General features: G+C 52.0%; 8 protein-coding genes and 1 non-coding gene across 22 annotated transcripts; 4 read left to right on the top strand and 5 right to left on the bottom strand.

Annotated features, from left to right (window-relative positions):
• Positions 1-19,587: 19,587 nt before the first annotated feature.
• Positions 19,588-46,291, top strand: ZNF77 (zinc finger protein 77). 4 transcript variants are annotated; one of them, XM_063701960.1, is made up of 4 exons: positions 19,588-20,014; positions 25,603-25,729; positions 28,101-28,281; positions 29,997-31,603. In XM_063701960.1, the coding sequence occupies exons 2-4, from the start codon at positions 25,696-25,698 to the stop codon at positions 31,321-31,323; spliced, it is 1,542 nt and encodes a 513-aa protein (XP_063558030.1). In that variant the 5' UTR covers positions 19,588-20,014; positions 25,603-25,695; the 3' UTR covers positions 31,324-31,603. The 4 variants fall into 4 exon arrangements, with proteins under 4 accessions (XP_063558030.1, XP_004059763.2, XP_055227182.1 ...); XM_004059715.3 differs by having other exon boundaries at positions 19,991-20,150; XM_055371207.2 differs by lacking the exons at positions 19,588-20,014; positions 29,997-31,603 and adding exons at positions 20,020-20,150; positions 46,207-46,291.
• ZNF57 (zinc finger protein 57) lies at positions 43,025-63,127 on the bottom strand. Its single transcript, XM_031007493.3, has 4 exons — positions 62,978-63,127; positions 45,845-45,971; positions 45,244-45,415; positions 43,025-44,573 (listed from the first exon to the last, which is right to left on the bottom strand). The coding sequence occupies exons 1-4, from the start codon at positions 62,978-62,980 to the stop codon at positions 43,208-43,210; spliced, it is 1,668 nt and encodes a 555-aa protein (XP_030863353.2). The 5' UTR covers positions 62,981-63,127; the 3' UTR covers positions 43,025-43,207.
• Positions 63,128-85,770: 22,643 nt separating this feature from the next.
• LOC101148550 (uncharacterized) lies at positions 85,771-98,189 on the bottom strand. The gene is made up of 4 exons (XR_010132191.1): positions 97,725-98,189; positions 91,516-91,642; positions 88,869-89,052; positions 85,771-87,999 (listed from the first exon to the last, which is right to left on the bottom strand). It is a non-coding gene; the product is annotated as an uncharacterized protein (transcript).
• A 1,169-nt stretch (positions 98,190-99,358) lies between these two features.
• Positions 99,359-123,790, bottom strand: ZNF555 (zinc finger protein 555). Of its 7 annotated transcripts, none has more exons than XM_063701959.1 (4): positions 123,565-123,790; positions 114,403-114,529; positions 113,464-113,647; positions 99,359-99,654 (listed from the first exon to the last, which is right to left on the bottom strand). In XM_063701959.1, the coding sequence occupies exons 1-4, from the start codon at positions 123,565-123,567 to the stop codon at positions 99,606-99,608; spliced, it is 363 nt and encodes a 120-aa protein (XP_063558029.1). In that variant the 5' UTR covers positions 123,568-123,790; the 3' UTR covers positions 99,359-99,605. The 7 variants fall into 7 exon arrangements, with proteins under 7 accessions (XP_063558029.1, XP_055227178.1, XP_030863350.2 ...); XM_055371203.2 differs by lacking the exon at positions 123,565-123,790 and adding an exon at positions 119,952-120,862; XM_031007490.3 differs by lacking the exon at positions 99,359-99,654 and adding an exon at positions 111,008-112,734 and having other exon boundaries at positions 123,565-123,784.
• A 5,657-nt stretch (positions 123,791-129,447) lies between these two features.
• On the bottom strand, positions 129,448-148,382 carry ZNF554 (zinc finger protein 554). Of its 2 annotated transcripts, none has more exons than XM_004059712.4 (5): positions 148,126-148,382; positions 145,123-145,195; positions 139,595-139,721; positions 134,847-135,038; positions 129,448-131,733 (listed from the first exon to the last, which is right to left on the bottom strand). In XM_004059712.4, exons 1-5 carry the CDS (start codon positions 148,176-148,178, stop codon positions 130,562-130,564), a joined length of 1,617 nt encoding a protein of 538 aa, XP_004059760.1. In that variant the 5' UTR covers positions 148,179-148,382; the 3' UTR covers positions 129,448-130,561. The 2 variants fall into 2 exon arrangements, with proteins under 2 accessions (XP_004059760.1, XP_018871596.1); XM_019016051.3 differs by having other exon boundaries at positions 134,847-135,035; positions 148,126-148,373.
• Positions 148,383-153,772: 5,390 nt separating this feature from the next.
• Positions 153,773-182,385, bottom strand: THOP1 (thimet oligopeptidase 1). The gene is made up of 13 exons (XM_055371198.2): positions 182,181-182,385; positions 177,150-177,362; positions 172,856-173,004; positions 171,581-171,688; positions 167,956-168,058; positions 162,464-162,624; positions 160,595-160,730; positions 159,843-160,209; positions 159,207-159,408; positions 157,147-157,333; positions 156,867-156,995; positions 155,901-156,037; positions 153,773-154,257 (listed from the first exon to the last, which is right to left on the bottom strand). Exons 1-13 carry the CDS (start codon positions 182,194-182,196, stop codon positions 154,096-154,098), a joined length of 2,070 nt encoding a protein of 689 aa, XP_055227173.1. The 5' UTR covers positions 182,197-182,385; the 3' UTR covers positions 153,773-154,095.
• A 2,069-nt stretch (positions 182,386-184,454) lies between these two features.
• Positions 184,455-212,549, top strand: SGTA (small glutamine rich tetratricopeptide repeat co-chaperone alpha). Of its 4 annotated transcripts, none has more exons than XM_055371194.1 (13): positions 184,455-184,615; positions 188,694-188,864; positions 198,215-198,337; positions 199,619-199,725; positions 200,084-200,168; positions 202,002-202,101; positions 203,532-203,636; positions 204,626-204,764; positions 205,639-205,701; positions 207,868-207,905; positions 209,328-209,417; positions 209,653-209,773; positions 211,330-212,549. In XM_055371194.1, exons 3-12 carry the CDS (start codon positions 198,238-198,240, stop codon positions 209,765-209,767), a joined length of 942 nt encoding a protein of 313 aa, XP_055227169.1. In that variant the 5' UTR covers positions 184,455-184,615; positions 188,694-188,864; positions 198,215-198,237; the 3' UTR covers positions 209,768-209,773; positions 211,330-212,549. The 4 variants fall into 4 exon arrangements, with proteins under 4 accessions (XP_055227169.1, XP_055227168.1, XP_055227170.1 ...); XM_055371197.1 differs by lacking the exon at positions 184,455-184,615 and adding an exon at positions 184,627-185,279; XM_055371193.2 differs by lacking the exon at positions 188,694-188,864 and having other exon boundaries at positions 184,460-184,615.
• A 14,670-nt stretch (positions 212,550-227,219) lies between these two features.
• Positions 227,220-234,770, top strand: SLC39A3 (solute carrier family 39 member 3). Its single transcript, XM_019016024.2, has 3 exons — positions 227,220-227,363; positions 229,916-230,247; positions 233,809-234,770. Exons 2-3 carry the CDS (start codon positions 230,038-230,040, stop codon positions 234,541-234,543), a joined length of 945 nt encoding a protein of 314 aa, XP_018871569.2. The 5' UTR covers positions 227,220-227,363; positions 229,916-230,037; the 3' UTR covers positions 234,544-234,770.
• Positions 234,771-245,451: 10,681 nt separating this feature from the next.
• On the top strand, positions 245,452-252,308 carry DIRAS1 (DIRAS family GTPase 1). The gene is made up of 2 exons (XM_031006835.2): positions 245,452-245,566; positions 248,993-252,308. The coding sequence occupies exon 2, from the start codon at positions 249,062-249,064 to the stop codon at positions 249,656-249,658; it is 597 nt and encodes a 198-aa protein (XP_030862695.1). The 5' UTR covers positions 245,452-245,566; positions 248,993-249,061; the 3' UTR covers positions 249,659-252,308.
• Positions 252,309-254,286: the final 1,978 nt, after the last annotated feature.

The following is a 254,286-nucleotide window of genomic DNA, read 5'->3' as shown; positions in this document are numbered from 1 at the left end:
AGCGATCCTCTGGCCTCAGCCTCCTGCGTAACTGGAACTACAGTCCCCTGCCACCACGCCCAGGTAATTTTTGTTTGTTTTTGCAGAGACAGGGTCTCCCTATATTGCACAAGCTGGTCTCGAACTCCTGGGTGTTTGAGTCTTTCTTTGTCCCTCTTCAATCGAACACCCTCTGTCATCCAGAATTCAATTAACAAATCTCTTCTCAGTGATGTTTCTCTTATTGTATTTATTTATTTATTTATTTTGAGACCCATGGTCTCTCTGTGTTGCCCAGGCTGGAGCGCAGTGGTGTGATCTTGGCTCACTGCAACCTCTGCCTCCTGGGTTCAAGTGATTATCCTGCCTCAGCCTCCTGAGTAGCTGAGATTACAGGGGCGCACTATCATGCCCAGCTAATTTTTGTTTTGTTTTGTTTTGTTTTTGAGATGGAGTCTTGCTCTGTCGCCCAGGCTGGAGTGCAGTGGCGCAATCTCGGCTCACTGCAAGCTCCGCCTCCTGGATTCACGCCATTCTCCTGCCTCAGCCTCCCAAGTAGCTGGGACTACAGGCACCTGCCACCATGCCCAGCTAATTTTTTTTTTTTTTTTGTATTTTTAGTAGAGACGGGGTCTTACCATGTTAGCCAGGATGGTCTCAATCTCCTGACCTCATGATCCGCCTGCCTCAGCCTCCCAAAGTGCTGGGATTACAGGCGTGAGCCATCACGCCCAGTCTATTTTTTTTTTTAGTAGAGATGGGGTTTTGCCATGTTGGCCAGGCTGGTCTCTAACTCCTGACCTCAGATGATCCCCCTGCCTCGGCCTCCCAAAGTGCTGGGATTACAGGTGTGAACCATCGCACCCAGCAGACACTTCTCTGATTTAAATCACTCCATCTTTCCCGAGTTTTCCTAATCGTCCCACCACCCTGTGATATTTTCTTGTTTGTTTCATTCTTCCTTGTCTGTCCTGGACGGGCTCCGTAAATTATTGCTAGAAGGAGATGACTGAGTGGAGAGAACTTTTTTTTTGTTTAAGATGGAGTCTCGCTCTGTCGCCCAGGCTGGAGTGCAGTGGCCTGATCTCGGCTCACTGCAGTCTCCGCCTCCCAGGTTCAAGCAATTGTCCTGCCTCAGCCTCCTGAGTAGCTGGGATTACAGGTGCGCACCACCATGCCCAGCTAATTTTTGTATTTTTAGTAGAGACGGGGTTTCACCATGTTGGCCAGCCTGTGCTTGAACTCCTGACCTCAAGTGATCCACCCGCCCCAGCCTCCCAAAGTGCTGGGATTACAGGAGTGAGCCACCGTGCCTGGCCAGAGTGGGGAGCACTTTAACCCACCCACATGCATGTTTTTTGGTGTCTGCTTTCCTTGGATGTCTCAGTTGCGAGGGTCCACGCTAGCTTTGCCCCTATGGCATGCCTGGGCCTGATGGGGCCCTGCACTTCCTCTGGACACTGATTCCCATCAAGGCCAGTCATGGTAGCTCACACCCTCAGTCCCAGCTACTCTGGAGGCTGTGGCAGGAGTCTTGCTTGAACCTAGGAGTTCGAGACCAGCCGGGCAACATAGCAAGATCCCATCTCTACAAAAAATAAATAAATAAAAAACAAAAAAAGAAAGCAAAGGATTGGAGTCTTTTGAAGGTCAAGCTATGGATCCTAGTTTACATTTTACCCTTTAAGAACCATCCCCTCGGGCCAGGTGCAGTGGCACAAGCCTGTAATCCCAGCACTTTGGGAGGCTGACGCTTGCAAATCACCTGAGGTTGGAATTTCGAGACCAGCCTGGCCAACATGGTGAAACCCCATCTCTACTAAAAATACAAAAATGAGCCAGGCATGGTGGTGCACGTCAGTAATCCAAGCTCCTTGGGAGGCTGAGGCAGGAGAATCGCTTGGACTTGGAAGGTGGAGGTTGCAGTGAGCCAAGGTCGCACCACCACACTCCAGCCTGGGTGACAGAGCGAGACTCTGTCTCAAAAAAAAAAAAAAAAAGAAGGCCAGGCGTGGTGGCTCACGCCTGTCATCCCAGCACTTTGGGAGGCTGAGGCGGGTGGATCACCTAAGGTCAGGAATTCAAGCCCAGCCTGACCAACAAGGTGAAACCCTGTCTCTACTAAAAATACAAAAATTAGCTGGGCGTGGTGGCGGGCACCTGTAGTCCCAGCCACTCGGGAGGCTGAGACAGGAGAATTTCTTGAACCCAGGAGGCGGAGGCTGCAGTGAGCCGAGATCATGCCACTGTACTCCAACCTGGGCGATGGAGTGAGACTCCATTTAAAAAAAAAAAAAAAAAAAAGAAGAGAACCATTTCTTCCGGGCTTGGAGAGGGGATGTGGCGTCTCCTGGTTCCGTGGTCAAGATACTCGACTCCCCCAGCCAATTGGTATAAATTTAGAACTGAGTGTGGCCACAGTTAGTTAAACAAGGCATTTTAGGCTATTGAGGGGAAATTCCCAGCTGCCGAATTCTTCATTCCAATCACGACTCCTAAGTGAAAGGCTTGGGTTCATCCCATTGAGACCCTCAAGGCAGGGAGGGGCTGTTCTGAATTGAACTTATGGTCTCTGCTACCCCCTACAGGTCAAATGTTATATGAGCGCTTCGTTGACGTAATTTACATAAGATGACGTCATACATTTAAAGCATATTGTTCAATGACTTTTAGCAAATGTGTCCAACTGCACAACCATAACCACAATCCAATTTTAGAAAATTTCCATCACCAGGCCGGGTGTGGTGGCTGACGCCTGGAATCTCAGCACTTTGGGAGGCCTAGGCGGGCGGATCACGAGGTCGGGAGATCAAGGCCATCCCGGCTAACAGGGTGAAACCCCGTCTCTACTAAAAATACAAAAAAATTAGCCGGGCGTGGTGGCGGGCGCCTGTAGTCCTAGCTAGTCGGGAGGCTGGGGCAGGAGAATGGCGTGAACCCAGGAGGCGGAGCTTGCAATGAGCTGAGATGGCGCCACTGCACTCCAGCCTGGGCGACAGAGTCCGTCTCAAAAAAAGAAAGAAAGAAGGAAAGAAGGAAAGAAAGAAAGAGAAAGAAAGAAAGAAAGAAAGAAAGAAAGAAAGAAAGAAAGAAAGAAAGAAAGAAAGAAAGAGAGAAAGAGAGAAAGAAAGAAAGAAAATTTCCCTTATCAGAAGAATGTTCCTCTTGTCTGTTTGTTGTTGTTGTTGTTGCTGTTGTTGTTGTTTTGAGACGAAGTCTCGCTCTGTCGCCCAGGCTGGAATGCAGCGGTGCGATCTCGGCTCACTGCAAGCTCCGCCTCCTGGGTTCAAGTAATTCTCCTGCCTCAGCCTCCTGAGCAGCTGGGATTACAGACAGGCACCACCATGCCCGGATAATTTTTGTATTTTTAGTAGAGACAGGTTTTCACCATGTTGGTCAGGCTGGTCTCGAACTCCTGATGCGCCCGTCTCAGCCTCCCAAAGTGCTGGGATTACAGGAATGAGCCACCACGGCCGGCCTCTTCTCTGTTTTTGTTTCTGTTTTTGCAAAGATGGGGTCTCGCTATGTTGCTCAGAGTGGCCTTGAACTCCTGGCCTCAAGCGATCCTCCCACCTCAGCCTCCCAAAGACTTTCATATCTTTAAGTCAGTGGTTCTTAAGTTTGAGTGTGCATCACAATTACCTGGGGGGGGGGGGGGGTTGTTAAAACTCACATTGTGGACCCCCAAACTAAGACTTTTTGAGGCAGCGAATCTGGGCCTGGGGCCTGAAAACGTGCATTCCTAGCAAGCTCCCAGGTGACAATGCTGCTGCCGCCACTCAGGGAACCACGGTTTGAGAACTGCTATTCTCTCTTTTTTTTTTTTTTTTGAGACGGAGTCTCGCTGTCTCCCAGGCTGGAATGCAGTGGCGTGATCTCGGCTCACTGCAAGCTCCGCCTCCTGGGTTCACGCCATTCTCCTGCCTCAGCCTCCCAAGTAGCTGGGACTACAGGCGCCCGCCACCAGGCTCGGCTAATTTTTTTATGTTTTTAGTAGAGACGGGGTTTCACTGTGTTAGCCAGGATGGTCTGTCTAGATCTCCTGAGCTCACGATCCGCCCGCCTCAGCCACCCAAAGTGCTGGGATTACAGGCGTGAGCCACCGCGCCCGGCCAAGAACTGCTACTCTCAATACTAAAGCTCAGGCCGGGCGCGGTGACTCTCGCCTGTAATCCCAGCACTTTAGGTGGCTGAGGCAGGAGGATCACTTGAGCCCAGGAGTGGCCAACATGGTGATCAGCCTGGCCAACATGGTGAAACCCACCTTTACTAAAAATATAAAAATTAGGGCCGGGCACGGTGGCTCACGCCTGTAATCCCAGCACTTTGGGAGGCGGAGGCAGGCGGATCATCTGAGGTCAGGAGTTCGAGACCAGCCTGGCCAACATGGCGAAACCCCGTCTCTACTAAACATAAAAAAATTAGCCAGGAGTGATGGCGCGCACCTGTAATCCCAGCTACTCGGGAGGCTGAGGCAGGAAAATTGCTTCAACCCGGGAGTTGGAGGTTGCAGTGAGCCGAGATCGTGCCACTGCATTCCAGCTTGGGTGACAAGAGCAAGACTCCATCTCAAAACAAAACAAAACAAAAATTAGTCGGGCATGGTGGCGCATGCCTGTAATCCCAGGTAGTCAACAGGCTGAGGCAGGACAATCGCTTGAAACTGGGAGGCTGAGGTTGCAGTGAGCCAAGGTTGTGTCACTGCACTCCAGCCTGGGTTACAGAGCGAGACCTTGTCTAAAAAAAAAAAAAAAAAAACTAAAGCTCAGCGTTCTATTTTTGGATTTGCAATGGTGGAGATTTTTGATTCCATGCAATAATAGAGGACGGAGTTTGTTACACCCCCACCCTGCCTCCCATCTCGCTGCCCGCTCTCTGTCTTCTTATTTGAGACAGGGTCTTGCTCTGTTGCCCAGGCTGGAGTGCAGTGGCACGATCATAGCTCACTGCAGCCTCAACCTCACAGGTTCAAGCAGTCCTCCTGCCTCAGCCCTGCCCAAGTAGCTGGAACAACAGGTGTGTACCACCATGCTCGCCTAATTTTTGTATTTTTTGTAGAGACTCAAAAAAAAAAGTTAGGTAAGATCCCGTCCCTCCTCTGCTGATACTCATCCTATGGCCCCACTCACTCAGAGGCAAAACTGAAATCTTTGGAATGGCTTTTGAAGGGCCCTTGGGATCTTTTCTTTTCCTTTCTTTCTTTCTACAGAGTCTCACTCTTGTCACCCAGGCTGGAGTGCAGTGGCACTATCTCAGCTCACTGCAACCTCTGCCTCCTGGGTTCAAGTGATTCTCCTGCCTCAGCCTCCTGAGTAGCTGGGATTACAGGCACTTGCCACCACACCCGGCTACTTTTTGTATTTTTAGTAGAGATGGGTTTCACCATGTTGGCCAGGCTGGTCTTGAACTCCTGACCTCAGGTGATCTGTCTGCCTCGGCCTCCCAAAGTGCTGGGATTACAGGTGTGAGTCATCGCGTCTGGCCTGCTTGCTTGCTTGCCTGCCTGCCTGCCTGCCTTCCTTCCTTCCTTCCTTTCCTTTCCTTCTTTCTTTCTTTTATTTCTTTTTCCTTCCTTCCTTCCTTCTTTCTTTTTCCTTTTCTTCCTTTTTTTTTTTTTTTTGACACAGGATCTTGCTCTGTTGCTGTGTTGTGGAGGCTGCAGTGCAGTGGTGCAATCATAACTCACTGCGACCTCCGCCTTCTGGGCTCAAGAGAGCCTCCCACCTCAGCCTTCCAAAGTGCCGAGATTATAGGCATGAACCACTGCACCCAGCCGGGCTCAATTTTTGCACCAATCCTATCTTCAGCCCTGGAGTCAGTTGGGCATCTTATTAAGTATGCAGATTTCTGACCCCAGCGTTGGGCTTCTAGCTCAGCAGACTGGGGAGTAGAACCTGGGGGATCCCTAGGAGCCTAACATCTTTTTAGGGAGCTTCCTGATGGGTTTGGGGGATGGGAGCGTTAGAGGGAGGTGGGTGTGATTGTAGAAGGATCTAAAGGGACATCCTTGTGGTGCGGACAAAGTTCTGTACCTTGACTGTGATGGATACACAAACTTACCCAGGTTAACTTACACACACACACACACACACACACACACACACACACACATACACACATACACACACACAAGTAAAATGGGGCCATGGGAAGAAGATGGATAGATTTTAACAGCGTCAATATCAGGGATGTGGTAATGTACTTTAGTTTTGCAAATGTCACCATTGGAGGAATCTAGGCCAAGTATAGAAAAGATGTCTGTACAGCAAGACTCTGTTTCAAAAAAAAAAAAAAAGAAAAGATCTGTCTGTATTATTATTATTATTTATTATTATTATTATTTGAGACTGAGTCTCGCTCTGTCCTCCAGGCTGGAGTGTAGTGGCATGATCTCTGCTCACTGCAAACTCCGCCTCCCAGGTTCAAGCAATTCTCCTGCCTCAGCCTCCTGAGTAGCTGGCATTACGGGCGCCCGCCACCACGCCTGGCTAATTTTTATTTTTATTTTTATTTTTATTTTTATTTTTTGTAGAGACAGGGTTTTGCCATGTTGGCCAGGCTGCTCTCAAACTCCTGACCTCAGGTGATCCACCTGCCTCAGCTCCCCAAAGTGCTGAGATTACAGGAGTGAGCCACCGTGCCCGGCCAATGTTTGTGTTATTTCTTAGAACTGCATATGATTCTACAATTATCTCAATAACAATTTCAGTGAAAAAAAGAGACTAGCTAATAGAAATGTAAGAAAACCATGTTATGATGAGAATACCAATAGCGTTAGAAACCAGAAAAGAAAAATAAACGGATACATTGGCTGCAGATTGCAAGCCATGGTCATTCGGAGCTAAATGAATGAATTTTCCCTGTCATTGTCCAATTACAATGCTTTTACCACGATAAATTTAAGAATAACATCCAGGATTAAATACAAAAAGAAAAGAGCTTCTGGGTGATTCAGGTTAGCAGCTTTGTTTTGGATGACCCGTCTTCAACTGCCAACAGACTATTCTAAAATTCCTGAAAGAGCGAGGCGCAGTGGTTCCTGCACCTGGCACTTTGGGAGGCCAAGGCAGGAGGATCACTTGAGACCAAGAGTTTGAGACCAGCCTGGACAACATGTAAGAAAATTGAAAAATTAGCCAGGCGTGGCTGGGCACCGTGGCTCACACCTGTAATCCCAACACTTTGGGAAGCCGAGGCAGGTGGATCAGGAGATCAGGAGTTCAAGACCAGCCTGGCCAAGATGGTGAAACCCCGTCTCTACTAAAAATACAAAAATTAGCTGAGCGTGGTGGCACGTGCCTGCAATCCCAGCTACTCAGGAGGCTGAGGCAGAGAACTGCTTGAACCTGGGAGGCGGAGGTTGCAGTAAGCCAAGATCACGCCACTGCACTCCAGCCTGGGCGACAGAGCAAGACTCCATCTCACAAAAAAGAAAAGAAAGGAATAAAAAGAAAAATTAGCTGGGTGTGATGGCGTGTGCCTGTAGTCCCAACTTCTCAGGAGGCTGAGGTAGGAGGATCACTTGAGCCCTTGAGGTCAAGGCTGTAGTGAGCTATGAGGCTGCAGGTACTGCTGCCACACTTGCTAATTTTCATATTTTTTTGTAGAGATGGGGTCTGGCTATGTTGCCCAGGCAGATCTCAAACTCCTGGGCTCAATCGATCCTCCTGCCTCAGCCTCCCAAAGTACTGGCATTACAGGTGTGACCTACTGCACCCAGCCCAACTTTTTACTTTGATATAACTTCAAACTTACAGAAAAGTTGGAAGAATAGTACCAAGAATCGCTGAACGCATCTTTCCCCGCGCTTCCCCCATGCTATTTTTGTGCCTTCTGTTGCTTTATCCTTCTCTGTGTGTGTATGGACATGCGTATTTAATATATGCATATTCTCCCCCTTAACTCAGAGCAAATAGCATTGTTTGCCTTCTGTGAACATTTCCAAAGAATAGCAAAGTGGTGGGCTGGGTGCGGTGGCTCACACCTATAATCCCAGCACTTTAGGAGGCCGAGGCGGGCGGATCACCTGAGGTTGAGAGTTCGAGACCAGCCTGACCAACATGGAGAAACCCCGTCTCTGCTAAAATACAAAATTAGCCAGGCGTGGTGGCTCATGCCTGTAATCCCATCTACTTGGGAGGCTGAGGCAGAATTGCTTGAACCCGGGAGGCAGAAGCTGCGGTGAGCCGAGATCAGATCGATCGCGCCATTGCACTCCAGCCTGGGCAACGAGAGCGAAACTCCGTCTCAAACAAAACAAAACAAAACAAACAAAACAAAACCCACAAAAAAAACAAACAGCAAAGTGGGACGTTTTGGGTGTAAAAGTGCGCCCTCTGGTGGTCATGCAATTTTTCCATTGACGTCATTATATATTCTGGATTCAATTAGTATAATTGATTCTTGGTATCTGCGGGTTTCTTGTCCTCGAGTTCTGTATTTGCTGGTTCCATACCCGTGGATTCAGCAGAATCGAAAGTATTTCTCGAGTTCTGTATTTGCTGGTTCCATACCCGTGGATTCAGCAGAATCGAAAGTATTTGAAGCCAGGCGTGGTGGCTGCACCTGCGGTCCCAGCTACTCTGGAGGCTGAGGCAGGAGGATTGCTTGAGCCCAGGAGTTTGAGGCTGCGGTGAACCACCATCCCACCACTGCACTCCAGCCTGGGTGACAGGGCAAGACCCTGTCTCAAAACAAAAAAATAAAAAAAAAAGGAGAGAAAAGAAGAAGAAAGCATTTAAAAAAAACAATAAAAATAACAATACAAGAAGAAAAATAATGCAAAGTTTAAAATACAGTATAACAACTATTTACATAGCGTTGATGTACTAGTTATTATAAGCAACTTAGAACTGATCTACAGTATATGGGAGGGTGTGTGCAGGTTTTACACAAATACGGCACCATTTTATTTTATTTTAATTAATTAATTTATTTATTTTGTTTAAGACGGAGTCTTGCTCTTGTCGCCCAGGCTGGAGTGCAACGGCATGATTTCAGCTCACTGCAACCTCTGCCTCCTGGGTTCAAGTGATTCTCCTGCCTCAGCCTCCCGAGTAGCTGGGATTACAGGTGCCTGCCACCACGCCCAGCTGATTTTTGTATTTTTAGTGGAGACGGGGTTTCACCATGTTGGCCAGGCTGGTCTCGAACTCCTGACCTTAGGTGATCCACCTTCCTCGGCCTCCCAAAGTGCTGGGATTACAGGCGTGAGCCACCACACCCGGCCGCGCCTTTTTATTTTTTTGAGACAGGCTGTCACTCTGTCCCCCAGGGTAGGAGGCAATGGTGTGATCTCAGCTCACTGCAGCCTTGGCCTCCCAGGCTTAAGTGATCCTCTCACCTCAGCCTCCCAAGTAGCTAGGACCACAGGCCCCAGCCACCACACCCAGTTAATATTTGTATTTTTTGTAGAGATGAAGTCTCACTATGTTGGACAAGCTGGTCTCAAACTCCTGAGCTCAAGCAATCCTCCCACCTCGGCCTCCCAAAGAGCTAGGAATATAGGCGTGAGCCACCGCGTCTGGTTACTGCACCATTTTATATCAGGGTCATGAGCATCCACTGACTTTGATACCTGCAGGGATCTTGCAATCTCCTGCAGACATTGAGGGACAACTGCGTGTATACATTTCACACATATTTTTTCTTTTTTTATGGGGGGATGGAGTCTTGTTCTGTTGCCCAGGCTGGAGTTCAGTGGTGTGATCTTCTCTCACTGCAACCTCCACCTCCTGAGTTCAAGCAGCTCTCCTGTTTCAGCCTCCTGAGTAGCTGGGATTACAGGCATGCGACACCTTGCCTGGCTATTTTTTTTTTTTTTTTTTTTTAAGTAGAGATGGTGTTTCACCATGTTGGCCAGGCTGGTTTTGAACTCCTGACCTTAGGTGATCTGCCCTCCTTGGCCTCCCAAAGTGCTGGGATTACAGGCATGAGCCACCGTGCCCGGCTGGGATATATCTATTAACATGCTATTTATCAACATGGTTAACTTTCTGTCCTTCCCTACTGGAATCTAAAGGATATAGAGAAGGATATCTGTGATGTTTACTGCTGTGTTTCCCAGTGCAGAAAACAGAGTCTGGGACATAGGAGATGCTTTACGAGTATTTATTAGACAATAGGCACACATTTCTGTGTGCACACACACGTCTTTTTTTTTTTTTTTTGATATAGAGTTTCACTCTTGTTGCCTGGGCTGGAGTGCAATGGTGCAATCTTGGCTCACTGCAACCTCCGCCTCCCAGGTTCAAGCGATTCTGCTGCCTCAGCCTCCCGAGTAGCTGGGATTACAGGCATGTGCCATCACGCCCGGCTAATTTTGCATTTTTAGTAGAGACGGGGTTTCTCCGTGTTGGTCAGGCTGGTCTCGAACTCCCGACCTCAGGTGATCCGCCCGCCTCAGCCTCCTCCCCTTTTCAGACCATATAAGGTAACTTCCGGACATTGCCATGGCATTTGTGAACGGTCATGGCACTGGTGAGAGTGTCTGTTAGCATGCTAATACATTATAATTAGCATATAATGAGCAATGAGGACAACCAGAGGTCACTTTCTTCGCCATCTTGGTTTTGGTGAGATTTGGCGGCTTCTGTACCACATTCTGTTCTAACAGCAGGGGTCTTCGTGACCTGTGTCCTGTGATACTGTCCTGCCAACCTCCTGTCTCCTCCTGTGAGTAAGAATGCCTGACCTCCTGGGAATGTGGCCCAGCAGGTCTCAGCCTCATTTTACCCAGCCCCTATTCAAGATGGAGTCGCTCTGGTTTTTTTTTTTTTTTTTTTTGAGCCGGAGTCTCGCTCTGTCGCCCAGGCTGGAGTGCAGTGACGTGATCTCGGCTCACTGCAACCTCTGTCCCCCGGGTTCAAGCGATTCTCCTGCCACAGCCTCCCGAGTAGCTGGAATTACAGGCATGCATGACCATGCCCAGCAATTTTTTTTGTATTTTTAGTGGAGACAGAGTTTTACCATGTTGGCCAGGCTGGTCTCGAACTCCTGGCCTCAAGTGATCCTCCTGCCTCAGCCTCCCAAAGTGCTGGGATTACAAGTGTGAGCCACCGCGCCTGGCCAGGCTTTCGCATTTCTGACAACCAGATGGACACCCCTGGCCCATCCTGTGGCCTCCACCCAGAAGTGGACTCAGGGCATGAGGGCCGTGTTCCACATCCCTATGATCCCATCCCCAACTAGCCAGCAGCACCTAGACCCTTGCCTCCTGACCACCAAACTATCTTCAAAAAACCCCTGAGTGGGTGCAGTGGCTCACGCCTGTAATCCCAGCACTTTGGGAGGCCAAGGCTGATGGATCCCTTGAAGTCAGGAGTTCAAGACCAGCTTGGCCAATGTGGCAAAAACCCATCTCTACTAAAAGTACAAAAGTTAGCCGGGCGTAGTGGCGGGTGCCTCTAATCCCACCTACTCAGGAGGCTGAGGCAGGAGAATCACCTGAACTCGGGAGGCGGAGGTTGCAGTGAGCTGAGATCATGTCACTGCACTCCATCCTGGGCGACAGAGCCTTCAGGGAGCTTGGTTTGAGTAATGACTCTGTTTCCTGCATGGCATAGCCAGCCTCAGGCCAACTAAACTCTCTTTACTGCAATGCCACGGTCTTTGTGAATCGATTTTGTTTGTGCAGTGAGCAGGGAGAACCTGTCGGGCAGCTACAACTGTTGCTGGTGGGCTGGGCAAGTTCTTGGCTTCACTGCACAAATAATTTGAGAGCAAGTTCAAAGTGTGAGTAAGCAAAGAAATTTATTGCAAAATGAAAGTACTCTCTGAGATGCAGAGCAGACTGTTCACAGGGAGAGGCAGCAGCTAGTGCCTTAAGATAAATTCCTTTTTGGGGGCTGTACTTACATAGTCAGAAAATACCGGTGAGGTCAGGTGTGCAAAGGTGGACCTACAGTTGGACTCAGCATCTGCCTGCTCTAACACACATTGCATGTATCAATAGCATACAAAATCTCCACCTAGGGGTGGGTTTTGTTTTTGTTTTTGTTTTTGTTTTCGAAAGTCTTGCTCTGTCGCCCAGGCTGGAGTGCAGTGGCACGATCTCGGCTCACAGCAACCTCTGCCTCCCGGGCTCAAGCAGTTCTCCTGCCTCAGCCTCAGGTTTTTTGTGTGTTTTTTTTTTTTTAACTATTAAAATGAGGAAAATGTTGGCTGGGCGCTGTAGCTCACGCCTGTAATCCCGACACTTTGGGAGGCCGAGGCGGAAAGCTCACCTGAGGTCAGGTGTTTGAGACCAGCCTGGCCAACATGGTGAAACCCCGTCTCTACTAAAAATACAAAAATTAGGCAGGTGTGTTGGCAGGTGCTGGTAGTCCCAGCTACTTAGGAGTTTGAGGCAGGAGAATCGCTTGGACCCAGGACGTGGAGGCTGCAGTGAGTCTTGATTGTTCCACTGTACTCCAGCGTGGGCAACAGAGTGGGATTCCATCTCAAAAAAATAAAATAAAATGAGGAAAAGTTTACTATTAGCTAAACCTTGACTCTAGCTGCACATGTGGGGCCTGGAAGAAGTCCCTGGCCCCTTTTAAGGCAGGAATTTTTTTTTTTTTTTTTTTTTTGAGATGGAGTTTCACTCTTGTTGCCCAGGCTGGAGTGCAATGGCACGATCTCGGCTCACGGCAACCTCCACCTCCCGGGTTCAAGCGATTCTCCTGCCTCAGCCTCCCAAGTAGCTGGGATTACAGGCATGTGCCACCAAGCCCAGCTAATTTTTGTATTTTTAGTAGAGACAGGGTTTCACCATGTTGGTCAGGCTGGTCTCGAACTTCCGACCTTAAATGATCCACCCGCCTCGGCCTCCCAAAGTGCTGGGATTACAGGTGTGAGCCATCACACCCGGCCTTAAGGCAGGAATTTGTAGCTAATAGCTTCTTGGGCTTTTTGGTGTTGATTGGCTGGAGATTGGGGAAGCTGATGAAGCTGATTCAGGAATAAGGGACTTTTGTTCTCTTTCGCGGGCTGTACCGGATATGAGGAACTTGTAACCCATCTGGCGGTCTGCTGGTATCCTTCAGGACTGCTTACCTTGTAAAAGAGATAGGTGCTCAGGCATGGGAATGCAAGGGATGCGGAGCCCGCTGGGCGTCACACAAGGGGACAAGTCAGGATGGCCTCCTAATCTTAGTTATGATGCCTCACAATGGAAGGCAAAGACCCCTGCATTTTTCCTGTGTCTAAACTCTAAAGCTAACTTCTCCAACTCAGGGCCTGCAGGCCGGATGAAGCCCAGGATGGCTTTGAATGCACCCAACACAAATTCGTAAACTTTCTTAAAACATTATGAGATTATTGGCCAGGAGTGGTGGCTTACGCCTGTAATCCCAGCACTTGGGAGGCCAAGGCAGTCGGATCACGAGGTCAGGAGATCGATACCATCCTGGCTAACACGGTGAAACCCTGTCTCTACTAAAAATACAAAAAATTAACTGGGCTTGGTGGCGGGCGCCTGTAATCCCAGCTACTCGGGAGGCTGAGGCAGGAGAATGGCATGAACCCGGGAGGCGGAGCTTGCAGTGAGCCGAGATCGCGACACTGCACTCCAGCCTCGGCGACAGAGCGAGACTCCCTCTCAAAAAAAAAAAAAGAAAAAACATTATGAGATTATTTTGCAATTTTTGTTTTGTTTTAGCTCATCAGCTATAGTTAGTGTTTCTGTATTTTATGTGTGGCCCAAGACAATTCTTCCAATGTGTCCCAGTGAAGCCAAAAGATTGGACACCTATGTCTAAAGCAACACAACAAAATATCCGCGAATTTGAAAATGTGAGCTACGTGGCCATCTAGTGGCCAGAAGGGAACATCACAACGCACTCATTAATAAGAAAAGCCACAGGTAAATGCATAAAAATGACCTTATTTCTGGAAGAAATAAGAGACGTTCAAGGAAGAAAAATCCCAACAATGGGAATATCTTTGTGCAGGAGTGTGTTAGCACGAGGAATGTGTTGGCTGGAGGAGATGAGCATTTATTACTTATTTTAGCGTTTATTGTTTATCAGGGTAATTGGGCGTTGGATGATTGCGCGAAAGACCACGCCCCCAACCTCGTCCCGGGACCTCGGTCTGGTTTTAGCCACGCCCTGGGGCGGATCCAGCACAAGCCACGCCCACAGCGCGATTCTGTCCTGAGACTTGCCCTCGAGGGGCGGATCTGCCAGCAATGCCAATTATCTCCCAGAGGGCGGAAACTAGCTTTTCCTGCTCAGCGATTGGACGACGTAGGTCGTCCCGCCTACCTTTGAGGCTCCACCAATCCCAAGCTCATTACTAGCCCACTTTTCTGCTCCCAGCCGCCCCGGAACCGGAAACGGAAGCATCCGTCTGGGACCCGCGGCGGCCGTCTCCCTTAGTGGCCGCAGATCCTCCAGTGAGAGCAGTTTCTCCTCCTTGTACTGCTGGACCTGGCCCCGTATCTTGGTGGCAGAGGCCAAGCGAGGGGACTCCGATGCCGGGGCGTAGGGGGGTTTGGGTCAAAGGATGGGGGCAGAGTTCAAAGTGCAGGGGGCGGGCTCGTTTAATGGCGAATTCCTGGCACCGCGCCCCAGGGAGGAGGCTCCGGAGGCCAGTGGAACCCCGCTAGACTTCAGGGGTCTTGGGTGGGGACGCGGGGCGTTTTGATCCCCTAGGCCTGAGGATCCTAGGCCTGAGAACCCATCGGATTTGGAGGGAAGGGTGGGGTTTAGGTGAAATGTGAATACTGCGTGGTTTCCATTTGGCAAAGAGCAAGCTTGTAAAGGGGTCACCCTCGGGTCTGGGCTGCGAAGTGCAGCTGGGTCCTGTTTCCTTGGGAACCACAAGATAAGACCGCTGTAGATTGTTATGTCCGGAAACCCCTTATCAGAGCCCTGCACCTGGGTTGGAAATGGAGACGGATTCTCTGTGTCCAAGGAAATCAGACCCTCCGGCCAGAAAAGGGAAGTTTATTCTTACTGATAAAAGGTCAATCACTGTGTATGATTGTAATGGGCAAGGAAGGCATTTAGCGAGCTAGAAGACATTGATGGCTCAGAAAAAGGTGTCCTTGGCAAAAATACTGTTTTCTGTTAATTTTCCAACTGATACTATCTGGGTCTGTCCTCCCAGCCTGATGAATGTGTAGGCAGATACTTTCTCAGTCGGAGTTGATTTTTATTATCTTGATTGCTGCATCCTGTGCACAGAGGTTTTCTGCTCAGCTGGGCTTCATCCTGGGGTCCCAGTCCTGGCCCCAAGCCTTAATCAGCTCTCGGGTGATATTAGGCAAGTTGCCAAGCCCCTCAGTGCCTCAGTTTCCAGGTCTGTAAAATGAAAGTACATAACATTACCTGCATTTGTCAAATAATGAGTACTGTGTGTGGATCATTATTGGCAGCTCATCATCACCATTATCACTCTCCTGTAAACGTCTTGGACCCCTTAAGTGAAGACAGCCAGGGTTACGGCGGATAAAATGATGGACTTCGGAGAAAAGACTCTAAGACCAAATAGAGTCTAAAGCAGTGATTATCAAAGAGGGGAGGAGAAATTTTACGCCCAGGGGACACTGGACAATGTCTGCAGACTTGGTTGTCACAACCGGGGATGGGGTTGGGGCTACTGGCATCCAGTGGATGAGGAAGTCTAGGGTGCTGCTCAACACCCTGCAATGAATAGCACGCCAGTCTTTTGGATTTGAGCCCACCTTAATCTCATTTTAATCGAATTGCCTCTTTAAAGGCCTATCTCCAAATACTTTCTGAGGTACTGTGGGTTAGGCCTTCACCTTATGGATTTGTGGGGACGCAATTCACCCGTTAACACTATACATACACAAAAATTCATAGACTACACCTCAAAAGAAAAATTCAACATGACCATATAATACTATAAAATAAAAGAAGATGCAGTACCTGGTTTGGGGTTGGATCTTCGGAGGACCAGCTATAAAGACCATTTGGGGTATAATTGAAGGAAATACGATTATGGACTAGGTATAAAGGAATGATTATTAACTATGTAAAGTGTGAATATTAAGTGTGGACTTTTAGATAAAAATACAGATTTTTCTCTAAAATAGCATTTGGGAGGTGTTTAAGAGCAGAGTGTTACAGTGTCCTCAATTTACTTTTTTTTTTTTTTTGAGATGGAGTCTCGAGCTGTCGCCCAGGCTGGAGTGCAGTGGTGTGATCTCGGCTCACTGCAACCTCCACCTCCCGGGTTCAAGTGATTCTCCTGCCTCACCCTCCCGAGTAGCTGGGACTACAGGTGCCCGCCACCACACCCAGCTAATTTTTGTATTTTTAGTAGAGATGGGGTTTCACCATCTTGGCCAGGCTACTCTTGAACTCCTGACCTCGTGACCCGCCCGCCTCGGCCTCCCAAAGTGCTGGGATTGCAGGCGTGAACCACTGCCCCCAGCCACTCAATTGACTTTGAAATAATTCTTTTTTTTTTTTTTTTTTGAGACAGAGTTTTGCTCTGTTGCCCAGGATAGAGTGCAGTGGCGTGATCTCAGCTCAACGCAAGCTCCGCCTCCTGGGTTCACGCCATTTTCCTGCCTCAGCCTTCCGAGTAGCTGGGACTACAGGCACTCGCCACCACGCCCAGCTGATTTTTTGTATTTTTAGTAGAGATGAGGTTTCACCATGTTAGCCAGGATGGTCTCGATCTCCTGACCTTGTGATCCGCCCAACTCGGCCTCCCAAAGTGCTGGGATTACAGACGTGAGCCACCGCACCCTGCGACTTTGAAATAATTCTATGTAGATAGTACACACAGGCTGTCAGTCGGCTAGAACAATTGATCAGGAAACATCTCTGTCTTCACAAATTACCTGATATGTTGAGTAATGTGAGTATAACACGAATTTCATATTTGTTTATGTTCAGTTTCAACCCCAAGAAACACTAAGTGAACAAAAGAAATTGCACATAACTGAATAGAGTCTGGTAGGAAAACAGAAAATGGGCACACACACCTCAAATACCAAGTCACACTGTTTCCTCTGCTTTAAAACTTAACATTAGATTTCCGACAACGCTCTCTCCACCACTGCATACTAACTCTGGAAATTTAGATTCCCTTGCCCAATTCCACAAGCAACCTTTGAATCTTCTGCAAGGTACGTTGCTACATTTATTGTAGTATTTATGTGTTTCTTTTCCTTTTTTTTTTTTTTTTTTTTGAGACAGAGTTTTGCTCTTGTTGCCCAGGCTGGAGTGCAGTGGCATGATCTCGGCTCACTGCAGCCTCCACCTCCTGGGTTCAAGTGATTCTCCTGCCTCAGCCTCCCGAGTAGCTGAGGTTCCAGGCATTTGTCACCACGTCCAGCTCATTTTTGTATTTTTAGTAGAGATGGGGTTTCTCCATGTTTGTCAGGGGGGTCTCGGACTTTGGACCTCAGGTGATCTGCCCACCTTGGCATCCCAAAGTGCTGGGATTACAGGCGTGAGCCACCGCGCCCGGCCTATTTATGTGTTTCTTAATTATTTAAGGTGAAAAGCTGTGCTACTGTTTACTTCTTCAGGGACTCTGATAATAGGCATGTTTTTCTTTCCTGTCTTTTGTTCACACTGCTTCCTCTCTGACAGTTATTCCATTGTTTCCCTATCACTTCCAATTTCTTTGTAGTTTCCTTGCCTCTTATCTTTGACACAATGTGAGTATCCTAAGCTTCATTAATATCCACTGATGAAGGCTGAGGCAAGCGGATCACTTGAGGTCAGGAGTTCCAGACCAACTTGGCCAGCATGGTGAAACCCCATCTCTACCAAAAAATACAAAAATCTGCCAGGCATGGTGGTGCAACATAAGACAAGCTTTGAGTAGCAAAAGATTGGAAACAAGTCCACTGTCTATTTAGAGAGACCTTGTTACATCAACTTACATCATCTTACATCTGTAAGGAGTAAGGAAGTCACCTATTAAGATGAAGAGAGTTGGAGGATTTATTTTTTTCATTGAGCCACAAAAACAATTGTAATGCAATGTGTACACCATGGTACTTTTTAAAAATAATAAAGCGGGGGGAAACAAAACGTGTCGTTCAAATGGCGTTTTTTTGTTTGTTTTTGTTTTGAGATGAAGTCTCGCTCTGTCACCCAGGCTGGAGTGCAGTGGCGCGATCTTGGCTCACTGCAATCCCCGCCTCCTGGGCTCTAGTGATTCTCCTGCCTCAGCCTCCCAAGTAGCTGGGATTACAGGCATGTGCCACCACACCCGGCTAATTTTTATATATTTAGTAGAGACAAGGGTTTTGCCATGTTGGCCAGGCTGGTCTCGAACTCTTGACCTCAGGTGATCCACCTGCCTCAGCCTCCCAAGAAGTGCTGGGATTATAGGCGTGAGCCACCGCGCCCGGCCCTAGAGAATTTTTTAAAGTAAAAGGCTGTACTGTTCCTATGGTAATTGAATTCTTATTTTAACTCATTTGAGAAAATAATCATAGAAGTTTAAATAAATTTGAACTCGACGTGAAAATTCTGAATACTTTTATTCAGTTGAGCCGCAATTCCTAAAGCCTGGAACACGACTGCTCATCTCCGAAAAGAGTTTCCAGCTTGAGACAGAGTAGAAGTATAAACTCTATATCGCTTGCCATTTTACATACAAACATAATTGTCATAATTCATGTTTTTACTGTGTCGACCTAAATAACAGGCTGTCTAAAAACGGTGATAACAGTTCATTGCAGTGGGAATATGCGCGGCATAGCAAACGATGTGCTTATTCAGGGAGGTAAAGGAAGACAAAGGTTGTTTTTGGTTTTCATTTTTTTGAGACGGGGGTCTCTGTTGCCCAGGCTGGAGTACAATGGTGAGATCACAGCTCACTGCAGCCTCTATCCCCACGGGCTCGAGCGAACCTCCTGCTTCAGCCTACCAAGTCGTTGGGACCGTAGGCGCACACTCCTTTATTCCCAGCTAATTTTTGTATTTTTTGTATATATGGGGTTTTGCCATGTTGCCCAGACTGGGACAAAGGTTTATAAAGGAAAAAAAAATTTTAAAATGAGGATTACATCATTTTTCAGAAATAATTATCCTTGTCTACAAAGATCAGTAACAAGGGTCACACCAGTCTGAGTGTCCCTGTAAAAGTATTTTTTGTTTAAGCCTGTGGTTTTTGTAGAGTCTTTTTCGTTATTAAGCATATAAATGTGAGAACTCTCTCTTCATGACCTTCCGTGGTTCTGTTTGTGGGAGGGCTGCTTTTTTTTTTTTGAGACTCAGTTTCGCTCTTGTTGCCCAGGCTGGAGTGCAGTGTCCTGATCTTGGCTCACTGCAATCTCCGCCTCCTGGGTTCAAGCGATTCTCCTGCCTCAGCCTCCGGAGTAGCTGGGATTACAGGCGCCCGCCACCGTGCCCGGCTAATTTTTGTATTTTTAGGAGAGAAGTGGTTTTCGCCATGTTGGTCAGGCTGGACTTGAACTCCTGACCTCTGGTGATCCGCCGGTCTCCGCCTCTCACGGTGCTGGGATTACCGGCGTGAACCACCGCGCCCGGCCGAGAGTTTTAAAGAACACAGGGAGCGCCTGGTGGGGTCCGGCCTCCTGGGGCCTCGTCGCCTCGTCTCCAGATCTCCAGGTCTCTGGACCCCAGGCGTCCGCGCCCACCCGGGAACAGCACGGTGACGTCACGCACGCGGGTCCCGCCCCCACGCAGGACTCCGCCCCATGGGACTCCGTGCTCTTCCTCTCCTACCCGCACGAGGGGCCGCTCCGAGGGGAAACTGAGTCTGGAGTTCCCGTGCAGTCAGAGAGGAGGAAGCCGCGCCCTCCCTGGACTGGAGTGAGTCCTCCCAGATCCGCGGGTGCCCGGCTGGAGGGTCAGCCACGCGTGTTCTCGACGAACCCGTCACTGAGGAGAGAATTATCCAATCAGGACAGGCAGGGGCGGGGCCCAGGGAACTGTCCAGTCAGAGACGTTAATCCGAAGTGGAGCCCTGCCCAATCAAGGGCGCTAGGGGGACGGACTGGAGAATTCTCCAATCAGGGGTGCGGAATCGAGAGCACTGTCCAATCAGAGTCTCGACTTCCCGAGATCTGTCCAATCAGACCCCGAGGACGGTAAGCCGAGTTCCCTTCTGCCTTGCGTGCTTCCCCGCCTACCCCGAGCGGCTCAGGTGTCCTGTCGTGCTCACCTGCGCCGGTCGCTGGACCGCGGGGCGCTAACCCTGGAGAGCCCAGGAGCGGGCGGGACATGGTGAGTGCCGGGCGGGAGCCGAGCCCGGGCCCAGGGCGAGGTGGGGCGGCAGGAACCGGCTTCCGCCCGAGTTCGCAGCCGGAGAAAGCTGAGGGACGCGCGGGGCGGCGCACGACGAGCGCCTGGGCCCCGGGGACGTGGTCACAGCGGCCGAGGGGTAGGGCTGGGGGCAGTCTGGGGTGACAGCAAAAGCGGTCAGAGGCTCGAGGGGTAGTTTCTGGGGACAGTAGAGGTCAGGAGTTTGGGGAGAGCTTGTGGGGACAGCAGAGGTGGTTAGGGGCTTGAGGCAATTTAAGTGGACAGTAGAGGTTTAAGGGGCACAGGGGCAGTTTGCGGGGACAGTAGAGGCGGTCAGGGACTCAAGGGCAGTTTTGGGACAGTGGAGGAGGGAAGGGACAGTTTGCGGGAACAGACACGGTCAGGGGCTCGGCGGCAGTTTGGGGGTTCAGTGGAAGGGAGTCAGGTTCAAGGGCAGATTAGGGGGCCAATAGCAGCGGTCAGGAACTCGGGGAGAGTTTGAGGGGGCCATAGAGGCGGTCATGGGTTTGAAGGGGCAGTTTTGGGGGACAGGTGATCAGGGGCTCGAAGGCAGTTTAGGGGGACAGTAGCTGCAGCCGGGAGTTTGGGGGCAGCTCGAGGGGACAGCAGAAGCAGTCAGGGGCTTAGGGGCACTTTAAGGGGGGCAGTAGAGGCAGTCGGGCTTGAGGGCAGTTTGGGGGGACAGTAAAGGGAGTCGGGCTCGAGGGATGTGTTGGGGGACAGTAGAGGCAGTCAGGGGATCGGGGAGAGTGGGAGGAGAGGGCAGGAGCCGTCAGGGGCTTGGTGGTCAGTTTGGGAAGGTCTGCCAAGGAGGAGGTGGTGCCCTGTCCTGGAGCCTGTCAAATAATAAAATCCTGGGCCGGGCGCGGTGGCTGACGCCTGTAATCCCAGCACTTTGGGAGGCCGAGGCGGGCGGATCACCTGAGGTCAGGAGTTCCAGACCAGCCTGGACAACATGGCAAAATCCCGTCTCTACTAAAAATACAAAAATTAGCCGGGCGTGGTGGCGGGCGCCTTTAATCCCAGCTACTAGGGAGGCTGAGACAGGAGAATGGCGTGAACCTGGGAGGTGGAGCTTGCAGTGAGCCGACATGGCGCCACTGCACTCCAGCCTGGCGACAGAGAAAAACTCCGTCTCAAAAACCAAAACCAAAAAAAAAAAAAAAAAAAAATCCTGGCTAGAGAAGGAGAGAGAAAAATAGGGATAAGCCCCAGCTTCCGAAACCTGCCAGGTCTCCAAATCAACCAGGAAAAGGCTTTACTTTCATACACAAGAAAAGGTTTGGAGGAACGTTTTAGGGGACAAGCAGAAAGGGGGTTGACAGTAAATGTACCTCCTCGTGGTCAGCTAGCTCAGGGGAGGTGACAGGGGACTCCACACTTATTGCTTGCTCAGACTCCGGGGGGCCACTCAAAGTTCAGGGGCCTGTGGAGAGGACAGAAAGCTGAGTAAAGTTTGGGGAAGAAACGGGACGCTGCGAACATGTGGTCAAGCTTGTGTAAACCCAAACGTAGTAAGGAAACTTTTATGAAAAAGGATTATTGTGAGGTATTGGAGGAGGGGAGAAGGGGCTGTTGCAATAGGGAGAAGGGTTCGTTGGATTAGGGGCAGGAGAGTAATGCCAGAGGCTTGGGGTTCTATTGCAGTGGGGTGGGGGTATAAGCAACAGGGGCATGGGGACAGTTGATGATTGAGCTGCAGGACTAATGCTGTAGCCACAGGGAGACAGCTGCAGGGGGAGAGCTCTGTGACCATCAAGTATGCAGGCATCTGAAGAGCTGGCTAGGCCTGGCGCGGTGGCTCATGCCTGTACTCCCAGCACTTTGGGAGGCTGAGGCAGGTGGATCACCTGAGGTCAGGAGTTCAAGACCAGCCTGGCCAACATGGTGAAATCCCATCCCTACTAAAAAATACAAAAATTAGCCGGGCGTGATAGTGTGTGCCTGTAATCCCAGCTACTTGGGAGGCTGAGGCAGGGAGAATTGCTTGAACTCGGGAGGCAGAGGTTGCAGGGAGCCATGATCACACCACTGCACTCCAGCCTGGGCACACCTAACCTAGTGAATCATTTCTGATGACAAAGAATGGGATTTCGGAGGGTCTGAATCTGGCCTTGTCATCTGCGTGAATCTTATCTAAGTCGTATGGGAAGGGAGGGTCCTGGCTGTGCCCAATTCCAGAGCACAGCAGGATGGGCTTTCACCTTTGCTGGTTTCCAGGAGCACAGAGCTGAAGTCAGTTCAACATTGTCACCTGACAGCTGCGAACAGCCTCGTCTGTGTCCAGCTCAGCATTGGTATTGTTACTATTTCAGCCCCAGGTTTTAGTAAATGTAAAATAATGAGGCCGGGCATGGGGATGCACACCTGTGGTCCCAGCCACTTGAGAGGCTGTCGGGGGAGAATCGCTTGAGCGCACGAGTTTGAGGCTGTACCACTCCACTCCAGCCTGGGCAACAGGGCTAGACCCTGTATGGAAAAAAAAAAAAAAAAAGAGCCGGGCGCGGTGGCTCACACCTGTAATCCTAGCACTTTGGGTGGCCGAGGTGGGCGGATCACAAGGTCAGGAGTTCAAGACCACCCTGATTGACATGGGGAAACCCCGTCTCTACTAAAAATATCAAAATTAGCCAGGCGTGATGGCAAGTGCCTGCAATCCCAGCTACTTGGGAGTCTGAGGCAGGAGAATCGCTTGAACCCGGGAGGCGGAGGTTGCAGCGAGCTGAGATCGTTTCACTGCGCTCCAGCCTGGGAGACAGAGCAAGACCCTGTCTCAAAAAAAAAAAAAAAAAAAAGAATAAATGCTTTTTGCCTTTTTTTCTTGTCGTTAGTGAGGGCAGTCATTGTCTTGGATGTGTTCTTTGCCTTCTGCCACTGCCTGGTGTTATACCATGGCTTAGCCCGAGAAGGCTGCTGTGGAAAACTCTCAAACTCGGAAGACGTTGCATCTTCCATTAGGATGAGGGGAAAGGCACACACACAGCCCCATGCCTTATTGTGAGGTGGGCGAAGGTGTGGATTGAAAACATTCATGAAACTAGCACTGACTTAGGCAGGGTGCAGAGTTTGTGACAGTGGGGGACCCTGCTCCATCTCCTGTTAGTATCTGCGCATCAGACAGATGCGCATTCTGTAATATACGACCCACAGTACAGAGAAGCGGCAATTCCGATTAGGGGACTGACGAACAATTTATCATGAGGATAATCATTAACTGATACCTGTTTTCTGCATGGGACCCTTTGTGGGACAGAAAAACTTCTAGATCTTCTAGAATCCACCACTCACCCCTTTGTCCTTTAACACAGGCTGAAAGTGGTGATTTGGCTGTGTTCTTACTTATTTTTATTTTTTTTTGAGACAGTCTCACTCTGTCACCCAGGCTAGAGTGCAGTGGCTTGATCTCAGCTCACTGCAACCTCTGCCTCTGGGTTTAAGTGATTTTCCTGCCTCAGCCTCCCGAGTAGCTGGGATTACAGGCATGCACCACCATGCCTGGCTAATTTTTGTATTTTTAGTAGTGGTGTGGTTTCACCATGTTGGCCAGGCTGCTCATGAACTCCTGACCTCAAGTGATCCTCCCGCCTTGGCCTCCCAAAGTGCTGAGGTTACAGGTGTGAGCCACCTCACCCAGCCTTTTTTTTTTTTTTTGAGGTAGGGCGTCTCTCTGTCACCCACGCTGGAGTGCAGTGGCGACATCTTGGCTCACTGCAGCCTCAACCTCCTGGGCTCAAATGATCCTCCCACCTCAGCCTCCTGAGTAGCTGGGACGCCAGGTGTGCCCCACCATGCCTGGCTAATTTTTGTATTTTTTGTAGAGACAGGGTTTCACCATATTGCCCAGGCTGGTCCCAAGCTTCTGGGCTCAAACAGTCCTCCCACCTCAGTCTCCCAAAGTGCTGGGAGTATAGGCCTGAGCCATCAAGCCCAGCTGCTGATAGCATTTTATTATAAAATAGAACACATGTAGAACTTTTGTAAGACAATTACAGAGTCAGTGGAAACGTCCTAAAGTGAACAGTGTGTAATGACAGCCAGGCCATGTCTTCGAAGAAGCCTTGGCATCCAATTTGAAATGATGTGTAATGGTAGGCTTCTCCCTCCAGATCAGGCCAGTATCCTACATTCTTTTTTTCTTCTTTTTTGAGATGGAGTCTCACTCTGTTGCTAGACTGGAGTGCAATGGCGCCATCTCGGCTCACTGCAACCTCCACCTCCTGGGTTCAAGTGATTCTCCTGCCTCAGCCTCCTGAGTAGCTGAGACTACAGGCGCGTGCCACCACGCCCAGCTAATTTTTGTATTTTTAGTAGAGATGGGGTTTCACCATGTTGGCCAGGATGGTCTCAATCTCTTAACCTTGTGATCCGCCCGCCTTAGCCTCCCAAAGTGCTAGGATTATAGGCGTGAGCCACCGCGCTCGGCCTATCCTAAATTCTTTTAGCCTTTTTTTTTTTTTTGGTAGAGACAGGGTTTCACTGTGTTGTCCAGGCTGATCTTGAACTCCTGAGCTCAAGTGATCTGCCTGTCTTGGCCTCCCAAAGTGTTGGAACTACAGGCGTGAACCACCACACCTGGCCAATGTCCTAAATTATAAGGAAATAATCTCCTTGCTTTTCTTCATAGTTGTATTTTTAAAATTTAATTTAATTTAATTTTTTTTTTTAAGAGACAGGGTCTTTGCTCTGTCACCCAGGCTCGTCTTGAACTCCTGGCCTCAAGCGATCTTCTCACCTTGGCCTCCCAAAGTGCTGATATTATAGCTGAATAAGAAATAATAAAATTTGAGCAAGTCATGTCAATTTCCATGTTACCTGAATGATTGATTGATTTTATTTTTTTGAGATTGGGTCTCACTCTGTTGCCCAGACAGGAGTGCAGTGGCACAGTCATAGTTCACCGCAGCCTTGAACCCCTGAGCTCAAGTGATTGTCCCTCCTCACCCTCCTAAGTAGCCGGGACTACAGGTGTGTACCACCGTGGCTGGTTAATTTATTGTTATTTTATTTTTTTTGTAGAGACGGGATCTCGCTATGTAGCCCAGGCTGGTCTCCAACTCCTGGCCCTAAGCAGTCCTCGCACCTGAGCCTCTCAAAGTACTGGGATTGCAGGCATGAGCCACCAGCCTTAGCTTAATGATGTTTTCAGATTTTTCAGTGTTTCCCCGCCCTCAAACCTGCCGTTTCTCAGTAATTCTTTGTAAGTCTCTGGCAGAGGCCGTCATTGCACTTTGCTCCCTGTTGGGAAGGTACTCACGGCATTGAGTGTACCGCACTTTTTCATACTGTTGGTCACCTCTCACAAGGACATAAGCTCTGTGTGGCTCAGTTCCCCAGGCTGTCAGCCTCACCCCTCTTCCTGCGCACATGGGGGAGGCGGTGCCTTTGCTGAAGTGGGATGTGTGGAATGTTTTAGGACTCCGTGGTCTTTGAGGAAGTGGCTGTGAACTTCACCCCAGAAGAGTGGGCGTTGCTGGATCATGCTCAGAGGAGCCTCTACAGAGATGTGATGCTGGAGACCTGCAGGAACCTGGCCTCCTTGGGTAAGGGTGGCGTCATTCCCTCACTGCCTCCTTGGGTAAGGATGGCATCATTCCCTCACTGCGTCCTGGAGAGCAAAGAGATCTTGGTTTTCTTTTTTTTTTTTCTTTTTTTGAGACGGAGTCTTGCTCTGTCGCCCAAGCTGGAGTGCAGTAGCACGATCTCGGCTCACTGCAAGCTCCGCCTCCCAGGTTCACGCCATTCTCCTGCCTCAGCCTCCTGAATAGCTGGGACTACAGGTGCCCACCACCACGCCCGGCTAATTTTTTGTAGCTTTAGTAGAGATGGGGTTTCACCGTGTTAGCCAGGATGGTCTCGATCTCCTGACCTCGTGATCCGCCCTCCTTGGCCTCCCAAAGTGCTGGGATTACAGGCGTGAGCCACCACGCCCGGCCTAAGATACATTGTTTTTCTTTTTATTTGAGCTCAAAAATTGAAATATGTTGGAAAAGAGATAGACATGATCCCAACACCCAGGTAACATGGGAGTCAAAACGCTTCTCCATGAAAACAAAGTTTTGTGTATGATTGATATTTAGTTTTTCTTGATCACCAGTCTTTGGCTGCCCACATTTTATAAGTCCGAGTAGAGTATTCTGTGTCACGCTGGGGCAACGAAAGCAGCTTTGTGGTTCACCACACAGAGTAACTGTACTTTGAAAATCAAAGTGCATTGTGATAAAGTAAATCCAAGTTACACTGAGTAATCCACGTTTGACATGGTAATTTTGCTGCAATTAAAACTCACACTCAGCCATCATCGGTGGTCTGGGAAGTCAAAGTGTTGGCCTGTCTCAGGAGAACATTTGTTGCCCTTCACAATCCTTCCTCATCATGTGATTCTCCAGGAATGGGCGGTGCTCACACCTGAGAGCAGCCGGGCATAGTGGAGGAAGGACTCCTGTAAGGGCCCTGTGCCTGTGAGCACCAGGAGAGCAGCAGCCCTTGGGAGGAGTGGGTTCTGGATAAGAAGGTTCTGTTTGGCAGCGTGGGTTAGAAGTACAAACCCTTGGCCGCACGCAGTGGCTCACGCCTGTAATCCCAGCACTTTGGAAGGCCTAGGTGGGCGGTTCACCTAAGGTCAGGAGTTCAAGACCAGCCTGGCCAATGTGGTGAAACCCCATGTGTACTAAAAATATAAAAAGTAGTCGGGCGTGGTGGCGGGTGCCCGTAATCCCAGCTACTCGGGAGGCTGAGCAGGAGAACTGCTTGAACCCAGGAGACAGAGGTTGCAGTGAGCCAACACAGTGCCACTGCACTCCAGCCTTGGTGACAGTGTGAGACTCTGTGTCAAAAAACAAAACAAAACAAAAAAAAGAAACACAAACCCTTCTCTGAGGAGGAGGAGGTGTGTCCTCTCTCAGCTGCCCTGTTTGGCTTTTCCTGCACCCTCATGCGCTGTCCTCCTTCGCAGGGGAAAGCCTCTGGATCTCCTCGTGTACGAGGAGCATTTGTGCATGTGCAAACTTTGCTTTTCTGATAATATTTTACTTAACATTCAGTCTCCATCTGTTTGGAACTATTCTATTTCTTAGTGAATGGCTTGCCACGTTCATCTCTTCTGTTTTTTTTTTTTTTTTTTTTTGAGACACAGTTTAACTCTTATTGCCCATTGCCCAGGCTGGAGTGCAATGGTGCGATCTCGGCTCAATGCAACCCCCACCTCCCAGGTACGAGTGATTCTTCTGCCTCAGCCTCCCGAGTAGCTGGGATTACAGGCACATGCCACTATGCCCGGCTGATTTTTTGTATTTTTAGTAGAGATGGGGTTTAACCATGTTGGTCAGGCTGGTTTCGAACTCCTGACCTCAGGTGATCCACCCACCTCGGCCTCCCAAAGTGCAGGGATTACAGGCGTGAGCCACCGCATCCAGCACCATTCTTTTTTTGAGACAGGGTCTCACTCTGTCACACAGGCTGCAGTGCCATGGTACGCTCATGGCCCACTGCAGCTTTGACCTCCTGGGCTCAAGTGATCCTCCCTCCTTGGCCTCCCAAGGAGCTGGGATTATAGGCACACAACATCACGCCTGGCTAATTTAAATTTTTTATTGTTGTTTAGAGTTGAGGTCTCCTTATTTTCCTATGTTGCCCAGGCTTGTTTTGAACTCCTGGGCTCAAGCAATTCTTCTACCTTGGCCCCGCGGTGCTTTGACATTACAGGCATGAGCCACTGCACCCGGCTCACCTATTTTTTATTATTGCCAAATTCTCAAGTAGATGAGGTCCTCAGAGTCTCACTTTGATAGCATGTCTATTCTTCCTTATAAACGGTACATTTTTGGATTACTGTATGAAAAGAAATCCCTATGTAGTCTATTTCCTTTATCCCAACATATTTCCCCTAAGAAATTGTGTAATTGATTGTTGCAGATTGTTACATTTATGTTAGAACCAGTGGATCAAGTTCTCAGAGGGACGTTTTTGGGAATGGAATATCCAATGATGAAGAAATTGTAAAGTTCACAGGAAGCGATTCCTGGTCTATTTTTGGAGAAAATTGGAGATTTGATAACATTGGAGATCAGCACCAAATCCCACAGAGGCATCTGAGGTGAGTGGCGCTCAACCGGAGGGATGGGCCTCTCCGCAGAGCGTCAAACTAACTTGCAATTCAAAGAAAAGTATCGGCCGGGCACAGGGGCTCACGCCTGTAATCCCAGCACTTTGGGAGGCCGAGGCGGGCGGATCACCTGAGGTTAGTAGTTCGAAACCAGCTTGGCCAACACGGAGAAACCCCGTCTCTACTAAAAATACAAAACATTAGCTGGGCGTGGTGGCTCATGCCTGTAATCCCAGCTACTCAGGAGGCTGAGGAAGGAGAATCGCTTGAACCCAGGAGGCGGAGGTTGCGGTGAGCCGAGATCGCACCATTGCACTCCAGCCTGGGCAACAAGAGCAAAGCTCCATCTCAGAAAAAAAGTATAAACCAGATACACAATTTCAGACTCACAGAGACATTTTTTTTCTTTTTCTTTATTTTCTCTTTTTAAAAATATATTTTAATAATTACTTTATTTTATTTTGTTTTTATTATATTTATTTATTTATTTTTGAGATGGGGGTCTCACTCTGTCAACCAGGCTGAAGTGCAGTGGCACGGATCTTGGCTCACTGCAACCTTTGCCTCCTGGGCTCAAGCAATCCTCCCACCTCATCCTCCCAAGTAGCTGGGACTATAGGCACACACCACTGCACCTGGCTAATTTTTGTGTTTTTGTAGAGACGGAGTTTCACTGTGTTGCCCAGGCTGGTATCAAACTCCTGGACTCAAGCAGTCCACCCATCTCAACCTCCCAAAGTGCTGGGATTACAAGTGTGATTCACCGTCCCTGGCTGAGACTTTTCCTAAGAGAGTATTTTTATAAATGTGATGTCAATGTCACGTGTCTGAAACAGTTGGAAACAATATCAGGAAACTTCATCTATAAGAAACACCGTGGGCTGGGCACAGTGGCTCACGCCTGTAATCCCAGCACTTTGGGAGGCTGAGGCAGGTGGATCACCTGAGGTCGGGAGTTCGAGACCAGCCTGACCAACATGGAGAAACCCCATCTCTACTAAAAAAAAAAAAAAAAAAAAAAAAAAAAAAGAATTAGCCAGGTGTAGTGGTGCATGCCTGTAATCCCAGCCACTGGGGACGCTGAGGCAGGAGTATTGCTTGAACCTGGGAGGTGGAGGTTGCGGTGAGCTGAGATCATGCCATTGCACTCCAGCCTGGGCAACAAGAGCGAAACTCCATCTCAAAAAACAAAAAAAAAGGAAAAGGCTGGGCGTGGTGGCTCATACCTGTAATCCCAGCACTTTGGGAGGCCGAGTCGGGCAGATCACGAGGTCAGGAGATCAAAACCATCCTGGCTAACACGGTGAAACCTCATCTCTACTAAAATACAAAAAAATTAGCCAGGCGTGGTGGCAGGCACCTGTAATCTCAGCTACTTGGGAGGCTGAGGCAGGAGAATGGCATGAACCCGGGAGGTGGAGCTTGCAGTGAGCTGAGATGGTGCCACTGCACTCCAGCCTGGGCAACAGAGCGAGACTCCATCTCAAAAAAAGAAAAAAAGAAACACCGTGAAATTTATGGCTGCAGTTGAGCCTTCAGCTAGAGCATTAAGCTTGTTCTCCATAGAAACCAGGCAGACAGTGCTGAAAATAGACCCATTCAGTGAAATTGGCAAGTAATGTAATCAAAATAATCACTAAAAACCATTAATAAATTAATCACTTATAATCGTTCATGACTAGTAGCTTGCTTCCCATTTTGAACAGAAGTCAGTTGGGGAGACTCTGTGAAAGTAATGAAGGTCATCAATGCGGAGAGACCTTAAGCCAGACTGCGAACCTTCTTGTGCACAAGAGTTACCGTACCGAAGCTAAACCCTCTGAGTGCACTAAGTGTTGCAAAGCCTTCGAGAATCGGCAGAGATCTCACACCGGACAGAGACCATGTAAGGAATGTGGGCAAGCCTGCAGCTGCCTCTCCTGCCAAAGCCCTCCTATGAAAACGCAGACTGTAGAGAAACCCTGTAATTGCCAGGACTCAAGGACAGCATCTGTGACATACGTGAAAAGTCTCAGCAGTAAAAAGTCTTATGAATGTAATAAATGTGGAAAAGCTTTCACTTGTCCCTCATCTTTCAGGGGACATGTGAATAGTCACCATGGGCAGAAAACCCATGCATGTAAAGTATGTGGGAAGACCTTTATGTATTACTCCTACCTTACACGGCACGTAAGAACTCACACAGGAGAGAAACCGTATGAGTGTAAGGAGTGTGGGAAAGCCTTCAGCTGTCCCTCATACTTTCGAGAACATGTCAGAACACACACTGGAGAGAAACCGTATGAATGTAAGCATTGTGGAAAATCATTCAGCTGTTACTCCTCCTTTAGAGATCACGTGAGGACGCACACTGGAGAGAAACCCTGTCAGTGTAAACATTGCGGAAAAGCGTTCACTTGTTACTCGTCTCTTCGAGAACATGGGAGAACGCACAGTGGAGAGAAACCCTATGAATGTAAGGAATGCGGCAAAGCCTTCAGGTACCCCTCCTCTCTGCGAGCACACATGAGAATGCACACCGGAGAGAAGCCCTATGTGTGCAAGCAGTGTGGGAAGGCCTTCGGATGTCCCACTTACTTTAGAAGACATGTGAAAACACACAGCGGGGTGAAGCCCTATCAATGTAAAGAGTGTGGGAAAGCCTACAGTTTTTCCTCCTCCCTTCGAATCCACGTGAGGACGCATACTGGAGAGAAGCCCTTTGAGTGTAAGCATTGTGGGAAAGCCTTCAGCTGTCACTCCTCCCTTCGAGAGCATGTGCGAACCCACAGCGGAGAGAAACCGTACGAATGTAATCAATGTGGGAAAGCCTTCAGCCACGCTCAGTACTTTCAAAAGCATGTGAGATCACACAGTGGGGTCAAACCCTACGAATGTACTGAATGTGGGAAAGCCTACAGTTGTTCCTCGTCCCTTCGTGTGCACGTGAGAACGCACACTGGAGAGAGACCGTATGAATGCAAGCAGTGTGGGAAAACCTTCAGGTATCTCGCATCGCTTCAAGCACATGTGAGAACACATGCTGGAGCGTGAATCTATGAATACAGTGGACCTGGGAGAGTGTTCAACCATAAAACCTTGTTGTAAATGCGAGAAAACACTGGCGAGAAACCTTATTTATGTAGAGCATGTAGGAAAACCTGGTATAGCACTTATTTTGTACCTAAAAACTCAGAGTAGGAGAGAAATCTCTTAATTATGATTAATACGGTATTGCCTTTACATGCCTCAGCCTTAATAGTGATTCCTTGTGTATTCTAGTGTATGTTTGTGATGTAAACATTTAATAAATATCCTGTTTTGTATGCTTTCAGCTATGTATATTTTGTCATTTAGGACTTTAAATAATTATAGTTATATAAAATTTGTCTCGTTTCCATTGAAATGTCTTTTGGACCCAGGGATGCACAACTTGGTGTGAGTTTAGATGAAACGTTTTTGATTCCCACTTTCTTGTTTTTTTTTTTTTGTTTGTTTGTTTTTGAGACAGAGTCTCGCTCTGTCACCCAGGCTGGAGTGCAGTGGTGCAATCTCGGCTCACTGCAAGCTCCGCCTCCCAGGTTCATGCCATTTTCCTGCCTCAGCCTCCCGAGTAGCCCGGCTAATTTTTTCTAATTTTCAGTAGAGACGGGGTTTCACCGTGTTAGCCAGGATGGTCTTGATCTCCTGACCTCGTGATCTGCCCGCCTCGGCCTCCCAAAGTGCTGGGATTACAGGCGTGAGCCACCACACCCTGCCTATTCTCAGTTCTAATAGACTACCCGGAAACAAACACGTGGTAACCTTAGGGACCTAAGTGGCAATTCATTTTTCTGACTTCTGGCTCTGCTAGTCTAGAACAGCCCCCAAAGCCAACATGACATTTGACTTTAGTTTCCTCTTAGCACACTCCATAGACTGTTCCACAAGCATCCCCACCACCGTCCCCTCTTTAGGATTCAGGTACACAGAGATCCTTGGATTTCGCCATCCCTCTGGTTTTCATCAGGCCATTCCAGGCTACTGCATTTAGTGATCTCCTCTCTTCCTGTGAACCCCTTTATCTCCAGCTCTTCTCATATTTACGTGATTTCTGTAGTAAGCGTCTTGTTCCTTAATCGTGACCTGTTTCCTCACTCCACCCTGACAGTTTTAATGTTGCAGCCAAGAACGCATTCGCTGCATTGCTGATGTTGAGTGGCGGCAGTGACCACTGAGCCTCCATTTTCTTTTTTTCTTTTCCTTGAGATGATTTTCACTCTTGTTACCCAGGCTGGAGTGCAATGGCATGATCTCAGCTCACTGCAACCTCTATCTCCTTTTTTTTTTTTTTTTTTTTTTTGAGATGGAGTTTTGCTCTTGTTGCCCAGGCTGGAGTGCAATGGCACGTCTTCTGCTCACCGCAACCTCCACCTCCTGGGTTCAAGCAATTCTCCTGCCTCAGCCTCCCGAGTAGCTGGGATTACAGGCATGTGCCACTATGCCCAGCTAATTTTGTATTTTTAGTAGAGACAGGGTTTCTCCATGTTGGTCAGGCTGCTCTCGAACTCCCAACCTCAGGTGATCCGCCCGCCTCGGCCTCCCAAAGTGCTGGGATTACAGGCGTGAGCCACCGCGCCCGGCTCAACCTCTATCTCCTAGGTTCAAGCGATTCTCCTGCTTCAGCCTCCCGAGTAGCTGGGATTACAGGTGTGTGCCACCACAACTGGCTAATTTTTTTGTATTTTTAGTAGAGACAGGGTTTCACCATGTTGCTCAGGCTGGTCTCGAGCTCCTGATGTCAGGTGATCCACCTGCCTTGGCCTCCAAAACTGCTGGGATTACAGGCATGAGCCACCACACCCACCCTTTCTTTTCCTTTTTGATACTGAGTCTCACTCTGTTGCCCAGGCTGGAGTGCAGTGGCATGATCTTGGCTCACTGCAAGCTCTGCCTCCCAGGTTCAAGTGATTTTCCTGCCTCAGCCTCTTGAGTAACTGGGACTACAGGTGCACACCACCACAGCTGGCTTTTCTGTATTTGTATTTATCTAATTTGTTGAGACAGTGTCTCACTCTGTTGCCCAGGCTGGACTGCAATGATGAGATCTTGGCTCACTGCAACCTCTGTCTCCTGAGTTCAAGCCATTCTCCTGCCTCAGCCTCCCAAGTAGCTGGGACTTAAGGCATGCACCACCACACCCGGCTAATTTTTGTATTTTTAGTAGAGACGGGGTTTCACCATGTTGGCCAGGATGGTCTCGAACTCCTGACCTCAAGTGACCTGCCCACTTTGGCCTCCCAAAGTGCTGGGATTACAGGTATAAGTCACTGCATCCGGCCTATTTACTTATTTTTGAGACAAAGTCTCACTCTGTTGCCCAGGCTGGAGTGCAATGGCACAATCTCGGCTCACTGCAACCTCCAATTCCCAGGTTCAAGCAATTCTCTTGCCTCAGTCTCCTGAGTAGCTGAAATTACAGGAGTGCACCACCACACCCAGCTAATTTTTTGTATCTTTAGTAGAGATGGAGTTTCGCCATGTTGGCAAGCTGGTCTCAAACTCCTGACCTCAAGCGATCCAGCTGGCTCAGCCTCCCAAAGTGCTGGGATTACAGGCATGAACCACCATGCCTGGTCTTCTTCTTTTTAATTATTAAAAAAAAAAAGAGACAGGGTTTCGCCATGTTGCCCAGGGTGGTCTCGAACTCTTGAGCTAAAGGGATCCATCCACCTTGGCCTCCCAAAGTGCTGGGATTACAGGCATAAGCCAGCGTGCTTGGCCTCTATTTTCTCTTTTTTTTTTTTTTTTTTTTTTTGAGATGGAGTCTTGCTGCTTCACCCAGGCTGGAGTGCACTGGTGAGATCTTGGCTCACTGCAACCTCCACCTCCCGGCTTCAAGCGATTCTCCTGCCTCAGCCTCCTGAGTAGCTGGGATTACAGGCGTACGCCACCACGCCCAGCTAATTTTGTATTTTTAGTAGAGACAGGGTTTCGCCATGTTGGCCAGGCTGGTCTCGAACTCCTGACCTCAAGCGATCCAGCTGGCTCGGCCTCCCAAAGTGCTGGGATTACAGGCATGAGCCACCATGCCTGGTCTTCTTTTTAAGTATTAAAAAAAAAAAAGAGACAGGGTTTCACCATGTTGCCCAGGGTGGTCTCGAACTCTTGAGCTAAAAGGATCCACCCATCTTGGCCTCCCAAAGTGCTGGGATTACAGGCATGAGCCAGCATCCTTGGCCTCTATTTTCTTTTCTTTACTTTTTTTTTTTTTTTTTTTTTTTTTTTTTTTTTTTGAGATGGAAGTCTTGCTGCTTCACTCAGGCTGGAGTGCAGTGGCGAGATCTTGGCTCACTGCAACCTCCACCTCCCGGCTTCAAGCGATTCTCCTGCCTCAGCCTCCTGAGTAGCTGGGATTACAGGCATAGGCCACCATGCCCAGCTAATTTTTATATTTTTAGTAGAGACGGGGTTTCACCATGTTGGCCAGGATGGTCTTGATCTCCTGACCTCGTGATCCGCCCGCCTCAGCCTCCCAAAGTGTTGGAATTACAGGCGTGAGCCGCCACGCCCGGCCCTATTTTCTATTTTGGTTATTTCAGACTAGGAATACAGAGACGCAGAAAACTACAGCTGTGCACTGAGACCACTGACACTTGGGAGTCACCGCACTCCAGGTACAGGGACCGCCACGAACAAGCGAGTCCTCCCAGACACGCAGGAGTAGCCCCCAAGGCTGACAAAAATCACATTTGTTCCAGGTACAAAAGGATGGACACATCCAGAGACACGGACACACCCACAAATCATCGCCCCCGCTCTTCAGCCTCACAGCGGCCCCCTGGTCCCTCCAGAATCTCTGTCATCAGTCACCCCCATACACAGAGCATCGTCCATCGTGGGTGGGGGCCCCGCCACAGATGCCACTCCCCAGACCCAGAAGATGACCGGAAGCTGCTGCAACGCGGGGCAGGGGTTCAGGATGTCCGTAATCTCCCGCCTCGCCCTGTCTGAGTCCCCTTTTCTGTCGCCTGGAAAAACCACAGCAGCCGCCCTCGCAGAAGTAGGGAACTTCGCCCGTGCTACAGCGGCTTCCGTAATCCCAGGGGGCCCCGCGGCACGAGGCTTAAGAGGCGGGGCGCGCTGCATGCCGGGAGGAGCTCGATGGGCGGGGCTTTGAGCGACTGTGCAGCCTCCGTTTGAGGTCGCCGTTTCCCACAAGCCCCCGGGGCAGGGACCTCGCCGGCGCAGTTGTCTGGCTGGGACTGCGCGGGTGCTGCGGTGAGCCTCGGGGTCTGGTATGGCTGGTGCTTGTGCAGCCACTGCCTCTGGCCTCTGTGATTGCGAAACTGAGGGGCAGTGGGTGCAGGTGCGCCTGCAGGTGTGAGGGACCGAGGGGCGGTGGGTGTGGGTGGGCCTGATGGTGAGGGTGGGTGTGGGTGCGCCTGTGGGTGTGGGGGACCGAGGGGCAGTGCATTTGGGTGTGGCTGCCGGTGTGGGGGACAGAGGGTGGGTGTGGGTGCGCCTGCAGATGTCGGGGACCGAGAGGCAGTGGGTCGGGGGAACCTAGGGTGGGTGTGGGTGCGTCTGCGCTGGTCGTGGTGGGGCGCCTTTGAGGTTGGTGGTTGCGGTTGTCCTGGGGAGCCGAGGTGGCTACGCGGCTGTGGGGTGGCTGTGGCCGTGGTCGGCGGGTGTCCGTGGAACATGGACCCAGCCACTCTTTTTCCAGCTCTTTCTCCCCGCAGCCGCAACTGTGCTCCCGAGAGGGCGCAGGTGCGGGTCTTTAATGAGGCTTGTTGGGAAGAAGTCGTGGAACTGGGTTGTTATGGGAGCTGGAGAGTCGAAACTGGCCTGAAGCCAAGTCCTCGGCTGATGCTTGAGGATTAGGACCCCCCACTAGGAAGGGTCCCCTTTGGGAGAACTGGAGTGCGCTTTTAGGTTTTCAAAACCACAGCGTCTCCAAAGATCTGACCCTGGGGACCTGAATAAACTCAACTCTCACAGAAGCGTTCTTGGCAGGCGCGGCCCGAAAGGGCATTTCCTGACATCAGTACAGGCAAATTTGGGGCATGAGCCCTCCTTCCTCAGACCTTCAGTGCTTCCTGAGTATCCAAAGGTGGTAAAAGAAACGTTGCACGTTTTCTTTTCTTTCTTTCATTTTATTTATTTATTTATTTATTTATTTTTTGAGATGGAGTTTCGCTCTTGTTGCCCAGGCTGGAGTGCAGTGGCGCTATCTCGGGCTCACCGCAACCTCTGCCTCCCAGGTTCAAGCGATTCTCCTGCCTCAGCCTCCGGAGTAGCTGGGATTACAGGCACCTGCCACCACGCCCGGCTAATTTTTTGTATTTTTGTAGAGACGGGGTTTCACCATGTTGGTCAGGCTGGCCTTGAACTCCTGACCTCAGGTGATCCGCCCACCTCGGCCTCCCAAAATGCTGGGATTACAGGCGTGATCCACCGCGCCCAGCCACATTGCACGTTTTCAAAGTTCAGGAGGGTTTACATTTTCTCTTAGCGAAAGCGGTTTGTTGTTTTTTATTATTTTTAATATACATACAGTAAGACTATTTTAAGCGTATTTCTATGAGTTTTCATAAATGCATATTTACACCACCAAAATAGAGAACATTCTATCACTCCCCAAATACTCTTGGGTTGCCCATTTGTACTCAACCTTTCACCCCGAACCACTGATCTGCTTTAGCTACCTGTATCTTTGCCTTTTCCAGAATGTCATGTTATGTGAAATATGTTGCCTTTTGAGCCCTGTTTTTGTAAAATTCGATGCCATATTTGTAAAATTAGCTAATTACACTTGTCATTTATTGATTGATTGAGACAAGGGTCACATCCTGTCACCGAGGCTGGAGTAGGAGGGGCACAGTCATAGCTCACTGCTGCCTCAAACGTCTGGGCTTAAGTGATCCTCCCGCCTCAGCCTCCCCAGTAGCTGGGACTCCAGGCATGCATCACATGCCTTGCTAATTAAAAAAAATTTTTTTAGTAGAGACAAGGTCTCATTGTATTGCCCAGGCTGGCCTGGAACTCCTGAGCTCAAGCAATCCTCCCACTTTGGCCTCCCGAAGTGCTGGGTTTACAGGTGTGAGCCATGGCGCCCAGCCTATTATTGTCTTGTAAAATTTTCAGTTTAAAAACTTTTGACAGGCTGGGCACAGTGGCTCACACCTGTAATCCCAGCATTTTTGGGAGGCCGAGGTGGGCGGATCACCTGAGGTCAGGAGTTGGAGACCAGCCTGACCAATATGGAAAAACCCCGTCTCTACTAAAAATACAAAAAGTTGGCCTGGCATGCCTGTAATCCCAGCTACTCGGGAGGCTGAGGCAGGAGAATCGCTTGAACCCAGGAGGCAGACGTTGCGGTGAGCCGAGATCGCGCCGTTGCACTCCAGCCTGGGCAACAAGAGCGAAGCTCCGTCTGAAAAAAAAAAAAACAATCGACAGAGCTAAATATAAGAGGTGGCAGATAACAGGCCTTCAAAACTGAGAGGTTAAATTACTATTTTTACATCAAGATATGTGAGTTAAGGTTAAGATTCTGTGTTCCTTGTGCTTAACTTTCTTCATTTGTATGATGGGAGGGAAGCTGGGAACAGGAGGTGCAATGAGATGATAAGTCATATTAATCTCCGCAGTACTTAACATCGAGAAATTGACAGAATTTCATTTGCTTTCCTCATTAACAAAATGCAAAGCTATTGGCCAGGGGTGGTGGCTCTCAACTTTAATCCCAGAGCTTTGGGAGGCTGAGGCGGGAGGATTACTTGGGTCCAGGAGTTCCAGACCAGCCTGGTCAACATAGTGAGACCTCATCTCTACAAAGAAACAACGCCCCCCACCACACACACACAGAAAGCTATTACATTTTCTTCTCTTTCCTGTGAGCCCATTTGGTGGAAGTGCAAACTTATGAAAATCATATCTTTGAAAAGCAAAATGGCCTTTTTGAGCTTTACAGATTATTAAAACACAAAGCTTCCATCCACTCTTATGAAAATGCATTTAAAATTTCCCAGTTTCAGGATGTCAAGTGTGCTGCGGGGCCTCAAGGCCACCCCCAATGGTTCAGTGATTTGTCAGGGGTACTGAAGGGAACTGGCATATAGTCAGCCTTACAGCTAAGATTTATGACAGTGCAAGGAAACAGAGCCAACTATTAGCAAAGGGATGAGGCACACGGGGTGAAGTCGGGGAAACCAGGCATGAGCTTCCAAGGGTCCTCCCTGGTTGGCAGCGTACAAGATGCTTTTACTGCCCGGGAAACTAATTGTAACAGCATGTGTGACTATTTACCAACCTGAGAAGCTCAATAGAGACTCTGCCAGGGTTTTTTTTAATTGCCAGCTGGTTGTGATGCACTGCTTGGCAAATACCAAGATTCCAGATGCCTGGAATGAAAGGTGTTTTGCATAAACCATATTGCTTGTGCAATTTTGACACAGCTGACCTTGTAAACGGGCCTTTCAAGGGATAGCACTCAGGCCTGTTTTGCTAAGTTTTTTGCAGTGCAGCCTATTGGCCCCTGCTTTACAGCAAAATAATCATCAGTGAGACCGTCACAGCATGGGGGGGAATGAGCTTGCAGGAATGATTCCAGCTATGCCCTTTAGGGGTTTCGGACTTAGTTAAAATAAAGGTCTATTTTAGAAAGCCACCTGGCTTCCTCCTTAAACTTGTGTATGAATCCTTTTTACCTGTCCTAACTCACCAAGTGTGTGGTAGAGCAGAACTCTTGCCAGTAATTTGAAGCTTCCACAGCTCAGACGGTGTCGTGATAGGTTCCACACCTGATTACGGTCCCACAGGACACACAAGGTACTGCCGGAAACTGAGTTTACAATTGTCAGGGCAACCTAAGCAAGACATCCATTAGTCAGCAGTGAAGGTTAACAGACACTCAGCGCGGACTCCCCCGTAGGGAGAATTCTCAGTCCTGTCCAATGAGGTTAGTTGAGTCCCCGATTTCAGAGGGACTGCCTGAGGCAGTCAGTTCCACATGGTTTGCTTGTCTATGACCACAGATCATCACTTTCACCAGTGCGGCCCTCAGGGTGTTCTGCAGGGCAGGAATAGCAGCTGGGCGGCTCCCTCACAGCGTGTCAGGGTGGTCTAGGCTCAGCAGTCAGTTTGCGTTCAAAGAACTTACTGCGTGGGCACGTTGGCTCACGCCTGTAATTCCAGCGCTTTGGGAAGCTGAGGCAGGTGGATCACCTGAGGTCAGGAGGTTGAGACTAGCCTGACCAACATGGTGAAACTTTGTCTCTACTGAAAATACAAAATTAGCCGAGGATGGTGGCACATGCCTGTAATCCCAGCTACTTGGAAGGCCGAGGCAGGAGAATCGCTTGAACCCAGGAGGTGGAGGTTGCAGTAAGCCAGGATCACGCCATTGCACTCCAGCCTGGGCAAGAAGAGTGAAACTCTGTCTCAAAAAAATAAATAAAATAAAAAGAACTCATGGGAGTTTGGAAAGCAGCACAGAGGGTTTTCCTTCAGGAGGAAGGAAAAAGTTGCAGGAAAGATTCTGAAAAATAAGATGGACACTGGCCTCTGCCCTCCCCCAGCCACCTCCTCAGATGCTTTTGGATATTTCCTCCTGTTACAAAGTCACTGTGTCCCATTGGGCAATCATTTTACATTTAAAAAAATCATCCTTTAGTGTTATCCAGACCTTTCTTCTGGAAGGGTTGTATGGAATAGGAACAAAGTTTTTCCACAGAAAAACCTTTTAATGCTATTTACTCAAAGACACAGGTTTAAAAATTGGTTGTGATAAAATCTGAAATTATCAAAAAAATTTCAAGATGGCTTTACATAACCTCCCATCCCTTTTGTCCTGATCATTTATCCAGTGAGCAGCTCAGAAAAGATCAGTCTGTTTCCGAGGGATAACCACCTTACTAAGTTGTGTGTACCAGGAGATGGTGAGGGAAGCAGGGTCAAACTGTCCATCCACTGTTACAAACTGCAGTGAATCCAGAAAGCCAAACACAAGCCATCAGCAGTGAGGCATCCCCCAGGTGGGGGGTCAAGAGCCCAGTGTCAGGAATAGGTGGAGGTCACAGTGCCTGGCTATGCCCTTAGCAAACTCCAGCTTTTGGCAGCAATCACGTTTGCCATGCAGTCATTCTCCGTATAAGATGAACCATCTACTGTTTATGAAATTTCAAAAATTTAATGTTTTATGTCAATTTTTAACATTCAGATGCAAGAGGCACATACTACAAAGGCTTTTATTTTTATTTGTTTACTTTTGAGACAGAGTCTTGTTCTGTCGCCCAGGCTGGAGTGCAGTGGTGTGATCTCAGCTCACTGCAACCTCCGCCTCCCGGGTTCAAGCAATTCTCCTGCCTCAGCCTCCTGAGAAACTGGGATTACAGGCATCCATCACTGCGCCCAGCCAAGTTTTGTATTTTTTAAGTAAAGACGGGGTTTCACCACGTTGGCCAGGCTGATCTCAAACTCCTTACCTCAAGTGATCTGCCTGCCTTGGCGTCCCAAAGTGTTGGGATTTACAGGCGTCAGCCACCTGGCCTGGCCAGCCTCACCATACAAAGGCTTTGTTTTCTTTTTTTTTTTTTTTTTTTTTAAGACAGAGTCTTGCTCTGTTGCCCAGGCTGGAGTGCAGTGGTGCGATCTCGGCTCACTGCAAGCTCCGTCTCCCGGGTTCACGCCATTCTCCTGCCTCAGGCCTTCCGAGTAGCTGGGACTATAGGCGCCCGCCACTGTGCCCGGCGAATTTTTTGTATTTTTACTAGAGACAGGGTTTCACTGTGGTCTCGATCTCCTGACCTCGTGATCTGCCCACCTTGGCCTCCCAAAGTGCTGGGATTACAGGCGTGAGCCACCGCACCCGGGCTTTTATGAAGGCCCCCCCTTTATAAAATAATGGCAATTGTGCCCCCAGTATTAAATGCAGCATTTGTAGCCTTAACATCATAGCTGTCAGATGTTGGATGTCATCCAACATCCAGGTTGGAATGCAGGAGGCTGGGGGAGGGATCTGCTGCAGCAGGAGCTAGGCTAACACTCAATTTACAACTCGTATAGGTAAGATGCTCTGTGGTCCACATCAAATGGGAACCCTCTAATCAGTGACAATCATGTTCAAATTCATGGCCGCATATCACATGGCCTAAAAGTTTAAACCATTGCAAAAATGAAGCTGAAGCATACCCCTGTGTTTATTGTTACGGGGAGTCATTACTGTTAACTCCAACAATGCACACCTGTGTATCTATTGCTCCCCACCATTTAAACACCCCTGAGTAGTTCTTTGGTTAAGATTGTGAGGGTAGAAGTGCCGGGTGTGGTGGCTCACGCCTGTAATCCCAGCACTTTGGGAGGCCGAGGCAGGCGGATCACGAGGTCCGGAGTTCAAGACCAGCCCGGCCAACATAGTGAAACCTGGTCTCTACTGAAAATACAAAAGTTAGCGGGGCATGGTGGTGCATACCTGTAGTCTCAGCTACTTGGGAGGCTGAGGCAGGAGAATCGCTTGAACCCGGGAGGCAGAGGTTGTGAGTCAAGATCACACCACTGCACTTCAGCCTGGGCAACACAGCAAGACTCTGTCTCAAAAATAAATAAATAAATAAAATAAAAATAAGGTAAGACCTAAAGGAGGGAGTTAGCTTCAGAGATGATCACCACGACAGTCAGGATCAGTGGCCTGGTGGACGTGGCAGGTGTTGTAGCAATCCACACTAAATGTCTTCATGTTGGGAGAGCTCATGGAGATGTCTGGCTGAAAGTTAGGCAGCTGGTGTCTGTTGTAGATACTCTTCATTAACAGGGGCAGGAATCAATACAATGATCCAGAAGGCCGTGTGCATGGTGCACCTGTGTGCCACCTTTATGTCTCTGAGTATGCTGGCTCTACAAAGCGGGTAATGACTTCTCTAGTCCTGACTGCCAAACCTCATGCACAGTAGAAAATCAGAAGATTTTAACTTGGTGCCATAAAGGAAAGACATTCAGGGAAATGTGGTTCCCAGCCTTACACATATATCTGTAACAAAACCATCTACAGATTTCATTCTTGTTTTGTAGGTCCCCATTCCTAATTCAAAGGCTGCTATCTAACTCCCAGTGAGAAATGAGAAAAACAAATTGCAAAAGATGATTAGAGACTATACTTTATAGAGAACTCTGCATATTTACAAGGTTTTGCAAAAAAAAAATTTGGTAAGGTACAATATATAAAATAGGTAAGTGATATCCATTATCTGTAGCAGTAGGCCATAAGAAATACCAAAGTTTTATTGTTGTAATGATCCCATACAGAAAAATATAGAAACTATAAAAATTATGTCATGTTCGGCCGGGCATGGTGGCTCACGCCTGTAATCCCAGCACTTTGGGAGGCCGAGGTGGGCAGACCGTGAGGTCAGGAGATCGAGACCATCCTGGCTAACACGGTGAAACCCCATCTCTACTAAAAATACAAAAAATTAGCCAGGCGTGGTGGCAGGTGGCTGTAGTCCCAGCTACTTGGGAGGCTGAGGCAGGAGAATGGCGTGAACTTGGGAGGCGGAGCTTGCAGTGAGTGGAGATCGTGCCACTGCACCCCAGCCTGGGTGACAGAGGGAGACTGTCTCAAAAAAAAAAAAAAAAAAAAAAAAATTGTGTCATGTTCAAAGTACGCTTCAAATCACCACGGGTCTAATACGGTTCGAAATGAAAATATTTAAGAGATAAAACAGTTAACTATTAAAACTTAGGTACTATAGCTGAAAGAGGACTTAGAGAATTATTTTCTCACATAAACATTTATTTTTGAAAGAGCTGGAAATTCACGACTAATGGGTCTGTTTTACAAATGCGGTATTGACAAAGACAATATCATACTTCTAAATTTCTCTCCTAGTGTGAATTTTCTGGAGCATTATACATGAATTAATGTGAGGTTACCCCGTTAGAGTTATAAAATTTCTCTTTAGTGTGTGCTCTCACTGGTTTTAGAAAGAATGACTTGGCAACTGAAGGCTTTTGAGTATGACTGACATTCATGGGATCTCTGTCCTGTGTGCATCCTCAGATGGTTCCGGAAGGAGGAGTGCCACTTGAAGGACATCCCACATTGTTTACATTTGTGAGGTTTCTCTCCAGTGTGCATCCTCACATGATTATGTAAGGTTGAGGACCAAGTGAAGGTTTTTCCACATTGTTTACACTCATAAGGCTTCTCTCCAGTGTGCATCCTCAAATGACCTTGGAATGCTCTGGAAGAGGTAAAGGCCTTCCCACAGTGTTCACATTTATGGAGCTGCTCTTGCGTGTGAATTCTCACATGTTCTCTAAACGTTGAGGACCAAGTGAAGGTTTTTCCACATTGTTTACACTCATAAGGCTTCTCTCCAGTGTGCGTCCTCAAATGACCTCGGAATGATCTGGAAGAGGTAAAAGCCTTCCCACAGTGTTCACATTTATGGAGCTGCTCTTGCGTGTGAATTCTCACATGTTCTCTAAACGTTGAGGACCAAGTGAAGGTTTTTCCACAATGTTTACACTCATAAGGCTTCTCTCCAGTGTGCGTCCTCAAATGACCTTGGAATGATCTGGAAGAGGTAAAAGCCTTCCCACAGTGTTCACATTTATAGAGTTTCTCCCCAGTGTGGATCCTCATGTGGACTCGCAAGGTTTCAGACCAACTGAATGTTTTCCCACACTGCTTGCATTCACAGGGCTTCTCTCCCGTGTGCGTCTTCTCATGTCTTTGAAAAGCCTGGGGGTAAGTGAAGGCTTTCCCACAGTGCTGACATTTATAGGGCTTCTCTCCAGTGTGTGTTGTCATGTGTCTTTGAAATGTCGAGGGATAAATGAAGGCTCTCCCACATTCCTGACATTTATATGGCCTGTCTTTTGTGTGAGTTCTCACATGTCTAGTGAAGCTTGCGAACCCATTAAACGCCATCCGACACTGCTCGCATTTGTAGGTTTTCTCTGCTGTGTGAGTCTTTACGTGGTGAGAGAGGTAACGAGGATGTTGGAAAGTTTGCCCACATGCTTGACACTTATACGGCTTCTCCTCAGTGTCGGTTCTTCCGTGACTGCATAGGTGTGAGGGACAAATGCAGGCCTGCTTACATTCCTCACCTGGAGGCGCTTTTCGTCCACAGTGAGACTTGACGTGCCTTTTAAGAGAAGAAAGATGCGTGAAGACTGTCCTACACTTGGTGCATTCATATGGTTTTTCTCCAGCAGAAATTTCCTTGTGCAGGGTAAGATCTGGCATTTGATGGATGGCTTCTCCATATTGATTACCTTCATTATGTGTACAGAATCTGTCCACCATACGATTTCTGTTAAAAATGAGAAACATTTTTTTTATGGTATGTTTAGTAATGATGTGTTGAGATGTATTAACAAGCATTAGAAATACATTTCTAACTACATTTCAGTATACGTGAAGTTTTTCTATTCTGAATTGTTTGAAGAGACATATTTTTAATGCAGTATTTATTATATATGGGGTTTTCCTGTAATTTCTTTTTATTTATTTATTTTTTGAGACGGAGTCCCACTCTGTCACCCAGGCTGGAGTGCAGTGGTGCAATCTCAGCTCACTGCAAGCTCTGCCTCCCAGGTTCACACCATTCTCCTGCCTCTGCCTCACAGGTAGCTGGGACTACAGGTGCCTGCCACCATGCTCGGCTATTTTTTGGTATTTTTAGTAGAGGCGGGGTTTCACCATGTTAGCCAGGATGGTCTTGATCTCCTGACCTCGTGATCCGCCTGCCTCAGCCTCCCAAAGTGCTGGGATTACAGGCGTGAGCCATCACGCCCAGCCCCCTGTAATTACTTCTAACAATTATGTTTCAAATTCTCAATGTCTTAGTCAAATACAAATTTTTTTTTTTTGGTTAAAATTCTGAGGAATAAACAAATTTGGAGCAATGCTTATATTTGGAGCAATAGTTAGATATATATTTAATTGCATACAAGGATTTTTCTCTTGTGAGTGCAACTCACCTCAGATTTTTGTGTTGGTCTTCAGTGCCATAGCCTTCACAATTTTTTTCTAAAGTGTAGGCACAGGAATTATTTCCTGTGAAGTTTGGTATTGTCTGTTCCTTAGATTTTTCTTGCCCGTACATATCCTGCAGAGAAACTGACCCATTGGCTTTAAATTGAGTCCCATCATCTGCAACAAAAAAGTAAACGAATCTCAGAAGGAATAAGACACGTATTAAGCAAAGGAAGACACTGAGGAGTTTAGCATTTTGAGGGCCTCATCAATAACAGACATAAGGGGTCAAAATGTTAGGTATTTCACAAACACAGTAAGTCACAGGTATCAAACAAGGAACCACTCTGTGATCCTAAATGACCAGTGAAATCTATACCCCTACTAATGACACTAAAGGAACTTCAAGTCCTTTAAACCAAGACAGAAATAACATCTGTTTCACACACGTTTTCACTGTTAGGGAATAATGACTAGATTCTAGGTCCATGGTGGCTGTGAACATGTCTGTCTTAGTCCTTTCCCACATTTCACATCTTGCAACAGAACTGATGAGAAAGAAATGAGTTCATTAAAAACCAAGGGAAGGAATGATGCCATCCTCACCTACTGAGGCCAGGTTCCGGAAGGTCTCCAGCATCACATCTCTGTAGAGGTCCCTCTGAGCAGAATCCAGCAAAGCCCACTCCTCCAGGGTGAAGTCCACAGCCACATCCTCAAAGACCACTGAGTCCTAAGACAAACCACACAGGTGTGCAGGAGGATTGGAGACACGGAAAGTACTGGGGAACTGGACTCAATTCATAAATTCAAACAAGATTCTGTGGTGTCCCAACACCTCCTCTATGACGCGAATGTTAGATCTTTTACTTATTCATAATCACTTCCTAGTAAACTTCGTAGCACCACTATCAGTCTGAATTTATCTCTACCTTTTCACTGTGACTGCTCTTATTTTCCTCTACCAGGAGGGTCTAGAGAGAAATGCTATGCAAATGAAGTAACTTTTCCATTTGAAACGTTGCATGACGCCGCAGGCCTCGGTTGTCCAAACGATGCACATTTCACAGGTCTTTCGGACAAGCCTTCAGTCAGCTACTGGAGAAAATGGTAAGTCCTTGGAATCCACTGCCTGGTAAGGGGATCTTTGTATAGGCGGGCCTGAGGCTAGCCAGGGAGTTTCTAACAATGTGACTTAAGAATTCCTGTTTTTGTCTGCCTGGAGCCCTAGGCAACATTGTATCCGTTTTTTCCCCTTTATTTTCTTAAATTATTTTAAAGGCAACTGTATAAATATGTTTGTAAAGCACTGTTGGATATATAACACATAAGAATACCTATTTGCCAATAACAGCACGGAGGAGGTGGGTGGGAGGGAGCAAAGGCATATTTAAGCAAGGGACATGACTATAGATGGTAAAGTACTAATTAAAATGCAACTATAGATGGTAAAGTACTAATTAAAACGCACTGTTTTGGCATATAATATTCATGGATGTAGTATGTATTAATATTGCCATAAAAGTTGGAGGGGCAGGAAGGAATAGAGCTACACATGCAGCATTTCTGTATCTCACTGGAATCGAGCGATTAATATAAACCTGAAGCTCATCTGATAAGCCTCGCATTTATAATATAGTAACCCCTAAAGAAACCAACAAATAGTAAAAAGTTAAACAATTGAAAGGTTTCATTAGAAAATACTTAATGAAAATGAAACTAGTGGCCGGGCGCAGTGGCTCATGCCTGTAATCCCAGCACTTTGGGAGGCCGAGGCAGGCAGATCACCTGAGGTCGGGAGTTTGAGACCAGCCTGACCAACATGGAGAAACCCCTGTCTCTGCTAAAAATACAAAATTAGCCTAGTGTGGTGGCGCATGACTGTAATCCCAGCTACTCAGGAGGCTGAGGCAGGAGAATCACTTGAACCCAGGAGGTGGAGGTTGCAGTGAGCCGAGATCGCACCACTGCTCTCCAGCCTGGGTGACAGAGCGAAATTCCATCTCAAAAAAAAAAAAAAGAAAGTAGTAAAGGAGTAAAGCAACAACAAAGACATAAAACCCACAGAAAACAAAAAGTAAGATGACAAACGTTAAGTATGTCTGCGTCAATAATGACACTAACTGGGAATGAGTCACAGAACCCAGTGAAATGGCAGAGGCTGTCAGAATACGGATAACAAACAATCCAACTATATACGCTGTATAAGACACACACTTTTGATCCAAAGATACAAACAGATGGAAAGTAAAGGATGGGGCTGGGTGCGGTGGCTCACGCCTATAATCCCAGCAGTTTGGGAGGCCGAGGTGGGCAGATCACTGGAGGTCAGGAGTTCAAAACCAGCCTGGCCAACATAGTGAAACTCTTGTCTCTACTAAAAATACAAAAATTAGCCGGGCATGGTGGCACGTGCCTGTAATCCCAGCTACTCAGGAGGCTGAGGCAGGAGAATCACTTGACCCGGGAGGCAGAAGTTGCAGTGAGCCAAGATTGTGCTCTCCAGCCAAGATTGTCACTCTAGCCTGGGTGACAGAGCAAGACTCAAAAAAATAAATAAAAATAAAAGAAATGGATAATTAAAAATAGAAGTTGAAACATAAATACCCATTCTTTTTTCTTTTTTAGTTGAACACAGCCTCATCAATTACCCCACTTTTTAATGATAGAACATCTAGGTGAAATACAAGGAAATAAAATAATTGAACTATAAGTCATTTAGACATAGCAGACATCTGCAGAACACTGAACCCAACAATAGCAAAACATACATTCAAGTGCAGAAGAACGTTCTGTAAAAGAGACCCTTTGCTAGGCCATAGAAGAAACCTCAACACATTTCAAACAGTAGAAATACAAAATATTGCCTGGGCTTGGTGACTCACACCTGTAATCCCAGCATTTTGGGAGACCAAGGCAGATGGATCGCTGGAGCTCAGGTGTTCGAGACCAGCCTGGGCAACATAGTGAGACCCTGTCTCTACTAAAAATGCAAAAATTTGCTGGGTATGGTGGCACACACACGGATTCCCAGCTACTTGGGAGGGTGAGGCACGAGAATTGCTTGAAGACAGAAGTTGCAGTGAGCTCTGATCACACCAGACAGTGAGAGTTAGTCTCCCCCCACAAAAAAAAAAAAAAAAAAACCAGAAGTATGTTCTCTGACCACAATGGAATGAGAAATGAAATTTCAAACTAATACAGAAAATTTGGCAAATTCACTAATATGTGGATATTAACACACTCCTCCATAACTAATGGATCAAAGAGAAATCAAAAGGGAAATACTCTGAGATGGATGGAAAATAAAGACATAATATACCAAAACTTATATGAAGGAAATTAATAGCTATAAATACCTATCCTAAAGATTGCAAATCAACAACCTAACCTGGTCCACCTCGAGACAATAGGAAAATAAAACTAAACCTAAGCAATTAGGAGTAAGGAAATAATAAATATTACAGGCAAATTAATGAAATAGAGAACAGTAAAACAACAGAGAAAAATCAATGAAACCAAAGCTAGTTGTTTGAAAAGATCGAACAAAACTGATTAAGCAGCCAGGCACAGTGGCTCACACCTGTAATCTCAGCACTTTAGAGGCGGGCGGATCACAAGGTCAGCAGTTTGAGACCAGCCTGGCCAATATGGTGAAACCCCGTCTCTACTAAAAACACAAAAATTAGCAGGGCATGGTGGCGGATGCCTGTAATCCCAGCTACTCAGGAGGCTGAGGAGGGAGAATCGCTTGAACCCAGGGAGGCAGAGGTTGCAGTGAGCCGAGATCGCACCATTGCACTCCAGCCTAGGTGACAGAGCAAGACTCAGTCTCAACAACAAAAAAGTGGGGAAAGGATGTAAATAGACATTTCTCCAAGAAAAATAAACATTGTCAGTAATTAGTCATCAAAGAAATGCAAATCAAAACAAAAAGGAGATACCACTTCTCACCCACTAGGATGGGTAAAATAAAAAACTAAAAAGGAAAATAACCCTCTCCCTCTCCCTCTCCCTCTCCCCACGGTCTCCCTCTCCCTCTCTTTCCACGGTCTCTCTCTGATGCTGAGCCGAAGCTGGACTGTGCTGCTGCCATCTCAGCTCACTGCAACCTCCCTGCCTGATTCTCCTGCCTCAGCCTGCCGAGTGCCTGCGATTGCAGGCGCGCGCCGCCACGCCTGACTGGTTTTCATATTTTTTTGGTGGAGACGGGGTTTCGCTGTGTTGGCCGGCCTGGTCTCCAGCTCCTAACCGCGAGTGATCTGCCAGCCTCGGCCTCCCGAGGTGCCGGGATTGCAGACGGAGTCTCGTTCACTCGGTGCTCAATGGCGCCCAGGCTGGAGTGCAGTGGCGTGATCTCGGCTCGCTACAACCTCCACCTCCCAGCCGCCTGCCTTGGCCTCCCAAAGTGCCGAGATTGCAGCCTCTGCCTGGCCGCCACCCCGTCTGGGATGTGAGGAGCCCCTCTGCCTGGCTGCCCAGTCTGGAAAGTGAGAAGCGTCTCTGCCCAGCCGCCATCCCATCTAGGAAGTGAGGAGCGCCTCTTCCCGGCCGCCATCACATCTGGGAAGTGAGGAGCGTCTCTGCCCAGCCGCCCATCATCTGAGATGTGGGGAGCACCTCTGCCCTGCCGCCCCGTCCGGGATGTGAGGAGCGTCTCTGCCCGGCCGCCCCGTCTGAGAAGTGAGGAGACCCTCTGCCTGGCAACCGCCCCGTCTGAGAAGTGAGGAGCCTCTCCGCCCAGCAGCCACCCCGTCTGGGAGGGAGGTGGGAGGGTCAGCCCCCCCCCCCCCCCGCCCCCCGGCCAGTTGCCCTGTCCGGGAGGTGAGGGGCGCCTCTGCCCGGCCGCCCCTACTGGGAAGTGAGGAGCCCCTCTGCCCGGCCAGCTGCCCCGTCCAGGAGGGAGGTGGGGGGGTCAGCCCACCGCCCAGCCAGCCGCCCCATCCGGGAGGGAGGTGCGGGGGGTCAGCCCCCTGCCTGGCCAGCCGCCCCATCTGGGAGGTGAGGGGCGCCTCTGCCCGGCCGCCCCTACTGGGAAGTGAGGAGCCCCTCTGCCCAGCCAGCTGCCCCATCCAGGAGGGAGGTGGGGGGGGTCAGCCCTCTGCCCGGCCAGCCGCCCCGTCTGGGAGGTGAGGGGCGCCTCTGCCCGGCCGCCCCTACTGGGAAGTGAGGAGCCCCTCTGCCTGGCTACCACCCCGTCTGGGAGGTGTACCCAACAGCTCATTGAGAATGGGCCATGATGACAATGGCGGTTTTGTGGAATAGAAAGGGGGGAAAGGTGGGGAAAAGATTGAGAAATCAGATGGTTGCCGTGTCTGTGTAGAAAGAGGTAGACATGGGAGACTTTTCATTTTGTTCTGTACTAAGAAAAAATTCTTCTGCCTTGGAAAAAAAAAAAAAAGGAAAATAAGTTTTGGCAAGGATATGGAGAAACAGGAATCTTCACACACTGCTGGTGGGAATGTAAAATGGTACAACCAATTAAGAAAACAGTGTGGCAGTTCTTTTTAAAAGTTAAATGACTTCTAGTTTTTGGTCCAGCATTTAAGGAGCTTGGAAGTTATTACTCCGTTGTAACAAAAAGCTGAACAAACTGAAACCTCAACAAGCTCTTCTTCCATCCTTCAGAGAACTGATGTCACAAGGCAAGCTCTGCCCCCTCAAACTGAAGAGAGAGGCAGATACAGAGAATCATAACTTACCAGAACACACAACCATGAACAGAAGCCTCTGTGGGAACCGTTACTTACATGGGAAACCCTGAGCTGTAACTGATGAATTGCCGGGGGCACAGCGGGCCCAAGTCTGAGTTAGCAATCTCAGGGGGCCCAGCCTTGTAGAGGAGAAAAATAATGATTTTGAAATAGGCCAGATATTTCTGCTCTTTCTCACCGGGCCTTTCCCTTAAAACTATTTGATCAGAGCCTCACCTGTTGGGGTTTCATCAGTGTCTAAATGACCTGTGGAAAGAGATGTATCCCCCATCATCTTCCTCTATTCATCTTGTCCCGCCAAGTGAGAGGAGAAGGAAGAACTGAGAAGCACTTGTGAAGTTCAGTGTCGCGGGGCACAGGCTCAAGAAAAGACTGAGACGTCATCAGAGGATCAGGGAATCCTTGCCCTCTGCCCACACCTCACCACTGTGTTACTAAAGGTCTATTTACTTCAGTGCCTTTCACCCAGTACATTGCGTCTGGCTTTCCAGAAAGAAATGACAAGGCATACTAAAAGGCAAAAGACACAGCTTGAAGAGATAAAGCAGAACCCCTCAGATATGGCAGGGACGTTGGAATTATCAGACTGGGAATTTAAAACAAGTATGATTAACAGGTGAAATGCTCTAATGGAAAAAGTAGACAACATGCAAAAACAGGCAATACAGGCTGAGAAGTGGAAATCCTAAGAATGAAAAAGCCATGGGAGAGATGTGAAAAGCACTGTAACAGAAATGGAGAATGACTTTAATGCACACATGAGTAGACTGGGTGTGGCTGAGGAAAGACTCTGAGCCTGAAGACATGTAATGAAAACTTCTAGGTTGGGCGCGGTGGCTCATGCCTGAAATGCCAGCATTTTGGGAGGCTGGGGCGGGAGGATTGCTTGAGGCCAGGAGTTCAAGACCAGTCTGGGCAACATAGTGACACCCTGTCTTTACAAAGTTTTTTGTTGTTGTTTTTTTGTTTTTGAGACAGACTCTCCCTCTGTCGCCCAGGCTGGAGTGCAATGACACAATCTCAGTTCACTGCAACCTCTGCCTCTCGGGTTCAGGAGATTCTCCCACATCAGCCTCCCGAGCAGCTGGGATTACAGGCACCCACCATCATGCCCAGCTAATTTTGTTGGTATTTTTGTAGAGACAGGGTTTCACCATGTTGGCCAGGCTGGTCTCAAACTCCTGACCTCAGGTGATCCACCCACCTCGGCCTCCCAAAGTGCTGGGATTACAGGCATGAGCCACCGTGCCCAGCCACAAAAAGTTTTTAAAAATAAGCTGGGCTTGGAGGCATGTACCCTGTGGTCCCAGCTACTTGGGAAGCTGAGGTAACAAGATGGCTTGAGTCTGGGAGATTAAGGCTGCAGTGAGCCATGATTGTACCACTGCACTCCAACCTGGCTGATAGAGCAAGACTCTGCCAAATAAATAAATAAATATCTCTAGGGCTATCACTAAAAAAAGGAAAGAGAAACATACCTGACTTGCTAAGAAAGGAGAAAAAATGGAATCACACAAAACATGCAATCAAAACCAAAAAAGGCAGAAAAAGAGTGGAAGACAAAATAAGGAACAACGAACCAGGGCAACAAAAACAGAAAACAGTAACCAGGCCGGGCGCAGTGCTCACGCCTGTCACCCCAGCACTTTGGGAGGCCGAGGCAGGCGGATCACAAGGTCAGGAGATTGAGACCATCCTGGCCAACACAGTGAAACCCCCGTCTCTACTAAAAATACAAAAATTAGGCCGGGCGCATTGGCTCACGCCTGTAACCCCAGCACTTTGGGAGGCCGAGGCAGGCGGATCACGATGTCAGGAGATCGAGACCATCCTGGCTAACATGGTGAAACCCTGTCTCTACTAAAAATACAAAAAATTAGCCGGGTGTGGTGGTGGGCACCTGTAGTCCCAGCTACTCGGGAGGCTGAGGCAGGAGAATGGCGTGAACCCGGGAGGCGGAGCTTGCAGTGAGCTGAGACCGCACCACCGCACTCCAGCCTGGGCAACAGAGGGAGACTCTGTCTCAAAAAAAAAAAGAAAAAAGAAAACAGTAACAAATATGGAAGCTATTAATCCAACTATGTCAACAATCCCTTTAAAAGTTGATGGACTACAATTAACAGATTGTCAGGACGGACCAAAAAAACTAGACCCAACTATATGTGGTCTATAATAGCAGTCCCCAGCTTGGCTGGCACTGGGACTGGTTTTGTGGAAGACGGTTTTCCACAGGTGGACGGGGTGGGGGATGGATGCTTTCAGGATGGCTCAAGCGCATGGCATTTATCGTGCACATTGTTATTACATACCCGCCCCAAGGTAGACTCGGTGGGAGTTCTGAGCTTGTTTTCCTGTGACTGGAAAGTCTCATCTGGGGGTGACGGGTGACAGTGCCAGGTCATCAGGCATTAGATTCTCATAAGAAGCACGCAACCTAGATCCCTCTCATGCACAGTTCACAGTCTGCTTCAGGCTCCTGTGCGAGTCTAACGCCGCTGCTGAGCTGACGGGAGATGGAGCTCGGGTTTGCTCGCTTGCCCGCCACTCACCCCCTCCTGGGTGGCCCAGTACTGGTCCGCGGCCTGGGGGCTGGGGACCCCTTACCTATAAGAAACCCACGTTAAAGATACATAATAGATTAAAAGTAAGGGGATGGAGAAAGATAAATCATGCTAACTCTATTCAAAAGAAAGCTGGAGCACATATATTAATTTTAGGCAGAGGAGGTACAAACTGCTGGAACTGTAAGGAAAAAATAGATGAATCCACCATCATAGCTGAAGACTTAAACATCTATTAGAAATAGATCAAGCACCTGGGCACGGTAGCTCACGCCTGTAATCCCAGCACTTTGGGAGGCTGAGGCAGGTGGATCACGAGGTCAGGAGATCGAGACTATCCTGGCTAACACGGTGAAACCCCATCTCTACTAAAAATACAAAAAAATTAGCTGGGCATGGCGGCGAGTACCTGTAGTCCCAGCTGCTGGGGAGGCTGAGGCAGGAGAATGGCGTGAACCCAGGAGGCGGAGCTTGCAGTGAGCAGAGATTGCACCACTGCACTCCATCCTGGGCAACAGAGCAAGACTCTGTCTCAAAAAAAAAAAAAAAAAAAAGAAAAGAAACAGATCAAGCAGGTGGAACATCGATAAGCACAGAGTTGAATTCAACAGCACCCCCAATGATGAATGTCTGTAGACAACTTCAACAACAGCAGAAAACACATTCTTGTCAAGCTCACATGGAACACTCCTCAACCTAGACTGTATTTTGGGACATAAAACACCTTAACAAGTTTAAAAGAATATCGTACATCATATGCTCTTAGACAATACTGGAATTAAATCAGCATTGCCCTAAAATAAAACATACAGGTATAATTCTAACAAAATGTGCACAAGATCTTAGGAAAATTGTAAAACTCTGACAGAAGAAATCAAAGAACTAAGTGGATAGTTATTCCATGTCCACGGATAGAAGACTCAATATTGTCAAGACATTGGTTCTTCCCAACTTGATCTATAGATTCAACACAATCCCAATCAAAATCCCAGCAAGTTATTTGGTGGATATTGACAAACTCATTGTAAAGTTTATATGGAGAGGTAAGAGACTCAAAATACCAACACAGTATTGAAGGGGAAGGTTCAAGTTGGAAGACTGACACTATGCATTTTCCAGGCTTTCTGGAGAGCTGTAGTCATCAGGAGAGTGCGATGTAGAGTAAAGCATGTACAAATAGGCCAGGTGTGGTGGCACATGCCTGTAATCCCAGCATGTTGGGAGGCTAAGGTGGGAGGATTGCTTGAGCTCAGGAGTTTCAGATCACCCTGGGCAACACAGTGAGACCCCATTTCTAAAATTAAGAAAAAATTAGCCAGGTGTGGAGGCTAAGGACCTTAAGACAACTCATCTGTGAAGATATAGATGGCAGATGAGTATATAAAAAATGCTCCACATCATGTCATCAGGGAAATGCAAATTAAAACAAGATACCGGCCAGGCGCGGAGGCTCATGCCTGTAATCCTAGCACTTTGGGAGGCCGAGGTGGGCGGATCACGAGGTCGAGACTATCCTGGCTAACATGGTGAAACCCCGTCTCTACTAAAAATACAAAAAATTAGCCGGGCATGGTGGCGGGCGCCTGTAGTCCCAGCTACTCGGGAGGCTGAGGCAGGAGAATGGCGTGAACCCGGGAGGCAGAGCTTGCAGTGAGCCGAGATTGCGCCACTGCACTCCAGCCTGGGCAACAGAGCAAGACTCCGTCTCAAAAAAATAAAAATAAATAAATAAAATAAAATCTATTATAAGGAAAAAAAGTTAACATAGTATTATCAAATGGAAATTCCACTCCTAAATATATACTGAAGAAATTTGAAAACATTTAAAGAAACATTTGTACCCAAATGTTCACAGCAGCACTATTCACAATAGCCAAAAGGTGGAAACAACTCAAAGTTGATCAACTGATAAACAAAATGTGGTACAGCCCACACAGTAGATATGACTCAGCCATGTAAGGAGTGAGGCTCTAACAGGCTAAAACATGAATGACCCAGAAAACATGTCCAGTGAGAGAAGCCGTCAGAAAAGAACACATATTAGGATTCCATTCATATGAAATGTCAAAAGAACAAAAGAATAAAAAGGAAAAAAAGAAAAAAAAGAGAAACAACATACGAAATGTCAAGAACAGCCAAATCTCTAGAGACAGAGGCAGATGAGTCATTTCTTAGGGTGGTGGAGGGGCTCCGGGGCAATAGGAGAGTGGTATAACTGAAGGGTCTGGGGGTTTCTTCGTGAGGTGATGGAAATGTCCTCAAGTTGACTGTGGCCTTGGTTGCAGGATTCTGTGACTGTAAAAACCAATGGCCGGGCGCGGTGGCTCACACCTGTAATCCCAGCACTTTGGGAGGCCGAGGCGGGCAGATCACGAGGTCAGGAGGTCGAGATCATCCTAGCTATCTCTACTAAAAATGCAAAAAATTAGCCGGGCGTGGTGACGGGTGCCTGTAGTCCCAGCTACTGGGGAGGCGGAGCTTGGAGTGCACGCTACTGCACTCCAGCCTGAGCGACAGAGCAAGACTCCATCTCAAAAAAAAAACCAAAAAAAAAAAAAATAACAACAACAATGAAATGTGCACGTTAAATGGCTGTACGTTCTATATGTCAGTAAAGCTGGTTTTTAAACAACATAAAGAATGTGAAGTTCACTGTCTTCCTCAAAAACATGATACACAAAATGAAGACGCCCATGACCTCACCTCTAGTCAACGTTATACTAGTTCCAGCACCACCAGGAAATATACAAGAATTATAAAACATAAACTTGTCTTTATGCAAATTTCTAAGAATTATGCACATAAAACCCCAACAGAACAAAGAGATAATCCTAGAAAAAGATTTTTACCAAGATTCCAAGAAATTGCATTATGTTTCTACTTCAGAATAGTCTGAAAATTAATTTTTAAAAGCTGATACATACTATGGGAAAATCCAAAGTTAAATAAGTACTTAAGGCTAGTAAAGGATTTCAATGGAGAAACAAATCTTGATCGGGGCCCTGTGAGGTGGTTCATGCCCATAATCCCAGCATTTTGGGAGGCCGAGGCAGGAAGACTGCTTGAGGCCAGGAATTTGAGACCACCCTGGGCTTCATAAGGAGACACAGTCTACAATTTTTTTATTATTTTTAAAATTAGCCAGGCATGATGGCATGTGCCTGCAGTCCTAGCTACTAGGGAGGCTGACGCAGCAGGATCACTTGAGCCCAGGAGGTTTCAGTGAGCTGTGATCACACCACTGTACTCCAGTCTGGGCAACAGAGTGAGATCCTCTCTTAATGAGACTTTTTAGGACTTAACAAAACTACTTTCCAAACCTAACAGAGAAAAAGAGGCTAAAAATAGCCAAAACTTTCTGAAGAACAGGGTGAAGGCTTACCTAACACAGGGCAAGGATTTTAGAGCTGTCAATCTTGCCAGTACAGTATTAGCAGAAGGCTGGACAAACGAACCAATGGAAAAGAATGGATCTCTCTGTGACATAACGATAATGAAAATCCTACTGAGGTGTAGGATGGGGGAAAATGATTCCCGTGACATTATGAAGTGGAAGAGGGCAGCTGGCCTTGGGGATGAGAGGGTTTTAGGTTTTAGAGATTTAATTTGCGCTTTCGGAAGAGCCAGGCACGGGGACAGGCTTGTGGGCCTGCTGCAGAACTTTCCAGGTGGGGCGAGCTGCTGCACCCCATTAGACTCAAGTCCCCACCACTTTGTTCATATTTCTGGTCGTTATTTGAAGCAGCAGCCCAGGCAGGAAGCATACCTCATTTATCAACACCCACGGCCAGAGCAAGCCTAACACTTTTTAGGTCTATCTGGGTTTTGGAGAGAACGTATTCCTCACTTACAGGTTTTACTGTGACCCATCTGTGCGATCAGAAATCAGCCTACTTGTGGGACAACAAGAGGTTCTAGATTCTGTGGAAAATGCAATGGCGACAGGATTCCACTGTGCCCCCACCCCACCCCCCGCCTGGACTCCTCTGGAGAGGCTTTCGAAGCCTCCGCTCCAGCCTCAGGGAATCTCAGACCAGTCCCAGTGGCGGTGAATTGGCCATGGGGATCTGGTGCAGGACACTGTCCTCCCATGTGGCCTCCACAGCCCACTAGAGACGGAGGCTTCCACAGGACCTGTGCCTCTCTGCCCGGAGCTGCCCTGATGCCTCCGGTGGTGACACTCACGGGTCCACATAACCTCCTTCCTGAAATGGAAATGATACTTATGGCACCGAGGCAAACCTGGGCCCTCTGGCCCATCCCCCGAGGACAGTCTTGTGCACACACAACACAGATGTCCAAATCCTTCTAACCACACACAGCAGACAGTGACTGTCTGGAAGCTTCACAGCCAGGACGACGCTCCCTGGTAGCCACGCAGCAGATGACCGTGTGGCTTTGGACTGTTTGTTTACTGGCCAGCCAGGGAGGGGGCGGTTTTGGCCAAAGGGGCTTCTTCTTGCATATGGGTAGACCGGCAAGGCTGTGCAATCAACTCCACAATGACAACAGAATAATCAACATTGCTAAAATACTTGATCTGAGCCCCACTGGCATATTTTTCTTGCTCTGTCTTCAGTATTCCAAAGCTCCTTCAGGCCTGCTTGTCCTTACTAAGATACACTGCTTGGGCATTAGCCTTTTAAAATTCACACTCAGGGCCGGGCACCATGGCTCACGCCTTTCCTCCCAGCACTTTGGGAGGCTGAGAAGGGAGGATCGCTTGAGCCCAGGAATTTGAGACCAGCCTGGGCAACACAGGAAGACCCCAGCTCTATAAAAAAATTTTTTTAATTAGCTGGGTGTGGTGGCATGAGTCTGCAGTCCCAGCTACTCAGGAGGCTGAGGCCGAAGATCGCTTGAGCGCAGGAGTTTGAGGCTGCAGTGAGCCATGATTGCATCACTGCACTCCAGCCTGGGCAACAGAGGGATTTTATATCTAATGAAGGATATAAAACAATCATCATGGAACAATTATAAAACACTACCGAATGACATCAAAGGAGAGAGAAATGAGAGATGGCACACGGACTTAGGAAGGAAACAATGCCACCACGTCAGCCCATCTCTCAGACAGATGTAGGGTTTGAATAAAATTCCATTAAATCCAAAACCTGCCTCATTTTATTCCTTGTTTTTGAATTTATGAAAAACTGCTTCTAAGAACTGAAATGAAAGGCAAATGTCTAAGAACAACCAGGTTTCCTACAGAACAAGGTAGAGGGACAATTCTTTTTTTTTTTTTTTTTTTTGAGACAGAGTCTTGCTCTGTCACCCAGGCTGGAGTGCAGTGGCGCAATCTCAGCTCACTGCAACCTCCGCCTCCTGGGTTCACGCCATTCTCCTGCCTCAGCCTCCCGAGTAGCTGGGACTACAGGCGCCCGCCACCACGCCTGGCTAATTTTTTTTGTATTTTTAGTAGACACAGGGTTTCACCCTATTAGCCAGGATGGTCTCGATCTCCTGACCTCGTGATCCGCCCGCCTCAGCTGGTAGAGGGACAATTCTAAAACACATCAAGGCACTTAAATCACAATCATAATTAGGAGGGCCAGGTGCGGTGGCTCACGCCTGTAATGCGAATACTTTGGAATGCCGAGGGTGGGGCGGATCACCTGAAGTCAAGAGTTCGAGACCAGCCTGGCCAACATGATGAAACCCCATCTCTACTAAAAATTTAAAAATTAACTGGGCGTGCTGGCACGTGCCTGTAATCTCAGCTACTCGGGAGGCTGAGGCAGAAGAATCGCTTGAACCCCAGAGACGGAGGATGCAGTGAGCCAAGATTGCGCCACTGCACTCCAACCTGAGCAACAAAGCAAGACTCCATCTCAAAAAAAGAAAAAATAGTAATTAGAGGATGGTATCGTCAGGATGGACAAATAGACCGACACAAAAGGATGGGAAGCTGTGTTTATGGTGCTCATGTGAATATATGACAGAGCAAGCCTTGCGACAATGCTGGAAATGAGGGGCAGTTTAACACCTGGGCAAGGAGAGATGCTATCTATGGGAGAATAAGGAACGTCCACATCAACGGCAAGTTCAATCGTCGGCATAATGCACATCTCACTGTGAATGACAAAAGCAGAGCCCATTCAGAAGTTAGTTCTTACAACGTCCAGGCATGGCAAGTGCTCACATATGCCCAGACACAGACAGTAAGCTACAAGGGAGGCCAGGTGCAGTGTGGCTCACACCTATAATCCCAGCACTTTGGGAGGCTGAGGCAGGTAGATCACTTGAGGCCAAGAGTTTGAGACCAACCTGGCCAACATTATGAAACTCTGTGTCTACTAAAAATGTAAAAATTAGCCAGGCTTGGTGGCACATGCCTGTAACCGCAGCTATTCGGGAGGCTGAGGTAGGAGGATTGCTTGAACCCGGGAGGCAGAGCTTGCAGTGAGCCGAGATGGTGCCACTGCACTCCAGCCTGGGCCACAGAGCGAAACTCTGTCTCAAAAAAAAAAAACAAAAACAAACAAACAAAAACAAAGAAACAAACGAAAAGAACTTTGGCTGGGTGTGGTGGTGCACACCTGTGGTCTCAGCTACTTGGAAAGCTGAGGTGAGGGGATGACTTAAAGCCAGGAGTTTGAGACTGCAGTGAGCCATGATCACACCACTGCACTCCAGCTTGGGCAACAGAACAAGACCTTGTCTCTAAAAATAAATAAGTACACAAAATAAATGAACACACTTGAATTAACCCAAGCCTGACAAATGCTGGAATGATTGAACTAACTGCGTCACCCACTGTCTCAGACACCAGCATGTGTGCAAAGGAAAGAAACCACAGAAAAGCCTTTTGAGCTGCTATTCACGGTGCATTAATGGTCACAGTCACTTATTGAAATTTCAGGCCGGGTGCAGTGGCCCATGCTTGTAATCCCAGCACTTTGGGAGGCCAAGGAGGGCAGATCGCTTGAGTCCAGGAGTTTGAGACTAGCCTGGGGCAACAGCGAGGCCCCCTGTCTCTACAAAAAAATATAAAAAGTAGCCAGGAATGGGCCGGGTGCGGTGGCTCACGCCTGTAATCCCAGCACTTTCGGAGGCCGAGGAGAGTGGATCACGAGGTCAGGAGATCGAGACCACCCTGGCTAACAGGGTGAAACCCCGTCTCTACTAAAAATACAAAAAATTAGCCGGGCGAGGTGGCAGGTGCCTGTAATCCCAGCTACTCGGGAGGCTGAGGCAGGAGAATTGCTTGAACCCGGGAGGCGGAGGATACAATGTGTGGAGATCACGCCACTGGACTCCAGCCTGGGAGACACAGTGTCTCCAAAAAAGAAAAACAACACTTAATGCATAAACTAAACCAGCTGCTTAGAAACTGCGCCAAGACAACACAGGTGCAACCTCAGAAAGGCTAAAACGCCCACAAGCACATCTCCAGGACAATCGTCTTTCCCATGCTCAGCAGCCTCAATCAGCATGAACAGTTCCCGCTGCGGCTGTTCTACGAGGCAGTACTGAGCAGGCGGAGGCTGCCCAGCCAGACCCCGCTGCACCCTCAGCGGCCTCCCGTGCAGGCTCAACTGTGGGCTCAGCTGGAGTCACCGGTCTTGGGGCTCACCTCCCTGCTCCAGGTGCTACACTTTAAATGCCACAAAGACCCTCATCCCGTAGAGTGAGAATGCAGCAGAATCACTGCTTTCCACCCCTTGTGTAAGTAGGGGAAGGGAGTTCCAAGGCAGTCTTTATGACTTTACATGGCCAGAAACTGCTTTTCCCAGTCAGCAAACAGATGATGGATCAGTGAAGCAATACTCTTGGTGACAAACTGGAAACTAACCAGAATGGAACACGCCTCAGTTTTACAGGTTTTTGCAGAATTTGCATTAATCTCATGTCTAGCTGAACTGAAATGGAACACGATCACACACTGTCGCAAACTCTGCACCTTGTATGGAAGAATAACTATTATTTTTTGTCTGATTGCTTTGGCATTTGAAAAACTATTTTTATGAACATTTTAATCCATCTCTAGCTGCTATAAGATGTGGAACTGCGCACACTTTCTCTACAATTCTGGTGGGAGACAGAATATTCCTGAGAGACTTCCTTAGGCCATGCTTAGCCTGTACCCACAATAAACAGGTGTTATCCTGACGGACCAGAAGGCAGAAAACACACTTGAACATTTTCCTATTGTCACTAAGGAGAAGAAAAAAGCCAAACAGGAGACAGTATATTTACTGACACCGGCTGCCCGAATAAAGCTTTCACAGCATTAGTGATACCCTGCAACAAAACCCCCAGGGCAGGTAACTCCCACCGCTGAGGTCGTCCCCCAAACTGCCTCTGACCCCCGGACCGTCCCTTGCCGTCCCCCCAAGCTGTCCCCTGTAAGGTTCTCTGAGCTGGCCGCACCATGGTCAAGCCCCCCGCCCTTGTGATAATGTACTTTGTGATATTCCCCCGCCCTTGTGAATGTACTTTGTACGATACGTCCTCCTCGCTCTTGTGAATGTACCCCGCCCTTGTGACAATACACGCTCGCGCCCTTGTGAAGGTACTTTGTAATATTCCTCCCAGCCCTTGTGACAATACATCCCCCAAGCCCTTGCGAATGTACTTTGAAACATCGTCGCCGCCCTTGAGAATGTACTTTGTAACACCCACCAACTGTCCTCAAAAAAACTGCTCCTAACTCCGATGCCTGTCCCAAACCTATAAGGACTAATGATTGCCGGGCGCGGTGGCTCACGCCTGTAATCCCAGCACTTTGGGAGGCCGAGGCGGGCAGATCACAAGGTCAAGAGATCGAGACCATTCTGACCAACACGGTGAAACCCTGTCTCTACTAAAAACACAAATTAGCCGGGCGTGGCGGCGGTCGCCAGTAATCTCAGCTACTCCGGAGGCTGAGGCAGGAGAATCGCTTGAACCCGGGAGGCGGAAGTTGCAGTGAGCCGAGATCACGCCACTGCACTCCAGCCTGGCGACAGAGCGGGACTCCGTCCCAAAAATAAATAAATAAATAAATAAATAAATAAAACCAATAATAATCCCATCACCCTTTGCTGACTCCTTTCTCAGACTCAGCCCACTTGCACCCAAGTGAGTAAACAGCCTTGTGGCTCACACTAAGCCTGCTCAGGTGATCTCTTATACGGACACGCGTAACATCCCCAACCTGCTGACCGTCCCTTGCCGTCCCCCCAAACTGGTCCCTCACCCCTGACCGCCCCTACCGTCCCCCCAAACTACCTCCAGCCCCCCTCCTGCCCAGGCCTCCCCCTAAGTTACCCCCCGGCTCCTTGCCGCCCCTTCCGTCCCCCCAAACTGCCCCCAGTCCTCCAGCCCGGCCGCTGTGATGGCGTCCCCGTGTCCGAGGTGCTAGTCCTGCGCCTCCCCGCGCGTCTCTCAGCCAAGCCCCGCCGCAGACTTCGGCGGACTCTGGTTCCAGCCGGTTCCCGTCGCTCCGACGTCCGCTGGCTCTGCTCGTGCCCCGCACTCACCATGTCTCCCCTGCTCCTGGGCTCTCCAAGGCGAGCTCTCCGTGGCCTCGCGGCCGGCGCAGCTGAAAGGTACAGGTACTCCCGGGCCGCTCGGGGTAGGCGGGGCACGCGCGGCAGGGAGGGCGAAACGTCCCGCCCTCGGGGCTTCGGAGCTCAGGCAGCGGCGCCCCTGATTGGACAATTTCTAAGCCCCCGCCCTTTCAACGCTCTGAGCGGACAGCGTTTTGGACACGCCCCCTTCACCCCTGGGGCCTTCGATTGGACACTACTGCAAACCTGCAATCCGCTTCCCGGTGTCCGCCCCGTGCCTTCATTGGACAGTTGTCCGGACCCGCCCCCGGAGCACCTGATTGGAAGATAACTTCCGCGCCGCCCCGCCTCCTGTCGCCCGAGTGACCGGCGCGTAGTCAACGCTAGTGGCTGACCCGCCAGCGGTGGACACTCGCGTTTGCGCGAACTCGCTCTGGCCCGGGGTGAGCCCAACCTCTCCCCGCAGCTCGGCCGCCCCTCCCGCGTCATTCTCCCGAACGGGCACGAGAAGTCCAGACTCAGTTTCCCCACGGAGCAGCCGGAGTGCTGCGTGGAGGGGAGGGACGAGCGGGCGGCGTGGGTCGCGTGGGGCTGAGCCCTTCGTGGGGCGGGGTCCTCAGCCGTGACGTCACCGCGCTGCCCCGCGTGGGCGCGGACCCCATGGAGGCCCGGCCCCGTGCTGGAGCACGTGCTGTCAGTGTCCTGATTTTTTTTTTTTTTTTTTTTTTTTTTTTGAGACGGAGTCTCGCTCTGTCGCCCAGGCTGGAGTGCAGTGGCGCGATCTCGGCTCACTGCAAGCTCCGCCTCCCGGGTTCACGCCATTCTCCTGCCTCAGCCTCCCGAGTAGCTGGGACACAGGCACCCGCCACCACGCCGGCTAATTTTTTTGTATTTTTAGTAGAGACGAGGTTTCACCGTGTTAGCCAGGAGGGTCTTGATCTCCTGACCTCGTGATCGGCCCGCCTCGGCCTCCCAAAGTGCTGGGATTACAGGCGTGAGCCACCGCGCACGGCCAGTGTCCTGATTTTTTTACCCAAACGTTTCCCAGCCTCCTGTCCTTCCCACAGGCCCCTGCACTTTGGCTCGCCCCCGACATCTGAGCCTGCACTAAAATAAGGACCAAACCTCGAGTCACCTGATCCCGAAAATGGGCTGACCCCAGGGAACCCCTATCCTGTCTGGCCTCGCTGGATTTGTTTTTTGGTTGGACATTGTTTTTTGTTTTATTTATTTTTTTTATTTTGAGACGGAGTCTCACACTGTCGCCCCGGCTGGAGTGCAGTGGCGTGATCTCGGCTCACTGCAACCTCCGCCTTCAGGGTTAAAGCGATTCTCCTGCCTCAGCCTCCCGAGTAGCTGAGATTACAGGCGCCTGCCATCACGTCCGGCTAATTTTTGTATTTTTAGTAGAGACTGGGGTTTCACTATGTTGGCCAAGCTGGTCTTGAACTCCTGACCTCGTGATCCGCCTGCCTCGGCCTCCCAAAGTGCTGGAATTAGAGGAGTGAGCTACCGCGCCCGGCGGACATTCTTTAGATCAAGAAATCCGGGGCCGGGCATGGTGGCCCAAGCCTGTAATCTCAGCACTTTGGGAGGCCGAGGCGGGTGGATCACGAGGTCAGGAGATCAAGACCATCCTGGCTAACACGGTGAAACCCCGTCTCTACTAAAAATACAAAAAAATTAACCGGGCGTGGTGGCGGGCACCTGTAGTCCCAGCTACTCGGGAGGCTGAGGCAGGGGAATGGCTGAACCCGGGAGACGGAGCTTGCAGTGAGCCGAGATGGCGCCACTGCACTCCAGCCTGGGCAACAGAGTGAGACTCCGTCTCAAAAAAAACAAAATCCAGGCCAGGCGTGGTGGCTCACACCTATAATCCCAGCACTTTGGGAAGCTGAGGTGGGTGGATCACCTGAGGTCAGGAGTTCAAGACCAGCCTGGCCAACATGGCGAAACCCTGTCTCTACTAAAATACAAAAATTAGCTGGGCCTGGTGGCGCGTGCCTGTAATCCCAGCTACTCAGGAGACTGAGGCAGGAGAATCGCTTGAACCTGGGAGGCGGAGGTTGCAGTGAGCTGAGATCCTGCCACTGCACTCCAGCCGGGGCAAAAGAATGAGATCCTGTCTGAAAAAAAAAAATTAAATTTAATTTTAAAATAAAATTAAATAAATAAATTTGGGATAAACCAGTTAACTGTCTCTCAATCTCTGTCTCTTGTTTTTTTTGTTTTGTGTGTGTGTGTGTGTGTGTTTTTTTGAGACAACGTCGTGCTCTGTTGTCCAGGGTAGAATGCAGTGACAAGATCATAGCTCGGCCGGGCGCGGTGGCTCACGCCTGTAATCCCAGCACTTTGGGAGGCCGAGGCGGGTGGATCACGAGGTCAAGAGATCGAGACCATCCTGGCCAACATGGTGAAACCCTGTCTCTACTAAAAATACAAAAATTAGCTGGGCATGGTGGTGAGCGCCTGTAGTCCCAGCTATTCGGGAAGCTGAGGCAGGAGAATGGCTTGAACTAGGGAGGTGGAGGTTGCAGTGAGTCAAGATCGTGCCATTGCACTCCAGCCCTGGTGAAAGAGTGAGACTCCATCGCAAAAAAAAAAACAGCTCACTGTAAACCAGAACCCGTGGACCAGTTAACTCTTTTTATTTTTTGTAGACAGGCTCTACCTATGTTGCCCAGGTTGATTTTGAACTCATGGCCTCCCGCCAGGACCCCAAAATGCTGGGATGACAGGCATGAACCACTGTGCCTGGCCCACTGAACTCAATATGCTTACAGAATGCAAATGCATTTGAATCGAGGAGTCTTCACCCTCACAAAGTTGTTTATATACCCATGGGCGACCTCTCTGTCACCTTCTCATGAGATGCCTGAAATTGTCCTCACACAGACCCGGCAGGTGGTGTTTAGCCTATTCCTCAATATTTTATATAGTTTTTCCAGGAAATGAAATTTTAGTCCATCAATACATTTAATTATGTATATTGCACGTATTTTATCAAGTTCTGGCAGTTTTGCAGTTACGTTTAGTTTCTCAGAAAAGCGATATTATCACTTCCAGTGACAAGATTTACTTCTACCGTTACATTCTTTTTATCTATCATGGTGATTTTTGACGATGTTACATTCAAGCAGGGATAAATAATTGAAGTGAAAATGGTGTTCCTTTCACTTGGAAGCCTGCTGGCACCTACCTGTTCTTCTCATGTTCTGTAGCCAGACCTTCTATGAATAGTAGCAGGCTGGCCTGTCAGTCATTGTGTCTGAAATTGACCAGAGAAATTTTAGCAATGGAAAGTAATTGAAAAAAATGTGGCCGCCTACTTAGAAGGTTTTATGCAAGTTGGGCCAGATGTGGTTGCTCACACTTGTATTCCCAGCACTTTGGGAGGCCAAGGCGGGAGGATCGTTTCAGTCCAGGAGTTCGAGATCAGCCTGGGCAACATAGGGAGAGCCCATCTCTATAAAAAAAAATACAAGCCGGGCGCGGTGGCTCATGCCTGTAATCCCAGCACTTTGGGAGGCTGAGGCGGGTGGATCATCTGAGGTTGGGAGTTCAAGACCAGCCTGACCAACATGGAGAAACCCTGTCTCTACTAAAAATACAAAATTAGCCGGGCATGGTGGTGTGTGCCTGTAATCCCAGCTACTCGGGAGGCTGAGGCAGGAGAATGGCGTGAACACGGGAGGCGGAGCTTGCAGTGAGCTGAGATTGCGCCATTGCACTCCAGCCTGGGTGACAGAGCAAGACTCTGTCTCAAAAAAAAAAAAAAAAAAAAAAAAGTTCACGGTCCAGAGAAAGCCTACAAATGCAAGGAATGTGGGAAGGCCTTCTTTTGTTCCTTCTACCTGATCATACATGCCAGAATGCACACGGGAGAAAAAGCCTACAGGTGTGTGGAATGTGGGAACACCTACAGTTGGCCCTCGGACCTTAGGGTTCACATGAGAACACACTCTGGGGAAAAGCGCTGTGGATGCAAACAGTGTGGAAAATCCTTCAGTTCTCCCTCCTCCTTTAAGGGACACGTAAGGACTCACACTGGAGAGAAACCGTACGCCTGTAGGGAATGTGGGAAAGTCTTCAGTAGTCCCTCATACTTCCGAACACAAGTGAGAATTCACGTTGGAGAGAAACCCTATGTGTGTGAGCAGCGTGGGAAAGTCTTCAGTTGGTCATCATCTTTTCGAGGACATTTGAGAACTCACAGTAGAGAGAAACCCTACGAATGTAAGGAGTGTACAAAAGCCTTCGGTAGACTCTCGTCCTTACAAAGACATAAGGATTCACATTGGAGAGAAACTCTCTAAATGTATGCAGCATGGAAGAGCTTTCTGTGGTCTCCCATCCTTAAAATAACACATGAAAACTCACACTGGAGGGAAACCCTATGTTAGTAAGTAATGTGGCAAAGGTTCCGTGCAGATGACTTGCTGTACTGAATAAATTCAATACCGTTAGAAAATGTGTATAAAGGTCTTAAGTCTAGCCATGGGTTTATTAGTGCCTTATGTTAAAGCAGACCTCTAGCCCATTATTTCTCATTCTTTTTGAGAGAAACACAGCTGGTAAATACTCCTTTAAGTGTTTGCAAGGGGTGCAGTAACAAATCACCACAAAGTTGGTGGCCGAATGAAACAAATTTATTCTCTCATAGTTCTGCAGGCTGAAAGTTTGAACTTAAAGGTTATTTATTTTTGTTTTTTTGTTTTTTTTTTTTTTTGAGACGGAGTCTCGCTCTGTCTCCCAGGCTGGAGTCCAGTGGCACGATCTTGGCTCACTGCAAGCTCCGCCTCCCGGGTTCACGCCATTCTCCTGCTTCAGCCTCCCGAATAGCTGGGACTACAGGCGCCCCCCACCACGCCCGGCTAATTTTTTTGTATTTTTAGTAGAGACGGGGTTTCACCATGTTTTCTGAGGGTTTTAGTCTTTAGTATTAGAAAATGTATATTCAGCATTTTTTTTACTCAGTGGACACAGTATTTCATGATCCTGGCAGAAATTGCAAAATACAAGGCTGTGGCCTAGGGACACCCTCATCTGACTCATTTTCCTCTTTTACCCTTTTCTGTGTGTCCCAGCTCCTGGCTGGGAATTGGACACAAAAGTTATGAAGTAAGAAGGCAGACCTTGTTATTTGAAGATGATAAAATCTAGAGTACATCATGTGTTGTACAAGATTTCCCATGTCAATGTCGGTACTTTTTTTTTTTTTTTTGGAGACAGAGTCTCACTCCCTAGCCCAGGCTGGAGTGCAGTGGCGCGATCTCTGCTCACCGCAAGCTCCGCCTCCCGGGTTCTCGCCACTCTCCTGCCTCAGCCTCCCGAGTAGCTGGGACTACAGGCACCCGCCACCACGCCCGGCTAATTTTGTATTTTTAGTAGAGACGGGGTTTCTCCATGTTGGTCTGGCTGGTCTCAAACTCCCGACCTCAGGTGATCCACCCGCCTCAGCCTCCCCAAGTGCTGGGATTACAGGCGTGAGCCCCCGTGCCTGGCCTGTCCTCATGTTCTTGACTGTACCCTGAAAGTTACAATTATGGCATCAGGAAATTGTTTCCTGATTGTAGTGTTGGGTGGTTGCATTTACCCTGTACTTTTTGTTTCTGGACAATACATATGAGAAGTATGCACTTTGTAGATATACGAAGCAGATTATAGGCGTCTTCTGTCATTCAGAGCTGAATGCAGTTTCTAAATGATAAACGTGTTAATCACAATTTTTATGTTTGCAAAAATAATCTACTTTTTTGCCAAACACAAGGTTCTGTATGTATTTCTTAGAACAATCCTAGAACTGTTTTTATATTTGCTGTAAACTTAAAATTTTAACTATCTTTCATGTATTGAGAAGGGATATGTTAAAATATTCCAGTACAATTATGGATTGTCAAATCATGTGTACAACTGTATATTTTTAAATATGTTCTGATGCTATAGTGCATGCTCCAGAATTTTTATGTGAATTTTTAAACTCTTATAATGTTAAACATGTTTGTCATTAAAATGACTTATTCAGAAGAAGAAAAGCTCACACATTAATTATGTCAATGCTCACCAGCCCAAACCCAGGAGAAACACAACTGCAGTTGAACAAAGTAGGGTCTGTTGACTTATTTCACAATGAGGTGACCACACAGCATGAGGAATGGAAATCTCAGAAACTGCATGTTAGAAGGCTGGGAGCGCCAGGTGTGGTGGCTCACGCCTGTAATCCCAGCACTTTGGGAGGCCGAGGCAGGCACATCACAAGGTCAGGAGTTCGAGACCAGCATGGCCAACACGGTGAAACCCCGTCTCTACTAAAAATACAAAAATTAGCTGGGTGTGGTGGTGCGCGCCTGTGATCCCAGCTACTCGGGAGGCTGAGGCAGGAGAATCGCTTGAACCCGGGAGGCAGAGGTTGCAGTGAGCTGAGATCGCACCACTGCACTCCAGCCTGGGCGACAGAGTGAGACTCTGTCTCAAAAAAAAAAAAATTTGTATTCTTTTTTTTTTTTTTTTTTGAGACGGAGTCTCACTCTGTCGCCCAGGCTGGAGTGCAATGGCCTAATCTCAGCTCGCTGCAACCTCTGCCTCCCAGGTTCAAGCGATTCTCATGCCGCAGCCTCCTGAGTAGCTGGGATTACAGTTGCCCGCCACCACGCCCAGTTTATTTTTGTATTTTTAGTAGAGATGGGGTTTCACCATGTTGGTCAGGCTGGTCTCGAACTCCTGACCTCGTGATCCACCTGCTTCAACCTCCCAAAGTGCTGGGATTACAGGCGTGAGCCACAGCGCCTGGCCTGTTTGCATAATTTTTTATTCCATGTAATGACATGATTACACAGTACTCTTTGTGAAGCAGGTTCAGTGTGCACTGGTTAGCAACTTATCTGACTCTGGTGAGAGAGAACACCCACATACAACAAGTTACATGGAACTCGTTGAGTTACGTGGAATTTCATGGGTTTATTACTTACAGATAGGCAGCAAGGGACAACAGAAGCCTAAATTCACTGTGAGCTGCTCCTCCAAGGCTCAGACAGCTGCCTGGAGCAGATGGAGTCTCAACTGGAGCAGATGGAGCCTCACTTGCACTCCATATTAGGGACCCCAAAAGGCAGCCTGCCCCAGGTGATATACCTCAGGGGCAAGAGAACATGCTGGGCTAAAGCAGAACATCCTGTTCTTGCGGGGACTAGAGCAGAACCTGAGTGTTCTAGCCAGCTCCCTGCTTATCCCGGAATGTTGCATTCCCAGCTCCCTGCTTATCCCGGAATGTTGCATTCCCAGCTCCCCGCTTATCCCGGAATGGTTGCATTCCCAGTACATTCTTTTTTGTTGTTGTTGTTGTTTTTGAGATGGAGTCTCACTCTGTCACCCAGGCTGGAGTGCAGTGGTGCAATCTCGGCTCACTGCAAGCTCCACCTCCCAGGTTCACGCCATTTTCCTGCCTCAGCCTCCTGAGTAGCTGGGACTACAGGTGCCCGCCACCACGCCCAGCTAATTTTTTGTATTTTTAGTATAGACGGGGTTTCACCGTGTTAGCCAGGATGGTCTCGATCTCCTGACCTCGTGATCCGCCCGCCTCGGCCTCCCAAAGTGCTGGGAGTACAGGCGTGAGCCACCACGCCCGGCCAATTCTGTATTTTCAGTAGAGACGTGGTTTCACCATGTTGGCCAGGCTGGTCTCGAACTCCTCACCTCAGGTGATCCGCCCACCTTGGCCTCCCAAAGTGCTGGGATTACAGGCATCAGCCGCCGTGCCCAGCCGCATTCCCAGTACATTCTAGTTATTCTTGAGAGCTACAGTCAAGAGTGGGGAGGATTGGGTCAGTCTCAGGCCACCTGGAGAACTTCCCTGCACTCTTGTTTTTGCTTTGCTCATTCTCCCCCCGTGGCCCCATCTGATGTTGGGGTTGTGTAAAATCATTTCTGTTCAACAGAATCATGTGGCGTGGGGTAAATGCCAGGCCAGGTCCCAGTTCTCAAGGGCTGATTTTTCCTTCCATGTAAAGAGTTGAATATTGCTTACCATATATCTGGTATGGTTTTGTTTCCTATAAATTCAATGAACATATATGAATTCACTTAATCTTCCAAAACTATAATGTAGATACATTTATTGTCTCCTTTTGTGGGTAACAGACTTACAGATTGCAAAGCTAGCAAGTTATAAGGTAGGATCAGGATTCAGAACAAGTCTTCCTAGGCTGGGTATAGTAGCTCACGCCTATAATCCCAGCACTTTGGGAGGCTGAGGTGGGCGGATCACTTGAGCTCAGCAGCTCAAGTCCAGCCTGGGTAACATGGAGAAACCCCATCTCTATAAAAAATACAAAAATTAGCCACGTGCAGTGGCATGTGCCCGTAGTTCCAGCTACTTGGGAGGCTGAGGCAGGAAAGTCACTTGAGCCCGGGAGTGAGCCAAGTTTGTGCTACTGCACTCCAGCATGGGCAACAGAGAAAGACTCTGTCTCAAAAAAAAAAAGAAAAAGAAAAAGAAAAAGAAAAAGAAAAGAAAAGAAAAATTCCTTCTAGCCCAAAGACCATGATTTTTACCTGATCCTAATTTTTGAGCCTCTCTTGTATATCAGGCATTGTAAGCTCAAAACAAAAAATTAGGCTGAAAAGTAATCAAGACACAGCAGGCTCTCAATATAGAATAGGTCCTTGCAGTTCGAGTGCTTGTATTTTTCTGGGAAAAGAGATTTTTTTTTTAAAGTAAAGATTTTAATGTAAAAAGTAGAGACTTGATATAAAAAATATGGGTCTTGGGGACCAGGCGCGGTGGCTCACGCCTGTAATCCCAGCACTTTGGGGGACTGAGGTGGGCGGTTCATGAGGTCAAGAGATCGAGATCAGCCTGGCCAACATGGTGAAACCCCGTCTCTACTAAAAATACAAAAATTAGCCGGGCCTGGTGGCAGGCACCTGTAATCCCAGCTACTCGGGAGGCTGAGGCAGGAGAATCACTTGAACCCGGGAAGTGGAGGTTGCCGTCAGCCGAGATCCTGCCACTGCACTCCAGCCTGGCGATAGACCAAGATTTCATCCAAAAAAAAAAAAAATGGGCCTTGGAAGAAAATAATCCACAAGGGAGATAATCGGGAAAACAGAGGGACGTATTTTGCATTTTTTCTATGGATGGTGGGGCATTGGAGAATGAGGATGTATTTATTAATTTATATTTCCATCACTATGTGTTAAGTAAACACTATTACAGGGACTGCTCAGGGTGTTTGTAAACAGTGTGGAGTGATACTCAGTCCTGCATTCATGGAGTTAACAGAGTAATAATTTCCTACAAAATAAAACTCTCATGGTCCACCTTTATTTATTGATTGATTTTTTGAGATGGAGTCTTGCTCTGTTGCCCAGACTGGAGTACAATGGCGCAATCGTGGCTCACTGCAACCTCCGCCTCCCGGGTTCAAGTGATTCTCCTGGCTCAGCCTCTTGAGTAGCTGGGATTACAGGTGCCCGCCACCACACCCGGCTACTTTTTTGTATTTTTAATAGAGATGGGGTTTCACCGTGTTAGCTAGGATGGTCTCGATCTCCTGACCTCGTGATCTGCCTGCCACGGCCTCCCAAAGTGCTGGGATTACAGGCGTGAGCCACCATGCCTGGCCGGTCCATCTTTATCTTTGCAATGCTCAAAAGCTTTAGGTCATATGATATGTACCTATGAAGTGAAAAGGTCACCAGAGTCTCACCAGTTATTCGGGCCATCAAGTGTGGCTGTTGATAGAGTCCTTTTGAATGAATTGTAAGTTGTATTAAAGAGGTAGCCTTCTCAATTTGCTGCTAGTGTAGTCTGAGAGAATGTGTAGCCTAGGAAGCCACAGAGTTGCCCCTGGTTTGTAAAAGGATGTGGTCATCTGCACGGTTTTATTCCAGCATGTGCCCTTTCCCACAAGCAGAATGATAGCTGTGCAAGTTCTTGGTGATCCGGTAGATGCAAGAAGAGCTGTGGATGGTAAGGGAGAGTCTAGGAATAATGAAGGTGAGCTGCAGACACTGCGTCATTTTGAACCGCGTCCCAATTCAGTATCAAAGGATATCTGGCATTCTCAAAAATACTTTGATACTAAATTGGGACGGTGTTCAAAATCCCAAATTTTGGAAAATTTTAATGCCCTTTTATAGGAGATGGTAGTTTTTGTTTTGTTTTGTTTTTGAGACTGAGTCTCACTCTGTCACCCAGGCTGGAGTGCAGTGGCACAATCTCGGCTCACTGCAACCTCCGGAAACGGCAGATTTTTTTCTAATGAGGCATAATGACTAAACAGGAGCACATACTGCTCTTCACACTCATTATTTCCATATGCTCAATTTTCCGATACATGTCACAGCAAAGCAGAAATGTAACACCTTTCTGCTGAATTAAACAGCAAGTCGGCCAGGTATGGTGGATCACGCCTGTCATCCCAGCACTTTGGGAGGCGGAGACAGGTGGATCACATGAGGTCAGGAGTTCAAGACCAGCCTGGTCAACACGGTGAAACCCGTCTCTACTAAAAATGCAAAAATTAACTGGGCGTGGTTGCGAATGCCTGTAATCCCAGCTACTCGGGAGGCTGAAGCAGGAGAATCGCTTGAACCTGCGAGGCAGAGGTTGCAGAGAGGTGAGATTGCACCATTGCACTCCAGCCTGGGCGACAGAGTGAGGCTCCATCTCAAAAAATAAATACATATAAATAAATAATAAAAATAAACTCATCTGAACCTTTTTAGATAAGCAAAACCAATTTTTTCCACTTCCTTGGCAACCGAACAGAGAATGGCATACGTGAGAAAGAAGAAATCGCGAGCCGTCATTGCTTTCTTGGAACCCAACCTGAAATTAAGAAAGGCTACCAGGGCCACGCCTCTCTCACCTCAGACACAGATTCACAGAGAAGCGAGAAGGCACCTCTGTCCCCAAGTTCCTGGGGCCTGAGCTCTGCACATACCGTAGGTCTGAAATGTGAACTTCCCTTTGAGGGTCGTCCTGGGCGGAATTCCAGTCCTTAGGTATCTGCACGTATTCCCAGGCTTGAGGCCATTCCAACCCTAAATCAGGAATTCCAAGTCTGGTTTTGTGTCTTCTGACTACGAATCTTGGCTAGAGATGCAAAGGTGTGACCGGGTGTGGTGGCTCACGCCTGTAATCCCAGCACTTTGGCAGGCCGCGGTGGGTGGATCACCTGAGGTCAGGAGTTCGAGACTAGCCTGGCCAACATGGTGAAACCCCGTCTCTACTAAAAATACAAAAATTAACCGGGCGTGGTGGTGCGCGTCTGTAGTCCCAGCTGCTCGGGAGGCTGAGGCAGGAGAATGGCTTGAACCTGGGAGGTGGAAGTTACAGGGAGCCAAGATGAGGCCACTGCACTCCAGCCTGGGTGACAGAGCGAAACTCTGTCTCAAAAAAAAAAAAAAAAAAAAAAGAGGCCAGGCGCGGCGGCTCATGCCTGTAACCCCAGCACTTTGGGAGGCCGAGGCAGGCAGATCACAAGGTCAGGAGATCGAGACCATCCTGGTTAACACGATGAAACCCCGTCTCTACTAAAAATACAAAAAATTAGCCGGGCGTGGTGGCGGGCGCCTGTAGTCCCAGCTACTAGGGAGGTTGAGGCAGGAGAATGGCGTGAACCCGGGAGGCGGAGCTTGCAGTGAGCCGAGATTGCGCCACCGCACTCCAGCCTGGGCGACAGAGCGAGACTCCGTCTCAAAAAACAAAACAAAACAAAAAGAGATGCGCAGGTGTCCCATCTTAAGAGTATTATTCCCCTGGAGGCCTGCCATGTGGCAGTGAGGTGACCGGAAGTAGAAAACGAGGACAATCAGACCTCGAACTCACACCCCTCAGCTACAGGAACCAGCGCTGCCACCTCGTCATTTCAGCATCAATCCTGCAGGCGTCACGCTACGTCACATCCGGGAGAGGCCGCGCTGCCGACAGGTGCAACACGGGCGGCGACGCCCCACTCTAGTCCCGAACACTAGCCTGAGGCTCGGGACCGCACATGCGCATTCCCCACGGAGGCCACCGCCCCCTGGCTTCCTGGTAGTCCGTGGCCACCAGGCGGTGTCTGTAGTCCCCTCCTTCTCAGGCACCTTGCTCGTCCACTGCTTGGGGCACCACTCGGGGAACCCAAGCCCTTTGGAAATGTGGTTCAGAAAAGGACAGCCCTTAAACGCTAGGGTCCCGCCCCTCAGATTGCTCCCAGCATGCAACGCGGCCCCTCCTCCAAAGCCGCTGTGCCCTGGAGGCAGCTGGGAGCTCCAACCGAGCAGGGTGCACAGGTGCACGCGGGTTGTGCTTCCTGTTTGGGGAGTTGTGTCGTTGGTTCTCCGGAAAGCTCGGAAGGAAGGGGCCCCACCACAATAAGGATTTGTGTATCTAAACATACCGAGCCATGCAAAAGGCACAGTTTTCCAAAGACGTTGTAGCAACTTCGCATTTTTTTAAATTTTTATTTATTTTTTCTTTTTAGAGATGGGGGGGAGGGGGGTCTCACTATGTTGCCCAGGCTGGTCTTGAACTCCTGGGCGCAAGCGATCCTCCCGCCTCAGCCTCCCAAAATGCTGGGACTACAGGCGTGAGCCACTGTGCCAGCCACAACTTAGCATTTCTGTTGCACATATTCAGCAATAGCATTTTCCTGGATGTTTTGGGCTTTCAGCCAGTATGGTAGGGAGTAGTAGTATGTCATTTTCGCTCTAATTTGCATTTCCCTTACGAAAAAACTGAATTATCATTTAAATATTAGCCACTTGGACAAGCTTCCTTTGTGAATGATTAATCAAATCTGTAATTTTACTTCTGTATTGTGCTGCCTGCCTTCTTAGTAATTTATAGGAGTGTTTATACTTTGTATGCAAGCCCTTTGCCAGATCTGTGTATCGCACGTTTCTTCTTCCATTCTATAAACTCTTTTCACTCTTCTATGGTGCCTTTTGTTTTGTAGCTTCTAATATCTGTTCATTCTATTTTATGGTGTTTTTGTGTTTTCAGAAATGTTTGCTTATTCCAATTCGTGATCTCTTATGTTTTCACATTTATCTTCAGTGATAAATCTGGAAACAATTTTCATTTATGGCATGATGTAGAGGTATAGATACATTTTGTGTAAAGTTCCTGGCTAAGGGGCAGAGGCAAGGACATGACCAAGCAGACACATATTGGCTGGAAATGCTCTCAGAGAAAGCGGGAGAAGCTCAGCTCAGATCCACGTGGAGATGCACTGAAGAGTTCCGGTAGATGGCGGGTGGTACCAAAGCAGAAAAAATGGTTGTAACCATCAATAAGGCCACGCAGCACTAAATGCCAGCCTACACTGACAGCCACTTGGCAGGACACAAGGTCCAACAGTAGAGGACTTTACAAAGGTTCCTGGGCCCCACGTGTGTGTAGAATGGGTGGGCTGCTTCAGCCATAGCCTTGGTCTGAGCAGCTTCCTAAATACTACAGCCATTGGCTTCGCTTGCTTGAGCTGGTTTAACCCTCTTTTATTAATTCTGACCGATGCTCTCTGCTACCATCTAGTGATAACTAATGAAAACGCAGACTACTTAAAACCTTAAAACAACTGATGTCAGGCTATTTACAAGACTGCAGAGGACAATGACTTGTACATTTTAGAGCTCAAGCCAGAATAACCTTGCCCTTTTGTGATGGGTTTGACTTTCTTTCATATTGGATTAAATCTAGACTTACTGATGGTGCAGTAAAAATTGACACTTGTGTGCACAAAAAGAGAAAAATGACACCGTCCTGTTTTATGTGTGAACATTGTTACTTGCCGTAAAGTTCCCCATGGTTCCCGAGATAAAAAGACATCGTGAAAGGCCCTATAAAAACAAATGCGAAAAAACCACCCCAATTTGTGCCCGTGTGGAACTGGAGAATGGCAAAGATGAGCTGCCTCTGCCCAGTCCTGGATAAATATCCGGTTCCTCAGCAAAATAAATGTGGTTGTTGTGATCTAAATTTTAGGGGGGCGGGGGCGGGCGCGGTGGCTCACACCTGTAATCCCAGCACTTTGGGAGGCCGAGAAGGGCGGATCACCTGAGGTCAGGAGTTTGAGACCAGCCTGACCAACCTGGAGAAACCGCGTCTCTCCTAAAAATACAAAATTAGCCAGGCGTGGTGGCACATATCTCTAATCCCAGCTACTTGGGAGGCTGAGGCGGGAGAATCGCTTGAACCCGGGAGGCGGAGGTTGCGGTGAGCCGAGATCGCACCATTGCACTCCAGCCTGGACAATAAGAGCAAACCTCCGTCTCAAAAAATAAAAAATAAATAAATAATTTTGGGGGCGGCATTATGCAGCCGTAGAGAGTCAGAACACTGGCATTATGTGACATGTCCTTCCATCCACACCAGGTGACCCTACTAATGTATGAAGTCTTTGAATTTGGCTCTAATTTTGAGATAGTTGTATTTTTAATCACTTTAAGGAATTATTTTCCTAAACAAGTATTTTTACGCTTGATCTTACCCAAAAGGCCGAGAAGCGATCTAAACAAGTATTTCTAAACAGAAATAGAAATTTACTTATGTACAAATACACCCTTACCTCCCTGAGGATATTTCTCATCTCCTTGGTGAATTATACGAACGTATTTGGATTTTCCAATATGGAAACATTTAAGTTCCTGGAATAAGTCCCACTCCTTTATAAATGTATGAACAGTTGGGCACCCTATTGTCCCATTAGGATTCATGATTCTTCATTCAAATGTGAGATTTCTTTATTCATATATACATATATATATATATATATATTTTTTTTTTTTTGAGATGGAGTCTTGCTCTGTCGCCCAGGCTGGAGTGCAGTGGCGCGATCTCGGCTCACTGCAAGCTCCGCCTCCCGGGTTCCCGCCATTCTCCTGCCTCAGCCTCCAGAGTAGCTGGGACTACAGGCGCCTGCCACCACGCCCGGCTAATTTTTTGTATTTTTAGTAGAGACGGGGTTTCACCGTGTTAACCAGGATGGTCTCGATCTCCTGACCTCGTGATCCACCCGCCTCGGCCTCCCAAAGTGCTGGGATTACAGGCGTGAGCCACCGCTCCCGACCGAGATTAAATGTCATAGGGATCACATTTGACCTGCAGAGTAAAGGGTTGTCTCCCCCGATCCAAATAGTGCAGTGTGTTCGTTGGCCCCAAACGAATTCCCAAAGGATCCTTTGCCAACCCCCTGGGCAACAAGCTTCACACTGCCGGACTCTCACTGTGCTCTAAGCCCATCTGCGCCCACCCTAGCCCCGGCGGCTCCGTAACAACCCGCAGGGCGTGGTGCTTTTCATCGCCACACAGTGGGAGCCCGGCGCCCCCTAGAGTCAGGAGCCCGCCTTGCTCCAGTCCGCGACGGGGGCTGATTTGGTTTCTGATAGTAAAGGTCCCCTTACTCCCTGGCGTCTCATGAAGTTCTCTTGCTTCCTCTTTTGCACCGGGAGCTCCGTCGTGAGAGTGTCTGTTCCCTCGCTTCGCCGCCATCATGTCCCATGCGGTCCTCTCATGTGTTCCCGTCCCAACACAACATCCCTGGGTCAGATCCCACCGTCTGCCTTGCAGCCTTCACTGTCTGCGGAGGCCCCAGTGGATCTGTCAGGGGAAGTAGGACGCTTCTTTTTTTTATTTTTTTATTTTTATTTTTTGAAACAGAGTCTTGCTCTGTCGCCCAAGCTGAAGTGCAGTGGCATGCTGCAACCTCTATCTCCCAGGTTGAAGCAATTCCCCTGCCTCAGCTTCCCAAGTAGCTGGGATTACAGGCGTGCGTCACCATACCTGGCTAATTTTTTTTGTATTTTTGTATTTTTAGTAGAGATGGGGTTTCACTATGTTGGTCAGGCTGGTCTCGAACTCCTGACCTCAGGTGATACACTCGCCTCGGCCTCCCAGAAGTGCTGGGATTACAGGCGTGAGCCACCATGCCTGACTTTTTTTTTTTTTTTTTGAAACAGAGTCTCACTCTGTCGCCCAGACTGGAGTACAGTGGCAAGATCTCGGCTCAATGCAATCTCCACCTCCCAGGTTCGAGCGATTCTCCTGCATTAGCCTCCCGAGTACATGGGACTACAGGCATGCGCCACCATGCCCGGCTAATTTTTGTACTTTTAGCAGACACAGGAATTCGCCATGTTGGCCAGGCTGGCCTCTAACTCCTGACCTCAAGTGATCCGCCCGCCTTGTCCTCCCAAAGTGGTGGGATTACAGGCGTGAGCCACTGTGCCCGGCCTGGACGCTTCTGAAGCTCTAACTTCACGTCTCTTGGCCACAGGCAGGTGTTTTCCACGACCAAGTTGCTAACTGGAAGCGTAAGCGACAGCGTGAGGGGCGGGACTAGAAGGAAAGCTCCTCAGCACTTCCGGTTCTGGTTCCGAACTTAGCGTAAGTGTTCCAGATCTCCAAAGATATGCAGGTTCAACTTGCAGGCCCAGGCGGGCGGATCACCTGAGGTCAGGAGTTCGAGACCAGCCTGGCCAACATGGAGAAACCCAGTCTCTACTAAAAATACAAAATTAGCCGGGCAGGGTGGCGCATGCCTGTAATCCCAGCTACCCGGGAGGCTGAGGCAGGAGAATCGCTTGAATCCGGGAGGCGAAGGTTGCAGTGAGCTGAGATCGCGCCATTTCACTCCAGCCTGGGCAACAAGAGCAAAACTCCGTCTCAAAACAAAAACAAAACTGGGTTTGACCCTGATATATCAGGGAGCTAGAACTGAGCTGCAAATGGCCTCAGGATAGAACCTTGGAAGACGTGATTCAAATGCCCAAGGATAAGACACTCCTTCCCTCCACCCAAGGATCCCCTTTGGAACTCTGTAGAATTCCTTTTAGGTTCCAAACCACAGCATTCTCAGAGTTCTGACCCCAGGAACTTGGTGTGAACTTAGAGGGGCATTGCTGGTGCCCTATGGCTTCCCTCAGGTTAAGTGGCTAGGGTGAGGGCAGCTATGACCCTGGCAAGTGCTTCCTAACTTTATGATGGGTTCCAAAAAAGTCTTGATGGGTCACGAGTCTTTGAGAAGTGGAAAGTACTATTGTTGCACACTAAACATCGAAGATCGGATGAGTTTTAATTTTTTCTTAGTTCTTCAATGAGACTTTGCTTCTTTTGTTTTCCGTTATTTAAAATTAGTAAACTTTACAATTTAAATGGAGCTGGGTTTTCACAAATGCATACTTGTACCACCATAATCAAGATACAAAACACTCTGTCACCCCTAAAAGCCTCCTTCTGCCCTTTTGGAGACAAACTGTCCTGTGACCCTTAATGCCTCATCTGGTTCTAAATTCCTATACTCTTGCTCTATCCAGAATGTCATATAAATGGATGCTTTTGAATACTCTGGTTAAAAACTAATGCTGGCCGGGCACGGTGGCTCACGCCTGTAATCCCAACACTTTCGGAGGCCGAGGTGGGTGGATCACCTGAGGTCAGGAGTTCGAGACCAGCCTGGCCTACATGGTGAAACCCTGTCTGTACTAAAAATACAAAATTAGCTGGGTGTGGTGGCATGCGCCTGTAACCCCAGCTACTTGGGAGGCTGAGGCAGGAGAATCACTTGAACCCGGGAGGTGGAGGTTGCAGTGAGCTGAGATCACGCCATTGCACTCCAGCCTGGGCAACAAGAGCAAAACTCCATCTCAAAACAAACAAACAACAACAACAGCAAAACACCTAATGCCATACTTGGCAAACTGTGTAATTTTATTTTTTATCCAGAAGAAGATGACTTGTCTTGAAATATAAAAATTCGAACAGTGCCCAATACAGGTGGTAAGACACATCAGGCTTTCACTATGGAGAGATTCCATTACTATTTTGGGATATGTAAGGTTAACCATGAGTCTGCTGCTTGTGATTAACTTGTCATTTTGAGGCAGGAGAATAGGGAATTAGGATAACCAGTTAAGGCATAAGCAAAGGAACGGCAGGTGCAGCCACTTCTAGGCAAGATTAGGCAGAAACAGGCCACATCCTCACTGCTGTGGTAACAAGATAGAAGTCTCCACTTCAGACTCTGATTAGACAGGGCTAAGTCTCCACCTCAGCCTCCGATTGGCCATGGCCAAGTCTTCACTTCAGCCTCTGATTGGTTGCAGGCGAATCCTTCATAGGGGGTAACCAATTGGAGTTCTCTAAAGGGCATCTGGGGTGTTACAAAATTCTTGTAGCTTTATAAAAACCCTAAAGAACATTGCAACTGGGGCTCTTGAGCTGCCCGCTAGAGCCGGCTCCCGCTCTGTGGAGTGTACTTTCATTTAAATAAATCTGTGCTGTCATTGCTTTGTGTGTTTTGTTCAATTCTTTGTTCAATGCGTCAAGAACCTGGACAGCTCACAGTCAGCACTTTCCATCTGGTACCAATTTGTACAATGAGAGGAATGTAGGGAAGGAGTGATCAAATAAGCTAACTGTGATTGTGAAATGACACGAAGTCTTTGCAGTGCTATCAAGACTTTTTTTTTTTTTTTTTGAGGTGGAGTTTCGCTTTTGTTGCCGAGGCTGGAGTGCAGTGACGCCATCTCGGCTCACTGCAACCTCCGCCTCCCGGGTTCAAGCAATTCTCCTGCCTCAACCTCCCAAGTAGCTGGGATTACAGGCATGCACCACCATGCCCAGCTAATTTTTGTATTTTTAGTAGAGACAGCGTTTCTCCATGTTGGTCAGGCTGGTCTCGAACTCCCGACCTCCGGTGATCTGCCCACCTCGGCCTCCCAAAGTGCTGGGATTACAGGCGTGAGCCACTGCGCCCGGTCCGCTATCAAGACTATTAACATTGAAAATGGACACAGACTGGATTTCATTTGCCTTTAATTAAACACAAAGCTGTTACATATTTTTCTCTTCTAATAGCTGCTGGAAGTCTAAGCATACGGAAACGATACCTATGAAAATCAAATGGACATTCTGGGCTTTGTGGATCATTAAAAGTTTACACTTAAAAATTATTTTTTAATTAAAAAAATAAAAATTAATTAAAGGATGACTAATACATTGGGATGTTACTCAAAATGATAATCCTGTCTGCAGCTCACTTCAGTTATTCCTTGCCTAGTTCTGTCACCGTCCATAGATTTTATCCTTGCCAGGAAATCATGGCAGACTTGCCTAGATATCACTGTGCACATGGGAAAACACTCACAACGGGCTAGAACTGTGCAGATGACCATAACTCTTCCTCACCCTGTGAGGAACTCTAGTTTTCTGCAGAACACAATTTTTCCATCAGTGTGTAGGGGCAGCAAAGTGACAATGCCAAATATATAAGGCAATTTAAAATTATTTCACAAAGGTATTAAAAACAAACACCCACATTGTGGTTCAAATCCAGATGAAGTACCTGGTCCCAGATGCCAATGTCCAAACTCATAAAAACATATGACATGGGCCTGGTGCGGTGGCTCACGCCTGTAATCCCAGCACTGCGGGAGGCCAAGGGGGGCAGATCACGAGGTGAAGAGATAGAGACCATCCTGGCCAACAAGGTGAAACCCCACCTGTACTAAAAATACAAAAAATTAGCTGGGCGTGGTGGGGCACGCCTGTATTCCCAGCCACTTGGGAGGGTGAGGCAGGAGAATCGCTTGAACCCGGGAGGTGGAGGTTGCAGTGAGCTGAGATCGCACCACTGCATTCCAGCCTGGCAACAGAGCAAAACTCCATCACACACATACACAAACACACACACACACACACACACTATATATATATATATAATGTATACATCATGCCCTAAAATTTTTAATATTTGCAGAAATGAAGCTGAACCATAAATATGCCTTTTGTCTTTTTTTTTTTCTTTTTGAGACAGAGTCTCACTCAGTTGCCCAGGCTGCACTGCAGTGGTTCGATCTCTGCTCACTGCAAGTTCCGCCTCCTGGGTTCACGCCATTCTCCTGCCTCAGCCTCCCGAGTAGCTGGGACTACAGGGGCCTGCCACCACACCCAGCTAATTTTTTGTATTTTTTAGTAGACACAGGGTTTCACCGGGTTAGCCAGGATGGTCTTGATCTCCTGACCTCGTGATCCACCCGCCTCAGCCTCCCAAAGTGCTGGGATTACAGGCGTGAGCCACCGCGCCCGGCCAGGGAAATAATTATTGTTTCTTCTTTTTTTCTTTTTAATTTGACACAGGGTCTCATTGTGTCACCCAGGCTGGAGTACAGTGGCAAGATAACTCATTGCAGCCTGGACCTCTTGGACTCAAGCCATCCTCCTCCCTCAGCCTCCTGAGTAGCTGGGTCTACAGGTGCACATCACTATGCCTAGATACTTTTAAAAATTTCTTTTTATAGAGACTGTGTCTCACTATGTGCCCAGACTGGCCTCGAACTCCTGTGCTCAAGTGATTCTCCTGCCTCAGCCTCCCAAAGCTTTGGAATTACAAGTGTGAGCCACTGCCCCTGGTCCTACCGTTATTTCTGTATTACTGCTCACTATTTCCTAACACTCACGAGCAGTTCTTGAAATAGTATTAAAAAAAAAGAAATAGTATTTAAGACATATTACATGGTGGAAGTATAAATGAATTCATGATGAGATTGTCACTTACTGAAGCCCGATCCTTTATTCTGCATTCCCTATTATCTACCTTGTCATGGTTGATACTATACTTTATTCTGCCTTGATACTATCCAAAAAAAAATTTTTTTTTTTTTGAGATGGAGTCTTACTCTTGTCGCCCAGGCTGGAGTGCAGTGGCGCAATCTTGGCTCACTGCAACCTCTGCCTCCCGGGTTCAAGCGATTCTCCTGCCTCAGCCTCCCAAGTAGCTGGGATTACAGGCACCTGCCACCACGCCTGGCCAGTTTTTTGTATTTTTAGTAGAGACAAGGTTTCACCATGTTCACCATGTTGGCCAGGGTGGTCTCGAACTCCTGACATCAGGTGATCCACCTGCCTCGGTGGGTCCTGGGATTACAGGCATGAGCCATTGCTACTGGGCTCCAATAAAGTTTAAACTTGCTTTATTAGTTATCTTTTTATGTCTTTTGCTAGACTTATTTAATATTTAAATTTATAAAACCGTTACATAAGTTTTTGTCATTATGAATAAACAAGAATTTATTAGGCCGGGCGTGGTGGCTCACGCCTGTAACCCCAGCACTTTGGGAGGCCGAGGTGGGCAGATCACAAGGTCAGGAGATCGAGACCAGCCTGGCCAGCATAGGGAAACCCCGTCTCTACTAAAAATACAAAAATTAGCCGGGTGTGGTGGCCTGTGCCTGTAATCCCAGCTCTTCAGGAGGCTGAGGTAGGAGAATCGCTTGAACCTGGGAGGGGGGGGTTGCAGTGAGCCAAGATCACGGCACTGCACTACAGCCTGGGTAACAGAGCGAGACTCTGTCTCAAAAAAAAAAAAAAAAGAATTTCTTAGACAAAATTATAACAGTATAGGAAACAAATGTACTAGAAGGAAAATGTCTAAATCTGAATGCATCTGGTAATATTAATTCAGAAGTATAATTTTTTTTTTTTTTGAGACAGAGTCTCGCTCTGTCACCCAGGCTGGAGTGCAGTGTCGCAATCTTGGCTCACTGCAAGCTCCGCCTCCCGGGTTCAAGCCATTCTCCTGCCTCAGCCTCCCGAGTAGCTGGGACTACAGGCGCCTACCAGCACGCCCCACTAATTTTTTGTATTTTTAGTAGAGATGGGGTTTCACCATGTTAGCCAGGATGGTCTCGATCTCCTGGCCTCATGATCTGCCCGCCTTGGCCTCCCCAAAGTGCTGGGATTACAGGCGTGAGCCACTGTGCCTGGCCCAGAAGTATAATTTTTAAAGTCACCATGTTGATTTGGCAATTAAGTTTCAATATTTTAATACATTCTCCCAGTAAATAAAAAACAGAGATTGACATTTGTTAGTATACAACTTATTTGAAAAACTCAGTTAAATAGGCTATTTCTCAGAAACATTTTATCCATTTGTATAGAATCCAACTTCTTTAAAAACACAAACACAGTAAATAGATATTTCTCAGAAACAGAAACTTTTGTTTTAATAATACATAATCAAACATAATAACTAAACACATACTGAGAGATTGTATTCAGCTCTATGTGACAGGAAATTCCCAGAGTTTGCCTGATAAGCCAGTATTGTCTTTCATTTTCTCATGAAAGGTAAGATTTATCTCATGAAGAATACTAGGTCACAGTAGATGCAGTAGGGAAACAATCCCCTGTGCTTTTTAAAAAAATTATTATTTATTTATTTATTTTTGAGACAGAGTCTCACTCTTTCGCCCAGGCTGGAGTACAGTGGCACGATCCCAGCTCACTGCAAGCTTCGCCTCCCAGGTTCATGCCATCCTCCTGCCTCAGCCTCCCGAGTAGCTGGGACTACAGGCGCCCGCCACCACACCTGGCTAATTTTTTGTATTTTTAGTAGAGACAGGGTTTCACCATGATAGCCAGGATGGTCTCGATTTCCTGACCTCGTGATCCGCCCACCTCAGCCTCCCAAAGTGCTGGGATTACAGGCGTGAGTCACCGCGCCCAGCCGCAATCCCCTGTGTTTTTATGGTTGTACCATTGTATCTGTCATGGAAGCAGGAACACAGAAGCACAAGAAATACTGAGACAATGAGGTATTAAGATAATGATAATACGGCCAGGCATAGTGGCTCACACCTGTAATCCCAGCACTTTGGGAGGCCAAGGCGGGCAGATCACCTGAGGTCAGGAGTTCAAGACCACCCTGGCCAACATGATGAAACCCTGTCTCTACTAAAAATACAAAAATTAGCTGGGCATGGTGGTGCATGCCTATAGTTCCAGCTACTTGGGAGGCTGAGGCAGGAGGATCGCTTGAAACCGGGAGGCGGAAGTTGCAGTGAGCCGAGATCGTGCCACTGCACTCCAGCTTGGGCAACATAACAGGACTCTGTCTCAAAAAAGAAAAAGAAAAAGAAAAAAAAACAAAAAAAACCTATTTTCCAATTCCAACCCAGAAGCCGTGTCAAAGAGCAAACAGCAACAGATGAAAAAAATAGTTTCTACGAGACTACACTCCTCCAAGAATTTACACGCATACGTATTTCTACCAACTACCTATTAGCCCACAAGCAAAATGAAGAAGGATTCTCTGACCAATAGCATAAAGCCACTGAATTACTTGCCTGTATAAGTAGAAAGTATTAACATTAAAAATAGTTTTTCCCTGTAAAATGGAAAGGTGGAATAAAAGTAACATGTTAGTAATATCCAGCTTGGAACACACAGGGCCAGTCAGAAAATGTCAACAAACACCAATATTTCATTAGTCTAATGGCCTCACACGGAGTAACAAAAAAATTATATAAAAATTAAAGTTAATGCATATTAAAATACATTCCAAATCACCCATGGGTGCAATACACTTCTAAATGAAAAAAGAAACATTAGTAATTTATAAGAAAAAACCATTATGTATGAAAATTTCAGTACTATAGATGAGAGGGGAATTACAGGATTCTCCCCTCAACTTTATCTGCAAGAGAACTGCAAATTCATTTGCTAGAGGCCCACTTTTAGGATGTGGTCCTGATAAAGGCAATACCATATTTATAAATGTCACGAGATTATTCTCCTGCCGTGAATTTTCTTTCTTTTTTTTTTTTTTGAGATGGAGTCTCGCTCTGTCACCCAGGCTGGAGTGCAGTGGTGCCATCTCGGCTCACTGCAAGCTCCGCCTCCCAGGTTCATGCCATTCTCCTGCCTCAGCCTCTTGAGCAGCTGGGACTACAGGCACCCACCACCACGCCTGGCTAATTTTTTGTATTTTTTTTTTTTTTAGTAGAGACCGGGTTTCACTGTAGCCAGGATGGTCTTGATCTCCTGACCTCGTGATCCGCCTGCCTCGGCCTCCCAAAGTGCTGGGATTACAGGCGTGAGCCACCGCGCCCGGCCCTCCTGCTGTGAATTTTCTGAACCATGTATGTGAATTAATTTGCACAGGTTTTCCCCCATTATGTAGATGTACAGGGTTTCTTTCCTGTGTGACTTCTCACATGACCTTGAAAGGCTTTGGGACAACTGAAAGCTTTCCCACATTTTTCGCATTTATTGGGCTTCTGTCCAATCTGCGTTCTTACATTTTTGGAAGAGCAAAGCCCGCCTGAAGGTTTTCCCACACTGGCTGCATTTACAGGTTTCTCCCCAGTGTGCTTTCTCTCATGTTTGTGTAAAGATGAGGACCAACCATACGTTTTCCCACACGTTTCACATTTATAGACTCTCTCTAGTTTGCGATTTGACATCTGTGGAGGGGCGAGGCCTCGCGGAAGACTTTCCCACCCTGCCCCCACTCACAGGTTTCTTTTTAGCATGCGTTCTCGCGTGTTTGTGTAAGGATGAGGGCCAACCGAACGCTTTCCCGCATTTTTCACACTTATAGGGTTTCTCCCCGTTGTGAATTCTCACGTGTCGTTGAAAGGATGTTGCCCAGCAGTAGGCTTTCCCACACTGCTTACACTCATACGGTCTCCCTCCGGCGTGCATGATCATATGGACTCGAAAGGATTTCTGACACCTGAAGGCCTTCCCACAGTGCTTGCACTCATACGGTCTCCCTCCAGCATGCATCATCACATGCACGCGAAAGGATTTGGGACAACTGAAGCCTTTCCCACACTGCCCACATTCGTAGGGTTTCTCTCCAGTGTGAGTCCTTACATGTTCAGTGAGAGAGTGGGAACGAAGAAATGTCTTCCCGCAAGATTGACAGGCATAGGGTTTCTCTCCACTGTGAGTTTTCTCATGCGTCTGTAGGTATGAAGGGCAACTGAAGGCTTTCCCACATTCCTTACATTTATATAATTTTTGTCCAGAGTGAGCTCTTTTGTGCCTCATCAGGGATGAAGAATGGGTGAAGAGTTTTCCACACTGACTGCATTCGTACCATCTTACACTAGTACAATGATTCTTGCGCAGATGACGATTACAATTTCGAGTCTTTCTGAAGGTTCTTCCATGTTTATTATCTTTACTGCTTTTACATGGTCTCTCCACCCTTGGATTTCTGCTAAAAATGGGCAGCACATTATTAATGGTTTATGCCTTAATAATTTCTTTTTTTTTTTCCTTGAGATGGAGTTTTGCTCTTGTTCCCCAGGCTGGAGTGCAGTGGCACGATCTTGGCTCACTGCAACCTCTGCCTCCCGGTTCAAACAATTCTCCTGTCTCAGCCTCCTGAGCAGCTGGGATTACAGTCACATGGCACCACGCCCAGCTAATTTTTGTATTTTTAGTAGAGATAGGGTTTCACCATATTGATCAGGCTGGTCACAAACTCCTCACCGCAGGTGACCCACCTACCTTGGCCTCTCAAAGTGCTGGGATTACAGGCATAAGCCACTGCACCGGCCAATTATTTCTTAATATATATTAATGAATATTAGGATAACATTTTTGCCATTTTCTGTACAAGGGTAAGTTTCCTGTACTGTTGAAATTATTTCAAACTAGAATAAACGAAATACTCTGGTAGATAGTTCAACCACAGTCCATTACAAAAACAATAGTAATATGTGGGGCTCTCTGATAATTGTTTCTAACAGAATTATCATTTTTTTTTTGAGATAGAGTCTCACTCTGTTGCCCAGCCCAGGCTGGAGTGCAGTGGCACGATCTTGGCTCGCTGCAACCTCCGCCTCCTGGGTTCAAGCAATTCTCCTGTCTCAGCATCCTGAGCAGCTAGGATTACAGCCATATACTACCACACCTATTTTTGTATTTTTAGTAGAGACAGGGTTTCACCATGTCGGTCAGGCTTGTCACAAACTCCTCACCCCAGGTGATCCACCTCCCTCGGCCTCCCAAAGTGCTGGGATTACAGGCGTGAGCCACCGTGCCTGGCGATACTGCCTTTTTCTTCTAAGTACAACTCACCTCAAATGTCTCTCCTTGGTGTTGTGCTTGTCTTTAACGCTATGTTCTTCCCAATTTTTTCCTAAAAGGGAGGCCCATATATTCTTTCTTGTGAACTTTTCTATTTTCTGTTTGAGGGATAATTTTTCTCCAGAAGTAGCCTGCTGAGAAATAGACCCACTGGCTTTAAGCTGAGCCTCATTATCTGAAACAAAAAAGTGAACCAATATGATGAGGAAGGCATCTGCAAAGAAAGAAGTAATTCAGGTGTTTAATTGTTTCATGACTTCATTATGTTATGTTATTTTATTTATTTATTTATTTATTTTTGAGACGGAGTCTCACTCTGTCGCCCAGGCTGGAGTGCAGTGGCACGATCTCGGCTCACTGCAAACTCTGCCTCCAGGGTTCAAGCGATTCTCCTGTCTCAGCCTCCCAAGTGGCTGGGATTACAGGTGCGTGCCACCATGCCCAGCTAATTTTTTTTATTTTTAGTAGAGATGGGGTTTCACCATATTGGCCAGGCTGGTCTTGATCTCCTGACCTTGTGATTCGCCTGCCTTGGCCTCCCAAAGTGCTGGGATTACAGGTGTGAGCCACTGTGCCCGGCCTGACTTCATTATGAAGAAGTACAACAGCTCTCCTTCTGCCATCTTGGAGCCTGTGGAGGCCTGCAGGGAACACGACTTCCAAAAGAAAATGTGTCTGGAAGGTGGTGGTCATTTTGTGGCAGCCATTTTGGCTGCCTGTAAGCAGGGTCTCCAGAACCAAAGGGAGCACACAGTTCTTCTTAAAATTGAAGGTGTTTGGCCGAGCGCAGTGGCTCACGCCTGTAATCCTGGCACTTTGGGAGGCCAAGGCAGGTGGATCACAAGGTCAGGGGATGGAGACCATCTTGGCTAACATGGTGAAACCCTGTCTCTACTAAAAATACAAAAAATTAGCCGGGCGTGGTGGCGGGCGCCTGCAGTCCCAGCTACTTGGGAGGCTGAGGCAGGAGAATGGCGTGAACCTGAGACGCGGAGCTTGCAGTGAGCCGAGATCGCACCACTGCACTCCAGCCTGGGCGACAGAGCAAGATTCTGTCTCAAAATAATAATAATAATAATAATTGAAGGTGTTTATGCTCAAGATGAAACTGAATTCTATTTGGGTAAGAGACATGCTTATGTGTACAAAGCAAACAACAACACAGTGACTCCTGGTGGCAAACCAAACCAGAATCATCTGAGGGAAGGTCATTCAGGCCCACAGAAACAGTGGCATGATTCATGCCAAATTCTGAAGCAATCTTCCTGCTAAGGCCACTGCACACAGAATCCCTGTGGTGCTGTCCCTCTCAAGGATTTCAACTAATGAGAAGCAAAAAAAAAAAAAAAAAAAGTACAAGCAGTCAAAATGGTAGACAATTTTAAATACACAGAAGAATCATCACAAGGTTTCAAACAATTAACCTCTCTGTGCCACCAGTATATACCTGCACTGGTAACACAAAAGGACCCTAAGTCTTTTCTTTTTCTTTCTTTCTTTCTTTCTTTCTTTTTTTTTTTGAGACAGAGTCTTACTCTGTCACCCAGGCTGGAGTGCAGTGATACAATCTCGACTCACTGCAGCCACTGCCTCCCGAGTTCAAGCGATTCTGCTGCCTCAGCCTCCCAAGTAGCTGGGACTACAGGCGCCCGCCACCACACCTGGCTAATTTTTTGTATTTTTTAGTAGAGACGGGGTTTCACTATGTTAGCCAGGATGGTATCAAACTCCTGACCTCGTGATCCGCCCGCCTCGGCCTCCCAAAGTGCTGGTATTACAGGCATGAGCCACCGCGCCTGGCTGATCCTAAGTCTTTTCAACAAGGCAGAAAGAAAAGTACAGATTGATAGGTAGATTTTTATTATCACAGAGAAGCTACTGAATTTTAGGTCCAGGACATCAATGATTATAACTGTCTTATTAACCAATGTATTCCCCTTCTACATTCTAAATCTTAGAATAGGCTTAATGAGCAAGAAATATTTATTTATTTATTCATTTTTTGAGACGGAGTCTCGCTCTATGGCCCAGGCTAGAGTGCAGTGGCGTGATCTTGGCTCACTGCAACCTCTGCCTCCCGGGTTCAAGCAATTCTCCTGCCTCAGCCTCCTGAGTAGCTGGGATTACAGGCACGCACCACCATGCCCAGCTAATTTTTTGTATTTTAGTAGAGATGGCATTTCACCGTGTTGCCCAGGCTGGTCTCAAACTCCTGAGCTCAGGCAATCCACCTGCCTTGGCCTCCCAAAGTGCTGAGATGACAGGCGTGAGCCACCGTGCCTGGCTCTTTTTTCTTTTTTATTTGAGACAGGGTCTCAAGTTGTCACCCTGGCTGGAGTACAGTGGTGTGATCACGGGTCACTGTAGCCTTGAACTCCTGGTCTCAAGCAATTCTCCTGCCTCAGCCTCTCAAGTAGCTAGGACTACAGGAGCATGCTACCACCCCGGGCTAATTTTTGATTTTTGTTTTGTAGAGACAAGGTCTCACTATGTTGCCCAGGCTGGTTGTCAACTCCTAGCCTCAAGTGATCCTCCTGCCTTAGCCTCCTAAAGCACTGGGAATATAGGCATGAACCACTGCAACCAGACAAAACATTTATTATCTAATAACTAAGTGCAGAAATAATGCCATCCTCACCTACTGAGGCCAGGTGCTTGAAGGTCTCCAGCATGACATCTCTGTAGAGTTTTCTCTGAGCAGGATTCAGCAAGGGCCACTCCTCCAGCGTGAAATCCACAACCACGTCTTCAAAGACCACCGTGTCCTAAAACAAACCACATATGTGTACATGAGGATGGGGTAAAACTCACAGCACTGCGGAACTGAACTCAGTTCATAGGACACTCACACAAGATCCTGCAGTCTGCCAATATCTATTTAAGACTCAGTCCTCAGACCTCTTCCCCTCTGTCTGTAATCACTTCCTGTGTCGTAGGTTTTTTTGTCTTTGACAAATAAAAGTTGTATACATTTAAGGTGTAGGTGATGATTTGATACACATATACACTGGGAAATGACTGCCATGAAGTTAATTAACACATCTGTTACCAGTTACCTTTTTAAAAAATCTGACGGTAAGAACAAGTAAGATTTACACTCTTAGTACATTTCATTTTTTTTTTTTTTTTTGAGACGGAGTCTTGCTCTGTCGCCCCAGGCTGGAGTGCAGTAGGGCGATCTTGGCTCACTGCAAGCTCCGCCTCCTGGGTTCAAGCGATTGTCCTGCCTCAGTCTCCCAAGTAGCTGGGATTACAGGTGCACACCAACATGCCTGGATAATTTTTATATTTTTAGTAGAGATGGGGTTTCACCATGTTGGCCAGGCTGCATGTGAACTCCTGACATCAAGTAATCCAACTGTCTTGGCCTCCCAAAGTGCTGGGATTACAGGCGTGAGCCACCACACCCGGGCTTTTAGTATATTTCTTTTTTTTTTTTTTTTTTGAGATGGAGTCTCGCTCTGTCACCCAGACTGGAGTGCAGTGGTGCAATCCCGGCTCATTGCAACCTCCACCTCCCGGGTTCAAGCAATTCTCCTGCCTCAGCCTCCTGAGTAGCTGGGATTACAGGTGCCCGCCACCATGCCTGTGAGCGGCAAGCCACCCAGGTGCCAAGGCAAGAGACTGAGGACATGAGCTGTTCCAGTATAATAAAATATAAAATAAGAATAGTTATACCAGATATAGATCTTAGATATGATTATATATGAATATAATTAATCATCAGTTAGTAGTACTTACTGTTTATTCCAATATTATAATAATCCTCGCTCTATAATCATAACCTAGGAAAAACCAGGCCATACAGAGATAGGAGCTGAGGGGACATAGTGAGGAGTGACCAGAAGACAAGAGTGCGAGCCTTCTGTTATGCCCAGACAGGGCCACCAGAGGGCTCCTTGGTCTAGCGGTGACGCCAGCGTCTGGGAAGACGCCCGTTGCCAAGCAGACCGTGGTCTAGCGGTAGCGTAAGTGTCAAGGAAAAACACCCGCTACTTAGCAGACCAGGAAAGGGAGTCTCCCTTCCCCCGGGGGAGTTTAGAGAAGACTCTACTCCTCCACCTCTTGTGGAGGGCCTGACATCAGTCAGGCGTGCCCGCAGTTATCCCGAGGCCTAACCGTCTCCCTGTGATACTGTGCTTCAGTGGTCACGCTCCTAGTCCGCCTTCATGTTCCATCCTGTACACCCGGCTCTGCCTTTTAGATAACAGTAGCAAATTAGTGAAAGTACTAAAAGTCTCTGATAAGCAGAAATAATGGCATAAGCTGCCTCACTCTCTGTCTCCTCTCTCTCTCTCTGCCTCAGCTGCCACGCAGGGAAGGGCCCCCTGTCCAGTGGACATGTGACCCACGTGTCCTTACCTATCATTGGAGATGGCTCACACTCCTTATCCTGCCCGTTTGTCTTGTATCCAATAAATATCAGTGCAGCCTGGCATTTGGGGCCACTACCGGTCTCTGCGACTTGGTGGTTGTGGTCCCCGGGGCCCAGCTGTCTTTTCTTTTATCTCTTTGTCTTGTGTCTTTATTTCTAAGCTCTCTTGTCTCCGCACATGGGGAGAAACCCACCGACTCTGTGGGGCTGGTCCCTATACACGCCCAACTAATTTTTGTATTTTTAGTACAGACGGGGTTTCACCATGTTGGTCAGGCTGGTCTCGAACCCCTGGCCTCGTGATCCACCCACCTCGGCCTCCCAAAGTGCTGGGATTACAGGCGTGAGCCACCGCACCAGGCCCAGTGTATTTCAAGTATACATTACAGTATCCTTAAATACAGTCACCATTTGGACACTGGATGTAGAGAATGTATTCATCTTACGATGGAAAGTTGGTTCACTTTGACCAACATCTCTCCCCACTTCCCCTGCCCCTCAGCCACAGGCAATCATTCTTCTACTCTCTTCCTCTAGGAATCTGGTTCTTTTCGATTCTTCATGTAAGTAAGATCATCCAGTATTCATCTTTCTATGCCTGGTTTGTCTCACATAGCATAATGTGCCCCAGGTTCATCAGTGCTGTCACCAAAGGCAGGATTTCCTCCTTTATTATGACTGAATAACATTTAACTGTATATATGTGTATGTCATATACTTTTTTTTTTTCTTGAGACGGCGTCTCACTCTATCGCCCAGGCTGGAGTGCAGTGGCGTGATCTCAGCTCACTGCAACCTCTGTGTGTCATATATTCTTTATCCTGTGTCATAGTCTTTAGAATTTTTTTTTTTTTTTGAGATAGAGTCTCGCTCTGTCACCTAGGCTGGAGTGCAATGGTGCGATCTCGGCTCACTGCAACCTCCACCTCCAAGGTTCAAGTGATCCTCCTGCCTCAGCCTCCCGAGTAGCTGGGATTACAGGCACACATCACCATGCCTGGCTAATTTTTTGTATTTTTAGTAGAGACAGGGTTTCACCGTGTTAGCCAGGATAGTCTCGATCTCCTGACCTTGTGATCCGCCTGCCTCGGCCTCCCAAAGTGCTGAGATTACAGGCGTGAGCCATCGTGCCCGGCATTTTTTTTTTTTTTTTGGAGATGGAGTCTCGCTCTGTCGCCCAGGCTGGAGTGCAATGGCATGATCTCAGCTCACTGCAAACTCCACCTTCAGAGTTCAAGCGATTCTCCTGCCTCAGCCTCCCGAGTAGCTGGGATTACAGGCACACGCCACCACGTCCAACTAATTGTTGTATTTTTAGTAGAGATGAGGTTTCACCATGTTGGCCAGGCTGGTCTCAAACTCCCGACCTCAAGTGATCTGCCTGCCTCGGCCTCCCAAAGTGCTGGGATTACAGGAGTGAGCCATCGCGCCTGGCCAGAAAATTTTTTAGAGACAAGGTCTCACTCTGCTGTGCAGGCTGGAGTGCAATGGTGCAATGAGAGCTCGCCGCAGCCTTGAACTCCTGGGTTCAAGCCATCCGCCTGCTTCCCAACTAACTGGGATTACAGGTGTGTGCTGCCATGCCTGGCTAATTTTTATTATTATTATTATTTTTTAGTAGACTCAGGGTTTTACCATGTTGGTCAGGCTGGTCTCGAACTCCTGACCTCAACTGATCCACCTGCCTCGGCCTCCCAAAGTGCTGGGATTACAGGCATGGGGGCCCAACCCAAAATAGTAAAATGTCATCTGCTCCCTGAAATTAGCGACAAGAGAAGCTTTCAGATGTGATCCAATTTAAATTAATCATGGCGAATGTAGTATACAATGAAAAAATATAGAAAGGAGAAAATTGTTCTGGGTGGGAGAAACAGCTAGAGGTCAGGCCCTAAGGAAGGAGAGGGCCTTGGCTCTTTCAGGCACAGCCAGAGCCTGTGTGACTGGACAGAGGGGAATGGGGAGTGACAGCCAAGGGGGGTCGAGTGACAGGAAGTGAGGCACATCACTTTGTGGGGAACTCATCAGCCACAGTAAGGACCTTGGCTCTGAATGACTCCAGGCCTTTGCACAGAGCAGTGATCTCATCTGACAGCTGAGACTAGATCATAGGGGACAGATACAGACACCGGGACACCTGTTAGGAGGCGAAAGCCGCACTAGGTGAGAAGTAGGCGTGTCAGCTTGGGTGTCACAGTGCAGTCCTGTGCAGGACCAGCATAAGAGGAGAATCTAGGCCAGGCGCGGTGGCTCACGCCTGTAATCCCAGCACTTTGGGAGGCCGACGTGGGCAGATCATGAGGTCAGGAAATCAAGACCATCCTGGCTAACATGGTGAAACCCCGTCTCTACTAAAAATACAAAAAAATTAGCCAGGTGTGGTGGCGGGCACCTGTAGTCCCAGCTACCCAGGAGGCTGAGGCAGGAGAATGGCGTGAACCCGGGAGGCGGAGCTTGCAGTGAGCTGAGATTGCGCCACTGCACTCCAGCCTGGGCGACAGAGAGAGACTCCATCTCAAAAAATAAAAAAATAAAAAAAAGAGGAGATATAAAATTTCCTCATGGGCTCAAGGTGGGGCAAGACAGAACAGGAAGAATCAAGGAAGACTGATTATTTCACACAGGAAAGCTGGAATAATGGGGTTACCAGCAACCGAGATATAGGCGGTAATACGTGGACCAGGCTCTTGGGGAGAGGACAAGGATATACTGCAATGCAGCTGAGAATAAGACATTCAAGTGGACACACATATAATAATGTCTTTAGGGGCACTGGTCACAATGGAAAAAATTTGAAAATACCGGAATAGTCACTAGCAAGCAGTGGAATTAATGAACACTAACAATATATCCCTATGAGTGAATATAAAAGAGTGATAAAGGGGCCAGGCGCGGTGGTCCACGCCTGTAATCCCAGCACTTTGGGAGGCTGAGGAGGGTGGATCAGCTGAGGTCAGGAGTTCGAGACCAGCCTGGCCAACATGGTGAAACCCCGTCTCTACTACAAATACAAAAATTAGCTGGGTGTGGCCACACGTGCCTGTGATCCCAGCTACTCAGGAGGCCGAGGCAGGAGAATCGCTTGAACCCAGGAGGTGGAGGTTGCAGTAAGCAGAGATCGCGCCATTGCACTCCAGCCTGGGTGACAGAGCGAGGCTCCATCTCAAAAAAAAAAAAAAAAAAAATTAGCTAGTCATGGTGGCACATGCTGCCTGTAATCCTAGCATTTTGGGAGGCCAAGGTGGGTGGATCACTTGAGGTCAGGAGTTGGAGACCAGCCTGGCCAACATGGTAAAACCCTGTCTCTACTAAAAATACAAAAATTAGCTGGACATGGTGGCACGCATCTGTAGTCCCAGCTACTGGGGAGGCTGAGGCAGGAGAATCAATCGCTTGAACCCAGGAGGTGGAGGCTGCAGTGAGCCTAGATCACGCCACTGCACTCCAGCCTGGGTGACAGAACAAGACTCCGTTTGAAAAAATAAAAACAAAAAATAAAAGAATAGAATTATCATCTGTCACAAATTCTCCACCCTGGAAAAGGAGAATAACTGATATTTTAGCGAGTTTTTGTAATTCACCAAATTATATACCAAACATTTTTTTCTTGTAGGAATGTATTCATTTCGGGGGTGTCATAATAAAAGAGAGATTTTCTCTCTTTCTCTGCGATTCTTTTTCCCGGGAGCCCCGTCAAGGGCTAAGCCCTGGAATCCCATTTGTCATCAACGAAAATAAAACAACAGATGTGAGAAATTTAACCACACGTGCAAAAAAGGAACAGAAAAAAAAAAAAAAAGGCACGCTAGAATTTTTAACAAATGGAATGTAAGACGATAACTTTATTTTTTTTCTGAAATTCACCTCCTTGGAAATATTTTATCTTTCAAACTCTATTCTTTACTGTATGTTCCACTGACTGAAAAAATCTGAGGCTCAAGTAACCAAATCAATCTTTAGAAGGAGAGAGGCCCAGGCAGGGGCGGCTGGGCTGGAGTCCGGCCTGCGGGCCTTTGGGGTCAGGCCCGGTCATTCCGCCACGTGGAGCACCCGCACCACCTGTCCACCCCTCGCCCCTCCCAGGGACGTGGGCCTGGACCCAAAGTCTGCGTCCAAAGCGCATTCTGCTTTGGGGCTGTTGCACCGCCTCGCTGGGGTGAGGTTTGTTTTTTTTTTTTTTTGTACTTTGGGTTAGTTTTTCTTCCAATTAACTTTGTGAGACCCCACAGGGCAGGAGTCATTTCTGCCTTTTTTTCCCCTCCATCCCAGCCTCCTGACAACTACGACTTTCCAGGGAATGAAGACTGGGGCAGGGGAGGAAACTCCCCGCAGGACCCGGGGGTGACACAGGGACAGAGGCTGCATGGGGGTTCCGGGTGGTTCCCCCGGGAGTTTCAGCGTGTTCTCGCCGCTTCCAACCCTCCCCTCCCAGGGCTCCGGCTCCGGCTCCGGCTCGGCTCCTGCCCTGCACTCACCATGTCCTGTCCGTTCCTGAGCTCTTTGAGGAGCTCCCTGCTCCTCGCAGCCGGTGTAGGTGAGCACCACGGGGACACCTGTGGTCACTCAGGGCAGGCTGGGTGTGCTCGGCAGGTAGGACAGCAACACCCCACCCCTGGGGCTGTGATTGGACGGTTCTCTTCTCTGCTCATCTCTCATTGGAGAGTTCACCAGTCACATCCCAAATCCCCTGATTGGACAGTTCTCTAGACTCTGCCCCTCCTTTTCTGGTTGGTCAGCTTACTATCCCCTGAGCTCCCCTGATTGGGAAGTTCTTCAGGCCCCACCCCAGCTTTCCTAATTGGTCATGTTTCCAGGCCCTGTCTCAGCTCCTTTGATTTGACAGGTCTCCAGGCTCTGCCCCAACCCCCCTGATTGACAGTTCTCATCTGGATGCTCCACCTCAGCTCCCCTGATTGGTCAGTTCTCTAGGCCCCACCCCAGCTGCCTGATTGGTCAGTTCTCAGGTCTTGGGTCCTGCAGGGAGCAGCCCCCATCCACGGTGGTCTCCTTCCTGAAATGAAAGTGGTACTGACTTAGAGGGAAACCTGGGCCCTTGGGGTATCCACCTGTAGAAAAAAGCAGCTTCTTCTGTCCTCAGTCTGTTGCCAGATTCCATGACACTGGAGGAGGTCCCCTCTCTCTCCTGACCAGTAGACACCTGGGGAGGCCCACGGGGTCAAGTGAGTGACAAACGAAAGGTTTACCATTCCCTAACTAGGGCCAGCACAATTGCTAGAACTGAACTCTTGAGCCATTAGCAATGGTCTAGCCAGCCGGGCGCGGTGGCTCATGCCCATAATCCCAGGGCTTTGGGAGGCCAAGGTGGGTGGATCACCTGAGGTCAGGAGTTCCAGACCAGCCTGGCCAACATGATGAAACCCTGTCTCTACTAAAAATACAAAAAATTAGCCAGGCGTGGTGGCAGGTGCCTGTAATCCCAGCTACTCAGAGGCTAAGGGGGAAGAATCGCTTGAACCTGGGAGGTGGAGGTTGCAGTGAGCTGAGATTGCCCCACTGCACTCAGCCTAGGCAACAAGAGGGAAACTCCGTCTCAAAAAAAAAAAAAAACAAAAAACACACGAAACAAAACAAAACAAAACAAAACAAAAAAACCAAAAACACACACACACAAAACTGTGGCAACAACTCTATCCTAGTTCAATATTTTGAGGTTAAAGCACTCTGGGGATATTTTGCCTCACAGTTTCCCAAGTAAAAATCAAGGTCACGAATATCTGTGTACCTATGAAAAAACTCCACAGCTGAGCGCTCAATGTGCAGGCAGATGAATAGTCTACAGGCAAATGACATATAATCAAGGAGGCATAATCCCTGGAAGCCTGTTGGTAGGGCCGAGAGCAAATAGATTTTATAGGGTTCCTGCCCACCTTTGCAGAGGCTATTCCGTATACTGTGATCACGGGAGCCACTTAAATGCTAATATTCCTTACCAATCCCACCAGACGTTCTCCTGCTGAGCCACAATACAGGGTTTCACCAAGACCCGCCCTTCCCTTGGGGTTACTGATGCTACTGACAGTGATCAAGGTGCTCAGTTCTTTTCTCAGACTACACTGTAGCGGGATTGATAAGGAATCAGAGAGGCCGATGGGGTTCAGGAGGATATTTATTATTTAGCTGCACCGGCCCAGTCGGATTAGCATCCAAAGGACTGAGCCCTGAACAAAGAGTTAAGTTACCTTTTAAGCATTTTGTGGGGCCAGGGGAGATCTGTGCAGGGGGAAGCATATCACAGAAGCGAGAGACAAAGACAGTTATTCAATTAATTGAGACGTGCATTACATCATTTCTTACTTTTCAGGGCAAAACATGTTTTGCGACTTGAGTTGATCTGTCTAGTGAACTCGCAGCTGCACAACTAGAGAAGCACGGTCTTCACAATGCCTGGGAAGGGAGGAGAGATAAGGCTCACTAGCCACAGAAAAACAGGCAGTTAATTTTTCAAAGACTCCAGCTCTTTCTTGTTCTCAGGGGGAATTGGGTTTTCTTACATACAGCTGAGTTTCTGCTTACACATTCTTTAATCTGTTTTAATTCCTGTTCCAACACAACACTGGGCTCTTTTATTTATTTATTTATTTTATTTTAATTTTTTGAAAAGGAGTCTCGCTCAGTCACCAGGCTGGAGTGTAGTGGTGCAATCTCAGCTCACTGCAACCCCTACATCCTGGGTTCAAGCGATTCTCCTGCCTCAGCATCCCCAGTAGCAGGGACTACAGGTGCCCGCCACTACGCCCAGCTAATTTTTGTATTTTTAGTAGAGACAGGGTTTCACCATGTTGGTCAGGATGGTCTTGGTCTCTTGACCTTGTGATCCACCTGCCTCAGCCTCCCAAAGTGCTGGGATTACAAGCATGAGCCACCATGCCTGGCCAACGCTGGGCTCTTGAACAAGGCGTTCAAAGCAACTTTCTGCTCTCTCATACTCTCGGGCTAGAGGCCTCCTAGAACTGATGGCTCAAACAAACCTTGCTGACATTACAGACCACACATGGTCTTCCAAACGGGGCTTCTCCACTGTGTGCAGCTTTACTTAGGCTCCACCCCAGCCTTTAGGGCCCCTTACTTTGTCCTGATCATCAGACTTACTGGCACCTTAGAGTACAACCCATAACACATGCTTCTTTCTTTTTCTTTTTCTTTTTTTTTTTTGAGACAGAGTCGCGCTCTGTTGCCCAGGCTGGAGTGCAGTGGCACGATCTGGGCTCACTGCAAGTTCTGCCTCCAGGGTTCACGCCATTCTCCTGCCTTAGCCTCCCGAATAGCTGGGACTACAGGCGCCTGCCACCATGCCCGGCTAATTTTTTTTGTGTTTTTAATAGAGACAGGGTTTCACCGTGTTAGCCAGGATGGTCTCGATCTCCTGACCTCGTGATCCGCCCGCCTCAGCCTCCCAAAGTGCTGGGATTACAGGCGTAAGCCACCGCGCCCGGTCACCATCTTTAGTTTCTATAGGAGAACTACACATCCGATGCTTCTAGCTTCCTTGGCTATTGTTTTAGGCTACCGTTACCTTCTTGCTTCTCAAGTTGCATATTTACTTCTTGGGGCTAACTAGGTGACTGAAATTTACCTTGAAGAAAAGCAAGATTGTTCTTTATCTCTATGCCTGGGAGATCCACAGGCCGTGAAGAGGGAGTCCCTGCTCCATCTCACACCCACTGCCAAACCTCCTCTTGACACAAGTGTGCTAATTTTCTGCTCATTGCGCATACTTTTTGGGCCATCGCGGGCACTGCTTTAGGCACACATGATGTCATCCTGTCAACTCAAACCATGAAGCCATCGGAAAACGTTCAGCACACTCTAACCACACGCAGCAGAGAGCTAATGCTTTAGATGCTTTCCGTGAAGGACAACGCTCCCTGGCAGATGCGACAGCTGATGACTGCTTGGCTCCGAGCTATTTGTTGGCCAGCCAGGGAGAGTTATGTTCCCTTAAAGGGGCTGCTGGCTATACGTGGGTACTGTAAAGTTTTCACAAATAACAATTGTTGGGGACCAGCCTCAACATCACCCGCAGGGTACCCAAAGTCCAGTGGTGATGAAGGAATGAGAAGAGACAGGTTAAGAGTGCATAAAGAGGCCAGGTGCAGTGGCTCACACCTATAATCCCAGCCCTTTGGGAGGCTGAGGCGGGTGGATCACAAGGTCAGGAGATCGAGACCATCCTGGCTAACACAGTGAAACCCTGTCTCTACTAAAAATACAAAAAATTAGCCGGGCATGGTGGCGGGCGCCTGTAGTCCCAGCTGCTTGGGAGGCTGAGGCAGGAGAATGATGTGAACCCAGGAGGCGGAGCTTGCAGTGAGCCGAGATCGCGACACTGCACTCTCCAGCCTGGGAGACTCCGTCTGAAAACAACAACAACAACAAAACAAAAAAAAAAAACAAAGAAGGTCAATATCTCTGAGGGGCAGATACTAGGCTCTGAGGCAGCACGTGAGAGGACGGCATACAGAGGTTTAGCAAAGGAGCAAAAGTAGGAATTCTCAGTGAAGAGAGCCAGCTGCTCCTAGAATTATACATATCTTTTTGTTGTTGTTGTTGTTTTGTTTGTTTTTTTAGACAGAGTCTTGCTCTGTTGCCCAGGCTGGAGTGCAGTGCCACGATCTCGGCTCACTGCAACCTCTGCCTCCTGGGTTCAAGCAATTCTCCTGCCTCAGCCTCCTGAGTAGCTGGGACTACAGGCGTGAGCCACCACGCCCAGCTTTTTTTGCATTTTTAGTAGAGACAGGGTCTCACTGTGTTAGCCAGGATGGTCTCGATCTCTTGACCTCATGATCTGCCCACCTTGGCCTCCCAAAGTGCTGGGATTACAGGCGTGAGCCACTTCATCCGGCCCATACCTGCTTTTATTTTGCAGAGAGCGATGGATAAAATTGATTCAAGGTGTTCTGGGTGAGCTTTGGGTGCCCTGAGATACCTCGCATCCTAAGTAATAGCTATCTACACCCACTGAAATTTAGATTGGGAGACTTTATGGCTTAATTCAGCTAGTGTCTCTAGGAGAATGAGGAAATCCATAAGACCACCTTGCTTAGTTTGGCTACAAAGACATCATCAGTATACTGAACAAGAGTAGAGCCTTGGATAAATGTTACAAAGTCTGAGTAGGCCTTAAGGACTTGGGAAAATATGGATGGGGTACCAGCAATATTCCTGAGGTGTGCAGGCCATACCCACTGTCCTCCTCTAAACAGAACTGCAAAGAGGAACTGCGAATCAGGATGCAAAGGAATGGAAAAGACAGCTGAGCAGAGGCCCATTCATGCAAACCAGGCTGCAGACGCAGGAACTAGGGTAAAAATAGTGGGAGCTGTAGGGTGCTGAGGAACTACAAGAATTATGGCTATTAGATTTTGTAAAATTGGTAAATTTGGTGCTCATCAAAGTCAAACTTCCCTTCTCATTTTTACTGGCAAGACTGGGGTATTATAGTGGGAGAAAGTAAAGATAATGGACACTGCGCTGTAATAAAGTCTAGTATAGATTCAGTTCCTTGTTCTGCATATTGACACGAGAGGGCATTGAGCTATTGATTGAAAAGGCTTAGGCCGGACGCGGTGGCTCCCCCCTGTAATCCCAGCATTTTGGGAAGACAAGGCGGGCGGATCAAGAGGTCAGGAGATCGAGACCATCCTGGCTAACACGGTGAAACCTCGTCTCTACTAAAAATACAAAAAATTAGCCAGGTATGGTGGCGGGCGCCTGTAGTCCCAGCTATGCGGGAGGCTGAGGCAGGAGAATGGCGTGAACCCGGAAGGCAGAGCTTGCAGTGAGCCGAGATCGTGCCACTGCACTCCAGCCTGGGCGACAGAGCGAGACTTCATCTCAAAAAAAAAAAAAAAAAAGAAAAGAAAAGGCTCATTCCTTTTCCAGGTAACGTGCACAGTCTCTGCGCTCTGCAGCAATGCAACTTCATTTGCATATGAGGCCCAGAGACTAACTGGGACATCAGTCATTAGAAGTAGTTGGAACATCACTTGAGGTTGCACCCTCTTCAGAGGATGAGTCTCAATTAGGGAAAGTAGAAAGTTTGAGGTTTGGTCTCAGGTCAGGGGAATAAAAATACCTTTCCCATTACATTGCATGATGGCATTAAATTTATGTAGCAAATCACTACCTAGACAGTTTACCGGTGAGGCTTCAGAAACTGGAAAGCTATAATGAGTGTTAATCAGAACTGAGGATATTGGTGTGGCCTGAGACATGGGTGATGAAACAGGTTGCCTAAAGACTCTGACAGCTTGAAAAGAATGAAAAGTGACAGTAGAGATGAGTCCTCTGAGAAGCTGGCAGAGAAAGTCGGATCACTGTCAATTGAGAAGTTTAGTTTCTCATTTTCTATCTTAAATTTAATGGCAGGCTCTGAGGTGCAACTGAGGATTGGCTGGCCTCCATCAATCACTAGGAAATTCGGTCAAAACTCCTGATGCATTTTATATGCTTCGATTTCTGAAAATATTCTATTTAAGAACCAAGGGAAGTGCAAACTCTGATATTATTCATTTACAAACCAAATTGAAGAAAACACTCATGTTTTATGATTTACAAAAAGCACTGGCCACTTTCATAAAAATTAGTGTTTAAAGGATTAGCATTTAGAAAACAGGCTTCCTGTTAATAATTCATTTGATGTATATTTTAAAATAAAATATGGCTGTTTTTATTTGTTTGTTTGAGATGGGGTTTGTTTGAGACAGGGTCTTGCTCTTATTTCCAGGCTGGAGTGCAGTGGCATGATCACGGCTTATAGCAGCCTCGACCTCCTGGGTCCAAGCTATCCTCCAGCTTCAGCCTCCTGATTAGCTGCGACTACAAGCAAGCCTCACCATATCTGGCTAATTTTCATATTTTGCAGAGATGGGGTATCTCCAAGTTGCCCAGCCTGGTCTGAACTCCTGAGCTCAAGGAATCCACCTGCCTCGACATTTCAAAGTGCTGGAATTAAAGGTGTGAGCCTCTGGTCCCTGCCCAATTGTTGTTTTTTAAATAAACAATGAATGCCAAACTTTAAAAAATCAACTTGAGGCTGGGCGCAGTGGCTCACGCCTGTAATCCCAGCACTTTGGGAGGCTGAGGTGGGTGGAAGATCACTTGAGATCAGGAGTTTGAGACCCACCTGGCCAACATAGTGAAACCCCATCTCTACTAAAAATACAAAAAATTAGCTGGACATGGTGCCACACACCTGTAATCCCAGCTACTTGGGAGGCTGAGACACGAGAATCGCTTGAACCCAGGAGGCAGAGGTTGCAGTGAGCTGAGACTGCACCACGGCACTCTAGCCTGGGCAACGGATGGAGACTCTGTCCCCCACTCCCTGAAAAAAAAATTCACTCAAACTTAGTAAAAAACTGTGAAGCTTTTTTTTTAAACTATATTTTGGAAGAATTTAATAGTGCAATAAATATATGCCTCTCAACGCTTAAGTACAATTCATTAATAACTCTGAGCCTGCTAGGCCTTTATATTTCATCACACAAAGACTGGAAAACACAGAGACACAGAAAAATCACAGCTGTGCAGTGAGACACATGGACATTCACAGACACTCTTTCCTGAAAACAGGGACCACCACTGAGACACATGGGACCTCCCAGATACACCAATATATGTCCCCACAGAATCACCCAGACTTTGTCACTAGGAAAAACAGTTGGACACACCCAAGCACACTCAAGAGATGAGAGTCCCAGAGGTAGTAACAGACTATCCCACAGACACACATAGTCCAGGCCCTCTGCACCCCTTAAGCCCATCTTTGTTTTTCTTCTTAGGAATTACCACTGTCCATACAAAGTGTACTTGACTTGCATCCCTTTTTTGTTTGTTTGTTTTGTTTTTGGCCCCTACGACATTAGCTTCAAGGGAACAAGGATATTTTGTTTCTTCTGTTCACTGCAGCACCTAGGACATCACCTGTTACACAGAAGAACATCAAGAAATACTTAATGTCCAGGCTCAACAGACATATGCATTTGGCGAGGTGTGCACACATTTCATCAGAGGGCCACATCCATCTGAACATCAAAGAATGAGTTGTCTTCACATCCATCCCTTGTGGAAGGAGGAGATCCCCCGAACCCTAAAGGAAGGTCCTTCAGCCGTTTTGGTGGAGTGGTGGTGGTGGTGGTGGTGGTGGTGGTGGGAGCCTCCCTGAACCCTCACTGTCTACATAAGAACCTGAGAACAGGGAGCCTGAGTCTGCGACAGGACAAGAGTGATGATGCTGTAGCCCCTGACACGGCTCAAATTCTAAGACTGAGCTCCTCACTACCAGACCCAGGGAGCTCAGTTAGGACATCACTGGTATCTCTTCCTCGCCCAGCTGCCCTGTCCTTTTTTGCAGTCACCTCTGACGCCACCATATTCACAGCAGTGCCTTCTACTTGCTGTGGAAGGTCCCTCGGACCATCAGGGTCCTTCCGCGTCTGTCGTGTCTACTCATGTACATCTGCCATCACAAGATAAAGGCCTCTGAAGGGCGGGCTGTCTACCTGCCACAGCCACGCGATATCCGGGACCCATTACACCGGAAGCTGAAGAGGGCAAGAGGAGAGCTTCCGCCACTTCCAGTACCACTCTTGATGTCTCCACTTCCTAGAGTCGCCGCGCCTCGCCTAAGTGCGCCTGCGCACTTCATGGAAGGCGGAAACTCCCAGATAGCCCCAACAAAGCACAGCTCTTTTAGACGCGAGCCCGTGTTGCATCCTGGGAACAGTCTGCAGGGCGGGGCTTCCGGAGACTGAGGGGCTTCTGTTCCGGAACTCCACTTCCCGCAGGCCAATGGGCTGAGGCTGCGCGCTTTGAGGCTGCTCCTGAGGAGGGCGCATGCGCTCTGGTGAGGCGTTAGTAAGACGCGTCCCGGACTGTGGGGAGGAGGCACGTGAGGAGCTTGGGGCGCGATGGGCACCTCCTGAGGTGTCACGACCTGAGTGCGCAGAAAAAGCACGTCAGGTGACTGGACAGTGAGGAGGAGTGCCTGTTTGCCCGCTTATAGGTGAAACCCCATCACCCCATCACTGTAGGTGGGTCCCAGCTGGGCATCTTTGTGATGTCACGGGAGATGTTGACACCGTGAGGCGTGTGATTGTGCCTATGGATTTATGCAGTAGCAGGAGCTGCTGTGGCTGATGGGCGTGTCTCCATGGCATGGGTTCTGCCACTGCCTCTTCTCTCACCTCACAACGCAGGGCTGCCACGTGTTCCCAACAGCAAGAGGAGTTTGGGCATCCATAAAGACGTTTCCCAGCATGAAGACACAGAGCTGAGCTTGAGATGAGAACTTTGGAGCTGGAAGTGGCCTCAGGAAAGGCCCTAGAAAACAAGATGCGGATGCCCCTTGTCTGAAGACAGGATCAGGATGCTCCCAGGCAGGATATTCCTGGGAAGAAGTGGAGGGTCCCCGTTTTATGTTTCAGAACCACAGCATTCCCAAAGATCAGATGGGAAGAACCTGGTGTAAACTCAAAGACAGATGCTGGAAGACCTCCCTCTTCTCTCCTGTTACGTGCGTGAGATAAAATCAGGTATGGCCCTTGTGGGTGTTTCAAAACTTCAGACTGGGTTTCAAACAGGGTCTGACGAGGCACAAGTCCTTGTCACCCAGCCCTACATTTCCTCCAGAGAAGAATTCCAAGATGGTGGGGGAAGTCTTATTTTTTTTGAGACAGTCTTGCTCTGTCACCCAAGCTGGAGTGCAGTGGCACGATCATGGCTCCTCAAGGCCTCAAGTGATCCTCCTGCTTCAGCCTGCCAAGTAGCTGGGACCACAGACGTGCACCACCCCGCCTGGCTCACTTTTTAATTTTTTGTAGAGTTGAGGTCTCGCTATGTTGCCCACACTGAGCTCCTGACCTCAAGTGATCCTCTTGCCTCAGTCTCCCAAAAGGTTGAGATTACAGGCATGAGTCACCGCGCCCAGCTAGGGAAAAGTCTTATTGCGAACTTATATGTCAAGTTTCAGGAATGTTTTGTATTCCTTTTTTTTTTTGAGACAGGGTCTTGCTCTGTGGCCCAGTGTAGAGTGCAGTGCATGATCATAGTTCACTGCAGCCTCAACCTCCTGGCCACAAGCAATCCTCCCGCCTCAGCTTCCCAAAGTGCTGGGATTATAGGCATGAGCCACTGCACCTGGTCTTGAGTTCTTTAACATACTGAAAGCATTTTTATGGTTTAACTTTAAAATATACATACAACAAAATTTGCTATTTTAAGAGTAGCCTTATGAGTTTTCGTAAATGCTTGTTTTCACCACTACAATCATGACAGAACACTCTTACGCCCATTTGTACTCAAATCCCCTACTTCTAACCAGCGATTTGTTCGTTTCCTTTATCTTTGCCTTTTCCATGTCTTATAAAAAGAATACCATATAGCCTTAGGAGTCTTTTTGCAAAATTTGATGCCCTATTTGTAAAATTAATTATACTTGCTTTCCAGTGTTCTAAATTTAAGTTTTGACAATGCCCAATATAGGTTAAGCACAGGTTAAGCCTTCAAACTTGATTCCATCATCATGAGCTACATGAATATACAAGACTCTGTGGTCCCTGTGCTTAACTTTTTTCATCTAAGAGGGAATGATGGGTACGTGGGTGTTAAGAAATACAAGCGACTGCCAAATCACATTCATCTATAGAGCGTTATGAAAACTTATGTTAACATGGAAAGTAATGGAGATTATTGGATATTGTTTGCTCTTTAATAAAACTCTAAGGTGTTACACGTTTTTCCTCTTCCCTAGTTAATTCTGGAAGTTCAGAGGTTGAAATGATACCTGAGAAAACTTAAATAGGCTTTTGGGGCTTTCTGGCTCATTAAAACAAAAGCTTCTGCCTCCTTGGCCTATAAAACACATGAAAAATTTTCTCGTTTGAGGATGTCAAACATGTCTTCTTTTGTTCCGGAACTCACCTCTAAACCACAAAAACCATCAAACATTCCCCTCTTCTCCCCAGTATGACTGGCTGCTGCTGCTTTACTGATTAGTTTTCAGCTCCAATTAACTTCTGCTTTGTAGATGAGAACTTTGGGAGTTCCCAGAGAATTATATTCATGACCTGAGAACATCCAATCCAGACCAAAGCCTGGCTTCCTTGAACGCTCACCAAAATCACAGAACACAAGGCCAAATCTGATAGTAAATCCTTTTAAACACCCTCTGATACAAGCCACAGCCCTTTCTTGAGCACGTCTTCAAACTTCAACTTAACACAGCGAATTTTCTTTGACTACCAGTGTGATCCTGGTGGTTTCTGGGTAGAGGGCATTGACAAAACCATTATTTCCGCTTTTTAATTGTTATTAACCACAAATAAGAAATCATTTTAGGCCGGGCGCAGTGGCTCACGCCTGTAATCCCAACACTTTGGGAGGCCAAGGTGGGCAGATCACCTGAGGTCAGGAATTCAAGACCAGCCTGGCCAACATGGTGAAACCCCATCTCTACCAAAAATACAAAAATTAGCTGGGTGTAGTGGTGCGTGCCTGTAATCCCAACTACTCGGGAGGCTGAGGCAGGAGAATCAACTGAACCTGGGAGACGAAGGTTGCAGTGAGCTAAGGTCGTGCCACTGCACTCCAGCCTGGGTGACAGAGCGAGACTCTGTCTCAAAAAAAAAAAAAATCATTTTAATGGCAAATGTTAAGTATACAGCAATTAAAAATAACATTTATATGACAAAAAATACCTGTATTTGTATATACTTGGTAATACTGATTCAAAATGTAACATGCTTAAATTATCAAAATTACAAAGTTGATTTGAAATCCATAATTCTCTCGGTAAACAAAAAATAACATTTCTTAGTGTTATGGGTTGAATTGGGTCTCCTAAAATTTTTATGTTGAAATCTTAATTCACGGTACCTCAGTATGCGGAAAGAGAGTTGTTGCCAACGTAATTAGTTAAGGTAAAATCATACTGAAGTAGAGTGGGGCCTAACCCAATGAGTGGTGTGTATGTATAAAAATATTGTCACATGGAGAGACACACACACAGGGAGAATACCATGTGAAAATTAGAGTTATGCTGCCACAAGCTAAGGAACTACCAGAAGCTAGGTGAGTTCTGAAACAGATCCTTCCCTAGCATCTTCAGAAAAAGCATGGTCCTGCCAATGCCTTGTTTCTGGATTTCTGGGTCCAGAACTGAGAAACAAAAAGTTTGTTTTCCTATGTCACCCAGTTTTTGTACTTTGTTATGGCAGCCCTGGGAAATTAATATAGTCTCTAAACAACTAATTTGAAAGCACAGTAAATAGGATTTTTTTTTCTTTTCTTGCTTGTGTGATGGAGTCTTTCCCTGTCTCCCAGGCTGGAGTGCAGTGGTGTGATCTTGGCTCACTGCAACCTCCACCTCCTAGGTTCAAGCGATTCTCCTGTCTCAGCCTCCCAAGTAGCTGGGGTTACAGGTACTCACCACCATGCCTGGCTAATTTTTGTGTTTTTAGTAGAGACAGGGTTTCACCATGTTAACCAGGCTGGTCTCAAACTCCTGACCTCAAGCCTCCCAAAGTGCAGGGATTATAGGCATGAGCTACTGTGCCCAGCTAAACAGGATATTTCTAAGAAATATCTACAGAAGGTTTTCCTTGAAACAAAATCCACATTATTTTTAATGATACATAATCAAACCTAATAATTTAACCTATATCAAGAAACTGCATTTAGTTCTGAGTAACAGAAATTTCCCTAAATCTAATATATGAGGAAGGTATTTGTTCTCACATAGGACTCGGTGGGCACACTTAAAAATGCAATAGGGTACAAAGTCCCATGTGTTGTTTTTCTTCTTTGACTGCAACACTGTGGCTTTCGTGGTGGAATCAGGATCACAGAGCCACTGGAAGTATTAAGATAATAAGGTGTTCACTATATAAATTAGACCCCATGCAAATATGTTAAGATCTACAGAACGGGAGAATCAGAAGCTCAGAGATTGCCAAACAAGACAGTCTGAATCACTGGTCAAGAGGTCATGCAGGGTTTTCAGAAAAATCCAGACTCTAGGTGACTGACCACACAGGAATATCCCTAATATCAAGTTAATGGAGATGTCTGAGGAAGACTACACCTCTGACACAGTGGAAATCAAGCACTTAAGTGTTTCTTTTGATGGTACTCTTGATTGGCGGGAATAAGAATCTGGAAAATAAGCTGAAGGTTGATGTTCACGAAGCCCCTATGCATCTGTCCATCTCCATTTAATGTGACCCCAAAAGCTCAGCAATGACTTACTTCTTCTTCATTCTAAATTTCATTCAAGTTATTGCTATTGGTAAATTTGGACATGGAACCATAAAGGAAATGCATTCCAGCAAATGAAGTTCCTAACACTACCCACACTGACAACAATGCAGAAGAACTATCTGCAACTCTGGATTTCTCTGTCACATCACAAGTCAAAGCCTACTGTCCAATTCACAATCACAAGCAAAGACAAACAGCAATGGGCAAACATTAAAAATTACAATTCATTTGAGGCTATACTCCTTAAACAACTTTGCATAATTACAAAATTCTGCCAACTACTTCTTAAAAAATGGAATAAGGCTCCTCTGGCCAAACAATAAAAATACTCCCAGTAAGAAAGGTGGAAAATATAATAGATACGTAATATCCAATACCTGCCACACTAAGTCAGTTACAATTTAAGAAATTAAATAAAACTTGAACCTACTTGCATATTAAAAATACACTTCAAATCATCCATGAGTCCAAAACACTCTAAGATGAAAGTTTTATTTACTGAATCGTAAGAAACTACCTGTTCAAATTCATGTAGGATAGCTGAGAGTATTTGGAGAATTATTTTTCAACTAAATGTTTATTTGCAAATGAACTACAGACACACTCCTTGAGTGTCCACTTTCAGGATAAGGAACTCATAAAGGCAACACCATATTTACAACTTTGATCAGATCTCTCTCCTGGTGTGACTTTTCTGAAGCACTGCACATGAATTCATTTGCAGGAGGATGTCCTACATTACACTTATACTGTTTTTCTGTAGTGTGTATTCTCACATGTCGTCTTAAGGATGAGGAACAGTTGAATGCTTTCCCACAATGCTTACATTGATAAGGTTTCTCTCCAGTATGCAGTCTCATATGTATTGGTAAAGATGATGGCCATTTGAAGACCTTCCCACATTCCTTACATTCATAGGGCTTCTCTACAGTGTGCGTTCTCACATGTTGTTGCAAAAGTTCAGGCCAACTGAAAGCTTTCCCACACTGCTTGCATTCATAGAGTTTCTCTGCGGTATGCCTTCTCATATGTTTTTGTAAGGATATGTGGCAATAGAAAGCTTTCCCACATAGCTTGCATTCATAGGATTTGTCTTCAGGGTGCATTCTCACATGTTCTCGAAAGCAAGCAGACAAGCTGAAGGCTTTCCCACACTGCTTACATTCATAGGGTTTCTCTCTAGTATGTGTTCTCATATGTTTTCGTAAAGATATGGGCCAATTGAAAGTTTTCCCACATTGCTTGCACTCATAGGGTTTCTCTCCAGTGTGCACCCTCATGTGTCCTCGAAAGGAGGAGGGGTGACTGAATGCTTTCCCGCACTGGTTGCATTCATAGGGTTTCTCTCCACCATGAGTCCTTTCATGTCTTCGAAAGGACTGGGGATAAATGAAGGTCTTCCCACACTGTTTGCATTCATAGGGTTTCTCTCCAGTGTGAATCCTTTCATGTCTTCGAAAGGACTGGAGATAAATGAAGGTTTTCCCACATTGTTTGCATTCGTAGGGTTTCTCTCCAGTGTGTGTTATCATGTGTCTTCGAAAAGCCGAAGAATAACTGAAGGCCTCCCCACATTCTTTACATTTATGTGGCTTCTCTCCAGTGTGTGAAATCATATGTCTTCGAAAAGTTGAGGAATAACTAAAGGCTTCTCCACATTCCTTACATTTATATGGCTTCTCGCCAGTGTGTGTTATTGTGTGTCTTCGAAACGTTGAGGAATAACTGAAAGCTTTCCCACATTCCTTACACTTGTATGGCTTCTCTCCGGTGTGACTTCTGAGATGACTAGTAAGACTTGAGAAGTCAATAAAGGCTTTCCCACATTGCTTACATTCGTAGGTTTTCTCAGCAGTGTGAATCCTTACATGCCGATTGAGGGAGGAAGTACGAGGAAAGGTTTTCCCACATAATTTACACACATAGGGTCTCTCTCCATTGTGGGTTCTCACATGCATTCTTAGGTGTGAACGACAACTGTAGGCCTGCCCACATTCCTGGCACTGATACGGTTTGTGTCCAGTGTGAACTGTGATGGGACTCTTGAGGGATGTGCGGCGATGCATGAAGACTTTTCCGTACGTGTTGTATTCATACTGTTTTACTCCAGGTGGAATTTTCTTGTACAGATTAAGATGTGGAATCTGGCTGAGGGCTTCTCCACATTGATCATTACTTTCACAGAGTCTCTCCAACACATGATTTCTACTAAAAATGAGAAGCATGTTATTGGTTTGATTAATAATGATTTGTTAGTATTTATTAGGATTAGGACTGCATCTTAACCATTTTCAGTGAAAGCATAGGTTTTTCACCCCATGTGAACTGTCTGAAAATGAAATAAACTGAATGCCCTGGAAGATGGTTTGACCACTGCCATTATTAAAACAGTGTTTCTTATGTATAGGGTTTCTTTTTCTTTCTTTCTTTCTTTTTTTTGAGACAGAGTCTTACTCTGTTACCCAGGCTGGAGTGCAGTGGTGCAGTCTTAGCTCACTGCAACCTCTGCCTCCTGGGTTCATGCAATTCTGCCTCAGCCTCCCGAGTAGCTGGGATTACAGGCCTGCGGCACCATGCCCTGCTAAGTTTTGTATTTTTAGTAGAGACAGGGTTTCACCATGTTGGCCAGGCTGGTCTCAAACTCCTGTCCTCAAGTGATCTGCCCACTTCAGCCTTCCAAAGTGCTAGGATTACAGGTGTGAGCCACCGTACCTGGCCTAGGGTTTCTTGATAATGGTTTCCATCTGAATTATGTTTCTAATGTCACTCACTGTCTATGTCACATTTAAAGAAATATTTTTTGTAAAAATTCTGCGGATTAAGCAAATTGGAGCTAGGCTTGGATGAGTTTTCTGTTTGCTTGATTTTTTAAAGTTTAATGACAGACTAAGATTCTCTCCTGAAATACTATGTTCTCTTGCGAGTGCAACTCACCTGAGATTTCTCCCCTGGTTTGTGGTTTGATCTTCGATGCTAAGACTGTCCCAAATTTTTCCTAAAACAGAGGCCCAGGAAACATTTCTGGTGAACGTGGCTATTTTAGATTCCTTGGGTATTTTCTCTCCATAAATATCCTGCTGAGAAACTGACCCACTGGCCTTAAATTGAGTTTCATCATCTGAAACCAAAAAGTAAACAAATCATATAAGAAGGCACTTGTTAGCAGAAAACGACACTGAGGAGTTTAGCTATCTCAGGACTTCATTAAACACAAAATGGTCAAAAAGGTAAGCAACTCAATAAACAGTATTAGTAAGCATAGAAAAATTATTAAAAAAAAAAATCACGGCCAGGCGCGGTGGCTCATGCCTGTAATCCCAGCACTTTGGGAGGCTGAGGCGGGTGGATCACAAGGTCAGGAGTTCAAGAGCAGCCTAGCTGACATGGTGAAACCCCGTCTCTACTAAAAATACAAAAATTGGCCAGGCATGGTGGCGCTCGCCTGTAATCCCAGCTACTTGGGCGCCTGAGGCAGATAATTGCTTGAACCCGGGAGGCAGAGGTTGCAGTGAGTCGAGATCACACCACTGCACTCCAGCCTGGGCGACAGAGCGAGACTCCATCTCAAAAGAAAAAAAAAAAAAAAATCAAATTTTCACTGACTTGCACAAACAAATTTCACTAGGCCTATCAAAGCTATATCCACAATGACGACATGAAGGGAGCTTTCTCTACAAAAAGAAAAAGCTGAAATACAGATTCTCATTCTCATGGAAAAACATTACATTCTAGCTCTACGACAGCTGTGACTATGTCTGTCTTATTTACCAATTTATTCCCTTTCCACATTCCAAGCCTTGGAACAGGTCTGATGTGTAAGAAATACTTGTCCTCTCAATAACTACGTGAAGGAAGGAATGACGTCATCCTTACCTACTGAGGCCAGGTTCTGGAAGGTCTCCAGCATCACATCTCTGTAGAGGTCCCTCTGAGCAGAATCCAGCAAAGCCCACTCCTCCAGGGTGAAGTCCACAGCCACATCCTCAAAGACCACTGAGTCCTAAAACAATTCAACATATTTATGGGAGGATGGTTGAGACCGAGATCCCAGGAGCATTGTACTCAATTCGTATGTAGTTCAAACAAGATTCTGTGGTCCCCTGACATCTACCCTGTGACTCAGTTGTCACACCTCTTCCTTCCTGTCTACTCTACACTCACTTCCTCATAGATTTCAACAGGACCACTAACACACTGAATTTCTCTCTGTACTTTTACTGGGACCAACTGAAGACATTATTCTCTATCAAAAGGATTCAGACCACATTGGAGATATCAAACAAATGCTATATAAGTGAAACAAATACTTGTATTTTAAGACCATCAGTCCCTTGTCACACAAACCGTTTTAGCTCCTCCCCTGCTGCACACACCATCATTCGGCACTACACAAAGCACAGGGTCAAAACTGAAGTTTTACGGGATAAAAACACCGAAGGACTGGGAACATTCCCTTCCATTTCCTTCATAAGGGCCAGGTAGCCATAGTGTCTTAAAGAACTCCTGGTCCAACTGGCTGAATGAAAACATTCTTTTGAGAAGTATTGATTTTAACTTGGAAACTAGAAGTTATTGAGAAATCAGACCTTAGGAAAGAGGAAAAAGACACGAGAACGTAGACCTCCACACATTCCCTATACTTCGAGCCTCAGTGACGGAAGCCCAACAATTAACTCTGGGTTGTCTCTCTCTCACACGCTGGCTCTCTCTCATACACACAGGCACACTCACTAAGTATACACAGAGCGAGGTGCACACAATGCCAAGACAGCTCTTTTCACCAGAGCCAAAAGAAAGTATTCTTGGGCCAAGTGTGGTGGCTCATGCCTGTAACCCCAGCACTTTGGGAGGCCGCGGCAGGCAGATCATTTCAGGTCAGGAGTTCAAAACCAGCCTGGCCAATATGGTGAAACCTCATCTCTACTGAAAAAAAAAAAAAAAAAATTAGCCGGGCATGGTGGTGCACGCCTGTAGTCCCAGCTACTTGGGAGGCTGAGGCACGAAAATTGCTTGAACCCGGGAGGCAGAGGTTGCAATGCATCAAGATCATGCCACTGCACTCCAGCCTGGGTGATAGGGCAGGACTCAGTCTCAGAAAAAAAAAAAAAAAGTATTATTGCTAACCTTAAGGATAAAGTTAAGAGTCCCACTTTGCAAAAGAGTTAACTGAAGTCCAAACCATTTGACTACGAATTTTCAATGGTTATAAAAGAGATAAAGGACTCAATAGTGCCTTCCTAGAAAATTCTGTGTCTCAAATTCCAGGAGGAAGTGATTCCCCACATACCACTCTAGAGGCTGCACTCTCAATATTTCCATATTGCATATTGGGCACAGGTGCATGGAACCCCCGAGATGCAAGGTTCCCTCAAACCTGCTTTCTGAGAAAGATCAACTCCTTTCCATCTATGAGCACGAGACAGACAAAATACTGTCACGCAGCAATTCTGATGCTAGAACAGTCCTATTCACAGAGCTGCAGAGTATCTACAGGACCCTCCTACTGGCACAGGGGACAATATGAGCTCCCTGGGTCAGCCTTAATTGCTCATAGTGCAGTGTATTTGCAGTGTTTTTTTAATAATAAAGTTCCCATATGCCGAAAGAAGTTAACATTGCGGGCCTTAGACTCTATCCTTAGAAAGGCTTTCTGGCAATGTTGCCCTTAGCTGGTGTCTGAGAACTTGGGTTTTAGGAAGGTTCACCCCACCCTAATTCAGATTACTCATGGTGCAAACACCACTGTTAATGCTGAACAGCTGCTTTCCTTCTGGAAATGGAATCTGTGTACATACCAGGCAGGGGATGCTTATGTGATCAGCCAGCAATAAAAATCCTGGGTACTGGCCAGAGGCAGTGGCTCCCACCTGTCACCCCAGCACTTTGGGAGGCTGAGGCAGGCGGATCACTTGAGGTCAGGAGTTTGAGACCAGCCTGGCCAACATGGTGAAACCCCATCTCTACTAAAAATACAAAATTAGCCGGGCGTGGTGGCACGTGCCTGTAATCCCAGCTATTTGGGAGGCTGAGACACGAGAATAGCTTGAACCCAGGAGGTAGAGGTTGCAGTGAGCCAAGATTGTGCCACTGCACTACAGCCTGAGAAACACAGTAAGACTTCATCTAAAAAAAATCCTGGGTGGCTGGGTGCGGTGGCTCACGCCTGTAATCCCAGCACTTTGGGAGGCCAAGGCAGGTGGATCACGAGGTCAGGAGATTGAGACCATCCTGGCTAACACGGTGAAACCCCGTCTCTACTAAAAATACAAAAAATTAGCCGGGTGTGGTGGTGGGCGCCAACTACTCGGGTAGTGGGACTCCCGAGTAGTCCCAACTACTCGGGAGGCTGAGGCAGGAGAATGGCGTGAACCCGGGAGGCGGAGCTTGTAGTGAGCAGAGATGGCACCACTGCACTCCAGCCTGGGCGACAGAGCCAGACTCCAGCTCAAAAAAAAAAAAAAAAAGAAAAGAAAACAAAGAGCAGTGTTTGGTTTTTGTTTTCTTCTCCAGGTAGGAGAAAGGGCCCCCATGTTCTGAAAGGTAAGCTTTGGGTGAGGAAAACGGTAAAAGTTTGTGCTGCATTGGGAGGGAAAAGAAAGTTAATTCCCAAGGCTGGAGCACAATTTTAGGTAAACCCTGGGGAAGCAGGGGACACTCCATGCTTTTTTAAAACCTGCTGCTGGTTAAAAAAAAGGCTGGAGTGTTCCCTGCTTCCCCTTGGTTTACCACCTGACCAGCCATGGTCTTCCCTGCTAGCATAATGCTATCCCTGTAAATGCTGAACTGCCAGCGGTTTCTTGTGACGTGGTCCCCCAGAAAGACATGTCCGTGTCCTAATTCCTGGTACCTGTGACTATAACCTTATTTGTAAATAGGATCCTTGCAGATGTAATAAAGTAAAATGACATCATCTAATCCAATGGGCCCTACTCCAATATGACTAGTGTCTTTATTTTTTTAAAAATTTTTTCAGATTAAGTAATTTTATTAGCATCAGTTCAGCTAATAAATGCTGAAGGCAGGATTTGAACCTGCACCTACTATATTCCAAGGATTTTTTCTCCAATTTTTTTAACTGTGGTAAATACATATAGCATACAATTTACCATCTTAACCATTTTTTTAATTATACTTTAAGCTTTAGGGTACATGTGCACAATGTGCAGGTTAGTTACATACGTATACATGTGCCATGTTGGTGTGCTGTACCCAGTAACTCGTTATTGAACATTAGGTATATCTCCAAATGCTATCCCTCCCCCTCCCCTGACTGGTGTCTTTATAAGAGGAAAATGTCACATGAAGACAGAAACACACACGGAAGGTGGCCACGTGGAAGATGGAGGAAGAGACTGAATTATGGTGCCACAAGCAAAGGAACACCTGGGGCTACCAGAAGCTCTAAGAGACGAGGAATACTACTGCATCGGCATGTGTGATAAAAATGAGAGAAAATGGTAAAATATTTGTCACTTTAAAAGCACTACAGGGATCATCTCAATCAGTTTTTTGTTTTGTTTTTTTTTTTAAGTGACAGACACAACTTCTTTGCTCTTTGCCCCTGGTGCATGGATTGGAATTTAAACTCTAAGTATTAAGATTAGGTCTCCACAACTGATTTTTACTATCATTTTTCCTATTGGAGGTTCAGGGAAAAGGGAAACAAATGAAAAGAGAGGCAATCTCTAAGTGGAGATACACTTTTGGAATGTGAAGTAGTAGTTTCTAGTTTGTTAATGCGCTCTTATGAAAACCTATTTCTGACAACCTCAAGAGTTGATGGTTTTCAAACCACATGTGCATATTTTTAACTGTCAGTTTGGACTCTAAGATTCATGAGACCAAAAGCGCTTAGGAAACTCTTGCTTGCAACTTGATCTTGGAACACAGCTGTCCAACCCAGCAATACCTAGCTTTACTGCTGCAGAAGCAAAGCCTTCAGTGTTTTATGGAATTCTGAACTCAGATCCCAACTGCGTGGACTTGACTGTAAGCTAAAACCTGACACTGCCCATTGCTAATTCATCCTCACTATGTCCACTGCTAACTCAGCCTTCACTACGCTGACGTGACAGCAGGGCTAGGCTCAATGAACAGGACTCTAATTCAGGAAACACTGCAGAGTCAGACACTCCCGGGTAAGGCCCTGAACTATGAAAAACATCAGGGGTGCTGGCTGGTTCACGTGGCTCACTCAGTTGCCCACAGTGAAGGACTGGCTTGACCTTGGATGGAACTGTCTGATTCAGAGCTGTGACCGAAACGCTCCCCTCTTCCTGAAGGAAGTGTCGCATGCAGCTGTGAGTGCTCTGAATTCAGGTTGGCTGCTAAGCCTCTGATCACACCCGACAACCCTGAGACAGCAGCAAGTGGCCCCAGTTCCTGAACTTTCCACAAAGGACACCTCTAGGTGTCGTCCATACTGGAGAGGTCAATGAACTGGTATCACAGACATGCAAAACTGCTTGAAAATGATGCCTCGGGCAGAGCCTCTGAAACTGAGGACTAAACTGAATTATTCGGTCTACACTGAGAACCCTAGGACAGGAGGCCCACGTGGGAGGTGACACTGGGAGCCCTGCTAACCTGACTGCCTGACCAATGTTAAGTTCTGCTTGGGGTGTCCCGACCATTGCAAACAATGTGTTTCCAAGGGGACTGACTACCTGTCCCCTAGGGGGTTGGACTTGTTTTGTACTTACCCTGGCACTCAGGACACTGCCTTGTCCCTGGAAGACACCCAGGTCTAAGTTTGACTTACTGGCCAGAGTTATGCTGTGCAGGAATTGGTGCCTCTCTCCAGTAAAAAAATAGTAACGGGGGAAGGAAGAGAATACTACAGAAACTTAATAAGCCACCTGGCTTTCTAAGACCTTTGTGGTCCAAGCATATGAAAAAATGCTCAACACCACTAATCATCAGAGAAATGCAAATAAAAAGCACAATGAGATACCATCTCACACCCGTCAGAATGGCTGTTATTAAAAAGTTAAAAAATAACAGATGTTGGCAGGGCTGTGAAAGGGAATGCTTATACATGGTTGGAGGGAATGTAAGTTAGTACAGCCTCTATGAAAAGCAGTATGGAGATTTCTCAAAGAACTAAAAACAGAACCACCATTCAACCCAGCAATCCCACTACTGGGCATCTACCCAAAGGAAAAGAAATCATTCTACCAAAAAACACATCACTTGTGTGTTCACTGCAGCAGCATTCACAATAGCAAAGACATGGAATCAACCTAGGTGACCACGGACAGTGCACTAAAGAAAATGTGGTCCATGTATACCGTGGAATACTACACAGCCATAAAAAAGAACGAAATCATGTCCTTTGCAGCAACATGGATGCAGCTGCAGGCCATTATCCTCAGCAAACTCATGCAGAAACAGAAAACCAAATATGGCATGTTCTTACTTACAAGTGGGAAGTAAATCTTGGGTAGACATGGACATAAAACTGGAAACAATAGACGCTGGGGATTCCAAATGGAGGGACAGAGGGGGAAAGGGCTGACACCCTTCCTCATGGCTACCATGTCCACTATCTGGGTGACAAGCTCAATGGAAGCCCAAATCTCAGCATCATGCAATATTCCCTTGTAACCTGCACATGTGCCCATGAATCTGAAATAAAAATGGAAATTAAAAAAATAATAATTCCATTGCAGCCAATGGAATTTACCTTACCTGGCTAAGTCCAGGAGCCCTAAACAGCACAAGTGAAATCATTACTGCAGTGTGGTCTCCTCCTACTTCATAGGGGCCTCCCATAATAATTCTGTGGTAGAGACACCTGTGCAGTGGGCTAGGGGGTGGACGCAGGAAGAGCCAACCCAAAGGCCTGAGGGCCCCTAACCTTAGAAAGTCCTGCCTGCATAGTTGGCCCTTGGCTGGCATAAGCTAGCCTGGATTTGGGGAGGGTTCTCATCGCAATAGAGGAGTTGCTTATTGTGCTGAAACTGTTTATGCAACAATGTGTTTACCCTAAAGATCTGCTTTCCTCCTGGGTGTCTGAAATCTTGGCACAGCCAGGCACAGGGGACCTCTGTGACCAGCCGCCAATTTTAAAACACCCTGGTTGGGGGCATGGTGGTTCACACCTATGATCCCAGCACTCTGGGAGGGTGAGGCGGGCGGGCCACCTGAGGTCAGGTGTTCGAGACCAGCCTGGCCAACATGGCAAAACCCTGTATCTGCTAGAAATACATAAAAATGGCCAGGTGCAGTGGCTCCCGCCTGTAATCCCAGCACTTTGGGAGGCTGAGGCGGGCAGATCAACTGAGGTCAGGAGTTCGAGACCAGCCTGGCCAATGTGGTGAAAGCCCATTTCTACTAAAAATACAAAAATTAGCTGGGCGTGGTGGCGGATGCCTGTAATCCCAGCTACTCAGGAGGCTGAGGCAGGAGAATTGCTTGAACTCGGGAGGCAGAGGTTGCAGTGAGCCAAGTTCCTGCCACTGCACTACAGCCTGGGCGAAAAGGGCGAAACTCCCTCTTAAAAAAAAAAAAAAGAGAGAGAGAGAAAGGAAAGAGGGAGAAAGAAAAAAAAGAAAGATAGATTAGGCAGGCATGGTAGCAGGTGCCTACAGTCCCAGCTACTTTAGAGGCCGAGGCAGGAGAATCGCTTGAACCCAGTAGGCAGAGATTGCAATGAGCCGAGACAGCACCACTGCATTCTAGCCTGGGCAATAGAGCGAGACCCTGTCTCAAAACAAAACAAAACAAAACAAAACAAAAAATAAAGTAAAGGGACACAGCCCTGAGGCAGCCCCTGTGTTTGGGGAAATCTGATCAGTGCCAGGGCCGGCATTGCAGAGGATAAACACTTTAATATATGGAGCTGGGACAAACTGTCATCTAAACAAGAAAAATATCTTGTATTCTACCTATTTCAGGAACAACAAAAAATGTATTATAGAATTAAGGAAAGGGTACTGCAGTATTGGAAGCAGAACAGAATCATCCACCGTCAAAAATTCTCTACCATGTCAAGGAGAATAACATATTTTGGTAAATTTGTATAATTTATCTGCAACATGTTTCGTGGCAATGTATTCATTTTTCTGCACCTATGGTGGAAAGGAGATTTTCTCTATTTCTCTGAGACTCTTCTCCCCAGTAACATTTTGACGTCTAGGCCCTGGAATCCTATTTATTGTCATTCAAAAGAAAAGAACAAGGCTGGTCGAGGAGGGAGAATCACCTGAGCTCAGGAGTTCGAGACCAGCCTGGGTAACAAAATAAGACCCCATCCCTAGAAACAAAAAAATACAAAAGCTTAGGCATGGCGGCACACACCTGGAGTCCCTGTGTTCAGAAGGCTGAGGCAGGAAGATCGCTTGAGCCCAGGAGGTGGAGGCTGCAGTGAGCTGTGATCGCACCAGTGCACTCCAGCATGGGCAACAGAGCTCCCAAAAAAATAATAGTAATAAAAGAAAACAGAAAATAACAGATCTGAGAAACTACACACACTCCAGGGAATGTTTAACAAATGGAATGTAAGACAAAGATTTTAATTTTTTTCCTGAAATTCACCCCGTTGGAAGTTTTTTTTTTTTTTTTTTTGAGACGGAGTCTCGCTCTGTCACCCAGGCTGGAGTGCAATGGCGCGTTCTCAGCTCACCGCAACCTCCACCTTCTGCGTTCAAGTGATTTTCCCGCCTCAGCCTCCCGAGTAGCTGGGACTACAGGCACCCGCCACCACGCCCAGCTAATTTTTGTATTTCTAGTAGAGACTGGGTTTCTCCATGTTGGCCAGGCTGGTCCCCAACTCCTGACCTCAAGTAATCTGCTCACCTCGGCCTCCCACAGTGCTGGGATGACAGGCTTGAGCCACCGCGCCCGGCCTGGAAATATTTTATCTTCCAACTTCTACTAATTAAATGTACGTTTCACTTACTAAAAACTGCTGACTCGAAAAAATGAAAATCTTTTCACAGTGACAAACCCAGGGAGGGGTCAAGTCTGGCCAGGCTACCACGACGGACGCTCTCCCACCCCCAACTCAGGTGTTGCCTCAGCAAGGAATCCCATTGCTAGTACTCAAAACAGATCTGAGAAACGTCCTCAAATCCACACTTTCTAGGGAACCGTGAAAGAATATATTTCCGTGGTTTCAGCCCCCTCGTTTGCAGTCAGTTGCTACAGCAGTCCGAGGACACTAATGCACCAGCCTCCCGGGCGTCCCCGCTGTGGGTCTGCGTGCGTTTGCTTTTGGGGTCCTCGCTCTCCCTTGTTTCTCTAGTCTTTTCAATTACTTTTCTTCCTTGTGTGTGAGAACCCAGGGACCAGGAACCCTTGCTTTTTTTCCCCTTACCTTCCCCAGGCATCTTGGGGTCAGAGGGGACAAGAAGTCCTCAAGAAGGAAAACCGGGACTCAGGGGAGAAAACCTCGCACGCCCCAGGGGCTGCCTTTGCAGGTGGGGGCGTCTCCGCCCCCGCCGAGGCCCCACCGCTCCCGGGCTGTCCCGGGAGGAACCCAGGGTCCCCCAGAGACCGCGGCCGGAGGCGCGGGGCCTCCAAGGAGCTAAGCCGCTGGAGCGCGGGCGGAGGCGGCACCGACCAGGGACCCGCACCCCAGGAGGCACCGCGGCGTCGGCCCCAGGGCGGGTCCCGGGGGAGCCTGGACCGCACCTCGGGGTCTCGGGCGACTCTGCCTCCCGCGGCCCAGGGGTCCCGAAGCCGCAGACAAACGCTCAGAGGCGTCGCGGCCCCGGGCGGGGCGTGGGGGGTCGGGAGCGCAGGGACGCGGGGGCCCCGGGACGACGGGGACGGAGTCGGGCTCCGGGCGCCGCTCCCCGCTCTGCAGCCTTGGGGCCAGAGGCGGGCGGGGACCCGGAGCTCGGAGCGCCCTAGCCGCGACCTCAGCGCGGGAGGCGGGGCCCGGCAGGACCCCCGGGGCCCAGGCTCCCGTCCTGCGCCGCCCTCGCCGGGGCCGCCCCCCGCGTCCCTCAGCTCCCTCCAAGCCGCGGTCTCGGGCGGTCGCCGGTTCCTGCCGCCCCGCACCGGGATCCTCTCCTGCGCCACACTCACCATGTCCCGGGGGGATTTCTTCGCTACCAGCGCAGGTGAGCGCGACAGGAACCGGGTCGCCGGGGACCGCTAGGCGCAGGCGGGGCACTCACGGCTAGGACAGAGGCGTCCCGTCCCAGGGGCCTGATTGGACAGAGCTCGGCAAGCCGCGCTTCTGATTGGACAGTGCTGCCAACGTCGGCGACTCGGATTGGAGAATTCCCCAGTCCGTCCCCTGGCGCTGTAAATTGGGCAGTTCCCCGGATTCCGATTGGGCGCCCCTCATTGGATACTTGTCTCGGCCCCGCCCCCGCCCGTCCGGATTGGGTAGTTCCCTAGGGCCCACCCCCTGCCGCCTGAGTGACGGGAGCGTTGCGAACACGCGTGGCTCTCCCGCACTGCGGGGACACTGGCTTCTGGGCGAACTGGTTTCAGCCCGGGGCGGAATCGCCCTCTCCCCGCAGTTCGGGCGCCCCGCCGTCGTCTTCCCCCGGGACGGGCGTGGGAACTCCAGACTAGTTTCCCCACGAGGCGACCCCTTGTCCGGACAGGAGGTGGAGGCGAGCGGGCGGCCCGGGCCTGGCAGGGCGAGCGGGGGCTGGGCGGCCCGGGCCTGGCAGGGCGAACGGGGGCTGGGCGCCGGGTCCGTAGGGCCGAGACCTACGTGGGGGCGGGACCCGCAGACGTGACGTCATCGCGCTGCGGGCGCCATGGAGACCCCGCCCAGGGGGCTGCGGATCCGGAGACCCGGTCTGGGGGAAGCCGAACCCGAAGCCTGGCAGGGTGCAGGAGCTTTGCTCATATCAACCAGAAGATATGAGATGTTCATTAAAACCCTCACATTTGGCTGGGCGCAGTGGCTCACGCCTGTAATCCCAGCACTTTGGGAGACCGAGGTGGACGGATCATCTGAGTTCAGGAGTTTGAGACCATCGTGGCCAATATGGTGAAACCCTGTCTCTACTAAAAATACAAAAATCAGCCCGGCGTGGTGCCGGCCGCCTGTAATCTCAGCTACTGGGGATGCTGGGGCAGGAGAATTGCTTGAACCCGAGAGGTGGAGGTTGTAGTGACCCGAGATCGCCCCACTGCAGTCTAGCCTGGGCGACAGAGTGACACTCCATATTAAAAAAACAAAAAAACTCGAGTTCATATTTTAAACTGTAAGGAAAATTTTTTCAGATCATTTTTTTAAGTACATCCCCAAACAATTTGGAAGACTGAAAAGCTGGCCGGGCGCGGTGGCTCACGCCTGTAATCCCAGCACTTTGGGAGGCCGAGGCGGGCCGATCACCTGAGGTCAGGAGTTCAAGACCAGCCTGCCCAACATGGCAAAACCCTGTCTCTACTAAAAATACAAAATTAGTCGGGCGTGGTGGCGCGCACCCGTAATCCCAGCTAGAGAGGCTGAAGCAAGAGAATCGCTTGAGGCCGGGCACGGTGGCTCACGCCTGTTGTAATCCCAGCACTTTGGGAGGCCGAGGCGGGCGGATCACGAGGTCAGGAGATGGAGACCATCCTGGCTAACACGGTGAAACCCCGTCTCTACTAAAAAATACAAAAAAATTAGCCAGGCATGGTGGCGGGTGCCTGTAGTCCCAGCTACTCGGGAGGCTGAGGCGGGAGAATGGCGTGAACCCGGGAGGCAGAGGTTGCAGTGAGCCGAGATGGTGCCACTGCACTCCACCACTCCAGCCTGGGTGACAGAGCGAGACTCCGTCTCAAAAACAAACAAACAAACAAACAACAACAACAACAAAAAGAATCGCTTGAACCCACGGAGGCAGAGGTTGCAGTGAGTCAAGATCATTCCACTGCACTCCAGCCTGGGGGACACAGCAAGACTCTGTCTCAAAAAAAAAAAAAAAAAAAAAAAAAGAAGTCTATGATATTGCACAATAATAGGAATGTATCTAACACCACTGAACTTTAGACTTAAAAATGATGAACATGGTAAATTTTTGTTATTTGTATTTTACTACAATTGTTAGATGTTATATTTAAAACAGAAAAGGCTATATTTCCAAGGATATTGAATCCCTATTTTAACTGACATAAGAAAAACACGCAAAAGTTTAAATGAATTGGATTGAACCTTAGGAGGGAAGTGGTTTTTTAAAAAATTTTTGGTTTTTTCAGTCTTGCTCTGTCCACCCAGGCTGGAGTGCAATGGCAGGATCCCGACTCACTATAAACTCCACCTCCCGGGTTCAAGTGATTATCGTACCTCAGCCTTCCAAATAGGTGAGACTACAGACCTGCCCCGCCACACCCAGCTAATTTTTTTTGTTTGTTTTTTGTTTTTTTGAGACGCAGTTTCGCTCTTGTTGCCCAGGCTGGAGTGCAATGGCGAGATCTCGGCTCACTGCAACCTCTGCCTCCCAGGTTCAAGCGATTCTCCTGGTTCAGCTTCCCGAGTAGCTGGGACTACAGGCACCTGCCATCATGCCTGGCTAATTTTGTATTTTTAGTAGAGACGGGGTTTCTCCGTGGTGGTTGGGCTGGTCTCGAACTCCCAACCTTATGTGATCCGCCCGCCTCGGCCTCCCAAAGTGCTGGGATTACAGGTGTGAGCCACCATGCCCGGCCTACTAATCTTTATTTTTTTAGTAGAGATGAGGTTTCACCATGTTGGCCAGGCTGGTCTCAAACTCTTGACCTCAGGTGATCCACCCGCCTCGGACTTGCAAAGTGCTTGGATTACGGGTGTGAGCCACCACACCCAGCCTTCAATTTTTTTTAAAAAAAGGAAAAACGATTGTGATAGGCCTGAAAACACTGAATACACTTAATAGACAGGGGCTGAAAACCAAACGCAGTTAATGGTTATTCATTTCAGAAAACTCCATAGCTTAAGTGGTTGTTCAAACTCTGATATTGACATTTCATTTAGAAACAATTTTTAAAATTTATTTTTATCTTTCCTAGGAAGGTTTTACACACTTTTATATAAAAATTAATGTTTAGAGGATTGACATAGGAAAGCAGCTTCCAGTTAAAAATAGTGTTCCCCGGGCTTGGTGGCTCACGCCTCTAATCCCAGCACTTTGGGAGGCTGAGGTGGGTGGATAACCTGAGGTGAGGAGTTTGAGACCAGCCTGGCCAACATGGTGAAACCCCCATCTCTAATAAAAATACAAAAAAAATTAGCCGGGCGTGGTGGCGCGTGCCTGTAGTCCCAGCTGCTTGGGAGCTGAGGCAGGAGAATCGCTTGAACCCAGAGGCAGAGGTTGCAGTGAGCCGAAATCTCACCATTGCACTCCAGCCTGGGCAACACAGTGAGACTCCATCTCAAAAAATAAAATATAATTGCTGGAGGGAGATAACAAGACTGAAAACAGTACAGTCAGGAGACTTCTAAGTCAACCCTTCTCAAGAATATGCTGAAAGCTACAGATGCTTTCCCCAAAAAACACATCAATGCACCAGCACACACTTTGCATCCAGTTCAAAGTTGTTCACAGAGCCCCTAAAGAAACTTACTCATCAACCCAATAGGGTCTAGACTGACCATGGATCAAGGATCTCTAAGGAAAAGCAACATGTTCCATTTGGGTGAAAGGAGATCTGACGGGCAACCTCCCTCATTAGCTCAAGGAAAAAGGGAACATTCACAGGAAAGTTAGATGACTCCTAAGAGAAAACTTGTAAAATTTTTTTGAGACAGGGTCTTGCTTTGTCACTCAGGCTGCAGTGCGGTGGTGTGCTCATAGCTCACTGCAGCCTCAGCCTCCTGGGTTCAAGCGGTCCTTCCACCTCAGCCCCCAGAGTAGTTGGGACTACAGGCGTGAGCCACCATGCCTGGCTAATGTTTGTATTTTTTGCAGAGACTGGGTCTATGTTGCCCAGGCTGGTTTTGAACACCTGGGCTCAAGTGATCCTCCCACCTCAGGCTCCCAAAATACTGGGATTGCAGTTGTGAGCCACTACACCCAGCTTTCCAAGAGAACATTTGGAAAACAGTTCCCCTGCTTGGTGGCCTGGCAAATGAGGTGTGGCTTTGTACAGGGTGCTCAAGGTCAAATCCAGAGTCCACTACTTTTTTTTTTTTTTTGAGACAGAGTCTCACTGTCACCCAGGCTAGAGTGCAATGGCACCATCTCGGCTCACTGAAACCTCAGCTATTCTCATGCCACAGCCTCCTGAATAGCTGGGCCTAGAGGTGTGCACCACGACGCCCAGATTTTTTTTTTTTTTTTTTTTTTGAGACAGAGTTTCACTCTTGTTGCCCAGAGCTGGAGTGTAATGGTACTGTTCCGGCTCACAGCAACCTCCACCTCCTGGGTTCAAGCGATTTTCCTGCCTCAGCCTCCGAGTAGCTGGGATTACGGGCATGCACCACCACGCCAGCTAATTTTGTATGTTTAGTAGAGATGCGGTTTCTCCATGTTGGTCAGGCTGGTCTCGAACTCCTGACCTCAGGTGATCCACCCATCTCGGCCTCCCTAATTTTTGTATTTTTTGGTAGAGATGGGGCTTCACCATGTTGGCCAGGCTGGTCTCGAACTCCTGACCTCAAGTGATCCACCCACCTCAGCCTCTCAAAGTGCTGGGATCACAGGTGTGAGCCACTGTGCCCAGCCCAGATTCTACTCCTTTCTAATTGTGTGACCTTGAGCAAATTATTTCCGTTTTGTCTTCTGTAAAACGGAATGTGAATAGTGATTATCTCATGGGGTCGTGAGGGCTAAATGAAGAACCACATGGAAGTACTTGGCTGGTGCTTGGTATACAGTAAGCATCCAATACATGTTCATGACGATAATGCACATCAGCACTCCTGGTCTCGATTTTGCTAGGGACATCTCACAGGCGGGACTTTTCCCAGGCCACCAAAGGTCATTCCACCCTCTATGTCCCAAAGTCTACTATACTATGTCTCTACCATCTAGGTACCCACAGTCTATCCTGACTCATCAATGAGGTTCTGTATCCTTCACGATTTTGGGTGCTATTTGATTTGTATTCATTGTCAAAATGATTATAGCAATACAAAATGAAACGGCAAAAGACACAAAATCACACATAATCGGAACACCCCAATCATCACGTAAATGATTCATTTCGTCACGTCTCCGTCCAGCCTTTGTCCTTTTGTGAATGGATCAAATTACTAGTACTATTTTGAAGCCCTTGTATTTTTTAAACGTTACCTCCAAAGCACTTTCTGCCTTAGCATATACTCTGGATCAACACAGTAGCGCAGAAGACAAACGGATCTGGCTAAGTGGCCAATGTGAAACACTGAAACAGAATGCTGAAATAAAGGCCAGGCACAGTGGTTCACACCCATAACCCCAGCATGGCAGCTCACACCCGTAACCCCAGCACGGCGGCTCGCACCCGTAATCCCAGCAAGGGCGGCTCGCGCCCGTAATCCCAGCAAGGGCGGCTCACGCCCATAATCCCAGCAAGGGCGGCTCACGCCCGTAATCCCAACACAATGGCTCACACCCGTAACCCCAGTATGGGCGGCTGGCGCCCGTAACCCCAGCGAGGTGGCTCACACCTGTAATCCCAGCACGGTGGCTCGCGCCCGTAATCCCAGCACAGTGGCTCACACCCGTAATACCAACACTTTGGGAGGCCAAGGTGGGTGGATTGCTTGAGCTCAGGAGTTTGAGACCAGCCTGGGCAACCTGGTGAAAGCCCATCACTACAAAAATACAAAAAAACAATTTAGCTGGGTGTGGTAGCGGTGCACATGTGTAGTCCCAGCTACCGGAGAGGCTGAGGTGGGAGGACTGCTTGAGTCCAGGAGATGAAGGCTGGCTACAGGGAGCTATGATCACGCCACTGCACTTCAGCCTCAGCAACAGAGTGAAAACTTGTCTCAAATAAACCCAGAAAAGAATATTAAAATAAAAACAATGAACAATGAAATAAAAAGTAAAGACACAGAAGTAGTTAAGAAACAGAACACCTTTTGTTTAAGCAACTAAATTAACAGGCGATGGTTCTTGGCAAGATCCCATCCATGATAGCATTCCCGTCCACCAATCCTTTCCGAAAGTCTGGAGCTTACTGGACATAGTGTAATGGCAACTCCTCCCACTAAAACGCCCCGTCAGGCTGGGCACAGCGGCTCATGCTTCTAATCCCAACACTTTGGGAGGCCAAGACAGGAGGATGCTTGACCCCAAGAGTTCAAGACCAGTCTTGGCAATGTAGCAAGACCCCAACTCTATAATTTTTTTTTTTTTTTGAGACGGAGTCTCGCTCTGTCGCCCATGCTGGAGTGCAGTGGTGCAATCTCGGCTCACTGCAAGCTCCACCTCCCGGGTTCACAGCATTCTCCTGCCTCAGCCTCCTGAGTAGTTGGGACTCCAGGTGCCCGCCATCATGCCCAGCTACTTTTTTGTATTTTTAGTAGAGACAGGGTTTCACTGTACTAGCCAGGATGGTCTCGATCTCCTGACCTCATGATCCACCCGCCTCGGCCTCCTAAAGTGTTAGGATTATAGGCATGAGCCACCGCACCCTGCCTCCCACTCTACAATAAATTTAAAAATCTGCTGGGCATGGTGGTGCACACCTACAGTACTAGCTACCTGGGAGGCTGGGGTGGGAGGATTACTTGAGTCCAGGAAGTTGAAGCTGCAGTGAGGTATGATCACGCCACTGCACTCCAGCCTGGGTGGCAGACTCCATCTCAACAACAACAACAACAAAATACAAAGATGCCCATTCTCAGAGCTTTCTTACAAGAAGGTGAGACGGTGACATAAACCCACTTCTTTTCAAATTATCCATCACACCAGGGCAAAAGATAACCATATGTATGCGTCAGAGTACTAAAAAGTGGCTTACAAAGCAGCGTGCAGTTGCTAACATCCAATAAGATGTCTGTTCTGGTAGAACGCTTTCCCACAGTCAATGATTTTATAGGCTTTCTGGCTGCTGTGAGTTTTCTGATGTGTGACAAGGGATGAGCCCTGGCTGAAGGCTTTCCCACAAAAGATAACCATATGTATGCGTCAGAGTACTAAAAAGTGGCTTACAAAGCAGCGTGCAATTGCTAACATCCAATAAGATGTCTGTTCTGGTAGAACGCTTTCCCACAGTCAATGATTTTATAGGTTTTCTGGCTGCTGTGAGTTTTCTGATGCGTGACAAGGGATGAGCTCTGGCTGAAGGCTTTCCCACATTCCTGACACCTGTAGGGTTTCTCTCCAGTGTGAGTTCTCTCGTGCCTCACAAGGGAAGACCTCTGGCTGAAAGCTCTCCCACACTGCTTACATTCATAGGGGTTCTCGCCCGTGTGAGTTCGCTCATGCTGGTTGAGAGAGGAACGGTCGCTGAAGGCCTTTCCACATTCACTGCATTCGTAGGGCTTCTCTCCGGTGTGTGTCCTCTTGTGCAAGATCAGGTAAGAACTCTGGCAGAAGGATTTCCCACAGTCTTCACATTTATAGGGCTTTTCCCCGGTGTGAATCCTCTGATGCTGAGTCAGTGATGAGATCCTGTTGAAGGCTTTCCCGCACTCGCCGCACGCGTAGGGCTTCTCTCCAGTATGAGTTCTCAGATGGCGCGTGAGGGTGGAGCTGTGCGTAAAGGCTCGCCCACACTCCTGACACTCGTAGGGTTTCTCCCCGGTGTGAATTCTTTGATGTTCGCTCAAAGAATGCCTCCGGTTGAACACCTTCCCGCACTGGTGGCACTCAAAGGGTTTCTCTGCCGTGTCGATTTTGTTGTGGATAGTCAGGGCCATACCATGGTTCAATGACTGCCCATTTTCCAAATACACAAACATCTTCCCCCCATGTTGAATAAAGTGACTGTTCTGGCGGATGGCATTTCCACATTCATTACTTTCACAGGGTCTCCGATCTGCATATCCCAGCTGATGGTGGCTTAAGACTGGATCGGATGCCAAGCTTGTAATATCTAACTCGCTGCCACACAAGTGGTTCCCTTTAGAGCTTCCCTGTGATAAAACAAGGGCTGGGCTCAGATTACCATTTTCCCCAAATCCATGCCATGCAGTAGCCTTCTCCTGAGGAACGGCCACTACGTGAAGGGATGCCTTTTGGCTCAAAAGCCCCTGGGGGTCTTCATGGCTGTCCTCTAATTGCTTCCATCCCCCATCTTCTCTGATAAGCTTTATCATATTTATACCACTGGCTGGTTCCTCCTGCAAAGCCACCTTCTTGTAAGTTGAGTCTTGGTTTCTTAGTACAGTCATCCAATCTGAAATAAATTGAGGCGGAAACCATTTTTTTAGAAGAAACAGCTACTTGAAAACCAGTGGGACAGAAGTCCTTCTGACATTTACAAGGATTGATGTCAATCCTTGTGTGGATTGATGTTCAAATATCAACTTTGAACATGGGGGAAGGATGGGAAAAAGAGAGATGGTGGCAAGGAAGGCCACTGAGGATGAGATGCAGCAGTGGAAGATTGACAGTGATGGGAAAAGGCAGGGAAACATCAATGCAGAAAGAAATTACTCTGTAGGCCAGGTGCAGTGGCTCACGCCTGTAATCCCAGCACTTTGGGAGGCTGAGGCAGGTGGATCACCTAAGGTCAGATGTTTGAGCCTGACCAACATGGTGAAACCCCGTCTCTACTAAAAATACAAAAACTAGCCAGGCGTGGTGGTGCACACCTGTACTCAGGAGGCTGAGGAAGAAGAATCGCTTGAACCTGGGAGGTGGAGGTTGCAGTGAGCCGAGATCACACCACTGCACTGCAGCCTGGGCAACAAGAGCGAGACTGTTTCAAAAAAAAAAAAAAGAAAGAAAGAAATTACTCTGTAAAGCTGGGAGAATATGTCTGGCAGAGACAAAGAATTATGAAGAAAGCAAAGAGGGAAGAGACAACTAGAAACATACGCAAAATGGCTTCAATAAGAAAATGGGGCCCTCTCCCTCTCCCTCTCCCTCTCCCCACGGTCTCCCTCTCCCTCTCTTTCCACGGTCTCCCTCTGATGCCGAGCCGAAGCTGGATGGTACTGCTGCGATCTCAGCTCACTGCAACCTCCCTGCCTGATTCTCCTGCCTCAGCCTGCCGAGTGCCTACGATTGCAGGAGCGCGCCGCCACGCCTGACTGGTTTTCGTATTTTTTTAGTGGAGACGGGGTTTTGCTGTGTCGGCCGGGCTGGTCTTCAGCTCCTAACCACGAGTGATCTGCCAGCCTCGGCCTCCCGAGGTGCCGGGATTGCAGACGGAGTCTCGTTAACTCAGTGCTCAACGGCGCCCAGGCTGGAGTGCAGTGGCGCGATCTCGGCTCGCTACAACCACCTCCCAGCCGCCTGCCTTGGCCTCCCAAAGAGCCGAGATTGCAGCCTCTGCCCGGCCACCCCCCCGTCTGGGAAGCGAGGAGCATCTCCGCCTGGCCGCCCATCGTCTGGGATGTGAGGAGCCCCTCTGCCTGGCTGCCCAGTCTGGAAAGTGAGGAGCGTCTCTGCCCAGCCGCCATCCCATCTAGGAAGTGAGGAGCGCCTCTTCCCGGCCGCCATCACATCTGGGAAGTGAGGAGCGTCTCTGCCCGGCCGCCCATCATCTGAGATGTGGGGAGCACCTCTGCCCTGCCGCCCCGTCCGGGATGTGAGGAGCGTCTCTGCCCGGCCGCCCCATCTGAGAAGTGAGGAGACCCTCTGCCTGGCAACCGCCCCGTCTGAGAAGTGAGCAGCCCCTCCGCCCGGCAGCCGCCCCGTCTGAGAAGTGAGGAGTCCCTCCGCCCAGCAGCCACCCCGTCTGGGAAGTGAGGAGCGTCTCCGCCCGGCAGCCACCTCGTCTGGGAGGGAGGTGGGGGGGTCAGACCCCCGCCCGGCCAGCTGCCCCGTCTGGGAGGGAGGTGGGGGGATCAGCCCCCCGCCCGGCCAGCCGCCCTGTCTGGGAGGTGAGGGGTGCCTCTGCCCGGCCGCCCCTACTGGGAAGTGAGGAGCCCCTCTGCCTGGCCAGCCACCCCGTCTGGGAGGGAGGTGGGGGGGTCAGTCCCCCGCCCGGCCAGCCGCCCCGTCTGGGAGGGAGGTGCGGGGGTCAGCCCTCCCGCCCGGCCAGCCGCCCCGTCCGGGAGGGAGGTGGGGGGGTCAGCCCTCCCACCCGGCCAGCTGCCCTGTCCAGGAGGGAGGTGGGGGGGGTCAGCCCCCCGCCCGGCCAGCCACCCCGTCCGGGAGGTGAGGGGCGCCTCTGCCCGGCCGCCCCTACTGGGAAGTGAGGAGACCCTCTGCCCGGCCACCACCCCGTCTGGGAGGTGTACCCAACAGCTCATTGAGAACGGGCCATGATGACAATGGCGGTTTTGTGGAATAGAAAGGGGAGAAAGGTGGGGAAAAGATTGGGAAATCGGATGGTTGCCGTGTCTGTGTAGAAAGAGGTAGACATGGGAGACTTTTCATTTTGTTCTGTACTAAGAAAAAATTCTTCTGCCTTGGGATCCTGTTGATCTGTGACCTTACCCCCAACCCTGTGCTCTCTGAAACATGTGCTGTATCCACTCAGGGCTGAATGGATTAAGGGCGGTGCAAGATGTGCTTTGTTAAACAGATGCTTGAAGGCAGCATGCTCGTTAAGAGCCATCACCACTCCCTAATCTCAAGTACCCAGGGACACAAACACTGCGGAAGGCCGCAGGGTCCTCTGCCTAGGAAAACCAGAGAACTTTGTTCACTTGTTTATCTGCTGACCTTCCCTCCACTATTGTCCTGTGACCCTGCCAAATCCCCCTCTGCGAGAAACACCCAAGAATGATCAATAAAAAATAAAAATAAAAAAAATCAATAAAGTCCTTAAAATGGCCTATTAAAAAAAAAAAGAAAGAAAATGGGGGGAAAAAATAGAAGGAAATGGGGCCAGGAGTCATGGCTGATGCCTGTACTCCCAACACTTTGGGAGGCTGAGAAAGGAGGATCGCTTGAGGCCAAGAATTCAAGACCAGCTTGGGAAACACAGTGAGACTCCATCTCTGAGAAAAACAAAATAGCTGGGAGTGATGGCATGTGCCTATAGTCCCAGCTGCTCAGGAGACTGAGGCGGGAGGATCGCTTGAGCCCAGGAAGGTGAGGATGCAGTGAGATATGATCATGCCACTGCACTCCAGCCTGGGCCACAGAGTGAGACCCTGTCTTAAGATAAATAAATAAAACAAGAAAATGGTATATTCTTTTCTCTGTACCCAGAGAGAGGTCATGTAAGGTAGTAAAGAGAAGAAGAAAGCTGCCAGAAAATGAACTGAAGGTGTCCGAGAAAGGGATCTTGGCATTCTCCTTACAGAATCAGGGCCTTGTGAAGAGCTCTCTGACCAATGTTTCCCACGATGCCACTACCATCCCAATGGTTTCTATCTGCCTGATTCTCACCTGAACAGGAGGCTTGAGGAGTTCCTTTTTCCTCCATCCACAGGGCTTCTCTTTGCTCCAAGTGGGAAGAAGCCACTGGTTGAAAAAGTAAATACCCCGTCCATGAGGAAAGACTAGTGACTTGTGAGGTTTGTGCTGGGGAAAGTGGACCCTCTTTAATCCCCACATCAGTACATTGGTTCTTCAAGGCTTCTGAAAAAGACAAGAGTATACTTGAGAGGTAGCACAAGATAATGATTTTATTTTCTGGTTAAAAAATTACAGATCTGTGCCAGGCATGGTGGTTCACTCCTGTAATCCCAGCAATCTGGGAGGCCAAGGCAGGCGGATCACCTGAGGTCAGGAGTTTGAGACCAGCCTGGCCAACATGGTAAAACCCCATCTCTACTAAAAATACAAAAATTAGCTGGGCGTGGTGGTGCATGCCTATAACCCCAGTTACTCAGGAGGCTGAGGTGGGAGAATCACTTGAACCCGGGAGGCAGAGGTTGCAGTGAGCCGAGGTCGTGGCATTGCACTCCAGCCTGGGCAACAGAGCAAAACTCAGTCTCAAAGAAAAAAATTACAGATCTGGTTGGGCGTGATGGCTCACACCTGTAATCCCAACACTTTGGGAGGCCCAGAGGCAGGTGATCACTGGAACACAGGAGTTTGAGACCAGCCTGAGCAATATGACAAGACCCCGGACCTACCAAAAAAAAACCAAAAACAAACAAACAAACAAAAAAAACTAGCCAGGTGTGGTGGTCTAAGCCTATAGTCCCAGCTACCTGGGAGGCTGAGGTGGGAGGATCACTTGAGCCCTGGGGAGGTCAAGGCTGCAGTGAGCTGTGATCACACCACTGCACCCCAGGCTGGGCAATGAGAGTGAGACTCTGTCTCAAAAAAAAAAAAAGGGTGGGTGCGGTGGCTCACACCTGTAATCCCAACACTTTGGGAGGCCAGGGCGGGTGGATCACGAGGTCGGAGATCAAGACCATCCTGGCTAACACGGTGAAACCCCGTCTCTACTAAAAATACAAAAAATTAGCCGGGTGTGGTTGCGGGCGCCTGTAGTCCCAGCTACTCGGGAGGCTGAGGCGGGAGAATGACATGAACTCGGGAGGCAGAGCTAGCAGTGAGCCGAGATTGCAGCACTGCATTCCAGCATGGGCGACAGAGTAAAAAAAAAAAAAAAAAAAAAAAATTACAGATCTTACATTTCCCCCAAAAATCGATATACAAATGGTCAATAAACACAGGAATGGATGCTCAATGTCATTGGTCATTAGGGAAATGCATATCAAAACCACAATGAGATACCACTTCACACCTATTAGAAAGGCCATAATAAAAAATAGTAAGTGTTGCCAAGGATGTGGAGAAATTGCAACAGTCTGCACTGCTGGTGGGAATGGAAAATATACATGCTGATACAAAAACCAGTATGGGGCTGGGCACAGTGGCTCACGTCTGTAATCCCAGCACTTTGGGAAGCAGAAGTAGGTGGATCACTAGAGGTCATGAGTTCAACACCACCCTGGCCAACATGGCAAAAATCCATCTCTATTAAAAATACAAAAACAGTAGCCGGGTGTGGTGGCGCATGCCTGTAATCCCAGCTACTGGGGAGGCTGAGGCAGGAGAATCGCTTGAACCTGGGAGGTGGAGGTTGTGGTGAGCCTAGATTGTACCACTGCACTCCAGCCTGGGCAACGAGAGCGAAACTCCGTCTCATAAAAAAAAAAAAATACAAAAACAGGTGTGGTGGTGCACACTTGTAATTCCAGCTACTTGGGAGGCTGAGGCATGAGAATCACTTGAACTGCGGAGGCAGAGGTTGCAGTGACCTGAGAGAGTGCCACTGCACTCCAGCCTAGGCAACAAAGTGAGACTCTGTCTCAAAACAAAAAAACAAAAGAAAAGCCAGTATGGCAGTTCCTGAAAAAGCTAAATTCTAAACATAGAATTACCGCATGATCCAGCAATTCTACTCCTAGTATTGACCTAAAGCACTGAAAACAGTGACTGAAACAGATACTTGTTTGCTAATGCTGACAGCAACAGGATTCACAACAGCGGAAAGGTGGAAACTCAGGCGTCCATCAACTGGTGAATGGATGGACACAGCGTGTTGTATACACACGATGGAATCTTCTTCATCTATGAATAAAGCACTGACACAGGCTACAATGTAAATGAACACCGAAAACATCACACCCAGTGAAATCAACCAGACACAAAAGGCCACATATTATATGATTCCATTTATATGAAATGTCCGCCGGGCACGGTGACTCCTGCCTGTAATCCCAGCACTCTGGGAGGCCGAGGTGGGCAGATCACGACGTCAGGAGATTGAGACCATCCTGGCTAACACGGTGAAATCCCGTCTCTACTAAACATACAAAAAATTATTTAAAAATTAGCCGGGTGTGGTGGGGGGCGCCTGTAGTCCCAGCTACTCTGGAGGCTGAGGCAGGAGAATGGCGTGAACCCAGGAGGCGGAGCTTACAGTGAGCCAAGATCACGCCACTGCACTCCAGCCTGGGCGACAGAGTGAGACTCCATCTCAAAAAAAGAAAAGAGAAGAAAAGAAATGTCCAGGGTAGGCAAATCCATAGAAATGGAGAGTGACTCATGGTTACAAGGGGCTGAAGGAGGGGCTGGGGAGGGAGAATTTAATGGGTACAGAGTTTTGGTTGAGGATAAAAGTTCTGGAAATGGACAGTTGTGGTGGCTGTAGTACATGCTGAATCCATTTAGTGCCACTGAACTGCACACTTAAAAGGGGTGAAAAAGGCACATTTTATGTTTATATAGAGATATATAGATAGATATGTGTGTGCATATATATATGTATATATACTTTTTTTTTTTTTGACAGAGAGTTTTGCTCTTGTTGCCCAGGCTGGAGTGCAATGGCACGATCTCAGCTCACTGCAACCCCCACCTTCCGGGTTCAAGCAATTCTCCTGCCTCAGCCTCCTGAGTAGCTGGGATTACAGGCATGTGCCACCACGCCTGGCTAATTTTGTATTTTTAGTAGAGACAAGGTTTCTCCATGTTGGTCAAGCTGGTCTCTCAGGTGATCTACCCCGCCTCGGCCTCCCAGAGTGCTGGGATTACAGGCGTGAGCCACCGCTGTATATATATTTTTTGAGACAGAGTCTCGCTCTGTCGCCCAGGCTGGAGTCCAGTGGTACGATCTTGGCTCACTGCAACCTCTGCCTCCCGGGTTCAAGCGATTCTCATGCCTCGACCTCCCAAGTAGCTGGGATTACAGGCGCCTATCACCGTGCCCAGCTAATTTTTGTATTTTTAGTAGAGATGGGGTTTTGCCACATTGGTCAGGCTGGTCTGAAACTCCTGGCCTCAAGTGATCCACCCACCTTGGCCTCCTAAAGTGCTGGGATTACAGACATGAACCACCACGCCCAGCCTACATTTTTTATCACAGTAAAAATATTTTTTTTTTTAATGATGGCTCTTTACCTTGGCAGAAAGAGTACAAATGCTCTGTGATATGGTTGAGCTGTCTCCCGACCCAAATCTCATCTCGAATTGTAATCTCCAATGGTAATCCCCACGTGTCAAGGGAGGTACCTGATGGGAGGTGATGAGATCATGGGGGCGGTTCCCCCATGCTGTTCTCGTGATAGTGAGTTCTCATGAGATCTGACGGTTTTATAAGGTTTCCCTGCTCTCTTCCCTCTCTTGCTGCCTTTTGAAGAAGGTGCCTGCTTCCCCTTCTGCCGTGACTGTAAGTGTCCTGAGGCCTCCTGAGCCATGTGGAACTGTGACTCCATTAAACCTCTTTTCTTGCTTTTTTTTTTTTTTTTTTTTTTGAGACGGAGTCTTGCTCTGTCACCCAGGCTGGAGCGCAGTGGTGCAATCTTGGCTCACTGCAACCTCTGCCTCCCGTGTTCAAGCAAGTCTCCTGCCTCAGACTCCTGAGTAGCTGGGATTACAGGTGCCCGCCATTTTTAGTACAGACAGGGTTTCACCACGGTGGCCAGACTGGTCTTGAACTCCTGACCTCAAGTGATCACCCTTGTGATCCCTAAGTGCTTGGATAACAGGCATGAGCCACCACGCCCAGCCTAGGTGGTATTCTTTATAGCAGTGTGAAACGGACTAAGACACTCTGACTTTGTTCTCAAGGGGAATCAGAGAAGTTATCTATGCCTGAGCTGAGACATGCAATTGCACTGCAGCTCCAGCTATCACGTACTGAACAAGTAAGGTCATCTGTTCTCAGAGAAACCAGACCACGAAAGCCACAAAACCAGGACCCATGTCTGTCTTACTTAAAATGAATCCCCCATTCCCAGCATGGTGCCAGACACATAGTAGATGCTAGATGACATGGTTTGGCTGTGTCGCCATCCAAATCTCACCTTGAATTGTAATAATCCTGACGTCAAGGGTGGAGCCAGGGGGAGGTAACTGAATCATGGCGGAGGTGGTTTCCCCATACTCTTCTCGTGGTAATGAATAAGTCTCACGAGATCTGATGGTTTTACAAATGGGAGTTCCCCTGCACAAGCTCTCTTGCCTACCGCCACGTAAGATGTGACTTTGTTCCTCATTCGCCTTCCACCATGATTGTGAGCCCTCCCCGGCCATATGGAACTGAGTCCATTAAACCCCCTTTCCTTTAAAAATTACCCAGTCTTGGGTATTTCTTTATTAGCAGTGTGAGAACAGACTAATACACCAGATAAATGTGAATCAATGAACACAGGAATGAGTGATGCTTGCCTTACCCAGGGAGACCACGTTCCTGTAGTTCTCCAGCATCACCTCTCTGTACAGGTTCTTCTGAGCAGGCTCCAGCAACTCCCACTCCTCCTGGGAGAAGTCCACGGACACGTCCTCAAAGGTTACTAATTCCTAGAATATCACAGCAGTTCTGCTCAAGATGGGTCCATCGCCACCCACGTTCATGGGAGGAGGGGTGAGGTTGGTGGCACCAGGGAAGTTGAGAAAGGTCAAGGTGCAAAGTCCAGAAGTCAGTTTCTACTAGCTGCCTTGTGGGTGCTTGTCCTTGGCTTAAAATCAGAGGGACATACAGACCCTAGGCCCACCATCAACACAACAAGGACGACCAGCACACAGGTCTGGATGAAACATTTTGCCCATTTCTTATTGAATTGGTGATTCTAACCTCTGGATCTCTGAGCCTGACATTCCCATGTGAGAATCTCCCCCTGCTGATTCTGAAAATGAATGGATGTCATGGATATGCCACTTGCAAGTTATGGGACTGCAGGTATACTGCTGACCTATCCAGGACACAGCCTCCTCATCTGTTCAATGGAAAGAAGAATTTTATCCAAAGTGTGTTGTCGTGAGGACTAACTAGTTAATTATCAGTCACAGCATCTGCTATTGCCATAGTCAGAAGACTGAGAAGCAATACCCAACAGAAAGCAGGATGGAACAGGACCTTCCTCAAAACTCACAGTTATTAGAGATTAGTTCTCTTTGCTTCCATGACTCAGAGTTACACATTACAAGGCATGGACAATGTAAGAAGAGGAATCTGCAGCCAGTCGCGGTGGCTCACACCTGCAATCCCAGCACTTTGAGAGGCCGAGGCGGGTGGATCACGAGGTCAGGAGATCGAGACCATCCTGGCGAACACAGTGAAACCCCGTCTCTACTAAAAATACAAAAAAATTAGCCGGGCGTGGTGGCGGGCGCCTGTAGTCCTAGCTACTCGGGAGGCTGAGGCAGGAGAATGGCATGAACCCAGGAGGCGGAGTTTGCAGTGAGCCGAGATCACGCCACTGCACTCCAGCCTGGGCGACAGAGCGAGACTCCGTCTCAAAAAAAAAAAAAAAAAAAAAGAGGAATCTGCTACAACAACCTTGACCCACTGAAATATGGCAAAAGCTTTGTTGTTTCAACATATGAAGGGGCCGATGAGTGTTTAGGGCCTGAATGGCTATCCAGGTAATCCATGGTATAAAACAGCACATAAGCTGGTATCTGCTGTAAGATGTAAAAGTTGGCTGGGCACCGTGACTCATGCCTGTAATCCTAGCACTTTGGGAGGCTGAGGCAGGTGAATCACGAGGTCAGGAGTTTGAGACCAGCCTGGCCAACACAGTGAAACCCCATCTCTACTAAAAATACAAAAATCAGCCAATCGTGGTGGCACGCACCTGTAGTCCCAGCTACTCAGGAGGCTGAGGCAGGAGAATCGCTTGAACCGGGAGGCAGAGGTTGCAGTGAGCGGAGATTGTGCCACAGCACTCCAGCCTGGGTGACAAAGCAAGACTCCATCTCAAAAAAAAAAAAAAAAAAAAGTTACTGGCTGGGCACGGTGGCTCACACCTGTAATCCCAGCCCTTTGGGAGGCCGAGGCAGGTGGATCACCTGAGGTTGGGAGTTCGAGACCAGCCTGACCAATATGGAGAAACCCCGTCTCTACTAAAAATACAAAATTAGTCAAGCGTGGTGATGGGTGCCTGTAATTGCAGTTACTCGGGAGGCTGAGGCAGGAGAATCGCTTGAACCCGGGAGGCAGAGGTTGCAGTGAACCAAGATCGCGCCACTGCACTCCAGTCTGGGCAACAAGAGTGAAACTCCGTCTCAAAAAAAGAAAGAAAGATGTAGAACCACTTCTAGCACCCAAACCATATGCATACAGGAGGCACCCCGAGCTTTCAATCCCAGCCTTAAGGGCCCTGTATGGACTCGCTTCAGTCCACCCCTGTCTTATGCCTTCACCTCTCCCTCTTCAGTTGCATCCTGGAAAAAAAAAAACAAACTCTTCCGACTTTGCTCACACTGGTAATCCCAGCCCTTTGGCAAGCCAAGCTGGGAAGACTCCGTTTGAGCCCAGGAGTTCAAGACCAGACTGGGCAACACAGTGACACCCAGTTTCTACAAAAAATTTTTAAAATATTTTAAAAATCCCACTCCAGGATGTGCCTATAATCCCAGCACTTTGGCCTTTGAGGCCAGGAGTTCAAGACCAGCCTGGCCAACACGGTGAAACCCTGTCTCTACTAAAAATACAAAAATTAGCCAGGCATGGTGGCGAGTGCCATAATCTCAGCTACTTGGGAGGCTGAGGCAGGAGAATCGCTTGAACCCGGGAGGTGGGATCTCAGCGTGAGCTGAGATTGTGCCACTGCACTTCAGCTTGGACAACACAGCGAAACTCTGTCTTAAATAAAACTGCAGAGGGCGGGTGTGGTGGCTCACGCCTGTAATCCCAGCACTTTGGGAGGCCAAGGTGGGTGGATCACCTGAACCCAGGAGTTCACAGCCAGCCTGGGCCAACATGGTGAAACCCCGTCTCTACTAATAATACAAAAATTGTCTGGGTATGGTGGCACATGCCCATAATCCCAGCTACTTGGGAGGCTGAGACACAAGAATAGCTTGAGCTTGGGTGGCAGAGGTTGCAGTGAGCCAAGATCGCACCACTGCACTCCAACCTGGGCAACAGAGCAAGACCCTGTCTCAAAAAAAAAAAACAAAACTGCAATCATGTTATGCTCAGTGAGAGAAGCCAGACACAGAAGGACAAAGCCTGTGTGGTTCCACTCCTAGGAGGTCCCTAGAGTTGTCAGATTCAGAGAGACAGAAAGTAGGAAGGGGGGTACCAGGGGCTGGGGAGGGGGACAGGGAATGAGTGTCTCATGGGGACAGAGCTTCAGTTTGGGAAGAGGAGGAAGTTCTAGAGAGGAGGGTGGTGATGGTTGTCCAACTTAATGCCATTGAGCTGTGCACTTGAAAACGGCTAAGACGGTCAAGTTCACATGTATTTCATGTGTGTTTCATCAACGGCTAAGACGGTCAAGTTCACATGTATTTCATGTGTGTTTCATCAACGGCTAAGACGGTCAAGTTCATATGTATTTCATGTGTGTTTTATCAACGGCTAAGACGGTAAAGTTCACATGTATTTCATGTGTGTTTCATCAACGGCTAAGACGGTCAAGTTCACATGTATTTCATGTGTGTTTCATCAACGGCTAAGACGGTCAAGTTCACATGTATTTCATGTGTGTTTCATCAACGGCTAAGACGGTCAAGTTCACATGTATTTCATGTGTGTTTCATCAACGGCTAAGACGGTCAAGTTCACATGTATTTCATGTGTGTTTCATCAACGGCTAAGACGGTAAAGTTCACATGTATTTCATGTGTTTCATCAACGGCTAAGATGGTAAAGTTCACATGTATTTCATGTGTTTCATCAACGGCTAAGATGGTAAAGTTCACATGTATTTCATGTGTGTTTCATCAACGGCTAAGACGGTCAAGTTCATATGTATTTCATGTGTGTTTTATCAACGGCTAAGACGGTAAAGTTCATATGTATTTCATATGTGTTTCATCAACGGCTAAGACGGTCAAGTTCACATGTATTTCATGTGTGTTTCATCAACGGCTAAGACGGTCAAGTTCACATGTATTTCATGTGTGTTTCATCAACGGCTAAGACGGTCAAGTTCACATGTATTTCATGTGTGTTTCATCAACGGCTAAGACGGTCAAGTTCACATGTATTTCATGTGTGTTTCATCAACGGCTAAGACGGTCAAGTTCACATGTATTTCATGTGTGTTTCATCAACGGCTAAGACGGTCAAGTTCACATGTATTTCATGTGTGTTTCATCAACGGCTAAGACGGTCAAGTTCACATGTATTTCATGTGTGTTTCATCAACGGCTAAGACGGTAAAGTTCACATGTATTTCATGTGTGTTTTATCAACGGCTAAGATGGTAAAGTTCATATGTATTTCATGTGTGTTTCATCACAGTTACAGAAATATTCTTTCAGGTAAAGAGGAGGATGCCTTCCTGGGCAGCACTGCCTGCTCTCCAGGGGAAGGTGCTGGATCCCACCTGTTGATGGCAGTGGCTGATGCCATCATGTCAGCAGCAGCAAGGAGGTGCCACCGGGGCTGCACACTCCATGGAGCTAGTGGGAGCCCCGTCCTCCTGTAGCTGTGGATCCAAGCCTCCCTGTGCTCTTGGGGGACCCGAGAAGAGGCAGGATCTGCCCTCCTGGGTGCAGCTGAAGCTGCCAAACCCGCAGCTGCAGACCTGGGCCCTCCCACTCCAGGAAGCAGGCAGGAGCTGGAGACAAGTGAGAGCCCTGCCTCCTCCAAGTTGGCGAGGCAGGAGCTCCTGGGTGCAGCCGTGGCTGTCCTCCCAGGCGCAGGACCCAGGCATCTCTGCAACCTGCACCCTCGGGGGTCTCAGGAAGGACTCCCTAGTCCCTGCAGGTTCAGGGGTGTCTGCTCCCACTGCCTGGCCTCTCTCAGAGTGGGGGTTGGGGCCAAGTCCCAGGGCCATGAATGGCAGCAGGAGGCAGATTAATTCCTGGGCAGAAGGGGGTGGGTCCCCAGTAAGGCCCCACCTTCAGGCCAGGGAGGGCCTGAAGACTGGGGTCCAGGCTGCCAGTCCTACAGACCAGAGTGGGGACTCATGGTGCCTCTTTCGACCCTCCCATGGCTGCCCATGAACCAGTCGGCACACACTTCCTCCCCTCTGAGGTCCATAAAAGCCCTGGGCTCAGGCTTAGCAAGGCAGAGGACGGCCAGAGGACAAAGAAGGCAGAGAGATGACAGGATGGGACCAGACGACCAGCTGCAGAGAGGAGTACCCTCTCCACTGAAAGCTGCAGAGATGATCTGCCGGCAGAGAAGAGCTACCATCCTTGCTGAGAGCTTCAGAGAGGAGCTACCGTCCCTGCTGAGAGCTTCAGAGAGGAGCTACCGTCCCTGCTGAGAGCTTCAGAGAGGAGCTACTGTCCCTGCCGAGAGCTTCAGAGACCTGCAGAGACGTCCGAATGACTTGCCTGTGGAGAGGAGCCACCCTCTACTAGGCCTCCTCTCTGCTGAGAGCTGAACACGACCAGACAACATGCCAACAGGGAAGAGCTGCTCACTCCTCTGAGCTGCTCTAATAGTAAATACAACTCTTCTTCACCCTTCACTTGTCTGCATACCTCATTCTTCCTGGATGCAGGACAAGAACTTGGGCAAAGGTACCACAGCCACAGAGGTTTCCAGCCAGAAAAACTGACACCCCAGGGATCCCGTAATACTGTCTCCTAGGGAGAGGCTGTGCTCAGTCCCAATACTGAGGGTCACTCTTTACACTTGGGAGCAGCATGAGTACCTCATCCCACACACCACTCCTGGGGAATTCTCCTGAACTTTCACATAGCAAGGGGTCTCCTCTATCGAGGACTGAGTTTCTGGTGGGATTGTTCCCTCTGGATATACTGGGTGCCCTTTGGGAGAATGAGGACATCTCACCTGGGACCAGCGGGGCAGGTACCCAGCAGCCATTCTCTCCTCTTGGGAAAAGCAGGTTCCTGGGCAGGCAGAGCTGTGGGGAGGAAAAAGGCGCTGCGAATACCAGATCCAGGCCAGTCCCCAGATCCCAGAGCCCTTGGCCTGGAGAACCTCCATTTGCTTGAAGGGGCCCCCATACACAGAGGGAGGTAAACTGAAGCCAGAACCCAGGACTGAGGCCAGGGTTTGTGTTTTTTAAGAGATAGGATCTCCCTCCGTTGCCCAGGCTGCAGTGCAGTGGTGCAATCATAGTTCATCTCATGGCAGCTTCAACCTCCTGGGCTCAAGCTATCCTCCTACCTCAGCCTGTGGCTGGAACTATAGGCACCACCATGTCCGGCTAATTTTTTGTATTTTCTGTAGAGAGGGGGCCTTGCTATGTTGTCCCAGGTCTATAGCTCCTGGGCTCAAGGGATCCACCTTCCTCAGCCTCCCGAAATTCTGGGATTAAAGGTGTGAGACGCCACACACATCCATGGCCAGGGGTCTTAAAGGCCCCATTTTATGGATGAAGGTCCTGAGGCCCTTGGAAGCAAACAAATTTACAAAACACCCAGGCTCCATTAGGAAGTGAAGCGCTCCATGCATTTCCTGAGGCTGTTTTCACAAGGTGCCTGTAACCCAGGGGCTTAAAATAACAGGAATATATCCTTTCCCAGTTCTGGAAGTCTGAGATCAAGGTGTGGGCAGGGCTGTACTCCCTCCGAAGGCTCTAGGGAAAAGCTCGGGTATGGTGGCTCATACCTGTAATCCCAGCACTTTGGGAGGCCAAGGCGCGAGGATCACTTGAGCCCAGGAGTTCGAGACCAGCCTGGCCAACATGGTGAAACCTCATCTACTAAAAATACAAAAAAAATAGCCAGGTGTGGTGGCACATCCCTGTAAACCCAGCTACTCAGGAGGCTGAGGCACGATAATTATTTGAACCTGGGAGACAGAGGTTACAGTGAGCCAAGACTGTGCCACTGCACTCCAGCCTGGGCAATGGAGCAAGACTCTATCTCAAAAAGAAAAGATAAGGAAAAAAAGAAACAAAAGCTCTCAGGAAAAATCCTTCTGCCTCTTCCAGCTACTGGGGGCATGACTGTTGTCCTTATAAGAGAGACAGCTGGACTAGGTGACTCACGTCTGTAATCCCAGCATTTTGAAAGGCCAAGGCGGGCAGATCACGAGGTCAGGAGTTCGAGACCAGCCTGGCCAACATGGCAAAACCCCCGTCTCTACTAACAATACAAAAATTAGCTGGGTGTGGTGGCATGCGCCTGTAATCCCAGCTACTCGAGAGGCTGAGGCAGAATTGCTTGATCCTGTGGGGTAGAGGTTGCAGTGAGCCGAGATCATGCCACTGCACTCCAGCCAGGTGACAGACCGAGACCCCATCTCAAAAAAAAAAAAAAAAAAAAAAAAAAAGGAGAAAGAGACACAGGGAAGGCCACATGATGATGCAGGCAGAGCCTGGAGCGATGTGGCCCCAAGCCAAGGGACACCAACTATGGCAGGCCACCCCCAGAAGCTGGAAGAGACAGAGAAGATCCTCCTGCCAGAGCCTTCAGAAGCACCACGGCCCCACCGCATCTTCATGTAGGGCTTCTGGCCTCCAGACTTGTGAGAGAATAAATTTCAAGCCTCCCCCTGCCCCCCGGTTTGTGGTGCATTGTCACAGCAGCTCCAGGAGGCTCATGTAAGAACCAAAGGCACCGGGCGCAGTGGTCACTTTGGGAGGCCGAGGTAGGTGGATCACCTGAGGTCAGGAGTTCGATACCAGCCTGGCTGGCCAACATGGAGAAACTCTGTCTCTACTAAAAATATAAAAATTAGCCAGGCGTGGTGGCATGCACCTGTAATCCCAGCTACTTGGGAGGCTGAGGCAGGAGAATCACTTGAACCCAGGAGGTGGATGCAGTGAGCCGAGATCGTGCAACTGCACTCCAGCCTGGGCGATAGGGCGAGACTGTCTCAAGAAAAAAAAAGAAGAAAAAGAAACCAACCTGTTTGGGTAGGGGAGAGTTCAGGGAGATTGGGGTTGCTAGACCAGCAGAAAGGTCAGCTGCCTCCCTCATTCCTCAACAGGGGTGGTGGGTATAAACAGAATAGACCCTTGCAGCCGCGCGGTGGCTCACGCCTGTAATCCCAGCACTTTGGGAGGCTGAGGCGGGTGGATTACCTGAGGTCGGGAGTTCGAGACCAGCCTGGCCAACATGGTGAAACCCCGTCTCTACTAAAAATGCAAAAATTAGCCAGGCGTGGTGGCATATGCCTGTAATCCCAGCTACTTGGGAGGCTGAGGCAGGACAATGGCTTGAACCCGGGAGGCGGAGGTTGCAGTGAGCCGAGATCATGCCATTGCACTCCAGACTCCGTCTCAAAAAAAAAAAAAAAAAAAAAAAAAGGACCCTTGCTATCTTATCACTAGGACCGCGGTGCTAACGTGTAAGTGAGGTCTCTCCCTCAGGGCGCTGTGGACACTGGAGCCTGGGTCATCCTCTGGGCTGGGCAGGGTGCTGAGCTGCATCCCTGGCCTCCACCTACTCCATGCCAGGAACTGCCCCCAGTTATGACAACCACAGACGTCCCCAGATATCGCCCGGTGTCCCCTGGAGGGCAGGACCGCCCCTCGCTGAGACCCTCTGATGTGGCCTCACTGCAGTGCGAGCGTGGCAGCCCCTCTCTGCCTTTAGGGTAGAGTCGATGCGTCTTCTCCCTCTCCTTGCAGGCTGGCCCTCGGGAAGCTTACGCGTCTCTCACCCAGGGGCGTTTTCACAGGGCAAGGGCAGATCGTGCCATCCTGGGCGTTGGGGCCCTGGGCGAGCTGCCGGCCCCCGACCCTCCCGTGGGGACCCTAACGCGATAGGGTCATGCCCCGGCCACCCGGCCCCGCCAGACCCAGCCCCACCAGACCCAGCCCCACCAGAGCCCCGGCAGGCCCAGCACGGAGGTCGCGGCGCGGGAGGCGGCGGCACTTACGGCTGAGCTGCCGGGAGCCGCGCGCGCCGGCCTAGGTGGGCGCAGGTGACCATTGGGGCGTGCGCTGAGGCGCCAGACAGGGCCCCCGAGGCGGGAGCGCCCCGTGCAGGCCGGCCGGCCTCCCCTGCGTGTCCCTGGGACGCCTCCTCCGCTCGGCCCCTCGGCGCTCGGAGCGGACGCCCCCCCGCAGGGGCCCCTCAGGAACTCGCCGCAGCCGCCGCCACCAACCCCGACGCGCGCAGAAGTAAACTCGGCACTGCGCCTGCGCACCCCGAACCTGCGAACTACAAGTCCCAGCAGGCCCCGCAGCGCGGCGCTGGGCTCCTGACTCTCCAACCTGGGTCACAGCGCCGCCTCCGGGCGGGCGGCGTCTCCGCAGGACCGCGATGCCCCTGAGGCTGTTGGATCCACACCGTGTGGTTCGCTGGAGTCCCCGGGCGTTGTGGGGTTCGCGGAGCCAATCCTCAAATCCCAGCTCCGTCGTTTCCCGGCGGCTTGCCATTGGATATTAATAACTACTATTATTTATTAAGCAAGTTATATAAACGTATAATGTGTTACATACTTATTAAAATGATTGCTTAAGTAATTGTTTGTTTTTGAGACTGAGTTTCGCTCTTGTCGCCCAGGCTGGAGTGCAATGGCGTGACCTCAGGTCACTGCAACCTCCGCCCCCTCGGGTTCAAGCGATTATCCTGCCTCAGCCTCCCAAGTAGCTGGGATTACGGGCGTGCACAACCACACTCGGCTGATTTTTTATATTTTTGGTAGCGACGCGGTTTCACCATGTTGGCCAGGCTGGTCTCGAACTCCTGACTTCCAGTGATCTGCCCGCCTTGGCCTCCCAAAGTGCTGGGATTACAGGCGTGAGCCACCGCGCCCAGCCAAATTAAATTATTGTTTAAATATTTATTTAATATTCTACTGATTGTTATTTATGAGAAATTAAAATAGTAAAACTACTATAATTAATATACTGTTGTAGGATATAACAAATTCCTCTTCAAAGGTTTTAGCCTGTAAATTGTTAAGTACAATCAGTTCTGAGTTCCTCTCCAAAGAACCAATGTATCCGTATATTCAGCTCCCCTGTTCTTTTTTTTTTTTTTTTTTTTTTTTTTTTTTTTGAGATGGAGTCTCGCTTTGTCGCCCAGGCTGGAGTGCAGTGGTGCGATCTCGGCTCACTGCAAGCTCCGCCTCCCAGGTTCACGCCATTCTCCTGCCTCAGCCTCCCAAGCAGCTGGGACTACAGGCGCCCGCCACCACGCCCGGCTAATTTTTTTGTATTTTTAGTAGAGACGGAGTTTCACCGTGTTAGCCAGGATGGTCTCGAGCTCCTGACCTCGTGATCCGCCTGCCTCAGCCTCCCAAAGTGCTGGGATTACAGGCGTGAGCCACCGCGCCCTGCCACCTGTTCTTTGTTCTTCGTTCTTCATTTTAAACTTTAACTTCCTCGTTCTTTTCGTCTCCTTGACCCTAGTTTCAGTAAACAACCCCTCCTAGCCCCTATCACCTGCTCTGACCTTAGGCACCCTTGTCACCTGCTCTGACCTTAGTTATCCTTGGTCACCTGCTCTGTTCTTAGTCATCCTGAGTCACCTTTTCTGTAGCCGTCCTTCCTGCCAAACTACTCACCCCGCCACTCTGGCTCATAACCCTGCTCTTTAAAACAGCCAATCAGAATTAGCTGAGACTGTGCGGGCCAACCCTAGCCAATAGGGGAACAACACAACAGTAGGGGTACCTACGTCAGGGGTAAGAACCCCTTCTCCTCCCTCGTTCAGGTGTGCTAGTTCAGGCGCCGCCAACCCCGACTCGCGCAGAGGCAAACTCGGCATTGCGCCTGCGCACCCTGAGCCTGCGAACTACAAGTCCCAGCAGGCCCCGCAGCGCGGCGCTGGGCTCCATCTGCCAGACGCACCCTTCTATAGAAGTAAAATTGCCGTGCTGAGAAAATTAATGTTCGAGTGCTGTTTCTTTTGTGGCATCGAAAATTTATTTCTAACACTATAAAGGTTCATAATATAGTCTCACTAATTGCATTAGTCAGTTCTCACACCGACTAAGGCATGGACCACCACGTCTGACTAAATGTTTGTATTTTTTAGTAGAGACGGGGTTTCCTCATGTTGGCCAGGCTGGTCTTGAACTCCTGGCCTCAAGTGATCTGCCTGCCTCAGCCTCCCAAAGTGCTGGAATTACAGGTGTGAGCCACTGTGCCCAGCCAATAAAAACATAAATAATAACTGGGAATTTATTGGCTCACATAACCGCCAAGTTCAGGGGCAGGTCCAGACCCCACCATAAACTGGGATGGAGGTGCTTGGACGACGTAGTGGGGTAGCCTTCATCACAGCCCTAGCGTCCTCTGGGTTGGCAGGCCCCACTCCAAGCACCTCCACGTGCCGACAGCATTCCCTCCTCCCAATTTCAAGTTCAGGGAAAAATAAAATTCTCTAATCGTTCAAACCAAGTCAGACTGGAGGACGGCACTGATGTTGGTGCTCCAAAATAGGTCACCAGCCCATCCGTAAACCAACGATGAGAGGTGGCCGGGGGCACAGGATGGCCTTTGGGACAGAGCTCCGTCTCCCTGACCTCCTGAGCTGAGGATGGGGCAAGAGGGAACACACAAGGGCAGTCTGGGGTCTGAAGAGGAGAGCATCACACCGGTCTGGTGCAGCCTGGAAAAGCCAGAAAGCTCTCTGCATGGCCACAGGGAGCCCAGTTCCCCAGGGAGCCACGTGGGCAGCACCCTGGCCCCCAGCCCATGCTGGAACTCATCCCTGGGCCCCGTCTACCTGGAGACTTGAACCCAGACCTCCTGCCTTCCAGCCCAGGGCTCAAACCACCCGCAAGCTGGCCATTAATCTCAAAATCGAACTGAGTTTCACAAAACATTTTGTCCCTTGAAGTAGGGACAGCCCTGGAGAGTGAGGCCCCTGTCCCTTTCAAGGCTGTGGCCTTCAGCTGGTGTTGCTCATTGGGGAGAGGAGGGAGGACGCTGGCTCTGCTCCTGAGACGCCCCATCTGGGACACGGAGACAGTAACACAAGTCCCATGGGGTGGATGGGGACGACCGCGCCTGCCCAGCCCGCAGCATGGAGCCTGCCTACAACGGCCCCACCGGTATCATCCTTGAGAGGAGTGGGGCTGCTCGGGGCCACCCACCACAGAGATCCCAGCAGCTTCTCGGATGGAGAAATACTTCGTGAAGGACCAAAATGGAACCACGGGCACAAAGCCTGGGGCGCGTGTGTTGGAGGCAGCACAGGCAGGGACAGGACTGTGGGGATGAAGAGCCAGGGACACCTGGGGAGAGCCCACGGGGGCTGGACGGGTGACTGGGGAGGAGACCACTTCTGCATTCAGGTTTTGTCAAAAACCTAAAGAAGGAGAGTTTACAGAGAAACGTTGCAAAGATCACAGAACATACAGGTTCCAATATATATATTTTTTACGATTCTTTATTTCCCCCTTTTTTTTCCACTGGGGAGCAGCAAGGGGCCAAGGAGAGTGACAACCTGGACGGGCAGGGGATGCTAATGCCACACTGTCCTCTGAGCCCACTGCTGGAGCCCTGAATGGGGAGCATGGGGCAGAGGAACCAGGAGACACAGCAGCTCTGCAGCCCCCTCCCTGTGATCAAAGCCCCCGCTCTGTCCTGGAATGTTTGGGGAAACCCGGGTGCCCCCGGTGTGGGCATTTGGGAAGGCTCTGAGGACGCCCAGCTCCCTGGGGAACAGGGCCCTGGACCGAGACTGTGCTACTACCTCCACTTCCCTGGGTGTCCACAGAGCAGGGGACATGCTGGGGGAGGTGGCCCAACTTGCGAAGCACCGCGGGGGGCTGCTTGGGGCATCCGGCAACTAAGCCCAGTCGGTGACTTCCAGGGGAGCAGGGTGTGGATGGTCCAGGCCATCCGCCCACGGCCCAGCAGCCCAAGGCTGTGACCCCAGCTCTGCTGTGACGGGCCAGGCTGTGTGTGTGACAAGGCTGTGATGGCCCAGGGCCCAGCTGGGGTGCTCATGCACAACTGGGACTTGGCTGGGGACCAGGTGGAGGCCACCTGAGGGCTCGGGGCAGGGGAAGATGAGGGAGCCCCCAGACTTGCCATCTCCACCTCTGCCCAGTGCGGTCGGCTTTGCCTTCCAGTTTTTCTTTTCTGAACCCAAGGTATTTTATTATTGTTATTTTAGAGATGTTCTTGCTCTGTTGCCCAGGCTGCAGTGCAGTGGTGGGATCACGGCTCACTGCAGCCTCGACCTCCTAGGCTCAAGTGATCCTCCTGCCTCAGCCTCCCAAAAAACAGACCACAGGCACTGGCCCCACACCCACCGAACTTATTTTTTTTAGAGATGGGGTCTTGCCACGTTGCCCAGGCTGGCCTCGCCCTCCTGGGCTCAAGCAATCCTTCCGCCTCAGCCTCCTGAGTAGTTGGGGCTTCAGGTGCAAGCTATGGGACCTGCTCTGAGCTGTGAGTATCTGAAACGTGACCGCTGTGGTGTTCCCACTTATGGATTCCCGCCTCGCTGGCATAACCCTCCTGGCCACAGACTGTGCCGTCCAGCTCTGCAAAGACAAGACTTACCCCTTAGCCCCCAGAGTTGGAAAGACACAGAAGCAGGTGCATGGAGCAGAGCCAGGCGTGCGTAAGGTGCAAAGCAGGCCCCATGGCAGCGGCCACAGCCACACTGGCCTGGGCTGGGTGGGAATGGGACAGGAGGGGCTGGAGCAGATGGCACAGCCCTCGATGTCCTGTCCAAATGGAGGTGAGGACGAGGCGGATGTCTGGCCACCCATAGGCCTCGGGAAGCAGGGTCACAGGTTCTGCTGACCAGCGTCCTTCGTGGAGGACTAAGACTAGGGAGGGACGCTCCCAGGGCACGAGGGGAGCTCCCGAGAAACTCACAGTCGCGGGAGAAAACATCAGAGCACTGGGACTGAAGAGGCGGGGAGCATCCACTTGTCTTGCTCGGGAGGTGGGGACACAGCCAACAGCTATCCCTGAGGCATCTCTGAGCACTGTTGGAGGGTCCAGGAAGCGCCCCCCCGACCCTGCACCCCCGATCAAGACTTTGCCATGTTGCCCACAGCCAGGGGAGTGGGGCCGCCAGGGAGGGCAGGCACAGGCAGTCCCCAAGGCCATGAGGACATGGCCGAGCTTCCAGCAGCTGCCCTGGTTCACCTGGTTCACTTGTGTCCAACAGGAACCCCCAGAGACTCTGCCTAGGAAGCTGGAGTGAGCCCGGCCTTCCCCTGTGGATGAGAGGGTGGGCAGCTGCTGACCCCTAGCCCCGCCCCGGCTGCCTGTGCGCACAGGGCCTGCCCTGACTTTCCGGACTCTCTGACCAGCGGAGCCCGGTCCTTGATGGCCAGAGCTGAGCAGGGAGGGGAGGGAATGTTCCAGAATGATGACAGGTGAGAAGCATGCAGGAAGCAGAAGTCTCTCAGACCCCCTAGGCCGGCCTGGCTGGCAGAACTGGTTCCCAGCCCTTTACTCCCCCACCCCCCGCCCCCACAAGGACCTGAGCCCCAGTCCAGGGCCTGGTGTGGCAACAGCCCGAGGGCTGGACCCTGACCCGCCGTCCCGCCGTCCTTGGACCAAAAAAGCACAGGAGCCAGTGACCAGGCCAGGGAGCCTCTCTCTTTTTCTGTTTCCTTTTAATGACCTCATTTCAAAGAAGAGCCGTCTCCTGACAAGGGACGTTTCCCAGAAAGGAGACGTGTTAGTGCAACAAAGACCAGGCCCTGGCAGCCACGAAAGCCCTCCAGATGCCTTGAGGATGCCGTCTCTAGCCGGGTGGGCCACGACCGGGTGGGGACAGACAATGACAAGAGGCAAGACAGCCGCTCAGCCACCCTGCCAGTCCCAGGCACTGTGCCAGAGCCTGCCCCATCCTGTGCCGGGGGCTAAGGCACCAGGGCGGCGGGAGCGCAGGCCAGACTGGGCAGTCGCAGTGCCGGGCCTCAGCAGACCTGCGGCTCGGGCTCGCAGCCCCCGACCTGCAGCCCCTTGCTCAGGAGGAAGGCGTCCTGCTTGGGGTCACGGCCCAGGAAGCGCTTCAGCATGGCGCTGGCATCCTCGGAACCGCCGGGTCTCAGGATGCAGCTTCTGTAATCCATGCCGACCTGCCGAGGAGACAGGGCACTGTGGCCGGGTGGGGACCCAGGGAGGAAGGCAGAGGACCCCAGGAGTCTGCACACCCTCGCCCAGGGGGGCCTCGGAGCAACCCCTTCCAGGCTCCCAGGGAGGCCTGGGGGCCGCCTGCATCAGCACAGGTGGGAGAGCGCAGGTGCCTTTCATCAGAATCTCAGAGCGGGGGGCGGGGGGGAACTGAGGGGCCAGCAGAGCCCCGAACTCCCCAAACTCCCGAGGTGGCTCCCGCCATCAGCCCCCACTGAAATCCCAGGCTGAGCCCATGAACAGAAGTGGCTGAGCCTCCGGCTGGACAATGTGGAAGCCGCTCGCGCTCTGGGCCGCCCTAAAGGCCCAGGTTTGAGCCCAGCCCTGTGACTGTGGGACTACGGGCAGGTGAGGCAGATGAGACTGCGAGGCGCCGGTGCCAGCCACCAAGGAGACCCCGACGCCCTAGAGCCCCGCAGGAGCCTGCGCGGACTGCAGGCTGCAGAGCCAGGGAGCCACAGTCCCAGCTCCCACCCGGGGGACTCCACCTCTACAGCCCCCGGCCGGTCCTCAGAGGTGGGACCCCCTCACCTCAGCAGCAGGGGGAGCTGCTGGAGGCTGCCTCTGGAGGGGGGAGGTCCCTGCTGGGCTGTGAAGACAGGGGGCTTGTCGAACCATTGCTCCCCCAGGTCCTGGCCTCTGCACCTCTATAAAGGGAGCGGCTGAGTGCCTGCTTGGTGGCTCCGAGGTACCTGCAGGCTGCCCAGTGCAATGTTGCACCCAGGCAGGGCAGGGCCGGCCCTCAAAGCTGGTAGCCACCTGTTCCTTGTGAGGGACTCTGGCGGCTGTCCCGAGCCTGGGTCACACCAAGTCAGCGGGAGGCACAGGCTCACATGGCGTAACGGCCGCACTTCATAGTGAGGAAACTGGAGGTTGGAGGAGTAAATGAATGGCAAACGCCAAGCCTTCCCCAGAGAAGGGTCTGTCTCAGCCCATGGCTCTGAGGCTGATCACGCAGATCCCGGAAGGACTCGTATGGGAAGACACGGAGCTCCCAGCACTCACAGCCCGAGGCCTGAGGGGCCAGTGTGGAGCTTCCTGCAGGGCCCAGGGAGGAGCTGTGGGCAGCACCGCACCAAGACCAGCAGGTGCCTCGGCCGGGACGGCTCACCCGGCACACCCAGGCCCAGGTCAAAGATGTGCTTTTCTCGGCCCCACCCTGCTGTTCAGGACACCCTCCCTGTCCCCGGTCCCCGTGTACCTTGCCGTTCAGGATGCCCTCCCTGTCCCCGGTTCCCGCGTACCCTGCCGTTCAGGACGCCCTCCCTGTCCCCGGTCCCCGCGTACCTTGCCGTTCAGGACGCCCTCCCTGTCCCCGGTTCCCGCGTACCCTGCCGTTCAGGACGCCCTCCCTGTCCCCGGTCCCCGCGTACCCTGCCGTTCAGGACGCCCTCCCTGTCCCCGGTCCCCGCGTACCCTGCCGTTCAGGACGCCCTCCCTGTCCCCGGTCCCCGCGTACCCTGCCGTTCAGGACGCCCTCCCTGTCCCCGGTCCCCGTGTACCCTGCCGTTCAGGACGCCCTCCCTGTCCCCGGTCCCCGCGTACCTTGCCGTTCAGGATGCCCTCCCTGTCCCCGGTCCCCGCGTACCTTGCTGTTCAGGACGCCCTCCTGCTTGAAGCGCGTGTGGAACATGTCCATGGAATACACCTCGCTCCACAGGTACCCGTAGTACTGGGCGTCGTAGCCACCTGCCAGATGGCCGAAGGTTGCAGGCATGTTGGTTCCTGGGACGGACACATGGCAGGGTTCACACTGTAGCCCCCACCCCATGCTCCTCCTCCAGGAGAAGACAACCAGCCAGACTCCTGAGACCCCTGCCCGGAACAGGGAGAAGCTGGAGGATCACGGTGAGGGCTGAGACCAACTGGATACTTCTAGAACCCGAGCCAGCCACAAAGCGAGGGCCACAAGTCTCCGCCCCCTCTCCTGGAAGGACAGGAGCTCATTTAACGGGGTTGTCAGCTGCCACAGAGCAACGTCCCCATTATAAGACTGCGTCAATAAAGCAAGGCACGCCCACACAACAGCATAGGCCACGCTGCTGAAAACGCTTTTGGAAAGATTTTTGAAGTCTATGGAGTGTTAAGCCAGCAAAACACCACCCATGTTAAAATCATGCTGTATTTCCAAATTCTGGATCCTCGCAAGCGTGTGTGAACACACATGCACACAGGACAACAGGTGTGCATGGAAACAGGGCCCACTTCTCATCATTACGATCAGAAATTCCTAGGCCTTCCTGTACTTCTCCAGGCTTTTTACAAAGCATGTGTCATACATTTCAATCAGGAAAACGCCAGCTTCATTCAAAGCAGAGGCTCCAGGGAACACACTCCTCCTGGGGGCTGGGGCCGCACACCCGTCCCCGACCCTGGGCCTGCAGCTGCATCTCAGCTGGGGCTGTCCCCCAAGGAGCCTGGGACGCGCTCCGTGGCTCCCCAGCAGGGACTCCTGCACTTGCTAAGTGAAGCATGGGGACCAACTCCCTTCACCTTCCCAGGGAAGCAGCTGAGGCCCCAAATTCCAGAGTGTGCCCGGCTCAAGGGTGGCTACCTGGCGTGGCCGGGACCCCGAGGATCTCCTGGCAGAGCCGCGCATACTCCTCGGCGGGGTCTGCGTCCGTCTGCGTGTGCAGGGCCTGGTCCACCTTGGCGAGGACGATCTGGCGCAGGTTGAAGAGGCCTGGGCGGGAGGGAAGGAGGGAGCTGGCCTCTGCAGCTGCCCCGGCCCACTCTGCCCAGAGCTCCGACCCCCACCCGGGGCACATGCCAGGCCCCAGCTGTGTGCCACCACCCCTGAGGTTAGCGCCCTTCCCCGGACGGGGCGGATGCACCTGTGTTGGCCTGCCGGGACTCAATGAGCTTCTCCAGGAGCTCCCGGGGCACCGCGCTGCCTGTGCGGTAGTGCCGCGACATCCGCAGCAGCGGCTCCTGCTCCCACACCCAGTTCTCCAGCATCTGCGACGGCGCCTCCACAAAGTCCCGCTCCACGTGGGTCCCGCTGAACATGGCAAACTCCGCCTGCAGGGATGGGGCAGATCCTCAGAGTGCCCAGGCCCTGCCTAGCCCGTTCCCGCTGGCCTGGCCCGTGTCAGCTGCCACAGTGCAAACAGGGCGAGTGCACAGGTGATGCGCTGGGCCTGGCCCTCCCACCCCAAAGCTGGAAAACGACCCGGACCCGGAGGCCCCTGGGCTGCTGCTGGCTGCTGGTGCCAGCAGGACACACCTGAAGATGCCGGCCACATGACCCCGTCCCTGGAGGCCACCCACGCTTCTCCCCTAGCCACAGAGCTGCTGCTCCCTGAAAGCTCCGCACCCCGAGGGGTTGGGACCTGGGGACGGCCAGGTCCGGGTGGGGACGCTGTGAGGCATGCTGCATCTCCCCGCTCGTGTGTGTGTGGAACCTTCCCTAAAAGCACAGCCCTTGACTGAGTCCCACTGGAACCATGGCTGGCAGCCAACGGCGAGGGAACTCCTGGGTGATCCTCAAGGTCCTCTCTGCAACACCGAGGCTTTTCCGTTCCAAGGACCACGCAGCCACGCTCGTCCCGACGGAATGCATCAAGGGACTCGCCGTGCCAGGCGCCGGGGACACGCAGAAAGCAGCATGCAAAGCAGGCTTGCAGGCACGTGCATGGGCACCTGTGCGAGCACCTGTGTGGACGTGCACACGCGTGTGCTGGCTACGAGTGCTGTGCAAACAGTGTGGCAGGGAAGCCAGGAAAGGTGGACACACGGTCGATCTTCATTCCTGGACTCCGTGTTTTCAAACTCGCCTACTAAGATCCACAGAAACCCCAGAGGCCAGCACTGCAGCGCCCCTCAGCAGACCGTCCTCAGACGGGCCGCACTCTGTCTTCTCGCTGCGGCTTATTTTATGAGCAAGCGTCCTTTTCTCAGTCCAGTGGGGGCACGATGTTTGCATCTTTGTGCTCTTGGTGATTTTGTGTTTAAAAGGCCCCAAGCGTTGTGCAGAGCACTGTCTCGTCTCCTTCAGCACCAGGAGGCCATGATGTGCCTCACGGGGACACCCTGTGTGTGCAAGCTGTGCTCAGGTGTGGGTGACAGAGCCACAAGCCATGTGTTCAACGTGAACCCGTCAGCGCTGTACAGCAGTAAGGTGTCTTGAACCCGAAACACACACAGTAAGGTTCTGGAATGATCAGTTGGCGAACATGTGACCAGAGGCTCCTGGGAACCCAGCCCTGGGTCCCCTCGGAGGGACAGGTCTGCATGCACTTCTCAGGGTTCTCAGTGACTTCATAGGACAGAGCCTTTCTGAGGAGCAATTGCTGACTGTGTGCCAGGAAAGATGCTTGCAACAAGATGGCACCATGTTGGCCAGGCTGGTCTTGAGCTCCTGACCTCAGGTGATCTACCCGCCTCGGCCTCCCAAAGTGCTGGGATTACAGGCGTGGACCACCACGCCTGGCCAGGATGTGACTACTTAGAGACAGGATGTCTAAGGAGGTCACTACGGTCAAGTGAGGTTGTTGGGCGGGCCCTGATCCGGCATGACTGGGGTCCCTGTAAGAAGACGAGATGGGGACCCACACAGAAGGACGACCACATGAGGATGCAGGGAGGTGGTGGCGGCCACAAGCCAAGGAGGGACCTCGAGGGAGCCAACCCTGATGACACCGTGACCTCCGACTCCAGCCTCTAGGACCATGAGGAAATACACGCACCTTGTGTAAGCCCTGGTGTGTGGTGTTTTGCTGGGGCAGCCCCAGGACACGGGCATGACAGGGAGTCACCATCTTTGGGTGGCACTGGATGAAGGAGCCACCGGGCGGGTGCAGAGAGAGCCGGAAGCCAAAGCCCCAGGCTTGGGCCTCGCTGACCACAGGCAGCCCCTGCCCCTGCCCCTGCCCCTGCCCGGGCCCGCACCCACCTGGGAGCAGAGCTGGTGCATCACGTGGCCAAACTCATGGAAGTAGGTCTCCACCTCGTCATGCTGCAGCAGCGAGGGCGCGTCGGCTGTGGGCTTGGTGAAGTTGGCCACCATGGCCGCGATGGCGATCTGGCGACTCCCGTCCTGCCGCAGGCAGCCCGGCTGCAGGCCAAAGCAGGCCGCGTGCCCATACTTTCCTTCCCTGGGGAGGGAGGCAGCGTCAGGCTCCGCAGGGACTAGAGACACCACAAGAGTCCCTGACTCCGCATCCCTCAGCCCACCTGACTGCTAACCCAGACCGCTGGGCACCTCTGAGGTTCTAAACCTCCCTCTCAGCAGAGGTGGCTTGGCGCAGGGCAGCATGAAAACCACGGCCAGGCCCCGGCTGCCATCCCTCCCCTAAACGACTCTGGCCTGGGCAGAGCTGCGCCCTGTCCGGGTGGCTGAGTGAGACTGGAAACGGGGACAGCTGCATTTTCGGCCCCTGTGGTGTGCCCACGGGTGTTACGTCTCGGGGTTCACCCCCGAGGCCCCATGGAGCAGGCAACGACTTCCTTCCCATCTCAGACGGGAACGCCGGGCTCCGAGGAGACCCAGGGCCGGGGTGCGCCCCCCGCCCCCGCTGCCCTCACCCACCGCGGGTACAGGTCCAGGTAGAACTTGCCGACCACCTCCCCCGAGGCCGCGTCCCTCGCGGTGTAGAGCCGCACGTCCTCATGCCAGGCACTGGCGCCCTCCTCATGGTGGAAGGCCAGCCCCAGGATCTCCTGGTAGATGCCCAGCAGCCCGTGCGTGACCACCTGCACGGGGAAGTACTCCTTGAGCAGGTTCTGGTCCACGCGGTAGCGCGTCTCCTCCACCTGGTTCATGTAGTAGCGCATGTCCCAGGCATGGATGCGGCCGTCGAAGGGCAGGCCCCGGCGCTCGCATTCCGCACGCTTCAGCTCCAGAATCACCGCACGCTCCTGCTCCCCCAGGGGCTTCAGCTTCTGCGCCAGCTCATCTGTGGGGAGGGCAGAAAGGTGGGCCTCTCGCCTTGCGGGCTCCTCCATGGCTCTGGGCTCGCCCGCCCGCGGCCGCGACTTCGTCAGGCTCCCCATTCGGAAGGGAGGGCCCGCAGTTCCCAGCAACCCCTTGAGGGGCCGAGCATCCTCGCGCTCAGGGTGAGGGGGCGGCGGGGCCGGGTGCAAGCATGGGACTGACCCCAGGGCCCGGGCGCTTCCCTGTTCTGTAAGGGTCCCTCTGGGGGAGGGAGCCAGGGCAGGCGTCAGAAGTCCCTCTTCATGGAGGAAAAGGACAGGGCTCTAGGGGTAGCACCGACTGTCCCCTGGGGCGACCCTGAGAACCTTCCCCACAGGGACCCTGGTGGAGGAGGAAGGAAGGGCTACCTAGGAAGGTGGCCACGGTCTGGCTGGTCTTGGCCATGTTCATCTCCAGGACATAGTCGGCGTGCGTGTGGAACCCCAGCAGGCGGGACTTCTGGGCCCGCAGCGTCACCAGCTCCTTGAGGATAGCGCAGTTCTCCTGCAACCGACACCACCACACTGTCACCCAGGGGCGCCACTCCCTCCACCTCCAGGGCCAGCATGCCCTGTCCCAGGGCCAAAGGCTCATATCCAGCTCCGTCTGACCTCTGGTCCCTGCCCCTCTCGGCCTGTGTTACTACACAACTCCTCTGGTCATGCCACCAGTGTCATCATAATCCCAAGTCCTTTTTGGAACCAGAAGGGGTGCAGATGACTCTAAGGCCTCACACGGAACGTGGTGTGGGGACCAGGGGCTGTCCGAGGAGCCTCCGAGGGCATCACTGCTGCATGTGGGGACACCCCCATGTCCAGGCCTTGGTTCCCAGTCTCACAGGCTCTGCCCATCGCCACCGGCACATGACATGCACACAGCCTCACTTCTGAGGACTGGCACTGCCGACCAAGCCAGTGGGGGTGGGGGAGGACGCATGAAAGCCACATGAGGCGTTTACAAGGAGAAACAGAGGCCTGTTCAGGACAGATGTGCCCACCAGCTGGGTCCACAGGAAACCCAACTGTAACCAGCAGGTGCGTGCAGAGCAGCCAGCCAAATAGGGGCCAGGCCGACCGCCAGCAGCAAGGTCTCTGAGGCGGCACATCCCCCGGGACCTGGAACTCAGCCCGCCCGTGTGCGCCCTCTTGGCCTGGCCCTCACTCTGCCACTAGGACCCAAGCCTGGGGACCAGGACGGGATTGCCCAGTTGACCTTCCAAGGCGCAGTGGGGAAGTCGAGGTGTGCCCAGTTCACAGGTCCACCTACTTAGGCTTAACAGCAACCTGAATTCACAGCCAACATGTAGAGGGCAGGCCACGCCCCATCTGAGCAGACTGAGTTCCCGGTCCCTGAACAGCGAGGAGCACCCCCCCCGCCTTGCAGTGATCGGTGCCCACCTGTCCCCCCATTGGTACCCACCTGTCTCCCACCCCCCACAGTGATGGGCGCCCACCCGTCCCCCCAGTGGTGCCTGCCCATCCCCCTGCAGTGATGGGAGCCCACCCGCCCCCCTGCAGTGATGGGCGCCCGCCCGTCCCCCTGCAGTGATGGGCGCCCGCCCGTCCCCCTGCAGTGATGGGCACCCGCCCGTCCCCTTGCAGTGATCAGTGCCCGCCCATCCCTTTGCAGTGATCGGCGTGTATTCCCCTTTCGCCAGCCGCACAAGCACCAACATGGTGTCGTCAGGGGACCAAGAGGCCCACTCCTAGAGCCCCTGCCTGTTCCAGATGGCGAATGGGAGACGTGCAGAGACCACCTGACCGACCACACCATGGCGCCGTGGACAGTTACATGCGTCCCTGTGGGAACAGCCGTCTGATGCCAGTCACAGCGAGAAGGCCCAGTCACAACCCACCTGTGGACCCAGGCTCAGGTCCGGGCACCATCATTTAAGACAAAAGGAATGATCTGGGCTGACACACCTGAGGGGCGGCTCCAGATAAGGGAGGGACGAGACGTGTGCGCGGCCAGATGCTCAGAGCAGCAGCAGGAGGCTCAGCTTGGGAAGGATGAACTGGGCCCTGAGCTGTGGCCCCAGGGTCTGGGTGGAGCCCAGCAGACACCTCCAGGGCACGGCAGAGCCCCACAGGGAGGCCTCTGCTGGCCACTGGGCCTGGCCAGGGAGATTGGGAGGCCATCCAAGTGCAAAGCCTGGAGGTGCCTCACACGCATGGAGCAGACGGGCCCCACAAGCTCCAGACCCACTGTTCCGGGGCCCCCCGGCCGTGCCTTCTCACCTCCTTGCACCGGCAGTTGAAGGCCTCCTCCACTTTCCTCCTGGTCTCAGGCACGTGGCATTTCTTCAGGAGGGGGAAGTAATGGGGGTACTTGAGGGTGACCTTCAACTTGCCGTCCTCCATCTTCTCCAGGGAGTTCAGAAAGTCCTCGGGGAGCCCTCCTATGGGGACAGAACCAGGGTGGCTTTGACAGGACTGATGGGCCCACAGCCTGCACACAGCGTGTGAGGGAAGGGGTGGGTTTCCCCTCTGCCTGGAAAGCTACAAAGGGGCCCTCAGCGAGCAGCCACAGCATGGCCACCTCCCGCTGCAATTCTCACATCCCCCGTCTAACCCCATCAGGAAACACCCTGGCTCCCCTACAGCCTGGCCACCACCTGCCACGTTTCTCACGTCCTGCCTCTAACCCCACCAGGAAACCCCCCAGCACCCTCAGAGCAGGATCTCCTGCCCCAGAGAGGTTAAAGCTAAATCCAGCCCAACCCCCGGACAGCGTGGGCTTCCAGGGCGCCGTCACCAACCCCATGTGTGAAGGGAGGAGGGTGGTGGGAAGGGTGGCCCGGCCACTGCACAAGGAAACCAGCGTTAGAGGCAGTGCCTCCCAACAAAGACAAAAACAGCAGGACAGCCAAGCATGCTGGGCCCTGGGTGGAGAGGGAGGCCCCGCGTGGAGGGGGAGGTCCTGCTTTGCTTTTCCTGAAGAACGACCCCCAGGCAGAGCCTCCCACTCAGAGCTGAGATCTCAGCACGCAGCCCCACGGCTCAGCCACTTTCAAGTGTGTGCCTCCAGAGAGACCCAATTCCTACTCCCAGAGCTTCTCACTGGAGCCCTGCTGTCCCTTCTCCACCCACAAAACTCCTGGCAGGACACAGTTCACCCCGCTGCCCGGCAGCCACACCCTCCCACCTGGCCCCTGCCCGACAGCCTCAAGAGAAGTGGGGGCGGCAGCATCCCGGACTGAAACCCTCTGGGGTTCCTACCTCATGGCTCGGGAGACGCCAGGGCCACCGTGCCTCAGGCTTGCAGCTTCAACGCAAAGACTGGTTCACCTCAACCCCGGGGCGGTCAGGGTGGAAAGAATGATCGGGAGCTCACTCCGACCCCAGGGGAGTCAGGGTGGAAAGAATGATCGGGAGCTCACACGGACCCCAGGGCAGTAGGGGTAGAAAGAATGATCGGGAGCTCACGTTGACCCCAGGGTGGTCAGGGTGGAAAGAACGATCGGGAGCTAACGCCAACCCCAGGGCGGTCAGGGTGGAAAGAATGATCGGGAGCTAATGCTGACCCCAGGGCGGTCAGGGTGTAAAGAATGATCAGGAGCTCACCCCGACCCCAGGGCAGTAGGGGTGGAAAGAATGATCGGGAGCTCACGGGGACCCCAGGGAGGCAAGGGTGGAAAGAATGATCCGGTTGGGGGGCCAGAGGCAGATGGGGGAAATTTTGGGAGGCCAGCCCGTGGGTGTGGGTGGTGATGAGGGAGCTGAGAGTCCTGTGGCCGGCAGAGCCCCCGCCTTCCCGTTTGTACCCCAGCACCAGCGCGGGCCTGGCAATTGTCTGCCGAGTGACTGCAGCATGAGGGGGAGGCCTCCCGGGACCTGCACATCGTCCTTTCCAAGGACCACAGGCCTTCAAACAGCAGTTCTCCATCTCGACAGTGTGTCACCCAGGAGTGACGGCTGGCGGTCGGAGACGGGAGTTAAAGGACAGCAAGGGAGACGGCTGGGGGGCCCAGCAGCGCTGGACTGGAAGAGAAGCTGCAAAGTGGACTCATGAAAGTTTTTATTTTTTTAGAAAAAGGGTCTTGCTCTGTTGCCCAGGCTGCAATGGATAGTTCACGAATGCATAGTTCACGTTCACTGTGGCCCTGAACTCCCAGACTCAAGCAATCCCCCTGCCTCAGCCTCCCGAGTGGCTGGGACCTCAGGTGTGTGCCGGCATGCCCCGCTGCACTTGTGGATTTGATATACAGACACAGAACAGAAGAGTATGTGTGTCCATGTGTGGTGCAGAGATGCGTGTCTGCTTCCTAACTGTTAACAGTGCCCAGGAATGCTGCTCCCCGGCAGTGGTGAACACATCCGGTGCCTAAGTCACCCTCCACTCAAAGGCGCCAGGTCTCCTCCAAGAAATGGAGCATCTGAGGGCTGGGGCAGGGAGAGCATGGGACGAGCCTGCGACATCACATGTCCAACAGTAAGAGCGGGCTCAGAGGCCGAGCCTGCGGTACCGCGCACCCCACAGTAAGAGTGGGCTCAGAGGCCGAGCCTGCGGTACCGCGCACCCCACAGTAAGAGCGGGCTCAGAGGCCGAGCCTGCGGTACCACGCGCCCCACAGTAAGAGCGGGCTCAGAGGCCGAGCCTGCGGTACCGCGCGCCCCACAGTAAGAGCGGGCTCAGAGGCTGAGCCTGTGGTACCATGTGCCCCACAGTAAGAGCGGGCTCAGAGGCTGAGTCTGTGGTACCATGTGCCCCACAGTAAGAGCAGGTTCAGAGGACAGCAGGTGCATGACAAGGACACAGGGATTGTTCGGAGGGACTCCCGAGGGTCCATGTGGGACGATTTGAGCACTGGGATAAATGATAATGAATGATAACCCGGGAATAAGACAGAAGCCTCATGCACATGGACAGAAACAAATCAGTAAGAAGACAGGCAAGGAGGGAAGGTTCGGAGTCACGGCAGGACGACTGATGCCCAGAGGGTGAGGGCGGCAGAAGTCATCCATGGACATGGCAACTAGTGCATGACAATGTGCGAGTGATGGACACTCACAGGTCTCTGCTCTGGTTGGGTGCGTCCCCTCCAAAATGCACCAGGAACTTAATGCCAGAGATGGTGGTGTCGGGAGATGCGGGTATCGGGAGGTGTTGGTGTCGGGAGGTGGGGGTGTCAGGAGGTGTTAGTGTTGGGAGGTGGGGGTGTGGGGAAGTGTTGGTGTTGGGAGGTGTTGGTGTTGGGAGGTGGGGGTGTCGGGAACTGGGGGTGTTGGGAGGTGTTGGTATTGGGAGGTAGGGGTGTCGGGAGGTGGGTGTGTCGGGAGGTGTTGGTGTTGGGAGGTGGGTGTGTCAGGAGGTGGGGGTGTCCGGAGGTGGAGGTATTGGGAGGTGGCGGTGTCCGGAGATGGTGGTGTTGGAGATGGCGGTGTCCGGAGGCGGCGGTGTCCGGAGGCGGCAGTGTTGGGAGATGTGGGTATTGGGAGATGTGGGTATCAGGAGATGGCAGTGTTGGGAGGTGGCGGTGTTGAGAGGTAGCGGTATTGGGAGATGTGGGTATTGGGAGATGTGGGTATCGGGAGATGGCAGTGTTGGAGATGGTGGTATTGGGAGATGGCAGGATTAGGTACTGGGGCCTTCAAGAGGCAGCTGGGTCATGTGGGCTCTGCCTTCAGGAATGGATGAATCCATTCATGGATTCATGGATGAAGGGACTGATGGGTTAATGTGGCAGAGGGCCTGGGGCTTTGTGAGGAGGAGAGACCTGGGTGGAACTGGCTCACTTAGCCCCCTCCCCTTGCCATGTGACACCCTGGCCGCCTCAGGGCTCCAGAGTCCCCACCAGTAAGAAGGCTCTGGCCAGATATGGCCCCTCGACCTGGGACTTCTCAGCCTCCAGAGCTGTGACAAGTTAATTCCTTTTCTTATAAACTACATGGCCTTAGGTTTTCTGTTGTAAGCAGAAGAAAAGGAACTAAGACCATCGCAAGGCGTCTCCTGAGAAATGACGGACCACAAAGGGAAACAGGTCCCGGGGCAGCAGCAGCGGACAGCCCTGGAGACTGTCACCCAACGCGCTAGCCACCCGCATGATGGTGTCACCTGGCCACATGGGACTCAAGCCACCTGCACGGGAGACCCCTCAGGCCCGACAAATGGAACGGCACCCCAAAGAGTTAGACACCAAAATCCACAAACATTCAAGTTTGCAGGATGGCAAACGTGAAAAGAAACAGGCAGCTGAAACGCCGACAAGAACAAAACTGGCTGAAACCAGCTGGAACCCACATGAGCCAGCAGAGTCTGTGCAGAACCAGCTGGCTGATGCCAGATGAACTTCCACCGCGCTTCATACAGACTTCCCCAGGATTCACACCCAGGACTCACAAGCTGGCACGGACAGATAACTGCGTGCCCAAGGACCTTCCAGACCTCCCCTTTCCTTCCAACAATCACCTGCTAATCCCAGAATCCACCTCTGCACCTTCTCTCATGAAAGTACTGCCTGAAAGCTGGCACAGGAGGCAGATTTGAGCTGGACACCCAGTCTCCTTGGGAGTCACTTGCAATGAGAAGCTTTTGTTTCCTCAAATCCTTGGTGCCATGGCATTGGCTTCTAGAACATCAGGCACCAAGTCCTTCTGCTTGCTAACACGAGCAGGCAGGAGAAGCAGCCCCACGGGGACAGTGCGGGTGGCCACGGGGACGGTGCTGGTGGCTGCGGGATGGCGTGGGTGGCTGCGGGAATGGTGCGGGTGATCAGTGCACCCACTGAGGGGCAGGCTGGGAAACGTGCTTTACGGCAGATTGTAGCCCGTCGTCTCTCTTGAGTGCCAGAAGCTGAGGGTAGGATGTGCTGCCCGAGACATGGGAGGGCTGAGCAAGTGGCTGGCAGCCAAGCTTGGCAGTGCCCGACCTGCGAGTGTTCCCTCAGGAAACATACGCCCAGGTGACCACACATCAAGCCACCTGCGGAGGCCTCTGGCCATGAGGGCCTTGTCCCCACCCACCACCTCAGAGGCAACTACATTCAGAGTCTAGAACTGGAGGTTATATTCTATAGCACCCATCAGAATATTCCGGCCTGCCTGGGCACGGTGGCTCATGCCTGTAATCCCAGAACTTTGGGAGGTTGAGGCGGGCAGATCCTGAGCCCAGGAGTCTGAGACCACCCTGGCCAACACGGCGAAACCGTCTCTACTAAAAATAAAAAAATTTGCCAGGTGTGATGGCATACGTCTGTAGTCCCAGCTACTCAGGAGGCTGAGACAGGAGAATCACTTGAACCCGGGGGGACGGAGGTTGCAGTGAGTGGAGGTCGCACCACTGCACTCCAGCCTGGGCAACAGAGCAAGACTCCATCTCAAAATAAATAAATAAATAAATAAAATTAAATAAATAAAGGCAGGCAGGAAGTGGGGTCTCAAGGGAAAATTGTGGTTCCCTCAGGGCCATGGCTGAGACTGGCGCCCTTGGCCACCCCATCCGGCCTGGGCTTCCGCCACCGCCAGGGACATTTTCTATCAGGGTGGAATCTTGGTGGGACAGACCATGGCCCTCCCCAAGGAGGGCTCAGAGCTTTTGGCTGTAAACGGCCCTGGAGCGCTCCCGGTGAGGAAAGTCCTCAGCCCAGGGCGGTCAGGTCCACGTACTTCGGCCTCCCGCCGCCCTTCAGCACAGAAGCCCACAGGAGGAAGCGGCGGCCCCCAAGGGCCTGGCAGGCCTGCACTGAGTCCCAGGACCGACGGCCACCCGTGCCCCACCGCCCGGCCCCTACCTAGCTCCTGGAGCGTGAAGGGCAGGAAGGTCGTGTCCTCGTTCAGGTTCTTGTTGAAGTCGATGCACAGAAGGCTCAGCTTCTTCTTGATGCGTTTGATGTTCTGGAGGGAAAGGCGGGGCGTGAGGGGAGGGAGAGACCGGGGCGGGCTCCGCGGGGAGACGCAAGGCCTGGGAGCGCTCTCACCGAGGGCTGAGGGATTTCCCCAAGAACCAGGCCGAAAGAAGAGGCAACCAAGGAGGAAAGAGTGAGACGGGAGGCGGAGGACAGACAGACACGGAGGCCACGAGGCTGTGCAGTGCGGATTTCAACACTGGCTGCGGCCTCCAAAGCTGGGTGACCTCGGGCAACCTCAGGGATGTGCTCTGGTCTGTCAGGTGTGGCCCTGGCCAAGAGTGCTCCAGACCCTCCTATCCATTAAGGAATCACCTTCAGAGCCTGCAGCCTAAGCTTTTCAACATTCTTCTGAGACAGGGACTCACTCTGTTGCCCATGCTGGAGTGCAGTGGCATGATCTCGACTCACTGCAGCCTCAACCTCCCAACTCAATTGATCCTCCTGCCTCAGCCTCCTGAGTAGCTAGGACTACAGGTACACACCACTACACCCAGCTAATTTTTGTATGTTTGGTACAGACAGGGTTTCACCATGTTGCTCAGGCTGGTTTCGAACTCCTGGGCTCAAGCAATCCTCCCACCTCAGCCTCCCAAAGTGCTGGGATTACAGGCATGAGTCACTGTGTCTGGCAGCTTTTGAACATTTTACCCCTTATCTGGTAAAGCTGGTTTTAGAAACAGCTAAAACTCGACCCTGGTGATATGGGATATCAACAAAGGAACTGAATCTTGAGTGGTCCCTCTGGTGGCCTTGAAGGCTGGGAGGTGACCACTATGTGACAAGGACCTGGCTTGAAGACACATGACACATGACAGGCTGGCAGCAGGGCTGTACTTTGACTCAGATTCTCCTGCTGGAAGCTCCGCCAGGCGGGTCTGGAGCCCAGCTCCATGGGGCCAGAGCAGGAATGCTCATCCGCAGGACAGAGGGCGGCAGCGGGGGGAAACTGTGCCCAGGACTTTGCAGGGAGCCTGTATCTTGTCAGGCAGGCCCCGGTTCAGAACCAGCTGAGGGCTTGCTGGGCCTCTCCTGGGAACAGGCCCCATGCTGGGCAATTCCCAATGTCTACCCCTCTTGCCATCTCACATAACAAACCCAGCCATGCCAGGGAAGGCTCTGGAGACTCAATGAGCACACAGCGCTGGCCCTAAGGGCCACGGGGACGCGCTGGAACTCCGCTCGCCAGCATCCGGACCTCGCACCTTTGCCGCGCTTCTGTCCTCCAGGCGGGGCTGCCTCTGCTCCCTCCTTGCTTGCTGGCTCTTGTGGGAGAGTTTGTGGCTTCTACCATACACATGATCACACATGCTGGGCATGCAACAAGCCGAAGGGGTTTTAAAAATAACTGTGGTACAGTGGCTCACACCGGTAATCCCAGCAGTTTGGGAGGCCAAGGCGGGTGAATCACCTGAGGTTAGGAGTTTGAGACCAGCCTGGCCAATATGGTAAAACCCTGTCTCTATCAAAAATAAAAAAAATTAGCCAGCTGTGTTGGCAGGTGCCCGTAATCCCAGCTACTCCAGAGGCTGAGGCAGGAGAATCGCTTGAACATAGGAGGCAGAGGTTGCAGCAAGCTGAGATCACACCGTTGCACTCCAGCCTGGAAGACAAGAGTGTGACTCCCTGTCTAAATAAATAAATAAATGCATAAATAAAAATAAAAATAACTGGCTCTTGTCCGCTGCGGCTGAGCTGAGGACCTCCAGTCTCCGAGTCCTGAGACGGACCCTGACTCCGCTTTCGTCAGTGCTGGTTTCACTGACAAACCCACCTGGCCTCTCTGAGTCTTGGTTGCCTCAGCCATAAGGTGGAGACGCCCCCTAACCAGGACAGCGGTGGCTTTATGGAACCGGAACAGGGACAGCCACGGGGCTATGGCTGCAGCCTGGGACCTGATTGAACTGTGTGCTTTCTTTCCTGTACAGATGCTCCCTGACTTAGGACAGGGGTATGTCCCAATAAACCCATCGTGAGTTGTGAATATCATAAATCACAAATGCATTTAATAGGAGCGAACATCACAGCTTAACCTGGCCTGTCTTAAGCGTGCTCAGGAACTCACAGCAGCCCACATTCTGGTGAGATCGCCGAAGGCAAAGGCTATCGGATATGAGGTGTTGGGTATCTCATGTAACTTCGGTTTTCAGTTTGCCTGCGCCATTGCAGGCTGGCTGGTAGCTGTGGCTGGCGCCCAGCGTCACAGGACAGCAAGTGCCCAAGTGGCCGGCCTGGGAAAGATCAGCATTCCAAGCACGGTTTCTACTGAACACACACCACGGTCACACCATGGTGAATCAGGGGCCTGTATTCTGATGCTTTGACATTTGGGTGCCTTGCTGGCCCTCGAGAAATGGCCCCTCCCAGAGACAGCCAACAGCTTGCCTGCAAACATCTTTCACGTGCAAATCAACCAGTCTCGAGCCCCTACACTCTGGGGCACCATCCACCGGCCCCCATTACCCTAGGGCCAGGCACCTCATGAGGGGCAGCCCCCATGCCAGGGCTGGCTGAGATGGTCCAGCCGGCCAACCCCGAGCCCACTCCCCGCTACACCCATGCCTTCACAAGGGACCCCAGCGAAGGCCCTGCCCAGAGCACACCTCCTGACCCAGCCGTGCTTCCCTTGTGGCGAGCTGCCAGTTCCTGGGAACTGTGACACGCATCTTTCCAGTGGCGGTCGCCACTGCTCTGTTGGTGCCGCTGAACACTGGGCTTCTGCTGACACACTACGCTTGACTTCAGCGCTGCGCTCCCAGCTCTGCACCAACTAACTCACGTCACCCCTGAGACGCCCACATCAGGCACACCGGGCAGTGGGTGGAGGGGCTCCCCTCGTTACCTCTGCGCCCCATGTCTGTGTGGACCTGCCTTGCCAGAGTTCAGGTCCTCAGGCAGCAGAAAGATGGACATCAGGCCGGGGGTCAGCCCTGAAGCGGGGATGCTCCCGAGGAGGCAGGGGCAGGGGGCCACAGAAGCTCCACTGGCCACGCCCAGCACTCCCCGCACCCAGTACTCCCTGAGCCCAGCACTCCTCACAACTGAGCACTCCCCAGGACTGAGCACTCCCCGTGCCCAGTACTCCCCATGCCGAGTACTCCCCAGACCGAGCACTCCCCACACCCAGTACTCCCTGGGACCAAGCACTCCCCCCACCCAGCACTCCCCAAGCCCAAGCACTCCCTGAGCTCAGTACTCCCCATGCCCAGTACTCCCCGGGACCGAGCACTCCTCACACCCAGCACTCCCGGCACCCAGCACTCCCTGTGCCCAAGCACTCCCTGAGTCCAGCACTCCCCGGGACCCAGCACTCCCTGAACCCGGCACTCCTGGTGCCCCAAGCACTCCCTGAGCCGAGCACTCCCTGAGCCTAGCACTCCCCGCACCCAGCACTCCCCCTGCCCTGCACTTCTCGCTCCCAGCACTCCCTGGGACTGAGCACTCCCTGTGCCCAGCACTCCCCAGGATTGACCATTGCCCACGCCCAGCACTCCCTACACCCAGCACTCACTTCCTGAGTCTCTCTGGGGAGGTGAAGCCCATTTCTCCGGCCCAGCTTGATTAGCCGCTCCAGGTACCGCGCAGCCTCGGGCCTCAGTGAGTCCTTCTGAACTTTCTCCTGGAATAAAAACATCAAAGTATGTAGGACGCGGGCCAGTGCAGCCGCTCCAAAGAGCAGTTTGGCAGTTTCTTAAAAACCTGATCATCCGGCCCCCATGTGACTTGGCAACTGCACTCCTAGGCATTTATCTCAGAGAAATGGCGGCCTGTCTCTACATAAACCTGTGCAAACGCTCTCTTTGTTGGGAAGAGCCCCACGCTGACATCAGTCCAGAGCTCCTTCACCAGTGCGATGGCTGAATGGGAATTAGATTGCTGGTGGTCTCCAGGTCGGTATCAGGGTGTAGATGACACCGTAGTTTTGCAAAACGTCACCACTGGGGACCTGGGCAAAGTTGGCAAAGGCACTCGATTCTTTCCTGCACCTGCATGGGAACCTCTCATTGTCTCAACAGAAACTCTGGAAAGTGGAGGTGGGAGGATTGCTTGGGCCCAGGAGTTCGAGACAAGCGTGGGCAACGTTGTGAGACCCTGTCTGTATTTAAATAAAAAGAAATAACAATCCACGGCTATCATGGGTCACCCTGATCTGGATTTACCAAAGCACTAGGGCTGCATGTTCCTGAGACTGTGGGACACATCAGCACATTCCCGGGGGTCCTCGCCTAAGAGGATGAACAGCAGCAGGAGGGTCTCTGGGTCTCTCCTGATCATGTGACATCAACAGCAAAGGCCCCACTGCATACTGCGAGGAGCATCCGGGGGAGCAGGAGCCCACGCGGCCATGCCGCCAGGCCCTGCCAGCTCACGCCATGTGGGGATGGGGTGTTTGGGTCACACTAGGATGGCCAGGAAAGGAAATGAAAGTGCACATGTGTGGCCGGGCGTGGTGGCTCAGGCCTGTGATCCCAGCACTTTGGGAGGCCAAAGGCGGGCGGATCACCTGAGGTCAGGAGTTTGAGAACAGCCTGACCAACATGGCAAAACCCTGTGCCTACTAAAAATACAAAAAATGGGCCGGGCACAGTGGCTCACACCTGTCATCCCAGCACTGTGGGAGGCCGAGGTGGGCGGATCACTTGAGGTCAGGAGTTGGAGACCAGCCTGACCAACACGTTGAAACCCCGCCTCTAATAAAAATACAAAAATTAGCCGGGTGTGGTGGCGGGCGCCTGTAATCCTAGTTACTTGGGAGGCGATTTGCACTCCCCGCAGGGCCCCTCACCTGGAGCCACACGATCCTCTGGTACACGTCCTCCCTCATGCTCATCTCCACGTCGAACTCAGAGAGCTTCTTGTCGGCCTCTGTGCTGGCTGTCCGGATGTCCTTGGAGGGGGAAACATGCTGGGGGAAGTCAAGGATATTCCTCTGAACTAAAACAGGGGAGACCAGGGAGACAGGTGTGAGAACAGGCCCCAGTACAACTGGCAGGTGTTGCCCGGACCCCTCTCCCAGGCCTGTCTGCTGAATCCCCCCGTGAACTCTCTCCTGCCTCAGCCTCCCAAGTAGCTGGGACTAGAGGCACATGCCACCGTCCCCTCCAGGCTGGGCCCTGGGATGGAGAAAGGAGGTGCTGTTGCCTGTGTCCTTGGAGATCTTACAGACTGAAGAAAAATAAGGATTCAACTCAAAGCCCTCCAAGCCAAGGAGGACCCAACAGAGCTGGGTACGACGAAACAGAGGGTGACGGAATTCCATTCCAGAGAGAGCTGCAGCTGCCGATGGTCACACTTAAATGCAGAAACTACTTACAATTTCCTGAGCACATCTGTGCTTTAGGTTGAGTAGAGGAAGTGTCAGTGGCTAGAAAAGCATAAGCTTTAGGCCAGGTGTGGTGGCCAAGCCTGTAATCCCAGCACTTTGGGAGGCCGAGGCAGGCAGATCACTTGAGGTCAGGAGTCCGAGACCAGCCTGGCCAACAAGGTGAAACCCCATCTCTACTAAAAATACAAAAATTAGCCAGGCGTGGTGGCGCGTGCCTGTAATTCCAACTACTTGGGAGGCGGAGGTAGGGGAATAGCTTGAACCCGGGAGGTGGAGGTTGCAGCGAGTTGAAATGGTACCACTGCACTCCAGCCTGGGTGACAGAGTGAGGCTCCATCTCAAAAAAAGAAAAAAAAAGAAAAAAAAAAAAGCTTTAAAATGGAGTCATCCCATGACCCCCAAGACTCCAGTGCCAGGATCCAGCCAGGAGACATGAACACACATCCACACAGGAATCTGCACACGTGCACTCACAGCAGTGCGACTCGCAATTGACAAAAGGTCCATCCACGAGTGAATGGACTGACAAGATGTGGCCTCTGCCCAGTGGAACACGACTCAGCCATGAAAAGGAACGAGGCTCTGGAATAGGCTGCGGTGTGGATGCAGCCCGAGGATGTCACATGCAGAGAAAGAAGCCAGACACAAAAGGTCACACACTGTGTGATGCCATTTGTTTTTTTTTGAGACGAAGTGTCACTCTGTTGCCCAAGCTGGAGTGCAGTGGTGCAGTCTCGGCTCACTGCAACCTTCAACTCCTGGGTTCAAGCGATTCTCCTGCCTCGGCCTACCGAGTAGCTGGGATTACAGGCGCACGCCACCACGCCTGGCTAATTTTTGTATTTTTAGTAGAGATGGGGTTTCACTATGTTGGCCAGGCTGGTCTTGAACTCCTGACCTCATAATCCATCTGCCTCGGCCTCCCAATCTGCAGGGATTACAGGCATGAGCCACTGCACCCAGCCATGTGGTGCCATTTCTACGAAATATCCAGGACAGGCCCATCCACAGAGACAGGAGGGGACGCGTGGGTGCCAGGGCTGGGGACAGGGGAGATGGAGTGTGACCACTTAAGGGTATAAAGTTTCTCTCTGGGGTTATGAAAATGCTCTAAAATGAAAGAATGGTGACAGGTGAGCAATGCTGCAAATTTATTAAAAACCACTGAAGTGTCTGGTTTTTTTTTTGTTTGTTTGAGACAGAGTTTCACTGCTGTTGTCCAGGCTGGAGTGCAATGGTGTGATCTTGGCTCACCGTCACCTCCGCCTCCCGGGTTCAAGTGATCCTCCTGCCTCAGCCTCCCGAGTAGTTGAAATTACAGGCATGCGCCACCACGCCCGGATAATTTTGTATTTTTAGTAGAGACAGGGTTTCTGGATGTTGGTCAGGCTGGTCTTGAACTCCTGACCTCAAGTCATCCGCCCACCTCGGCCTCCCAAAGTGCTGGGATGACAGGTGTGAGCCGCCGCCCATCCTGAAGTGTGTGGTTTAAATGGGTGAACTGTATGTTATGCAAATCATATCTCAATGGAGCAGTTTAAAAAAACAAATTAGCCAGGCACGGTGGCACACACTTGTGCTCTCAGCTACTTAGAAGGCTGAGGCAGGAGGATCGCTTGAGCCTGGGAGGTTGAGGCTGCAGTGAGCCATGACAGCACCATGCACTCCAACCTGGGTGACAGAGCGAGACTCATTCTAAAAAAACAAAAAACAAAAAAAAACCCCTAATAATAATAAAATTTTTTTTAAAAAAGCATATACTTTGCAGCAGAAAGACCTGAATTCAAATTGCAGTCTGGTCACTACCTCAATTCTGGGTCAACAGAAATGTCCCCAGGCCTCGGTACGTTTGGAGGAGGCTCCGCACGTCTGGAGGAGGCTCCGTGCATTTGGAGAAGGCTCCGTGTGTTTAGGGAGGGGGGTGGGCTGGGCACGGTGGCTCATGCCTGTAATCCCCACACTTTTGGAGGCCAAGGCAGGCAGGAAGCTTGAGCTCAGGAGTTCTAGACCAGCCTGGGCAATATAGCAAGACCTCATCTCTACTAAAAATTAAAGATGGCTTGAGCCTGGGAGATGGAGGCTGCAGTGAGCCATGATCACACCACTGCACTACAGCAGCCTGGGTGACAGAGCAAGACCCTGTCTCAAAAAAACAACAAAAAAGCCCGTAGTGGGGGCTCTGGGCCAGGCCTGACGCTAGGGCTGAAGACAGAAAGAAAATCGGCTCTGTCCTCTCGGGATTTACGGGCGACCGATTAGACAAGCGACTGCAGGGACGACAGTGTCAGTACCGTGCAGGGACTAATCCAGGCAGCTGGCATGGGGACAGGAGGAGGAGGAAAGGCTCCTGGGCGAAGTGGACTTAATCTGTGATCAGAGAGAAGCCAGGCATTCAGCAGAGCACAGGGCGAGGGGCGCGAGGGGCCAGCTGGAGAGGCCCTGGCTGGGGGAGGGTGCCAGCCACGAGGAGACTGCGTGTCCAGGCACAGACGGTGCAGGGCGCTGAAGACCACACCGAGGATGCTGGGCGTCACCCTGAGGGAAGCGGAAAGGCCCCGAGGGGAGCACTGGGGCCGAATTCAGTTTCCTTTAACGCTGGTCTCGCCACCATGTGAAGGAGGAGAGGAAAGGCCGCAGGAGGGGAAGGCGGGGCACGGGCGGGGGAAATGACGCCTGGCACCGCTGGGCGCCCTAAGAGGGAACTGGTATCACCTGAGCCTCATGAGACTCCTACGGGAGGGACAAGGGGCCACGTGGCCGAGGAGGGGAAACCGAGGTCATACTGGGCTCTAAGCCAGTTGTCGGAAGCCAGAGGGAGTGGGAAGAGGGTCAGGATTCCAATCAGGGGCTGCGGGGGCTGCAGGCTCGGGGTGCTTGCGGAGCTTCAGCCCTCCCTCCAGCCCCTGACCCAGACAGCAAACCCTCTGGAGGCCTCATGGCACGGGCCACGGAGGCCAACCCTTTCAGGGGATGCCTTGGGAACACGAGAGAAGCCCTGGGCTTGAACTCAAGGATTCTCGATGGTTCCCAGCAAAAAGACCTTCCGCTAAATGGAAGGGTGGGGAGTTGCCTCACTCAGAGCTCTCTGTGGAGACTCTCTGGGTCTCTTGGTCAGGCAGGTACACTGTCAGCCTTAGGCAGAGCTCGGGAAGCAGTGTCCCTAACCCCTGTCACTAGGCACCTCACTCCTCACCGTGAGCACAGGGACCCCAAGGAGAGGAGGAGGATTGGGCTGAGGGTGAGGAGGACGCCCAAGGTCACGAGGTCACCCCCGCTGGAGGGCGCAGAGGCAGAAGCCAAGGGGGCCAAGTTCAGTCATTCAGAGAGAAACAAATACCCGCCTTCCCGGGCCAGGGAAAGAGGCCAGACGGGGTCAGGGTTCAAGGCTGCTGGCTCTGGGAGAGGCTGGAGAGGCGTGCTGTTTAGACATATTTTCTCATCTCCGGCTCTCAGATCACACAACCAGGGAGTCCTTTGAATGGATGAGGCTGTGAAGCAGAGCGGAGCACGGGAGGAACTGCCTCTCTCCTACACCTCCAGTAACCAGCACCTGCCAGACGCCTCCGCCCAGCCATCTGATTTAGCCACCACGACCAGCCTGGGAGCAGGTGGCACTGCCCTGTGCTCAGGGGCAGGGTGCTGGTGACACTTCAAGCCAGGTTCTGAACCGGCTCCACGGGCTGGGCTATTCCTGCCTGCGGTGCCACCTCCCTCGGCACCTGCGGCCCACGCCCAGACCCTGCCTGGGACTTACCTGTGTAGGTGACCTCCACATCGGCCAGCGCCTTGAGTGTGCTCTCGTAGGACACGTCCTCAAACTCCTGGGTGCCGACCTGGTCGTACACGCGCTTGGTCTGCTCGATGAGCTCCCTGGTGCGCTCCTCTATCTGCTGGGCACTCAGGTCCCATCGCAGGTCGTTTACCACAGAGCACGGAGATGCCGCGTCCGCCATGTCTCCTGCACAGGCTGCACAGAAACAAAACCCAGTGCCAGGCGGGTCTGCTTTCGGTTCAGTTAGGGTCAAAGTCAGAAGGGCAGAGGGAAAGGAAGGGATCACCCGCTTCTCATCTAGAAGAGTGAGGTCCAGGGCTCTTGTAGGGAAGCACAGACTGACCAGTCCTCTAGAGCAGGAGGCTACTCTGCCATCAATCCCATCCAGGGGACCCTGGGTGACATCTAGGACACATGTGGCTGTCGCGGCTGCAGATGCTCCTGGCGTGGAGTGGGTGGAGGCCAGGGATCCTGCTTAGTACCCTGCAGTGACCAGGATGGCCCCAGCAGAGAACGATCAGCCCGGAATAGAGATGATGCTGCTGTTAAAAATCCCCCTGCCCGGCCAGGCTTGGTGGCTCACGCCTGTAATCCCAGCACTTTGGGAGGCCGAGACGGGCAGATCACGAGGTCAGGAGTTTGAGACCAGCCTGAACAATATGGTGAAACCCCATCTCTACCAAAAATACAAAAATTAGCTGGGCGTGGTGGCACGCACGCCTGTAATCCCAGCTACTCAGGAGGCTGAGGCAGGAGAATTGCTTGAACCCGGGAGGCGGAGGTTGCAGTGAGCCAAGATCGCGCCACTGCACTCCAGCCTGGGCGACAGAACGAGATTCCATCTCAAAGAGAAAAAAAAAAATCCCCCTGCCCTAGAGTGGAGACACCATGCACAGATCAGCCTGTACAAACCCCTGGGTGTTCACAAAAGGGGAAGTCCAGGACCACCCACGCACTGCTCAACTCCTGCCATGCCAGAGGGGAAAGGTGAGGTATGGGGGGGTTTTCGGGAGGAGTCCCTTCTTCTATCTGCTTCTTCCACACCCCACACCCAGTGGGGGGAACAAGCAGGCCTCCATTCATGAACTCAACAAGAAAGTCAGCCTGGCGTGTGGCCGTGCCAGACCCACAGGTGCTACGGGCGACTCATATGTGGCCCGGCCACTCACACCAGGGCCTGAGAAACGGGTAAATGGAGCCTGAAAACAAGAATGGCAGGCGGGGGCTCCTGGCAGCGAGAGCAGCTGCGGGAAGGGCGACTATGTGAAGTCAATGCGGCTCGGCACAGAGAAGGTGGCAAAACCACCTGGAAACACCTAACCGTGCAGGGCCCAGGGGGCCAGCAAACAGTTCTGCAGAGGGTCCAGGGGGCCAGCAAACAGTTCTGCAGAGAGTCCAGGGGGCCAGCAAACAGTTCTGCAGAGGACCCAGGGGGCCAGCGAACAGTTCTGCAGAGGGTCCAGGGGGCCAGCAAACAGTTCTGCAGAGGACCCAGGGGGCCAACAAACAGTTCTGCAAAGGGCCAAGGATTTTCAGCTTTGTGGGCCACATATGGTTTCTGTCTCATCCAAAAGTCATCTTCAGTTCTAGGGGTGTACAAAAATAGGCAGGCCTGGCCAGGTACGGTGGCTCACGCCTGTAATCCCAGCACTTTGGGAGGCCAAGGCAGGCGGATCACTCGAGGTCAGGAGTTCAAGACCAGCCTGGACAACATGGTGAAACCCGGTCTCTACTAAAAATACAAAAATTAGCCAGGTGTGGTGGTGCGGGCTTGTAATCCTAGCTACTCTGGAGACCGAGACAGGAAAATCGCTTGAACCCAGGAGCCAGAGGTTGCAGTGAACTGAGATTGCACCACTGCACTCTAGCCTAGGCGACAGAGCAAGACTCCATCTTGGCCGGGTGCTGTGGCTTGTGCCTGTAATCCCAACACTTTGGGAGGCCAAGGCGGGTGGATCACCTGAGGCTAGGAGTTCAAGACCAGTGTGGCCAGCATGGAGAAACCCCGTCTCTACTAAAAATACAAAAATTAGCTGGGTGTGGTGGCAGGCACCTGTAATCCTAGCTGCTCAGGAGGCTGAGGCAGGAGAACCGCTTGGACCTGGGAGGTGGAGGGTGCAGTGAGCTGAGATCCTGCCACTGCACTCCAGCCTGGGCAACAAGAGTGAAACTCCGTCTCAAAAAAAATAGGCAGGCTGGAGTTTGCCAACTCCTGGTGTAGATGACAATGAAGGCTTTGAACTTCAATCCTGAGTGCAAGGTGGAGCCCTGGAAAGGGACAGGAAGGGGATGGGACAGTGGCACTAACAATCAGATGTGCATTTTTACAAAGGCTGGGGCAGGCACAACAAGCTAGCTCAGAACGCAGAAGCTGAAGTCAGATGGCCCGGGTGCGGACCCCGCCTCTGCCAGTTGCTAGCTCTGGGATTCTGGCAAGAAACATTAACTCTCAGGCTTCCCACCTGCAAAACGGGAACAATTCAGGGTGCAGAGAACAAGAACTGTCTAAGAATTCAGTGAGGTATGAAGGCAAAACATCTTGTATCCTGAATACCACCAGAAAGTTTTCAAGAGGTAGCTGTTATTACAGACCATGCTCTCCTGTCCAAAAAGTCTTGGGGCCGGGGACATTTTAACATTCAGAATTTCCCCCCATTGTAGAACAGTATTAATAGAGTCCAAGTGGCATGTATTCCAAATCACTAGGGAGGCTGGGGCAGCACTCCAAAATCAAATTACTCTTTCTGCAGTGAGATGCAGGAATACGCACGAGGGTCTCTCTCTGTCTGCACTGTGGCCATCAGGGCCGGATCGTTTTCTGGGGTGGAGCTGTCCTGGGCACTGCAGGGTGCTGAGCAGCGTCCCTGGCCTCCATCCATTCCATACCAGGAGCGCCCCCCAACTGTGACAACCACAAATGTCCCCAGACACCGCCCAGTGTCCCCAGAGGTAGCACAATCACCCCAGCTGAGAATCAATGATATTCGCTAAGTGGGAAAAAGAAAGGCTCTCAGTCGGTCAGTTGAGGTCATTTTCTGGCCAAATGACTTTGCTGTAAACTTAAGGCAAACCTTTCAGTTTACAGAGTATTTAGGATTTTAGAACTGCAAAAAAGGGACTGTGGATCTACATTAAACCGTGGGGTAAAGAAGAGCTTCAGGGGCTCAGAAACGATGGAGATCGATGGGAACTGGAACTGTCAGAAAATTCTCCTGCAGGAGTTAGGATTTGAAAAACTTGTGGACGTCAGTTCATCCTGTAAATATTTACTGATTGTGCCAAGGATCCAGTAGCAAACAAGGTAGACAACATTCCTTCCTTCCCAAGGCCTGAATATCCCTGATTATCATTATTACAATTATCACCCTCATCGCAATGGGCTGGACAAAGAGCTGGGGGAGTGTGGCTGGGCAAGAGAAAAGCCAAGGATGGGGCAAGGAGTTGCCTCAACAACCTGAGTGACTTTCTAAAACCCAGGCCGGGCACGGTGGCTCATGCCTGTAATCCCAGCACTTTCGGAGGTCGAAGCAAACGGATCACTTGAGGTCAGAAGTTCGAGACCAGCCTGGCCAAGATGGTGAAACCCCATCTCTATTAATAATACAAAAATTAGCCAGGTGTGACGGGCGTGGTGACTCATGCCTGTAATCCCAGCACTTTGGGAGGCCGAGGCGGGTGGATCACGAGGTCAGGAGATGGAGATCATCCTGGCTAGCACCGTCTCTACTAAAAATACAAAAAAAATTAGCTGGGCGTGGTGGCAGGCGCCTGTAGTCCCAGCTACTCGGGAGGCTGAGGCAGGAGAATGGCGTGAACCTGGGAGGCGGAGCTTGCAGTGAGCTGAGATCGCACCACTGCACTCCAGCCTGGGTGACGGACCAAGACTCTATCTCAAAAAAAAAAAAAAAAAAAAAAAAAAAATTAGCCAGGTGTGGTGGTGGGCGCCTGAAATCCCAGCTGCTTGGGAGGCTGAAGCAGCATAGCTTGAACCCGGGAGGCGGAGGTTGCGGTGAGCCTGTGTGAGCAGAGATTGCACCACTACACCCCAGCCTGGGAGACAGAGACTGTCTCAAAAAATAAACAAACAAATAAATAAATTAACAGTACACAGGTCACATCGCCCCTTTGCCTTTAAATTAAAAGGGTCTTGGCTGGGTACAGTGGCTCATGTCTGTAATCCCAGCACTTTGGGAGGCCGAGGCAGGTGGATTGCTTGAACCCAGGACTTCAAGACCAGCCTGGGCAACATGGCGAAACCTCGTTTCTACAAAAAATTAGCCAAGTGTGGTGGTGCAGGCCTGTAGTCCCAGTTACTCAGGAGGCTGAGGCGGGAGGATTGACTGAGCCCAAGAGTTCGAGGCTACAGGGAGTCGTGATCGCACCACTGCACTCCCGCTTGGGCGACAAAGTAAATAAATAACAAAATTAAAAGGTCCCCTCGTTACGTTCCAACCAAACTGACTTTCTTCTCTCCAAACACGTTCCCTCCTCCCGGGACGCCTCCTTCCCCGGTCTTGGCAGGACACCTGCTTCTCCCAATCTGAAGAGTCGACGCTCACCTCTTCAGAAAAGCCCCCCAGGACCACCCTCTCTCTAAAGACGTGTCCCTGGGACTGCCCCGTTCGTGTTTATCTGCACCAGAGCACCGATCCCTCCCTATCTTCGATCCTCTCTTATTTAATTTAATTTTTGAATGTCTGTCTCTGGCTCTAGAATTCCAGGAAAACGGGGACTGGAGTCGTTAAATCACGGCCTCCCCAGGGTCCGCCACGGGGCCCGACCCATCCGGAAGGGAAGCGCCATCAACTTTGCAGAATGAATGAAGCGCTGGAAAAGCTGGTTCATTCATTCGGCAAACGAGAGAGCAGGGTCGTCCACCTCCCCCGCTGCCCCTCCAGCCCGGCCGAGGGTGGCGCGGGGGTCGCTTCGCTCCAGCCTTAGGCCCAAGTCGCGACCCCGGGAGGAGCGAGGGTGCAGGGGACGCCAGGGTCCGGCGAGCGGGGTAGTCGGTACCTGCGGGGGGCTTCATGGCGGGTAGGTCTGCGCCTGCGGCTCCCTCCCTCCTTCCACCTGCTACGCGTCCAGCCACCTCGGCCACTGAGGCCGCCTGCCTCGGCCCAACCGCCGCCACCGCCGCCACGGCCGCCTGAGGACCAAGGGGCCCGCCGCCCGCGCTCCCGGGGCATGCTGGGGCGGCGCGTGCACAGGGAGGGCAGGACGCACGCGCCCCTGAGCCCCGCCCACAGCTAAACTAGGAGGGCCGGGACGCTGGAGCCTTCTGCGCACTCGCCGTAACCCTCCCGGTCCGTTATTGGTCTCGGAGGTGCGTGGGCGGAGCCTCTTGCTCTACCATTCCAGAGCCGCTGGGGTGGCTAGGAAGGACGGTTTCCTCGGAAACCGCACGCCGCTGACGCCTCTGAGCCTCTGCGCGGCTCATTGCGCTGAGACTTCGCTTGGGCTTCAGGCTACCGTGTTAATGTGTACTTGCCTCGCTTCTTATAGCTGTGTGTTGGGCCAGTGTTATTATTGATCGCTTACTGTATCCCAGGCCCACTTTCCAGCATCTGAATCCGACGAATCAATTAAATTAACCAGAAGTTTTGGTGTTTTGTTTGGTTGTTTTTGAGACGGAGTCTCGCTCTGTCGCCCAGGCTGGAGTGCAGTAGCAGCAATCTCGGCTCACTGCAACCTCCGCCTCCCTGGTTCAAGTAATTTTCCTGCCTCAGCCTTTCCAGGAGCTGGGACTACAGGCGCCAGGCCCCACCCCGGCTAATTTTTGTATTTTTAGTAAAGAGGGGGTTTCACCATGTTGGCCAGGATGGTCTTGATCTCTTGACCTCGTGATCCGCCCGCCTCGGCCTCCCAAAGTGCTGGGATTACAGGCGTGAGCCACCGCGCCGGGCCAAGTTTGTTTTTTTTTTGGTCAGAAACAAAAGCAAGTAAATGGATTCATGTCAAATAACAGGTGTTTTGGAACAGTGCAGTAGCCTGACCTACATGCAGTGTTGTGGGTTAAAACAAAAAACATCTTGAACCATCTGTCTTGAACTGTTAGGGCACCCAGAAAAAACAATGTACTACAATTAAACTGGCAAAAACCAAAACAACCGACCTCCTTTCTTCCCTTTTTTTGTTTTTGTTTTGTTTTGTTTTGCTTTGGAGGGGCTGGAGGGAGTCTCGCTCAGTGGCCCAGGCTGGAGTGCAATGGCGCGATCTCGGCTCGCTGCAACCTCTGACTCTCGGGTTCAAGCGATTCTCCTGTCTCAGCGTCCCGAGTAGCTGGGACTACAAATGCCCGCACCACGCCCGGCTAATTTTTGTATTTTTAGTAGATACAGGGTTTCACCGTGTTGGCCAGGCTGGTCTCGAACTCCTGACCTCAAGTGATCTGCCCCCTGGCCTCCCAAAGTTCTGGGATTACAGGCGTGACCCACCACGGCCGGCCTCACCTCCTTTATTTCTGCAAAAGAAATTAAAATAATCCACGCCATTAATCGTGCATGTATTTCGAGTAGGACGAAAATGAATTGGGAGAACATTTCTGGCAACTGTAACTTAGATGGTGATCAGTTTTCTGTCGTCTTTGGAAATGTCTCATCACATGTCTTGAGCAACACCAAGCTTAATTTTACATCGGCCTTCATTTTCGCTGTTCCCTGTGCCTGGGGTCCGTTTGGACTTTCCTATCCTTGAAATCCAAATCTAAAGGATGATCTTTCCTACCCATCCCATGCAACTTAGCTCCCAGTGACAATCACACTACCTTCATTTTTTTTTCTTAGTGTTTGCTGTGAAATTTCTTGTTTCTCTATTTATGTACTAGTTTATTAGTTTATAGTCCGTCTACCCCAATGCAAAATAATGAGAGTAGACACTTTGCTGGTTTTTATGGCTGCTTTGCAATAAATATTGAATGAATATTAGGCACCTGCTGTCTACAAATGACTCTATACTCACAAACGTCTCACACTGCATGAAAGAATGCATTTGTGGGTGAGTAGATGGGTGGGTGAATAAATGAACAAAGATAGTAAGCGGGTAACACTGACTCCCATTCATTGCGCAGCTGTGACGCTCTGGAGTCCAGGTGTCCAAACGCGGCTGCACCACGTGGCCGGCCCAGCACCACGTGGTCAGCTCAGCGACCGGCTGGAGTCAGCCACTGTTCCACCGTGCACCGCTTCATTCCCGCTCTAGAGGGCAAACCAGCCCCGACTTCCGGCCTCCATTAGGTCGCAGAGGTCAGTTGCCCTAACGACCAGCTGGTTCCCGCCTCTACGTTGCGTCACTTCCTTCCACGCCCACCTCCATCATTAACGCGCCTGTGCAGAAGGGAAACAACTCCGGGCGCCCTTCTTTTGCGCAGGCGTCGCGCCCGGGGGCCGGGGCCGGGCGGCACCGCGGTGCGCAAGCGCAACCGTCGTTGGGTCGGGAATCGGTTGCCTGAGGTGAGTGAGGGGCACTGCGCTGAGCCTGGCGGGTCTGGGGTCTGCAGCTTGGGGCCCACGGGGCCCCAGAGCTCGTAAGAGGTTGGGGATCGTGAGGCCAGGGTCACCGCGACCCGCGGGGTCCTGTGAGTAGGCGGTGCGGAGGGGAAACTGAGGCCGGGCGCCATCGGGCAGGCCCTTCGAGCCCTGATCTCCCTTCCCCGGGCCCCAGGTCCTGGAAATGCTGGTCCGCGGCCTGGTGGCGAGGACGGCGGGAGGGGAAGGCGCCCCGCATGTAGTGAGCGCTCGCTGGGTGTTCGCTGCCGTTCCGCTCTTATTAACCGCCTGGAAACGTCGTCCCTGTGACTCATGGACCCCCGTTTGTGGGGACTGAAGTCGGAACTCTAGTTCCAGCGCCGCCAGTCCCTACCTGGGTGGCCTTGCCCAGCCTCTTGGCTTCTCGGAGCCTCAGTTTTCCCCTCTGTAAAACGGGCGTTGTTCAAAAGTCCCTGCCTAGGAGAAGGAGAACCGCAGGGTCCAGCGAAATCTGAGAACTCCAAAGAATTAGCAGGCGTTCGTCTTATATCATGTTTAGAGTCTTCTTCTGCGTATCGTGCTAGAGGTGGGGGAAATCTGGGATTCAGGACCAGTCCACCACCACCTCCCACCCGCTGTGTAAACCTGGGTGAGTCGCCTTCCCTCTCTGAGCAAACCGTTCCTTCTTTCGTAAACGAATTGTAAAAGCAGATGCCTCAGAGGGTCATTATGAGGATAAACCCACATTCAATTATTTGATCAGGTGCCTGGAACTTGATAAGAGAGAGCTGGCTTGAGAATAGCTGTTTTTGTTATTAGGTGCCAGAAAATTGCAGTGTAGTGTGCCCCTCAGAGGTTGAATGATTGTCCCATTTTCTTTTGTTTCTGTCTCTGATTATTCGTTTTGTCTGCCTTTTCCCTCCCTTGACCAGTGGTTCTCAACCAGGAACAATTCTGTGCCCCAGGGATTCTTGGTGACATTTGTGCTTGTCATGATTTGGGGGAACCCCTGGTTTGGAGTCGGTGGAGGCCAGGGTTGCTGCTCGGCACCCTGCAGTACCCAGGACGGCCTCACCCCAGAAAATGATCCAGCTTTAAATGTCAATAATGCTTTAAAAACCCTACCATAGGGGCGGATGACCTGAGGTCAGGAGTTCAAGACCAGCCTAGCCAACGTGGTGAAACCCCGTCTCTACTGAAAATATGAAAATTAGCTGGGCATGGTGGTGTGCACCTGTAATCCCAGCTACTCAGGAGGCTGAGGCAGGAGAATCCCTTGAACCCAGGAGGCAGAGGTTGCAGTGACCCAACATCACGCCACTGCACTCCAGCCTGGGCAACAGAGCGAGACCCTGTCAAAAAAAAAAAAAAAAACTACCCTAGATCAGTGATTCTTCACCAGCATGGGCAGCTGGGACTGTGTGGGCCCGGGAAATCGTGTACAAAGTTTTGTGTGTGCACCCAATTTCGTGCAGAGAGAAATGGGTACTTTGGAGTTTAGCTTCTCAAGTCAGACTGCCTGGGTTCAGAACTTCTCATTTTCATCCTCGGAGCTGGGTGATCTCGGGTGGTCCCCATCTTTCCAAGCCTCAGTTTTTCTTCTGTGGAATGGGGATTATAATAGTAACCACCTCCGGTGTGTGAGGATTAAACCAGGCAAGGTATCAGCAAACTGACCAGAAGGCCAAATCCACCTCTGGCCTGTTTTCGTGAATGAAGGTTTGTAGGAACACAGCCACACTCCTTGGTTTATGCGTTACCTGTAGTTGATTTCGAGCTAAGAAGGCACAGTCGAACAGTTGCCGTAGGGAACTTAACGCCTGCAGAGCTGAAGACAATCTGGCCCTTTTCAGAAAAACCTTTGCTGACCCCTAAAATAAGCTATCGCATGTACAGCACTTAGCTGGGTGCCTGGAAAGCTGTAAGCACGCCAAGGATTTGAGCTGAGGTTTATAATTAAATTTTCCTAGAAGGGTGAATGATTCCAAATGCGGGTGAGCTCTGCCCCAGATTGGAGGATCCTTGAGAGCTGTCGTCTTACTCAATTCTACATTTTTTCTTTTTTATGCCAAGACCCAACAGTGGCTCTGGTAGGAAGTGCTCAGTACAGGCTGAAGGAACAAAGGGGTGGTTTGAGATAAGGTCTTGCTGTGTCGCCCAGGCTGGAGTGCGGTGGCGCAATCTCTGCTCACTGCAGCCTCGACCTCCCAGGCTCAGGCCCTCCCACCTCAGCCTCCTGAGTAGCTGGGACTACAGGTATGCACTACTACACCCAGCTAATTTTTGTATTTTGTTTTAGAGATGGGGTTTCACTGTGTTGCCCAGGCTGGTCTCAAACTCCTGGGTTCAAGTGATCCTCCACCTTGGCCTCCAGAGTTCTGTGATTACAGGCGTGCCCCACTGCACCTGGCCCGTTTTCTCTTTTACTGAGGTGGAAACAGAGACCCAGAGAGAAATGGCCTCCCCAAGGAACGTGACCATGTGGCTGTGAATTTTTCAACAATCGAAGGCTTTCCTGAGTCCATAGGGTTTAGACGCTGCCAGATGCTGGCGTTCAAAGGGAAGATGGGTCTGTCAAGAGATAGAAAGCCTTGTAAGAGATGCTGGGCCAGAGATAGGAGTTTGCAGGAATACTAGATTCTCTCCTGGCGGAGTTGGGCAGGGGAGGTGAGTGGCATGCACAGGCTTTGGTGTAGGCCCCACAGATGACCCCCAGCTGGTGGGGGGGCCTCCTATGCACACTCCTGGGGTTCCAAGGAGCAGTTGAGAGCTTTTATGTGTGCAGTGATCTCCTGGTGGCATTTTAGAAGTGGGCTTCGATGTGGGGAGTGGGCAGGAGACTGAGCTAGAACTCGGGTATCCTAAGAGGGAATGAGGAGCAGGGCACCCGGCTCTCCTGCCCTGCTGTTGGTGAGAAGCACTGTGGATTTGGGTTGGAGTTGGGCAGAGTGTTCACAGAAGGTAGTGGGTAAGAGCAGGCCCTTCCTACTGGGGTGTAAGGAGGTAAGACGACCTCAGTTTACGAGGATGTTCTATTTTTTTCCATTGAATGATCCCTTCTGGGCAGGGAAATAAGGAAGAGAGGTGGTTGTGAGTTTTTTGTTTGTTTTTAGAGACAGGGTCTCACTTTGTCACCCAGGCTGGATTGCAGGGCCCAATCACAGCTCACTGCAGCCTCCAACTCCTGGGCTTAAACAATCCTCTCGCCTCAGCCTCCCAAGTAGCTGGGACTACTAGTGTGTGCCGCCACATCAGGCTAATTCTTTTTTTTTTTTTTTAGAGTCTCTTTTGTAGGGTCTCACTATACACTATATTGCCCAAGCTGGTCTTAAACACCTGGACTCAAGCGATTCTCCCACCTCGGCCTCCCAAAGTGCTGGGATTACAGGCGTGAGCCACCGCCCCGACCGAGGTGGCTGTGTTTTGATTTTGTTTTTATTTTAATGATAAAATGAAAAGGTGGGATGTGGAGTCATCGGCTCAGAGCCGAAAGGGATGCTGAAGCCCCCAACATTGGAGCTGGCGCCACCCCCATGGGCCAGCACCCTCCCACCCTCACTTCTGCGGCCTCTGCCTTGAAACCAGGCCTCGGCCATGGCTCCTGAGCATCCATAAAGCCCTCGCTGTTGGGAGACACAGCAGGCCTTCTTTGAGAATGCTGTCCCACAGCCAAACCCTACAAGTTGTGATTGTTCCAAAGACACCGAGTGCCAAACGGCAGTTGAGGAAAATGCCGTCCTCATGCTTGCTGGACCCCCCTCTGAAGAGCAGAAAACTTTCTTACGGGAAAGCCTGGCTGTTGAAGCAGATTTGAGAACTGTTTGATGATGTCCCCCACCTTGGGGACAGCAGAGAAGCCACAGGTCCTGGCACCACCAGCCTGTGTCACATGCTGGGCGGGGCCTGTGCTTCCCTTAGTTGAGCGGTCCTCCACTGTGGACCCGCAGTTCTGAAACCCAGAATAGCCTACAAGCAGAAGGTTTTCAGAAAGCTCACAGCAAAGTCATTTTGGACAGAAAAAGCTGACCTGTACTGACTTCCAGCCTTTCTTCTTCCCACTTAGTGGCCGTCAGTGATTTACAGCTGGGAGCGGTTTGGCAGTGTCTGGGGACGTGTGTGGTTGTCTCAACTGGAGAGTGTTTCTGGCGTGCAGTGGGGGGAGCCAGGGGTGCTGCTCAGCCCCCTGCCGTGCCCAGGACAGAATCATCCACCCAAGATGCCCACAGTGCCACAGGTGACAGACCTGCATTAATTATTTGGGAAAAAAATTGAGCTTGCTCCTGCTCACACTGGACAGCAGAATAAACTTCTGATTGGGCAGAGGGTGGAAATCAGGGGGTCCCCAGCTCCTAGGATTCACCTCCTTGCTCCTCTCCACTTAGTGTGTGGATTTATTTTATCTTTTGTTTTGTTTTGTTTTGTTAGAGACAGGGCCTCACTTTGTTGCCCAAGTTGGCCTCAAACTCCTGGGCTCAAGCAATCCTCCATAGTTTGTGATTTTCAATGTGTGCAGCCTCCTGGGACCTTAGTAGAGCAAATGATCATGGGACACAGAGTCTCTTGGGGATCCGTGGCATCCCCTAGCCCAGGGTGTCTAAGCTGGGGCACTTCTGCTCAGCTCTGTCCCAGGGTAACAGGGATGGGGTAGGGTGGAGACCATGAGGCTAAGAGGTTCTCTGGGATGTGGTGGCGGGGGAGGGGGGGGTGTTCCAGGAGGGAAAGCAGCACGTGCAAAGGCCCTGGGGTACAGAGGCACCGGCGGCACTGGAAGAGAGGAGTGTGACTCAGTGAATGCGACTCTTTCCACTTTCTGAACCCTCATTGGGTCCCTAGCCACCTGCCACCCTGTCCAGTTCTCACACCTCAGTTTAAGAGAGAAGGAAACAGGTACACCAAAGAACCAAAGATGAGATTTCTTGGTTTATTCTGTGTTAGTTCCCTGCGAAGGAACGCACATCCCCCTCCACACACACACCCCCGCCCCCCACACCCCTCAGCGTGGATCGTGCTAGGCCCTGTGTGCCTGGAATGCTAGGCCGAGTTCCAGCTGTCACTGGTAGGATCTTGCGTGTGCCACCTGTCTGGGCCTGTCACTCCCTCTGTAAGAGGGGGCTGTGACCCCCGCCTTCTAGGTTTATGTGGGGACTCAGCCAGGTCTGATTTTTTTTTTTTGAGATGACGTCTTGCTTTGTCACCCAGGCTGGCATGCAGTGGCGCGATCTCAGCTCAGTGCAGTCTCCACCTCCCAGGTTCAAGCAACTCTCCTGCCTCAGCCTCCCGAGTAGCTGGGATTACAGGCATCCGCCACCACGCCCCGCTAATTTTTGTATTTTTAGTAGAAGCCAGGCTGGTCAGGAACTCCAGACCACTTCAGCCTCCCAAAGTGCTGGGATTATAGGCCTGAGCCACCGCTCCTGGCCCAGGTCTTGTTTCTGCTGCTTGCTGTTGCCTCTTCCAAATCTGAGGTCACCGAGTGAGGTGTGTCTGCCTGGGGATCCTGACCTGATGCCGCCTGTTACAGAATCATTTCCAATGAAACCTCTGAAGAGATGTCGGCACCATTCTCAGCTAAAGACACCTGGTTGGGTGTGACCCTCATCTCAAAGACCCCAGACTTTGAAAAGAAACTCTTTTCTTGAGGCAGGGTCTCACTCTCTTTCCCAGGCTGGAGTGCAGTGGTGTGATCACAGCTCACTGCAGCACGGACCTCCTGGGCTCAAGCGATCCTCCTGCCTCAGCCCTTCAAGCAGCTAGGGCTATAGATGTGTGCCACCACACCCAGCTAATTTTTTAATGTTTTGCAGAGATGGGGTCTCCCTATGTTGCCCAGGCTGCTCTTGAATTCCTGTGCTCAAGTGATCCCCCCACTTTGGCCTCCCAAAGTGCTGCTGGGATCACACTGCGCCTGGTCTTTTTTTTTTTCTGAGATGGAGTTTTGCTCTTATTGCCCAGGCTGGAGTGCAGTGGTGCGATCTTGGCTCACGGCAACCTCCACCTCCCGGATTCAAGCGATTCTCCTGCCTCAGCCTCCCAAGTAGCTGGGATTACAGGCGCGCACCACTACGACCGGCTATTTTTTGTAGACGGGGTTTCACCTGTTGGTCAGGCTGGTCTCGAACTCCTGACGTCAGGTGATCTGCCTGCCTCGGCCTCCCAAAGTGTTGGGATTACAGGCATGAGCCACCGTGCCCAACCAGTCTTTCTTTTTTTTTTGAGACGGAGTTTTGCTCTGCCACCCAGGCTGGAGTGCAGTGGCTCTATCTCAGCTCACTGCAGCCTACACCTCCCGGGTTCAAGCGATTCTCCCGCCTCAGCCTCCTGAGTAGCTGGGACTACAGGTGTGTGCCACCATGATTGGCTAATTTTGTTTGCATTTTTAATAGAGATGGGGTTTCACCATGTTGGTCTCAAACTCCTGACCTCAGGTGATCCACCTGCCTCAGCCTCCAAAAGTTCTGGGATTACAGGCGTGAGCCACCATGCCAGGCCAAAAATTACCATCTTAATCAAGTTATAAATGCACAGTTCAGTGGCTTTAAGCACATTCACACAGCTGTGTAGCCATTGCCACCATCATCTCCAGAAGTTTCTCATCTCCCCAGGCTGAAACTCTGTCCCCATGAAACATTCACTCCCCAGCCCCTGGCACCCCCAATTCTACTTTTGGTCTCTGTGAATCCAACGACTCTAGGGACCACCTAGGAGGGGAGTCACACAGGTTTTGTACCTTTGTTTCTGGCTTATTTCACTGAGTGCGACGTCCTCAAGGTCCGCCCATGTTGTAGCCTGGTCAGGATTTCCTTTTCATGGCTGCGTAGTATTCCATCATGTGGCTAGACGACGTTGTATTGATCCACTCACCTGTCCGTGGACACTTGGGCTGTTTGCTTTTGGCTATTGTAATGCTTTTGTCAAAACGTGTAAAAATAAAACAAAAGAAACTCCGTAAACCAAAAATCTTCACCTTTCAGATGGCATGTGTCTGTTTTCCTTGGGCTTGGGGGTCAGGAGACCTGACTGTCTTGCTCTCTGAACCCTGTTGGCCGGGGTGGATGACGTCAGCTTTTGTGGTTTCACTTTCTGGTGGTGGTTGACCGCCGTGGGCCCTGATGTGTTGCACATGAGATCTTTGGATTCTGGGACTGGCTGCCTGCCGGCTCTAGGTAGTCCTGATCCCAGACCTCAAAGTTCTGGGCTCTCCATTGTGTCCTGAGATGGGGGCGGAAAACTCATTACCATCCCGCAGGAGCTTTCAGGAAGACCGTAACTCCCCGTCCAGCGACACAAAACACAGCTCTTGTAGATTTCTCCCCCTTTAAAACATTGAGCTGTGATTCCCATACCGCTGTGATCCCCACACCGCTGTGATCCCCACACCGCTGTGATCCCCATACCGTGAAATTCAGTGGCATTTGGTGCCTTCACAGGGTTGTGCAACCATCACCACTCTCTGGTTCCAGAGCTGTCTCATCGCCCCAAAAGGAAGCAAGGAAGCTGGTCCCCACCAGCTGTCACTCCCCTTCCCCTTCCCAAGCCCCGGCACCCACGCATCTCCTTCCTGTCTCTGGATGGGCCTGTCCTGGACATTTCATAGAAATGGAGTCGGAGTCACACCCTGTGTGTGCTTTGGGTCTGGCTTCTTTTGCTCTCTGTTTTGTTTTGTTTTGTTTTTTAATGATTGCTGATGGATGTTGCTTTCCCTGAAAGGGAAACAAAGCTGTGGGCACACCCAGTGTGTCTGGGACTATGCTTGTTTAGTGGCGTGGAGGTCCACGTCGCCGGTGTCATCTGAGTCTGACGTCAGCCACTGTTTAAAGCGTGGCGGGCCAATGCCTTGCTTGTCTCTGGCGCAGGGTGGGTTATGCGGTCAGGCAGCCCACGCCTCATCTTCTAGGGGGTGGTGGCTGTTCACCTCATGTAGAGGCATTTTAGGGGAACCAAGACACTGAACGCCTCTGATCTTGAGTGTGGGGGCAGGTCAGGCGCCTGCCGGGCGTGGATCCTGCCGTGCCTGTGGCTCCAGGGGCCTCGAGTGAACACCTCCAGCCCCAGTCCTGCCGCATAGGTCGCTGCGCCGAGGTCATGAGGCGGTGTTGTGTAAAGCGCCTGGTGCGCCCTCGGGCTCTTCAGGTCCTCCTCTTCTAGTCCAGCGTTTCTCCCAGTGGGAGCTGCGCATGTTGGGGCCGGATCATCCTCTGGGACGGAGCCGTCCTGGGCACTCCAGGGCACTGAGCAACCTCCCTGGCCTCCCCCACTCCATGTGAGAACACCAAGTGTCTCAGCACATCCATCGAGAACCGCTGGTCTGGGAGAGAGACAGAATCTGGAGAGACATGCACGCACACACACACATGCGCGCACACGCAGCTTCAGCAAAATCCAGTGGCTCAGTAGAATCCATGGCTTTCCTCAGCATTTGCCTCCTGGAGGAGGCCGGGTGTGGTGGCTCACACCTGTGATCCCAGCGCTTTGGGAGGCCAGGGCGGGAGGATTGCTTGAGGCCAGGAGTTTGAGATCAGCCTGGGCAACATGGTGAGATCTCGTCTTTTTTTTTTTTTCTGAGACGGAGTTTTGCTCTTGTCGCCCAGGCTGGAGTGCAGTGGCACAATCTCAGCTCACAGCAACCTCCGCCTCCCGGGTTCAAGCCATTCTCCTGCCTCAGCCTCCGGAGTAGATGGGATTACAGGCGTGCGCCACCACACCTGGCTAATTTTGTATTTTTAGTAGAGACGGGGTTTCTCCATGTTGGTCAGGCTGGTCTTGAACTCTGGACCTCAGGTGATCCGCCTGCCTTGGCCTCCCAAAGTGCTGGGATGACAGGCGTGAGCCACCGTGCCCGGCCAATATCTCATCTCTTAAAGAAAAATCAAATTCTCTGGAGGCGCCCATCCCCTCTTTGCCAATGTTCATGGGCAGGTATTTTACATAGTTGAAGTTCTAGGTCTGTGAAGTGCTCAGGTAGGTCATCTGCATGGTTTTAATGCTTTTGGTGCCCTGCCTCTGATCCTGTCTACACGGGGATGGTTGTAGGTGAAGGCCTCTGTGTACGCGTGCACGGGTGTTAACCTACGTATCTTGGGCCATTAGACATCTGTGCACTTAAAGTTAAAATGGACATTTGCATAGACATGATAGGAAGTGTCGTTTTCTTATAAAAGAAGCTGCCCCTCGGGCAGCTGGCTCCTGGGACCGCAGCACAGTGAGCAACGAGCAGCTGCTCCCTCCCTCCGTGTCCCTCGGCCACCGCCCTTCACTGCTCCCTTCCGTGTGATGACAGCCTGTTTGTTCTCCTGTCTATGTGATCCTGGGCATGCGACCTCGCCTCCCTGCCCAACCTGGCTCAGTTCACCTGGAGACAGGGCCGACCCGCTTGTTGGAGTCGTCACGAGGACGGAGGTGCGTCCTGAGATGCCTGCTCACCAGGTGTTAGTGTCGGTTTGCTGGGGCCGCGGTGACAGAGTGCCATAGACCAGGCAGCTGAAACAGAGTTCATTGTCTCTCAGTCCTGGAGGCCGGAAGTCCATGATCAAGGTTCCGTCGGGGCTCGTTCCATGTGAGGACGTGAGGGTGATCTGGTGTCCCTGCCGTGTAGCCACATCACCCCATCTCTGCCCTCGGTGTCCCTGCCGTGTGGCCACATCACCCCATCTCTGCCCTCGGTGTCCCTGCCGTGTGGCCGCGTCACCCCACCTCTGCCCTCGGTGTCCCTGCCGTGTGGCCGCGTCACCCCATCTCTGCCCTCGGCGTCCCTGTCGTGTGGCCGCGTCACCCCATCTCTGCCCTCGGCGTCCCTGCCGTGTGGCCGCGTCACCCCATCTCTGCCCTCGGCGTCCCTGCCGTGTGGCCGCGTCACCCCATCTCTGCCCTCGGTGTCCCTGCCGTGTGGCCGCGTCACCCCATCTCTGCCCTCGGTGTCCCTGCCATGTGGACGTGTCACCCATTTCTGCCTTCACATCCACACAGTGTTCTCCCTGTGCACGCGTCTGCATCCAAACGTCCCCTTTTTATAAGGACATTGGTTATTGCTCTAGGGACCCGCCGTACTCTGGTATGACGTCATCTTACCAAATTCTGTCTGCCAAGATCTTATTTCCAGGTGAGGTCGTATTCCAAGGTCCTGGCAGTTAGGACTTCAGTGTATGGATTTGGGGGACACGTTTCAGCACACGACAGTATTCAGCCCCTGGAGCCGCCTGTCAGCGTGGCTGTGCGCAGAGGGTCCCTGGGGCCCAGCTGGGGAGTGGGACCTGGCGGCAGAGGCCCCTTGCACTGTGCTGGCTCAGAAGGAGGAGCCGCGGCCTCCTGGGTGCTGGGTCAGAGTTTCCTTGTAGGCGTTTGTGGCTTTAGTCACTTCTTGGAGAGCAGATCTGGGCACAGAGCAGAGAAGAATAAGAAATTATCCAGAGGCAGCTGTCACTGTAGAAGATTCCTTCAGGCCTCGCGCTTCCTCGTCCATCCCGAGGCTGGCGGCCTCTTGGCCAGGCCCTGTCTGACCCAGCCTGAATCCGAGCATCTGACCTCAAACCTGTGCTTCTCCTCACGGTGGTTCCCCAGCTCCTGAGGCCTCAGGCCTGCCCCTTGCCTCATGCGTCTTGGCACACAGAGCGCAACTAAGAATAAGGTCCACTATGCACGGGCTGGGCCAGGCCCCTGGAGGAAGGCCGGTGACACACAGCCCCGCAACCCTGTATGTCAGCCAGCGAGGGACAGAGATGGGGAAGACCCAGCTGCTCGGAGACACCAGAGGCCCTGGACAGGGAGAGGATTCCAGGGAAGGCGGCTGCCCAGCCCAGCCCGGAAGGAGCAGGTGGAGAAGGGAGGCCCAGCCAAGGGAACCTCATCGCAAGAACAGAGGATGGGGTTCCCATCCCACGGCCAGGGCCTCCCCAAGGGCTGCCCCTCCATGCACCAGCACCACAGCAACCCCTCTCCATGCCTGCTTCTGGCCTCAGAGCAGGTTCTCCAAATGCTCCCAGTGAAACTGCACAGCCGGGCAGCATTTCTGGAATAGCCTCAGCATGTGTTGATCTGGACACGGAGGGTGCACCAGCACCCGTCTACGTGCCTGCCTATGTGGGGGTGTTCACTCAGCGTTGTGCACGCCTGGTCTCGTACCCCTCCCCACACGCGCCCCTGATGGGGAGGTGCTTTCGCCATCCATGGGGGACAGAAGAGGAAACTGAGGCTCAGCAGAGTTAAGTCGCTTCCCCTAGGTCACACTGCCAAAAACAGCCAACTGAGGTCTATGCCACGAGACTCACCACGAGGAATCATGATTTTTTTTTTTTTTTAGATGGAGTCTCACTCTGTTGCCAGGCTGGAGTGCAGTGGTGTGATCTCAGCTCACTGCAACCTCCAAGTCCCTGGTTCAAGTGATTCTCCTGCCTCAGCCTCCCAAGTAGCTGGGATTACAGGCACGTGCCACCATGCCCAGCTAATTTTTGTATTTTTAGTAGAGATGGGGTTTCACCGTGTTTGGCCAGGATGGTCTCTGTCTCCTGACCTCGTGATCTGCCTGCCTCGGCCTCCCAAAGTGCTGGGATTACAGGCGTGAGCCACCGCGCCTGGCAGAATCGTGATATTAACAACAGACACCGCAGGGCGCCAAGCGCTGGGCTGACAGCTTCCGGGTTATTTTTTCCCCAACCCCTGACAGCAGCCACAATGGGGCTCCCCATTTTACAGACATGGAGGCGGAGGCTCTGGCCGAACAACCCGTCCGAGCTCACAGGCTTTGCAGGCCACGATCCGGGAACCGCCTGGCCTCTCCCTCACAACCCGGCTGGCTTAAAACAACCAAGATTGATTTCCCTCACAGTTCTGGAGGCCAGAAGTCTGAGATGAAGGTGCAGGCTGGGCCACGTTCCCTCTGAAGGCCCCAAGGGAGGCTCCGTCCTGCCTCTTCCAGCTGCTGGGGGCCAGTGAGCCTCACCTCTCTTCATGTGGCCACATGGCCTCAGCCTCTGCCTCTGTCTTCACGTGGCCGTCTCCGTGCGGCCATGTTCAATCCCTGCATTAGGGCCACCACAGTGACCTCATCTCCACTTGTTTCCATCTGCAAAGACACAAACAAGGTCCCGTGCTCAGGTCCCAGGTGGACGTGACTAGGGGAACACCGTTCAGCCCAGAACTCGGCTGCTCCAGCGGCGGGGGCGGGGGCGGCTGCTTCTCCATGCAGCTTATTATATCCGAATGTTTAGAGTCACCGTCGCCAGCCTTCAGGGGAAATGGAGGCACAGTGAGGCCAAGCCTTCCTGAGCTGGCGCCTCAAGGCAGCCGGCCAGCCTGCCCTGGGGGAAGCTCACGTCGGGGCTTCCTGCTCAGAGCCGTGAAGGTCACTGTGGCCAAGGCCCCTCCAAGTTGGCCCAGGCACCCAGGAAACCTGTGTGAAAGGTCTTGTACTAAAAAAAGACCTGTCCGTAGACTACAGCTCCAGATTCCAGAACAGCCTCTCCTGATGTCACCATCTGGCACCCTTTAGAGCTTTGGCAGGAAACTGCAGGGACCACAGACATGAGCAGAAGCAGCTGTCAAGTCCTGGGAGTGAGGAACAAGACAGGGTGTCCGAGGAGGGACCAGGCGGGTGTCCGAGGGGGAACCAGGAGGGTGTCCGAGGGGGGACCAGGAGGGTGTCCGAGGGGGGACCAGGCGGGTGTCCGAGGGGGGATCCAGTAGGGTGTCCGAGGGGGGATCCAGGAGGGTGTCCGAGGGGGGATCCAGGAGGGTGTCCGAGGGGGGATCCAGGAGGGTGTCCGAGGGGGGCACAGGAGGGTGTCCGAGGGGGGCACAGGAGGGTGTCCGAGGGGGGCACAGGAGGGTGTCCGAGGGGGGCACAGGAGGGTGTCCGGGGGGGAACCAGGCGGGTGTCCGGTGGGGGAACAGGAGGGTGTCCGAGGGGGAACGAGATGGGTCTCCTGGGGGAACTAGAGGGGGGTCTGAGGTGGAATGAGGTAGGTAGGCCTCCGAGGGGGAACAAGACGGGTCCCCAAGAAGTCCCTGGGGGGAGTCCTCTGCAAGTCCTGTGAAACAGTGATACCAGGGCAGGCACACCTGGCCCCGTTGGGTACCTAAGAAATGCTTGCTGACATGCCACAAAAGAGGTAAATTGAGGAAAGGGGCAGTGGCTCTGGCTGAGGACAAGGTCTCTCCCTCTCAGCACCATGGACATTGGGGCTGGATCGTTCTCTGGAGTGGAGCTGTCCTGGGCACTGCAGGGTGCTGGGCAGCATCCCTGGCCCCCACCCACCTCATGACAGAAGCAGGGGCGGAGGGGACCTCCGTGGCGCCCCAGTACCACCCTCGGAGCACTCAGGAGGCCCTGGGAGCACACGGGTTCTCTAGGGCAGGCCCTGCTTGCCTGCTGGCCTCACACTTTCTGGCTGTGTGCATAGCCGGATTGGTGAGCTTTGGGCCTCAGGTCATCATCTGTGAAATGGGCGTATTAAGGCCTTTCTACCTGGGCTGCCTTAGAGCTGAGATCAGCCAGCACCCTTAAAGTGAGGCCCAGAGAGTTAGGGGCAGGCCTGGGGCGCCTGGAGTGGGGAGTGTGAGGGGGCCTGATGGGGTTTTTTCCTGCACCCCCAGGTATCACCTCTTCTGGGCTCAAGATGGACAACAAGAAGCGCCTGGCCTACGCCATCATCCAGTTCCTGCATGACCAGCTCCGGCATGGGGGCCTCTCGTCCGATGCTCAGGAGAGCTTGGAAGGTAGGTGGGTGCCCGCCACCTCCCCCTCTCCCTGGGCAGCGGCCGGCACAGTCGCCTCGTGTAGACACCTGGTGTGTAGACTCCTGGTCCCCTGCCTGGCTTTTTGGGGGCGGAAGCTAAGCCCAGAGAGGGCCGGGGTCTGCCCAGGGCCACACAGCCCCCGGCCGTGGGAGCCAGGGCCGAGCTGAGCCCTCCCGCCTGCCACTGCGTGGCGCCACCACTGCTTGATGCCTTCAGGCTGAGCTGCCTTCCAGTGGCTTTTTTCCATCTCCCCATCTTCCACCAAGGTGGGTTCCAGAATGTTCTCACCACCCAGTGTGTGTGTGTCACCATCGGTCACGGGGAAAAAGCTCTCCTAGTGCTGGCCCCGCCCCAGAGTCCCAGACTCGTTGGCATCCCGCATGGCCTGTCCGGGCCCCGGGCGCCTTGGTCTCCTGGCTGGTCTTGCTTGCGCTTCTGCGACACCTGGATCTGGGGCTGGGAGGGAAAGGAGGGCTCGGGGAGGCACCCTCGCGCGGCTGCAGGTTCTGCTCTAGGTTCTCCTTCCCCACCTGTGCCTCGCTCACCTGTGTCCCGGGCCTGCCAGGCCTCTGTAGCATGGACACCCAGTGACAGCTGTAGGGACGTGCCCGGGGTCCTCGACGCAGTGCTGGGCAGGAAGTGGCTGACCCCCACTTCTGACCTGGGTTAGGACCCTGGGTCCACATGAGGAGGCGGCCAGGGCTAGTGTTGTCTGGCTCGGTGGGAGGGCCCCCTGGGTGCTGAGTCTGTCAGGTGGGCCAGTGGAGAGAGGGGCCCTGTGGCTGTTTCTTGTCCTGCTCTCAGTGGTCCTGCCCTGGTACAGACCCAGTCATACAGGCCTTCTACTGGGGCTGGCTTCAAGCTCCTGACTCAGGCCAGGCACCCTTGGAGGTGCAACAGCATCCAGGGCACCTCACCACTGACGTGGCCCTCCAGGTGGGGCCAAGCCCCCACCACGCCGCAGCCGGGCAGCCCCAGCATTGGGACCCCACAGAGGCCTGAGGTCACCACCTGGGCTCCACTCTGCCCACGGCCTCTGCTGCTCTCAGGGGCATGGGGCGTCTCTGTCTGGCTTTTCTTTTCGGGAAGGAAGAGGGTCCGCTGTCCCAGCCCAGAGCACAGGCGGCGGCCCCTGCGTTCTGGGGTCCTTGGGAATGAACACACCTGGGGAAGCGTGAGCACCAACCCCGCCCTCTAGACCCAAAAACGTAACCTCAGGGCTGCGTGCAATGAATGGGACCGCCTCTGTCCCCACTTCAGTCGCCATCCAGTGCCTGGAGACTGCGTTTGGGGTGACGGTAGAAGACAGCGACCTCGCGCTCCCTCAGACTCTACCGGAGATATTTGAAGCGGCTGCCACGGGCAAGGTGAGCCTCGATGCTTCCCCAGCCACTGCCCCCAAAATAAGAACAGCAACAGCAGGCAGCCCTGGGGACCCCAGGAGCCCCGCTCTCATCGTCCCCCAGCACTCTGCCCGCATCCTCTCCTGGGCTGGGGACGTGGCTGCAGGAGCACTTGGCCCTCCTCCCACTATCGGCGGGTCCTGAGACACATAGCGCTGTGGTCACTCGCCCAGGGCCACATGATGGGGGGCCAGGAGTCCCCTGCAGGCCCCCGGGTCCTTCGGAGCTTGGTGGCCCTCTCTGGCGTCCCGAGGGAAGCTGAGGCCGGAGGGTGCCGGGTTGGGAGGAGAGGACAGCGGGCCACTTTTGCCTCTGGGTCCAGGAGATGCCGCAGGACCTGAGGAGCCCCGCGCGAACCCCGCCTTCCGAGGAGGACTCAGCAGAGGCAGAGCGCCTCAAAACCGAAGGTAAGGGAGGACCTCCATCCCCACAGACACCTCGCCCTACCTGGACTCCGGGGCCGTGGGACCCTCGCAGAGGCCAGCTGGTCCCTGGGGCCCAGGGAGCTGAGGGAATTGCCCTGATGACCAGCACGCTGGCTTGTGGGGACGGGGACGGAAGGGGGACTGGCGAGGTACAGAGAAACTTGACCTTCAGGCACGGCACGGCTGGTGGGGTTGTCGGGAGCAGCCCCTGCGGAAGACTGGCTGGTGGCCCCCAAAAGTTACACAGCTTCCATGAGACCCGGAGGTTCCACCCCGATACTAGATATGTGCCCAAGAGAGACACATGTCCACCAAAACTCAGACACATGTTCACAGCAGCTGTATTCACAAGAGTCAAAAAGCAAGAAGAGGCCGGGCGCGGTGGTTCACGCCTGCGGTCCCAGCTCTTTGGGAGGCCGAGGCGGGCAGATTGCCTGAGGTCAGGAGTTCAAGACTAGCCTGGCCAACATGGTGAAACCCCGTCTCTACTAAAAATGCAAAAAAATTAGCCAGGTGCAGTGGTGGGCACCTGTAATCCCAACTACTCAGGAGGCTGAGGCAGGAGAGTTGCTTGAACCTGGGAGGCGGAGGTTGCAGTGAGTCCAGATCGCGCCACTGCACTCCAGCCTGGGCGATAAGAGTGAAACTCCGTCTCAAAAAAAAAAAAAAAATAACAAAACAATAAAAAGAAGCAAAAACAGCTTAAATGCCTGTCCACGCTAGTGGCCAGCACAGCGTGGCCCATCTACACGGTGGAAGGTGGATGGGTGAGGCTCTGACCCAGGCCCCAGCGCAGATGCACCGTGAGGACATCACACTCAGGGAGAGAGGCGAGACACAAAAGGACGCACAGCATGTGATCCCATTTCTTTTTTTTCTTTTCTGAGATGGAGTCTCGTTCTGTCGCCCAGGCTGGAGTGCAGTGGCGTGATGTCGGCTCACTGCAACCTCTGACTCCCTGGTTCAAGCGATTCTCCTGCCTCAGCCTTCTGAGTAGCTGGGACTACAGACGCGCGCCACCACGCCCAGCTAATTTTTGTATTTCTAGTAGAGACAGGGTTGCACTGTGTTGGCCAGGATGGTCTTGGTCTCCTGATCTTGCGATCCGCCTGCGTCGGCCTCCCAAAGTGCTGGGATTATAAGCATGAGCCACCGCGCCCGGGCTTATATTTTTAAAGCGTAAGCTTTGTGGCATGTAAATTATATCTCAATAAAACTGTTTAGGGAAACACATGCTGATACCCATCTTCCCCCCACGCCCTCCTGAATTGGGATCTTGGGGGCGGGAGTGGGTTTCTGTCTTCAGGGCTCTCAGTTCTAGGATAGCAGCTGGGGTTTTTACCGTCCTACCAGCTGGGACCCATGCCTCAGATAGAAGCCCCATTGCCTATGAAATGAGAAGGTATCACATGAGTATTCCAAAATACAGGCCTCCGCTTGGGCTCTTTCCAAAAGAAATAGCAAAAGGGACAGTTTCCATCCCCGGGTCGATGAGCTGTATTAACTGTTCTGTTCCCGGGGTCAACATCCAGGCAGTGACAGCCACCGTCGCCAGGCACAGGCCAGGCCAGGCCCTGCCGCCCCCACCTCCATCCCCCTTAGTGGATGTAGATATGATTGTTTGCGACTAGCGAACCCCCTATAGATGCAGACGCCTCCCGAGCCGGCATCTGTGTTGAGTCCTGGCTGCCCAGAAGAGCCAAGTGTGACGCCCCCTCGGGTCTGTGTGGACACCGGGCCGGTGTTTTCCTCTCTCCCTGACGCCCCCTCGGGTCTGTGTGGACACCGGGCCGGTGTTTTCCTCTCTCCCTGTAGGAAACGAGCAGATGAAAGTGGAAAACTTTGAAGCTGCCGTGCATTTCTACGGAAAAGCCATCGAGCTCAACCCAGCCAACGCCGTCTATTTCTGCAACAGGTACCAGCTCGGGGCCTGCCCAGGGCAGGGGCGGCCGGGTGCGGGGGCATCCTCCGGGATGCTTAGCAGGGACCTGAGATGGGAGACGCCTCTACGCTGTAGATGAGGGATCCATTCACCGGTGGTCTCAGACCAGGAGCGAGCATCAGGTGACCAGCAACGGGGTCGGGGAGAGTCGATGCTGATTTAAAATCAGGTAGCACGCCCAGCACTCTGGGAGGCCATGGGGGAAAGATCACTTGAGGCTAGGAGTTCGGGACTAGCCTGGGCAACATATCAAGACCCCCGTCTCTACAGAAAATGTAAAAATTAGTCTGGGGGCCAGGCGCAGTGGCTCACGTCTGTAATTCCAGCACTTTGGGAGGCTGAGGGGGGGGGGAATCACTTGAGGTTGGGAGTTCAAGACCAGCCTGGCTAACATGGTGAAACCCCGTCTTTACTAAAAATACAAAATTAGCCGGGTGTGGTGGTGGGCACCACCAGTTACTCAAGAGGCTGAGGTATAAGAATGGCTTGAACCTGGGAGGCAGAGGTTGCAGTGAGCCAAGATTGCGCCACTGCCCTCCATCTTGGGTGACAGAGAGACTCTGTCTCAAAAAAACCCCGAAAAAAACCACAAAAATTAGCTGGATGTGGTGGTGGGCGCCTGTAGTCCCAGCTACCTGGGAGGCTGAGGCAGGAAAATCACTTGAACACGGGAGGCAGAGGTTGCAGTGAGCTGAGATCGTGTCACTTTACTCCAGCCTGGGCAGCAGAGCAAAACCCTGTTTCAAAAATAAATAAATACATAAATACATACATAGAAAATCAGGTATCATGGCATTCCACGTGGATGTCAAGCCAAGAAAATAATCCAGTATGTGGAGGGTTGTGTTTTTTGAATGTGTGTTCTTGGATCTGCTTCAGGCTTACAGGACAGTTGCAGAGGCAGTGCAGGGTTCCTGGCCACCTGTCACGGGGTAGTTGAGTCTCCACTCACTCTTCTCTGTACTTTGAAAAAATTGTAAAGAGAAACACAAAACACGAAAATGGTGAAGACGATTCAGACGCTGTAAGCCAAGAGCTTTGAGCTTTGACATTGGTCTGAGTTCTTTTTTTACTGATACGTAAATAATTTGTCCATGAAACTTGGGTATAAGTTCGCTACCCTCATTGCTCTTGTACAGCCATGGATCGGAACATTTTTTGCAAATAAAATTCAGAGTCGCAGTCCCGAGTGGCTGTTGGTGCTTTGAGCCCACATCTGTCTAAGAGCATCTCAGTGGCCACACCTCTCAGCTTTCCCCATCAGCCCCATTTTACAGATGGGGAAAACTGAGGCCATTCCTCCAGGAAGTTGGAGAGGAACGCAGCTCTCAGGCTCCCCTCAGGGGCTGCCCGCTGGGCTCAGAGCCGCCAGTGAGGGACCTGCCCTGCCTTTTCTTCCCCAGAGCCGCAGCCTACAGCAAACTCGGCAACTACGCAGGCGCGGTGCAGGACTGTGAGCGGGCCATCTGCATTGACCCGGCCTACAGCAAGGCCTACGGCAGGATGGGGTGAGTGCCTGTCCACGGCCGCGCTTTTCCAGTCTCTCGGGACCCCTCCTCTCCTGCTCCTGCTTCCTCTCTTGTGTGGCTTTTTCCCACCCACAACGAATTCTCCCACCCCGGTTCAGTTCAACTCTGACACTAGCTGTTCGGAGCCAACGTAGTCCCTACAGGTCACAGGCTCAGCCCCACAGACGCCCCGCATCAGGTGCCACCCGGAGATCCCTGGGCCCCTTGCTTCTCCCTGACTGGCTGTCAACTGGGGTTCCCGTGGCCCCTACTCAGGCTCCATTGTTTGCTGGGGCTCACAGAGCTCAGGGAAGCAGCTGGTTTATGATGAAGGACACAGGACAGGTCCGAGAGTGAGGCCAGGAGGGTCCCCGGGGCAGGAGCCTGTGCCCCGTGCAGCTGGTGCCGCCCTCCCAGCATAAGCGTGCATTCGCCTGCTTCTCTGAACGCCCTTGCTCAGAGTTTGTGGGATTGGGTCTCCCCAGGGGCCCTGTTCAACTGTCCAGTCTCCCCAGGACCCGCCTCCTCCTGGGCTCTCTAGGGGCCCTGAGTCACCTCAGGAGTGAAGACTCAGGTGGGGGTCAGGGGCTGCTTGTGGACGACGGGAGACATGTCTGTCGCTCAGAGGTTCCGAGGGTCCTTGGTGCCCTGTGCCAGGAAGCGGGGCCAAGACCACATCCACGCATTTCCTGTGACCCTGAGCTGGCCCGCTCCCTCCTCTCAGCCCGCTCTGGGCTTTGAGGCCCCGTGTGTGGCCCCATGGGGACGCCAGTTCTTGTGTGGCAGGGGTGTTCTCATGTCTGTCTCCCTCAGCCCTGCCCCTGGGCCCCTCGAAAGCCAGGTTTGTCTCCACTGAGCTGACAGCGGGCAGGGGGTGGCACCATCGGAGGTGGTTTGGGGGTTGCCAGGACCGCTGGGGACGAGGGCTTGGGCGGGGCCTCCTGGAGCTGGGCAGATGGGAACAGGCCATCCCCGGTGCTCTCCTCCAGCCTGGCGCTCTCCAGCCTGAACAAGCACGTGGAGGCCGTGGCTTACTACAAGAAGGCGCTGGAGCTGGACCCCGACAACGAGACGTACAAGTCCAACCTCAAGATAGCGGAGCTGAAGCTGCGGGAGGCCCCCAGCCCCGTGAGTGCAGCGGGGGCGAGTGGCTCCAGAACGCCGAGCTGACTGTGTGGGTGGGGGCAGGTCCTCGGGTGCACCAGCAGCTCTAGGCTTAACCTGGGTGTCGTGAGGGGCCAGGGTTTGTTTCAGTTGGTGGTGAGATGCACAGGCGTGGAAGTGAGTGTCGTGAGAAGGTTCATGCCCCCAGACCCCTGGAAGCAGGAGGCCGGCCGCAGGGCTGCCAGCGGAGGCGGAGGGAGGGGCACAGAAAGGACCCTCGATATGGGTTTTGTGGCGAGGCGGGTGAGGAGGCTTCGGGTTGGCCGGTTGGAGCCATTTCATTAGACCCAGGCCTGAGGGCTGCCCCTGGTTGCCTGGTCCCTGGCCTGGGGGTGAGTGGGGCAGGTGGACTGTGGCCCTGGGCTGATGGGGGAGGTGCTGAGAGTGTGGGTTCTGGGTTAGTTGGTTTGTATTTCAAAGGTGCGTTTCTGGGTGAGTCATTTGCTTTCTCTGGGAATTGGCTACTCCAGGAGGGGGCGGCTCTGCCAGGCCAGCAAGGCCCCAAGGTGTCAAAGCGGCAGAATACAGGAAATAAACACGGGATGATAGACTGTGCCGTCCCCGGGCGGCCGCGCTGTGCGGGGAATAAACACGGGATGATAGACTGTGCCGTCCCCGGGCGGCCGCGCTGTGCGGGGAATAAACACGGGATGATAGACTGTGCCGTCCCTGGGCTGTCGCGCTGTGCTTCGTGCTGCCTGCCTCAAAGCACCCTCTAGCCGCAGGGTTGATAGAATGTCTGAGCCCCGTGGGGGGCCGTTGTTTCTGAGTTCCAGGAGGCTTATTCACCGTGGCCTCTGGTCCAGGCCCCACTAACCAGGGCTGTTCTCATCCTCAGACGGGAGGCGTGGGCAGCTTCGACATCGCCGGCCTGCTGAACAACCCCGGCTTCATGAGCATGGTAACGGCCTGCCCCTCCTCCCTGTCCATGGTGTCTGCGCCAACCCCCAGGCCCACATCTGCTGTGTCTGCTACTGGCCAGGGCTTCCTTGCCTTGGCACTGCTGGCTTCTGGAACCAGATGGTTCTTGTCTGTGGGGCCGTCCTGGGCACCGCAGGGCGCTGGCAGCACCCCTGGCCTCACCTACCCCATGTCAGGAGCACCCCCACCCTCTGCTTCGGCGATCAAAAGTGTCCCCGATGTTGATGTCCCAAGCAAGACCCATCAGTAGTGAGCACCAAAAGCTGGCTCTCCTGGCTGAGCCCAGGGAGGTCGCACCCCCACCCCACCCCGGCGTGGGCTCCTCCTCGCAGTGCAGAGACACTGATCACAACACAGCAGCGTCTGCCTCCTAAGGTTCAGGCAAGGGAAGCAGAGCGCCGGGCACAGGTGGACCTCCCGATGCCCGGGCACTCATGCTTCCAAAGGGACGGCCTTTGGCAGGGAGTTCCTTGACTGGGATCCTCGGAGAGCCACCCCCCACACACACATGTTCATTTCCTGGGAGGTCTGTGTGCCCTGGGACCACTCTGCAGGCTCCCACAGCCTCAGGGTGCAGGGACTCGCCTAAGGCTGTCAGGGGGAGAAAAGCCCTCAGTCTCACTGTCAGTCAGAAAAATGAGCCAGCTGGGCCAGGACCCCTGCCTGGGTCGTGCCATTCAGCAGAGGCCACACCTCTTACTGTAGCCCTCGTCCGCTGGCCAAGCTGCCAGGGGAACACGTTCTCCCTCACCATGGGATGGAGGGTGACTGAGCCCCAGTCTTTCAAGGGGCCTCTCAGCCTGGCCATGTCACAGACGCCTTTTCCCTTCAGACATCTGGGGTTAGCAGAATAAGGCCCGCCCCTGGGTTTTGTTAATAAAGTTTTTTTTGTTTTTTTGTTTTTTTTGAGATGGAGTCTCGCTCTGTTGCCCAGGTTGGAGTGCAGTGGTGTGATCTCAGCTCACTGCAACCTCCGTCTCCCAGGTTCAAGCGATTCTCCTGCGTCAGCCTCCCGAGTAGCTGGGATTACAGGTGCCCGCCACCATGCCTGGCTAATTTTGGTATTTTTTAATAGAAATGGGGTTTCACCATGTTTGCCAGGCTGGTCTCGAACTCCTGACCTTGTGATCCACCCGCCTCGCCCCCCTCAAAGTGCTGGGATTACAGGTGTGAGCCACCGTACCTGACCAATAAAGTTTTATTGGCACACAGCCATGCCCATTCATACACCTAGTGTCAGTGGTGGCTTTCATGATAAGGCGGCAGAGCTGAGTAGTTGTGTCAGGCACCAGTGTCTGGAAAGGCTGAGAGTATTTACACACTGGCCCTTTACACAGAGAGTTTGCCACACCTCTGAGCCACCTACTTTCAACAGGTCCAAAGGAATAATCCCAAGTGGAAAGTTAACATGAGAAAGTGCCCAGTATAGTGCTATTTATTTATTTATTTATTTATTTATTTATTTATTTTTACTTCTTTTTTGAGACAGAGTCTCGCTCTGTCACCCAGGCTGGAGTGCAGTGGTGCGATCTCGGCTCACTGTAACCTCCGCCTCCCAGGTTCAGGCGATTCTCCTGCCTCAGCTTCCCAAGTAGCTGGGACTGCAGGCATGCACCACCACACCTAGCTAATTTCGTATTTTTAGTAGAGACGGGGTTTCACCATGTTGGTTAGGCTGGTCTCAAACTCCTGACCTCAAGCGATCTGCCTGCCTCGGCCTCCTAAAGTGCTGGGATTCCAGGCGTGAGCCACCGCGCCCGGCCACCGTGCTATTTATTGATAGAGCAAAACTGGAACCAAATATGCTAAACCAAATATGCTAAAGTAGACAGCAGCTAAAATAAAGAACCGAAACGCCTCCACACAGCAAAACCACAGCAGCCAGTGAGAGAGCGCTGTGGCACTGCGAGATCGCTCCTGAAGCAGGAACCCAAACAGGGTTTAAGTCAGAATGTGGAGGTCACAGCTCGTGGGTGGGGGGGCGAAAATGTAGGGAAAAGAGTATGAAAGACCAAATGCCCGGCTCTTACTGTTGGCTGGCGTGCTGGAGTCCAGAGCCAAGGCTGGTTAAGATGGAAAGTGTCTGATGAAAGAGAATGATGTGCTGGGAGCTTTGTCTTCCTGACAAATTTGTTCTGTTCTTCAGGCTTCGAACCTAATGAACAATCCCCAGATTCAGCAGCTGTAAGTGACAGCCGGGCTTCTTCGGGTCTTGTCGTGGTTAAATTTCCTTTTATTGTGGGAAAATTCACTTAACATAAAACTAACCACTTGAAAGTGTGCGACTTCACGGCATTAAGGACTTTCACACTGTCATGCACCTGTCACCACCACTGAGCACCAACACACCTTCATCACCTCCGAAAGAAGCCCCTTCCCCTCAGCTGTCACTCCCCAGCCCCTCTCCTATCCCCTGACAACCACGCATCCCCTTCCTGTCTCTGTGGATGGGCCTGTCCTGGACATTTCATACAAATGGGGTCACACACTGTGTGATCTTTGGTGTCTGGCGTCTCTCACTGAGCGTGACGTCCTCAAGGTGCATCTGCGCTGGGGCCTGGGTCAGCGCCTCGCTCCTTTTCATGGCTGAGTACTATTCCAGTGTGGAGGGACCACGCTGTGCTGATCCACACATCTATCCGTGGACATTTGGGCTGTTTCTACCTTTTGTCTGTTGTGAACGGTGCTGCTTGAGCACGGGTGTGCAATCATCTGTGTGAATCCTGTTTTCGTTTCTCTTGGATATAAACTTCTGAGTGCACTCGCTGGCTCATATGATCACTCCCCAGTAAGCTCCGTGCGCACTGGGGAGCTGCTCACCTGTTTTCATGGTGAGATCTTTTTTTCTTTTTTTTTTTTTTTTTTTTTTTTTGAGACGGAATCTTGCTCTGTCACCCAGGCTGGAGTGCAGTGGCAGAATCTTGGCTCACTGCAACCTCTGCCTCCCGGGATCAAGTGGGTCTTCCCAAGTAGCTGGAATTGCAGGCATCCACCACCATGCCCGGCTGATTTTTGCATTTTTAGTAGAGATGGGGTTTCACCATGTTGGCCAGGCTGGTCTTGAACTCCTGACCTCAGGTGATCCACCCGCCTCAGCCTCCCAAAGTGCAGGGATGACAGATGTGAGCCACCGCAGCTGGCCCACAGTCAAATCTTAAAGCATGGTTTCCCAGCCACAGCACCGTGGCCATTTGAGCTGGACCAGTTTCTGGAGCGGGGCCGTCCTGGGCACTGCAGGGTGCTGAGCACTGTCTCTAGCCTCCACCCACTCCATGCCAGGAGCACCCCCTGCCCCTGTCTTGGCGTAACCCAATCATGGCTGTTGCAAATGTCTGCTGCCATTGCAGGGGTCCTCTGGGGGCAGGATCACCCCCTGGCTGAGAACTACGCTCTTTAGGCCAAAGAAGGAGGGGTGTTCTGGGAAAGCGGGTGAAAGTCACAGGGTGGGTTTGGGCCCTGGAGGCCCACCAGGTGGTGAGAGAGAATCCTCTCCTGCAGGGGAAGGTGAAGGGCTGAGAGGGATTCTCTCCCGGGCCACTGCAAGGGCCTGCAGTGGGGGTGGCGGTCGGGCTGTCCCGGCTGCGAGTCACGCGCTCTCTCCTGCAGCATGTCCGGCATGATTTCGGGTGGCAACAACCCCTTGGGAACTCCCGGCACCAGCCCCTCGCAGAACGACCTGGCCAGCCTCATCCAGGCGTGAGTGGACCTGCTTCCAAGAGGACGGAGGAGGCGGGCGGCGGGCAGGGCTCGCAGGCAGAAGGGAAGGAGGAGAGCGAAAGTGCTGCGTCCCCTGCTCCGAAGGGCCCAGCGTCCTCCAGCGAGGGGTCAGGCCTGTCTTCGGGGTGGAGGGCCTGAGGGGTCAGCTGGGGATGGATGGAGGCAGCAGGCAGCCTCCTGGCCCCGGCTGAGCCCCGTGTACCCTTCCCCGCAGGGGCCAGCAGTTTGCCCAGCAGATGCAGCAGCAGAACCCAGAGTTGATAGAGCAGCTCAGGAGCCAGATCCGGAGTCGGACGCCCAGCGCCAGCAACGACGACCAGCAGGAGTGACACCGCGTGAGTGCATGGGGCCAGGGGGCTGGGGGGGTGGCCAGCAGGAGTGACGCCACGTGAGTGCCTGGCAGTGAGGGCAGCCAGCAGGAGTGACGCCCGGGGGCTGCGGAGCCTGTCTGGACACTGGACAGCGAGTCCTGGGTGCATCCAGCTCAGAAGATCACCCTGAACCGCCGAGGCAGGCGGGGGCATCTCTGGGCATTGGGCCCCTTTCCAGGTGGCCACCAAGTCCTGCTCCCCACTCCTTTCCCATCTGTGGATCGGGGCTGGGTGGAGATTAGGGGAGAGCCACGGCTCCCTGGAAGTGCTGGTGTCTGGGGTCCCCCCCTGCCTAAGGCCGCCTGCAGAAGCTGTTTGTTTCTGCAGTGTCGGGGCTGCCACCTTGGGGGTGGGGGTGAGGTCATCGAGTGGTGGAAAGGACAAGCCGGGCACCTGCCTTTGACTGTGCGCCCGAGCGTTCTGCCTGCATTTTGTGAGGGATTTTTTGTCCTTTTCTCACTGTGAGCAGGTGTTGCACTTACAGTTGTTTAAAAATACACTCAGTGTCCCCCATGGGTTCCAGGGGCCCGTGGCTGGCTTGGTTTCCTTCCCCAGGGGCCCCTGAGTTCAGTCCTGTCCGTCTCCAGCAGACGCCGGCTTCCCCGGGGCAGGAGGCTCCCCTGAGTTCAGTCCTGTCCGTCTCCAGCAGACGCTGGCCCCCTGGGGGTGGGAGGCTCCGGGCCTCCCCAGAGGTGTTTCCATTCTGCTCCCATGTGGCCTCTTCATTTTGTCGTTGTCCCCTCCTCATATACACTCTCTTTCATTTTTAAACCATAATTACTGTAGACAAATTTAAAAGACAAAAATGTTAAAAAGCAGCAAGAACAATCTTAATCTTTTTTTTTTTTTTTTTTTTTTTTTGAGACCATCCTGCTCTGTCCCCCCGGCTGGAGGGCAGTGGTGCAGTCATGTCTCACTGCAGCCTCAATCTCCTGGGCTCAAGTGATCCTCCCACCTCAGCCTCCCAAGTAGCTGGAACTACAGGCATGCGCCACCGTGCCTGGCTGATTTTTGTATTTTCTTTAGAGACAGGATCTCATTATGTTGCCCAGGGTGGCCTCAACTCCTGGGCTCAAGCGATCCTCTGCCTCGGCCTCCCAAAGTGTGAGCCGTGCATTCAGCCCAACCTTAATCTTTTCACCCAGAGCCACCAATATTAATATTTTGGCCGCCTTTTCTTCCAGTCTTTCCTTTTTTTTTTAATAAGCTTTTATTTATTTTTCTTTTTTTTTTTTTTTTTAATAGTTGAGGTGGATTTTTTACCAACATAACCTCATACACAAAGTACCACCACACTGTAGACCCTTCTAGGTCATGGCGATGTTGTTCTCTGCGCCACCAGCCACACGTGGCCCCGAGTGTGTGGAACGCTTCTGGTGCAGCTGTGGCTCTGACGTTCGTTGAAATAGCCGCTGTGGCCCCTGGCTGTCCACTCTGGGCCTCTCCTGCTGCCTGGAGTGTGTGGTGCAGCCTTGGTCCCCACCTGCGCTCTGACAGCCTTCACATCTGTCCCCCTCCAGCCGCTCCCGGTGTGACCGCGTCCTTCCCTGGCCGACCGGAAGGAAGCCTTCTGGTTGTCTGCCACTTCCTCCTGTTGGACTGCCTGAGAGAGGGGAAGAGAGAGACCTCGGACCTGCATGTCAAGATGGATTTTCCCCTTTTATCTCTGCCCTCCTCCACTCCCTTTTTGTAACTCCCTTACAGCCCCCAGACCCTTCTTGAAACGAGAGCCAGCAAGCTGAGCACAGACCAGCAGCGACCTCCCTTCCAGCCCCCAGAAAGCTCGGTCACCTGAGTGTTTTCTAGAATCCTGGGGTGCTCCCGGGCCGCTCTCAGAGAAGCGGCAGGTTTCACGTTCAGCCGTGTGGCGGATCGTGTGGCTTCCAAAGCCTTTTACAGCCCCCGCGCCCCCATCCCGTGGTCTGTCTGCAGGAACTCTCCCGTCTGTGAGAAGCCTCTTTCCGAGTCGACCTCCTGGCCACCCCGGCCCCGTGCCTGCTCGGAAGAGCTCACTGCCAGCCGCGGCCTGGGCACCGCGGGCCATGTGTGTTTGCATGAGGAACTCTTTAGTGGCAGACACCTAAGAGATGGCTGCGGTCACCCCACGCCTCTGCGGCTCAGGAGCCGTCCTGGGTGCATAGGACCAGTTTCTGTGACTTTTCTCCAGTTGGGCATGTTGACAGACATGTTTCCCCTCCTCCCACCCTCATTTTCTGGTCCTCACAACTGAGAGCCAGGGGCGACATCATGACCTCCTGTCCCGGCCGCCTTAGCCCCGGGCACAGGGAAGGCAGCTGGGCCGTTTCTGTCTGTGTCCCATCCTGCTGTCCTTCTGTCCTGGATGTTTCATGGGCCCGGGGCCCCCCCGGGAAGCTTACCCCTCCTGTGCTGGGTGGTGGCCACGGGACACCTCAGGTGCCACCCACCTTGGCCCTAAAACAGCCACCAGGAAAGCAGCCAGAGAGCCGGACAGTGGGCGGCCTGTCTGGGTTCCTGAGGCCTGGGGGTGGCAGACGAGCCCACGGCGCCGTGGTCCCGGCAGCAGGGTTGTCAGTCGGAGCGTCCTGGGGCTCCCTGGCTCTCGGCCGTCTGTGAGGTAGGCGCAGTACCGTGTGTCGTAGGTAACAGTAGGAACGGGGGCCGCCGCGGCCCTGCAGCCGCTCATGGCGGTGAGGTGTGTGCCAAGCCCACCCGGGGTGCAGGGCGTGACGTGTGGGAAATAAATAGGCGTTGTGACCTCTGTCTGTCTTTGTGTTGACCTTGGCGCCACCGATACCCCCCAACCCCAAACCTCGAGAAAACCCCCGACGCAGAGTTTGCAGATCAGCTGGGCTGCTTGTGAGTGAATCCCCGCGACGCCTGGAGCCGCACTTCTTGGGTAACGGGTCATGGGAGGTTCCGGACAGTCGGCCTCTACCCTCTGCTGTCTCCCTTCCCTCCGCCTCCGCCCCCAGCTGCATCCCGGTGCAGAGGGTCACCCCAGGGTGGGGTGAGATGCCTCGGTCCTCAGCAGAGAGTGATCGTATTGTCTGTTGCTTTGCTTTGCTTTTTTTTTTTTTTTTTTTTTTTTTTTGAGACTTTCGCCCTAGATGCCCAGGCTGGAGTGCAATGGTGCAATCTCGGCTCACCGCAACATCCACCTCCCGGGTTCAAGTGATTCTCCTGCCTCAGCCTTCCAAGTAGCTGGGATTACAGGCATGCACCACCATGCCCAGCTAATTTTTTGTATTTTTAGTAGAGACAAGGTTTCTCCATGTTGGTCAGGCTGGTCTCAAACTCCCAACCTCAGGTGATTTGCCCACCTCAGCCTTCCAAAGTGCAGGGATTACAGGCGTGAGCCACCGCACCTGGCTTTGTCTGTTGCTTTTCTAGCATACTGTAACTCCATAAATTCTGTATTCTGTAACCAAAGGCACCTCCCTTTCACAACAGCTCCAGTTGAGAGAATGGGTCCATGAGGGAGTCCCAGGCAAGAAGGAACCCAGAAAGCTTCCAGGCCCATCTCAGCCCCAACCCTAGGGTGCTGCACAGAGTTTTGTTGTGAACATAGAAGCTGCTCCCTTGGCCAGGTGTGGTGGCTCAAGCCTGTCATCCCAGGACTTTGGGAGGCTGAGGCGGGTGGATCACTTGAGGTCAGGAGTTCAAGACCAGCCTGGCCAACATGGAGAAACCTTGTCTGTACTAAAAATACAAAAAAAGATTGGCAGGCATGGTGGCAGGTGCCTGTAATCCCAGCTACTCAGGAGGCAGAGGCAGGAGAATCGCTGGAACCCAGGAGACAGAGGTTGCTGTGAGCTGAGATAGCACCATTGCCCTCCGGCCTGGGGAACAGAGGGAGACTACATCTCAAAAACATAAAAATGAAAGAACAACTCCCTGAAGGTCCCCTAAGCTTTCGTGGACTGTGAATTCCTGTTTCCCACAAGCCAAGGTTGGGCACCGGCACCCTCATGCTAGAGACAGAGAAACCGAGGTCACCCCACCCGTGAGCGTCTGAACCTGGCGGAGCCCTGGCAGGGACTCTGGCTCAGGACCCTGGCTCAAGCACCCACCTTCTCCACCCCTGCAATAGCAGGAAGAACCGAGATCTGCAGGGGCGAAGTTTCAGGTTCAGCCACTACCTCTGTCATCTCCCAAAAATGACACACCAAAAAGTCACAAAATTCAAAGAACAGCTACCCCAGGGTTGCTGGGTCTAGTGCTGAAGGGGCCTAGCTGTGGGAGGCAGGTGGGCGCTTCAGGTCTCAGGCAGAGCTTCTCACCTGGGTGGCTCTTCCCCTGGGGCACACTTAGCTGGGCAGCATCTGGGGACGTGAGTGGTTGTTGCAATGGTGGGGGTGGAGGCCAGGGTTGCTGCTCAGCACACTGCAGGGCCCAGGACGGCCCCCTCCAGAGAATGATCTAGCCCCAGTGTCCACAGAGCCGGGGCGGTAGAAGGGGAACCCTGGATGAGCGATGCATTTTAGACTGTCCTCAGCTCAGCAGCAGCAGCGTGGCCTGGGCGCGCAGTAGAAACACCAAGTCTTGGGCCCCACCCCAGGCCTAAATCAGACACTCCAGGCCAGGCGCCCTGGCTCACACCTGCAATCCCAGCACTTTGGGAGGCCAAGGCAGATGGATCACCTGAGGTCAGGAGTTCAAGACTAGCCTGGCCAACATGGTGAAACCCTGTGTCTACTAAAAATACAAAAATTAGCTGGGCATGGTGGCGCAAGCCTGTAATCTCAGCTACTCAGGAGGCTGAGGCAGGAGAATCGCTTGAACCTGGGAGGCAGAGGATGCAGTGAGACAAGATCGCACCACTGTACTCCAGCCTGGGCGACAAGAGCAAAACTCTGTCTCAAAAACAAAAAATAAGATGGTGAGCCTCCATCTGTACCAAAAAAAAAATTAGCCAGACACGGTGGTGCTCACTTGTAGTCCCAGCTCCTCAGGAGGCTGAGGCAGGAGGATCACTGGAGCCTGGGAGTTTGAGGTTGTAGTGAGCCATGATCACAGCACTGCACTCCAGCCTGGGCAAAAGAGCAAGACCCTGTCTTAAAAAATTAAAAAGAAGTCAGGGCCGGGCTCGGTGGCTCATGCCCGAAGCAGGACACAGACGGACCACTGGGTCTTAAAGTTTGGTGGGTGTCAAGAGTCACCCAGAGGGCTTGATGAACACACAACTGGGGCCCACCCACATGTATCTACATTTTTTTTTTTTTTTTTTTTTGGAAACGGAGTCTGGCTTTGTCGCCCAGGCTGGAGTGCAGCGGCGCAATCTCCGCTCACGGCAAGCTCCGCCTCCTGGGTTCATGCCCTTCTCCTGCCTCAGCCTCCCGAGTAGCTGGGACCACAGGCGCCTGCCACCAAGCCCGGCTAATTTTTTGTATTTTTAGTAGAGACGGGGTTTCACCGTGTTAGTGAGGATGGTCTCGATCTCCTGACCTCGTGATCCGCCTGCCTCAGCCTCCCAAAGTGCTGGGATTACAGGTGTGAGCCACCGCGCCCAGCCTACATTTTTTTTTTTTCTTTTGAGATAGAGTCTCACTCTGTCGCCCAGGCTGGAGTGCAGTGGTGCCATCTTGACTCACTGCAACCTCTGCCTCCTGGGTTCAAGTGATTCTCCTGCCTCAGCCTCCCCAGTAGCTGGGATTACAGGTGCCCGCCGCCACGCCCAGCTAATTTTTGCATTTTGGGTAGAGATGGGGGTTTCACCATGTTGGCCAGGCGGGTCTTGAACTCTTGACCTCAGGTGATCCACCCGCCTCGGCCTCCCAGAGTGCTGGGATGACAGGCGTGAGCCACCGCGCCGGGCCGGATCTGCACTGTAGACAAGCAGCCCAGGTGATCGCGATGCCACTGTTTGGAGAATCCCACTCCCGGAAACACCTGTGGACACTGTTGCAGGAGCCGTGTATCCCAGCCGCAGCCGGCACGCTCTTCAGTCTTCGTAGACGACCTCGGCTCATTTCCTCCCATCTCGTGTCCATCACCGGGAAAGCCTGCACAGTCTCTTCCCAGTAGACCCCGAACCCACCCCAAGCCTTTGAGAGACCTCCAGAAAGTTTCTGTTTTGGAATCACCAAGGGGTGCAGAGGGGGAGCTGTCATCTCATCCCAGAACCAGCGGCTTCTCTGTGCGACTTGATGAGAAGCGTGTCATAGATAATGGCTGCTTGATCCCACACAAATTTGAAATAGGGTAATTCTGAATATTCCTGTCAGAGATGCGCAGAGCAAAGAAGCGGTAATTAAACTTGGGTTTCGTGTAAGTCGTGACTCAGGGCTCCAGGAGTAGGTTGAACCTCCAAGTGTAGTCGTGGAATTAGGAAGGCTCTGCCCTCTGCTTCTCTGCACGCTTGGGGTGCAGTTCCTACAAAGCCTGACCCAGCAAGGACTATGTTGCAAACCCCTCCAGGGTAAGTCCCAGGAAGCCACGAGGAGGAAACAAATAGTGTTTTTCTCTTTTGCAGAATTGGTGCTTCTCAACGGGCGCAGTTGTCCTCCCCGGGACACAGGGCGATGTCTGCGGACATCCGTGGTTGTCACAACTGGGGGGTGCGCCTGGCATTGAGTGGGTGGAGGCCAGGGACGCTGCTCAGCACCCTGCAGTGCCCAAGATGGCCCCACCCCAGAGAATAATTCAGCCCCAAATGTCCACAGCACAGAGGAGGAGAAGCCCAGCCACATGCTACTCTCTAGATAAATGTGTCAAATCCATGTCCCAAACTGTTTTGCCGTTAGGAAAAATAATTTGTCACTGACTCTGGAATGTCCCGGTATCTTTGAAGGAAAACATTTCACCCCAAACTGAGTAACTTGAAAACCTAAAACAAAGTGACCTTCCCCATCCTGTTCTCCATCTTGCAAAAATATCTTATTTCAAATTATTCTTTTTAGAGACAGGGTCTGGCTCTGTTGCCCAGGCTGGAGTGTAGCACCGTGAGCATAGCTCACTGTAGCCTCAACCTCCTGGGCTCAAGTGATCCTCCCACCTCAGCCTTTCAAGTAACTGGGACTACAAGCATGGACACCACGCCCAGCTAATTTTAGTTATTATTTTTAAATTTTATTTATTTTTTGAGACAGAGTCACGCTCTGTCACCCAGGCTGGAGTGCAGTGGGGCGATCTCAGCTCACTGCAGGCTCAACCTCCTGGATTCAAGCAATTCTCCTGACTCAGCCTCCACAGTAGCTGGGATTACAGGCATGGGCCACCATGCCCGGCTAATTTTTTTGTATTTTTAGTAGAGATGGGGTTTTGCCACGTTGGCCAGGTTGGTCTCGAACTCCTCACCTCTAGTGATCCACCCACCTCGGCCTCCCAAATTTCTGGGATTACAGGGGTGAGCTGCCACGCCGGCCTGTTTTTAAATTTTAGATTCAGGGGTACATGTGTCCTCCCTCCCTGCCTCCTTCCCTTCCTCCCTCCCTCCCTTCCTCCCTTCCTCCCTTCCTCCCTTCCTCCCTTCCTCCCTTCCTTCCTCCTGCTTTACTATGGTATCAAGATGAACCTGGTCAACATGGTGAAACCCCATCTCTACTAAAAATACAAAAATTAGCTGGGCGTGGTGGCAGGTGCCTGTAATCCCAGTTCCTCGGGAGGCTGAGGCAGGAGAATCGCTTGAACTGGAAGGCGGAGGTTGCAGTGAGCCGAGATCACACCATTGCACTCCAGCCTGGGCGACAGAGTGAGACTGTCTCAAATAAAATAATAAAACTAAAAATAATAAAATAAATAATAAAAAGGCTGGGCGCAGTGGCTCACGCCTGTCATCCCAGCACTTTGGAAGGCCGAGGCGGGAGGATCACCTCAGACCAGGAGTTCGAGGCCAGCTTCACCAACATGGAGAAACCCCATCTCTAAAAATACGAAATTAGCCAGGTGTGGTGGTGCACACCTGTAATCCCAGCTACTCAGGAGGCTGAGACAGGAGAATCGCTTGAACTCGGGAGTTAGAGGTTGCAGTGAGCCGAGATTGTGCCACTGCACTCCAGCCTGGGCGACAGAGTGAGACTCCGTCTCTAAATAAATAACTAAATAATAAAAAATTAACATTGGATTGGAGACCAAGCATCCGGGATGTGGTCTCGGAAATGGGGAGCCGGGGCGATTCCGCACGGAGCCGCCAGGGGGCGCGGCAGCCACGGCCTCTCCCGCGGGCACCCACGTGCGTCCGCAGCTGCCAGGGCTGTGATCGACAAGGCGTGGCTCCTCCTGCAGCCACCTGGGCCAGAGCCTAGGGACCGCCCTGCTGCTAGAGTTTTGCTCTTAGAATCGGGTCTCCTTTCAGAATGACACGGAGAAAACATCCTCCGAAGCAGGGGTGTCCTACCGGGTGCTCGTGCTTTGATGGAGCCAAGAGGATGCACTCAGTGGACCAGGGAGCCAGGCTGGCCCTGAGATACCTGTGGGATGCAGGGTCAAAGACATGAGGCCCGGCAGCATGGGCGCGCGAGGACCCGCGAAGCCCACCAGAAACCAGAAATTCTCATCAGCTCACGGTGGTCCCGAATTCTTGCCAAGCCCAGGTAGACTTGGGGAGCCCCGTTCCTCTGTCTCCCTCTCTTTTGTTAATGGTGCTTTTTCAACCTTTATACATTTTTATTTACTTATTTATTATTTTTTAATTTTAATTTTTGTTTTTTTGAGACAGAGTCTTGCTCTGTCGCCCAGGCTAGAGCACAGCGCCACGATCTTGGCTCACTGCAACCTCTGCCTCCTGAGTTCAAGTGATTCTCATGTCTCAGCCTCCAGAGTAGCTGGCAGTACAGTCACACACCACCATGTCTGGCTATTTTTGTTGTTGTTGTATTTATAGTAGAGACGGGGTTTCTCTATGTTGGCCAGGCTGGTCTCGAACTCCTGGCCTCAGGTGATCCACCTGTCTCGGCCTCCTAAAGTGCTGGGAATACAGGCATGAGCCACCGTGCTCAGCCAGTTTTTATTTATTTTTGAGACAAGGTCTCTCTTTCTGTGTGTCTTCTTTCCAGGCTGGAGAGCAGTGGTGCAGTCACAGCTCATCGCAGCCTCAACCTCCTGGGCTCAAGCAATCCTCCCTCAGCCTCCTGAGTAGCCAGGACTAGAGGCATGTTCCATCATGCCTGGATAATTTTTTTTTCTAGAGACAGGGTCTTGCTGTGTTGCCCAGGCTGGTCTCAAACTCTTGACCTTAAGCAATGCTCCCGCCTTAGCCTCCCAAAGTTGGGATTACAGGTGTGAGCCACTGTGCCAGGCTTCTGCTTCTTCTTCTCCTTCTCCTTCTTCTTTTTTTCTTTAAGAGATGGGTTCCCCAGGCTGGAGTGCAGTGGCGCCATCATAGCTCACGGCAGCCTTGAACTCCTGGGCTCAAGTGATCCTCTTACTTCAGCCTCCTGAGTAGCTGGGACTACAGGCATTTTAAAGACTTTTAATGCAAGTGTAATATACCTACGCCAAAGTGTGAATTATAAGCAAACATCATAGGTGGGGTGCTGTGGCTCACACCTGTAATCCCAGCACTTTGGGAGGCCGAGGTGGGTGGTTCACCCGAGGTCAGGAGTTCGAGACCAGCCTGGCTAACATGGCGAAACCCCATTTCTATTAAAAAATACCAAAATTAGCCGGGCGTGGTCGTGGGTACCTGTAATCTCAGCTACTCGGGAGGCTGAGGCAGGAGAATCGCTTGAACCCAGGAGGTGGAGATTGCAGTGAGCCGAGATCATGCCACTGCACTCCAGCCTGGGCGACAAGAGCGAGACTCTGTCTCAAAAGAAGCAAATATCATGATGAATTTTCACGAGGGGAACACGCCCATATCATTGGCACCTACACCAAGAAACCAAACCTAAGCAGTGCCCCCACATTCCCGCTACTCACTGCCTCCCAGTCCCCCCACACTCCCGCTACTCACTGCCTCCCCAGAGGGTGACCTAGCGTTTGATACCATGGGTGGGTGCTGCCTGTTTTTGAGAGTTATACAAATACAATCTGCAAAAGGTGAAGCCACAAGGGTTTCAGAAGAAAATATACAGTCTATTTTGGGGTAGGCAAAATTTTCTCAGAGAGAAAGCAAAAAGCGCTAACCATAAAGTTTTTTGTTTTTTGTTTTTTGTTTTTTGTTTTTGTTTTTGTTTTTGAGACAGAGTTTCACTCTTGTTACCCAGGCTGGAATGCAGTGGCGAGATCTCGGCTCACCACAACCTCTGCCTCCCGGGTTCAAGCAATTCTCCTGCCTCAGCCTCCCGAGTAGCTGAGACTACAGGCACCCGCCACCACGCCCGGCTAATTTTGTATTTTTAGTAGAGACGGGGTTTCTCCCTGTTGGTCAGGCTGGTCTCGAACTCCCAACCTCAGGTGATCCGCCCGCCTCGGCCTCCCAAAGTGCTGGGATTACAGGTGCGAGCCACTGCACCTGGCCAAGTTTTTTTTTTTAATCAACAATTAGACTTCATTAAAATAATGATGCCATTAAAATAGAGGGATGAATTGAGCCATTGTGTGGGTGAAGACATTTGCAATATGTACTTTGTAAAAATATCAAGTACTCATACAAATCAGTGAGAAGAGAGATGGCCCAATTCTCTTAATGGGCGAAACACTTAGACATTCCAAAAAACAGGATAGGCAAATGGCCCATAAGTATGAGGAAAAGAGCTCAATGTCATTAGACATCAGGAGAACACTAATTAAATCCATAGTAGCGGCCGGGCGCGGTGGCTCACGCCTGTAATCCCAGCACTTTGGGAGGCCGAGGCAGGCGGATCACGAGGTCAGGAGATGGAGACCATCCTGGCTAACACGGTGAAACCTCATCTCTACTAAAAGACAAAAAATTAGCCGGGCGTGGTGGCAGGCACCTGTAGTCCCAGCTATTCGGGAGGCTGAGGCAGGAGAATGGGGTGAACCTGGGAGGCGGAGGTTGCAGTGAGCTGAGATCGCACCACTGCACTCCAGCCTGGGTGACACAGTGAGACTCCATCTCAAAAAACAAACAAACAAACAAACAAAAAAACCACAGTAGCAAACAACTACACCAGGATAGCTCAAGTTGAAGGACCTGAAAAACAAGTGTTAGCCAGGTGTGGTGATACGCACCTATAGTCCCAGCTATTCGGGAGGCTGAGGCGGATGGATTGCTTGAATCCAGGAGTTCAAGACCACCCTGAGCAACATGGGAAGAGTCTGTCTCTACACACACAAAATAAATGGCTGGGCTTGGTGGCTCATGCCTGTAATCTCAGCACTTTGAGAGGCTGAGTCAGGACGATCACTTGAGACCAGGAGTTTAACACCAGCCTAAGCGACACGGTAAAACTCCAGCCTGGCCAACATGGTGAAACCCCACCTCTACTAAAAATACGAAAAGTAGCCAGCATGGTGGCGGGCGCCTATAATCCCATCTACTTGGGAGACTGAGGCAGGAGAATTGCTTGAACCAGGGAGGTGGAGGTTGCAGTGAGCTGAGATCATGCCATTGAACTCCAGCCTGGGCTACAGAGGGAGACTCCATCTCAAAAAAAAAAAAAAAGAAAGAAAAGAAAAAAGAATAGGATATTTACAGTAGAAAAACCTGACAACTACTATGTCAGCCAGGTGACCCAGTCAGTGTCAACAGTGGTAAGTCATGTTGACTGCATGGACTTTGCTATGATGTGATGTGATGGGGATGGCCTCTCACTTCTATAGTCTTCCTCAAAAACAAACAACAGAAACACAGCTCTAGTCCAACGATGAGAAAACTATCAGGAAACCCCAGTCAAGAAACCCCGTCCTCCTCAAAACTGTCCAGATCATGAAAAACAAGGAACATCTGAGAAACTGTGACAGCCGGGAGGAGCCTAAGAAGATGTGATAATGAAATGTCATGTGAGGCCAGGTGCAGTGGCTCATGCCTGTCATCCCAGCACTTTGGGAGGCTGAGGCGGGCAGATCACTTGAGGTCAGGAGTTCGAGACCAGCCTGGCCAACATGGAGAAATCCCGTTTCTACTAAAAATACAAAAAATTAGCAGGGCATGGTGGTAGGCACCTGTAGTCCCAGATACTTGGGAGACTGAGGCACGAGAATCACTTGAACCTGCGAAGTGGAGGTTGCAGTGAGCCAAGACTGCACCACTGCACTCCAGCCTGGGCAATAAGAGTGAGACTCCGTCTCCAGAAAAAGCTCCCCAAAACCAAAAACCAAACCAAAACAAAACAAAAGAACCACGTTTATATTTCAATGAATTTCCTTCCTTCCTTCCTTTCTTTCTTTTCTTCTTCTTCTTTTTTTTTTTTTTTTTGGAGACGGAGTTTGTTCTTGTTGCCCAGGCTGGAGTACAATGGCATGATCTCAGCTCACCACAACCTCCGCCTCCCAGGTTCAGTGATTCTCCTGCCTCAGCCTCCTGAGTTGCTGGGATTACAGGTGCATGCCACCACGCCTGGCTAATTTTTGTATTTTTAGTACAGACGGGGTTTCTGCACGTTGGCCAGGCTGGTCTTGAACCCCTGACCTCAGGTGATCCACCCCCCTCGGCCTCCCTGGGATGATAGGCGTGAGCCACCGCGCCCAGCTTTCAGTGAATTTTCTTATGCTCTTCACCTAGATTCACTTATTCTTCACATTTTGCCAAATTTCCTTTTTTCTCTTCTTATGTGTGTGTATATGTATAATAATTATTATTTTTTTGCCGAACAATTCGAATGAAAGTTCCAGACATCATGTATTTTGTATCTCCTAAGAACAAGGACATTCTATTACATAAATACAGTATAATTGTTAAATTCAGGAAATTAAACATTACTGAATATTGACATGATTATTTAATATACAGTCTACATTCAGATTTTTTCAATTTTTTCTCTGTTTGTTTTTGTTTTTGTTTTTGAAATGGAGTTTTGCTCTTGTTGCCCAGACTAGAGTGCAGTGGACCAATCTCAGCTCACTGCAACCTCTGCCCCCTGGGTTCAAGTGATTCTCCCACCTAGCTGGTATTACAGGTACAGCTAATTTTTGTATTTTTAGTAGAGACAGGGTTTCACCACATTGGGTCAGGCTGGTCTCAAACTCCTGACCTCAAGTGATCCGCCTGCTTTGGCCTCCTACAGCACTGGGATTACAGGCGTAAGCCACCTTGCCCAGCCCTTTTTGTTGTTGTTTTGATGCTGTTGTTTGTTTGTTTTGGGTTTTTGAGACAGGGACTTGCTCTGTTGCCCAGGCTGGAGGTCAGTGGCACAATCATAGCTCACTGTGGCCTTGATCTCCTGGGCTCAAGCAATCCTCCCTCCTCCCAGTAGCTGGGGTGACAGGCATGTGTCACCACACCTGGGTAATTAATTTTTTTTATTTTTTATTTTTTTCTTTTGTAGAGACAGGGTCTCACTATGTTGCTCAGGCTGGTCTTGAACTCCAGGGCTCAAGTTACCCTCTTGCCTCAGCCTCCCAAAGTGCTGGGATTATAGGTGTGAGCCACCGCACCTGGCACCTTGTTTTATTTTGTATTTTCATGATTATCTTCATGGATTGAGACTCTTTTCTTATATTTATTCACCTCTTATATTGGTTCCCCTGTGAATTGCTCATTCATCACCCTTCCCATTTTTATTTTAAGATGTTTATTTTCTATCAAGGGCTCTGTCTCATATAGTATCAACATTTTTCTCCCAGCCTGTCACTTGCCTATTAAGCCCATTCATGGTGTTTTTTTACTACGGAAGATTTTTGAAATACTGAAGTCAGTCAATTTGTCAGTATTTTTTTTTTATATAGAGATAGGGTCTCATCATCTTGCCCAGGCTTGTCTCCAACTCCTGGGATGAAGAGATCCTCCTACCTCAGCCTCCCAAAGTGCTGGGATTATAGGTATGCACCACTGTACTGCTTTTATGTTATTTTATATTTTATTAGTATTTTTTTTCTGTTGCGCTCTGAAGACATCTGCTCCTACATAGCTTCTGGTGCACAGGAGGTTTTCAAAAACACGTACTGAACGAATCAAAGCCCAAAGCTTACGTAGCTCTTTCCCTGAGCAGGCTGATTCTGCAAACAATTACGAATAAATATCGCATGCTATGAATTCCCCTTAGGAAGGAGGCGTCCTGTGGCGTCTACCTGGTGTGCGTATGTTGCAAGCCATCTTTTTCTTGTCGTGAGTTATGGAAAACAGAAACAGAGTCAGATCACTCTGCATCTAATAATAAAAATAGCTACCAGAAACAGTGTGTTCCACATGATGACATCAGCTCCACGCAGGCAGAAAATGGCATTAAATGCTAAGAACTTGTAGATGTCTCATTTATAGCCTCTGTGAAACTGAACTCTGTCTTTTGACGCTTTCAATCTCTGTGCCTCCTCCAGTCTTTCCTATTTTAGTGAGCACCAGAATCCATCGGATGGCTCAAAGCAGAAAACCAGAAGTCACCCCCAAATCTCCTTCTCCTGCAACCCACACAGACAAACCAGTGCTAAGTCCTGTCAATTCACCCTCCAAAATATTTCTCAAATTCACCCACTGTCCTTTCTCCTGTCAATGTCCTCAGCTAAACTACCATCAAGTCTTTTCTTAGAAATAGAGATAGGGTCTCACTATGTTGCCCAGGCTGGTCTCGAACTCCTGGGCTCAAGCGATCTTCCTGCAATGGCTTCCCAATGTGCTAGGATTACAGGTGTGCACCAAGGCACCTAGCCCAACTCTTGCCCAGAGGACTCTGAAGTAGTCTCCCTGCTTCCATTCTTGCTTCTCTATAATTCAGCCTTTCTTTACACATGAGTCAAAATAATCTTAAGACATAAAATTAGATGACAACCCTCACCTACCTAAAATCCTTCAATGAATCACACTGTAGTTACGGTAAAATCCAAGTTCCATAGCACGGTCTATGGGACTGTCCCTAATCTCCCATCTCCCTACTGCTCACGAACATTCAGCCAGGCTGGCTTTCCAACTCCTCAAATGCAGCAAGCCCTTCTCCATCTTTTTGTCAACTATCCTCTCTCCTCTCCCCACTTCTCAGTACTTTTTTTTTTTTTTTTTTTTGAGACGGAGCCTTGCTCTGTCGCCCAGACTGGAGTGCAGTGGTGCGATCTCGGTTCACTGCAACCTCCACCTCACAGGTTCAAGTGATTCTCCTACCTCAGCCTCCTGAGTAGCTGGGATTACAGGCACCCACCACCACGCCCTGCTAATTTTTATATTTTTGGTACAGACGGGGTTTCACCATGTTGGCCAGGCTGGTCTTGAACTCCTGACCTCAAGTGATCCACCCACCTCAGCCTCCCAAAGTGCTGGGATTACAGGTGTGAGCCACCGCACCCGGCCTTCTCAGTACATTTGACTTGGCTAATTCCTGCATAGAAGTCTCTGTCTTTCTTTCTTCACAGAACTTAGTACAACCTATAGTTTTTCTAGTATGTATATGTATTAGTTACCTATTGCCATATGACAAATTTTCCCCCAAACTTAGTGCCAGCAGGCATTGTGGCTCATGACTGTAATCTCAGCACTTTGGGAGGCTGAGGTGGGAGGGTTTCCTGAATCCAGGAGTTCAAGACTGGCCTGTGTGACATCAGGTAAAAAATTAGCCGGGCATGGTGGCACATGCTCCCAGCTACTCGGGAGGCTGAGGTGGGAGGACTGCTCGAGCCCAGGAGGTCATGGCTGCAGTGAGCTGTGATTGCACCACTGCACTCCAGCCTGGGTGATGGGGCAGGACCCTGTCTCAAAATACAAGCAAACAAACACGAAACTAAGTGGCTAGAACAGCATGTGTTATCTCAGTTTCTGTGGGTGAGGAATTCGGATGCAGTTCATATGGGTCTTCTGTTTTCAGGGTCTTTGTTTTTCTTTCTTTCTTCTTCTTCTTCTTCTTTTTTTTTTTTTTTTTTTTTTTTTTTTGAGGCAGGGTCTCACTCTGTTGCCCAGGCTGGAGTGTAATGGTAATGATTTCAGCTCGCTGTCACCTCTGCCTCCTGGGTCCAAGTGATTCTGATGCCTCAGCCTCCTTAGTAGCTGGGACTACAGGTGCCCGCCACCATGCCTAGCTAATTTTGGTATTTTTAGTAGAGATGGGGTTTTGCCGTGTTGGCCAGACTAGTCTCAAACTCCTGACTTTAAGTGACCTGCCTACCTCGGCCTTCCAAAGTGCTGGGATTATAGGCATGAGCTACCACATGCAGCCCTGTTTTAGGGTGTTTCAAAGGCTGCAACTGAAGTGAAGCAGTCATCCAAAGGCTCAACTGGGGCAGGACCCTCTTCCATGATCACGTTCATGGCTGTTGGTAGCATTTGGTTCCTTATGGACGCTTGTGCTGAGGGTCTCATTGCCTTGCTGACTGTTGGCTGGAGGACACCCTCAGTTCCTTTCCCTCTGGATCTCTCCAGTATCTTAGCTTGCTTCGTCAAGGCACGTAGGCTGAGAAGGCGAGAGACAGGCTCTGCTGGCAAAACAGAAGTCACAATCTCTCATAGCCTAATCGCAGAATGACATCCCATTCATTTGCCATTTTCTATTTGTTAGAATCAAGTCATCAGGCCAAGCGCAGTGGCTCATGCCTGTAATCCCAGCACTTTGGGAGGCCAAGGTAAGAGGATCACCTGAGGTCAGGAGTTCAAGACCAACCTGGCCAACATGGTGAAACCCCGTCTCTACTAAAAACACAAAAATTAGCCGGCATAGTGGCACACGCCTATAATCCCAGCTACTCGGGAGGCTGAGGCAGGAGAATCGCTTGAACACGGGAGTCGGAAGTTGCAGTGAGCCAAGATCGCGCCATTGCACTCCAGCCTGAGTGACAAGAGCGAGACTCTGTCTCAAAAAAAACCTTTTTTTTTTTGTAGAGATGGATGGGGTCTCACTATTCTGCCCAGGCTGGCCTTGAACTCCTGGACTCAAGCGATGCTCCCACCTCGGTCTCTGAAAGTGCTGGGATTACAAGTGTGAGCCACTGCGCCCTGCCAAGATTTGGTTTTTAACTTACGCGTTACCTCCTATACTTATTTTTTCATGGTTTGAACATGTAACATCTACTTTCTTAGCAATTTTGCAGTATGCAATGCATTGTTACGAGCTGTAGGCACCATGATGTACAGTCGATCTCTTGGACTTACTCCTCCTGCCTATCAACAGAGATTTGTTGAAGGGATGAATCTGCTTCTTCAGCCGTCGGTAAGGGGATCAGCAGCGAGGACGCTGAGAGAGGAGCCGCCTCCGTTGGAAATCGCTTCCCATCCACCTCCAAGCCTCTTTCCAAGCGGGATTCAGCACCAGGCGCCCCTGGACAGCTCTGGAAACCCAACCCTGCCGGAACCGTTCCTCGCCAATCCGAGTTTCCCGCCGGGGCCGCTTGGTGGCTGCGCCCGCCGCTGAGCGGGAGGAAACCCCTTTCCTGTGCCGGTAGGAGAGGTGGAGTCGCATATGAGTGGCAGGTTTCGCAGCCAATAGTATGGAAAGTTCTGCCAGCGGGTCTCGGGGAGGCCAATGGGCAGGGGCGCGGGCGGGGCGTGGACCTGCCGCGCCGAGCGGGGACTCTCCGGGCCGCGTCTGTGGGGTCGAGACTGCGCGGCGGTTGGGCGTGCAGCGGCGCCAGTCGGCGGACGAGGGGCCCCCGGGAGGTAGGTGCGGGCAGAGAGAGGACCTGGGGCGGCGGGGCGGGGCGGCGCTGAGCGGCCGGGGGTCTGTTGGACTCTACCCGCACGTTAGCCGAGGCCCGTCTCCGGTGTCCGGTAGCGCGAGGCACACAGAAGGCGCTCAATAAGTGCTGATTGAATGAATGAGCCCGTGCCCTCCTCATCCCGGCCCGAGCAGCCTCCGGTTTGAGAGCGTGCAGGCCACCCTCACCTTCACTGTACGGACTGAGGCATCCAGATGCCGGACAGGTCTTTATTGGGCGCCTACTGTGTGCCTGGGTGGCTCTGCGCTGGGTGCAGCTGGCCCTGAGTAAGACAGACAGCCTGGTCCCGCCCAGCTCACCGCCTGGGGGGAGGGACGACTTTAAATGACTTAAAATAATGTAATTCCTAGCTCCCTCTGTAGCACAAAATAAAAGAAAATAACACCAGGGAAGGGGGCGGGGAGAGCTCTGAGTGGAGACATCTGAGCAGTGACCCGAAGACCTGAATGCAGTGAGGTAGCGGGGCCATGAGGCGCTTGGGGCTGATGGTGGGGGAGAAAACCCAGTTGGGGAAAACTCAAGGACAGGGGAGGAGCTAAGATTCCTCCTAAGAACGGTGACATTTTGGGGTCCAGGGTGAAACCGACTTCTCTTTGGCCCATTGCGTCAGGTAAAATGCGGCCCTTATCAGTGGCCACACGCTTCCCCTCGTCCATGTGTTCAGCCAGCGGTTTTTGAGTATCTGTTCTGCAGCAGGCCTTCCGGCGGGTACAGGGATATGGTTTAGGGCAGGAGTCAGCCAGGGGCAGAGAGGGAGGCCCTTTTTTTTTTTTTTTTTTTTTTGAGATGGAGTCTTGCTCTGCAGCCCAGGCTGGAGTACAATGGCGCGATCTCGGCTCACTTCAAGCTCCACCTCCTGGGTTGAAGCAATTCTCCTGCCTCAGCCTCCCGAGTAACTGGGATTACAGGCGCGTACCACCATGCCCAGCTAATTTTTTTTTTTGAGACAGAGTCTTACTCTGTCACCCAGGCTGGAGTGCAGTGGCGTGATCTCGGCTCACTGCAACCTCCACCTCCTGGGTTCAAGTGATTCTCCTGCCTCAGCCTCCCAAGTAGCTGGGATTACAGGTGCCCACTACCACACCCAGCTAATTTTTGTATTTTTAGTAGAGACAGTGTTTCACTGTGTTGGCCAGGCTGGTCTCGAACTCTCGACCTCAGGTGCTGGTCTCAAACTCTCGACCTCAGGTGATCTGCCCACCTCAGCCTCCCAAAGTGCTGAGATTACAGGTGTGAGCCACCACTCCCAACCGAGGGAGGCCCTTTTGAGGGGTCCTGGATGCAGAGAAGCAAGAAAGAAGAAGGAGGCATCGCTGGAAGGTCAGGGGAAAGAGAGCAGTGTTCCAGGTGGAGAGAGGAGAAACCATGCAGAGGTCCTGAGGCACGAGCGAGCTTGGCACAGAAAGGACCAGTGTGGGCTGAGGCGAGGCAGGAGCTTGTCATGCAGAGCTTCAGCCTCAGGGTACAGAGTTTAGACTTTATTTTGGGGCATGGGGAAGCCATGGACCACCACCATCCAATAGCACGTTCTGCAGTGATGAGATTGTTCCCTTTGCTGTCAAATATGGTAACCACAGAAGTCAAGTAGGCTTGTGTGACTACTGAGCGCTTGAAATATGGCCAGGGAGACTGAGGAGCGGAATTTTGTATTTTATTTAGTTTTTTTTTTTTTTTTGAGATGGAGTTTTGCTCTTGTTGCCCAGCCTGGAGTGCAGTGGTGCCATCTTGGCTCACTGCAACCTCTGCCTCCTGGGTTCAAGCTATTCTCTTGCCTCAGCCTCCAGAGTAGCTGGGATTACAGGTGCCTGCCACCACGGCCGGCTAATTTTTGTATTTTTGGTAGAGACGGGGTTTCACCATGTTGTCCAGGCTGGTCTCGAATTCCTGACCTCAGGTGATCCACCCACCTCGGCCTCCCAAAGTGCTGGGATTGCAGGTGTGAGCCACTACACCCAGCCTGGATTTTTTTAGTTTTGATGAACTTTTTTCTTTTTTTGAGACAGTGTATTAGTCAGGGTTCTCTAGAGGGACAGAACTAATGGAATAGTTATATATATAAAGGGGAGTTTATTAAGTATTAATTGCACACGATTACAGGGTCCCACAATACATTGTCTGCAGATTGAGGAGCAAAGAGAGCCAGTCCGAGTTCCAAAACTGAAGAACTGGCCAGGTGCAGTGGCTCGCGCCTATAATCCTAGCACTTTGGGAGGCCGAGGCAGACGGATCACAAGGTCAGGAGTTCGAGACCAGCCTGGCCAACATGATGAAACCTCGTCTCTACTAAAAATACAAAAAAAAATAGCTGGGAGTGGTGGCGCGTGTCTGTAATCCCAGCTACTAGGCAGGAGAATCGCTTGAATCCAGAAAGCGGAGGTTGCAGTGAGCGGAGATTGCGCCACGCACTCCAGCCTGGCAACAGAGCGAGACTCTGTCTAAAAAAAAAAAAAGAAAAAAGAAAGAAAGCTAATGCAATGCCCCTGCCGTTCACAGTTGCTGGACTTTGACATGAGCCTCCAACTGCGTGGTTGGGCTCGGTAGCACGTCGTGGGACTTGGGTGTGCGCCCACAGATGGTTTGGCCCCGCGGTGACCAGAGCAGCCCAAGCCGCCACCATGGTGAAATTGCTAGTGGCCAAAATCCTGTGCATGGTGGGCGTGTTCTTCTTCATGCTGCTCGGCTCCCTGCTCCCCGTGAAGATCATCGAGACAGATTTTGAGAAGGCCCATCGCTCGAAAAAGATCCTCTCTCTCTGCAACACCTTTGGAGGCGGGGTGTTTCTGGCCACGTGCTTCAACGCTCTGCTGCCCGCCGTGAGGGAAAAGGTAAGGGCTCCCTGGGCGCTAGCAGCAGCCCTTGGCTCCTTATGGCCAAGGGACTCTGATGCATTTTCAACACTGATACCAAGTTCAGTGGAGGCCTTGATGCTGTAAGGGTGACGGAAAGTAGGAAGTGAATTTGCTGTGTGATTGTGAACTGGTTACTTTCTGTCTCTGTGCTCTACCAGCCAAACAAGGGGTTTGGACCAGACCTGGGATTCCCAACAGGTGGACTTGTCGGTTGTCACCTGATAATCAGACCAGACTACCCACCTAGGTAGGGCACACTCTGTCCTGAAGCTGGAAAGCATGGCCTCTCTTCGGTTCCTGTATCAGTCAGCTACTGTTGCATAACAAATTATAGCAAACTTAGCACCTTAAGACTACAGACGTTTATCATCTCACAGTTTCTGTGAGTCAGGGGTCTGGGCACTGCTTCAGGAGCTCACAAGGCAGTAGTCACGGTGTCTCCTGGGCTGTGGTCTCATCTCAACGTTCAACCGGGGATGGGTCGGTCTCTAAGCTCACGTGGTTATAAGCCAGGTTCAGTTCCTCATTGGTTGTCACACCGAAGGTGTCTGTTTGTCAGTGTCTGTTGGCTGGGGCAGCCCTCAGAGCCTGGCCACGTGGGCCTCCCCAGCATGGTCAGTTCCTTCATCAGCAAATGGAGAAGATGGCCATGACTCTGTGTAAGACAGAGGGCACAGTCCCATGTCATGCAGAGGTGACAGGGTATCCCTTCCCCTCTGCCCCAGTGTCCTGCTGGTTAGAAGCAAGTTCAAGTCCTTCCCATACCCGAGTGGCCAGGACCTCACCGGGTATGGCTGTCAAGAGGCAGGGGATTCTGGGGCCATCTTGGAGTCTGTCCACCCCAACTCCTGACAGCATCATCCTCTGCTGACCTGTTCCTTGAGCTCCCCCATATCACCAGCCCAGAGTGCGGGTCCCCTGTCAGGCCACAGTGTGACCAGCCCTGGCCATGCTTGCTGGGTGACCCTGGGTGAGTGGCTTCCTCTCTCTGGGCCAGTGCCAGATGTGACAGTTGAGTTTGTGTTGGTTACATACTTGGTGGAGATGTGAGGACCCCCTGTTCTTCCTCCCAACGAAAGCATAGAAGCCCTAAGCTTACCCCCCAACCCCTGGCCCTGCTTTTCCTTGTGCCTAGTGTCCAGAAAGGAGGAGAAGGGCTGTTGTCTGGGATTAAATCATCTGAGCCTGTTAGTGTGGCAGAGTAGAGTTCCAGGGTGGCTCCCTGAGCTTCCAGCCCCTGCTCTGCATGCCCCGTGCTCTTCCCTCCCCTCGAGTGTGGGTAGGGCTGGGACTGCCGTGGGTGTCACTCCTGCCATTATGTCAGAATCGCAGCAGAGGGGATGTTGCAGCTGTGATGACCGCCCCAAATCGGTTAGCACTGAGTTCATCAAAAGGGAGGGTGGTGGGCCTGGCCTAATCAGGTGAGCCACTCACCCTCCTGCTGGCCTTGGAGAAGCAAAAAGCCAGGGTGTGCCAGGAGAAGGGCATGAAGCGAGGACCCGAGGGCAGCCTCTCGGTGCCAAGAGCCGTCCCCGCCAACAGCCAGCCAGGACACGGGGCCTCAGTCCACAGCCACCAGGAGGTGGACTCTTCCAACCTCCAGTGAGCTTGGAAGAGGACCCTGGGTGTCAGTGAGATCTCAGCCCTGATGACACCCTGCGAGACCTGGAGCATAGGGCCCAGCTAGCCTGCACCTGGATTTCCACCATTCAGAGCCGAGACACCGCATTCCTGCTGTTTCACGTGGCTGAGTCTGCATTCGTTTGTTACGCAGTGTGTGAAGACTGACATCTGCACTGCGAGGATGGAGATCTTGGTCATCTCTGACGTCTCCTGCATCCCAGAGGCCACTGCCAGCCCCCCTTTTCCCCCATGGTCATGGTGTCACCCCCGTCACCCTCTGACTGCAGGCCTGGGCAACTGCGGGGAGCTTGCTCTTCCCTCCCCCTCATCACAGTGGCCTTCTCATGGCACCCAAACCTTTCCCGCCATTTTCCTGCCCTCGGGCTGGTCAGGCGGATGAGGTCCCTCCTCCCGAGCCCCCAGCCTCACCCACTGCAGGGCCAGGCTCTCAGTCACCCCTGGAAAGTGGTGCCTGGTTCACAGCTCCCGTGCATCTGCCTCATCTCTCCTGATCAACGTCTGTCTCTTGGGAGTAGCTAGAGTTCCTCGTGAGCTTGTCCTCAAGCGAGGCATGCGTGAGGCCTCCAGCCGGTGGTCAGTGAGGGAGTTAAGTGGCTTCTCCGTGGAAACAGCCTTCTGCTGCAGCAGAGGCCCACCCAGCGTGAACTGCCCCCAGGGAACACTGGGCGATGCCTGGGGACATTGTGGTTGTCACGACGGGGGGTGCTCCTGGCCTGGAGTGGGTGGAGGCCAGAGACACTGCTCAGCAGCACCCTGCAGTGCCCAGGACGGCCCTGTCCCAGAGAACAATCCAGCCCTGAATGTCAGCACCTTCCCCTTACCCGAGTTGTGAAAATAAAAAATGTTTCTGGACATTGCCAGGTGTCCACACGGGCAGAATCGCCCTGGTTGCGAACCACTGTGTGCGCGTGTGTGCGCGTGCTTGTGTGTGCACCTGCGTGTGCGTGCGTGTGTGCACATATGCGTGTGTGTGTGTGTGCGCGTGCGCATGTTGTAATGAAGTCTCCGCTGGGAAGGAAGCAGGGAAGCAGGCATTGTTGAGTGTCGAGCATGTTGTGATTTTCCTCCACTTTGGTCTCGAAGTCTCTCTGGAGGGTGGCTGTGAACTCTGGCCCTGCCATGACGAGGCTCCAGGGAGCTGTTGTGGGTGTTTACAGCCTGCCTTTCATGAGACATTTCATCCTGGCGCATAGCCTAATGCCTGCGTGTCTGCCCCGTGAGCAGCTGTCCCTCCCATAGGAGTGTGTACCTCTTGCAGACGCCCTGCGGCTCCCGTCTGACCCACGTCTAGTTTCTCCCCACCAAAGTCTCCCATTGCTAGGAGAGCCCTGACCAGGAGGAGAGTCGGGCCCAGGCATGTCGGTCAGGGAAGCACAGAGGAGGCCCCGTGGCAGAACATGCAAGGCCAGTGCAGCTCTTTATTATTTATGTGTTTATTTTGAGCTGGAGTCTCGCTCTGTCGCCCAGGCTGGAGTGCAGTGGCACGATCTCGTCTCACTGCAACCTCTGCCTCCTGGGTTCAAGCCATTCTCCTGCCTCAGCCTCCTGAGTAGCTGGGATTACAGGCGCTCGCCACCATGCCCAGCTAATTTTTGTATTTTTAGTAGAAACATGTTTCCCCATATTGGCCAGGCTGGTCTCGAACTCCTGGGCTCAAGCAATCCGCCAGCCTCAGTCTCCCAAAATGCTGCGGTCACAGGCATGAGCCACCGCGCCTGGCTGGTGGTGGTGGTGTTAATTCATCACAGGCGAGCCCTTCCTCTCCTGCTTGTTTTAACCTCTGTGTGAATCGGGGATTTCTGGACTTTGCTTTGAACGGTGATATCTGGCCAGCCCTGTCGCCGCCACCCCTGAGCGTGGGTCTCTCTCTCTCTCGGGTGTCCCCGGCTGCAGCTCCAGAAGGTCCTGAGCCTCGGCCACATCAGCACTGACTACCCGCTGGCCGAGACCATCCTCCTGCTGGGCTTCTTCATGACCGTCTTCCTGGAGCAGCTGATCCTGACCTTCCGCAAGGAGAAGCCGTCCTTCATCGACCTGGAGACCTTCAACGCCGGATCGGACGTGGGCAGCGACTCGGAGTATGAGAGCCCCTTCATGGGGGGTGCGCGGGGCCGCGCGCTATACGTGGAGCCCCACGGCCACGGCCCCAGCCTGAGCGTGCAGGGCCTCTCGCGTGCCAGCCCCGTGCGCCTGCTCAGCCTGGCCTTCGCGCTGTCGGCCCACTCGGTCTTTGAGGGCCTGGCCCTGGGCCTGCAGGAGGAGGGGGAGAAAGTGGTGAGCCTGTTCGTGGGGGTGGCCGTCCACGAGACGCTGGTGGCCGTGGCCCTGGGCATCAGCATGGCCCGGAGTGCCATGCCCCTGCGGGACGCGGCCAAGCTGGCGGTCACCGTGAGCGCCATGATCCCCCTGGGCATCGGCCTGGGCCTGGGCATTGAGAGCGCCCAGGGCGTGCCGGGCAGCGTGGCCTCCGTGCTGCTGCAGGGCCTGGCGGGCGGCACCTTCCTCTTCATCACCTTCCTGGAGATCCTGGCCAAGGAGCTGGAGGAGAAGAGTGACCGTCTGCTCAAGGTCCTCTTCCTGGTGCTGGGCTACACCGTCCTGGCCGGGATGGTCTTCCTCAAGTGGTGAGCGGCCTCGCCATTGTCCCTGCTGCCGGAGCCCGCCGGGAGCCCCGGGCCGGACACAGGCCGTGTCCCCCGGCCCCGCGTCCCCCAAGAGCGAGCACTGTGGCCCTGGGCCACCACCTGTGTACAAGGGGCCTCCCAGGACCAGGCTGTGCCCCCGATCCTACACCCTGAGCCTCAGAGCACTGCTACTTTTTAAAATACTTCTTTCTCTTAAAAGTCTTTACCAAAGCTGTGTGGCCATGTCAACCTCGGGCCGTGGGGTGCGGCAACCCACGGGCGGGAGGGCCAGGGCCTGGGTCCCGGTGAGATCGGTCAGGACCCTCCTCTCCCTGCCGCACACCCCCAGCCTGTGAATAAGGACGGGAGCATTTGGCTGCTGTGGCCAGAGTGAGGGCTGCGCCGCCTGTGCCTCAGGAGCCAGCTGGGGGCCCTGAGGCCCCACCGTCTACCCTGCTCTGTTGCCAGGATCTCGCCGCCCGAGCCCCGAGTGTCTTGAGGCTTATTAGAGGTTGGAGTCACTGCGATGGGACAGCCGGGCTCCGTCCCTCCTGCCACACAAGGCTGTACCCCCTGTGAGTGGGCCGTGTACCCTCAGGAGTGCCCTCTCCTTTTCCCTTTGCTGGGTGGCTCCTGGAGCGGGGACCCCTGGGCCAGGACCCCCGGGCCAGGTGAGTGTCACAGTTTCCTGAGACTCACGAGCAGGGCCAGGAGGCAGCTTAAAGATCAGTCCTCAGCTCTGCTTACACACACCAGGGTCTCCAGAGGAAGATGGACCCCACTAGCGGTGGGGCAGGGGCCCCGCGGTGCGATCCCTCCCGTGGACACAGGGACGCTGCTCCCGAGAGGGCAGGAGCACGGGGGACGAGCAGCTGAGTGTGGGCTGGGGCAGCCCTGGGCTCCTGGCTCTGTGGCAACCTCCGGAAGGCCTGAGCCGTCGTCCCGGCAACCCTGCCGGGTCTGGGGAGGTGAGAGCTGGGGAGGGACGCCTTTCCTCGGGGATTTTGCTCTGCCTGGCTTGAAGCCGCTGTGGCACCGCGGAAGGGAGCCGGGCCTGCCCACCTGGGCTGGGTTTTTCCACCGGCTTCGCCACCTCCTTGCTCTGACCTGGAGCCCCGGACCCCATCTCTGGGCCTTGGCGTCTTCCAGCCCCATCAGGGCTGTGAGGACCTCTGGCTGTCCCCACCTCCTACCTCGTCACTCATCTTTGAGCGCCAGGCCCCGAGTACCCTTCTCCCATCCCATGCCCTGCCTCGCCACCACGTCTCCCTACACCTACCCACAAGACTGACTGTGGGGGGCTACACGGAGAGGTCCCCATCTGGCCTGTGGGCTTGGGCCTGGCGGGGCCTCCTATCCATCAGTCCATCACTCTACTCAGGTGGGGAGCTCCAGGGCCAGCCAATGACTGCTCTGTGCGGTGTCCCGGCTGGTGGCCCTGCTGCAGCCAGCTCAGCTCCCAGGTGCCAGTCACAGGAAGGGACGACCTCGAGAGGGCGGTGGCTGCCTGGAGCATTGCCATGGGGGTCCCAGGAGGCCAGAGTAGTCACACAGCCCCTGTAAGTAACTTCCACTCCAGGGGGTCGGTACGTAACCCGGGGTTCCGCCTCTGCTCCTGAGACCCCCCAACTTCCACTCCAGGGGGTCTGTACATAACCTGGGGTTCCGCCTCTGCTCCTGAGACCCCCCAACTTCCACTCCAGGGGGTCCTTATCCCATTGCTGTTGGAAGCTTGGGGCCTGTTCTGGGAGCCTGTGTCTGAACCTCTTACCGGGGATCCATCTCTGAACTCTGTGCAGCCTGGCCCTGGCCCCAGGGGTATAGGAGCTTCGCAGTGTCCTGAACCTGACGTGGTTCTGCCCGTCCCTCCCCTGGCTTCACCCCACCTGGGCCGTTTGTCCTTTATCCCAGGTGGGTGGGTTGTGAAGCCACTGGGTCCCTGCACTGGTGGGGGATGTGGCTTGAGTTTCGTGACTGCCAGGGGATAGAGACATCCAGGCCCCCTACATGGGAAGGCTCAGGGTCCCCGTCCCCTGAATCCAGCAGGAGCCCACGTGGGGCAGAGCACCGCCTGCTCCAGGGATCCCCATCCACCTTCGCCCATCACAGGAGGAAGCACAAAGTGGGGCCCTACCCTCCACCAGCCATCGGCTCCCCAGGGTGGCCCGAGGGACCCAAGCTGTGGACCCCTGCAGGCCCAGCCACCCCACCCCAAGGATCCCAAGCGGCTTCTTCCCCTTCCCTCCAGAGGAGCCTCTGACACCACGTTGTCCCCCACTGGCGCTGGGTTGGAGCTCAGGGCTGGTCCTGCCCCTTTGACTGCAGCAGACCAGAGGCAGCGGCCAGAAAGCAGGACGCAGGCGGGGGCGGGGGCGAGCAGGCTGTGGCCTCCAGACCTCTCCGTCCCAGAGTCCTCAGGAGGCACGAAAGGAGCTTTCCTGGGGCCAGCGGGACCCTAAGGCAGGAGGATGTCTCTTGAGCCACTTTTGGTCGGCTGTCACCACTCTTTTTTTTTTTTTTTTGAAATAGAGCCTTGCTCTGTCTCCCAGGCTGGAGTGCAGTGGCGCGATCTCGGCTCACTGCAACCTCCACCTCCTGGCTTCAAACAATTCTCCTGCCTCGGCCTCCCAAGTAGCTGGAATTACAGGCACGCACCACCACGGCCAGCTAATTTTTGTATTTTTAGTAGAGAGGGTTTCACCATGGTGGCCAGGTTGGTCTCAAACTCCTGACCTTGTGATCCGCTGGCCTCGGCCTCCCAAAGTGCTGGGATTACAAGTGTGAGCCACTGTGCCCGGCCCACTTTTTTTTTTTTTTTTTTTTTTGAGATGGAGTTTCGCTCTGTCTCCCAGGCTGGAGTGCAGTGGCATGATCTCGGCTCACTGCAACCTCCGCTCCTGGGTTCAAGTGATTCTCCTGCCTCGGCCTCCTGAGTAGCAGGGACCATAGGTGCCCAGCACCATGCTCGGCTAATTTTGTATTTTTAGTAGAGACGGGGTTTCACCGTGTTGGTCAGGCTGGTCTCAAACTCTTGAGCTCAGGTGATCTACCCACCTCGGCCTCCCACAGTGCTGGGATTACAGGTGTGAGCCACCGCGCCTGGGGACTTTACCCGCTTTTGAGGAGGAACCCAGCACATGTCCATGTTGGGGTAAAGACGTGGAGTGGTCGTCTCGCCCGTCCCATATAGAGTCCAGGGGCGCAGGGCTCATTCCCAAGGTCCCTTGGCCGACGGCGACCGGGTCCGGCCTAGACCATTCTCCTGTGAGGCAGGCCAGCGAGTCTGTCTCCTCTGGCTCTGCGCACAGACACACTGTCACCCAGTGCTAGGAGCCACTGCTTGAGGAAGCCTGGGTTTGTCACTGCCTGCAGCCACAGACTACTCCTGCCTCAAAACGACGTCACGACACTGCAGAGCAGGCCAGCTCCAGCTGCACATGGCCGCCTCCATCTCTACACAACTTTGAGTCACAGAAATGTCATGTGACCTGCAGAAGCCAAGGGTCCTCCTCCTTGGGGGTCTCTTTTACTGACTCTGTGACTCCCAGCCGGGAATCTTCTGCCCCCAGGGGACACCAGGCCATGTCTGGGGACATCTGTGGTTGTCTTGCCTAGGGGTGCTCCTGGCATGGAGTGGTTGGAGGCCAGGGATGCTGCTCAGCACCCTGCAGTGCCCAGGACGGCCCCACCCCTGAGAACGGTTCAGTCCCAATGTCCACAGGGCCCAGGGGGAGAGACCCAGCCCAACTCATAGAAGACCCAGGACAGGTGATGGTGGGCTGTGTCGACTACCTGTTCATGAGAGAGACACAGGGAGGAGAGGGGGCACCTGCCAACCGTTTCATGCGCTGGCAGAGACCGGGAATAGCTTGGACAGATCGTTCCTGGATAACACAAGACAGCTTCCCGTTTAAAAAACAAAACTCCGGCCGGGAGCAGCGGCTCACGCCTATAATCCCAGCACTTTGGGAGGCTGAGGCGGGCAGATCACTTGAGCCCACAAGTTGGAGACCAGCCTGATCAACATGGCGAAACCCCGTCTCTAGTAAAAATACAAAAATTAGCTGGGTGTGGTGGCAGGTGCCTGTAATCCCAGCAACTTGGGAGGCTGAGGCAGGACAATCACTTGAACCCGGGAGGCAGAGGTTGCAGTGAGCCGAGATCGCACTTCTGCACTCCAGCCTGAGCGACAGAGCAAGACTTGGTCTCAGAAAAACACACACAAAAAAACAAAACTCCAAGCGCAGAGCACCCAGTGCCATCTTCGTCCGAATGCAGCACTCCTGGCTGGGTCACGGCCACCCCTAGGCCCATGCCTGGCCAGGGGCTTCTCTTGTCTATGACCAGGCAGGTCACAGGCGGGAGGGACCCAGATCAGGCTCAGCTGCTGCCCCACCAGAAACAGACCCAGCAGCCTTGCCTAGACCCCAGGTGGGTCCAGGTTTTTCTATTGGGACAGAGAGGGTGGGCCGGGATGGGGGCATCTCTTAGCTCTGCAAGCTGGAGAATTAACTCCGGGACTTGAGCTCGGGGTCCCCGCTGGGCGCAGGCGTGGGCTCCAGCGGGAAGGAAGCCCCTCGTTGGGTTCTCAGCACGGACAGCTGGATGGCATCGCTGGATTCCCTCACCTGGATCTGGAGACAAAAGGGGAGAAAATGATGAGGTGGCGCCCAGGCCTGCGGGGTTGAGTCAGCCGTAATAACAGCCCGTTGGCCCTACGTGTCTGTTGTTTGCATTTCTGTTGCACAAGTTATTAGCTTGGGGCGGGACGGAGAGGTCGGCGGTGGATGGGACGGTGTCTCCCAGCCCTTGGCACCATCAGACTGTCCTGGCCAGCAGCTCTGGACCCTCTACCCCACCGGGAAGAGAGGGGGCTGCGTCCCACCTGTTCCAGCCGCCAGCCTGCACGCAGCTTGTGCCCTGAGCTGTGTCTGCTTTTGGGACAGCCGGTGAGCAGCCTGTCACCAATAAAGACTCCTTGGCCTTCACCTCGATGCTCGGAGGCTGCCCCAGCCTTTCCGGGGTCCCCCTGCAGGTGGGAAGGAGGTGGAGGCTCCCGAAGGTAGAGGAGTCATCTCCCTTTCGAGGGAGCACAGGCTGCTGCAGGATGTGGGGGCTTGTCTGGAAGACCCCAGAACTCTTCTCCTGGCTGTCGGGTGCTGAGGCCAGACGGGGCTGGAGTGGGAAGATGCCCCTACCTCTCTCCCTGCCACCCCTCAGGCCTCTGCGGCTCCGCACCTGCAACCCCTCGGGGCAGTGACACAGCTGGCCTCGGTGTCCTGGCGGAGGGCAGAAGTGATGGTGGGTTGCGGTCTTGTAGGGTGAGAATCGGGTTAGACAAGTGAGTGCTTCAGAGCCGGGGAGCTGCACACGGAGGGGAGGGAGTGGCCGGCGCTGTGTCGGGCTTCTCTATGAAGAGGTGAGCAGGCTGGCTGGGCTTCCGTCTCAGCTAGTGGAGGTCCAGCCAGACTCAGGCTAGATGAGCTGGCCCCCAGAACAGGCTTCTGTGCCTCGGCTTTGTGGACATCTGGGGCCATCCTGTGCCTTGTGGGAAGCTGAGCTGCAGCCCTGGCTCTGGGGTGAGGCCTGAGAACTTGCATGCCACCGAGTTCCCAGGCAACGCTAGCCATGCTGGGGTGGGCAAAGTTTGAGACCCGTGGACCCGTCCAGGGTCTCTCCCTGTGGGCACTGTGGACGCTGGGGCCAGATAGTTCTCTGGGATGGGGCCGTCCTGGGCACTGCAGGGTGCTGAGCAGTATCCCTGGCCTCCACCCACTCCATGCCAGGTGCACCCACACTTGTGAGAACCACAGACGTTCCCATCTAGTGCCCAGTCTCCCCTTGGGACACAATCACCCCCCCGTGGGAAACGCTGCCCCAGAACTAAGGCGGCTCACATTCTGGAGAGGGAGCCGACGCCGGCATGTTAGGCGGTACCAGGTAGCAATAAATGCCCTGAAAAGAATCGGGACACGGTGAGAGACGGCAAAAGGAGATGATTTTAATTCTGTGGTCTCCTCAGGAGCAGTCTCTGGGGTGATGTGAGGGGGACTGGAGGAAGCGAGTGAGAAGGAGATGGGGGAGAGAGAGCTCGTCTGGCTGAGGGAGCTGCATGTGCAAAGGCCCTGGAGCCTCTCTGTAGTTCTCAGCCTTTTTTATCTGCTGATCAGAGTGGCTTCTTCTCTCTAAGAAGACCCAGGCGTTACCGGAGTTTATCCTGCCAATGCTAAAGATTCAGTAACCCCACTCCTCAGAGGTGGTGATGAAACAGCACCCTGGCCAGGCGCGGTGGCTTACGCCTGTCATCCCAGCTCTTTGGGAGGCCGAGGCGGACGGATCACCTGAGGTCAGGAGTTCCAGAGCAGCCTGGGCAACATGGTGAAACTCCATCTCTACTAAAAGTATAAAAATTAGCCGGGTGTGGTGGTGGGCGCCTGTAATCCCAGCTACTTGGGAGGCTGAGGCAGGGGAGTTGCTTGAACCCGGGAGGTGGAGGTTGCAGTGAGCCAAGATCACACCACTGCACTCCAGTCTGGGTGACAGAGCGAGACTCTGTCTAAAAACAAACATAAAAAATCATAGCACTCTGATGTTAGAGAGGAACCCAGTGCTGACTCTAGGGGCCAGGCAGGGTGAGGCGTGGGTCTTCCATGGTGGCCTGGGGGCTGGGGGAGCAGCGGTGAGCAGCTCTGCAGATGCCAAAGGGCAAAAACAAACAAACAAACAAACAAAAATGGGCTTGGGGATGCCAGCCTGTTCATCTTTGAAGGCAAACAGGTTTTTGACAAATGGTCTCTGTATTTTAAAATATTGGTGCCACCAGCCTGGGCAGTATAGTAAGACCTTATCTCTACAGAATTTTTTTTTTTTTTTTTTTTTTTTTTTTTTGAGACAGAGTCTTGCTCTGTCGCCCAGGCTGGAGTACAATGGCGCGATCTCGGCTCACTGCGACCTGCGCCTCCCGGGTTCAAGCGATTCTCCTGCCTGGGCCTCCTGAGTAGCTGGGTTTACAGGCGCCCGCCACCACTCCTGGCTAATTTTTGTATTTTTAGTAGAGACGGGGTTTCACCATATTGGTCAGGCTGGTCTCAAACTCCTGACCTCATGATCTGCCCACCTCAGCCTCCTAAAGTGCTGGGATTACAGGCGTAAGCCACTGCGCCCAGCCCAGAATTTTTTTTTTTTTAAGACAGAGTCTTGCTCTGTTGCCCAGGCTGGAGTACAGTGGTGTGATCTCAGCTCACTGCAACCTCCGCCTCCCAGGTTCAAGTGATTATCCTGCCTCAGCCTCCCAAGTAGCTGGGATTACAGGTGCATGCCACCACATTGGGTTCATTTTTTATATTTTTAGTAGAGACGGGGTTTTACCATGTTGGCCAGGCTGGTCTTGAACTCCTGACCTCATGTGATCCACCCACCTTAGCCTCCCAAAGTGCAGGGATTACAGGCATGAGCCATCGTGCCTGGCCCAGAAAATTTTTTTAAAATTAGCCGGGCCTGGTGGTGTGTGCCTGTAGTCCCAGCTGCTCAGGCGGCTGAGGAGGAAGGATTGCTCGAGCCCAGAAAGTCAAGGCTGCAGTGAGCTGCGACCTCACCACTGCACTCCAGCTTAGGTGGCGGAGTGAGACCGTCTCAGATAGATAGATAGATAGATAGATAGATAGATAGATAAGTAGATGATTGATAGATGATTGATAGATAATAGATGACAAATAGATGACAGATGATTGATAGATAATAGGTAAATGATTAATAAATGATAGGTGACTGATAGATTGATAGGTGATAGATGATTGACAGATTATTGCTAGATGATAGATGATTAATAGATGACAGATGATTGATAGATTGATAGATGACAGATAGATGATTGATAGATGATAGATAGATAGGTGGTAGATTGATTGATTGATTGACAGATGCTAAACTTGAAAAGCAACTGTGTGGCTGAGCCCCCGGGGTGACTCTGCCCCCTGAGGACAGGATGTGCAACCTCGGCTTTGCCCACATGGTCCAGAGACCACTGAAGAGAGCTGAGGCCAGACCCCACTGCCCTCCTCTCCAAAGGCTAGCCGGGGTTCAGTGAGGCCCACGTGGCCCTGGTCAGGGCAGCAGGGTGAGGAGAGCGGTCGTGGAGCTGCAGGGCCGGGTGAGGAGCCGGACATTGCAGATGAACGCCATCCCTTGCTGTTCTGCTGAAAGGAGATCTGTAAGGCAGGACGGGCCGAGTGTCCCCAGGACAAGACAGCAGATAGCCAGGGACAGGGCAAGAGGATCACAAGGGGGTGGCCGTCCATCCCCAGCAGGCTGGGCTATGGCTTCAGAGCCTGATGGATCCGGACCGACCTCTTCCCCACTAGGCCACCGTGGGCGAGCCGCTTCCCTTCTCTGAGCAGCAGTTTCCAGATGGGAGCAGGGACAGTGGCCTTGTACAGACTGCTGAGGGCCCAGCACCCACTACACTGGCACTTTGTGTTTGCAGGAATCATGCAGACTGCCCCGGTGGGTTTCACCCTGGGGACTCAACGTGGACGCCTGTGGATCCTGCCCAGCTCGCGAGCTGGAGAGGTTGACGGGTCCTCTTCTCTTTGGCAAAGATGCAGCCGGCCTCAGTCCTCCTCGCCCACCTCTGTGCCTCTCAGGATGCTGAGGGACTCTCCAAAGAGGGACTTGGGTATGAGAGGCAGCAGGGAACCCAGGAAACTCCAGTGCCAGCCCCGGCTTGCTCAGTGCCCCAGTGTGCAAGTGCCCTGGCCCCTGAGATTTGGATCACGGACCTTTCCATGGAGAGGCAGAGCTGGGGCACCCACCCACCCCCACTCACAAAGGCCAGGCGGAACCCTCTGCTCCCCGGCCCACCATGGGGGAGAAGCTCCTGCTGTCCTAGTTTGGGTGCTCGGAAGAGCTCACTGCCATCTGTGGCCTGGGCACCGCGGGCCATGTGTGGAGAACCCATTCCTCAGGGACAGCGAGGAGGGGAACAGGGCCTGTCCTCGCCGGCTCATGCGGCCCACAGCCTGGCCTGGGAGCTATAAATAGCAGCCGCAGCGTGGAGTTACCGCCCTGCCCACTCTCCTACGCATGAGTCAGCCTGCCCCGGCCTGAGCTGGTGCCCGGAGGAGACAGGGAGCCCGCCCGACGCCCTGCCCCACGCTGGTGGGTCACTCAGGAGACGAAGGCAGGCAGGCGGACTGGGAAGGGGCAGGGCTGCCGTCTGAGTGCTTGGGTGCGCAGCAGCCCCGTGTAGGTGGGCACCCTGCCCATGTGTTCCCAGCAACCCTACAGGCGGGCAACAGTGACGTCACTCACAGATGGGGGAACCGATGCTTGAGAAGCCACTTCCCTGCAGGCAGCCACGTAGAGCAGAAGCTGGGATTTGTCTGCCCTCAGGGCTGTCTCCATCTCCTGCTGAGGGCACCCCCAGATGAGGGTCAGGGGCCGGGCCATGCTCTGAGGTGCTCCCGCAGGGCTGGGGTCAGGGTGGGAGGGAGGCGCACGCCAGGAGCACTCAGGCCGGGCCATGGATGCCAGGCTGAGAAGCTGGACCTTGACCTGGGAGAAGGGAGCCATGGGTGGCGTTAGAGCAGGGGAGGCCCATGTTCCAGTTGGAGCATTGAGTGGCAGAGTGGAAGGAGGGCTGGAGGAAGGGGTCTGGAGGCCAGGAGGGGGAGTGGGGTCAAATCAGGGAGAAATAGAGCTCTTTGAGCCCCAAAGCCGCATGAACCTCAGTACCCCAGCCTCAGTGGCAACAGGAGAGGGGACTGACTGGTCTTGGGGGCAGTGCCAAGTCTCTGCAGAGGCAGATGGGCCCACCTCATCCAGGGCCATGGAAATGGTGGGTCATGGAGAACTCAGGAGCTGAGGGCCCAAGGGGTTCCCTGGGCTGCAGCACCTGCTCACAGGCCTGGTGATGGGGAGCTCACCACCTTCCAGACCAGCCTCTCACCCACTGATGGCTCTGACTCTGGAGAGACCCCTGTGGGTCCCAGAGTTGGCCTCTCCACCAAGGGGCGCCTTCCTCTGACAGCCTTGCTGCCTGGGACTGTCCCGCACCCACCCCTGAGAGCACCTTCTGGCCTGGTCACTAGACCCCAAAGTCCAGTCTCCTCTGGGATCTGCCCGATGAGGCCAAAAGGAACCTCGGCCTCCCGGTCTCCAAAATGGAGGTGGAGCCATGGTCTCTTGTGGACACACAGACGCATCAGAAAAGCCAGTGCTCCCGTAAGATGCCTCCTGTTGGGGGAACACAAACATTTTCCTAACCGAAAACGGCAAACCCATCCTCTGCAGAGCAGCGCCAGCCCCCTTTGCTCACCCCCCACCTCCCTAGGCCTGACTGCCATGGGCTGCCTCCGCCTCCACAAAACCAGCCCAACAGAGCGCTGAGTCCGCTTCTGCCCCCATCCCGCCCCTGCCCAGGCCCCTGGGATGGGTGGGCCTCCAGGTGCACCCCATTGACCTGAACCCTCCAGCCTCTGCCCGCTTCTAAACCTGTTCATTGATTGTTGATTATCGACTTACTCATTTCACAACGCACCCCTCTGATTCCCCGCCCTGCGTGTGACCGGGCCCCAGCCGGCCTCAGGGGTCCCATTCTGCACCCCCTTTATCCGCATTTCTGCCAAAGCCCCCCACCCCCGGCTGGACTCTGCTCCTCCCAAGCCGGGCTCCTGGCCCCCACTCGGGGTTTCCCGGGAAGCGGCCCCAGCTCCCACTCCGAGGGAGGGCGCGCGCAGGTGGCCACGTGGCAGGGCGGGGGTCCCGGATCCTGGCGACCTCTCCCACCCCGGGCGCGGGCAGGGGTCCCGCGTGGGGCGGCGGTGACCTTGGCCGGGCGGCGCGCGGGCCCCGTGGGCGCGGGTCCCCGGGGCGGGGCGGGGCGGGGCGGGGCGGAGCGCGGGGCCCGGCGGGCGGGGACGGCGCGGGCGCGACTGCGGCGGCTCGGGAGGGCGGGGGGCGGCGGCGCCAGCGGACACCGGAGCGGGCAGGAGCAGCGGCCGCGGCGCCGCAGGGACCAGCGGGCCCAGGTAGGCGGCCCGGGGCGGGGCGGGGGTCCCTGCGCAGCCCCCAGCCGGCCGTCCTCCCCGCCGCGCGTCCCTCCTTTGTCCCGGCCCCACCCTCCCGGGCCTTGGGGCCGGGCCCTTCCCCGCGTGGCTCCAGGGCCCCTCGCCGGGCGTCCCCCGTCCCTTCCCGCCGGGCCCGGCCGGCCCCTCCGCGCTCACCTTGGACAGCTCCCGGCCGCCTCCCCTCCCCCACCCGGAGGGCGCCGCCCCCCCCCCCCCCCCCGCCGAGCCCGCCCCACCGAGGCCCACCCCGCCGCCCCTCTCCGCATTGGTCCCCTCGGGCAGGGCCTCCTCCCTCCTGCAGCCGCCTTCTTCGCCCCCCGCCCCGCTGCCCAGCCAAGCCCCTCCCTCCGCGCCCCCTCCCCGGGGTGGGCTCCTCGTCTCCACCACTGAGGTCCTCCTGAGTCAAGGGTCGCCCCTGGGCTGGCCCCGCACTGTGCCTCTGCGCCCTCGGGCCCCCTAGAGCAGGCCCTTTCTCCATGAAACCCCTCACCGGCCAGGCGGCCCTGGGTCAGACCCCCGCCCCACCCTCGGTCAGGCGTGACCCCCGCTAGACTCCTGGGTCGCGGCTCTCTCTGCTTTCCTGACCCTGAGCTTTGCTTTGACACCCCCGCCCCCACCAACCACGCCGTGCCCGGCCGGGAGCCGGGCTTCAGGGACCCAGGGCTGGGGTAGATTGGCCCTGCCTGGACGTCTGGGGGTGGGCTGCCCCGCACAGGCGGGAAACCCCAGGAGTCTAGCCAAGCAGGGTGGGCTTCCAGCCCCGCTGTGCGCCTCCACCCCCCTGCTCTGTGACCTTGAGCCAGCCCCTCCTGCTCCTGCCTCGGTGCCCACGACCCCCTCCCTCCACCTGCACCCCCCAGGCGGTGGAGGTGGGAAGTGGCGTGGGCTTCGGGGCTGTTGAGTGCAAGCGCCTTCCTGGTCAGGGATTCCAGACCCAGCGGGGAGGACAGTACTGCTCATGGGGGCCGGAGCTTCAGTGCCCGCAGCAAGGCAAAGGCTGGATCTGGGTCCACAGAACCCATGGCCATTAGGACCCCAGGCCGGTCTTGGTGGCGTCTTTCTGCACAGCAGCGTGCCCGCCTCTCAGGGCGCCCACCCAGGAAAGGGCAGGGTCTGCAGTGCAGGCCGCCTCCCCCCCACCACCAGCACCCCCAGCCTCCTCCGAATGCCGAGAAATTACTATGCATGTAGTCCACAAACCCGGCAGCCAATCACATGAGTTGGCATTGCCGAGGCGCCCAGAAGTTTGCCTGGCTCATCACAACTGGGGACTGTGTCAGCTGGCGCTTTCATCAGCCTCTTTTCTTTTCCTGGCAAATCCGTTACCCTTGATAATCCAGAAGGTGCCTTTGCAACCAACAGGCACAGCCAAGTGCCCTGCCCACCGGCCCCGAGCCCTTGTGACTGTGATCACAGTTGTGATCGGGGTCTCCGCTGTACAGGGCACTGCCTAGGGCCTTTCTCCACCTTGTCACCTTACTTGTCCCAACAGTGGCTCGCATTTCACAGAAAACGGAGGCTTAGGGACTTGAATTTGCCTGTTTAGGTTCAAACCACTGACCCCGGGGGAACCTCTGGACCCTCCCCATAAACACACCCCCACCCCCAGTGCAGCAGGTAGAAACTGGTTCCTCCTCCTCTCCCACTGTAGACCACCTTGCTGGGGAACACCCCCCCCCAACCCCCCACCGCTGCCCCAGAGCCTGGAAGGAGGAAGGGGAGGGGAGGACATCAATTCTGGAGATAAGCCACCCGCCCTCCCCCCAGCGTTCTTCCCCCACCTCCATCATTTCAGGATCTGCTGTGCTGTGTGACCTCCTCAGGCTGCTGGACCTCTCTGAGCCCAAGAGAGAAGAGAGGGGCTAAGAGGTGCCCCTCCCAGGAAGTGCTATTCTAAGGATCCGTCAGACCTGAACGGGAGGGGCTAGGGCACACCAGGCCATAGTTTGATTTTAGAGTTTAGGCAGTGGGGATTTTCCCGTTCAGCTTCTGGATTTTGTATTTTTGTGTCCCACCTGGGCTGCAAGACCCTTCCTCCCTGGGGCGGCTATTGGGAATCAGTGCCCTGATTTGCAAATTGTGGTTCTCAGATTCCCAGCCTCAGGATCCCATTTATGGCAGGTGAGGAGAGCAGCCTTGTAACACAAGTTCCAGCTGGATGCGGTGTCTCACACCTGGAATCCCAGCACTTTGGGAGCCCGAGGCGAGAGGAGCAGCTGAGGTCAGGAGTTCAAGACCAGCCTGGCCAACATGGCTAAACCCCGTCTCTACTGAAAATACAAAACTTAGCTGGGTGTGGTGGTGCATGCTTGTAATCCCAGCTACTCTGGAGGCTGAGGCAGAGGAGGAGGCAGAGGTTGCAGGGAGCCGAGATTGCACCACTGAACTCCAACCTGGGCAACAGAGCAAGACTTGGTTTTTAAAAAAATAAGAAGGCCAGGTGCAGTGGCTCATGCCTGTAACCCCAGCACTTTGGGAGGCCGAGGTGGGTGGATCACCTGAGGTCAGGAGTTCAAGACCTGCCTGACCAACATGGAGAAACCCTGCCTCTACTAAAAATATAAAATTAGCCGGGCTTTGTGGTGCATGCCTGTAATCCTAGCTACTTGGGAGGCTGAGGCAGGAGAATAGCTTGAACCCGGGAGGTGGAGGTTGCGGCGAGCCAAGATTGTGCCATTGCACTCCAGTCTGGGCAGCAAGAGCGAAACTCTGTCTAAAAATAAATAAATAAATAAATAAGAAGAATAAAATAAAATACGAGTTCCCAGGGCCATTGCCCTGGCCGACGGATTCATCACACCCAGGGCTGCGGCCCTGACATATGCATCTTAAACACCCCGCCACGTGCGGCTTCCATGAGGATTAGCCATCTCTGGGTTGGCGGAAGAGCAGGGGACCCATGGTTGTTGGAGACAGGCACCGTTTGAGCCACCAAACAGGCTCAGGGTGGCATGATGGCTCAGCAAGGTCTCAGAGCCAGGCAGGTGTGGAGCGAGAGGTGGAAGCCAGGCCTGCTACCTTCCAGGGGCCCCTGCCACGCTGGGAAGAGAGGGGGAAGCCGGCACAGCCTGGAAGGGACACCCACACCCAGGGAAGGAGTTTCGTGGGCATCCCGGCGTCTCCCACGCCTCTCCTAGCTCAGCGTCCCCCGGGGAAGCTCAGGTCCCAGATTTTGTTAGGGAGAAGTAAGCAAAGGGTGTTGGCTGTGCGCCCGCCTGTGGGACAGAACTGCAAAGTCAGCCACAAGCAAATGGGCCTTTTCAGGAGGCAGGAGGCACGGCAGCCACCTCCTCTGAGAAGCCGCCATGTCCTCCTCCCTCCCCGGGGCGTGGGGCTGTCCCCTCAAGCCTGGGTGGCCTTTGACGTCTGACCCTCCTCTCCACACAGGCTCGGTCTGGGGTTCTTGCAGCTGGCACCAGCCCTCCCGGCCCCGGCCACCCACCCGCCGCGGGGAAGATGCCGGAACAGAGTAACGATTACCGCGTGGTGGTGTTCGGGGCGGGCGGCGTAGGCAAGAGCTCGCTGGTGCTGCGCTTCGTGAAGGGCACGTTCCGCGACACCTACATCCCCACCATCGAGGACACCTACCGGCAGGTGATCAGCTGCGACAAGAGCGTGTGCACGCTGCAGATCACAGACACCACCGGCAGCCACCAGTTCCCGGCCATGCAGCGCCTGTCCATCTCCAAGGGCCACGCCTTCATCCTGGTGTTCTCCGTCACCAGCAAGCAGTCGCTGGAGGAGTTGGGGCCCATCTACAAGCTCATCGTGCAGATCAAGGGCAGCGTGGAGGACATCCCCGTGATGCTCGTGGGCAACAAGTGCGACGAGACGCAGCGGGAGGTGGACACGCGCGAGGCGCAGGCGGTGGCCCAGGAGTGGAAGTGCGCTTTCATGGAGACCTCGGCCAAGATGAACTACAACGTCAAGGAGCTCTTCCAGGAGCTGCTGACGCTGGAGACGCGCCGCAACATGAGCCTCAACATCGACGGCAAGCGCTCCGGGAAGCAGAAGAGGACAGACCGCGTCAAGGGCAAATGCACCCTCATGTGAGCCCGGAATGCCCGCCTGCCCGCCGCCCACCCCCACTGGCCCCCGCTGCCTCCCCCAGCACCGACACCCTCCTCGGCCTCCTCCTCTTCTCTCATCCTTCCTCCGACACCTCGGCTGGGGAAACCGAGGCCACCCCCCCTCCGCTGCCCCTGCCCACCCCGAGGCAGGGCTGGGGCTTTTCTTCCTCCCCTGCTCTCTCTCCACCCTCCTGTTCTGTCTGTACCCTCCAAAACCAAGAGCCGGAGGTGGCCCCCTTGTCCTGCAGATGGGAAAACAGGATGGGGAGCTGGCAAGAGGAGCTGCTTGTTCCCACCAGGACCAGAGGAGGCTGCGTTTCCCCATCTCCATCTCTTTCCCTGGGGTGTCCCCAGCCAGACCTGTGCATCCTGTCCCTCACATTTGATCACTGTGACCTTCCGGGGGAGGGGGGAGTTGAAAATGCACATCAGCCTCAGATATTTTTTTCTTTTTTCTCCTATTTGGTGTTAACATACACCCAAGCCCACCCGGCCCCTCGTGACCTCTGATCTGTGCCCACTCCTCCGGTCCCAGAACGCACCTCTCTCCTCTGTCTTCACAGCGGGGCGTGGGGCCCATGGGATGGGCCTCAGACCACCAGGCAATAACCACAGGGCCTGCAGCAGTGCCCCTGCCAGCCCCGAATCCCACCCCCGGGACCAGCCACATCCACAGCACAACTGCCCTGCCGGAGAGGCACCATGGGCGTGGAGGGGCTTCCCGGACACCGCCCACCCGGGACCCGCCTCTTCCACCAAGACAGAGACGTTAGCAACGCATGGTGGGTGGGGACCTGGGGTGCTCAGGAGGGGGTGCCCGGGCCCCGGCCAGAGATACATCAATTACACCCCCGTGGGGGGACAGCCGATGGGAGCCAGCACCAGCAGGATCCGAGGGCACGCCGGACAGAGGTCTGCCCCACCCACTTCCTCCCCACCACCTGTGCCCCAGAGAGCAGGGCCTGCCCGGGAAGGTGGCGTCCTGGAGTCGAGTGTACCTGCAGCCATGAGGTTCTGGGTGTTTTTTGAGACAGTCTGAGTGACACCACACTCATGTGACCCCACAGGGTTGTGTCCAACATACACGGAAGTGACTATGGAACGGTGTATTTGTGCAACCTGGGGTGCGCGGATGGGTGACTTGTATCTAAGTGCATCTGCGTGTATACCTGTGTGTGTCTGTCTGGGATGATATGTTTTTGTGGCAGTCTGTGTGTGTGAGAGTGGTGTAGGGTATACAGAGAGGTGGGTAGTTGTAGATACCTGTGTGTGGTTGTCAACAAGACTGGATATGTGTGATGTGTCTGTGTGAATCTTTGTGCCTGTATGAGCATGACTATATTTTGGGGAGTGGGTGGTATGGTTTATCTGAGAGCATTTATCTGTAAATATGTTTGTCCTGATTGAGGGACACAATCTGTGTTCCACTCTATAGCAACATGACTCTAGCAATGTGAGTTTCAGTCCCAAATCTGTATCAGTCAGCTACTGCTGTGTAACAAATGACCACAAATGTAGCAACCAGAAACAACACACGCTTATTATCTCATAGATTCTGTGGGTCAAGAGCCTGGGTGCAGGTTGGCTGGGTCCTCTACTTGGGATCTCAGGAGGCTGCAATCAAAGCATTGGCCAGGCAGAGGTCTCATCTGAAGGCCTGATTGGGGAAGGATTTGCTTCTTAGAAGCTCATGTGGTTGTTGCAGCATTCAGTTCCTTGCTCTTGCAAGACTGAAGGCCTCAGTTCCTCGCTGGCTGTTGGCTGGAAGCTGCCCTTTGTTCTGTACCATGTGGGTCTCTCCACAGTGGGGCTCAGAGCACAGCAGCTAAGTTAGTGAGGGAAGGTGAGATGGAGGTTTTGGTCTTATTGGGTGTGAGGAAGCAACGTGTGTGTGTGTGTGTGTGTGTGTGTGCGTGCTTTTGTGCAGTGAGAGAGAGAGAGAGATTGCACGCATGTGTCTCTGTAGTCATGTGGCCAGGTGGGACTATGTAGGTAACAGATTGCTCGTGTCTGATTTGGTACAAGCATGTTTGTTTTCCTCTGTGTTCATGTGAGTGTTTACTCAACAAATGTTTACTGGACACACTCAGAGAGAGGGAGTGTGCATACGTACGTGTGTGTTGCTATCCAGCATGTGGACTGGGCTCCCAGAAGAGCTGGCATTGTGTCTGAGCAGAGCTGGGTCCCCCCAAAACTTGGGCTGGCCCAGGGCCTACCAGCAGCTGATGTTGCCTCCTCTCCTGTCCTGGCAGTAGCTTCTGGGTTCTGAAGGTGCCGGAGAGAGTGAGGCTGGGCAGGGGTCTGCGGCCCTTTCTCAGGGACACACCCTGATAGCACAATCTCCTTGGGGCCCTGCCCACCTCCAGGCCTCTCCCACCCCAGGCCCTGCCCGACCCTGGGGAGAGAGGGGATCTGCAATAGGAGGGGGCCCGAGCCTGCCCTGGCTGCTGGCCCATCCTGCCTGGGCATCCCTGGTGCCGGGGACTGTGCCAGGCCATGCTTGCTGTGACTCCGCCCCCGCCCCCTCTCCCCCCGCATGTGGGTGCCCCCACTCCCCCATCGTGGGGTCTGTGTAGCCTTCGCTCTAGACATAGTCTTCCTGCAATAAAAAAGTGGATCCTGCATCCCCACCAGCATAGCGCCCTGTCTCTGTGGTGGGCGTGCGGTGTCGGCTCACCGCCTGTAAAGGATCAACAAGGGTGGGGAGGTGCAGGACGGGGTGAAGGGTGAAGGAGGTGGTAGGTGGAGGAAGTGAGGGATGGGATGAAGGGTGGAGGAGGTGGTGGGTGGAGGAAGTGAGGGATGGGATGAAGGGTGAAGGAGGTGGTAGGTGGAGGAAGTGAGGGATGGGGTGAAGGGTGGAGGAGGTGGTGGGTGGAGGAAGTGAGGGATGGGATGAAGGGTGGAGGAGGTGGTGGGTGGAGGAAGTGAGGGATGGGATGAAGGGTGGAGGAGGTGGTGGGTGGAGGAAGTGAGGGATGGGGTGAAGGGTGGAGGAGGTGGTGGGTGGAGGAAGTGACGGATGGGATGAAGGGTGGAGGAGGTGGTGGGTGTAGGAAGTGAGGGATGGGGTGAAGGGTGAAGGAGGTGGTAGGTGGAGGAAGTGAGGGATGGGGTGAAGGGTGGAGGAGGTGGTGGGTGTAGGAAGTGAGGGATGGGATGAAGGGTGGAGGAGGTGATGGGTGTAGGAAGTGAGGGATGGGGTGAAGGGTGGAGGAGGTGGTGGGTGGAGGAAGTGAGCTATGGGGTGAAGGGTGGAGGAGGTGGTGGGTGGAGGAAGTGAGGGATGGGGTGAAGGGTGGAGGAGGTGATGGGTGTAGGAAGTGAGGGATGGGGTGAAGGGTGGAGGAGGTGGTGGGTGGAGGAAGTGAGCTATGGGGTGAAGGGTGGAGGAGGTGGTGGGTGGAGGAAGTGAGGGATGGGGTGAAGGGTGGAGGAGGTGATGGGTGTAGGAAGTGAGGGATGGGGTGAAGGGTGGAGGAGGTGGTGGGTGGAGGAAGTGAGCTATGGGGTGAAGGGTGGAGGAGGTGATGGGTGTAGACAGTGACGGATGGGATGAAGGGTGGAGGAGGTGGTGGGTGGAGGAAGTGAGGGATGGGATGAAGGGTGGAGGAGGTGGTGGGTGGAGGAAGTGACAGATGGGATGAAGGGTGGAGGAGGTGATGGGTGGAGGAAGTAAGGGATGGGATGAATGGTGGAGGAGGTGATGGGTGTAGGAAGTGACGGATGGGATGAAGGGTGGAGGAGGTGATGGGTGTAGAAAGTGAGGGATGGGATGAAGGGTGGAGGAGGTGATGGGTGTAGACAGTGACAGATGGGATGAAGGGTGGAGGAGGTGGTGGGTGTAGAAAGTGAGGGATGGGGTGAAGAGTGGAGGAGGGGACGTGTGTAGGAAGTGAAGGATGGGATGGTGGTGGGGAGGTGGAGGGAGCGGGGTGAGGACATGCAGCAGGGGAGGCAAGGCAGGACCCGTCTGGGACTCTGCTTGGAGATGTCTTTATGTGGCTTTTTTCTAGGGTGTTGGTTTCCAGATTCACTCTGTGCACATTAGCTGGGGACATCCTCCCAGCTGGACTTTCTGTGAACGTGGACAATTTCCTTGCAGGCCCAGTGGCGTTGGGGCAGAGGAGACTTTATTAGTCCATTCTTGCAATGCTATAAAGAAATACCCAGGCCGGGCACGGTGGCTCATGCCTGTAATCCCAGCACTTTGGGAGGCCGAGAAGGGCATATTACCTGAGGCCAGAAGTTTGAGACCAGCCTGGCTCACATGGCAAAACCCTGTCTCTACTAAAAATACAAAACATTAGCTGGGCGTGGTGGCGGGAGTCTGTAATCCCAACTACTCGGGAGGCTGAGGCAGGAGGATCACTTGAACCCGGGAGGCGGAGCTTGCAGTGAGCTGAGATTGTGCCACTGCACTCCAGCCTGGGTGACGAGAATGAAACTCTGTCCAACCCCCCGCCGCCCCCCAAAAAGAAAAGAAATACCTGATACAGGTAAATGATAGAGAAAAGAGGTTTAATTGGCTCATAGTTCCACAGCCTGTACAGGAAGCATGGCAGCAGCTGCTTCTGGGAGGCCTCAGGAAACTTACGGTCATGGGGGAAG

Source organism: Gorilla gorilla, chromosome 20 (assembly GCF_029281585.2).
Source record: "Gorilla gorilla gorilla isolate KB3781 chromosome 20, NHGRI_mGorGor1-v2.1_pri, whole genome shotgun sequence".
Taxonomy (NCBI): Eukaryota; Metazoa; Chordata; class Mammalia; order Primates; family Hominidae; genus Gorilla; species Gorilla gorilla.
The sequence above is the reverse complement of the archived record's forward strand: the minus strand, read 5'-3'. Positions and strand labels throughout refer to the sequence as shown.

What these genes read in the sequence shown, in the direction of transcription:
- ZNF77 (XM_004059715.3), top strand. An exon ending in CAGGAACCTGGCCTCCTTGG is followed by an intron (nt 25,730 to 28,100) that starts GTAAGGGTGGCG and finishes TGATTGTTGCAG; the next exon opens with ATTGTTACATTTATGTTAGA. An exon ending in ATCCCACAGAGGCATCTGAG is followed by an intron (nt 28,282 to 29,996) that starts GTGAGTGGCGCT and finishes CATTTTGAACAG; the next exon opens with AAGTCAGTTGGGGAGACTCT.
- ZNF57 (XM_031007493.3), bottom strand. An exon ending in CCGGAACCTGGCCTCAGTAG is followed by an intron (nt 45,416 to 45,844) that starts GTGAGGATGGCA and finishes TTTTTGTTGCAG; the next exon opens with ATGATGGGACTCAATTTAAA. An exon ending in GACCAACACAAAAATCTGAG is followed by an intron (nt 44,574 to 45,243) that starts GTGAGTTGCACT and finishes CATTTTTAACAG; the next exon opens with AAATCGTATGGTGGACAGAT.
- ZNF555 (XM_055371199.2), bottom strand. Translation starts at nt 120,152, where the DNA reads ATGGGCACATGTGCAGGTTACAAGGGAATATTGCATGATGCTGAGATT. An exon ending in CCAGAACCTGGCCTCAGTAG is followed by an intron (nt 113,648 to 114,402) that starts GTAAGGATGACG and finishes TTTTGGTTTCAG; the next exon opens with ATGATGAAACTCAATTTAAG. An exon ending in AACCAGGGGAGAAATCTCAG is followed by an intron (nt 112,738 to 113,463) that starts GTGAGTTGCACT and finishes TCTCATTTTTAG; the next exon opens with TAGAAATCATGTGTTGGAGA.
- ZNF554 (XM_004059712.4), bottom strand. Translation starts at nt 148,178, where the DNA reads ATGGTCACCTGCGCCCACCTAGGCCGGCGCGCGCGGCTCCCGGCAGCT. An exon ending in ACCTGCCCCGCTGGTCCCAG is followed by an intron (nt 139,722 to 145,122) that starts GTGAGATGTCCT and finishes GTGATATTCTAG; the next exon opens with GAATTAGTAACCTTTGAGGA. An exon ending in CAGGAACGTGGTCTCCCTGG is followed by an intron (nt 135,039 to 139,594) that starts GTAAGGCAAGCA and finishes TGTCTTTTTCAG; the next exon opens with AAGCCTTGAAGAACCAATGT.
- THOP1 (XM_055371198.2), bottom strand. An exon ending in TGCACCAGCTCTGCTCCCAG is followed by an intron (nt 157,334 to 159,206) that starts GTGGGTGCGGGC and finishes CCATCCCTGCAG; the next exon opens with GCGGAGTTTGCCATGTTCAG. An exon ending in GTCCCGGCAGGCCAACACAG is followed by an intron (nt 156,996 to 157,146) that starts GTGCATCCGCCC and finishes CCTCCCGCCCAG; the next exon opens with GCCTCTTCAACCTGCGCCAG.
- SGTA (XM_055371194.1), top strand. Translation starts at nt 198,238, where the DNA reads ATGGACAACAAGAAGCGCCTGGCCTACGCCATCATCCAGTTCCTGCAT. An exon ending in AAGCGGCTGCCACGGGCAAG is followed by an intron (nt 199,726 to 200,083) that starts GTGAGCCTCGAT and finishes CTCTGGGTCCAG; the next exon opens with GAGATGCCGCAGGACCTGAG. An exon ending in TGCGGGAGGCCCCCAGCCCC is followed by an intron (nt 204,765 to 205,638) that starts GTGAGTGCAGCG and finishes TCTCATCCTCAG; the next exon opens with ACGGGAGGCGTGGGCAGCTT.
- SLC39A3 (XM_019016024.2), top strand. Translation starts at nt 230,038, where the DNA reads ATGGTGAAATTGCTAGTGGCCAAAATCCTGTGCATGGTGGGCGTGTTC. An exon ending in TGCCCGCCGTGAGGGAAAAG is followed by an intron (nt 230,248 to 233,808) that starts GTAAGGGCTCCC and finishes CCCCGGCTGCAG; the next exon opens with CTCCAGAAGGTCCTGAGCCT.
- DIRAS1 (XM_031006835.2), top strand. Translation starts at nt 249,062, where the DNA reads ATGCCGGAACAGAGTAACGATTACCGCGTGGTGGTGTTCGGGGCGGGC.